Here is a 288,358-nt window from a genome sequence, read left to right on the forward strand (position 1 = left end):
TTCTGTCACTGTTTTTGATATCTGCACCCTTTGTCTTGTTTGTAAGTTTATTTGATTAGGGGAGGGGAAGAGGAAACACAGAAAGGGTGGGACAAAGGGAGAACCAATTCAGCAGTGAAACCCAACAGACACTGTTGGAAATGAACTATACAACTTTGAGGGGGAAGAGACGTCAGGAGGGGAAACACTGGGAGAGACTGAAGGAGGGCATGACACTGTTCAAGGGAAATGTACTCATTACCTGACTCTAAACTATAACTACTACGTACTTCACCTTTATAATAAAAATTTTAAAATATTTGAAGAAGAAGAAAAAAAAAAACAGCAACAACAAAAAAACCAGCTGGATCATACCTCTAGTTCTAGTTACTTGGCTTCTTAGGCGGTAGAGAATGGCTCTGGCTTGAGGCCAGCCCAGGCAAAAGAAGTTGGTAAACCCAAATTTCAAACAATGTGCCAGGAGTGAGGCTCGTATCTCGTTCTCCAGTTATACAGGAAGTATAAATAAGAGGATCACAGTCCAACAAAGCCTGAAAAGGCAAGACTAAAATAACAAAAGCAGAAAAGACTGCGTGTATGGCTTAAGTGGTGGAATACCTTCCTAGCAAGGCCAAGGCTCTGAGTTTAAACCTCAGTACAACAGAAAAAAAAAGACAAAAAATTCCATCCAATAAAATCCATTCAAACTAAGTGAGGAGTGGAGGAGCGGGGTAGAAAGGAAGGAGAGAGGGAGAGAGACATGATGGCCAACTAAGTTCTAAGTTCAGTATGATATTTCACTGGATAATACATGTAATAGGCTACTTTTAAACACAAAATTATATATAAAGACCACATTCAAAAAGGAAATCAACCCTTTTCTCACCTGCTTTATTTATGAAAAGGGGCAAACAATTGAGCCTCCTTCATCAACTCCTTCATCAGCAAAAGGTAATTGTGAACAGTCCCCACTTAATCATAACATTTTCAGGACTAAATAGATACATGCTATAGTGTCCGTTTAGAGCTTCCAGAAAGTAGATGCCAGGAAATCAATAGGGACCAATGGAGTTAGACCCTCCACACAGCAGAATGAATGGGCAGAGGATAGAGTGGAAATGCGTCAGCATCTAGAACAGCTATGTCTAGGTTTGCTACCCAGCTGGGGCCCTATTGAGAAATTCCTGGACATGATGTGTTTTACTTTATCATTGGTAAATCATTGTGTTCATTCTGAATGTGCCCTGTTGGAGGAAGTAGGTCCCTGGGCTGCGCCTTCGAAGTCTATCCATTGTTCTTTCTCCCTTCCTGTCTCTGCTCGCTGGCTGCTGTAGTGAGCAGCTCTGTTCTGCCATAGCCTTCCACCAGGATGTTCCTGCTTTTCCACAGACTTAGCCATCCCTGGACTGAAACCTCTGAAACTAAACCAACACAGATCCTTGATTGGCTGGAGTATTTTGTCACAGAGATGACAAAACTAACGAAACAAGCTGGGAGTATATTTTGTTTTTTCATGTGGAGCATGGGTAATGCCCTCAGGAGAGTCCTGCATTGCTACAAAAGGACCAGCCTTTGCTAGTACCTTGGGTTCAAGAACTGGTTTTTTGGGGGCTGAAGTTCACTTACTTCTGAGCTAGAAAATTTACAGAAGACATAGTACCTCCCTCCAATAAGGACTATAAAGCAGAAAAGTTGCAATTAATGAGGCATTATTAAAGATCTTTCTTGGATATTGGTGTTCATGGGAGGAAGTCAGTTTGTATTCTTCCAAATAACTATAAATAAAAGTTGCTGAAAATACAAATGGCTTTGTGTTTTGAGAGGAGCAAAGTTTTTTTGTAATATTCCCAGGCCTTGGCCCAAGCCACGGTATGAACACCGTAGTCTTTAGGCTAAGCCTGTTGGTTTTTGTCCCCATAGTGTTTCCTTATTTCCCACCACCACCCACCTCTGCTGTGATCCTGGCTGAGCAGTGTCCTCCTGTGTAGCTTCTTATCTCTTTCAAGGGTCTTATTTATGACCAATGAGAAACATGAACAGAATAAAAAGCCAACAAAAGTTCCTCCAGCTTTTCTGACTATTCAGATGTCATTCTGCACAAGGTTTAATCATTTTAATGAGGTATTAGATGTGCTGCCCCTAGTGCAGTCAAATGTATTGTAATTTAAGGACCATGGATGACATTGATTTCTAGTCACATCTTCTAATAGTTCTGTTACTCAACATTTTACATCAACAGATTAAATTATTTCCCATGAAAAAATTTTTTAAAGGAGAGTTTTCAAACTCTCCTTTAAAGAAGGAGAATAAAGAATAAAGAAGTTCATGAAATATAGAAGGTTTTCAGGTCATATCCATCATCCCTGGACCCATTTCTCTGCAGTGATTTGTAATAGAAGCCTTTCCGGGTATTTTAAATGTGTCCTTCCATATACTTCAGATGTGTGTGCTCATTATTTCTCCACTGAGCTGACCCAAACACTCCTAGAAGAAATATCCTGAACACCCTTTGCCATCATGAGTGGAAGTCATGAATGGTCTTGGTGCAAGAACTCAAAACCTGGGGCAAGAATTAAGTACTGATGGTTTATTTAGGAGACCCAACTAATCTTAGGCCACTGAGAGTGATGATAAAGGAAGAGAAAAAGGCAAGGCAAGGTGATACAAGATCACAGGAAAGAGGAAGAGTAGAAGGTGTCGGGGGGGGGGGGGGAGAAGGAGGCGGAAGAGCAGGGAGGTGGGAGAGGAGGAGGAGGAGGGGAGGAAAAGGGATGAGGAAAGGAGGGAGAAAGGGGGGGAAGAATGGGGAGGCAGAAGAGGAAAAGGAAGTGGGGGAAGGGGAAGAAAAGGAGGGGAAGCAGAAGAGGGAAAGGAGGGGGTAGGGGAGGAAGATTACCTAACTGCTCAGTTTCTATTAACTATTTGGCCACCCACAAAGATTTAAATCCCCTGCAGTTATGCTTTGCTTAGGTTGTTACCTTTAACAGCTGGGCCCTATGGCTTTTATCTGCTTGGAATTGATGACAGAACCCAGAAATTTAAGTACATATCTTTCGCTGCTGGACAGCAGACTGGCTGCAGGAAGGAAGGCAGCATTTACAAGCCGTCAGCTGGTTTGATCTAAGTACCAGAAATACTTGCTTGGATCAAGTAGAACCAGCTATGGAGGGCCCAAGCTTGAACAGTAGCTGGGAATTTAGGAGATGAGATGATACTAAAGGAATGTAAGGACTGTATATGTATATGCATATATACATCCACTGCCTACCTAGATTGTATGTGTACAATGTGTCCAGTGCAGGGATACAACCTGCATATGGTAAAGAAGGTTTTCAAAGGAAAAGTAATGATAATAAAATAATACGCACTTTAGTATGGAAATGGCCATGGTACTCCTTATCCTAAAAGCTAAAAATAAATCCAGCATTTGACTTTTATCTAGGTTCATCATGAATGGAATGAGGCATCAGTAAGTCAGATTGATTGTAACATAAGTCCAGTATTGTACACAGACTTGGGAACTTGTCAGCCATGTTGAACAATTTCCTGAGCAATCCTTTGTACACAAATCTTTCTTCCATATGTGTGATAGTTCCCATCTAGAAAATACAGAAGACATAGAATCAAAATATTTTCCCATGGAAATGAAGCCTAAGTCTGGATTCAGATCGTGTTTACAAGAATTTTACTTACATGACTTTAGAAGATATGAAAAAAAAAGTGTATAAGGACTGCTCTCGCTTGATAGACAATTGCCATCAGTATGTTATCTTACAACCCTGGCTTTTACTCATTGAAAACTCAACAGCAGCCTCCCTCCCTCCAGTCCTTGTGATACCAAACAACTCATGGACAGAAGTCCAAAGTGGCCCTATTAGGAAGGGACAACACTTTGAGTCTTCTCAAAAACCATTTTAGAAGAAAACACAAAGGTGCTGGGCATCAGTGGCTCACGCCTGTAACCCTAGCTACTCAGGAGGCTGAGATTTGAGGATAATGGTTAGAAGCCAGCAGAGGCAAAAAAGTGTGTGAGACTTATCTTCAATTAAATCACCAAAAAGCCAGAAGTGTAGCTGTAGCTCAAGTGGTAGAGCACTAGCCTTCGGCTGACAAAGCTCAGGGATAGCTTTCAGGCCCTGAGTTCAAGCCCCCAAAGCAGTACATAAAAACAAACAAAACAAAAACAAGTATCTTATAGAACTGAGGCTAAGAGGTTTCCTCTATACTAGAACTTACATTCACAAACTATTCACCCATGTTTGTGTACTGGGTTCTATATAGGTCATTTGACTTTTTAAGATTGTCACAAATGCTACAAAGATAAGCCTTGTTGGGCTGGCAAGGTGGCTCAGTGGTAGAGCGCTTGCCTTGCATGCATGAGGCCCTGGGTTTGATTCCTCAGCACCACATAAGCAAAAAGAAAAAAGCTGGAAGTAGCGCTGTGACTCAAGTGGTAGAGCTCTAGCCTTGAGCTGAAGAGCTGAGAGACAGCGCCCAGGCCCAGAGTTCAGGCCCCATGACCGGACCCCCCCCCCCAAAAAAAAGGTAATCCTTGTTAATTGTTTTGCACTTGTGTAACCATATTTCTGGAATCAATTCCCACAAATCAAAAAGTACATGTATGTCAATATTTGTATGGATGTCAAAAACTGCTCTCCAAATTATTCCCAAATATATACCTACTGGTGGCCTTATAAATGTTATTTTACCTCCCAGCATATTAGGTATTATGAAAGGTTTTCATCTTGGTTAACCGTTTTTCTTTTTAAACAAATGCAAATAAGGAATGTTAAATGTCCCATGTAAAGCCATTTTCTGTGCACTTTCCCTCTCTTTGTGGCTCTCAGCCTTGACTTGCCTTTGTAGATAGGACATTCGAGTGGAAGAGAAATTGGACTTGCAGTGTTTTCTCAGGTAGACCCAGGGTCACGCTGAAGGTTAGACAGATGGGCGGTAAGAATGCAAGACCTTTCCAACAACTCCAGCCATCCAGCAATGGAGCGGGTCTGCCTGCTGAGATAAGGAATTCACTTCTGATAGCTGGAAATTTTTAATTTCAGGCTGTATGAACAACTTCAAAGATGTTCAGGAAGAAATGCCAGAGTTTTGTGGCATAGTATTCAAGGTCAATGTTTCCTAAAACGTGGCAGCTGGACCATAGTGGACACTTGGGAAGACTTTGGGTGGTACAAACTTTAAACACTTAAAAAATGTCAATGCATGGTTGTATATTCTTTTTTTCTACATACTGCACTGCTATAGCAAATCAGATGCCTTAATATATGCGACTATAGTTCTGCTTAACATATAAGCAGACTTTGGGCATAAATGTGCTCAATGACGTCGAAGCACATTTCAAAATGCAATACTGCTGAAGTAGCAGTAAAAATACTTCTAGATCCCAGCCTGTTATAATTATCACAAGCAATGAAAAAATAAAAATTGTGGTATGCTACAGAATTTGAGTATTTGGACTTTGGTAAACAGGTAAAATTAAAAAAATAAGAGCTGCAAGTCCTAGGTGAAAAAAAAAAAAACCCATCCTAAAACTATATTTGGGAATGTAGGAGAAAACCTATCCTGAAACTAATTTGTAAACAATATGAATATTTTATATGGAGTCAGTCAGGGTTTGCTGGAATACCATCAAAATTGTATAATGATTTCAGAGAAAAAAGAGAGAATACACACACACACACACACACACACACACACACACACACACACACAATTACTAGTGGCAGCCCTTTTACCCATGAGCATCTCCATGGCCAATCTTGGTGGAAGAGAACAGCAGGATTTGTTTTTGTACTTCCATGATCCTGTCTGCCTATTATGAAATCCATATGCAATTCACCATATTTGGAGCTAACATAAGCTCTGCACAGGAAATTAGGTGTGAATATTTATGTAATACGTGTGTGTGTGTGTAAGTTGTACAAGGATGTTAAAGGTGTTTTAAGTACATTAAACCAAAACACCTCAAGGTACATCCAAAAACGTCTCTTACTCCCTCAATATGGAATATTTAATATTTGCAAAATAGGCTAGAAAGACCCTACATATGAATTATAAGAGTCTTTGAACACTTAAGGGCCTTTCTTCCTGACTTGAACCAAGCAGGATCAACAAGCTTTTGGATGAAGATGTGTTTTCAGGATATTAATTCTATCAACTAATAGAATTAATTAAATACCTCTGCCTGGGTATTTTATAATAAGCTTACAGTTTTATTTCTATTTAGTTTAAATCAGGAAAAAGTGGTATATTCCTATTGGCCTTTAAAAAATACCTGTAAGATGGCTTGCAGAGATTTGTCACATCAGAAAAGTTACCTTTTTATACTGATGAATGACTGTCCAAAAAATATAGATTAAAAATTGTACATTTGTGTTGGTTTTTATTTAGGGATAAGCATGTGATTTTAATAATAAACAGAACTGAGTATGGAACAATGTTGGATAAAACAATTTCTCCAAATGGCCAGGCAGAGTACAGACATATGAGTTTGCGTTATACATACTAACACACATCAAGACAAGATGAAAGTATATGAAGTTACTGTAACTTCTTAAAAACTTCAAACTGAGACATCTTGGGCTGGAGATGTACTTTCTCAAGAGGTAGCATGCTGCCTATCAATATAAGGGCTATGCCTTATATTCAGTCCCTAGTATCACACACACACACACACACACACACACACACACACACACACACACACACACACACACACACACACACACACATTCAACATGAAAAAAATTGAACATTTGAAATTAATTCATCATAGCCATTCTGATATGGTACACTTTAATTGGGAAGAAAAAAATGATTCATAAACACAATTTTCTTAGTAAAAGTTTCTATTTCTTGCTAATAACACATTTTAGTTTACTTCAGAAAATGCATCAGTTTTATTCAAATATATTTTCCCTAAAATATAAATATTTTAAATTAAAATTTTATAAATGTAGAGGATATAATTTCTGTTGACCCTTGCACACATATGAATCAGTCCAAAACGTAAGTGGTGAAGAAATAATATTTGTAATTATGGTCATTTTAATCTGTCTATAAATATATAATAGGATCTTTGAACTTAATTATGAGTATTTAACTCATACTTCATGTAGTACCGAGCACCTTGGATTACATATTGTTGAATTAAACTATTGGCATTAATATACGCATCTTAATATGTTATTTACAATACACAAGTATAATTCTCTTGTATAACAACATTCCAGTGATTTTTTTGAAAATATATAGTGAAAGAGTGCAATATAATTTACATCAATACTTTCCTACATTATTTAAGCTATGACTTCACTCTTCAGCATTTGAAAATCGGAAACAGATAGAAAGTTAACAGACTAAAGCTGTGTTTTCTAAAGCACTGTCGCAGAAAACATAGCTTCACAAGATGCTCTTTTAGAAAGGAGTTCCATAGGTAAATATGAGGAATGGCACACTTCACCCCTTCTTGGACAATCACGATGCACATAGAGCTTTTAAGGAAGCCAGCAATGGTGGCCTTTGTGTAGCCTTTCCAGAACTCTGTATTTAGCAAAATTTTTCTTATCAAAAGTCCTATTCCACTCCCAAGCCAAAACACCTCTCAATCAACGCACCTTGAAGCTACTAGCATATGATGCATATTTTGGGGAAAGTAAAAGTGCAACTCAATAGATATAAATGGAGCAAACTCACACTTCTTTCAAGAGTTTCACTTGTTAAAGCTCTTTGCATAGGTATTTACTAACACAGGACTCATGAAACACGCAGATCTAATGCAGACCACAGGTCTAGGTAAACCTCAGGGAAGAAATAAACACAAGTTCTAATTCTGATTGAGCTTTGAGGAAAATGACTCCAAAATCATGGGTGAATTAATCTTTAAACATAAAAGCCGAAGTGTTAAGTCAGTAGTGTGCTCTATACTGTGTCAACATATTCTTGTAGAAAAATATCAGATGGTTGTCTTATTTTTCTGGAATTCCAATAGAGCTGCAGATGGTAGCAGTAGATCTGATTACAGTACAGGGTTCATATGTAAATCCCAGCATCATCTAGAATTAAATGAGCCTTCTCCGTTACGTGTTCAAAAATGCATGCCCACATACATGTGTTGTGGTAAAACAGGATTAAACAATACGAGACTCTTACCACACATAGCAACATGTAACACTTCAGTTTTCTAGACTTAGCCCTGAAATGACTGATTGGATGTTTAACTGTAAAGAAGTGAGTTAAATCCATTGAAGGGAATATATTTTTATGAGGGATGAATGGAGTAAGATTCCCAGGCTCATTAAAAATATTAGGGGCAAGAAAAAGAAAAGAATGGAAGAAAATGCATGTGTAGGAAATGGGTAGGAAAACAGGTCATCAGCTGCTCCGAACTTTCACTATCACGAAATGGAAACAACTAGTTCACCTCAACCATGGAAATTTACATGCCCCAGAAGCATAATTTGTTTGTTTGTTTAGCCCATAAAGGTTTTAGTCTTGGGTTTGAGAGACCATATCTTGGTTGCGTATGCTATCCTACAATGAATTATCGGTTTTGTAGACCATTCTTCCACAAAGCTTCACAATGTAAGCACTCTGTCTCAGCTCTGATTCCACCAACTTACAGCTCGGATCTGGATCTGACACTTTGTGTAATTTCTGCACCGTGTAGGTGGATGGCAGCACTTTGGAATCATTCTACACCACCAACAGATACTTGGTTAAGAAAATAAATGCAACAGCTGCTTCATACTCCAATAAGAAGTAGGCTTTCATTGGAAGTATTTATCTTCCCCTCCCAGTGAAAGTCATCTCAACTAGAATGAAGAAATCATGATAAAACGGGGAGATAACCGTTCCTGGGGCTAGGTGGTGGAGTTGGGGGGAGTAGATGAAAATATCCATATCTCATCTATTCGGCCTTGGCTTACTTGGGTGAACCAGTTGCTTAGAGACTGTTATGATTAAGATCTGCACATGCTATTCTTAATGGCCATGTCCTTGCTTGTCATTATTTAGAAGCCAGGCTATGTGTATTCCACTGGCCTTCACTGCTTTAACCTTGCTCTGTGCTAAGATTTATTTCTGATATCCCTCATGGTAATTTCTTAGGGTTCCCCTGGTGTTGCTGCACCAGACAGAGGAGCCTGAGACAAAACTCGCACTCCTGAACCCTAAGCTGACTGTGGAGGGCTACATCCACTGCCCTGCTCACTATCGGTGGTGTCTGATGTCGCCCCCTGGTGGCCTCATGCTTCTCCTTTCCCCAGGCAAGTCGCCCCTCTCTGTTCAGGCCACCAAGCCCAGTCTTGTAATCTTAGCCGACAGGAAGGAATGAATGATGAAAACAATTGGCTTGGGGCAGGAATGAAGATCCAGTTGCTGAAATTTAAAAAAAAGAAGAGAGCGTGAGAGGTTTTTTAAATTAATGCTTGATACCAAACAGTGATTTACACATCAAACGAATCTATATGCACTTCCAGCCTTTCAGTGTTAACTGGAGCAATTATGTTTTAAAATCATGGCCCCCCAATGAGATAAAGGAATCACTCTTTGAACTGGTTCCTTACATCTCACATAAGTTTTTTTTTATTTCCTGAAATAGCTTCCATGAAATTTATCTATAGCAACTCCATAAATATGGATGCTCCCCTTCTTGACTGTCTAAACAATTTATTCTGGATTCCACAATAGTGATATTTATGTTGGGTTTATTATAGCATGAAGCAGTACTAAATCTCCCATCTGAAGATGGTGAGTCTGGGTTCTGACACCTTGTAGATGTGGAATCTTGGCCAAGTCACTTAGCAGTTTTCAGTTCTAGTAAGGGACAGGTCTAAGGTGCAGGTGAGTATTAACTAAGTTATACCACATAAAAATCCCTTGTCAACGATGACCCCAGAGCCCCCATCCAACAGCTGTGTCACCCTCGTCCTCTATTCTTATCCTTGTCAGCATGCATGTCCTATGTCTATGGAGGTGACCCCTAAAGCTCTGTCTTCGTGGTAGGGCTCCTGCAGAACCTAGCATATGTAGGCAGGGTCAAAGTGTGAAGGTCTTTTAGAAGCTGAGTTTTACCAGGTGATCTAATTTATGAAAACCGGGGGAGCTATTGTCTTCTCTTCTGCTGCCCCCAGTTTTATGATGATAATGATGACAGTATTGGGAAAGAAGAATCACAACCCAAGCACACACAAACATCTACCAAAGCAGAGGCTGTATTGATTAGTGTTCAGATACTATCCTACCTAGGATCTTGTTAGATTTTTCTCCCACAAAATGTCTATGAAGCAGCACCTTGTTCCTATCTTCATCTTTACGTGATAAAGCTAAGACTGAGACAAGTTGTAAAGCTTTCTGGAATCACAGCTCTTGCGGTCAACAGCAGGTGTGAACGCACACACACAAGTCTCTCTGGTAGACCATGACATTCAATGTCACTAATACAGGAGCAACGTTTCCAAAGGAACATTCTCGCCTGCCCATTTCTCTCTCTTGTATTTTATGAATGGGGAGACTCAGACCCGGAGAAATAAAACAACTTGGCCAAGACAACGGGTGAGTTGTTTTCAATTTCAGAAAGAAAATTCTGGGAAAAAAAACCCTGATTCTCAGCCTCTTATGTTTGCTACAACTCATCCCTGCTCTCCTCTCACCCGCTGAAGGGCTCACGGCCTCCCTGCCACTCTTGTGTACTGGGACCTGAGCTCATCAACCTAATGTACCTGCAGTTTAAGAGAAAGCTTTCTTTAAAACTTCCCAGTCATGTTGTAATTACAGTCAGAAAGGCTGAAATTTAGACATAAGTGATTTTCCTCATGGGTAAAAACAGCCTTGAATTTTTAAGCTATGGCTAACATAGGGGATTGATTGGTGTTCTTTTCCATGTTGCTAGTGTCTTGTTTACCTTTAGGAAAAAGTATGGAGTTGGATGATTGGTAGAGTAGCAAAGTATTCTTAGGAAAATGGACTTTGTCTCAAATCACTATTTCCAAACAGATCCTTCAGTCTATACTTAAAATATTGAATCCCACACACACACACACACACACACACACACACACACACACACACACACACACACACACACACACACATTCCAGTGGTGTTTTGTGGGCTTGTTGTAAAAATTAGAAAGGTGGTTGGTTGGGAAAAGTTCTCCAAAAGTGAATGAATACTAACTGTTAGGTAATGGTCTGGCATCGTGGGCAGCCTTGTCTATAGTGCCACCATGTAGAACAGTGGTGCAAAATTTGGAACTAAATGTCCCTTATACTCTGTGCCTTTTCCTCCAGTTAGCCCCTGGTAGGAAATTCCTAACGGTTTCCAGAAAGTCATCAAGAAATCCACACAAGAAGAACTACTGAAGAGATGTGAGTAGGGGAACCAGAAGGCCCATAGAAATAACTAGATTTTATAAATGGAGGTTTATTTCTGTTTTAGAAGTTCCCCAGCTCTCTTATCAATGGGAAATCAATGAATGCTTGTTGTTGACTAAACTGATCACCAGGGAAAATCTGAACCAAGAGAAGTTACTGCAGAATTAAGGGCTTAAATGAGAAACTATGTCTTTTTGAGAAATGCCAAGAACTATACTTGCTGGAGAGAGGAAATGTGTTTGGTTCTCATCTTCTATGGAACTGAAGTCAGATACTTTTTCATTAGGCTGCAGTGACCATTAGAGAATTGTTTAAACATCTGGGCCATTCATATAAGGAATAGAAATGCTATCTTAACTGATCAAGCTAATTTTGTTAGATGTTATTTGATATTAGCCCTAAACTTCTGTACTCGGCTCTGGTCTTTTTCTACTCAAGTAAAGTTGACTGTTTTTTTTTTCCCTTTTTACCCCACCTTTCTAATTTGCTTCTTATTAAGTGTATCCTGTTTCCTCTTGTCCTCTCTACTCTTTTTTTTTTTTTTTTTGGTTGGTTCTGGGGCTTGAACTCTAGGCCTGGGCATTGTCCTTTAGCTCTTCAGCTCAAGGCTAGCACTCTACCACTTGAGCCACAGGGACACTTCCGGTTTTTTGGTGGTTAATTGGAGATAAGAGTCTCATAGACTTTCCTGCCTGGGTTGGCTTTGAACCAGGATCCTCAGATCTCAACCTCCTGACTAGCCAGGATTACAGGCATGAGCCACCAGTGCCTGGCCTGTCCTCTCTGCTCTTCAGAGACCTCCTTAATGGGTAAAGATTGCTCGGCTTATTTCACTGCCTCACTAACATCCAGGATAATGTCCAGTGTATATTAGATGCTTGATACATTTAAAAAGCAACTGTAATTTTTTTAAGATGCTGAGACCTCATTTGATAAGAATTTAACGCTAACCTTACAAAAGATTCTTCCCTTTGATTCAACTATTTATGATTTCTTCTAATAATAAAGAGACCAAAGAAAAGACCTTTGAAATAATTGAAAACCATTTGATATAAATGAATTCAATCTTTGTATTTCAAGGATCAAACAAAACATAGGCCTATAGGTACTATGTTAACAGTCAAATACTTAATGAAATTAAAGCAGCATTAAGGTGTCCAAGTCATTTTAGCTATGTTGAAGAATGGATATATGAAATCACATTGTCAAAAGAAAGCACACTTACAATCTCTCCTTCTTTGCCTCCGAAGTCTAAGTAGAGCATCCTGATTCCATCATCGGAAGACATTTTGAGCTTCTCATAAGGGGATTGAATGATTGTCTTAGGAAAGGCACCCTCCTGTGGTTCAGTAGAAATAGAAAATCCATTCTCATAGTGTATGGTCAAACGGCACTCCTGGTTTCTGTAGGTGCAAGCTGGGGTATTAGAGAGAGGGAGAAAGAGAGAAGTATAAATGGTGGAAATCATTCATCAATCCATTTACCCAGGCACTTAATACTTCTAGTCTGAAGGAATAGGTGCAGGACTGGGCACAGATTTCTTACTAAAGTTAAAAGCAACTACACAGCCAGTGTTCACAAAATATTGTCCTTGGATTGATTTTTTTTTTAAATGCCATTCCTAGGGCTTGAACTCAGGGTCTGAGTGCTGTCCCTGAGCTTTCTTGCTCAAGGCTAGCACTCTATTACTTGAGCCACAGGTCCACTTTGGCTTTTCTTTGGTGGGGGGGAGGAGGGAGGATAATTTATTGGCAATAAGAATCTCACAGACTTTTCTGCCTGGGCTGGCTTTGAACTCAGATCTTCAGAACTAGGCTTCCTGAGTAGCTAGGATTACAGGCGTGAGCCACCGGTGCCAGGCTTTGGATTGATTTTGATATTGTAGTTTAACTAGCCTCATAGAACTGAGGGCTATAAAGGGAGAGAATTCCTTTTATCAATGTTTTCTGGACCTAATCCTTACAAATAGATTTTACTTTCTAATGATTAGATATACCTTGCCTCGGCTTAAGCCGGAAACAATAGAGATTAACTCTGAATAAAGCAAATCACCTCTGAATCGTCATTATCATCACCATCATCATCTTCATTACCATCACCATCATCATCGTACACTCTTACACACAGTGTTATAATGGCAGTAGGAAAAGAGTGAAATTCCCTTACTATGTGTAACACACTTACGAATATAACATACTTGAGAGGTCAAGAGGGAGTAGTTTAAAAATAATCTAACGTTTAATTTTAAAAGGAAGTTGCACAAAAGTCCTTTTAGAAATGTAAGATGAGATCTTTTAATTTCCCAGATGACCTTGAGCCCAGGAAATGCTGTTGCAGACACCTCTCCTACCTGGCACCTTTGGTGAAGCACGTTATTTCCTGCCCTGGCCTATGGGCCACCAGGAGCCTGGAGGGTGGAGCTATCCAGGGGGTCTCCTCCAAATCAAAGGAACCAAAGCCTTCAGAGCAGGCCAGATGCCAGCTTTCATCTGAGAGTCTTACTGGGTTTAGGAAAAGAGTCCAGGTCTTTTAAAAGTCTGCGAGCTAGACAGAGAGGGGAAGAGGAAAAGAGCCACCAACATCCTATTTCCTATTTAGGAAGAACTGTGAATATATCATTTTAAATCCTTCCTCAAAGAGTTCTGAGAAAGGTTAGAAAGTATCCAATTGGGCATTTATTTTTCCCTCAGGAAACACTACATTTCACAGACTCAGGAAGGTCAATTGGCTCAGGCTTTGATCTACATCTAACCGAGTTTTTTTTTTTTTAAAGGAAAAAAGCCAAACAGGACATTTTCTTCGCTAGTAAAACACAATTGATCGAAGCTTACTCCATGCCATCATTAGCTTTGCTCAGCTTTCTACAAACATGCTGAGCTGAACATTACCACAAGCTTTTGAAGCAGGACTGTTACTCCAATACTGTAAGTTTCAAAAGAAAACAAACAACAAACCTAAAGCCTGAAGAGGTCGATCCCATAAGTTTGGCTTTCAAAACTTAAGCTCTCTTGACCCTGTGGCCATACCCTGGCGCCTGACAGATGGAGGGATATGGGGTAGGGCCTTGATAAGATCTCTCAGCTTTTCTCCTCCATTCAGAGAGAGGAGATCTTCAGGGTTGGGAGGATGAAGTAGGACTTCTATGGCTTGCAGAATGCAGTAGCTTTCACTTGGCACTCTGATGAAAACATGGATGGTCTCCCCAGATGGTGTGGCATTTCTCAACTTGTACTTAGGGCAGATCTCTTCCACGGGTGTGCTCTTTAACAGGTCTGAGTCTTTCTGGGCAGAAACCATGAGCTCTACTTTCAGTCACTCCTCCCGTTCAAGGACAAGGAAAGACAGTGACATAGATTTAGTGATGGCTACCCATGTTAACTCACTTTTGCTTTTATTATTATTATTATTAAATAATAAACCTTACTTGATCACACCTCAAAGTCCCCTCCCTTTAAGAAAATACCCCTGGTTACAGGTAGGAGAACGATGATTGACTATCCAAGCTCCCAATTTTTCTTGAATGAAGATGATATAATAAAAACCCTTGATGCTATTTTAGTTGGGAAGAATGTAGGTGTATCTCCGATATCTCAAGTGCCTCAAAAGGTAATGGAAACTGCCTTGGGACCAGTATAGAGGAGGTGTCCTTTCTGTAAGTGGTATTGGTAGCTTGTATCCTGCAGTACTCACCGGTGGTAACTTCAGTGATGAGCTCCGCTGAGTTGTGACACCCTTGTACTATGCTCCTAGTCCAATGGGAGAGGTCTCTGCTGATCTCTGCCCTGAAGAGATGCGTTTCAATTCCTTGCTTGGTACCAGTTCGTGTTGCAAATGACAGATCCATACCAGCCTGAGGTGATCCCTTCCCTGGACCTGAGTGGACCAGCCTGGAGATATATATATATATATATATATATATATATATATATATATATATATTATATATATATATATATATAGAGAGAGAGAGAGAGAGAGAATAACAGACAGACAGACAGACAGACAGACAGACAGACAGACACACAGAGACAGAGACAGAGAGACAGAGAGAGAGAGACAGAGGGAGACAGAGAGAGAGACAGAGACAGAGACAGAGAGACAGAGAGACAGAGAGAGACAAAGAAAGACAGAGAGACAGAGAGACAGAGAGAGACAGAAAGAGACAGAGAGACAGAGAGACAGACAGCGACAGAGACAGAGACAGGGACAGAGATAGAGACAGACAGACAGACAGACAGAGGGAGACAGACATAGAGACAGACACAGAGAGATAGACATAGAGACATGCACAGAGAGTAGACCCAGAGAGCAAAAGAGAGAGAAGGGAAGCAGGTAGAGAGAGAGAATCATCAAGATGGGTTTTATTTTATGTGTGGTCTGTCTAGTAAAAGCTTCAAATGGTGATCTCATTTCTTTAATCACAAACCGGGGTCTACTGTGCTTAATATTAGTTTCCTTTCTGCCATCTTCTCTCCAATGGCAGAATGAGACTAAGAAGCATCCAATGATGGTGCATTTGATTAAGTATGCAGGAGGGGTTGAACAATGATGAGATATTAACTTGTGTAAATACAACGCTACTCAGCTAATGAAGAAGATAAAGAAACAGAGAGAGAAAAGCATTTACATTTTGCCTGAGCTTGTCTCCACTTGTCCATTCTTGAGCATGAAACTATGCCAGCTTGAGCATGAGGGACAACTGGATCTATTCCATGGACCCAGTGGGAGACTTAAGTTTCCCCTGTCTCTTGTGGTTCAGGGGATGTGACTATATTGAGTGTACTTTTGGGCATACATTTGTGGTATGTAATTTAGACCTGAAATGAATGCAAACAAACAACTTGGGGCACAAGTAAAACAATAGCGATCCATTCACTCTGTTTAAAAGCCAAAGCACAACTGGTAGTGCTAGTCTTCTTGAGAGACGATAGAAAACGGCACCTTTTGTCGAGATTTTCACATTGACTTTAGAAATCACCCTCCCTCCCCCAGTATGAATTATGACTTGCGTGGTCCATAATTTTCTGAAAGGTCAGACTGAAAGCCTGAAGGACCAAAGTGCTGAACACACCCCCTTCTGAGCAGGTGTTGGCTCTTACTTCTCGCATGTCACCTTGAAGTACTCATGTTCTCTCCTGCTTGATATCTCAACCTACTTCTAGGAGAGACTTTCATATCTATCATTTTCAGGGCTGCCTAAGTATAATTTGTAAATGCGACTTCTCTCCAGGGTACTTGCATTTTCATCCTTATCTTTTAATACAGAAAAGCAGCACTTCACCGTGTGCTATAGAAATGCCAGGTGTCTATCGACGTGGTGGATGGGAGAGCTATTTCCTTGGCAAAGAGCTTGTTACCTCTAGATTGAAAATTACCCAGAAGAAATTCAAAAGCTTGTTTTTCTCCTGTAAGCCTAAATAATGTAGAACAAAACTATCGATGGAATGAAGCACATTATAGACTGCTGAGTTTCTAGTAACAAGCTTGTTGTGTAATTCTGAGGAGCTTTCTCTCACATCCCAAATTGGGATTCGGTGGAGAGAGATAATTTGCCTTGCCAATTCAAATAGAAAAGACTATTTGAGTAGCCTGTTAGCGTTAAGGTTTATTAAAGAGATGAGAAGGGAGATGGCTGTAACTTTGAGTATCCACAGATAGGAACTTGGCGTGTACACAGGCTGAGAGCAATCAGCTCAGAAGGGAGAAGGGTACTTTAGAATGGAAAGGAAGAAAGAGTGACTTAGAAGCTGCTAGCAGACATAGAGTGAACACAGTATATGTCTCTAAAGCCTATTCTAGGTGGAAGGAATTGAGAACTGGGTAAATTTTATCAGGAAGAAGTATCTGCACATACCTTCCTGCAGGAAACTAAGAAAGGAATTGCGATCGCTTGTTATTCATGAGTGTTTTTCGCTCAAAGGTGTTTTAATCTTTGTTTTTAAATTTCTTTTTGGTTGGACTAGGGTTTGAGATCAGGAACTCACACTTACTTGGCTGATACTCTAACACTTGAATATCCCTAGTAGTGAGGATTATACGCATCAGGTACCAGCATCCAGATAAATTTTATTTGTTTAAGAAACCATATTCACCTTTCCCTTTGAAAATCTTCACGTCTCTATTATAAGCTGGGCATAGTATTGGGCTGCATGTTAAAATGAATAGTGACAATGGAAAACTCCATTTGAACTCCATTCATTCTACCTGCCATGTGTTAAATTTTTAAAAAGTATTACCTCAGAAGGTGGTGCTGTGAAGGTTAAATAAAATGATCCATGTGCTTTAAGTAGCACAGAAACCAGCATGAGGCTTAAACTCAATTAATATTTCTATTCCTTACACCTTCTTTCAGCCTTCTTGTTTTACAAAGATAATTCCTAACCCATAGGTTAGGCTTTTATATGTAATAAAATATAGGAAGCACTGAATTATTATAGTCCACACTCAACAAAAATTAGTTTTCTTATAATTGTTTTTCATGTTTGTCTCTTAAATTTCCATCCTGATTAACTCAACTCTGTCACAAACCTGGGACAGCATATATTGCATAGGCAGGAACAAAGTTAGACAAAATGTACACAGATACCATAGACATTGAGTGTGTAGGTTGGTGCACACACAACATGTAGGAAGTTTCCACCGATATTTATTTTTCTCAAGACAACTATGAAACTATTACTGGAAATGTAAGTTGTTAGAAAATTCAATTTCATATTTTGGAGGAGGGGAAATTGAGTCACTTACAGAATATAATCATGTATGAGAGAAAGTCCTGAATCTGGTTGAGCCATATGATGGAGAAGATGCCCATTTTGGTGCAGAGAGAAATAATAACAGAAGACCTTGGATAATGGGGTTATTGACTGATGGAATGCATGAACGATTAGTGATTGATTAACCCCAATTGGATGACTGGGGTTCTTTGTTCATCTCATCACTAAATTCCCATTAATTGAAATGACAAAAGAAGAGGAAAAATTGATTTGACAACTTATCAATTATGAATTAATTAATGTTTATATTATTTGGTTTGTCCTCTAAGGAATAACAGACATGCTGAATTCTGGGTTCTTTTGAGTATACCAATATTGTTACTGAACTATACATAATGTCTGAGACAAAAGTGAATTGTTGTTTCTGCTACCTATGTGTATATTGATAACAACAAGATACTTAATCCAGATTGAAATTAAGTGACTTGTAGACATGTAGATTTATAATTTAAAAAAATTTTTGTATTGCCTCATATCTGTCATCCTAGCTACCCAGGAGACGAAAATCTGAGGATAACAGTTTGAAGCCAGCAGAAAAGTCTATATGAGATTCTTATATCCAATTAACCACCAAAAAGCCAGAAGTAAAGCGTGGCTCAAGCGGTAGAGCAGCAACTTTGAGAAGAAAAAAGTTGAGGGACAATACTTAGTTAAAGCCCCAGTATGGTGCAAAATATTATTTCATAACTTACTATGTGAAGAATGAATACGAATCTAGAGTAGACTTCTGAATAGGTAACTTAGCTATGTAAAATAAGAGCTTGGGAACAAAACCATTAAAATGTTGAGCAATTTCATAGATGATTTAATTTCTTTCACTTTTCAATTAAGCTTTTGTTGAAGAAACATGTATTACAAAACTTAAATGTTACCTTTAAACTGAAAGAGGGAGAGAGAGAGAGAGAGAGAGAGAGAGGAGAGAGAGAGAGAGAGAGAGAGAGAGAGAGAGAGAGAGAGAGAGAGAGAGAGAGAGAGAGAGAGAGAGAGAGAGAGAGAGAACACTGACTGAAATAGCATTAAACCCAAACTTTTCCATTTTTAAAATCAGGTCTTCTGGGCTGGGAATGTGGCATAGTGGTAGATTGTTGCCTAGCACGCATGAAGCCCTGGGTTCAATTCCTCAGTACAGAAAGCCGGAAGTGGCACTGTGGCTCAAGTGGTGAGTGCTAGCCTTAAGCAAAAAAACAAACAAACAAACAAAAAAAAACTCAGGGACAGTGCCCAGGCCCTGAGTTCAAGCCCTGGGACTGGCAAAAACAAAACAAAACAAAACAGGACTTCCACTGCACTGAAATCATGCATATTGTGACCCAACACATCCTGAGTGTTTTACCTGTTGTTTGTTTTAATCTGAACGGTCGGTGATTCATATTGGAGTAGCAAGCTGTTCTTCTATACTTTCCTGTATTTATTCGTGTCTGGGTTGTTCTAAACTGTCCATGTCCAGGGAAGGACACAGCAGCGGTAGTCTGTGGCAATGGAGCAGCCCAGCTTCAAGTTAACTGATCCATAGAAAACGAAACCCACACCAGTGCCCTCATTAATCCTTTGTACTAACCTTCTGTTCTCCAGTACGGAAGACATGAGAGACACTGTGACCTGTGGGACACAGTGGTAGGATCCCGTTGGATATGGGAGTGTTCTGAAGAGCCACAGAAGAGCTCCCTGCCCTGTTTGAGCCCCTCTCCCTCCCTTCCAGGTGAACACTCCCAAGTGACAGACTCACTTATTCCACCAGTCAATAAAGAAATGCGCCACCCACCAGCTGATATTTCTCACCAACATTTTGGAACTTAATAAAGGCTATGGATGGAACAATATCCCTCTCCAATGCCATTATTACCCAATAACAATATGTTTGGAAATAAGGCCTACCAGAAAGTAGAAATCGTTTCTCTCTCTCTGACTACTCACAGCTAACATGGATCTTGAGCTAACAGTGAGACTTACTTGAATTTGAGTAACATACAAGGAAGTCCAGAAGAAAGTGACATTTCTAGATGAGCCCTGGGCTGCTTCAAAGGAATTAAGCCCTTACCTAGAAGGACTTACATACTGTACAAGGATACTCAGTGGGCTTCAGGGAAACCAGGGAGATTAAGAGAGGTCAGAAGATTAGAAAAGTAGACTTTATATTCAAATTTTCAAAACACTGAATAAAGTAGATTTCCTTACCTATTTCATAGCCAAGAATCTGCAATGAATTTCTTTCTAAATGTTCATTTTTGGTTTTGGAAAAGAAGAAATAGTAATTCATGGAAGGCTGTATGGTTTACTCATTTTAAACAACTTCAGTCAGAAACAAGACTACTAGAAAATCTTGATCATTCAGAAAGAACATATTGAACATTTCCTTCAATATCCATATTGGACTTTTAAAAAAGGAAGTATTGGTGCAAAGTTTACTTTGCTAAATGACTACAGACTTCATGGTTTAATTTATTTAAGAATCAGGGCAGATTGATGTCCCCATGCCTGTCCTGCTAAACATTTTAGTGACTTTTAAGAAGTTATCGAGGACATAGACATTTAATAGACATAGACATAGAATATTTAAGGAGTCAGGATGCAAGGTAGTTAAGCACTGCAGCTAACAAACAACAATAAAATAATAATAAGGGAGATATGGTAGAAAAGCACCACTGGAAATTTAGTCAATGGCTAACTCACCCCCAAGGTGCCAACAACTCTAATGTAAATACAGGTACATTACTACAATTAAGCAGGTGGTCATCCTGTGTTCACTGCACCGATCAGATCGCACCTGAAATACAACATCTGATCCCTGGTGCCACACTTTTAGCAAGGGCTTCTTAATTATTTTGTATCATGATCACTTTTGGGCCCCTCTGACTAATGTTTTCCAATGCATTAAGCCTTTACAAAGGTAAATGCTGATATTGGGAATACAGTTCTGCACAAAAGCAATGTGAGATGACAATGGCCAAAACAGCAAAGTACTCAAAATTACTTCAGGAGGAGCATCCTTTGGAGATACCTGTGGAAGTGCTGAAGCAGAGGCTGGATGAGGTAGGAACACCTCTAGCACAGTTGAAAGTGCCCCAGCCGTGGCCAGCAGGTGAAGAACACTCAGATGGCAGCTGCTGGATGAGAAAATTGGGGGGAAAATAATCTTGTTGACCAGAATCTGAGCTCACAGGGAGTTGAGAAACTAACCATATCACCATCTCAGGTTTAAGATCCTCCTTTGGGTCCCCAAGTGTCATTATTAATCTCTTTATCCACTGTTTCATAATGACTCCTGCTTTAGATCTCTCTCTCCTTCAAGGTACACCTTGATCATCTCTATGATGAATTCCCTCTTCTCTAGCACTCTACCTGACACCTGGTAGGTGTTCCATAAATGTTGGTGGTAGAACTGTACAGGTGCATGCTTTTTCCAAATTCTTTTACATTTTCAAGCTTAATTTTTACTAAGGAAATTATACATAGACCACAATGGTGTTATGTTGCATTGCTTCAAAATTTTGGAGCAATGGAAGGGCTTCCTAATGAGCTCTGCATTTGTAGATCACATTTGGGAACAAGGCAGCCAAGTGTATGTCAGTGGACATTAAGGTCTTGCAAATCATCATGGTGGACATTTTAAAAAGGTAGAGCTAAAATCTCTGTCTGGGATATTTCCCCCCCTCCCCCATTCTATCAGAAACAGCCTTTTTACATTCCTCCCGAGATTCTTCCCAAAGATATGTACTGAGTTGTGGTCTCAGGGGGATTCTGAAATAGCTATTATTTATCTTTCGATTATTTTTACATTTTAAGCTATTTGTGTATCCATTAAAATATGACCATCTGTCTCTTATGTGTCACAGGAACTAAACCACAGCAACTAAGAAAATACTGTCTCCCAAAGGAAGACAACTTCTTTACTGAGCCATGGAAAAAATATTGGCACCCTGGGACACACTTTCAAGCCACTATTTATACCCAGTTTCCAAGTGTTATCTGAAACTGCTGAAGAAACCCAACGACATGCTTTGTTCCTTGGTTACTAAATGCAAAATGCAGTTGTACATTCTCATGGTTGCACGCAAAGCCAAAAGCACTAGCAACATTTGACATTTCTTAATGGCTAGGAGTGTGAATAAGTGAAAAACATGAATGGGGTCATATCATGGTTGAGAGTGGGCCAAGAGTGTGGCGCCATTGGTATAAAGAGGTAGAGAAGACAGTGTGACACCTGGATTCAAATCCCAGCTCCACTTCTCACTAACTTGGTGACTTTGGCATGTTTCTAAAACACCCCATAGCTCAGTTTCCTTAACTCCAAACAGAGGATAATAATAATCTGCCTACCTCATGACACTGTGAGAATTAAATAAAGTAATACTAGAACATTGCACAGAATAGTGGTCAACACAGGATAGATTACAATATAACCATTTGCACACAGTGGCACTCAGCAAATGGTTGTTACATGAATGGGTAAATGAGGAGCTAGAATACAAAGCTTGTGATTAGTGATTGATTACTCCTCTTCTCCCTCAGCCCCTCAACCACACAAAGCATAGAAGCTGATAGCAATCTAAAGACTTGGTGTTTATAGCCAATGAATACTAATTTCCAGATTAGTCCAAAAAAAGGTAATTTGTTTTCTTCCCAGAACTCAGAGACTCATGCAAGCAAGCATTCTAACTCTGGATCCATGTCTCCAGCCATTTTAAAAAAAGGTGACCTTAAAAGGTAACCAGGTCTGGTGCTGGTAGTTCTTGCCTGTAATCCTAGCTACTTAGAAGGCCAATATCATGGCTCAAAGCCAGTCCAGGCAGGAGAGTCCATGAGACTCTAACCTACCAGAAAACCAGAAGTGGCACTGTGGCTCAAGTGGTAGAGCACTAGCCTTGAGTGAAAGAGCTCAGGGACAGTGCCCAGGCCCTGCGTTCAAGCCCCATGACTGAGAAAAAAACAAAAACAAAAACTGGTAACTAGGATGAACCAAGTACCAGTGGTTTACGCCTACAATTTTAGCTGCTCAGAAGGCTGAGATTTGAGGATTGAGGCAAAAAAGTCCATAAGACTCTTATCCCAAATTAACTAGCAAAATCCTAGACGTGAAGGTGTGGCTCAAGTGATAGAATGCAGCCTGGGGCAGACAAAGTCAAGCCAGAGCACAAAGGAGTTCAAGCCTCAGTGCCAGTACAAAAAAGAAAAGTAGCTAGGGTGAAAATATTTCACGGGAACAGCCCAACCACCATTTGCTGCTTCTTCCTGTAAGTATACAGGTTTTTAGTACTAACTCACTGCTTAAGCTTTTTGTGGGGGAGGGGGACAGATGTTGACTTTTTCTGAAAAAAGTGGAAGTCATTACAATTTCACTTTCAATGGGTGGATTCAGAGATGCATAGAAATGGGTTCCTATGTAGATAAAAAGGAAGGATAAAATGTCTTGAAGTTACTTCAAATGCCCCCAGTGGTGAAGTCCACAAAGCTCATACTGTTTGCAAGGCTATTTCAAGTTCCAGACTTAGATGAACTTGTAATAGAGACATTTATTCTTACAGTAAGCCAAGACAATTGTTTCTCTCGCTACCCAACAACTGACATACTGAACTGGATGTTTCTGGGGGTCTCAGATATGGATTCTAGCTAACCTGATTGCTTTTTGGAAAAACAAACAAACAAACAAAAAATCTTGCCTCACAAGGGATTCTTATGTACTAATTTAATTCTAGATAGGTGTTAAGAGAATATTGCATAAAATGTTGCATACAAAACATTATTATTAATATCCTTAATTAAAGCAACAACAGTTGCAGTACACAGATCCAGCCAAATTAGGAAAATCACATATTAGGTAACTGGGTTGCTAAGCAATATTACATCCTCATTTTACTTAATTGCTGTAATTAGCATCTCCCAGCAGATGCTACAGTAGAAACACAGAAAGAAAGGAAAAGGAAAGGGGAGGAGGGAGGTGAGGGAGAGAAAGGAAAGGAAATAGAAAAAGAAAAGAGAGGAGAGAGGAAAAGCACTAGTTGCGTGCTTTAAATGGTCTGATGATCTCAAATGCTTTTATCTACTTGCTACTCAATAGAGCCCAGCAGTAAGTAGACACTCTAGGAAAGAATGGAAGGACAAAGAATCAATAAAAGTACCAAACTGTCAGATGGAAGGACCTGTTTAGGGACTGCTCTTCCCAATAGCTGATCAATTGTTTCATGTCTAGCTTTTAAATGTCTTTCCCTGAATAGAGAGGTGAGAATCAAGTAAAGCCCCATCCTTCAGAAAGTTGTCATTCTTGAAGGATATTGACTATAACAAAGACCAAGTTCATACAAAAAAGTAAGCAGCCTGAAGACATAGACCTGTGTGTGTGTGTGTGTGTGTGTGTGTGTGTGTGTGTGTGTGTGTGTGTGTGTGTGTGTGTGTGTGTGTGTGTGTGTGTGTGTGTGCGCGCGCATGCGCGCACGTGTGCTCGTAATGGGGTTTCACCTCAAGGCCTGGGCACTGTCCTTTAGCTTTATTACTCAAGACTAGTTCTCTATCACTTGAGACACAGCTCCACTTCTAGATTTTTGGTGATTAATTGCAAGTAAGAGCTTAAAACTTTCCTGCCCAAGCTGGTTTTGAACTGTGATCCTCAGATCACAACTTCTTGAGTATATAGAATTACAGACGCAAGCCACCAGAGCCCAGCTTTAGAGCTCATTCTTGACAAGTGGATGGTGAATACAAGTGACTGTCCTTTACTCCTTTACCCATAATCTTATGACCACCCACAGCCAGCTGCCAGCAGTCGGGCAATAAGAGGAAGAGAGTGGTTGTTCTCCTAGTGAAAGCTGTAACCACGTATTCTCCTGTCTCAGTGACTGGAAACAGTATTCAGAGCTCCACTGAAAAATGAATCCATGGTTTAATGTAGTATACTAGCTGCCCAGCATACCACAAAGTTCAGAATTTGAGCCCAGATGAATATACCCGCAGAGTCCAAAGTTCCTCTATCACATAGACACAGGGGTCACACTCCAGGTCATCGGGTATAGAGGGATAAGATAAGGGACAGGAAAAGTAAAGTGTTGACTGTGGGTCAGTCATAGGATTCTTTATCTGCTCTTCTTTCCTCTTCTCCAGAGCTAAATGAGATGAGAAATCTAATAGATATTTTCATCTCATGATAATTCAAAGTCTTGGGAAATTTTATCTTTCAAGTTAACTATTTTTTATGCTATATAGCACTGCTATAATTATACAATTATTTTGCATGGGAGTTGGGACTGAGATTTGAACTCAAGGCCTTGTGATCATTTGGCATTTTCACTCAAGGTTGTTGCTCTACCACTTGTGCTATACCTCCATCTTCTTTCAGGGGTTTTTGCTGGTTAATTGGAGATAAGGTCCTCAATGACTTTTCTGGGTAGACTGGCTTTGATCCACTGTCTTTAGATCTCAGCCTCCCCAGTAGCTAGCGTGAGCCACAGGTGCCTGGCTAAGAGCTGTGAATCTAAAATACATTCTTTGGAACTTCTGATTATCTTCCACATATCCTCTTGTCCCATGTATGCTTTAATTTGGTGGCATGGAGTGTACAGAACACACAGTACAGAGACCTTTGTCAACATCTCCATGGAAGGTAGTAATTACTAAAGCAAAGTCTGTTTTACTGTTATGAATGATGTAAGTGCTTGACACAGGCACCTGAGAGGATGAAACATGAGTGAGTACACTGAACAACTAATTCTTCCACTAAGCTGGTTTTCTGTCTCTCCTACCTTTTGCTTCCTAAAAGAATTCTCTGCCACTGGAACACAATTTCTGTCCACAACAATGTTGGGGTTAATGGCAGACTCTCAATGTCTCTATTGTATGGTCTTCCCCCTATGGTATATCCCCTGTTGTCACTGTACGTGATTTTGGTACCCTGCCTCTTGTATATACATTTATTTAATTTGGGAGCCTGGGGAAGGGGAATAACAAAACACTGAAACAAAGACACAGGATGCCCCATTGCAACAATGATACAAGACATTATGTTGGAAATGCACTTCACATTTTTGGGGAGGGGGAATGATAGGGGTGGGGGAGGGAAAGAATAGTGGGAGAACAACAAAGTAGGGGTAACCATGCTCGACAAGAAATGTACTCATTGCCTTACTCATGTAACTGTAACCCCACTGTACAGCATTTCTACAATAAAATAAAAGTTAAGAATTCTATCTTAAAATGGAACTAAGCATGCTTGCCTGAAGGAAGAAGCCACTCACAGGCCACCTATCTGCTGTACAAGTGACATTAGTGTTAGTTTTGTTCTGCTAATGAAGGTATCTGTCTCCCTGACTACATTCCTCACTCCTTCCACACTGCCCAACAACTTCCCTTCAGTTATTTTACCTCAGAGACCTTGAAACACCAGACCTCTTGGAGGAAATGAAGTGTTTCCTCTAGAGTCAACTATGTCACATTATCAGTCATTCATATTGTGACTTCAATTATTTCCTCTGATCTGAAAATGGATAACATCTACCAATCACTTAATTTAGTATGACTCATTCTTATGCTTAACATTCTTCTATTGTTTCAACCAATGCTATCAATGATAAGAAACTATATGAAGTAGAACCTACCACAAATTGTCTCATCATTCAAGTGAAGAGACTTGGATTATGAGAGAATGAAATTTTGCCCAAGATCATGTTGTACATAGAGCTCTCAAATTCAATGCCTGGTTTACCAGAATTTCTAAGTCCATGGATCTCCCCATTTGGATGATTTCTTATGTACAATCAGAGAGTTTACAGAAGTAGAAGAGGATAGATGTGATACCCAATCGGCACACTAGGTACAAATGGCACAATGTATAAATGGGTTGGCTGAGAGGGGAGACTGCAACTGCTATTAGCATTATAAACAGGTTAGTTCCTTAGGCACTAAAGATTATCTAGAGGCTGGGAAGGTGGCTCAGTGGTAGAGCGCTTGCCTGGCATGCATGAAGCCCTGGGTTCGATTCCTCAGCACCCCATAAGCAAAAAGAAAAAAGCTGGAAGTAGTGCTGTGGCTCAAGTGGTAGAGCGCTAGCCTTGAGCTGAAGAGCGGAGGGACAGCACCCAGGCCCAGAGTTCAGGCCCCACAACCCGACCCCCCCCCCAAAAAAAAAGATTATCTAACCTATTCAGTAGCAAATCGATGTCCTTGGCTCCCAGGTGGCAGGAAAATAAAGAAGTGCATATTCATTAGTTTTCTTTTTAGTTACATGCACCCTTTGACCCCCCATTTTTTGGAGGCCAGCAAACCAGGAGAAGCTTCATTCTCTTTGCAAGTTCTGAATTCTGGAAGTTTTGGCCAAATACCAGGGCCAGAGACAGATAGGACTGGGCATTTAGAATTTATGAGTTCAACCCTCTCTAGAATTCCACAAATATTATGACCTTAATCCTCACTCTCTGTAGGCCCATTGAAAGTCCCAGTTATGACAGTAATGACAAAGAAAATCCCAATACCCTTTCTCCAAATGGGCAAGTGAACCTTTTGTTGTTGTTGTTGCTTAAAAGATGTTCAGTAATACCAAATAAACTTTGGCTAAGCAAAAAATGTTTTCCCAAGGACTCATAAAAAGCTGAGGGTTGAGACTATCTAAAATACCAGCACATTTGCAAACTTCTTGAGTGTGCTGTTAGGAATTGTAGCACCAATGAACAGAGGCACCCTTGAAGTGTATCAGGAGGAGAGATGACTGGTCGCAAACTTATCCGCATGGCGTTCAGTGCCAAGAACATGTTGTAAGCATTTCTGGTACCACTGCTATGAAACCCAATCAAATTTTCATCTTCCAGAAAAACGGAAATTAGATGTTCCTGGGCCTTGAATAAAAACCCAAACAAACAATTCAACCACAAACTGCCAATGGAAGTAATTCAAGTTAGAAGAAACCTCTTTCCTACTGGCATTAGTCCCAGCCAATCTCTCTTGTGTGAAGGAAGAGATTGACTTCGACATTCCAAACTAAGCTTCTCAGCAATGCTAAGGGAAGGAAAAAGTCTGGCTGTAGCCCTGTCCTGTGATGTGTCAGGCGTTATGCTAAAGAAAGCTGTATATATATCATTACTATGAGCAAAGCAAAATTGGGCTGAATGGGTTGTATCCCTATCCCAAATTCACATGTTGAAGACTTCACCCCAGTGTGACTATATTTGGAGACAGGGCTTCTAAGGATTTAGTGAAGGTAAACATGGTCCTTAGAATGGGCCTCTAATTTCATAGGCTTAATGCCCTCATATGTAGAGGCACCAGAGAACTTGTACTCTTTCCAGGAATGCACAAAAAGAAGCCAAGTGAAGACACTGAAAGATGGAGGTGGTATACAAACCAAGAGGGTCCCCATCAGCAACTGACCATATTGGCACCTTAACCAATTGTAGAGGACTTTCAGACTTTACAATTAAACTTCTGTTGTCTAAGTCTGTAGTACAGATTCAGCATCCCTAATACAAACATCTAAAATCTGAAATGCTTCAAAATTCCAAATTCTTTGAGAACCTATATGACCACAAGTGAAAAAGAAACCTACATCATAAAGTTGTGTTGCTTGTACATCTTGCTCACTTTTCCCCTCTGCAAATATATATATATATATATATATATATATGTATGTGTGTATATATATATATATATATATATATATACAAATAGATGTACACATAAAAAGTCCCCAATCTGAAAATTTTCTAGTCTTAAGCATTTTGGATAACAGATATTCAGCCTCTGCTTTGTTTTGACTGACTGATACTGTGTTCATATTTTAATTTTCATTATTACCCTACCATAAGTGTTATGAGTCAATTTTATTTTCAGAAGAGGAAAAGGAGATCAGGCAGTATGGACATATCATGGTCAGAAAGGCTAGAAACCAGGCTTTGACTGAACAAAACATGAATGTGAATTCAGGTCAAACAAATCTGATTTTGTGAATTACTTTTCCCCTTCCTCTCAGTAGATATGATGGTTTTCCATTATCCTGATTTTGCTAAGTGCTGGTTATCAAAAGATTTCTTAAAAGGCATGTTAATGACCATGTTTAGATTTTAGTTGATCCCAAATTTAACACAGATGTTTTAAAAATACAGCAAATGTACTTACAAATTTCCAAATAGAGAAAAGGTTAAAAAGTAAGGTTAATAGCAACTAAATTTATTTGGCCCTTATCATGTGTCAATCACTACCCTAAGGACTAAACATAGTGTGATACTAATATCACAATCCAATCAGGAATGATCTGTATATTACGTATGTGTGATCTGAGACAAAAAAATAGGCAAAATAAAAAAATGAGGCAAATAAAATTTGCCCCAGGTTCCAAAGCTGGTAAGAAGCAGAGGTGGAATTTAGAGCCAGGTGGTAAGTTTCTAGCACTTCTATCCTGGAAGGGGCATTGATGCCATGAAATCCTATACAGCCATTAGCATGAAACCACGGAAGAGCGCAAAATACCAAAAGATCATGTTAAATGAAAAGGAAGGGCAGGAAGATGCCACATTCTAGAAGCTGCTGCTGATACTGAGGACCTAGAACCAAGTCATGTCCTCAGTATTTTGAGTTGAACCATCAGGGGCCATCCCAGCTTGAGGTATAACAGCACTAAGAGCCTCAAGAAAAAAAGCAGAATGTCACCACAGGACTCCCCACATAGCCAAGGATCCTGGGAACAGGGAGACCACAGGGCACAGGCTTCCAATCCAGTGGTTTCCGAACTACAGTGTGCTTCTGAAATATCTACAGGGCTTATTAAGTCATAGTGTGACTGGGCCTCGTTCCAAGAGTTCCTGGTTCTATTGGCTTGCTGTTAGGCTAGACATATATGCAATTAACAAATACCCATATTGAAAGGTTAAGACCACACTTTGATAACCACTCATTGAAGCCATGGGTAGGCACTCTCTCTGCTGACACCAAACTCCCTCTGTCTCACTTCGTGGTGGCACCTGGGGTAGCTGTGTTTTTTGATTGTTAAATGACAGGAGTGGGCAAAATTGCATGACTGAGTTCTAATAAGAAGAGAGATTTATGATACACTTGCAAAATCCTTAGAGCTATTTAAACTCTAAGAAGAAAGGTCAGGTTCTTGAGGTTGCAAAGAATAGCAAAAGAGAAAACAGAAGGTGTAATCAGAATTTCCTAGCTGTCATTAGTAGTATACAACTCGGTCTAAATGACTTAACTTCTTAGTTCCTCAGTTTACTTATTTGTGAAACAGGAATAGAACCTCACATTAATCATGTAACTGTGAGTACATTAGCCTGATGCTTGTTGAAAACACTTCTGTCTCCTGAGTCTAGTCTACTTATCCAAAACAAGGCCAGGGCCTGAGAGCATGAATCTTAATAAACATTTGGTTGTTTCTGAAATTGGGAACATTTTTATAACCCTCTAATAGAATCGACTTAACTTTGATCTAGGCCCCATAGGAGCTAGCCACTGGTTTACTGCCGTCTTAGTCTTATTTTGCAAATGGTATTATCATGGCTTTCTTGATAATGTCACCCAGGATGGTTAATTAGTAGATAACCTATAATAAAACTTGAAACACATAGTTCCATATTTGCTAATAAAAATTAAGACATAGACAAGTTTAGTACATATTATGATTTTTTAAATAACTTTTTAAACAGACAAAGCTTCACTTTTTTAGCAGTACACAACAATTAAAAAAACCCTGAGTGATTGGAAAGATTAACATCGTGAAAATGGCAATACTTCCCAAGGCTATCTACAAATTCAACGCAATACCTATCAAAATTCCACCCTCATTCTTCAAGGAAATAGAAGAGGCAATCCAAAAATTCATATGGAACAATAAAAGACCCCGAATAGCAAAAACGCTCCTCAATGGAAAGAACACTGCTGGAGGAATATCAATACCAAATTTCAAACTCTACTATAAAGCCATAGTAATCAAAACAGCTTGGTATTGGCATAAGAACAGACCTCAGGACCAATGGAATAGAATTGAAAACCCAGAAATGAACCTACAGACCTATAGCCATCTAATCTTCGATAAGGGAGCTAAAACAATAGAATGGAAGAAAGACAACCTCTTCAGTAAATGGTGCTGGCAAAACTGGTTAACTACATGTAGAAAACTAAAGCTAGATCCTTATATATCACCCTGCACCAGAATCAACTCCAAATGGATCAAAGACTTCAGAGTCAAAGCAGACACTATGAAAACATTACAGGATGGAATAGGAGAAACCCTAGGTCTCCTTGGCTCAGGCCGAAATTTTCTGAATAGAGACCCGGAAACACAACAAATCAAAGAAAGGTTGGACAAATGGGATTGCATAAAGTTGCAGAGCTTCTGCAGGGCAAATGACATAGCTAGCAAGATCAATAGAAAGCCCATGGATTGGGAGAAGATCTTTACTAGCCATACAACGGACAAGGGTCTCATATCTAAAATATACTTGGAACTCAAAAAATTAAACCACCCAACAACAAATCCTCAAAGAAACAACTGCCCAATAAATAAGTGGGCGAAAGACTTAAAGAGAAACTTCTCTGAAGAAGAAAGAAGGATGGCCAATAGACACATGAAGAAATGTTCAACATCCCTAGCCATAAAAGAAATGCAAATCAAAACAACATTGAGATATCACCTCACCCCAGTTAGAACGGCAAAAATCAAGAACTCTAACAACAACAGATGCTGGAGGGGATGTGGACAGAAAGGAACCTTACTTCATTGTTGGTGGGAATGTAAACTTGTTCAACCACTTTCGAAAGCAGTATGGAGGTTTCTCAAAAGACTTCACATAGAACTCCCCTGACCCAGCAATCCCACTTTTGGGCATTTACCCAAATGTTTACAAACAAGACCACAATAAAGCTACCAGCACAACTATGTTTATTGCAGCGTTGTTTACCATAGTTAAGATATGGAACCAACCCAGATGCCCCTCAGTAGATGAATGGATCAAGAAAATGTGGTATATATACACAATGGAATTCTATGCCTCCATCAGAAAGAATGACATTGCACCATTTGTTAGGAAATGGAAAAACTTGGAAAAAATTATATTAAGTGAAGTAAGCCAGGCCCAAAGAAACATAGGTCCCATGGTTTCCCTTATTTGTAATATCTAGTATATGTATGAGTCAAGCAGAAAAGGTCAGATAATGTGATGTCAGGAAAATGAACCCTTAGATGTGTATTTTAATGTTTTTTTCTTTCATGCATGTGTTTCTAACGCATTTATAAGATTATCTCTTTGTTGCTTTGTATGTCCCTCCCCCACAGTATAACCCCTGCTTTCACTATATTTGATGTCAGTATAACTTGTGGAGGAGATGGGGAAAAACCAGTTGTTTAAGGATACAGGTGGACCTGTTGCAACAATGAGAAGTACAAGTTGTCATGTCCAAAACAAGCTTTACAATGTAGGTGCGGGGGGGGGGGGGGAAGGAGAAGGATTGGGATTGGGGGGGAGGGGGGAGTCTGGGAAGGGATGTGAAGTGTAAACAAAGGAGGAGGCTGCAATGCTTGGTAAGAAATGTACGCATTATCCTGCCCATGTAATTATAACTCCTCTGTACAGTATGTTCACAAAAAAAAATAAAATTAAATTAAAAAAAAACCCCTGAGTGGACAGCTTATATGTCCAAAGACTCCTATAAAAGAATATGAGTGTATGGAACACAGAGGAAGTAAATGTACTTGGATAAGCAATAGGGGAAATGGTTGAGGAAAGTGCTGGGGTAACTTCTGCTTTACTTCAGTTTCCCTTCTACCACTTCCAGAATTAATCCTTTGATGGAAAGCAAGAGCCTCAGCCAGCCTTCTACCCCAGAGAGCCAGCTTTTCAAGGAAAGACCAAAGAGCTTCAATGTCAATTTGGGGAGGGGACCTACTTTCCACAACTCATTTGGAAGCCCAGCTTGAAGTTGCTAATAGGAGCCATCTCATTGTAGCAATGTTACATAGGAAGGAAGGAATCTTTTTTTTTTCCTGGGAGGTACATCTTGAAAGAGCTGACCATGACCAATGAACCATAACACCCAACCTGAAAGGTCTATTAAAAACCTATTTCACCAAAGTACATTTTCTGTGGGCTTTGTAGACAACTAAGTGAACTTAACAGATGATGGCCCAGAAGGAGGGAGGGAGAGAGATTAGCCTGGGGTTAAGCATTATTCTAGTGAGAGAAAGAGTAGGGTACGATCTCCTACCTCTAATGTTTCCAGGCTGCTGCTCAGGGAACAGGGAGCAAGTTACCTGCTAGCTGGAAGGGATGAAGTAAGAATGAATAGGTGACATCAGAACACTTTGTACATCCTCTGCTTCACAGCCTGCCAGCAAGGGTTCACAGTAATAACTATGGGCATAATTTTATCATTGGTTGTGGGGCTGTATACATATACGACAAGTTCCATTTTGCAGTTCAGTGGCTAAGCTGGGTATTTTAAGAAGAAGGCAATGAGTTGAGGAAAAAGGTATTACAACTGGCTATGCTTTAGCTTTTGTGCCACATTGGTCTCTTTATGCTGAGTTTCCATTGTGATGGACCACAGTTATGCCTTAAAGGGGTTTCCCTTTTCCATATCCACGTCAGATACAGGTATATAGTGCTGCACTATTTGTGTGCTTTGTTTGCAGTTCTAACCTGGCATATCTGTTGCCTCTGAGCCTGTAACAGATATTTTCAGTGCCTCATTCAAAGTTCTGAAGTAGGGGCCCATGTGTTGTTTCTGGACACCCACCCTTCTCTCTTTCTGGAGACTTAGCTTTTAATGGCTGTGACTTGTTACTTTATTTTATGTATGTATTTATTTTTTGTGCCAGTACTGGGGTGTGAACTCAAGGCTTCACATTCTCATTTTTTTTTCACTCAAGGATGGTGTTCTACCACTTGAGCCAAAACTCTACTTCTGGTTTGTGCTGGTTAATTGGAGAGAAGAGTGGTCCAGGCTGGCTTTGAACCTTGATCTCAAGATATCAACCTCGTAAGTATTTTGGATTATCAGCATGAACTATCAATACCTGGCACTTAGTATTTTCTTTAGCTCTGTCCTTGAGCCACTGGAGCTGCTAAGCCTATTTGTGCAGACAGCCTGACAAACTTCATGTTGACATTCATCTGGTGCCCTTAACATGTGGAAGACTGCTGTGCCCTGTAAAAACTCACTAACCTGCCTGAGTGGGGACAAATTCCAAAGTAGTCATTTATAAACCTACTCAGCTAAATGATTGAATTTTGTCTTGGTAACCCAAATATATGTTGAAAATCCCTAAGGCCAGAAGTACATTGAGTTTCCCTAACTTCTCAAACATCACAACTTAGCACACTGGACATCACAAGTAAGTCAAATTCTCCTGGCTGAATAAGAGCTACAGCTCATTGTCCAGAAGTCATTATGCCTATAGGAACGGTCCCAACTGGACATGTGTATATCACTCTTTATTATTATAATGTGGATATTGGGGAACTAGCTGTTTTACCAGTTCCATTCAGGATCTGAGCTGTCCAAAATGGCAGCCACTAGGCATATACAGCTAACAAACATTTGAAATGTAGTGAGTGGGGTGGAAAAACTGAATTGTTAATCTTACATATACTTTGTTCAGTTAAGTATGGCTCTGAGGTTAGAGAGCACAGGTCTAGGAGGAACAATCACTTAGTCCCTTGTTTTCATCCTTGCCCAGCCTTTCCCTCCAGCCTTTCAAGTTTGTGCTGGGAGCAAGAACTCCTGTCCATCTGAGTCCTCATGTCCTCTTTCATCTCTGCAGAACCAGACTGAAGCAGAACCTGTGCCCTAGGTCTTTCTCAGGGTTCAAAGTCACACTGCTGAGATTTATGATACTATAGAATAACTGAGAAAAATGTAACTCCTAAGTGGCTCAAGTGGCTCATGCTTGTAATCTTAGCTACTCAACAGGCTGAAATTAGAGGATCACAGTTTGAAATTTTCCCAGGCACATAAATGGAGAGATTCATTTCTCCAATTAACTAGTACGAAGCCAGGAGTGAAAGCATAGCTCAGTGGTAGAGTGTCAGCCATGACTAGCAAAAGTTGAAAAAGCTGAGTGAGAGCATAAGGTTCTGAGTTCAAGCCTCAGTAGTGGTAATAAATAAATAAATAAGGCACTCCTTCAGAACAACTGTTTCCTCCTGTATTTGAGTTCTTTGGGCAGTCACAGAAATCTGGCTTTATTCTTACCTGTTTTCTTTCTGACCATAAAATAATGATCATTCTCTGGACTCAGCCCGTGAGATTTTTGTTATTTTACTCCAAAGATAAATCATGTTCATGACTCTTACCAACTCCCAAATCTCCTAATGTTCCTGCCTAGTTTAGCTTGTAAGGAGATAAAAGAGCATCATAGCAGAAAGCCTTCTCTCCATTCCTCATGCCACAGCAAAGCCCAGCTATGCAAGTCACCTCAGACTCAGAGCGACCAGCTATGCGACGTGGGTCCATTTCTTAACTCTTCTAAACTTCAGGTTATGATTCTTTAAGGTCCCATACTAACACAGGCCTTGCAGAATAGATAAAAGAATTGTAGGAGGTAACTGTGTCAAGTGTGAAGTGTTTGGCTAACAACCAATCTACCTGTCTTCAGTCTTTATGGCCGGACCTAGTGTTCTAACTGGGTGATACAGCATCATATGAAGCAGGAGCTCTGTGTAGCTGTTTATCCTCTTCCTGCAAAGTTCATACTCCTCTCGAGGGGTAGAAGATGACAGCTAGGACCAGTGCCAACACTGTCAACAGGCTCACTGAGATGAATGAGGGAGGTAAGATGACTCAGGAATACATATACAGAGATAGGGAGCCAATCACAAGATTACCTTAGCACATGCTCACCCCTCAATCAATCGGAGTTGGGCACACTGTAAGGGAGAAGAGTAAAGGAACCTTATATAGAGCAGCCTTTAGGAAAGAGACCAAGGACACCCAGCTCCAGAACCCTTCCTATATTTTATTGTTTCTTCTACACTCTTTGCTTTCAAATAAACCTGTCTGACTTCTTTAAACACTTTAGATGGCATTACTTAGATAGCATTACTCTTTCTATGTCACATCCCTGTTACTCTAGTGTATTCCAACTGAGGCTTCAAACATTACTTCCACTGCAAGAAGACTCCTTAGCCCCTCTCAAGATGGAAGTTGCTATTTTTTTGTTGTCTCTGCTCCCATTGGTTCCTGGGATATCCTGCACAACAATACAATTTCTTCCAGAACAGTTTAACATTGTAATGCTCAAGTTTGGAATTTTAATGCCTCTTTATCTCTTATCCAAGTTATACCTCCTGGTGCATCATATATGAGTTAGAAATGTTGAACAAAGAATTCATAAATGGGAAAGCAGTCTTTTTTGGTCTGCCTGTTCAGAAACTGGGAGGAGAAAGCTTTGGATGAACAGAGTTCATTTGATTTTCATGTTGACTAAGTGCTACTTAGAAACATGACTTTATTTCAATTTTTGTTCCTGAAAATTATTCCAGGAGGCATGAGTCCAATTGCCTTAGTTCTTAAAATATAGTGATTGTGGGCTCATCTTTCTTTGGTTTTATTTGTAGGAAATTTTTGGAATCTGGATATTAGTGATTATGGAGGAGAACTGTGCATGAAACTTGCAGAAAGTCATACATGGGCTGAATTTGAATGAGCCCCAAAGCATAGCCTGATTCATGTGAATGTTTTCAGATGTTTAGATTCTGGCCATTGAGGGCTGGTTATAGTAATCATTGGGCTTAGTAAGTATTTTGAAGCTTGCTTAAAAGGCTCAAAAATTAAACTATTTTTAAAAAGCAATCTAGATCTGACTCCTATACATTGTAAACCTATTTCATTCATCTTTAAGGCCAATAATTTTCCTCTTCAAGCCAACTTTGCTCAACTCCATCATCAATCATGACTTGTAGGGCAAAAGGATATTAAGGAATTTCAGCTCTATTCACTGTTGCCATTTTAATTTCTGTTATCTCTTGTTCTTTTAGGTCTCATTCTTTTCACTGCAACTGCACCATTATTTTATGTCCTTGTAGGATGAGAACACTGTGTAGTTTGGGTATACTTCTTATTCAAGCAAATGTCCCAAACCTAAGTATACTCTGCTGTAAACACAGGGTAAATAAACACATAGTTTATTCCATGTTGTTCAGTGATTTCTTCAACAGATATCTAATGGCAATGTTGTTAGACACTATGCAAGAAGGACACAAATATTATGCTATCCTGTCTAGCATCTAAGTAAAGTCACAGTGACATACATGGAGTGAAGACAGTTACTGTCTTAGAGCACACAAAGAAAGAGCTGCTAAGAGAATCCAGGTCTTTAGCTGTCAGCAATTTGAAAGTAAGACTCAGTTTGATTCCATTTTTGTTTGATTCATTTTGTTTTCAGGCTTTCAATGAAGGGAACAAGAATCCAAGTCTTTATGACCATGTTACCTAACTTGGCTACTCTGAATAGCACAGCAGTGATTCTGAAAGTATAGATATGTCTTTGGGAGTCTAATTGGACACCTTTGGATACAAGCCTAGAAGTGAGATTGCTAGCTCAGATAATAGTACTATTTTTCATTTTTTGGACAAATTTTTACACTGTTTTCCACAATAGTTGCACCATCTTACTTTCTCTACAGTAATGTACAAGAGTTCTCTTTTCCTACACAATTTTTGCCAATGATTGTTACCTTTAATTTTTTTTTTTTGGTGCTGGTCCTGAGGCTTGAATTCAGTTCCTCAGCACGGTCACTGAGCTTTTGTGCTCAATGCTGTTGAAGTTGAGCTCTGTCTCAACTTCTGGCTTTCTGGTGATTAACTGGAGATAAGAGTCTCCTGGGCTTAACTGTTGGGTGTTGTGGCTGGTTTTGGACCATGATCCTTAGATCTCAGTCTCCTTAGAAGATTACAGGTGAGATTACAGGTGAGACCCTCCGTGGCCCAGCTTTTGATAAAAGATAAAAGAGAGTAACCAGATGATGGTGTTTATAGGGTTTTGTTCCTGTAGTAGCATTACTTATCTACTTCGTTGTTCTGATATTCTGAAACTATGACAGTTGTTAACATCACAGCATCTCAACAGAACTAGCCACTAACCTAATACTTAGTGGTCTCAAGAATACCTGACCCCAGATAAACAAATGGTAACAGAATATCAAAATGTTGGCTGGCTAATCAATCAAGAACCAGAACCTATTAGGGAGAACCTACTAGGAAGAATGCAGTCCCCCCCCCCAAAAAAATAATACTAAAAGGTTTTCTAAATGGGTAAAACAAACCATAGAATTACAAGATAAGTGGCAAGTCAAGGAAGCTTACTTCTCACAGAAGTAAGGCAATAGAGGAGATAATGTAGGATCTAGAAGATGCCTTAAAAACACTGCTGGTAAATATGATTAATGAGAAAATAGAAAGCCCACCCAAGGCAGTTTGTGAGCATAGTGAGACTCATCAAAGACTCACAGAAGAATTCATGGAGTCTACAAACAGAAAGCTAAATTAATTCCAAGAGAAGGAAAGGGAGTTGAATGAAAACTATGTGCCCAGCTAAAAGATTTGATAGAAGAAACAGATCAACAGATCAAGAAAGTAAAGAAGTCCACACAAGACCTAAAAGAAAAGTATCAATAAAAAGAAATAATTTTAAAAAGACCAATTAAAAGGCAGAGAAATATAAAACAAAGTAGAGGGTCTTGACAGAAGAATAGATGACTTAGAAGACAGATTACATATAATAAAGAGGAGATAATTATCTAGAACAATTTCAAGAAACAAGACATGAGCTTACAAAACTTCAGGACTTAAAAAGAAGACCTAATTTAAGACTGATAGTTCTTAAAGTACTACTGAAGGGCAACTAAAGGGAAAGGAACCACTTAACAAAATTCTAGCAGAGAACTTCCTAAATATCCAAAAAGATAGACCAATTGAGATACAAGAGACCTTTAGAATACCAAACAGACTAAACCAGAAAAGAATATCTCATCACCACACTGTAATCCACACAGGATCAATAGAGACTAAGGAAAGGATCCTTAAAGCTGTCACAGAGAAAAGATTGATTACTTATAAAGGAAAACCAGTCAGAACAACTATAGATTTCTTAGCCAAGACTATGAAAGCAAGTGGAGCCTGAATTGGTGTATGCCACACCTTAAAGGAAAACAACTACCAACCAAGAATAATGTACCCAGAAAAGCTCTCCTCCACAACCAAAGGACAAATAAAAACTTTCCATAACACAGAAAAATTGAAACAGTTGTTCTCTACCAAACCAGCACTACAGAAAATACTTAAAGACAAACAAGATATTGTCAGAGAAAATACCCCTCACCAAAGAACCTGGTAAATATAGTAAGAAAAGATGAAACTCAACCTCTAAGCAGGTGGATAACATGGCAGGAGTTATCAAACACTTCTCAGTCATAATTCTCAGTATAAATGGACTTAATGCTCCAATTAAATAACATACATTTACTAGTTGGATCCAAAAGCAAGATGTATTCATCTCCTATCTAGAAGAAATACCTCTCGCCAACAAAAACAAACACATTCTCAAAGTGAAAGGCTGGAATAAAATCTTTCAAAAGCAAATGGCTCTCATAAACAAGCCAGGTAGCAATATTAATATTAGATAAAATAGACTTCAAATTAAAAGTAGTGACATTACATAAATAATCAAGAGATCTCTATTACAGGAGGATATAACAATTCTAAATATGTATGCACCAAATGCTGGAGAACCCAACATAATAAAACAAATACCACTTAACCTAAAAGCAGACCTATATCCAAACATATTGATTGTTAGTGCCTCCTTTTTAAAGTGTTGGTAGTGGGGTTTGAACACAGAACCTTGTGGGTGTAGGCAAATATGCTAGTCCCTAGCCCTTTCTTGCTTTAGTTATTTTTCAGATAGAGCTTCACACTTTTCCCCTGGGGTTAGCTTCCCATGTACCTGGCATTATAGGCTGTGCTACAACATTAGGTATATTTGTTGTATTGATCTATCTAACTTTTTATCTAGATTGGCCTTAAGTCACAGTCCTCTAACTCTCTGACTCCGGGAGTTGGGATTACGAGTGTGAGCCACTGCATCGTGTCCATTTTTAAGTCAATCTGCTATTATTGATTTGCAAGGCATCCATATGTTTTGGATATTAAACTTTATCAGATAGATGCAGATAGGTGTTTTGAAAATCTTATCTTATCTCCCCCTCCCCACCCCAGCCTTGGCTGTATTTTCATTTTGTCAATAGTTTCTTTCATGCAGAAGCTTTGATGCTATTTCAGTTATCTATTTTTACTTTTTTTTAATTGTAAAAATGTTCAGAGGGGTTATAGTTACATGAGTAGGGTAATGAGCACATTTCATAGCAAGCATTGTTACCTCTTCCTTTATTTTGAAAATCTATTTTTACTTTTATTGTGTGCTTTTTGTATATTTTTCAAGAGACTATTGCCAAGGACAAAGTCAAATGCTTTGTCCCTGTGTTTTCTTCTAACAGTTTTATGGTTTCAAGTTTTGTGTTTACACATGCCTTTAATCTATTTTGAGTTGACTTTTGTGTGTGGTTTAAGAGAAAAGTCTAATTTCATTCTTTTGCATACAGATATCTAATTTACCCAGCAACACTATTGAAGGAACTATCCTTTCCCCATCTGTCTTCTGTTCTTGGCATCCTTGCTGTGTGTGTGTGTGTGTGTGTGTGTGTGTGTGTGTGTGTGTGGTGTGTGTGTGTGTGTGTGTGGTGTGTGTGTGTGTGTGTGTGTGTGTGAGAGAGAGAGAGAGAGAGAGAGAGAGAGAGAGAGAGAGAGAGAGAGAGAGAGAGAGAGAGAGAGGAAGGGAAGGAAGGTGAGGGGGTGAGAAGGAGAGGGAGAGAGAGATGTTTTCCTACTTGGCCTGGCTTTGAAGCAATATTCTCAGATCTCACCCTACTGAACAACTAGAATAACAGGAATAAGCCAGTAAATGACTGGCTCTGTTTATTTTGTGATTGAGAGATTTGAAATCAGGACCTGGGCACTGTCTCTGATCTCTTGTCCTCAAGGCTAGTGTTCTACCACTTTGAGCCACATGTCCATGTTCAGTTTTTGAGTAGTTAATTGAAGATAAGAGTCTCATGGGGATGTTTCTGCCTGGGCTAGCTTCGAACCACAGTCCTCAGATCTCAGCCTCCTAAGTAGCTAGGATTACAGGGATGAGCCACCAGCTCCTGGCTGGCTCTGTTCTTAAGGAGCTTTTAGTTCCAGCTCTAATAGTAGGTCATAATACATAATATGTGGAAATGATTACAACGGATTCAAATAGTTTCCATGTGCAAACAAGGCATTCCCAAACACAAGGATATGGCTACCTGGTGGCAAGAAGAGGGTATGAGTGAACTGGACTGAACCAGGTTTCCTTTCTCCTCGGCATGCTGTCATAGATTAAGAGGTCTTTCTCAGTCAGAACAACCAGGGCTGGTTTCCACTGTTTCTCACTCTCGCCTGGCACCTGAAAACAGAAAGCAGAGAACAGTCAAATACCAGTCAGAGAACAGAGAGGTTTGAGAAGAGCAGTTGGCATCCCTCCGCCAGAGGACCCCCATTATGAATATCTTTTGGACCAGGTTGCACTATCAAAATGGAAAGGGAAAAAGTCCAATTCTGATCAGTGCAGTCAGTACAGCCAAGAAGCAGTCCAGCTGCTGCACATCTGTCTCTGTTCTCACCTGCCAGTCAGCACTGAATTTCACCGTGGGAGGCAAATGCTTGGGGGAATCAAAACTTTCAACTCATTCTCTAGTAGAGTACATTTTTAAAATTATGAACATTTCTGAATAAATAACCAAAGGCACTAAAAACATCTACGGTGGAGACAAATGTCTCCATAGGTGTGAGACAATCACAGCCTCTTCATTCTTCTGCTTTTTAGTTGTCCCTGTGATACAGTCACCATCTCAGCATCTCTTGTTAGTATAAAAACAAAATTCTTCAGCTCAAAGCCCCAAATGAACAAGCAGTGATGGGAAAAGCTGAGCAGTTGGATGAGCAGACCTGATACACATTGACATGCCTTCCCATCTTGAGAACTGTGAAAATAAGCTTTTATCTTATGCTTCATCTTCATCTTATTTCTCTAGTGTTGATCTTCCCGAGCTCCACAAATACTATTTCATCTAAGAAGGTCCCTGGCTTCCAGTTTGAACCCTGGGCATCCAGATTAATACTGAAGATTGGCTTGGAAAACCCAATGCTCTAGCCTGGCTTCTCAGAAAATGGACAGAACATGGACCGTGTTCTAGTTCCATCAGTGTTATCTAGGGGACTGCTAGAAATGCAGCTTCTCAGGCCCATCCAGACCTGGTCCATTGGAATGTGCATTTTATCAGGGTCTTTGGCTGATGCATGTGCTCATTAAAGATGAAGCATTGCTCTAGATGAAGTGAAGATAGTCTTTTCTGATGTGGGTACTTCATTCAATGAAAACAATCCTTCAATAACTAGCCACAACTCAATATCCATTCCGAATTAAACTAAATAGCAAGCTAAACACATAATGTAGGCAATTAAATCCTGTTTCCATTCTCATTCTCACATTGTAAGGGCAACAGTGGAATTTGTATTGAGGTAGAAGCATGTGTATAATACGGCTTTTGTATAAAAAGCCATTACTATTATTTCCTGGTATGCCAATAAGTGGCTATGAGCTGGGTGCTGGGTAGCTCACACCTCTTATCCTAGCTGCTGAGGAGGCTAAGAATGAGAAGATCATAGTCTCAGGCCAGCTCAAATAGAAACAGTTGTAAGATACTACCTCAAAAATAACCAGCAAAAACCCCCTCAAGGTTAGCAATGTGGTTCAAGGGGTAAGTGCTTAGTGAGAAGGAGGCCCTGAATTCAACCCCCAATACCTTCAAAATAATAATAATAATAATGATAAAATGAATGATCAAAGTAGAGATTGCAGCCTAGTGCAGCCAAGGGCGGATTTTGTAAGCTCTACTTGAGTCTGAGAACCAGTCCTGCTGTTTCAGGTCTGGGTGAATTTGTTTTTCTCTGAGTTCGCATTTCCTCACTGGCAGCAGAGGTTGTGCTAGCTCTCTCTGGAACTCGAGTGCCTGAGCAGAAACCTCTGCTCCACACTTTCCTTTCCAGAATGTCTTGGGCAATAAGCTAAAATCCTTTGTATCTCAGTTTCTGTATCTGTAAAATGGGAAATGATAAGACTCATAGCAGCGGTGCTGCTGTGAAGATGAACTCGGTGAAAATCTGATAGAGGCTAGCCTAGTTTGGTGCAAAATCCATGAGCACCTGCCCCCAGGCTCTATGGCAGGAGCTAAGTGCGACGGCATGTGTGAAGGTCGTAGTAGCTCGTAGATGGGATTCTTCAGTGAAATGAGATGGGACCGTGAGGCAGAACTGCAAGATATCCTTTGGAAATGCGTCAACATGAGCAAGTACTGAGGAAAATTCTAAGGTAAGTCAAGAAAAACATCTTTGAAGCTGACAATTTCAGCATCTTCTCCACGTTTCCTTTCCCAAGTTCTCCCAGGAAGAATCCATTGCCTCATGATGATGTTTATTTTATAATGGCTCATTTTAAACAATTCTAAACATGTGTGACCACTTCCATACTGCCCAACTTATAGATTCATAGGCACATTATATCTGCCACAGCACATTGGTTTCTCTGGATCTGGCTTACTTCACTTAATACAACTTTTTCCAAGTCTATTTCCTCACAAATGTTAAGATGTTCTTTCTAATAGATCAGCAAAATTCTATTGTATTTACATATGTGTGTGTATGTGTGTGTATATATATATATATATATATATATATATATATATATATATATATATATATATATATACCCACATCTAAGAGGGGACGGGAGGGCCAAGGAGAGAGGGGTAGATGAATGAAGTGGGAAAGGAGGGGAGAATGTAGTGAAGACTTCATTGTATACACTACAAAATTAGGAGAAGTAAGGGAAGTAGTTGTTTGAAGGAGGGGGAGTGAATATGTTCAAGGGGTGACACTGATCAAGGTGCACTGTATTCATAAACTGTTTTGTTCTGTATCACCTCCTTTTCACAACTATTTAAAGGTAATAAAAAATAAAATAGCAAATATAAAAAGAACAATATAATTATAAAAAAAAATCTTGAGGGCTGGGAAGGTGGCTCAGTGGTAGAGCACTTGCCTTGCATGCATGAGGCCCTGGGTTTGATTCCTCAGCACCACATAAGCAAAAAGAAAAAAGCTGAAAGTGGCGCAGTGGCTTAAGTGGTAGAGCGCTAACCTTGAACTGAAGAGCTGAGAGACAGTGCCCAGGCCCAGAGTTCAGGCCCCACGACTGGACCCCCCCAAAAAATTCTTGACACAGAATCCCTTTCTAAAGAAAGCATCCCCTGGCCTTCTATCCACCTTGCCGGCTGTGAAGTTGCTTATACTAGAATGTGCACGACTACTTGGATTACTTTTCCCTTAATGAGTTTTATGCATATCTTTTAAATCTAGCTTAAGCTTATTGTTTTTGTTAGAAAACTTTTTTTTTCTGAAAAGAACAAGAACATTTCAGGAGATCAACATGGATTATTCAAGAAGGCAATGTGCCAGACCTTACAAGGTGAATAAGCTATGGTCTCAAGGCATAAAATGTTTTTGGGGGGGTTTGAAATAATTTTTTTCCAGCTTCTACATTAAACTCAGTAAATTACTTTTCCAGCTCATTAAATAGGACTGGAGAAGCTTCAAATGATCCTCCCAAAGTGACTATCTTACTTACCTAGTCAGATCTGATCCATTAACTTTGACCGGAATCAGTCATTTAAATGTGAACATGACAAAGCTCTCTTCTGCAGAAATAGCAGTAAGTCTCCACAGTAAACACCAAGACTGAAAGACAGGCCTCTGGGGAGAGAGGGGCTGAGGGAGGAATCAAAACCTTAACCTTCCCTTCCTATCAAGTGGTATATGTGGCTGAATGATTTTCTACAGCCCTAAACATTCTGTGGTTTATTAAAGAGCCCGGTGTGCGTTTGTTGTACTCTGTTTGAGAATACTCCAGGGGGCATTTTGCACCAACCCTGTGTGGAAGCTGTCATTTAATGCTATGTAAATGACTGAAGAGAGCAGGTTGCTCCTGAGAACAACTGGCTTTGTAAAAAAAAATCAGGCTGAAGAACAGGGTTTCTAAAACCATGTCTTGTGCTATATAAGCCCCACACTTAAGCCCTGGAAGTACAATTTTGTTGAGCTCAAGAATGCATGCTCTTGTTTTAGTGAGGGCGTCCATTATAAATCCAGTTGCCCTGGTGCCCAAAGATAATCCAATGTGAATGCAACAGCTCTGCAGCTGTGCCAGCATTTCATGAAAAGGAGATGTAAGATACTTCCACTTCCATCCCCGCATCCTGCTCTGGAAGTTGCAGTTGTCATTCTGAAGAATGGATTGTGTTTCTAAGGAAAGAGGCAAAGGAAAGGAAAGACATCAAACTCTGAACAAAACCTCAGCAGCACAGCTGAGTCCTAGCTGAGTCCTGTGCACATGCTTGCTTCTGCTGCACCTGAGAGGGAAGACGTACAAAACAGCCCAAAGAATGTAGGGAGTGGTAAGAAATGTGGGAAAGAGAGACCTGGGGTCTTCCATTTGAGGCAAGTCTCTGTTATCTAATTAAATGGCTTCCAAACTCCTTAAATTCGATGATTCCTCATCTGTTCCGATGAAATCACAAGTCAAAAACATTTGATAAAACCACTGGGAGTCAGTATGAGCTGTGTGTCCTGTTGGGGAATCTTGGCTCCTTAGTGACTTTTCAGTCCATCCCACCACAGCCCATAGCTCTGAGAGGTTTGCTAGCCATCCACACATAACATCTTACAACTGTTTATTTCCCCTCCTCTAAAATGCATAAATTGGGCAAATTACATACAAAGGGGAAACAAAAAGCCTTCAGTGTCATTTTTGGGGCAGTTATTTCCTAAGAAAAGAATGATACTGTTGACTCTGTGTCAGAGTTGTAAGGATTAAATGAATTGGTATACTTAGAAGGCTTAGAAAACTGTCTTGCATTTGGTAAGTTAGAGCAATCAAACTTTAGTAAACACTATATATATATATTTTTTTAATAAGAAAGGATAGTGAAAACCCAATTAAAGATGTGGAAAATTTGAGCAAGAATGATTTTCTTTTCCAGGGTCTAAATTATTTCAGCTGCTAAATGAGAAGGTAGGACTCAATGATTATTCTCCAACTTTAAAATCCAATTGTTCTGGGCTTTAAATTTAAGGTTTGGACTCTCAGCTACTAGACTCAGAATGCTTCAGCCACTAATATTATTGGTAGCTATATTCTTTTTTGGAGGTCTCACTTTCTCCCTCATCCCAATGAATTCTTCCCAAAATACATTATTTCTACCTTCTACTTGAGCAGAGGTGGTCCAATGAGTTCATAGATATCCTGACAACTTTTTAACTTGTCTGGCTCACTTCTGCCTGAGATACTGAGAATGAAAGGTTAACATACCAGTATCATAGTAATAATTAGCATTTATCAACTCCCAAATGATCTACAAACACTACAGGATGAATAACCAACTCTTAGGGACGTAGAACAGATCAGCTCCCCTTAAGCAAATGTAGAGAAAGATTTTAAAAGCAGCCACAAGAATACAGCAGATGTGGTAAGCAAGGCTACTCACATCTCTCTCATCTAGCTTAGGCCAAATAAAACCCAAGACCCTGCAATCAGGAATCAGAAAACATCTACAGCGGAATGTAAAGGAGAATATAAAGGAAGAGAAGGTAAAATAAAAAAAAGAAGAAGAAAAACTAGAATAAGGTCCATAAAAGTGATGTGTGGAAGTCTTAGCTTTCTGGAGCAAATTCTTTTGCTTTCACCCAATTCTCAAGTTATTTGGTGTCTTGATCACCCACTGAATTCAAACATGGCAAAAAGATAGCTGATGGAGTGGTTCACTTGTGTTTGATGGAAATTGTATGCTGCTGGATAACCATAATTCCAGCACTCAGGAGACGGAGACTGGAAGCACCAGCCTAGCAAGCAAGCCAAGGAAGTTCAATAGCTCTGAGTTAAAACAAACAAATGAAAAGCAAAGCCCTCTGACATCCAAATCTCACTGAAGAGCAACAACAACAAACAAATTTTTATTTTCTCCCTAGTCCTGGAGCTTGAACTCAGGGCCTGGATATTGTCCCTGAGCTTCTTTTCTCTGAAAGCTAGCATTCTACCACTGGAGTCGTAGCTCTACTTCCAGCTTTTTGGCCTTTAATTGAAGATAAGAGTCTTAAGGATTTTCTTCCTGCAGGCTGGCTTCAAACCACAATCCACAGACCTCAGCATCCTGAGTAGCAAGGATAACAGGCGTGAGCCACCAGCACCTGGCAATAACTTTTAACAAACAAGAACACAATGAATTTTTATTTTTAGTTTTTGCTGGCTAATTGGAGAGAAGGTTCTCAGGGACTTACTTTGCTTAATATAATTTTTTCCAAGTTCTTCCATTTTCTTACAAATGGTTTTCAGCCCGGGCAGGAAACATTTTGTGCCTCCCATGTAGGAAATGTCAGTTAAAGACTCCTACTTATTTGACTTTTAACATGTTGTAATTAAAATGTGTTAAAGCAACACAGCTCCTCCTAAGGTAAGTGAGAAGAAAGATAACAATGAGAAGGGTCTGGTGTCTTACTGTTTAAACAACGTCACTATTAGGTCTGCTGGGGAGAAATGGCCCCTTCCCTTGGCTCTCCCCCCTGCACCCCAGAAGTCCTCCCCAGAACCTGTAACCCAGGCGACTGGCATGTCTGGGCACAGTGGGGGGCTCCCCTCAAAATTCCTATGTGGTTCCTGAGAATTTTATCCTCACAACTTCCCAGTAAGAGGGTAGAAACGGGAAACAAATCATAATAAAATGGCCAGAACCTATGACATTTGCCATTAGTTTTCCAGTTTTCTTCATTTGTTCTGAAGGCTTACAGACACGAAGTGGATATTTTTTGCAAATGATCTTCTTGGCTGCGTATGCAGAAGGTCAGAGGCTAATCTACTGAAGAGAGGCCTTTGATGACTCCATTGACAGTAATGTCTCGTTCTCCAGGAGTCCATAATGAAACCAATGTAGGGCAGCACGCACATCCATGACATAAGTGCAACCTTGGTTTTAAATCTCTGTTCATGGCTGGGCATTACACACAGGGAGAGTCTGGTTTTGCAGTTGTTTGGTCTCATTTGCTTACTCCTAATGAGACAGCCCTCTGAAATGCCACCACTCTCCAAACACATTCTAGTAAGTGATGCTCACATCTCTTCTTTGCTTTCAACGAAGGAGTTAGAACCAGGCATATACCTGTAAGTTCAGCAACTTGGAAGGCAGAGGTAGAAAAGATTGTGAGCTGGAAGCCAGCCTAAGCAAAGTTACTAAGATGCTAGCTAATTGATTAATTAATCCATTAAAACAAAAATGGCTAGTGACGTGGCTCAAGAAGTACAATACTTGTATAATAGGTATCCAGGCTCTGAGTTCAAGTCCCAGTACTGGAAAAAAAAAGAGAAGGGATGGATTCTTTCTCTCTATTTTACTGTGAAGTCAGGTTAAACATAATCAAGTTGAACAAATCAATTGGAAGACACACATGCCTGACACAGTGCCTCCTAAATGGAGGTTAAGTGTAGGATGATTACTTATTTTATGTTCGTCCTTGCACTTTGAAAAGCAGAATGACACCCTTACTGAATATGTCCTACATGGAAGAAGGATGCTTCTATGTTCTTTCTGGCCTGCCATCTTCCTTAGTCTAACTTCTCTCCATGGAAAGAGATGTTATTAATCTTATTACTTAGATTTAAGAACTGTCTTTCTGTATTTTTTTTGTCCTTTGATACTATTAGGCTTTGAACTCAGGGCTTTGTACTTGCTCTGCAAGCTAGCACTCTACCTACCACTTAAGCTAGGCCTCTAACCCAACATTTTCCTGGTTATTTTGGAGAAGGAGTCTTAGGGACTTTTTTGTCTGTCTGGCTTTGAACCACAATCTTCCAGATCTTGGCCTTTTGAGTAGCTAGAACTACAAGCATGAGCCAACAGTGTTCAGATCACCAGATTTCTTTGAGTGGCAGGCTTTGTCTTGTTCCTTTGTGGTAAGGTCCATGGTCACTACTGGTCACTTCAAATCACTAGGCTGATCCTAGTGCTAGCCTCGCAATTAACTCGTCTTGTAGACCCCAACAAGAGTTGAGTGCACAAAAGGCTGGGCACATAGCTTAGGCCACATTACATATAACCTTGCATCAAACAAGGTTTGGCATTAGTGTTCATCAATCAGGACTTGTTCGGGTATTAATAAGTACATCTCTTTTGTCATTCCCTCTGGAACACCTCAGAGAGAGAGGGTAAATCATTACATTATCCAGATTCTACTGTGAAACCCAACCTTGGCATTCAGAGCGAAATCCTGGCCATAAATTAGGATGGCACACTGGATTCTGCCACGTGTCTACCTTGCCACTCACACTGAAATCATTTTGTGTGCTCTTTTTTCCTGCCTACATGTTTTCAGATTGCTCTCTCCCATCTTTCCTCCTTCCAGAGAAGCCCTGGCACATGACTAACTCACTTCATCTTCCATACCCAGGTCCTTCATTGGACCCACCTGCCCTGCCAGGTCCTTCGTCTCCTTTCTGATATCTCATTGCCGATGGCCTTCTTAGAGCCCACCTCACCAATAGGTACTTGTTATCCTCTCCCAGTACCTTGGACCAACTGAGGACATCCTGGGTGTCCCATGGGACATGCCACTTCCTGTGAGCAGCTCAAGCACCAGCTGTGTGAAATGAACAACTATGGAGCGTACATTCCTCCTAGTGCTTAATGATGTCTTTTTCTTTTAAATTTATACACATTCCCTTTTAATCTTGTTTGCTTATTTGCTCAGCCCATCCTTTTCGGCGTTCAAAAATAAATTTCATGTCCATGCCTTACTTGAATTATACAGTATTATATGAGAGTAAGAACAGAATTATTTGGAATGTGTTAAACCTTTGTGTCTCCTAAAAACTGTAGAAAATTAGAAGGGCAAGCTAGGAGAAAAAGGTTTAGGGAGAGCTTGCCGTATTCAATTGAGTTATTGAGCTCCCAAGATGAAATATTCCTCATGGCAGGCAAAGAATTCCAGTTAGCAAGGGAGAATAAGGCTGATGGAGTAAATATTCAAAAAAAGTCTGCTCCTGATGGGCCCTGGAATGGGTGGAATTGTGTTCTCTAGAACAAAAGTCCTCACTCAGATACTTCAGAATGTGACTTTATTTGAAAACAGGGCCATTGCAGATGTGGTTCTGTAAGTTAGGATGCATTCATGCTGGAATCGGTTGGGCTCCTAATCCAATGTGCATGGTGTACTCACAAAAGGGGAAATGAGCTGGGCACCGGTGGCTTATGCCTGGACTCCTAACTACTCAGGAGGCTGAGCTCTGAGGGTTGCGGTTCAAAGCGAGCCCAGGCAGGAAAATCTGTGAGACTCGTATCTCAAATTAACCACCAGAAAATTGGAAGTGGCTCAAATGGTAGATCTTGAGCTGAAGAGCACAGGGACAGCGCCCAAGCCCCATGACTGACAAAAAAAAATCAAGGGGAGGGGAAGAACACAGAAACAAACACACACAGGAAAGAAGCCAGGTGGACATTAAGTCCGAGACCAGGGTGATATCCTCTGCCAGCCAAGGAAAGTTGTCTATCTCTTGGGGATCAGAAGCTAGTGGAGAGACAGGGAGCCTCTCCTAGCTCTCAGAACCAACTCAGTCAGCATTTTGACCTTGGAATTCTTGCTTCCCTAACTGGAAGACAATAGCCTTGTGTGAGTAAGCTACCTGGGTTGGTAAACCACCTGGATTAGGGTACTATGTTACCAAAGGTCTGGCAAGCGAACACTAGAACACCCCTTACCATTTGAGGAATGTATTATTATCCTCATTTTACAGAAGAAGAAACTGTGGTTCTGAATGGTTATGTAGCAGCCAAGGCAATATGGATGGAATTACAACTCCAGGGATATATCTTTTGCTTTCCTTGTACTACTGAGGTTTGAACTTAAAACCCTATGCTTGTGAATCAGGTGCTCTACTTCTGAACTAGGCCTCTAGTCCCTTTTGGTGTTGGTTATTTTTCAGATGGGGGTCTGTCTTCCTGTCCCAGTATTCTGGATTTTGATCCTCCTCCTATTCATAGACTCCACTGTAGCTGGCATGACAGAAACACACGGCCACTCCCAATGCTTTCCACTGAGATGGAGCAATTTTGTACATTTTTATGCCTTTCACCCATGTGAACATGATGGACATCCAATCTATTGAGGGCCCATATATTTTGGTTCAGGGAATTGAATCTTTGAGTCCCTCACATGCAAAGCATATGATCACTGGTAAGTGATCAGCCCTCAGCCCACCTTTCCCATCTCTTTTCATATTGTTTTTGTTTGCAAAGAGGATCTCAGTATGTATCCAAGGCTGGTTCTGAACTCCTGATGTTCCTGCCTCAGCCTCCCCAGTGCAGGGATAACTGGCATGTGTCTTCTGGCCTGGCCTCTCTCATTTCTTGAGTAAGGACGCCCTTCTTCCCTCCGAGGTGGGCTCTAGGATTTGCACCAGCAGCTCCCTGGATCACAGGCCTTCTGAAGTCAGCGGAGTCTCACCAGCTTCCTGGTTGTCCAGCTTACAGACAGCAGCTTAGGACTTCATGGACTCAATTGTACCAGCCCATGTCCACAATTGATTTCCAGTTTGGTATCAGCATGAAGCCTTTGGCTCTGTTTCTCTGATGAACCCTGACTAACACAAGCACAATGCTAGTCAATATTTAATAGGCAGGGTTCCAGTGAATTCCTAGTGTTCCTCAAAGTCCCCAGCACATGTGAAGGGTTAGTGTGGCCGGAGCTAAGAGGGCAGTGGCTGGCTGTTGCAGGAGACTGCAAATCAGTATTGCAGGGTCTTTCCTCATAGTGATGGAGCTAGTGTCTATCTTATAGGAGAACTCTCTTTGTCTTTGGATGGAAAATGGATACTAAACAGACAAAAAGGGATTTCTAACACTTGTAGGCAAGTAGAGATGTTCAAGGAGATGTACACTGCTGATCTTTAAAAACTGACATTTTACAGGAGGAAAATTTTGCATGGTAGCTTCCAGAGTGCAGGACCTCTTAACATACAGTTCTCATCAACGACAAAGATCCTATAAAAATTCGCTGGCTTTTATGTGCTCTTCATGCCTGACCCCTTTACCAATTGCTCCCAGATTGTTCAAGGTCATTCCCAGTGAAAACACTGATGTGCAAACTACTAGTAGCTGATGAATCTTATGCTCTTGATACTAGATGGCCCCTTGCTACCAGGAAAATAGTATTCCCAGTTGGGGAAGTTGTTATGTAAGAGTTTAAATGAAAGCAAGATAACCAGAGGTCGAGATTTGTTACTTGGTCCTTTGCCATACAGTTTGGAAATTTCTGTAAAGTTAATTTTTGTTTTTGTTTATTTTCTCATAGAGTACCAATAAAGCCAACTAAAAAGGCAATGGTTCCATTTATACAGTAAATAGTACAATGGTGTCAGCATTAGTGAACAGCCCTGGGAACAGGCCAGGGCTCTAGGCAAAGCTGGCATATTTAACAAAAATTATTGTAAAGATGATATACAGAGAAGCTACAGTTACCTAAGTCAGGCATTGAGTACATTTCTTTTTGAACAGAATCACCCCCTCCTTCCTTTTCTCCCAAGTTTTTCCCTCCCAACCCTCCTATCCCCAAGTTGTATAGTTCATTTCAAAGCTAATGCATTGTTAAGGTCAAATAATCCTACATTTTTAACATTTTCTTCTTTGAAAGAACTCTTGGTTTTTCTCTCTTGAAAAATGAATATAATGAGGAAGCAGACAAGAAAGTCTATAACAAACCTAGCCTTTCATCCTCTGAAAACAAAACAGGATATTGAAGCATACACTTTATTTTTCCTTGAGGAGCCTGCTGCTTTTGGGCTTCGTGATAAAGACATGTCTTTCCAAAGATACCTTCTTAAAAAAATTATGAATGTTTGGTGCACAGCATCCTTTTAAAGGGCATGTTTCCTGGGTGCTAAGGAAGCAAAGGCTGTAAGTCAAAGATAACTTGTTTACCCAACAGAGACTGTAATTGAAATGGCCCTTTGGAGTTAATGAAAGTATAAAATAGATTTCCCCACCAGACGGAAAAGAGTCTAATTTAATTATCCATGAGCGTAACAGATTAGCAGCAGCCTTTCATCCATTTCTGATAGCCAGTATAGACAGTTCACACCTAGCAAAGGGGAGATGGGTTTGGAGCCTTAGCTAGATGCAGAATGTCCAATGAAAAACACACAGAATGCAGGCTTGTAAGGGCTTCACACTCTGCTGCTTGAAGACAGTGCACATAGTTACTGGAGGCCTTTGGTAGCTGACTAGGTATGACTTCAGCTATTTAGCATTTGACCAGAATCTGTGAGACACCATCTTACAGATGATATGTGGGTTACAGATGGTGTATCTATAGCCCACATATCATGCATGGATATTTAGTTGGCATTTTTATAAGAGGTCCTTCCATCTAACGCCTGAGTCTAGGGATTGCCAGCACTGAAAGGGCTTGTGCTTGCCTAGCCATGAGTCCTATCTAGGAAGAGCCAGGTCATTGGTAACCTATCATAACCAGAGAGTCAATCGTTCGCCTCTGTTTGTTCTCTGGTCCATTTATAACCTTTTACACCCTAAAAGTGTGATGATTGCTTCTCTGTGTCAGCTTAAAGATAATGTTGACCAATTCAATTAAATATTTATTGAAGCATTGACAATATTTTGTCAATGAGGCAATCGCTTTCATCTGTTGGTATTAAGTAAGGATTATCCTTATTAATCTGGGAAGTCCTTATCAAATCACTTGAAAGGCCAGAATGAGCAAACTACTTTTCTTGGGTAAGAAGAAATTCCATGTGAGCAATTTAGCTTCAGTTCCTGCCTGAGTTTCTAGCCTGTCCTTACCCGGTGAGATCCAGACTTGCCAGTTCCCACCAGCATGTACGCCAATTCCTTGAACTAAATCCGTCCCTCTGCTTCTCTCTCCAGGAACAGAAGTGAATGCCTGCTTTTCCTGACTTTATATCTAAAGTCATCTGAAAAATAGCCTGTACATGGATATATACATCAGTGTGCTCTATATATCACTTGAGCTATATATCACTCTGTGTATCAACCAAGGACACATAGCCTTGCCTGGTAATTCAGAAAGGATAAAATATAAGAAAGAGTTATGGAGGATTTCAAAAGCAGAAATGGATGTAAACAGTCGAGTCAGAGAATATCAAGGGATTGAGCTCCTTACTAGTGGACAGATGAAGAGATTAAGGTTGTAGGAGATGTTATCAGAACCCATGAGCTCTAGTTACCATCTAGTGGGAACTAGCACTATGCAGAAACCTGAAGAAAGAGTTTAAACCAAGCAAGAAGGGAAAATCAAGTAAGAGATGGAATGAATTGAGGCAGAGCTATTCCTATAGATGTCCAAGGAAGAAATTCCTTGGTTTCTCTTTGCTTCTGTCCTCCATTTTTCTGTCAGTATCCCACACTGGTCTACAGTACCTATTTCATAGGATTAAGTGAGGTCACACACACAAAGTGGGAAGAAGCTGGTGTGCTGATGCATACCTATAATGTCATCTACATTTGAGACAAAGGTAGAAAGATTGCAAGTTCAGGGTCAGCTGGAACGAACAAAAGGGCTGGGGTTGTAGCTCAAGTGGTAGAGTCTAGAGTCAATAGATTTGACCCCCAGTACCAAACTGGCAAGTATGGTAAACATTACACAGAACACCTGCAACATCCCCATGTTGAAGAGAATACAATTATGAATAACAGTTCCTAGATCCCTCACACTCTTTGCTAGTCTTGAAAGGCCCATCACATAAGAAAGGATGTTGCCTTCACAGCATGTCCAGAATTGAATCATTGTCAATCACAAGTGTCAAACTTTCTCTACAGTGCTGTTTCCTGTTTCCACGCAGGCATTAACTTTTTATATCAAGCACTTGTAGAAGTAAGAAATGCACAAGACACAGGCCATAACCAACCCAGGGAAACCAATCACACCAAAGTCTTCAAGAACAGGCCTCTTGTCTCTTTACCTTCTAACAACTTCCTTTACAGTATCTTCCTATGTGCTCTTCATTTACCAAACACAAATAGATTTCATGCACTTCATCTCTGTTTCTGTCCTACAAGACAAAGTGAGCTTTCTCATCACAACCACTTCTTCCTTCTAGCCATGTTGAGAACTGAGGTTCAAAGGCTGAAGTACTCTTTTAGATAGACTTATCAGAGATACATAGCAACCCCGGGTTCTCTTGTTTTCTGCTAGGACAGTGTCTAAGAATGACTCTGATTTTCTACTTCCTGATGGGAGGAGTATAAGGTTTGGGGCAGAAAATACAATATCTGTGACAATATAATGGGTTGTAGATGTACTGCAGCTGGTATCCACAAATGTGCTGTTTTCAGGACACTGCCAAGGTGTCATTTGCATCACTTCTAACATCTCTTTCTTCACCCTCATCCTAATCTCACCCTGATGAATTTTGAGGTCCTTCATAGCTCTTCTCTCCGGAGCATCCTATCCCATAAAAACGCAGTTTTTCTCTCCTCTTCCCAGTGTGCAAAGGATGATGTGATTTAGTATTAAAAAAGGCAATTTCCTTGATATTTAAACATTTTCATTTCAGTGGCTACAAAGATCCATTCTCATTAAATTAAATTGCAAAAGAGAGGGTTCAGTGGAAGATGGTAATATAACAAGGAAAAAGTAAACAGACTACTTCAGTTTAATTTTACTACTTTTGCAGAAAGGGATTGGAACAGCCAATCTCCTTCTAGTATTTCAATTACAATAGTCACTAATTATCTACAGTTGATCCCATTCTTGAGAAGAGGTAAACCATCTATGGACATAGAATTTTTCAAAGAGTATGAAAAAGGGCTGAAAGCTTTGATCGACAGCTGCTAGAACAACAACAAAAAATAAAATAGCAGTACAATTTCAAATGAATAAGCAGAAGAAAATTTAAAATCATTTTTACAGTTAGAACAGCCCATCCCAATTAAACAAGAACACGCATTCCTCAGCCTGGTGCCAGTGGCTCATGCCTTTAATCCTAGCTACTCAAGAGGCTCAGATCTGAATATTGTAATTCAAAGCCAGCCTGGGGAGACAAAACTGAGACTCTTTATCTGAAAGTGGAGGGTTGATTCAAGTAGTAGAGAGTCAGCCAAGCAAGAATACATGGTCTTGAATTAAGTTCTAGTACTGGTATGTGTGTACACACGCAAGAACAAAGTTCTAGTACTGGCATGTGTGTGGCATGCACACACGTATATTCCTTCATGCCACAAATACTTTTTTTGAGCACATAGTATACATCAGGTAGTGTGCTAAGCTGTGAGCATGGTGTGACAAACGAAATCAGATAAGCACTTCCCAGATGGAATTTCCAGACTAGCAAAGAGGACAGGCTTTGCATTGGCTATCAATAAATCGCCTAAGGTCACTGTTTTCATTTTTAAGGCTTACAGAGGAGCTCTATTGAGTCAAGTCCATTTTCTCGTACCCTGGAGACCTTGTTTCTCATATTTCTGAGATTCTGTTTGGCTACTGGAGCACGTGGTAACATGGTCATTGAGTATGATACACACACCTGGAATAACAGGTGTTAATAATAATAGACCTCTATAAATATTTCTGCAAACAGTACATTCCTTTGTATGTGATTTTTTTCCATGCACACCCTGTTCCCATGGTCTATTTGCTCAAATGTTTATACAGCTGTTAAAAAGAAAATGGGGGAAGTAAAAAAAATCAATATTTAGGACTCAAAATAAAAACAAAAGCAAAATCAGACACTCCTCCTTTGAGTTGATCTCCTACCTTCTCTTACTTAAACAAAACAAAACAAAACAAAACAACAAACAAATTAGGGAGTTTAGATTCACAGAGTAGAAAATGGAGAGAACTGTGGAGTCAGAAAAGTTTAATTGTGTCACCTGGGGATGTTCCAAGTATTTAACAAGTAGTAGCATAGACAGGGGCTGATGCAATTGCCATGAGGAGACATATTCATGGAAGAATCCCGCTGGAGGGTAGCCTCATACCATACCCCACATGTCTCTGCCTCCACCATGTCAGAGTGCCCATGGTCTCCTGTCACCCTCCCTTATTTCAGTGTCTTGCATCTAAGTGAATACTTTATATAAGTATGTGCTGTCATCCATGCCAGAAACTAGCTAACGGATAAAATAGAGGTGGACCCTGTCCTTATGGAATTGAAGTGGTAACAGAGGTTACAAAAAGTAAACAAATGATTAAGTGTGATAAATAATGAAAGAGTTGATAAGCTCAGGGAATCATACAATTTATTTAAATTGTATTTCAATAAACATATTCTTACAGGATTCTCAGGGCTTAAAGAATTGGTCTTACAAGAGGTATTTGTCTCTTAAGAAGTGAGAAACCATGAGGCCAAAGAAATGAACTGCTAATGATGGGGATTTTAGCCATAAAATAGTATAATGAGAATGTTATTTAGTAGACCTGGCACAACGGGTAGGGGTTTTCCTAATCCCATAAATCACCTTGTCTAGAAGTTGTTTGGGGATTCTATTTTTAGAGCTGGCCCAACTCATAAATAGAAATTCCTTGGCTAAAAGAGGACATATAAACTCTTCTGAGTTTCCTTCTTAGATGGTATCGGGCAGGAGAGAAGAAGGACTTTTGTTGCCCATTTTACTACTTAATTCAGTATTGCTTGTGCCCATAATATTTTTTACAGATTGAACAAGGGAGGGCTGTCTCTGATAAAGAGTTTGTGTTAAACTTCAGCTGGGCACCGGTGGCTCACGCCTGTGATCCTAGTTACTCAGAAGGCTGAGATCTGAGGATCTCAGTTCAAATCCAGCCTGGGCAGGAAAGTCTGTGAGACTCATCTCCAATAAACCACCAGAAAACCAGAAATAGTGCCGTGGCTCAAATGGTAGAGTGCTAGCCTTGAGCTGAAGAGCTGAGGGACAGTGCCCAGGCCCAGAGTTCAAGCCCCACAACTGACAAAAAGAAATGGTGTAAACCTCAATTGATCTTGTTATTTCTGATATTTTTCCTTGATTTATTGAGACAGGGTTTTGCTATGCAGCCCCAATTGATCCTTCTGCCTTAGTTTTCTAAGTGTCAGGATTATTGGTGCACAGCAGCAAATCCAGCTCTGAACTTCTTTTCAAAACTTGTAGTTACTATGTTCTTCTAATATTTCAAAAGGATATGTCTACCTTCTTTTTTTTTTTTTTTTTGGTTGGTCATGGACTTGATCTCTGGGCTTGGGTGCTATCCCTCAGCTCTTCAGCTCAAGGCGGGCACTGTACCATTTGAGCCATGGCACCATTTCTGGTTTTCTGGTGGTTTATTGGAGATAAGAGTCTCACAGACTTTCCTGCCCGGGCTGGCTTTAAACAGCGATCCTCAGATCTCAGCCTCCTGAATAACTAGGATTACAGGCGTGAGCCATCAGTGCCCGGCATGTCTACCTTCTTTATATGGGAGTTATTGTTTTGATAGTTATGGAGTTTAAGTTGGAGAAACCATGTGAGCATGGTGGTATGATTGCAGCATAATGTGAAAGTACTTCATTTTATAGAGTTATCTTAATAATGAAGAGGATAAATTTCATCTTCACACAACAATTTTAAAAGTGGAGACAAGAGTAGAATAGAAGGTTCAGAGCCTGACAGAGGTAGGTCTTGACCTTAGATTTATCTGTCTTTGCTCCTTTCTTCAGTCTGATGATTCTGGTACCTGAGCTACATAAAAGGGCTTTGTTTTTGTTGTTGTTTGTTTAAAGGGAACTCACCTCCCATTCAAGATGTTAAGTTTTTTCTTTTCTACATATATCTTCCATTTTCATATCCTAACTTGGCACTGCTGGGTTAAATGTAAGCTATCTGAAGTTTTCCCTTTCTCCCAAAGCTCTACAGATAGAATCCTTTTCTTTGTTGTTTTTTCTTTCTAGTTTCTAGACACATTCTTTTTTTTTTTTGGGTCCAGTAGTGGGGCCTGAACTCTGGGCCTGGGCTCTGTCCCTCAGCTCTTCAGCTCAAGGCTAGCGCTCTACCACTTGAGCTACAGCGCCACTTGGGCTTTTTTCTTTTTGCTTATGTGGTGCTGAGGAATCGAACCCAGGGCCTCAGGCATGCAAGGCAAGCGCTCTACCACTGAGTCACTTTCCCAGACCCCTAGAGATACATTCTTTACAGTCTTTCATCTTTAAAGTCAAAGGAATAGTGTCCTAACTCTGCTTTCCATCCAATACTGCTTTCTCTTCTGTGTGAAGTGTCCTTCTGCCTCCCTCTTACTAAAATACCTATGGGCTCAAGAGGTATCTCCATGTGGTGAATATTTGTGTAGCATGCAAATGGCCTTGGGTTCTATCCCAGAATCTCTCTTCCCCTGACAATAAAAATATTTGTGATTATCTTTAGAGCCTACTAAGAAAATTTAGGATTATCTCCTCATCATCATAAGCTCTGTTATTTAATTGGATATATAAAGACTCATTTTCAATATAAGATATGATTCATATATTTTACGACTTACTAAATGTCTCTGTAGACTACCACTGGCACTAAGTAAAAGGCAGACTAGATGCAGGGAAAGAGCGAGGCCTCTATTTCAGGTGGCTAAGAACAATGTTATGGGGGAACTTTAAATCAAAATTTAAAGAGTGAGAATAAACCTTGGTCCTCTATTCTTCATCCATAGCCATTTCAAAATACAAAATCGTACTAACAGCTATTCATACTAAAAGGTGCAAAATCCAATGTAAATAATTTATACTAATAGCTACACTACTGTGTGATATCTCTCTCTAAAAATACTGACACAGACGAAAACGAACTTTACAACTTTGGGGGGGGGGAGAGGATTGAGTGGGGGGGGCAGGGGGAGGCTGGGAAGGGATGTGAAAGGTAAACAAAGGAGGAGGCTGCAATGCTTGATAAGAAATGTACTCATTATCTTGCCCATGTAATTGTAACCCCTCTGTACAGTATGTTCACAAAAAATAAAAAATAAATAAATTAATTAAAAAAAATACTGACACAGACAAAAATGACACTGTATGCCCATGCAGATTTTATGTGTGTTTCTGAAGCTATTTGAAGCTTGATGCTTTTGCTATAAGCACAGATTTTGTATTTATTTATGTCCTGCTTCAAAACAAATGTTCAGAATTGAATACTGCCTTGACAGTCATAAAATCTTTGGTAAAGATTTCAAAAATCCACCAATGCACCAAACACATAGACTAGCCGTTTAGATGTTGAGAAAACACACTTCTATTTGTCAGGGATTATTGGTTATTAGCCAATTGAGACTTGAAATATGTAATTTAAAGAGTAAAGGTTTGCAGTTAATTGTTGTGTGTCAAAAATGTGTTTTAGTTATAAAAGATAGAAGACTCATTTGGCTTGCTGTTCCTTTTTAATGGCAGATACTTCTCTTTAAATATTAAATGCTGTTCTCTTTGCACAAGGAATAGCTGGTGAAGATCTCCAGGGTGTAGCTAATGCTCTTTTTTTTCTGGATGCTATGAACTGTTTGTTAAAAATCCATCAAGCTTCACTAGATGTATATGTATACTTAAGTAAAAACTACATTTTTCAAAGTGACAGAAAAAGAGCCATTTATCGTTAGCAGCATCGGAAAACATAGGAAAATGACCAGAAGCACATATAAAGATCTCCAATACCCATCTCTTCAAAATGTAGTTCAGCTTTTGCCATTCACCTATTCTTTTTCTGTTTATCTTTCTATGGTAGATTAAGATGGCCACAAATCTATCAAGAGGTAGAGCCCGCCTGGGCTGGTCTTGTGATACGTGTTAACCAAGATGCTGTGTAGTTCTGAAGTAGGCTTTGAAGGTATCGGGAAGCTTCTGTTTCTATGCACATGGGATTCTCCCAACTATGATCCAGCCACCATGATGAGAGAAAGAATCCCTCCAGCCATCTTGGATGCTGTAGCTCAGCTAAGCATCCAGGTGATGACTGCCCTGGCTGATAACAGGTGGAACAGAAGATCTTTCCAGTGAACCTTAACCTACAGATTCATTGAGTTAAAAACATGGCTGTGGTTTTTAAAACACCATCCACAATTTAAAAGCATTTGATGGAGGTATTTAAACAGCAGGAATTCCCTACGTACCAATATTGCTATCATTGTCATTTGATTTACCTATAATATGTCTTGGTCAATGAAGGGGACTTATTACAGATGCAAGGTAGTAAACTCAGATATCAGGCCATCTGAAAAATATTGCAAAATAAGCCATCTTATAGCTACTTGGACTACATACTTCAGCCTGATCCCATTTTTTAATCCAGATGACAGTTTATGTCATGTCCCTTGTGCTAAAACTCTGAAGATCCATAATCTCCAAGTACTTTACCAAACTAGACATTGTAAAGTGATGTGTATCATGGGCAGCTTCATGTACTTCTGTCTCCCTCTGTCTCCAATGGTCACTGGGTGCTAAGCTTTGGGATGGAGCGGGAGATCAGGACTGTTAGCTCTGCATGCAACTGTGTAAGGAACCACAGTACTCTTATGTTTTGAAACAGCCACATCAACACAGTCTCCTCACAATGAACTGCTTGGTCGACTGCTAATGAAACAGAGAGGCTTGCTTAGGCTTAATCACCCTGATCTGTCTGCTAGATGTGTCTGCCAGCTTCCATGTGATCTCTACTTGGTTCAGTCATCCCAGGCTTGGCATTACAAGCCCGCAGACAGTCACAAGCATATGGCTGTCTGTAATAATAAAGGTGAGTGCCAGACAGGGATCATGAAGCCTGGAACGTCTTTCTACTGGCTCTTTAAGTTGGCAAAGACAAAATAATAGAGATTTAATTGGCTTCTATTTAGTGCCTGTTCAACTAAAATAATTAAAGCAGGGTTTCTGTTTCTTTTCTTTTTTTTTGTTTTATCCAAGAATCATGTAATGAAAACATTTGAAGCCAAGAGGCAGCTCCTGTACAAGTACGAGAGTGTGTATGCATGTGTGTAAATGGAAATGAAATTTCACAAACTGGTACATTTACAAAGTGATGTTGAAGTTGATGTGTCAATCTGGCTAGCTTATGCTGCCTTACTGTTTAGTAAGGTGTTGCTGTAAGTGTGTATTTTTACACGTGATTAATATTTAAGTCAGGAGACTCTGAGAAAAGATTATAATGTGAATGGTCTCCATCCAATCACTTGAAGGTCTTCAGAGAAAAGATAGAGGTCCTTCAACGAAGAAGGAATTCCACTTCTACTATCTTTGGACTCAAAACCCCAGCTTCAACTTTTACCTGAATTTCCAGCCTCCATGGTTCGTGAACCAACTCCCCCCCCTTTCTCTCTCTCTCTCTCTCTCTCTCTCTCTCTCTCTCTCTCTCTCTCTCTCTCTCTCTCTCTCTCTCTCTCTCTCTTCCATTTTCCCTTCCTTCGTTCCTTCCTTCCTTCCCTCCCACCCTCCCTCCCTCCCTACTTTCCTCTCTCTCTCTCCCTTCCTTTCTCTTTCCTTCTTGTCCTTCTTCTCTCCATTCACCTATGTCCTACTGCTTCTGTTTCTGTGGGGACTAATATACTATGCAAAACAATTCTGTTATTTTCTTCTATTCTATATAATCTAATTAAAAGACTAATATTGTTCTGCCTGATAATTTAATTTCCAGGACCCACTAATAAGTTATGACTATTAAAAAAGCTTTATTATAATTATCTAATTTATACAGCATGTTTTCCCACATAAAGCATACACTTTGGCAACTCTTATTTATATTTTTATAGTTTATGGAGCTATCACCATAATCTAATTTTAGAATCTTCCCATCATCTCCTGAAAGAAAGCCTGTAGTCATTCTTGACTTTGCTCAATGTGTGATTTAGAACTACTATTATTGTTAAGGAAATGACCAAATGTAAAGTTTTGCCTTCTGCAGATTCAGAATCAGAAGTGTTTAGAGTTTCCAGAAGTCTGAGATTAAACAAGTCTACCCTGCAAGTCTGATATATATATAAAAGTTTCAGAGCCGTGATCTACAGAGAACAGTGTGAAGCTCTCTGTGTCCATGTGAAGCCTGGATGAGAAGAGACATCCACTAAACAGTCTACGGAAATGAAGTTTCATTCGCAAATCATCTCAAAATATTCAGGCCTAAAAATTCACTTCGGTGACCAGTTAGCTAGGAACAAAGCTCTTTCTAACAGAATTAGTTAAATGTTCCATTTTCATTCCCCTCATGATAGATTTTTGGCCAAAGATGAAAAAAGAGAAATGGCTAAAGTGGTGAGACAAGTTCAGGCTACGGCAGAGCTGTCCTGCTCCTGCAGGGTTCCATTGTACTCAGTGTCTGTGAGGGGTTGGTTGTTTTGGTCCACATTCTCTGTGACCAAAGTGGAAGAAAATGACCCCTAAAGAACCGAGTGAAGAGAGAAGTGTAAGGTGAGAAGGCAAAGAGGCCATGGAACCCACAGAGGAGGAGAGAAGCAGGCAGGTTCCTAAGGGTTGGAATTCCATCAGCAGCGGAAACGGTAACTCTCTTCTGTGTCCCCTCTGCTTCTCCATATGCACGATCATAGTCTCTGCACATGAGTGTCCTCTGCTTTAGTCTCCATTCCTGTGGTCTTCCCAAGAACTAGTTTTCTCTTCTTATGAGGTCACATCACACCACAAGCAGGAGAATGATAACTTCAGCATCTTAAATTCATACATCTAATGATTCCTCATATGGAAGCATCAATTGTAAAGGCTGGACTGTACTTCAGAAACCATTTCTGGTAAGAGAAAAATGTAATTGCAGATTCAAATCTGGAGGATTGTCTCTGGTTAGAAGGACTTAGGTTGAAGTCATAGTTGTACCAGTGACTAGGGGTACATACAGTATGCTTATCATTTATTGTCACTTCATGAACCAAAGGGGTTGAAATCTCACCAGGGGCAGCATCTTGAATTCCCATTTCTTTTTTTTTTAATTGTGAAAACACTGTACAGAGGAGTTACAATTACATGGGCAAGATAACGAGTACATTTCTTATTGAGCATTGTAGCCTCCTCCTTTGTTTCCCCTTCCCATCCCTTCCCATCTTCCCTCCGTACCCCCACTTAATCTCCCCCCCCACCAAAGTTGTGAAGTTCGTTTTAGACATAATGACTTGTACATCTCATTGTTGCAATGGGTCCACCTGTATCCCTATTTAAACAATTTGTTTTTCCCTTCCCCTCCACAAATTATACCAACCATCAAATACAGTGAAAGCAGGTGTTATACCGTGGGGGAGGGGCATACAACGCAACAAAGAAATAATTTGAATTCTCATTTCTATTGTGTGTTTTAGTCTCTTCTTTTGCCAACAAACATGGTGTTGCATTGGCCATAACATATTCCCACACTTCCTGTGTAAAGAGTACAGATGTACAAAATTGAATAGATGAAGAAAATTCCTTCCATCTCTATATTCAATTGATTCAGCAGAGCTGACCTAGAAGTTCCTTTCTTTGAAGCTTGAAGGAGCAAGAGGAGCAAGAGAGACAGGTGAAGTCCTTTCCTTTGTTCTGATTCAGGGAATCTATGTGTTCTCGGTGCCCCTCTCCCTTTCACAACTTGCTCTGAAGGGATTTTCACTTCCTCTAGGACCACAGAGACGACTACATGCCCAGAAGTAAGCTGGTTTCCCGTAACTCTTCTTCACATTGCTCCATTCTACTTTATTAGAAATACAATGCTCGACAAGAAATGAACTCATTACCTTACTCATGTAACTGTAGCCCCTTGTACAGCATCTTTACAATAAAATAAAAATAATAAAAAAATATGTGCACTTACAAGCCAATCCATGACAATTCTTGGCTAGAGTTGAAGTATCCATGCTAAATTATGCTTCTGTCCCTTTTTATATCTTGTGCCATATTGGCAATCTCTGCTTGCAAAATGCTCAGTAGATGTTTGTTGCTGACAGTGATGAAAATGATAAATATGTCCAAATCAAGAGAAGTTCTGAAAAGACTGATACAGACACACACACACACACACACACACACACACACACACACACACACACACACACACACACACAAAGCTGAGCTGAGGTAAAACCCCAGTATTGTACTAGTGTGGGACTGCTCTATAATCTCCATGTGCTTTAGGTGAGTAAACTTAGTCTATGGCTTGTGGTATAAGCCTTGTCAAGTTTTTAAGTGAATTACTAAAAAGACTCCCTCTGGGGAGACACATCTCTGAAAGTGTAACATATAAATTGTAAGCTTTGGGTAAAAGAAAAAGATTCCGTTTTTCTGCTGTGATCAGCCCTTGTCCAGGTGTAAAGACTGGCAAAAAAAATGGTCATTAAATTTCATACCTGCTGTTTGCAACTGGGTATATTTTATGAATTGCACAAATCCCACAACCTTACACAATGGCCCTAAGTGAGTGCTAGTAACTGTGTAAATACAAACAGATCCAAACAGGACTTTACAGTGCTTTATCCAAGCAACTTAAAACAACAGTGATTACTCCAAACATTTCCATCTGAGTCATTATACCACATTGTTGTTTTTCTTCCTTGCATTTTCTTTAAAGGGAAGACAAGATTGGGAGTTTTAGTCAGAAACAAACATTATAAACAGATAGGTATCATCATTTCATCGTGTATCCAAAGTGGATAAAACTTTCATGTGCAAGAACGATTGAAGGTCATTAGCCACTGTGGTATTTCATTAAGGTGGACATTTTCTGTCTCTCAAAATCAGATGATGCTGAGAATTGAGCATGATAATACCTGATGAAGTAGTTTAGATTTCTAAAAACCTGCATAAATATTCTTTTAATTTTTATTTATTGTTTTGGATTCTTTTCTGAACTTCAAATGGCTGTACAAAGGAGTTATTTTAACCTGCCCATTTATGTGTCCGTTGCTTCTTTTTTTTTATTGTGAAAATACTGTACAGAGGGGTTACAATTACATGGGCAAGATAATGAGTACATTTCTTATCAAGCATTGTAGCCTCCTCCTTTGTTTCCCCTTCCCATCCCTTCCCATCCTCCCCCTGCCCCCCCACCCAATCATCCCCACTCTCCCCCCTCTCCACTCTCCCCCCTGCACCAAAGTTGTAAAGTTCATTTTCGACATAACGACTTGTACGTCTCATTGTTGCAATGGGTCCACCTGTATCCTATTTAAACGATTTGTTTTTCCCCTTCCCCTCCACAAATTATACCGACATCAAATACAGTGAAAGCAGGGGCTATACTGTGGGGGAGGGACATACAGAGCAACAAAGAAATAATCTTATAAAGGTGTTAGAAACAATTGCATGAAAGAAAAAAACATTTGAATACATATCTTAGGGTGCTTCTTGATCAGAGTCGCCCACCATCCTCCCCCATCCCATCTCTCCCTTTGACTGGGACTCATTTCACATTCCAACTTCCTTTATCACATATGCACACTGAGTACTCTGACTATAGTTGTCCCTTTTCCATTTTTACTTAGCAACCCCCTAAGTTTGATTCATTTTGTGAGACTGGTAGTGTTCACAAGGTTTACCCCTTGGAGTTTCATCCCTGCATATGCTATGCTTACGTTGCCTTGCTTGTGCATGCATCCATATGTCTCTGTGTGTTTACCTGCAAGGCTGTATTTTGGGTCTCAGATATACACATGAGAGAAAACATGTGCCCTTTGTCTTTCTGGGCCTGCCTGACTTCCCTCAGGTACGATATTTTCCAGACCTATCCATTTCCCTGCAAATGATGGAATTTCATTTTTTTCTCATAGCTGCAAAAATTCCATTGTATATAAATATAAATATAAATATATATGCCATTAAAAAAGTCCACTCATTCATTGTAGGGCATCTGAAATATTTCCATGTTTTGGCTATTGTGATCTGTTTTGTAATGAACATGGCAGGGGGGTGCAGGTGCTTTGTCATATCCTGTCCCGCAATATTTTTTGGATAAATGCCCAGCTGTGGTATAGCTGGATCATAAGATAACTTTATGTCCCATTTTTGCTTTTGTTCTTTTTTTGTGTGTGTAGAATCTCCATATTGACTTCCATAGCGTCTTCACTAATTTAAATTTCCACCAACAGTGTATGAGGGCAATGCTTATTCTTTTAATCTTCAAGTTAGGCTGTGTAACGCTTAACAAGAAATCAGGAGAAACATTCCTGTTTAAGTTAGGGAAATATTAGAATGCTCTCTATACACACTATTATATAATGTTGTTAAGGAAGAAGTTCCATTATACTAGGATAAATAAAATAGTGGTATAAAAATTGGAAGCTAGATGTGAAAGTATGGAATAATGGGGTATAGAAGCTTGTATACCTGAAAAACTAAAGAAACGCAATTGAAAAATTGTCATGAACAACAAAAAGATTCCAAGCTGGCTAGGCACAAAATTAACATATAGAAATCATGCCCTTTATACAGTTAACCTTTAAACAACAGCAAATAAAAGTTAAAATGTAAAAGATTCCAAGTATAATAGATAAAAGGAAATAAAAAGCAAAAGCTATAAATCCGTATACATTTTTTAACATCTAATGGAGGTTCCCCCTCAAAATCTAAACAAATTCCCAGTTTTGGAGAGAGCACGCTCATGTTGCTCAGCCCTAAATTTACCTATAAATTTAATGCTACCCTAGCAAATCCACCATTTAACATTTTATTCCGACAACGGAGGGTTAACTAGCTAAAAAATGCCATGTGTTATAAATACCCCCAAAATATTGGATAAAATCCATTTTATGTTTTTAAAGTAATTCCTAAAAACCCTGAACTATAAAAAAAAGAGTGAATTGGAATGAAGTATTAAGTTAGTTCTATGTTGAGCTTGTGGTAGAAAGGCTGAAGGAGAATGACCTATAACTGAGGACAGGTTTTAGCATTACTTGGGAATAGTCAAGGGTTATGCAGTTCCATAGATGGCCATGTCTTTTGTGTAGAAAGTTCTAATTGATGTTCATATGTAATCAAGACACCTGACGGGATATACAATTAACGACAGCATAAGTGACCTTTTTTCCCCCAACACCCGATGATTTGGATGGAATAAAAGGTCTCCTCTGATAATTTATAACCACAAGCTTATGTCTCACAAGGGTCTAGAGTTAGCATTTATACTGCCAACCAGAACTAGGATCCTCCACGCTGGGTAATTACTATGAACACTGCCCTGGTTCATGGAAACTCTGGCAGCCACCTGACAGAGCCTTCAGGATAAACCGCTCTGCTCTGTAGGCACACATGGCCTTGGCTGAATTCCGACAATTAAACACCTGGTGGAGATGAGCTCACAGTCCAAAATTTCAAAAGAGCTGAGATAAAAATTCACCTTTAGGATATGTTGGTAGGTATCTATCACATTAGACTAAATTTATGCTATGGGATGAATCCCCTCCCCCTAATTTATCTGTTTTCACCTTGAAGTGGTTTTTATGAACAGTGCCTTTAAAGAGATATCTAAGTTAAAATAAAGTTTTAAGGTTGGGCCTTAATCAAGTGTGACATCTTATCATTTCTACTTATAACTTCTTATAAGTATCCTTATAAGAAGAGAAACTTAGGACATAGATATTTTGGAAGGGGGAATATGTGCATGTGTGAGGAGGAGACAGGTATGTAGAGTCAAACTGTGAGAAAGCAAATTTATGTTGTTGTAATCCCCCTATTCTGAGCTATTTTGTTATGATTGGCAACTGCTTAGCACCACTTACTGATACTTCAGTAAAGTATACTGAAAGGAGACCTGAAAGAAGATACTGAACAAAAAACAGGAACTCTACTGGAAGTCTGTCCAAAAGCAATTCCTTCCTTCCTTCCCTCTTTCTCTTCTCTTTCTCCTCTCTCTCTTACTTTTCTTTTCCCGCCCTCTATCCTATGGCCTGAAATTAAGGCTTTGTTTTTGTTTTGTTTTCTTCAAGGCTCCACCACTTGAGAGCCACAGCTCCACATCTGGCTTTTTTGTAATTTATTGGAATAAGAGTCTCATGGAACTACCTTTCCTGGATGGCTTTGTACCAAGATCCTAAGATCTCAGCCTCCTGAGTAGATAGTAGTGTAGGGATGAGCCACTGGTGCCTAACCAGAATATTTCTTTTTAAAAAAGTAGAGATGACATCTTGGATTAAATTTTTCTTATTTTATATAAAAAAGTTTTGAAGTATTTCAAGAGGAAGGAGGAGGAGGAGCAGGAGGAGGAGCAGGAGCAGGAGCAGGAGCAGGAGGAGGAGGAAAGTTTGGATTTCGTGCAAATCATGGTTACTCTGGATAACTGCTAAAATCTAACCGCAGCTCTGGACAGTGTGCATGGGAGGGAAGTGATCAGATTTTATTGACTTCCCCCCTTTACACAGCAGTCTTCACCATAACAATACCAGTGGCTGTTACGGTGAATGGGAGGCAATTATATCCCATGTACTGATAAGCATGTCGCATATGTTGCATCCTTTAATCTTCATGAAAAAAAATTTGCCAAGTATAAACATTTCACAGATAAGAAAATGGGACCTTAGAGTATCATAACAGCTTCCACACAACACCCAGTTAACAAGTGATAAAACCAGGGGACTAAATGTAGTCCAGGTCTTTCTTCACTGTCTCCATCAGTGGTAATTTTTAAATTTCCATGTGCTTCAGAAGCTCATGGAGCTGACTGCAAATCAGGGTTCCAGATTCTGGTGGTCATTGGGATTCAGGAAGGTTGGGGCAGGGCCTGCTGTCTGATAAGCACACTAACTAGCATATTGGGTGCCAAATCAACGATGATAAATGGGTAAATGCAAAGTAAGCATACGACATTCTTTGTTGCTCTCTCTAAAAGGATTTAGATGAAGAATTACAATAATGAGCATGACAGGCATCACTATGTCAAATACAAATATTTTCATTTTTCTATTAGGGTTCCTTAGAACCTTCACAGTAGTTTGCATAAAGCAAACTATAGCATGGTTTCCTGAAGTTATTTGATTCCAATGTTATTTGTCTTCATTCTTTTTCTCACGCAGATCCCACTTTAAATGGTAGTGACTGAGTTTGGAAAGTGCTGTCTTGGAAAATTAATAGCAATAGCTTACATTTTTTATGGGGAACTAAAGTTCATAGAGTGCACTCACATGCATTGCATTATTATGATCACTTATTTATAGAGGAAGGGTGTGGGTGTTGAGAGAAAAGTGTCAGTGGTTTGTCCTGGAAGCAACAGCTTAAGAGAGCAGAGAGTGTAGATGAGAATGGAGTCTTTTACGTTTCCTGTCCACTGTTTAGCATGTGGTTACCCTTCGTCCCATAGGAGAAATAGTGCAACACAGTGAAAAGTCACTCATAGTTTCTGAGTCTGGCTTTTCTCCACTGTAGTATGAGGTGGGTGGAACATATTTAAAAGATACTTAGTCCAAAGTCAAATCACTATGTTATCCTTCATAGCATGACTGAGTTTACAAATACTTTTCTCAACTCCTTTAGCAGGTCAACTTGAATTAGGAGCCAAGAAGGGTGCACTGTCAAATTAGACACTTTTCTTTCTCTGCCATATAGATCTCCCAGAATGTGCTGATAGAAATTTTGTGCTCCAAGTTGTCATGTCCAAAACGAGCTTTACAACGTCGGTGTGGGGGGTGGGGGTTGGGGGGGAGGGGGGGAAGGAATAAGATTGGGATGGGGGGGAGGGGGGAGGCTGGGAAGGGATGTGAAGGGTAAACAAAGGAGGAGGCTGCAATGCTTGGTAAGAAATGTACGCATTATCCTGCCCATGTAATTGTAACCCCTCTGTACAGTATGTTCACAAATAAAATAAAATTAAATTAAAAAAAATTTTGTGCTCAAGTACCTTTTGAAGAATTGCTGCAAAGACCAGAGTAGCATGCCCTTTTGTGCCTTGGCTCTGCAGCATGCTCTTGAAGAAAAAAAAAAAACAGACAGCACAGCACGGCCTCAAAATGTCACCAATGTCCTTGTGGTCAGTGCCACATGGCTATGTCTGGAGGCTTTAAATCTACTGTTATTCAATAGCAGGGCTGGATGTCAGCTTCCTTTTGGTAATAAAAGCTATTACCTGACTCTAAACATTTCAACTTTTCCTCCCTATTTCACAGTTCATGAAGCACATCTCTGATGTGGAGAGATATTTTATTTAGAGAAAGTTATAAGACAGTGTGACTCCCCCCTCTTAATTGCTTATGACTTTTAAGAAGCTATGAAATAGCCATTCTGGATCCTAGCTCTTCTAAGTGCTCATGTCTATTAAGATGCCTGTGCACTGGGAATTCTGTGGCCCTGCCCCCATTTCCAACTCACTGCAAATGGCATCAGCAGTACCAGAGCAAGGGTTAGTACATCCACCATGCAGGTCATTAGCCACACATTAGTATAACAGCCAAGAGTGGACATGATGGATCGGATAATATGCGTGAGCTTGAAGCAGAGTCTTAGCAGAGGGCTCGCAGAATGCAAAGGTCAGCAGTGTGGCCACAGTTCTTCAGCACACACTGGGCACATCGTGTCCTAAGTAGTCATGGGGGAAGATGAAGAATATGAGGTCTCATTAAAGACTTGGGGGAAAGAAGATCCCAAGCACAGGACCTCTGGTTCTGACAGGTTATCCATTTGTCCTTTGGCACACATGAAGAATTTATGAGGTTTAGTGCCAAAATAAGAGAGAGTTGAATATCCCAAATGGCATTATCCTGTTTCCAGGAACAAAATATCATTCATTAAGGATCTAAGTAAGTAGCCTCAGGGACAGGTTGAAAGTTTTAAAAACAAGTCTGTTTGGGTCCAAATGTTATTTTTGTCTTCTGAAGTCAACTTCTTTAAAGCTAATGGTGATAACATGATTGAGTATGTACCTCCCTCTTCCCCCTCCCTTCCCCTTCCCTCCCTTCCTTTCCTTTCCTCTCCTCCCCTGTCCTTCTTTCCACTCCCTTCCCCTACTCTCCTCTCCCTTTCTCTGTCTATCCTCTTTCTTCTCCTTTTCCTTTCCCTTCCCCTTTATGTCCCCTCTTTTTCTCCCCCCTCTCCTCTTCTGTTCCCTCCTTTTTCTGCTTCCTTATCTGGACATAATAACAAATAGGTCACACAGGCTTACAAGCTATCTGATCTCCTTTAAGTGGGGTCTCAAGTCATCTTCTCTTAAGTCATCACTTGGCCAAAAAATAAAATAAAATAATGTTAGCATTCCTGCTATCACCATTTTTTTTCAAATAGCAAACTCCAGGAGGAGGGGAAATCTAGAAAAGAAGAAAGATTTCCACATTTGAAGGTCTGTCATGATTCAAGGTGATTATTTAATAGTACATGAAATGAAGCCTATCAAATCACCTCTTCCTTTAAGATTGAAATGAGGAGATATATATATCTAGCAGTTTGTGATTTTAGAGATGATTACCTAGGCCAACTCCAGAGTTTATCATTAGCTTGACTTTTGAGTCTTGGTTTGAAGAAGAAAAATGAACATGTAAACAGAAAAAGCACATGCTTAAAATAACAGAATTTGCACTGCTCAGTTTCACAAAATCACTTAGCAAAGGTCACATGAATTGCTTTACCACTGATGATTAAGTTTTTGTCAACACAATTCAGAGGAGGGGTTTTTGTTTGGATGTTTGTTTTTTTGTGCCAGTGCTTGCGCATGGATTCTGGGCTTGGGTACGGTCCCTGAGTTTTTTGTTTTGTTTTGTTTTTGCTCAAGGCTGGTGTTCTACCAGTTGAGCCACAGCTTTATTTCTAGCTACTCATGAAGAGGGTTACAGTTCAAAGCTAGTCTGGGCAGGAGAGTCTGTGAGATTTTTACCTCCAATTAACCACCAAAAGCCAGAAGTGGAGATATGGCTGAAGTGGCAGAGCACTAGCTTTGAGCAACATAGCTAAGGGCTGGTGTATAGGCCCCAACTTCAAGCCCTAGTATGGTCACAAAGGATTACTGGCCTGAGCCACCAGTCCTTGGTCAAATAGGAGTTTATATTCTCAGCAGTTTTGGGCAGTACCTCAATAATCTCTTCATACCATGACAGCCATGAGACACATAAAACATCTGTGATAATGTGTGCATTCCTCTTGAAGGGACTGTGAGTCCTGCAGAAGTGGGCAGTACAGACAGAAGCTCACTTCCCGAGTGATCAGTGCTCTGGCAGTTAGCAGTACAGAGTCAGCGAGATCCTAAAAGAGACTCACACGAAATGAGCCTACAGAGCACCAAGAAAACATCTAATTCAGCTGGGCACCAGTGGCTCACACTTGTAATTTCAGTTACTCAGGAGGCTGGGATCTGAGGATTGTGGTTCAAAACCAGCCTGGGCAGGAACATTGCTGAGACTGTAATCTCCAATGAATCAGGAAAAAGCCAGAAGTGGAAATATGGCTTACGTGGTAGAGCATTAAACTTGAGCAAAGTAATTAAGAAACAGGGGTTAGAGGCAAGGTTCAGGAGTGCCAGCCAAATGAGCAATGCATCAGATAGTTTGACTCTCAGTATCAGAAAAAAAAGTCCTCAGGGAGAGGGTCCAGGACCTGAGTTCAAGGCCTAGTGCAGTTACACATGAGCACACACACACACACACACACACACACACACACACACACACACACACACAAGTGCACGCCACACCCCCCACTGAAATACTTAATTCTGTTTTTATAACATATACAATTTTTTTTGTTTTTATGACATGTAGGTTTTTTTGTGTGTTTTTTTTAAACAATTAGACAGCCAGCAGAGTATTTCTGTAAAGTGAGATAATGGAATGCTCATTTCCAAATCTATTTTGGTGCTATCCATAAAGCCTTAGATCGTATGTCATAAGAAGTAATATGCTGCAGCTTTCTAACACAGAAGAACAGACTTAGTCTCCACATTCAGACACACTGGGCAGCGTCTGAGGCTAGCACTGTTCAGGAGAAGTAGTGGTCAAATAGTGCATCTTGATCTTTTCTACCAGCAGAGCCTCAGAAATACTGTGCAATGTTTTCTGCAGAGGAATTTAGTGGCATTCAGCGTTGGCATGCATTTAGGATGAAGTACTTTGCAGTCAGTCAGTCTTGGTTGGCACAGCATTTTGCTCAAACTCATTCCTATTCAAAAATGTCAAGTTTCACCTCCAGGTCCTTAACTCTGTAAATTTAGAGCTATTTTCTTAAAGGAGGAGGATACTGGGGGCAGGGGCAGGGGGGGAAGGGGGAGAGAGAGAGGGAGGGATGGAGAGAAAGAGAGAATACTTTTGGAATAAAGGATGTCCATGTGACTCTAATATAGATTTTCCTACTCTGCTGAAGGATTGTCTTTGAAGATAAAAATGCAATACAACAGCATACAAATGAAGGTGCAATTGCCTAAGGGGACTGCTAAGAAAGGCAGAATCAACTGTGTGTGCGTGTGTGGGTATGTACATGTGTGTATATATACATATATGTATATACGTACATATATATATATATATATTTGTTGCTCCAGCCACACAGATTAATGTCTATTCTTAAATGAGGCCATGCATTTAGTCCTTAAGCTTTTGCATATGCTGTTCCTGCACTCAAGAATGTTTTTTCCCCACCTGAGCTCTAAGATTCAGCTTAAAACCTATCTTACCCTTCCAGTCAAGTTAGGTGATTCTTCATTTGAGCCCTCCTGGATTTAATACAGACATCCATTATAGCATGCACCATTCTATATTTGAAGTTCCTAGCTTCTGTGTTTGTCCTTATTTGTGCATACATTCCTTGAGAAAGACTCATGACTTTATAACTTGCCATGACCATATTAAACAGTTACCCAAATAATCAATTCCCTCCTTCCTCACTTTCACTTCATACCATTTTGCTGACTTGTTTTCTTATAAGTGATCCACTTACCTGCTAGTGTGAAAGTTCTAATATTACAGCACACAAGCGTCTATATCCATCATTAGACTCCCAGTAGACTCCCTGGTACTTGGTCCCAGCCCAGTACCAATTACTGTATTCACTATCATAATTGCTTGGTTTCAATCCCAGTACTGAAGTTACTGTGTTCACCATTCCAAACACTGTTACTTGGTTCCAGTCCTAGTACAGAAGTTACTGTATTCACTATCCACATTGGAGTACTTAAAATTGCTTGGCATATTACATGTACTACCAATTTCCATTGAACAAATAAATTACAGTTGCAGAATAATGTTTAGCAAAAGGATAGGTAAATAAATAACCATATATTTTTTGTTTTTAAAGATCTTGGTTACTATTTACAATCCAAAAGTTGTTTAGCCCCTAAAAGATGATAGATTAAAAGAAAAGATTATTAGAGCTCCATTTGGATCACATGCTGTTGAGCTCCAGATAAAAGTACCTTTCAACATAGTTATTATTAATAGGGCCTTGAAGCTCCAGTGCAGGACACAATGTAAAAACTGCAGGCGGTAGAAAAAATATCCTACAAAAGTTGCTTTCTCCATTTCTTAAGTCTGCTTTCCAAGGCAACCTGGAAGCTTCCAGAACACTATGTTTCAAAAGTAGCAGAATAACTAGTAATTGTTTTTAAAGTTTTTATTTTTTAACAACAACAACAAAAACCATCTTCCAATAGAAAAATAAAACACAACAAAATACATACCCATGAATAATTTCTACAAAAGCCACCCAAAGCCCCATGTTCCTTGGATTCTTGTTCTTTCTGCTTTTGAACCCTTCCAGTGGAGAAAAAAAAGCTAGGAATGATGAAGACATTGTTTCATGCCTTCCTTTAGAATTCATTATTAGCTTTGGCATGGTGCCACATGCCTGCAATCCTAGCACTCAAGGGCTGACACGGGAGGATTATGAGTTCAAGACCAGCATGGGCTACACAGTAAAACCATAAGACCATATCTAAAAAAAAAGCCAGGTACAAGTGGACTGTAATCCTCGCTACTCAGATGGCTGAGATCTAAGGATCACAGTTCGAAGCCAGCACGACCAGAATCCATGAGATTCTTTACCTTTAATAAACCCAAAACCTAGAAGTGGAACTGTGATTCAAATTGTAGCCTTGAGCAAAAGAAGTTCAGGGACAGCACCCAGACACTGAGTTCAAGTCCCAAGACGGACATGTACATGTGTAGACACACACACACACACACACACACACACACACACACACACACACACACACACACACACACATCATGTGGATACATTCAGTTACAATTGCCTTATTTAATCAACCTTTCATTTGTTGTTGTTTTGTGTGTTTTGGTTTGCTTTATTTTCATGTAAGTGCTTGAACTCTCCTCTGCTTTACTGTGCACTTTGGAAGCCACACTGGAACCACAGCTCTAGTCGGGAATTTTGCTGGTTATTTTGAAAGTGGAGTCTGGTGGTCATTTCTGCCTAAGGTGGATTTGAACCATGGTCTCCAGATCTCAAGTCTCCTGAGTAGCTCGATTACAGACCCAGTACCCATGACTTACTCAAGTTTATATAAACCTCAGAAAGGACACTTTTATAATTTAGAGTTGATTAAATGGAGCCACTTCTCTAAGATTATTAACAAGTCTTGGTTTACAATTATATCTATGCCCATAGGAATTAAGCATCCTATTTGCAGGAAATTGGTACTTATTCACATAACTTTGACCTCTGATCTCTTTTCTATGCATGAAATGATCTGCAATTTGTTTAAGGTCTTTTGTGAACCTCATAGGACCAATTAAGCCTTTTCACACCTTTCCCCTTTTTGAAGATGAGCTCAAGTTTGAAAGGCTGTCCTTTGACCTTTTCCTGAAAGCCTGGGTCACATGATTCATTTTTCCTTCCTCATTTGGCAGCTCTATTGTTGCAGGATCTACTTGACATTTTGATTCCTTATTAAGTTCAGTTTTTACTCTACCATTTACAGGAGATCTTCTGCCTTTGTTGATTTAATACTGTTTTTACTATATGTGACTGTGAACAGAAATGACCTGTAGTGATTTAGAATTCTGCTAAGTGATGCTTCTGAGACACACTGGCTCTCGGGGCAGTGTGGTTAAGGACCGTGTATGGATACCACCCTAGGTCCCCAGTGCCCCTGTAGAAAGTAATTAAAGATACTCCACATGCACATGTACGATTGCTTACTTTTCACAAAACAGTCCAAAGGTGCTAACTGCAGCTAGCTGTGAGCCTAGCTACATGGGAGGTAGATAGGGGGATTGTAGTTTGAGGCTAGCCCTAACAAAAAGAAGTTCTCAAGATTTCATCCCAACCAACAACTGGGTACAGTGGCATATGCCTGTCATCCTCACTGACACAAGATAACACAACTAGCAGAATTGCAGCTGAGGCTTCTCTGGGCATAGAGTGAGAGTTCCTTCAAGAATAGCAAATAGAAAAAGTAGCCGGAAGTGTGGCTGAAATACTAGAATACCTGCCTATGCAAGCAAAAGGCCTCTGAGTTCAACCCCTAGAACCAAAAGGAGAAAAAAAGTTCTGAAACTATAAATATAAATGGTAGTATAAATGATGGAAGGCCTAGGCAAGTCATTTGTGCCAGAAAATAGAAGTTAGATTGGAATATTGAACTGGTAGCCACATGCTAAGTCTATATATTAATGAGCAAACTAGTATAAATCCTTTCTGTTTTACTTAATATAGATATTTAGTAGTATTTACATATGTGGGAGATTTTTTAGACAAATCCCACTACAAGAATATTCCTTCTGGGAGAGAGTAAGAAAAGGAGTTATACACATTGCCCCAAAAGAAATGTACTGGCTTATGTAACTGTAACTGCTCTGTATATCACCTTTATAATAACAATGAAAAAATAATATTTCTTATAAGTGTTACTTTTCACTTCATCTGCTGTGATACATATATTAACTGCTATGTGGTAGCCCTGTGTCACACATTGCATGTACATCATGCTTGTGCTACTTTGAGGAGTATTGTTTCCTTATCTTGAAACAGACACAAAAGCTGAAGATGGGCGACTTGAAGAGAAACCTGTTTGAAGTTACCTAACCAGTCACAAGGTGAGGATTATGACCTAGGTAGGTTTCCATTAGAAGCTCATACTCCCTATTATTGTATGCTATATTTAAAACTCCTACTGCATATCCAGTCTCATATGCATGCATTCTTGCTGAATTTATGTAGTTCCAATGTTAATTTCTATGTGTCCCAAATTTATCTAAGCCCAAATGCTTGGTGCTTGAAATCAGCTGCTAAGCCATGGGTAGGTTAAATGTACAGCAAGTACACATGCCCACTCACTCCCCTCACCAGGAATATTCTGCCTCACCAGGAATATCTTTGTGCATTGTACATCAGCATTATTGACCTCAGACTATTTTAGTGTGTGTTGGGACATCTGAGCCGATAAAAGTGAATGGTGACCTGAAGACTTTGTGAAATATAGTGATAACTTCACAAATTATCATTACTGACACAATGCCTCCCCTCATACCTCTCCCCCACATCACTTCTGACAAAAATGCCATTGGGTGAATCAGTATTTCCCCATTGTTCACACCTATTAGTATAGGTACTACAGGTTAATAAAGCTACTGATGGATAACTAGCAAAGGAAAAGTGTATGTGGTAAAGACTCCAGACACACATCTTGGTTTGTTTGCAGTAGACCAAATATCACAAGAAATTGGGATTGAGGGCGGGGAGGTGGGACCAGAGAGTTACATAAAACCATACATGAACCACACAGCCACACGCGTAGTGAGCTAAATAGAATAGTCTGGCAAACAAGCACATTAGCGCATGTTGCCAAGCGCTATTTTTCAAAGATTCATAGAATGCAAGTGTCAAAATTTCTTAGGGGTAGAGAGAGAATTTGGTAAATGAGTCATTTTTAACCAGAGACCAACATCTTCTTCCTCTCCCTGATGCTCCTCAAAGTTCTTCTTTCATTCTCTATTTCTTGTTGGCTCTTCTACTTTTTGACTCTTGCTTTTTAAAAGGTATCCTAATCTGAGTCTCTACCTTTAATCTCATAAAGTCTCAGGCCCCTCCCCCACTACCCAGATGTTCTTTCTCTCCAATGATAATACGGCAATGGTAAGATCATCACGTGTCCACATAATTCTGAAGAGCTCTGATAATGCTTTGTTTATTTATTTTTTGATTTTTTTAAACCCGTACAGAGGGTATTACATGAGCAAGGTAATGATTACATTTCTTATCAAGCATCGTTGCCTCCTCATTTGTTTCCCCTTACCATCCTTTCCCATCTCCCCCCCCCCCCGTGCATGCCAGAGTTGTAAAGTTCGTTTTTCGACATAACGTCTTCTATATCTCATTGTTGCAATGGCTCAACCTATATCCTTATTTAAACAATTTGTTTTTTCCCTTCCCCTCCACAAATTATAATAACATCAAATACAGTGAAAACAGGGGTTATACCATGGGGGAGGGACATACAAAGCAACAAAGAAATCATCTTATAAATGTGTTAGAAACAATAGCAAGAAAGAAAATCATTTGAATCCTTATCTTGGGGTTCATTTCACCTAACATCAACTTATCTGACCTTTTCTGCTTGTCTCAGACATATACTAGTTATTGCAAATAAGGGAAACCATGGGACCTACGTTTCTTTGGGCCTGGCTTACTTCACTTAATATAATTTTTTCCAAGTCTTTCCATTTCCTAACACATGGGGCAATGTCATTCTTTCTGATGGAGGCATAGAATTCCACTGTGTATATATTCCACTGCATATATGTATATATATATATATATGTATATACATATATATGAATGGATCAAGAATATATGTATATATATATATATATATATATATATATATATATATATACATATATTCTTGATCCATTCATCTACTGAGGGGCATCTGGGTTGGTTCCATATCTTAGCTATGGTAAATACTGCTGCAATAAACATAGTTGTGCTGGTAGCTTTAGTGTGGTATTGTTTGTGATCATTTGGGTAAATGCCCAAAAGTGGGATTGCTGGGTCATAGGGGAGTTCTATGTACAGTCTTTTGAGGAACCTCCATACTACTTTCCAAAATGGTTGAACAAGTTTACACTTCCACCAACAATGCAGTAAGGTTCCCTTCTGGCCACATCCCCTCCAGCATCTGTTGTTATTAGAGTTCTTGATTATAGCCATTCTGACTGGGATGAGGTGGTATCTCAATGTTGTTTTGATTTGCATTTCTTTTATGGCTAGAGAGGTTGAGCATTTCTTCATGTGTCTATTGGCCATCCTTCTTTCCTCTTCAGAGAAGTTTCTCTGTAAGTCTTTAGCCCACTTATTTATTGGACAGTTGTTTCTTTGAGGATTTGTTGTTGGGGGATTTAAATTTTTGAGTTCCAGGTATATTTAAGTTAAGAGACCTTTGTCCATTGTATGGCTAGTGAAGATCTTCGCCCAATCGGTGGGCTTTCTACTGATCTTGCTAGCTATGTCCTTTGCCATTCAGAAGCACTGCTAATTCATGCAATCCCATTTGTCCAAACTTTCTTTGATTTGTTGTGTTTCTGGGTTTATGCTAAGGAGACCTAGGGTATCTCCTATTCTGTCCTGTAATGTTTTCAGGGTGTCTGCTTTGACTCTGAAGTCTTTGATCCATTTGGAGTTGATTCTGTTGCAGGGTGATATATAAGGATCTAGCTTTAGTTTTCTACAAGTGATTAACCAATTTTGCCAGTACCATTTACTGAAGAGGCTGTCTTTCTTCCATTCTATTTTTTTTAGCTCCCTTATCGAAGATTAGATGGCTATAGGTCTGTGGGTTCATTTCTGGGTTTTCAATTCTATTCCATTGGTCCTGAGGTCTGTTTTTGTGCCAGTACCAAGCTGTTTTGATTACTATGGCTTAGTAGTAGAGCTTGAAATTTGGTATTGATATTCCTCCAGCACTGTTCTTTCTGTTAAGGATCATTTTTGCTATTCAGGGTCTTTTATTGTTCCCTATGAATTTTTGGATTGCCTCTTCTATTTCCTTGAAGAATGAGGTTGGAATATTGATAGGTATTGCATTGAATTTGTAGATAGCCTTGGGAAGTATTGCCATTTTCACGATGTTGATCCTTGATCCTTCCAATCCAGGAGCATGGGAGATTTTTTTCACTTTCTAAGTTCTGCTTTGATTTCCTTTTCTAGGTTTTTAAAGTTTTCATCATAGAGGTCCTTCACTTCTTTGGTTAGGTTAATTCCTAGGTATTTTATTTTTGTGAGGCTATTACGAATGGAGTTGCTTTCCTGATTTCAGCCACGCTCTGATAATGCTTTATATGCACAGTGAAATAAAGAACAGCTATTCAAAATCATCATACCAGCATTTCACTCAAAGTGGAGAAACTCGACAGTGCAAGTAAAGGAAGCTCCTAACAGTTTTTATATAAAGTTCCATGATTTGAGTATTTTCCTATGAAAGGATGACTGTTTAGAACAAAGAAATGAAGGTGTGTGTGTCGGAGGGAAGAAGTCCTATTCCTCTTCCTGCTAATCCCCAGCAAAGCCACTTTTCAAGATACAATGTAACTTGTATTTTATTTCTAGAGTAAAGTGTGCAACAGCATGTGCTAGTAACAGGAACCATGCTCGGGTTAGAACCCCTGGCTCACTGCCCACATTCCTCTGACAAGTACAGGTCGACAATTCCCCCAGACACTCTCTAGGCACTGGAACTACAAACCGATACAGGGAAGAGCTGCTTTTTTTCTGCAAGGTTGTTATCTGTGAGGTGAAAACAGATCAAGGAATATTTTAGGGACTCTCTCTGAGTCATGTGAGTGAGGCAATTCTGTCAATCCAGCCTGACCCCCAGTGAGCAGTCTAGCAGGCTTTACTTCCATGATGGGTACCTCCAAAAGTGTTCAAGCAAGCCAATCATACCCTCTACAGGGGCCAAGGCCCCACAAAGCCTGTTGCCAGGGGTACTACTATTTCATAAGCTCCTATTGCAGGGTCCCCATGGCCCTGCTTGGTAGGTCCTCCTCCCTCTGTGACTAAGATACTGCTGTAAACGTCGCCTGTCCAGAGTGGAGTACTGGGTTCCTGGAAGCCTCCCTGTGTTTCCCCAGCAGGGTGAATCAGAGGTGATCAGAAAAATCAAAGAATGGAAACCAGTCAGAAACAGGGAGTAGCTCAGTAGTAGAGGGTGTGGTTAGTACATGCAAGACTCTGGGTTTCACTTTACTTAGTTACACAAAGTAAAAATAAGAAACATAATTCTTAAGAATGTTATGGCATCACTTACAAAGTGATAGAAGGACCTGGATAAAAAAAAAAGAAACATGTTAAGTAAAGTAAGTCAAGCCCGGAGAGACAAAGGATGCGTATCTTCTCTCATATGTGGGAACTAAAATTAATCTAGAAATATCAAGGTATGCACTTTGCAGTGTATCTTGGATACACAAGGCTGTTATCCCAAGTATGGTAGATACAGGGACAACTCAAACAGTGTAATTCCTTAGAAAGGCTAACTCACAGTCCAACAAAATGAATATCAGGAATCTAGTACTCAGAGGTGATGGAATGGAATCAAGAGGAGGGAGGCAAATGAAGGAAGAAAGGAAGAGGAAAGAATGCAGCATAAAATGCATATTCTACAAAATTAAAAAAAAATTGAAGGATGAGCTGGGAAGGTGGCTTAGTAGTAGAGTACTTGTCTTGCATGGGTTCGATCCCTCAGCATCACATAAGCAGAAAAAGCTGGAAGTGGCAATGTGGCTCAAGTGGAAGAATGCTAACCTTGAGTCAATGAGCTGAGGAACAGTACCCAGACCCAGAGTTCAAACCCCATGACAGACAAAAAAAATTGAAGGATGTGGGGATTGGGAAGGATGGAAAAGAATGACAAAATAGGTGAGCCATTGATCAAGATTTATTGTATTTATATATTACTTTATTGAATGGCAACTCCTTGGTATACTGCTTAAAGATAAAAATAAAATTAAAAAAGTAGCTCTTTCTTCACTGTACGGAGACAGCTTTCTGGAAACATCTATTTTATGAAGGAAGGATGATTTATGATATCCAACAAGGTAAAATGAAGTTAAAGAGGATCTCATAGCTAGACATCCAGGCACAAGGAGCTTCCTATCTTGAGTTCTACCATCTTCTCCGAAGAGATTGAAGCAGGCCCAAATGTTGTGTGACTCAAGGAGTGGAGCATGCTTGAACTCATTTCTTATACCAGCAACTCTGAAGTTTCCACTGGGGCAGAAAGACTAACATCACCAAATCACACTGTGAACTCCTGTAGAAAAGTGGCCATATTTTTATATTTCCAAGTGGCTGCCTGCCACCCACTCACCCATCCATCACCATGTTAAATTTCTGATGTTTTACTTGAGAGAATGGGAGGTGGGGACAAGTCAAATTAAATCCATATGGGCACATTTAGTTTAAACATGTATAGTCAATGTCTACTAGCAAGATACCCAAGTGGCTGCTAGGTTTTCCTGTCTTGTTCCCTCTTAGAAGTGATTCATTCAGGAACTCAAAGGCTGCTTTTCAAATGAATACAACAGAGCTATTAGCCCTTAATTGCATTCCCAGTCTTGTTTCCTAGCATATCCAACAGTCTTGATTTAGGGCTGATGCAAGCTTTGGATAGCCAGAACAGGCATTCTTTTTCTATCTCCCTCAGGTCAGGAACTAGTCTCTCCCTGGAAGAAGTGGTGGGAAATTCCGACTTAGGTGATTTTTTTTTAAGGCAGATGGTAAGGCTGATATATTTAGCAGCTCCAGAAATATCATTCCATTAATTACACTGTCAAGATCTTGATTACCAGCAGCCTGTTTTACTCAGGCGGAGAGTATTTTACATTTACACTTGAGATTCTTTTAATATAGCTAAGCAATGTAGCTGGGAAATGAAATTACTTGGTTGATTGTAGTATTTGGGATTTGGGGGTGGAAGATAAGAAAACAAACATAGATGTATACATGTGTGATTACAGAGTGGGATGAATGGGAGTAATGGAATGGTAAGAAAGATTAGATAGATGACAATTAAAATGGACAGTAGATTGTAAATAGATAGATAAACACACATACACAGAGACTGGAAAGAAGACAAGAAAGAAAGGGGGAGGTAGAAGAAGAGAGAGTGAACGCTTGAGAGGCAGTCTAGTCTTGGCACAGTAATGTTGGTCTCAATAATCAGTTGGAAAAATCTTTCTATAACCTTTAAAATTTTAATAAAAAACATTACAAACTACCTTCCTGTCAGTTATAGACCTATAGGGCAACTGGAAATATAGTAAAATTAATGTTTGTTTGGCAAAAACTGTCACTTAAGCATTAGAAAGATTAACAATTAAAGTGTTAGATTTTCTGTACAAAATTGTGTCAACTTGTACTTTGAACAGAGTTTGTTGCCTTCTTTGTCTTTAGATAACTTATGAAACAAGGCAAGTATCTTTCCCATCCTTCGGCCAACTGTCATCCTCTAAGTTTGGATCAGGCAGCAACATTGTATCTTTTGCACTTCCAATGATGTGCCATATCTCCATGAGTTTCTCCAATAGGAAGTTTCTACTACGGTCATTTCTGGGGGAACTTTTATCCACTGATCACAACTTATCTTCATCTGTACTTTTAAATTTACCTTTGCCAAGTTCTGGCTGCACACCACCATGGGGTCCACATCGACAATCTCATGTTATTTCTTCTGTAATTGCCTTGATGTTTGATTTAAATTTCATTTCCATAATTATTTTATGTCTTTTTCTCCTCTCCTTTTATTCTTTTCTCTTCCTCCTCCCTATTCTTTATTATCATCATCATCATTAAACTTTTTAATCTTTATGGATAGCTTCCTCTTTTGATAATCCGTTCTTGTAAAATGTCTTATAGATTTATAACTGGGGGACAAGGAAGGGGCATAAGAAATTTGTGGGCTAATAGCTGTGTGGTGACCAATCACTCACAGACTTTTTTTTTTGTCAGTCGTGGGGCTTGAGCTCTGGGCCTGGGCACTGTCCCTCAGCTCTTCAGCTCAAGGCGAGAGTTCTACCACTTGAGCTACAGCACCACTTCCGGTTTTCTGGTGGTTTATTGGAGATAGGAGTCTTATGGTCTCTCCTGCCTGGGCTGGCTTTGAACCACGATCCTCAGATCTCAGCCTCCTGAGTAGCTAGGATTACAGGTCTGAGCCACCAGCGCCTGGCTCACTCACAGACTGTTATCTATATAGTGATTTGCAAACAGTGCAGTTTGTTTTATATGAAGTGATTCACTTTGGACATACATTGTGTGCATACACAGATTGTTCTATAACTTGTTCCATGAAAAGTGATTTCAGACTAAGATGGTTGTTTGCATTTCTACAATGCAAAAATTAGGAAGAAAAGGAGACAGATGTGGAAAACTAAAGACGGGGCCTGACTAGAGAGGTATAACTGATTGACATTGTCAAGAATGGGAAAGAAGGCAGAAAAGAGAGAAGCTCTTCTGGAATCTCTTTACAGAGTCAGAGAGAAATGAAATCAGCTGAACACATGGAGTGGGTAAGGAAATGGAGAAGAGGAGGGTAGGCACTGGTGGCTAATGTCTGCAGCCCTAGCTATTCAGGATGATGAGCTCTGAGGATGACAGTTTAAAGCCAGCCTGGGCAGAAAAATCTGTGATTAACCAGCAAAATGCCAGCAGTAGAGTTGTGGCTCAAGAGGTAGAATGCCAGCCTTTAGGGTAGGGGAAAAACAAAGGAGGAGGCAACAATGCTTGATAAGAAATGTACTCATTACTTTGCTCATGTAATTGTAACCCCTCTGTATGGTATTTTCACAATAAAAGACTTTTTTAAAAAATAAAAAAAATAGGAGCTGGGAAGGTGGCTCAGTGGTAGAGCGCTTGCCTTGCATGCATGAGGCCCTGGGTTCTATTCCTCAGTACCACATAAACAAAAAGAAAAAAGCCAGAAGTGGCACTGTGGCTTAAGTGGTAGAGCGCTAGCCTTGAGTTGAAGAGCTGAGGGAGAGTCCCCAGGCTCAGAGCCCCACGACTGGACCAAAACAACAACAACAACAACAACAAAAGACAGGTGAAATGTGAAGCGATGACTTCAAGCCCCAGTACTGTCACATAATAGCTAAACAGAGGATCTGAACTATCTTGCTATGTCTCTTAATTTTGAAATGCTGCTTCTGATCTATGACAATGAGTTGAGAGTGAACACTAGGGAAGCCTTACTCAAATGGACAGGTGTTTTCTGTGCCCCGTTATAAATAAATTGAGCTTAGTGGAATGTCTGGGCTCTGGTGCTGATGGAAACTCACATTCTAGCTGTGCCAGGTACTAGAGGGAACACTGCAGACTCTTTACCTCATAGTATTGTGATTATTATGCACATTGTCTGAGAAAGACTAAGCACATTATAAATATTAATTACTAATGCCCTTAGTGCTAATAGCCACAGGGAAGAGCAGCCATTTAAGTGTTTCCATTTGAAAGAAACTGAAATGAGAGCAAGTAAACCTGAGAGGTGAACTCGTTATTCAGAGCTCCCAACTGGGTTTTTTGTTTTGCTGTGTGGTGTTTTTGCATTTTTAATCTGACAAGACATTGTTTACAAATGGAAACACTAAGTTAAAAACAAAGACAATCAATCACAAACTTGCACAATTCTGCCATGGTCATCTTTTTTTTTTTTTAAATTGTATTTCTATGCAGCTTAGACAATCAGAACTTTGTTTCTCAAATGCCTGAAATCAAACCATTGAAAACACCTCAATGCATAGATAATTAACTGAAAAAGACTTTTAAAAAATGATTCAAACAGATCTTTGGGGACTAGACTGTTCTACAATTCAAGGTAGGACAGATACTTGTAAGAATTAAAAGATCTGAAGACCACTGAGTTCTGATGGCTCACAACTGTAATTCTAGCTACGTAGAAAGCTAAGATCTTAGGATCATGGTTCAAAGCAAGTCAAGGCAGGAAAGTCCATGAGACTCTTATTTCCAGTTATCTCCTCCCCCGAAACCCAAACAAACAAATAAGAAAAAAAAACACAACTGAAGTGGAGCTGTGGCCCAAGTGGTAAAGTAATAGCCTTAAGCAAATAAGCTCAGTTGACAGTGCCCAGACTCTGAGTTCAAGTCTCAGGATGGTACGGAAAAAAAAATCTCAGAATAACAGGACTAGTAAATAGCTTTCCATTGATTTGCCTGCTCTAGTCAGGGGTTAAAGAACTCACAGAGGAGACCAAGGAAAAAAGGAAAAAAAGGCAACTCCAGGCTTGCAGTGACCTTGGGATTGCATAGCCTAGAGAAAAGCTACTAGAGTTGAAGGATGGAACAAAGTAAATGCACTGAGTAAATTGTAATCTTTCAACCACTAAGTAAAAGAAATAAAGATATCAGGAATACTTATTTCCATATCTTAATTTTGAATGACTTCAGATGAGACACTTTCCGTTTTCTGAGGCCCGGATTCTCTAGGAAGAAGAGGTTGGTTTAGATCATCTCTAAGCTCCCTGCTCTCTGAGTCTCTATATGAAGAAGCCTGAGTACTGCCCGTCAGATCACATTAAAAGATTGTGTCTGTCTTTCAAGGCCTTTCATAACTGTGTGCCAGCCAAGGTACTGTATGTGCTCCTCCAAGAAGAACTCTCAATGTGGACCCGTTTATGGCCTGCCCTCTGCTTAGCCATGAACAATAGGACCTGCTCTTTGTTCCTTTCTGCAAAAAACAGTAGGTAGGGTGTCTTCACTCACTGGAAGTGTGTTCATTTCTAAGGAGCCATTCTCAAAGAATAAAATGATGCTAATATTTTTTTTTAATTGTGCACTGTCAAGAAAGTATTAGGATTTGTACCAAATAAGATTTTCAAAGGAAAGTTGATATTCCTATCAACAACATTTAAAAACTGGAAATTAAATGTAAGCTTGTATAAGCTTGTCACTGAGCTGCTGGTATTTATTACAAAATCAAAGCTTAACAGTATAGAGAAAGACAAAGGACATCAATTTAAGGTAAATTACAGCTGAGTATATATAGGATCACATTTTATATCTTTACAAATACCAAGCACATTTGCTGATATTTGTGATAATACAAGGAAGGCCTAGTATGAAAGATTTGGCATTCATTGTAATATTTGGCTAAAACTGATTTATATTCTGCACACTAGGATTGGAGCTATCAAAAAAATGCCCAGCTTGGATTTGTTCCCATGGAGCTCCTTTGATAAGTTTTTTTTTGGTACGTTTAAGAATAAAAGCAATATTACATTACAAAGTTACATTACAGCTCTTATAATCACATGGAATAATATACTTAAAAAGAAATCTGGCAGTTGTATCATAAGGATAATATCAAAGCAGAAAGAGCTTTTTCTATGTCTTTATGATGTTTTCACAAGAATGCTTACTAATGACACTACTGTTATTTACTTATTCTAGAAGTTAGAATAAGCAAAAAGCATAATAGAGTATAAATGAAAACATGGAATTTTGGGAAATACTGTTAATATCACTAAAAATGATATAATAGCAGTTCTCAACTATTCAAATGTCAATGTTAATTAATTTTTTCTTTTGGTGCTAGTCCTAGGGCCTGTCTCAGGGTCTGGCTGCTGTCTCTGAACTTGTTTTGTTCAAGATAGTGCTGCATCCACTGGAGCCACAGAACCAGGTTTTTTCTGTGTCATTTATTGGAGATAAGAATCTCTAGCTGGGTGCCGGTGGCTCATGCCTGTAATCCTAGCTACTCAGGAGTCTGAGATCTAAGGATCACGGTTCAAAGCCAGCCTGGTCAGGAAAGTCCGTGAGAGCCTTATCTCCATTAAACCTAGAAAACTGGAAGTGGTGCTGTGGCTCAAGCAGTAGGGTGCTCACCTTGAGGAGAAGAGCTGAGGGTATCGCCCAGGCCCAGAGTTCAAGCCCCACGTCCAAGAAAAAAAAAGAAAAAGAAAAAGAAAAAGAAACAGCCTGGGCTGTTTTTGAACTGAGATCCTCAGATCTCGATCTTCTAAATAGCTAGGATTATAGGCATGAACCACCAGTGCCAGCTGGCAATGGTTTTAAATGTAATTTTTAAGGGGATGAGAGCAAGAGCTGAGATCACGTTGGTATGTGGAAGGTTTAAGGCTGTGTGCGCAGCCAGGCCTCTGTGCCCCCAGATCCAATCTCTACTCTTTCATTACCTGCTCTGTGCCCTGGAATGCCCCCTCACCTTAACAAAGTCATCCAACAGTGGGCTCCTTTGCCTTTGGCTTCCAGTTAGCCTCAGTCATTGGGTAATACCAACAGGAGATCAGTAGCCATTTTCTCCAAAAAACACAGTTGGGAGGGGGTAGCCCCTTCTACCACCGTGACATTTGCTAATTTTAGGCAACTTCTCTTTACCCCCACTTCTTGGGTCAAGTGGTGCGAGTGGCCTCCCAGGGGAATTCAACATGGGTTACTTTTCTCATTTGTTTCCCTCACCATGGCGATGCCTTATAACTATCCCTACATCAAAAACATTGCTAGTCATCACTTAGGAATTTTCTAGCCATCTCCTGCCAGGACCCTGAAGATGAGGAAACCTCTATGTAAGTCCATTCAGGACCTTACCCAGTGAGGACTTCTGTCATCACAATCAACTTCTACCCTTGTGCTTCTATAAATGAATGCCTATTGAATTCACCCCTCTACAATTCATTCTCCCTTCTCAACACAAAATCTGAGTGGGGCTAATTGCAGCATCCAGTGAGATCTACCGATGACCCAGGTCACTGCTGGTCAATACTTGTGCTGAAAGTAGTAGGGCAAAGAGGCCTTTACTCATTAAGACACCCAGGTATAAAGGGAAAAAACACCTTGGAGCTGACAGGTAACAGAGAGCTTTCTTTAGAATAAACTGGGAAAGGAGGCATAGGAATAAACAGATGGAGAGGTCACTGAGTAGCTTTTGAATTCCTTGATCCCACCATGCATGGAGCTTGTTTTTACACATTGTAGTTACAGAAGCTCCTTTTTACTAAAGGAAAGTGGAGTCACTTCCCGTTCCTTAAAAAAAAAATCACAAGATCTCTAAGTAATCAATGTTCTCCTAATTAAGATGGCTCAGTGGTAGAGCGCTTGCCTTGCATGCATGAGGCCCTGGGTTCGATTCCCCAGCACCACATAAGAAAAAAAGCCAGAAGTGGTGCTATAGCTCAAGTGGTAGAGTGCTAGCCTTGAGCTGAAGAGCTGAGGGACAGTGCCCAGGCCCAGAGTTCAGGCCCCACGACCGGATCCCTAAAAAAAAAAAGGAATTTGGAAAGACTAAAGAGTAGAGAATGTTCGGGATCCTTATTGATTTAAAATAATAGATCACTCATTCAGAAAGCTTACCCGTGGTGGTTTGTGTAAATTATGATGGTGATCCTTCCAACACGGACACTGTCTTTAGTTCTCTGAAATCAATGGGAAATGGGACAACACCAAAGCAAACAATTCACTTTGCCTTGAACTTGGTGGCCAAGTCCCACACATGAACTGGTACAGACAAAGAACAATGGTGGAAAACAGCCGAATGTGATCAAGTATTATTTTCAAATGCCATTGGATGGGGCCTTCTCAGATGACATGGCTCCTTGGCAGGAAAGCTGTTATTGCAGCCATCATCATTCTTATTTACTGACTTTTTGAGGACATGAGTCACTGAGAGGCCAAACTGTCCCCAAAGCCCAATGATCCTTAACAACTGAGGTCAAATTCAAGGGACTGCAGGCAGGTACAAGGCCAATGGTAAAAGCTCAATCTGTTGAAATGAAGAGAATGGGTAAGTCCCAAGAGATAGTCACAAAGTACTCATGACTTTTATCCACACAGCACTACCATATACCTTGGAAAAAGAAATTAGAATGAAGGTGTTAATATGACACAATCTTTTCCACAGGAACTTGTCCTCCCTGAGACAGAGACTAGGTCTTTAGTTGTTTTAAACAACTCTTCCCGCTCCTACCTATATGTCTCACATAAAGCAGGTTCTCCATAGTGATTATATGAGGCCCTACTGGGCGAGAACAGAAATAAAACAGAGCATAATAGAGGAACAAGTCGGTGAGTGGTAGTCGTTCTCCCAGAAATCTGGGCAGTTACCGTCATGGTTACCATTTGTAAGGGTACGATTGGCCACTCCTGAAAGATCTGTGTCATTAGTAAGCTGGCTTGTGAAAAGCCCATGACAGCTTCCTTGCTTCCCAAGGCGACAGCTCCCCTGTGCGCTTTAGGTTACCATCCATCCCCTCCTACGTGGCCAGGAAAATCAACCTTTTCATCAATTCTCTCACTTCGTACTCAACTCTCTCACTTCTTACTACTATAAAAGCCAATTGACTACATGTTGGGAGGATCATGGCCGATTAAGAGAATTTCTCTATGTAACTCAGAAAGTATGCAGTAGTGCAGTAAGTGGAAATGAACAAGAACTGCAACTAGAGTGTGAAGGAGAGACCCAACCACCATGGAATGAGAGAACTTCCATTGTTCCAAGTCCAGGAAGAACCTGGGGGACAAGGATGGAAGGAGAAGGTTTCCTTACCTTTTCTGCAAGCCAGCCGAAGTGCCTGATCTCTCGGCTGCCAGCAATGCCCGTTTTCCCCAGTTGCTCTCTGACTTCTGCCATCACTCGAGTCTGCAAGTCACTAACGTTGGAATGGATGGCACTGAACCAGGCCTGGGCAGTGGCTGAGTCCTTGCTTCTTAGGATCACTGTATGCTTAGCATCTGGAGAATGGATTTCAAGCTGCCTGGAAACAAAGAGAAAAGGGTTAGAAGCTTCCCCAGAAAGCCCTGACGTTAAGCCCTGCCTCACAATGGTGAATTGATTCTTTACTTTTTTAAGCTGGCATTTTCTCAGGCTTTCCCTGAATGGTCCTATCACTCACTTATTTATACATTCGTTCATTCATCCAGAAATACTGGTCTATGTTCTGGGAACGTGGTTATATAACCACCAAATAATCTGAACTAAGTGTATCTTATTTGCTTGTTATTCGGTTGACTGGCTTGTTAGCATTATCATATCAAGACTTCTGTACTGTAAATTGAGCTGATTCAATCCACAGAGGATTTTAAGGTACACTTGTATCACTGATGCTGCTGGCAGGAAGTAGACTGCCAAGCCTTGCCACGTGCTAACTCCTGCTGGGCAGCAACTGAGAATATTTTAGGATGAGAAATGATGGGATCTGGTATTCTTTAGAAGTCTGGTCAGTGGCATTTTCAAGTACTCGTTAAACACTGGACTCCTAGTGAGAAGGAGTGAAAGGCAGAGGAAACAATGTGGAAAGATCTACATAGTCTTATATTTAAAATCCAATACCAAATTCATATTGTCTCATCTGAGACACAAAACAAGAAATCCGCTTACTTTGAGCTAACTATAGATTGATAGGAGTTTTACAAATGATACAGAAGGCTCTGGTCCACCTTGCCGTCATTTTACCCTGAGTGTACAGTTGACATACAATAGAACAATAGCAAAACTATATGATGGCATGTACTTGGGTAGTCGAAGTAAGAGGATTTTGAGTTCAAGTCCATGCTAGACTACATAACCAGATCCTACTCAAAAACAAACACCCATGAGATTGCCATTGCCATTGGTATGATGTAAAGGTTCAGTTCTATGCCATTTGATAAGGATATAAATTTGTGTAAAAACCACACCTATCCATTACCACTCCAGAACATTCCATTACCAGAAAATTTCCCTCCACTTACCTTATAATCCATGTCCCAATTCCTCAGCAGCATTGCAAATCTCCACCTCTTAACCCATTACTGTAATTTTTAGACATACCTTCTTAACATGAGAGAAAAAGTCTTATTTATTTGCTCATGTATACAAATACATAAATGCCATTTATTCATTCCTATTTATATTAGGAACATATATGGATTGAGAAATTAAAAACTAAATGAAATTATACATTTGCTAGTTTTCTTTCATCCCTCAATAATTATACTACCATCCGTAAGAATCTACTATATGCCAGGCAAAGTTTAAAACCCTTTTATAATCTTCAGTATATAATCTTCACCTATAATTACTTATAATGTTCTTAAGAGCCCTATGACTGATATTATGAATTATATTTAACAAAAGGAAAAATGTGAAGAGAGAAATAATGTCTCCAAGACCACACAGCTGAAGATTTTAGATTCAAAACCTCAAACTATAATGGAAATATTTTACACATAGAAATGATATACATAATGAAACCCATTTACAAAATTGTAAGAAAGTCAAGCCAGGAAGAAAAGGGTGGAAGAGGGTGATAAGAAAGAAGTTTGGCACTGGCAGTTCATGCCTGCAATTGTAACTACTCAGGGGACTGAGATGTGGAGACTGTAGTTCAAAGCCAGCTGGAGCAGGAAAGTCCATGAGACTCTCATCTCCAATTAACCATTAAAAAGCCAGAAGTGGAGCTCTAACTTATAGGTTAGAACACCAGCCGTAAGTGAAAAAGCTAAGGGACAACACCCAGGCTGTGAATTCAAGCCCTTAGTACCAACCAGCACATATACACATACACAAAACAAAGGGGTGAGGGGGGGGAGAGAGAGAGAGAGAGAGAGAGAGAGAGAGAGAGAGAGAGAGAGAGAGAGAGAGAGAGAGAGAGAGAGAGAGAGAGACAGACAGACAGACAGACAGACAGAGAGACAGAGAGACAGAGAGACAGAGAGACAGAGAGACAGAGAGAGAAATAAAAAAGGAAGGAAGAACTAAGGAAGAAAGGAAAATAGAGAATGGATGTGATCAAATAACCTCCTATCTTCTGAGCAGCCGGAAGGTGAGAATTTGTAGTGGAGAACAAGCCAAGAGAGCCCCATTTCCCTCTTGAGTTACAGAAGAACAGTTTTGTAGATCCTCAGCAAGTCAAGCCTTCCAGGGCAACCTCATTCATATTAGAAATCAACCTTTGATAGCAAATCTTTCAAATCATAAACAGTAGAAAAGGAATGACTTGGAGAGTTGGGATGTCTCTGGAGGAATTTCAGTAATGATGAGCATTCTTTGTACAAACTTTGCAAAACAGATTTCCTTCATAAAACTCTGAAGTTTTTATGTGATAAATTAAGTGCTCGGTAGGTGACATTTGTCTTCACACAGGAGAAAAAAATACCATGCCTCTGGTTTACTTTTCAAAGAAATGGCCAGTATGTGTAAAGTGGGGTTTCCTTCCCTCCCAAAGTTCCTACTCTTAGTAAGAACACAAACAGTGATGATTGAGTATTTTTAACGACAGTTCAATTTTCTTTTCAAATTATTCAATCAATATTCTAGAAATTTAAATTATGCAGTCTTCATCTATGTAATTTTTATGAAGACCTGAGCTTGTTTTTTGTTTTTTAAATAAAAATGACAACCACCTTTTGGGTATTTTTTTTCTCTCTCTCATCCTTTCTCTTCTCTCCTTTCTCTCTTCCTTCTCTCTCCCTCCCTACCTTCCCTCTCTCTAGTATACACACACACACACACACACACACACACACACACACACACACACACACACACACACACACACAAATACACACAGTGCCACCAATGAAGAAAGTAAGGGGTGGGGAAGAAGGGAAGAAATGGGAAGAAAGGATAATTTGCTTGATAGGTTTATAGGCAGATTTGAAAATAATAAAGGTGCAGGCCAGTGATGTGTGACCATAATTCTTCCAGATTTCACAGCCTGTAGTACTAACTTTAAATCAGCTTCTTAACAGTATAATACAGAGATAGGAAAGATTGCTTTGTTGTTCTTTTTTTTTTCTGCCACCATAGTGGATGACTTTGGTGCAGGCAAAGTAGTGCAGTGTGCAGTTTGAACTCAGGGTATCTGTCATGTGTACAAGGCTGGCATTCTTCCACTTGAGCCACACCTTCAGCCTCTATTTTTGCTGGTTAATTTTGAGATAGCATCTGACTAACTTTTCTGTCTAGTCTGTCTCTGAGCCATGATTCTCCTGATCTGTGTCCCCCATGTAGGTAAGAGATTCTGTTTCTTTTCATTGGCTGCTATGAAAAGTGTAAGAGCAATCCTGGATGCCTTCTAAGGTAACCACTTCTTAGCAGGGGTTATCCATGTGTGGTCACAGACAAGCAGCATTCCACTACTTGGGAACTTCGTAGAAATGCACATCATGACGTTCCTCCCCAGCCCTATTTTCTTAGGAATCCTGGGGGTGGGGCCTAGCAGTCACCTGACATAAAAACCTGATGTAAATTTAATTTAAGAGCTGCTCCATGGGTTCATAAGAAACCACACTGACTGACATTGTCTGTTTGCCACCTTTTTCATTGGTAGAGATGGACATACTGCATGTTAAATTGAAGTCCAACCAGGAGTATTCTTTAGAAACCCTTGAATTGGTTTCTTTTCAAAATTCATTTAATTAAATACAGATGCTTGGAACCCATCCCAGATCTATTAAGTAAAACTCACCAGTGGTTGAAGCCTGGGTGTATGCTATAAATATTTTTCACATTATATAGAGTACACAGCACCCTCTCCAAGCCCAGCTCACACCTAAAAAGCTGTGTCGTCTTCCTGTGCTTACGATCATCTGAGCAATAGAACAGACAGCTCTTGGAGAACATGTTTGTTATCAACAAATTAACCTCAAGCCAAGTATCTTAGAATGCCAAAACATTTGTTATCTCATGGCTTCTGTGGATTAGGAATAGGGAATGCTTTAGTTTAGCTGGGTCAGATAGAATTATAAATCTGAAGAATGCATTGTTGGTGGGAGTCTAAACTTGTTCAACCACTTTGGAAAGTAGTATGGAGGTTCCTCAAAAGACTCCACATATACAATGCTTGATAAGAAATGTACTCATTATTTTGCCCATGTAATTGTAACCCCTCTGTACAGTATTTTCACAACAAAAAAAGACTCCACATAGAGCTCCCCTATGACCCAGCAATCCCACTTTTGGGCATTTACCCAAATGATCACAAACAAGACCATACTAAAGCTACCAGCACAACTATGTTTATTGCAGCATTATTTACCATAGCTAAGATATGGAACCAACCCAGATGCCCCTCAGTAGATGAATGGATCAAGAAAATGTGGTATATATACACAATGGAATTCTATGCCTCCATCAGAAAGAATGACATTGCCCATTTTTTAGGAAATGGAAAGACTTGGAAAAAATTATATTAAGTGGAGTAAGCCAGGTCCCATAGTTTACCTTATTTGCAATAACTAGTATATGTCTGAGACAAGCAGAAAAGGTCAGATAAGTTGATGTTAGGTGTAATAAACCCCAAGATAAGGACTCAACAAATGTTTTTTGCTTTCTTGTGATTGTTTCTAACACATTTATAAGATGATTTCTTTGTTGCTTTGTATGTCCCTCCCCCACGGTATAACCCCTGTTTTCACTGTATTTGATGTTTGTATAATTTGTGGAGAGGAAGGGAAAAAACAAATTGTTTAAGTAGGGATACAGGTGGACCCATTGCAACAATGAGGTGTACAAGACGTTATGTTGAAAAACAAACTTTACAACTTTAGTGGGGGGTGGGTGAGGGAGGGAGATGGGAAGGGATGGGAAGGGGAAACAAAGGAGGAGGCAACAATGCTTGATAAGAAATGTACTCATTACCTTGCTCATGTAATTGTAACCCCTCTGTACAGTATTTTCACAATTAAAAAAAGCATTATGAATGTGAATGATGGTTATCTTGGCATTAAAGAGAGGAAGCATCTGAAGCAAACAGTGATGAGAGAGATCTGGATCGGGCCGTACCCCATGTTACATATCCTTGCACTCTATGTCTCCCTTTTCCATTTAAGTTAGTTTGAGTATTATCCAGTACAGCTAAAATCATATTCAGACTACAAATGGGTCACTTACATTTTGAGAGCCTCAAATTGCTTCATCTCATTAAAAAAATGAACAAAGGAATGGTGATGGTTGTGATGAAAGTGCGGATGATGATGATGATGAAGGAGATGGTAATAACAACCCTCACAGAGTCACTAGAGAATTGAATGAGTCACCGTTGTGAAATCACTTTTTGTTCTGTAAATCTTGATGGTTTAGTCATTGTTATGTACGCTTTCAGATTTTGAGACTGGGGTTTAGTGACTGGGATAAAGAATGATGTTAGTGAAGATAATGCCTTTGTATTTTCTGTACATAGTAACACATAAACACATTAATTCTCCCTTAACTTTACTTTCAGTACGAGATAAGATATGCCCTTTTTTGTTTCTTTTGTTCTTCCTCCTATGGTATGTCCCTTATTGTCACAGTATTTGATTTTGGTACCTTGCATCTTGTATATACATTTATCTAATTTCGGGAGGGGAAGGGCAATAACAAAATGCTGAAACAAGGACACAGGATGACCCATTGCAACAATGAGACTCATAAGACACTATGGTGGAAATGAACTTTACAAATTCTGGGGGGGGGGGAAGAGTGGGGATGATGGGAGAGGGAAGGGATAGTAGGAGAAAAACAAAGGAAGGGCAACAATACTCGACAAGAAATATAGTCATTACCTTACTGATACAACTGTAATGCCTCTGTACAGCATCTTTACAATAAAATAAAGTAAAAAATAAAATTCAATAAAATAAAATAAAATAAAAATTCTGTAGGATTCAAAATGAAGTTAGAAATGTGCAATGATTTTTAGAACTTTCTTCTCTCTTTCATTCTCTCTCAGTTGCTGTCTCTCTGTGTCTTTATAACTCTCTGTGTCTCCTCTATCTCTCTCTCCTATCTTTGACAGTCTTCTGTTACAAAATATATAATATATTGGGTATTATAAAAGCAAGTGCAACTATATAACCTCTGAAACTAACTGAAGTATAACAGACTCTGTGGAGAACTCAAATACTATAACCTATTAGAAAGACTAGATCAAAGACCAACAAAATCAACACCAGGAAATAGGTACATCCAAGAAGGGGTGGGGCAGAGGAGAAAGGGGAAGCTGAATGAAGAGGGGAAGAGAGAATGGGGAAAACAGCCAAGAATCTATCATATGTAAGAAAAGTAAGGAAAGAAATGGGTCGAAGCGGGGGGAGGTTGAAGGGGTGACACTGATGAAGATGTATTGTATTCATAATCTGCTTTGTTAGATGGCACCATCTTTGTACAACTACTTACAGATTTTTAAAAAAAGGAATGAGTAGCTTCTTCCCCAAATTTAGGTCCAGGTACACCCTCATGTGATTTACTTGGAAATGGGAACTTTTTAGTCATAATTAAAGTAAGGCTTGAGATGTGATTCTTTTGAGAACTATTAGCAATATTTCCCAGCATTCTTTTCCATCTCTTGATTAGAAACACAAGGCCTCCTAAGACAAAATTAATCTCTTATCTCATGAATCCTCCTAATGGCTTAGTATGGGTCCTAAGCCTAATGACAATGTCATTATAAAACATATAACAGAAAAAGAAACACATACAGAAAAGGAGGATGAGAAAACGGAGGCAGAGATTAAAAGGATAGAGTCACAAAATAAGGTTTTCCAGCATCTATCTACCTGAAGCTCTAAGGCAGGCAGGATGTGGCATCGTGCTTAACAACCATGCCAATACTTAGATATCAGGCCGTGATTGCACCAATGCTTCAAATCTATGGATGCTTATAGGAATGCAAAACATCAGCCACCTAGAACTGTCATATCACATGACCATCTCTACATACGCTGGAGTTCAAAAGTCTTCTTTTTGGCAAAAATCCTTCCTCTTTCCAACATTTCAGTTCTAAATTCTAGAAAGAAAACAAAGAGCCACAAAGAAAGTCCCGGACGCATGCGTGCCCACTGCAGGCCTCTACTCAGTCTGTGAGCAGGCCCTTGACTTTCTCCTGAGGGTAAAACGTAGGTAACAACCTTGCAAGGTGATGAGCCCTACATTTCTGGAACTAGGGAAGAGGAGGGAGGAGGGAGCAGAGGAGCAATAAAGTCAGGATGGCTGATTGGAGCTATTTTCAGCAGACCAGTCTTTTATAACTCCTGTTTTGTTCCCCAGTTGAACTGACCACTGCTTGATGAATTGTGTTTATCTGTAGTTCAGCGATAAAGTTCTCTTTTAATTCCCCACTGAATAGAAATATTTAGGGCAATGCCACAGCTGTGTTTATTCTCACACTCCACCACAGTTATGTAAATACTGCCTATGGAACTATTTCTGATAAAGGCCCCATACCAACCCCAAGGAATTGTACGCTCACTCTAGATGTCTGCCAAGATGAGCAATTTCGATCCAGCTTGGCACAGCATATGAATGATATCACAGCCTCTCAGAGATCATTTGGCAAACCTCACAATAAAAGAGTAATTTTCTTCCCTTCTTGCTTTCTCCAAGGTTTCCACTGAGCCAAATAATATTTCCCAGAGTTCTCTCCTCCTCATGTTTAGAAACTCAGGCTGACATATAAAAATTGAGGCCTCCTAAGACAAAATTAATAAATAAAACAAAAGTGTAACCTGGCAACAGAGGTCTCAGGTGACCTTTCCCCTTCAATGTGAAGCTGGAAGAGAATTCAGATGAACCTCGGTGGGGGCTGTGGCCTCCTGACCTGAAGACACGGCAAGAATCAGGGGATGCAAACCACACAGTCACTGTGGTGGCTACCCGTTCCATGAATCTATAATTCCTAAGGCTCATTAAAAAAACAAAACAAAGCTTCCCAACACAAAAACATATGGCACACTGAGCAATGGCTATTATCAATGAAGAGTGGGAATTTGGCCTATTTTTTTTTCCACCTTTCTGCTCTTCTACATTTCCCAATTTGTTTTGTAATGCAACCAGAAAAGGAATATAAACAAACCTCTTTAGAAAAATGAGCATTTATGCCAGGTGCTGGTGGCTCAGGCCTGTAATCTTAGCTACTCAAGAGTCTGAGATATGCTTGAAGTTCAAAGCCAGCCCAGGGAAGGAAAGTCCATGAGACTCTTATCTCCAATTAACTATCAGAAAACTGGACATGGAGCTGTGGCTCAAAGGGGTAGAGTGCTAGCCTTGAACAAAAGAGCTCAGGAACAATGCCTAAGCCTAGAGTTCAAACCCACAACTAAAAAAAAAAAAAAGAAGAAAAACAAGTGTTTGCAAAACTGAGCAATAATTTCAAGAATGAATCAATTCACTAAGAAAAACAATCTCAGGTGAAATAGGTAATACTAGGACAAAAAGATTCTGTTTAAAATTCTAAATGAGTTGACTAAAAGACTTGGAAATGAAAAGAAAATCATTCCTCAGGACATTCAGAAGGAATATATTTGGCTCTGCTATGATTTCAATACGGTACTGCCCGCAAAGATCCACGAATGAAGTCTTGGGTGGTATTGCAGAGGTGGTGTTAGGAAGTTCTTGTTAAAAGGTCCTTAGTCATTGGGTGCACCCTTTGAAGAGAATTGTGGGACCTGAAGCTCTCCTTCTGTTTCCTGTCTGGTTATATGAGCAATTGCTCTCACAGCGCCCCCCAGTGGTCTGCTCCCTTCACCAGATGCCCAGAACAGAGAGAACCGTCTCATCTTGGACTGAATTTGGGAGACAGGTACACCTTTTCACTTTATTAGCTACTTGACCCTGGAGATCTGTGTTGCAGTAGTGAAGCCAATACATGCCCCATTTAGTACACCGTTTATAAAATGTGGTGTGCAGTTTAAAATAGAATGGAACATTTGTCATGCTGTTTGCTGCTCAATATCTTCTGAACTCCCTCCTTGTGTACTTGGGAAAAAAAATTTTTTTTTCCAAATTGTAAGATGAATTTCCCCAAGGCACCCATCAGAATTCAAGCTTCTATTCCTTTGTTGCTGCTTAGGAACAAAGCCATTCACACAACATAGCACCACTGAGGGAGGGAATGTGAAAACATATTTGAGCCTGGCACCCATCTCTTGACAGGTATGGAGATGATCCAGCTCTCAGGGGGAGAGCTTTGCCAGTGTCACATGTCCATGGTGTAAGCTAAGACACTGACGTGAGTTCTGAGCTTGTTCAATGTAGTGGGAATTGTGGAGTATCCCATGCGTGTGGTTTACTATTGTGCTTCGTAGTGTAGTTCTCTGAAATCTCTGGGAAATACACTGAGAACGCTAATGTTCTTAACCTGAGTTGGTTGTGCTGCACGAAACTACAATTCTCAGTGGGGAGGGCAAGTTTTGGAAGCTTGTGACAATGGTGAAAGCTAATGAGACCATCTGAAGAATGTGTCGTGTGTGGACAGTTAATGGAACAGAAGCCAGATTTTGTACTGTTGTTCAGAAAAAAATCCCATTTCTAAAACAGCTAGTGCATGACACAACGTTCTGCTAAGCTGTGACACTATCTCTTGCATGGGCTGCATTTCAGGCTTCTTCCATACCATATAAATTTATAAATTATGTGAAGAATTTTCTTTCCTCAGCATGTTGACCTTTTCTTGGAGAATGATATCCTTATCCGAGTTCTAGAAGAGGAGTCAGCTAATGTCAGCAGTAGAGAAAATGTTTCGTTTTTCCCACTACACATTTCATCGGTACCTTACAACATATTCTATGGCTTGATTTTGCTCCACTAATTAAAGAAACACAACATCTACACAGATAAGAAGCAGGTATCGAGAATCTTGAAACTTTACACTGATAAACGATCGGTACCAGAGCCTAATCCAGACCACATAATTTGGAGTCTGAAGGCCTGTCCTAACTTTTCTGAATTCAATTATGTTGGGATAAGACAGTCAAATTTCCCAAATAATAACAGAGGATGTCCAGTTCAATCTGAATTTCAGATAAACATAATTTCTTAGTGCTGGAGATGGGTCCAATGAAATAACCAGTGGCAGAGAGTCTGTAAAAAATACATGAATGAAAAGAATGTATGGAATTCTATGCTTCCATCAGAAAGAATGACACTGTCTCATTTGTAAGGAAATGGAAAGCCTTGGAAAAAATCATATTACATGAAATAAGCCAGACCCCAAGAAATGTAGGTCCCATGGGTTCCCTTATTTGCGATAACTAGTATACATCTAGGATAATCTTAGCAGATGAGCAGAATAGCTCAACAGCTATGTACATACGTCCATATAAGAGGACACTAAGAGAAATGAACTCCAAGACATGGAAACAAGAGATTTTTCTTTGTTGTTGTTTTTAATGCACTATGTGATTTTTTTGTTTCTTTTGTATGTTCTTCCCACTATGGTTTATCCCCTGTTGTCACTGTATTTGATTTTGGTGCCCTGGTATTATGTATATGTTTATTTGAATTAGAAAAGGGAAGGCAAACAACAGAATGGTGAGACAAAAGACAAGGTGGGAACCAATGCAACCGATATTCACAAGACAATACGTTGGGACTGACCTGTACAACTTGGTGGTAGGAGTGGGAGGAAGGGAAGGTAGGAGAAAAATGAGGGAAGGGGTATCAAGTTTGACAAGAAAATGTCAGTTATGTAACTGTAACCCCTCTGTACATCACCTTGACAATAAACAAATTAAAATGATGCTAACTGAAATGAACGCCAAGATATGGGGAACATTTTTTTAAAAAAGAAATATAAAATGCATAGGAGTTCATGATGCATGAAACTGTGAGCAAGGAAGCAGGCATAGTCACGATGTTCCCGTGGCTTCTAAGTTAGGCAAGCAGAGAGTGGCAGGGCCACGAACTACAATACAAAGCTGAAAAGGGCAGATTTGGAGACAAACATTGTGTTTAGCTAAATATGGCCATAGTCATTGACATGTCCTGTTCTCACCTTAAACCCGTCATCTCTACAGACACCGGCGAAGCCTCCTGAGTCTGTTTAGTACACTGTGGTTTTATTAATGATATCACACACTCTCAAAAAAAATCCAGTTGGATGACCCAATTGTCCTTGAAATCTCTTGTTCTCTTGCCTGGTACCTAGTCTTCAAATTTATCAGCATTGCCTTGGTCTCCAGATGTTATCAATATTATCCCACTATTTTCTAAATAGTGCTCAAGGCTTTAAGTAAATTACCAATTGTTTTCAGAGTATCAGCCACAAGTGCTTATATAGGGTAGAATACAAATTTTATTTTCTAGGTCAACTTTGATTAAATGGTAGCAGCCTGAAACACTGTCTTGAAGAGGCTGAGGTATGATTTCTCATTGTTGGCGCAACTAGAAAAAAGTATTGTCATCATTTATCTGTGTTTGTCTTGGGCATGGAAATGACACATATTTAGCACTTGTGACACATATTTAGCATTTCTAGAATGCATTTTGGAATAGAGCTCTTCAGTAATGGGCCACTTCTGTCTCCTAATTACCCTACCCTTAAATAGTATGAGCTGCTACTCATATTTGATCCTACCACGGTGTGTGCTCTCACAGAAGCCCCAAACAAATGGGACTGTCTTACCTTGAACTTAATTTTTTTGTGAACTAAATCTCTCTCTCTGTCTCTCTCTCTCTCTCTCTCTCTCTCTCTCTCTCTCTCTCTCTCTCTCTCTCTCTCTCTCTCTCTCTCTCTCTCATTTTCTCTTTCTCTCTTTCTGTAGTTGTGGGACTTGAACTCAAGGCCTGGGTGCTGTCCCTGTGCTCTTCTGCTCAAGACCAGTGCTCTATCATTTGAACCACAGAGCCACTTTCAGTTTTCTGGTGGCTAATTGGAGATAAGAGTCTCAAGGCCTTTCTTGCCTGGGTTGGCTTCCAACCGTGATCTTCAGAGTAGCTAGGATTACAGGCCTGAGCCACCAGCACCCAGCTAACCTTTACTCTTTATAAGTTAATCACCACAGGCATTCTGTGTTGTAGCAGTGAAGCTGACTAATACGGCTCCATTTAGTGGGATGCTTATAAAATGTGGTGTGCCGTTTAAAATAGAATGGAATATTTTTTCAAATGTTGTTTACTGCTCAATATCTTTTAAACACCCTGCTTCTGTGCTTGGAAAGTCTTCTAAATTATAACTTGAACTTTCCCAAGGTGCATGAGAGATTTCAAGTTTATGCCTTTCTTTGTTGCTCATGAACAGAGTCACTCACACAAAACAGCAACACTGAAGGAGGTAAAGTGAGGGTGTAGATGTTCATGGAATCCATTTCTTGGAAGGTATGGAGGTGGAGGTACACAGTGCCCCATGGCAGAGCTTGTCCAGGATTATGTCATCTGTGCAAGTTGAGGCAAAATAGAGGTTTGGGTTTCAGTCAGCTGATTATTTGCTTATATATATATATTTTTTTCTTGTAGTTTATCTCCCTTACTAGATTGTAAATACAGGAGGGCATTACATGTATCAGAATTATCTTGCAATTATCCTATTTGCTGATACATGTTGTGTGTGTGTGTGTGTGTGTGTGTGTGTGTGTGTGTGTGTGTGTGTGTGTGTGTGTGTTCATAAGTATTTGCTGGGTAGGTGGATAGAAGGCTGTTTTTGCCATTACATCCCTTGTCCCATCAATACTGGTAGTGTCACTTTTAATCAAAGTTGACACAATTCTTTCTCTTTCCTGGAAGTAAACACTTCATTCCTAAGGTAACTTACTTAGGGAAAAATATTTTTCTGTTTCCTGAGGAGGTTAACTTCCACAGAATACATCTAGTATTAGTCAATTCCCAAATGGAACATTATGGTTTCCTAATATCATGGTTACCACCTAAGCTTTTCTTGGTCTACAGTGACCAATATTTGATCTTATGAGCATTTATAAGATTAGAAGTAGAAGCAGACAGCCTTGAAAATGTGCAAGTCAGGACCAAAAGGTGACACAGAAATAAAGCAACTAGGATTATGAATCTAAAAGTGCTGGTGTCTAAGAGATAGCAATATCAGTAGATATCATCGAACTCATTTATGGAAGAGTGTCAGTAAAATGATAAGATTCATCTGTTTGACCCAATTATAAAATTTTGAGAAAATACCATTTTATCAATTGGATTATTAATTTTTCTAAGTGACTAGTACCCATCATACATGGCATAAGGCGTGTAAAGAAATGGAGAATTCAATACAAACATTGTCGAAATAATCACTAACATGACAATCCATCTGTCTGGGATGAGCAGATTCTTCCTTAAATTCCCAAATAACATGAGAATTTCCTGATAGTAGATTATAATTTGTGTTTGTCTTAGGAGAAGGGAATTTTTTTTCATACAAATCTCAAGAAATTACGATAAGCACGTGATGTTGGCAGCTCCTGCTACATGTCCTAACAATAAAAATAAAACATTCCTTTTTAAAGTTGCCTTCCTCGGGCCTCTTGTCACAGTGCTGGCAAGCAGCATGAAGGTCATAAGGGGATATATAAGATGGATGGTCCACTGGAGAACTGCAGGGAATCTACAATATGAAAAGACCCCAGGGAATTTGGATTCCAGAAGTGAAAAAGACCACGTAGGGACTAGGCAGAGAAAAAACCCCTGAAACTAGAGTTGATCTAGTTACAAGCTGGGGGGAAAAAGAACAATCAAATTAGTATTAATAATTTGGAAGGGGGGGGTGGAGGATGGAAAGGAATAGTGAGGGGAAACAAAGGAGGAGGCTACAATGCTTGATAAGAAATGTACTCATTATCTTGCCCATGTAATTGTAACCCCTCTGTACAGTATTTTTACAATAAAAATAAAAATTAAAAAAATTAAAAAATTATTTAGAAGGAATCAGAGGTTGTTTAATCCAACCACTTCTTCCATATGTGAGAAGTCTACATTTTACAGACAAGGAATAGATCAAGGTGGAAATATGGACTCTAGAGTCAAGATTTCCTAACAATCAAATTTATACAACAACGAAGGTCAGAGAATGGAAGGATAGAAAACTTACAATGTTCTAAAGGCAAATGCCACCTTTAAGATTTTCCATAGGGGTGGTCCTGAATTTGGGGCTAGTAGCATTTTTTTTTAAGCAATAACTGCAGTTCTTTGTAGAACTGTCAAGGTCTTCATGAAATGACAGCTTCATAATTATTTTTTTTCTGTGGAAGCCTTTGCTCAAAGACATTCTGACCTCTTTTGTAGATAGCAATAATCATTTTCATTACCAGAAAGATTTAAACAAGCACAAACAAATAAATCAGCTACCCATAAAATTGCTCTTTTTTAAAAAAAAATCTATATCTGAGTTATCTAGACAAGTTTTAAATTGTCATATATTTCTGTGCTGGTTGCAAGGGAAGGTGAAAATCAGAATAATGCAAATGTTCATCCCAAGTTTTGAAAGGTCACACTACACAGAATTCAATCTTCTTCAATTCTTCTAGTAAATGCCAAGGTGCCAGAAAAGAACGTCAGTCTCTCTGTGAGGCAGCAAAGCCAGGGGCTTAGATTTGTTCTATTTTGATTTCATTGGCTATTTTTCCTCCCTTTAAAATATGTGTGAAATCGTAGGACAGAAAGATTGTTACAGATGAAGGAAATGAACTCAGACTTCTACAAATTCTTGACATGAAATGCATGAGGAGGAGGGGCCAGTACTACTGCTCTGTCTTGGCTGCCAGTGAGCCCTGAGCTCCTGGGCTGGTCACGTGCCTGCCATATGCCTCTGCCTCAAACACGTCTTCCCTTCAGATGTGTGAGTCAAGTGATTGAACTTTGTATCCCACACTGTACCTCAGGCACTCTGAATAAGAGCTGCTTATCAATTAGCATGGACTGCATTAATGCAAGACTTAAACAGGCCCTTTCTAAAAACACAATGGAAAGAAGTAAGATATTGGGTTAAGGCCAGTACTGATAGCCCTAATCACATTTGAATCATTCGTTTAAAAATAGTTATTGAAGATCTTCCTCTTGTTAGGCAGCCTGCTAGCTGCTAGGGATACTGAGTCAGGCAGCATGGTACGAGATACAAGGAGTTTATTGTCCACAGTTGCAGGGTCTGGGAGTAGAAACTAAGAACACTGTGAACACATGTGGCATAGTGGTTGTACCACTCATGGAGTGAGTGTGCCTGGTCTGTGCCTGGTTTGAACAATGAAATTGACTTCTATCCATGTCAGTTTTGCATCTACAGATGGAAGTGGGCAAGAATGCAATTGTGATGTCCCTGTAGCTCAGTTTAGAAGGAGCAAGTGAGCTGTGCACTGGTGGCTCACACCTGTAATCCTATCTAGTCAGGAGACTAGATCTGAGGGAGGAAAGTCTGTGAGACTCTTCTCTCCAATTAACTAACAAAAAGCCAAAAGAAGAGCTGAGGCTTAAGAGCTAGCAGAACAAAAAAGCTAAGGGACAGTGAACTAGCCCTGAGTTTAAGACCCAGTATTGGCTCAAAAAAAGGGAAAAGAAGGGAGAATAGAAGTTGACTAAAACCACAAAGCAGAACTGGAGAGCACAAAAGGAGCATCCCGAAGTGTATAGTAGCTTGGCCAGGTATATAAGTATTAAATTCCACTGTACCTGTCAGGCCCAGTGTGGGGTTCCTGGAAGTGTGGGGAAAAGGTAAGCAGGGAAATGGAGTGGAAACATATGGGAAAGCCTGAAAATGACCATTGACTGGGCTATGCTAGCTGAGTGATGTAACATGCATGTATTGTAGGTTATGTCTGGGAAGACAGGATGGAGAGGAGAGACCTAGAGGCAGAGAACTGAAGAATCTCTCTGTACTTACAGGGCAGCGAACAGCAGGGCAAACACAAAGGAGAGAATGCTTTCTATCAAAAAGACCAGAAGCCAGGCGCTGATGGCTCATGCCTGTAATCCTAGCTACTCAGGATGCTGAGATCTGAGGATCGCGGTTCAAAGCCAGCCCGGGCAGGAGAGACCTTGAGACTCCTATCTCCAATAAACCACCAGAAAACCGGAAGTGACACTGTAGCTCAAGTGGTACAGCGCTCGCCTTGAGCTGAAGAGCTGAGGGACAGCACCCAGGCCCAGAGTTCAAGCCCCACGACCGACCAAAAAAAAAAAAAAAAAGACCAGAAATAAGAGAACTCATATTAGATATGATTGTTTGCTTTCTGATTCCATCTTGGTATCTTTGGCAACTGTGTCTTCTAAATGTTGAATCAAAAATCCGCCCATCCATGAATGGACACTGGATTTGCTAGGCATGGGAGCAGGACACAGAGAAAAGGCTGAATGTAGTCCAAGCTATTTATAGATCAGTGAGGGGGATGATAGCAAAACAAACTCCAATGCATGGCAGAAATGTGTGCCATTAAAAAATCCTAGGGAATCCAAGAAAGGAAAGGGAGGAATGTGGAATGAAAGGCTCAGGAAATCCTTCAGGAAGACAGAGATATTTGAGATGAGGCTCGAGGAATAGGAGGGTTGAGACAGTTGGAAAATGGATTGTGGGCAAGCTGTTGTGGGCACACTATGGCCAGGACCAGAAAAGCAGGAAAGATGAGAGTACTGGAGAACAGCAAAGAGTCCAGTTATCTGGAAAGTTTTTGCTTTCACTGTATTTAATTTTCAACAACTTTTTTTTGAGGACTGACATACAATATCTTGTACACGGTTCAGGTGTACAAGTTTAGAGATGCATATGTTCCCCCAATGATCCTTTCTTCTCCTTGGACTCTTAGAAATATAGAGTATGAATTCTTTCAAGTGATATAATTATTTTGAGATTCATCCATGTTTTTGCAAGTGTCAGTATGATCATCCATGGTATGAATACACGATGGTTTAGCCACTATTTGATGGACATATGGAATATTTCTAGTTTTGGTGCATAGTTCATGCCTATAATCCATACTATTCAAGAGGCTTGGATCTGAGGATCACAGTTTGAAGTGAGCTTGGATAGGAAAGTCTTTCATCTCTAATTAATCAGCAAAAGGCCAGAAATAGAGCTGTGGATCAATTGGTAGTGCACTATCCTTACACAAAAAAGACTAAGGGACAGCACCCAGGTGATGAGTTCAAGCTCCAGTATTAGCAAACACATGCAAAAGAATACTCTCACAAACATTTTGTTTAGATGAAAGCTTTCGACTTCCCTAGGTTAACAGCTTGGTGTTGATTGTTGGTTCATTCAATAAGTGTGTTTAACATTTTAAGGAATTGCCAAACTTATCAAAGTGGCAGTAGCATATTTCATTCTCAAACAGAAGTATGTGAAGGTTTGAATTCTTGTCCATCTTTGCTAACACAGTCTTCTTCCTTTTAGATCAACATGTGTGTAATGGCACCTTATTGTGGTTCTAGGTTGCATGTCTGTAGTGACTAAGATATAGAACACATTTTCATGCATGTATTTGCTTTGTGCTTATTTTCTATGATGATGTACCTGCATAAATTTTCACCTTTAAAAATTGCATTGTTCATTATTGAATTTGGATATACATATATATTCAAGTTATATATATGTGCTATAATACATAGTATAATATATGCTTGGGAAGACAGGATAGAAAGGAAAGAAACTAGAGGCAGAGAAGTTCTAGGATATCTTTGTAATTATGAGGTAATGAATCATAGGGCAAACACAAAGGAGAGAATACTTTTTAATCTATTATATAATCTATTATATTACATAATATGTTACAGGTAAATGTGTATATATAGATTCCATACACATATATACACATGTATTATAAATGTATATACACACATATATTATGTATAAATGTATATACATATATTATCTATACTATATGATATACAATATATTATATAGTATATATAATATTACATATTATATAATATATAATATATATGTCTTATATCTACAAATATACATAGCATTATATATAGTGTTTATAATATTATATATATAAAGACACATATAACATTATATATAGTGACTTTTTATATATATATAGTGACTATTATATATAGTGACTTTCACTCCTAGGATTTGGGGGGAGCAGAGATAGTCTTTCAGTATGACAGTCTCAATTGAGGTCAGTTCAAAAACGTTTATTGAGGAGCCACTATATACTTGGCAATGTCTATAAGGATGAATCAACTCCTAAGGGTCTCTGCTTTCCTAATAACAGTTTGCAGGTAGAAATAGTTAAAAGAACCAATTACAGGGTTTGCATATCTGCCATGCTTTTAAGACTCCCAACCATCTTCTGGTACCTGCCAACACCATCACTAATTTTCCATCAAGGACAGCTGGTGGAAACAAAAACTCAAACGCCAACGCTTTACTAACCATAAGCAGCCTTAGTAAAAAGATTTGGGGCAGAAGTTGAAACTCTAAGGGGAAGCAGTTTATGTAGATGGGCTGTTGGGTTCTGTTTCTTGCAATGACTCTACTCTCATAACCATAATAGAAACATCAGACAAGAGAAAATGAAGCTTACCTTGACTCAACCCTCTGACCTTATGGATCAAACAGGCTGGAGTAACATTTCAAGACTGAGCACATCCTGGGATTGATTTACACAGAACGTTCTTCATAGTGGTTCCACTTTGAAATGAACATTTGGAAAACTTTTTTGAAGCAGTTTGTTGATTTAAAAAAAAATGGATTGTGGGCTTGGATCTGGGCCAGGGTGGGTGCTGTTTAAAGGAGAAATCCGTTTTCCCATCTGCACCAAAAGAATTGATCCTGATCACTTATTAAAGCTTTATTTCCACAGCACTGAGTGGATTTAATTAATTTTCCTACCACACACCCCCTTCTTAGTAAATCTCTCATTCACATGGATTCACTAGGAAATTGGATTTTCTCTCTAAAAAAAACAACCCAAAGAGGACATTCAACTAAAGGCTGGGAGATTAGTTTGGTGAAAGTCTCTGATCTAGTCAAAATGAAAATGCCTGTCAAACTCTGGAAAGGCTGATTTTCATTCTTCACACATGGAGATTCGGCATTTCTTGAAAATCCTGGGTGATGGGGTACTGGGCATTTCCCTGTTGCATACTTTGAGTAAGAAGGAGCTAGAAAACGTAAGACATTGTTCACCATCTCATTTTGCTGTGAAATCATTGCTGGACCCTGTGGCCACTTCTAATTGGTCCTCAGTATTCTAGTATAAAATATTCTCTCAGCATCAAAAATGTATGTTCTAGAAAGTGGAGTAGAGCTTCCCTGTTGCTCATGGATTTGTACATTTTATTTATGGCTATGTGTCAAGCACCTATTTTCTGTCCTGCACTCACTAGATAATTAAGGATGGAGTAAACCAAGGCCCTGTATCAAGAAATCAATTCAGAGAGAATCAAGCAATAATAACGTGATGTCATGTGTGCTATAAAGCTGTTTAGAGACAAATCTGAAAGAAATGTTTTATTACTGGAGAGAGGGTATGGTGATTCAATATCGCTACGGTGTAAGAATTAGAATCTGTAGTCACTTTTCAACAAGTGTTTCAACGGTAATTAGAATGGGCAAGTTCAGAGAGGTTAAGTTGTAGAAATAGAAAGCAAGTCACACATCATGATTGAGACAAAGTACATTACGTCATCCTCTTTTCTCATCATTTCTCCTGGCATCTCCTATTAGAAAGATGGTGGAGGTCCTGAATTGGTTTTCCAAGCTGGTTTCTTTCTCTTTTATTTCTGTCACTTAAAAAAACTTTATTTTCTGAAGTGCTTTTAATTTTATAGTTATCTCAATATTCTTGTCTTACGAATGCTACATTGTCTGCTGATTCCTGGAGACCATCAATTAGTTATGTTATATATTTTTTTTTATTTGTGCTCTTAGACTTTATACTTACCTTTTGACTGTTTGTTTGTTTTGCCAGTCCTGGGGCTTGAAATCAGGGCCTGGGCGTTGTCCCTAAGGTGCTTTTGCTGAAGGCTAGTGCTCTATCACTTGAGCCACAGTGTCACTTCTATTTTGGTAATTCATTAGAGATAAGAGTCTCACTGATTTTCCTGCTTGGGCTGGTTCTGAACCAGGGTTCTCAGATCTCAGCCTCCTGAATAGCTAGGATTACAGGCATGAGCCACTGGTACCTGGCTTTTCTGTTTATTTGGTAATTATATCTTTCCTGCTAGAAATTCACTTCAAAAATTTTGACTCTTTATTGAGATCCAGAATAAGAAGCCCAGTATAATCTGTATATCAGAATGTAGCTTGTCTATTGATGAGAATTTGTGTAGAGTTACTGCTTGGAAATATTCTCTTATTAAGAATCCCTTCCAAACATCCATGTTCAGAAGTTTTCTATTCATTTACTTTGGAAAGAGTGAATCATCAGGTGTGGATGGGGTTGAAGAGTGGGTGAATGCTTGGCTGTGAACATTCTAAACGTCCAGACTTAGCATCATTGAATTTGAATATAGCCTTAGTTTAGGTCCTGTCTGTCTGCAGTCTCTGGGCCTCTTTAGGTTGTGTAGAGCCAAGGGCCTCAAACTGACTCCACTCTGCAACAGTCACCTGGCCTCATTGCTGTCTGTCCTCCCAGGAAGAATTCAATAATTGTCTCCACTCTTCTCTTGTGAGTTTAGACTTACTTTGCTGTTTTTTTTTTTAAATGATATCTTAGAAGGGAAAGGTGATTAACATGAATGGCCAGAACACACTGTGTTTTGCTCAATACGAATCCTTGCATAATTGGCATCTTTGTGTACAACAGAGTGCACAAAAGGTTCGTTTTTAATGAGCTTTTAAAAAACCCCACCATTTTATAGGCTTGTTATTTTGAAGAAAATCTATTTCCTTCATAAATAAACTTTAGCATCCATACTAATTATCATACATTTTTAATCAGTGGGGCATGAATTAGTAGGGTTTCTGTAGCAACAGTGAGCTAGTTAACAATTCCCTAGTTTACTTTGAGAAAAAGTTGAGAAGTCTCACTAAGCAAGTTGCCATGATTTCATCAGTATGCAGCTCCTTGAGTTTATTTTAGGCCTTTCTTGTCTCCCTTCACACCATTCCAGGAAAATTTCAGTTTCTCCTCTAAGAGCACTTGGAGAGTTTGAACTGGACCGTCTTAGTGCTGAAGCATTTTTTACTAATGTTAATTCTCGAAATACAGGTCTTGATCCTTTGCTCTTGATACATTCTTTGAACTCCATTTGGCTTGCAAATAGCTGCCTTAGGGTTTTCCAGCTGAGAGAATGGTGCCTCTGAAAATAACCTCAATGCTATCAAGCAGACATCTGCTGTTCAAATAGGTATCACCTCTATTAATGAACCTACAGCGTGAAGGGGTTCCCAGAGACACCCAGACTTCTTTTGACACAGGTGCAGGCTAAGGGCTTGGGTGCAGAGCATAATAGGTATACTTAGAATATACAAGGCTTATGTCTGTTGACAGATACTCTCTTTGCTCTTAACTAATACCAGAATAAGATATTGCTGATTCATTAAATATGATTGAGATAATGTTGTTTCATTTGAGATTTTGTTATATGAGACAAGGTCTCACTAGATAGCCCAGTCTATCTGCAAATTTTCAATACTCCTGTCCCAGTTTCCCCAATTCTGGGATGAATGGCACATGCCAATTTGTATGTGCCATTAGTAGGACTTGAACTCAGGGTCTGGTCCCTGCCCCTGCTTTTACATCTTGGGCCACAGCTATACTAGCAGGCTTTTGGTTATTATTTGGAGATAAGCGTTTCACAGACTTTCCTGCCTGGTCTGGTTTTGAATGTGATCCTCATATTTCAGCTTCCTGAGTAACCAGGATGCTTCATCTTAAATGTCAAATTTTAGACAGTTTTGATCATCTAACCTCTGTGCTTGATGTCTTGTTTTTCTTTTGTATTTACAAGTCTTAGAATTGTGCATAGGAATCACTCCTTAAATTCACAAGGTTTTTTGTGATGATATCAATTCCAGTTCTGGCAAGACACAAGTATTGTCCTTGAAGGACGAAGGAGAAGACATTTAAAGCAGGGACTTTTTACAGAGGAGGAGGCTAGATTAAACAAACCAACAAGAAACAAGGAAGAACCAGGGGGTAGCAACAGTAGAATGCTATTACCACTCTTGGGTTAGATGAAAAGGGAATATGTTAGCATGACCTTGAAAATGATAGCTCCGGAGAAGGTCTGGGGGGACCATTGGGGAGCAGACCAATAACCCTACTTTCTTTTCTCCTGCCCTGGAATCTCTGGTGATGCTTTATCTTTGAGTACAGAGCAAGGAAAAGAAAGGCTGAAAACGAACATCTGGAGGCAAAAATAAACACCACAAAAGCATATTACATTCTGCAACTTTGAAAACAGATTCGATGTATAAAACACAAGTGGTACACAAGTGGTAACTAGTTGGAAGAAAATGTGGATAACCCAAGCCCTTCATTTCCTGATCTTGTCTGATAAAAAAAAATCTAGGACAGCTCCAAATCAATATATAGGCTCCTGTTTAATAAAAGGGAGGGGTCCCACCTTGAGTTTGGTAAGGATTTCTTTTGGCCCCAATGATGTAAGATGTGAGAGAAGAAAATAGAGTTCATTTGAGTCAAGCTGGAAGGTGCAAGGGGCCAGTATAGCAGAGTAGTTAGGGTAGCTGAGCTCTGGAGGGGCTAGGGTTAGATAGTTGAGCCTTCTTGGGAAAGTGGAAGAAGACTGGAGGAATTTCTTCTTCCATTGTGAGAAAGCTGTAGGCTGGGGAAGACACAGGAACCTATGATGCTGTCACCATACCAAGCCATCTCTGACAATGAAATGTACATAGGAAGGCACTGCATAGACAGAGGCAGATGATGGAGAAGAAGCAGGATTCTGGGAGCAGTTATCATTCATCAGTGGGAACCAAAACTCTAGGCTGCCAAACCATTTAACATTAATTTGCTTTCATCTAAAATGCCAAATCGTTCACCCTTTGGGTGCTCATTTTCATCTGCAATGTGGTAGGCTATTTTTTCCCACCTCAAATAAAACCCTCTCCATCATCTCTGTTATGAAACACACAGTAAACGCAAGTCGTGCAATTTGTTTTCATTGCCAGAATTAGTAAACACTCAAGACAATTGGACGGTGTTTCTTCTTGTTACCTGGAAACTCAACACCAGATCCAAAAGTTAAAATTCATTAGTTTTTTTTTCTCAAATACTCTGGCAATATTTTCGATTGCATGTATTATGCAGTCCCAAAAAGGTGATTGGCTTTCAGTCAAGGCTAGCCTGTGTTTGATAACTAGCTTTTCAATTTAGTACCTGGATGACTTTGGCTAATTAATGTCCTTGTTTTTTTAATATACAAAATAAGAGTGATAGTATCTCTATGTATGTACTGTCTACAGAATGAATAAATTGACATTTGTCTAGAACCTGGGATCTAATAAGCATTTAGCAGAAACCACCTTTTTCTGTTCCCCTTTTTTTAAAAAAATATTCAGACCTTTACAAAGAGTATTAAAAGATTGTCCAGTATCTTGAAGATATATTAAGAAGTTTTAAGATAGTTTTATTAAGGGGAGAGCTGCATAAAATATTGAACTGAAGAATATAAAAAATAGCCAGTTCAGTGGATGAAAATCATACCATAGTTTTGTAAGTTTCCATCTGAATCTACAGTAGCTAGTAGCTTCAAGAACCAGGTCAGTCTGCAAATAGCATCTTTAGATGAATTTCTCCAGGAAACAGAGACAGGCATTGAATCACTAAAAGAGTATAGAACCTTACCAAGGCCATATACAATTTTGTAGAAATACTCCAATGAGTTTTAATGGTATGGTTTTTTAGCCTGCTGTCAGATATGAAAAGTAGAGACAGTGACACACAAAGCAAAAGTATGAGCCAGAGTAGAAATTCCAACTGTAATATCCCTACTGAGAGCAGAGTAATCCCAGGATCCTGTTGGGTTCTATTTGCCTCATTTTTCCAGGCTTCCCAAATCTACTTTCACTATACCAGGTACAAATCATGCTGTTCTTGAGCAATCAACAACATGGAACATGTTTGCAATCACTGTTGTCTAGTTCTGAAGGTATTTCTCTTGCTTTCTGTCCACCTGTTCTTTCTGAGTTCTTCATAGGGTGACAAGTACCTTATTTTGAGTCAGGTGTTTGGTGCTTCTGCTGTCAATGGAAATGAAAACAAGCAACCAGTATTGAGCTCAATGCACTAATGAAAAAAAAAAAGCCTCACTGTTTGTAGAGTTTGAGAACTATTTCTCTCTTCAAGTCTAAAAACTGTAGAAGAAAGAACATAAGGTTTTAGAAACATAAGGTCATAGGTTTGACTCTTAGCTGTGTAATCTTGAATACTTTTACTTCTTTAACTAGTTCATCAATGAAGAAGATGGGCATAATAAGCATACTTTTCAGAATTGTCACACAGTAAGTGCCCCTCAAACTGCATTAGTGAGTGATATGGGTTTTACCAGGTAATATATAAAACCACTGAATGAAAAGGTTCACCTTTCAGAAATGTCAATTTTCTTCTGAGTTCTGGGAGATCCAAATTTATTATAGATTTTATTTATATGAATTCTAAAGCTAAAAATGAAACCTAAGTTCATGCTTATATAATTATGCTTAAAATGTATACTTACATAATTATTTTACATTAAACATAAACTTGCAGAGATGCAAGTTTATGTAATTCCACAATTAAGAGTTCTTAGACAGAAATTACTTAGAAGCAATTACACAGAGAACAGTAATAGTAAATATTATCAGTCTAATTGTAGTGAAAGACATAGACACCTGTCTATGAAATGTAAGCAGAAAGGGGTTCTATAGGGAAGTAGTTGCCTGGGAAAAGGGAGAGAGAGGAGAATGAAGAAAAGGAGGAAGAGAAAGAGAAAAAGGGAGGAAGAAGAGAAAGAAGAGGAGAAATAGAAGCACAAGAGGAGGAAAAAAAGGAGAGGGAAGAGGAGGAGAAGGAGGAAGAGAGGGAAAGGTGGTGAAGGAGTAGAGACAGGCCTAGAAAAATCATTTTAGATAGGCCCAGGGTTTTCACTAATAACATACAGGGCTCCAAACAGTGATATAATCAAGAAAGCCTACAAATACTTAAAGATAATAATTTTTTTAAATAAAGAAATCTTGTAACAATTAATTTGAAAGAGCATAAATTTGCTTGGAATAACTATTCACAATCAGTCACACAAGTTAGACTAAAAATTCACAGATGCAAGAAACCAAGATTACATGATTTTTTCAAAATGCTTATTTAGCAATAACTTAAATATTATAGAATAGTTGATTGTTTGAGAACCTCAAAATGTATTGTTTCTCCTGATGATGTGTGTTAGAACTTGACTCTTGAGCTTAATGGGAACTCTGCACCTTCATCAGGATTTGGAGAATTGAGGCAAAGACAACAGTCGTGCAGAGAAGTTTTGTTGAGTTCTGGAATCGAATATGGTTAACAGAGAGAATAAAGCTCATCAAATAGTCTGTTTCTCTTCATGCCCCGGCCTCCTTTTACTTATGCTGAGCCTTGTGAGTATTTCTGGTTAATGGAACATGAGTAGAACTGCTGTGCTGCTCCTTTTGGGGGTCAGGCGATGATGAGTATGTATGTACCCAGAAGTACGGTGTCAGAATGGTAGAACTTCTTTCAGCATGACTTTTCAAGTGACCTCGTGGAACAGGGTGCTACCCCAGTGAGAGGACATTTCTGGATGCACAGCATGCTAGTTTTCATACTTGGATTATGCTGGGTGACTGAGATTTCAGGATAATTTGAAATCATAGCACATACCTATCCTAATCATTATGCAAATGCAAGTTCAGTCCAAGCTGATTAATATTAACTGAGAAATGCCAGTAATTCTCACGAAGTTAGGAAATCTTTAAAGAACTTTTTTTCTTTTAATCATGCTACCATAGTTTTTTTTTTTTTTAACACAGAGCTTTAAAAGTGCCATTTTCCCCTTCTTATTTAGAGTCATATCAGTGTAAGAGCGTGGCCCAAAGCTACCAGATGAAGACCACTGGACCTTTTCATACTTAAAATATGTGAAAGAATCATTTGTGGTTATAATTATAGTGGTTGCTCTTAGAGATTGTTACTGTTTACAACTGAGCTTCTTGGCCTCTAAGTTTAGAGAATTCCATTATTGAAAAGAATCCATGCTTTAGTTCAGCTCAGAGAAACCAGATATAATATAACATGACCAAATTATGTCATAGCCAAAGTACTAGAATCTTCCTGAATAATTGTGGTACTTCTCTCCTGTCTTCTTTACTTTATAATTACTTATCTTTGAAGGCAATGAATTTGAAGATCACCGATGACTAATAATATTTTTTAAAAGACTCAAAGGTGCTTCACTCTTATTCAATCTTTCCCCTTAGCTTTCTCTCAGATTTTCATCTGAATTCGCTTCTATTACAGTAACTGTCGAACTCTTTAATCCAAAATCTTGCCATTGCATTGGTGATATGGAAATCAAATGGGATAAAAGGTGGTAAAGTACTTCCTAAGCTATGAAGCTGTAAAATATAAGAAAAAGTGCATCTCATTTTACAATGTCCTTGTATTGCCACCCCCATCCTTAGGGTTCTAAGAACCCCAAATTCAACACCTGTATGATTCAAGCTCCCCTAAGTTGAGTCTTCATGGGTCACCCCCCTAAGGCTGTTACCAGGTGGCAGGTTTACATGTGTGACTTCATTTGATTGACATCTGTTTCTCTCACTAAATCAGTGAATGTAACAGTTAGGTTTGCTTTTGCTCATCTTTCAATCCCTTGGGACCCAGCCGAGTGACTGGCTCAGAGGAAGCAATCACCCTTCCTTGGATAAGCAGACTAAAGGACTGGATGAACGAAAGGAGGATACATGAGACAGAGATGAACTTCTTAACCTTCCATTTAGCATTGTTGTGGTCTGAAAGTTACCATGAACAGGGCCAAACAGATGTTGAAAATTTCCTCAGCAGTGATATTTGCAGTACCCTGGAAGTTCCCCAAGACAGTCCTGGTCTCCAGATGGAAAAATTTTTCTTTGCAATGATTGTCTCAGTCAGCATTTTGTTTGCAAATAACATGAGGCCCCAGGTGTGAAAAAAAGTCTTCTCCAACCATGACCATTGTGCAGCATATTCTATTTTGTTTTCCTCGGAAACGAGGACTGTAACTGTTGACCATTTCCTGAGGGGTGGATAGCTTTGAAACTGTCAAGGTTAGCTTCCTTACTTCCCTGTGGTAGTGTGGAATTGCTTATCCTGAAGAGACTTAAACTTTAGACTAGAGGAGCTGGTGGGGAGGAGATCTGGGGAGGGGCAGTGTTCCTGCCATTCCAAGAAATCTTAAAGCCAACCATTTGTAGTGAAGCTAACAGGCCCTGGTTACTGGCACTTCTGGGAATCTTGACAGAGCTGTGCTGCTGTGTCCCTGTATAAGCCCTGAATAGCCTACATGATAGCTTAGGAATACAAAACCATGAAGTCTAGTCTGCCAAGGGGTCTTAGTGTTCCATCACTGTGACAAAATACCTAAGATAATTAAATGAAAAGAAGATTAATTCTGGCACTTGGTTTCTGGTGTTTCAGTTGCTTGCTGCTTGGCCCTAACCTTCTGGGACTGTGGCAAGGTAGAATATCACTCTGGAAGTAGATAGCAGAGGAAAATGACTCACCTCATCCTGGCCAGTAAGCAAAAAGAGAAATGAAGAGGCCAGATCCCAATTTCTCCCCATCAAGGGCATACACCCAATGACCTAATTTCTTCCCATGGGCCTCCACCTTCTAAAAGTTCCCTCTAAGTTCCCAGTAGGCACCTCAGTTGGGGAACCAAGCTTTCAAACACACAAGCCTTTGGCAGCTACTTAAGATCCAAATTCTAACAAAAGGCATTTCAGTCAAGGTCCAATTATGGGAAGAGAGTGGTGTGGGCATTTTAAACAGAGAAAAATCAAATGCAAGGAAGCTGGGCCACTGGTAGAGAAGAAGCTGAAAAGTGAACTAGGAATTATGAGTTTACCCAGAGGTAAGCAATAGCAGGAAGCCCCTAGCTTTCTTAGTCTCGAGGGCCAGTGTAAGGAGGGAGTTACTACCAGCATCTGGGTTATCAGATCACGCCACAAATGCTAGTATCATACCACAGCTGGAGCCATGGAGAATGTGTGGATGTTGCTCGAGATGTCTCATTAGAAGGACAAATAGGAAGCAAAGGTATGTCCTCCAGCACCGCCCCCCTCCACACCATCCCTACCACCCCACTCTCCACTCCCCACCCCCACCTCACCCTACACCTCCTGTAGGCAGCTGCCATGAGGAATTACCTTTCTTGAGAGACTGAGCTAGGGCAGGAAAGGAATGAGCTTGAAGACAAACAGCCAGGAAGGCACCTGGCTCTTCTCTGTATCTACATGGCTGAACCTACATCGCGCCAAATAACATATAAGCAGGATTTCAATTAAAAGAAAAATTATCTTAAAAATAATTTGTCCATTTGTTTCCAACAAATACTACATGTATATGGTTTGATATTCAACAGGACAACTAGTGATTAGTAAATCTATTTATTTTGTGTCCAAAATACCTAATCTTGCCTCCACCAAGAAGCATCCATTGTTGTTACTCCTATTTATGTGTCGATTTAAGATAATTATTTTCCTGCAATCTACAGATGTATTTTGTAGATACATTGGTTTCTTTGGGCTGCCATAAGTTATCACAAACGAGGAGCAATTTGTTCTCTCAGCGTTCCAGAAGCCAGAAATTAAATACAAAAGCAACCAGTTAGCTGGGTCATGCTTCTTCCTAATATCCTTCCCTGCTTTTGCCAGGTTCTCTTGGCTTGGGCATCCCTTGGCTAGTAGTTATATATCACTCTGGTCTGTGCCTCTGCCTTCACTGGCCTTCTCTTTATGTGTGCATGCACTTAAGTGTTTTCTCCTCTCATTATAAGGATACCAATCATTGGATTTAAATCCCACTTAATCTACCATGATCTCTATCACAGTTAAAACTCATTTCACTGATACCTTGGAAAAAATTCCTTTTTCCATTAGGTCACATTCTGTACTAGGTGGGTGTGAATTTGGGGGGGGAACCAGTGCATACCATGATGGGAGATAATGGTGCTTCTCGAATTTCCCCATGAATAAGAATCTTATGAAGAACTGAGGATATCTATCTATCTGTCTTTCTATCAATCTTTCTCCACGTCTGTCTATCTTTCAATCTATCTATCTATCTATCTATCTATCTATCTATCTATCTATCTATCTATCTATCTATCCATCTATTCATCCCTGGCCCCATTCCAAATCTACAGACTTATAACCTCAAGAAAAGGAGGTCTGGAGTTTGCAACAAGTTTACCAAGAAAAGCCCAGTGGTTAAGTACAATGGAAATGAAAATCCTATAGTATAGAACTTGGTCTGGTTGACCTGACATCAAATATGGCTCTGCCTTTAACTAAATAAAGCCCCTAGTTGTCCATCTCTCATCTGCTGAAGAACAATGCTAGGCACATTGCAGAGTTGCTGGAAATAGAAAGAACATGGTGTCTATGACCTCTAGATGCTGCAGGCTTGCTGGGAGGCAGATCTACAACTTAGACGCAGAGCTTCAGAGTCTATGTCCATGGTGTGCTTTCCACTGAAACCTGACTTCTTTTATTTTTCATTCTTACGTCTAAGAGGAAATGACAACAGATATCTTTAAAGAAAATAGGTTCACCTGGGGAATTGTTAATTTTCTTATGCTCACACAGCTATAATAAGATGCTCACTTACTAGAAATATTTTTTTAAGAAAACAGAACAATGTGCTATTTGACACTTTAGCGATGTCCTTTTGGAACTATGCACTCACTTATCTACCTTTCTATCACTCCCACAGATCTGTTTCCCAAGCCCCCAGAATTCACTAGTTGGAAAACTAGAAGAAAGGTCTTGCAAAAAGCAGAAATCTCAGCAAATAGGCTGGGAAGGTAGCTCAGTGGTAGAGTGCTTGCCTTGCATGCCTGAGGCCCTGGGTTTGATTCCTCAGCACCACATAAACAAACAGAAAAAAGCCGAAAGTGGTGCTGTGGCTCAAGTGGTAGAGCACTAGCCTTGAGCTGAAGAGCTGAGGGACAGCGCCCAGGCCCAGAGTTCAGGCCCCACGACCGGACCCAAAAAACAAAAACAAAAACAGAAATCTCAGCAATTTTAAAATCCTCTGTGGAAAAAAATGTCTTAGGAAAGAGTCTTTACTCAATAGTTTGGAAACACGAGCTATAAATTTCTCTCTGCTGGGCACTGAATAGAGGAAAAGAGAAAAAAAAACCACATAAACTCTTTCCCTTGCTTTCAGTAAAGAGGAGTCACTGAAATGTATCAATATTTACACACCATTATTATCTCTTTGTGGGAATTAGAGGATGTCAGCGTTAAGCTGTGGAATCATCACGACAATCCTACATGGTCAGAATTCTTCGCTAAATTTTACATCTAATCTATCAGTCTGCTTGAGCCATCATAAAACACCTTTGACTGCTAAAGAAAAGTTAGTCACTTTTATGTCTTTACCTATCAGAAGCCATCCCCCCCATCTTTGAAGGAGGGCTTCTAGCTTCCTAGTGTAAAATACTTCTGCAGGTTTACTCAATTCTTAGTCTAAGTCCTCATCATCTTCTAAGTGTTCAGAATCTAGAGACTTCTGTGATGTCATCCTCATTAAAGATCTTGGGACAAATGTCTTGCACAGTTTGCCCTTCCTTAGAGGAAAATTCATTTGCTAAGTCATTCATAGGGGAAAAAAACCCTCCACTTCACACACTGCTTCAGAGAAGTGTGATCTGGTAATCCTGAAGGATACGTGGGCATGTTCCTATAGGTACCTTCAATGATGTCACTGTAGCCACCCCCTCCACCTCTGACCTCTCACCACCTAACTTTGCTATGGTGAATAGAAGCCTTTTGACCCAATGGGTCAAGGTTGACTGTGTTTCATTCCATTGTTAGTAGGGTATAAATAAACAGTGTGGCATGGAGGATGAATCAACTAGAACATTGCACCTAAGAAGAAATAGATCTGAAAATGCTGAAAGACAGAGGAGATGGCCAGGAGGAAGCCAGTGGCTGTGACGGCAAAGAGCTGAATATGAAAAACAAGGGGCAGGCAATGCAAGAGGTAGGATGTAAAAAAAATGTTCTGATCGCTGACAGCCAGTAGCAGTGAAATTGTCTTGTGGATTTGGCGCCTGCTGAGTGACCTTTTCCGTAGAAAGAGTAGCAATCTTGCCCTGTTGTTCTGTGGCTGTTTCTATTTGAGAAACCGAACATTAGAAGTTTTCATGCAAACTATAAGCAGCTGTGTATCACTGACTGAGGGAATTAGCACCTAGATCAATGGCATTTGTCATCAGTTCTCAGGTTGGGCACTGTCGACTCCTGCCTTCTAGTATAGGTGAGTTGTGCTGCCTTCCAGGTATGGAGGGTGTAAGCAACAGCGGTAATGATTCAGAATCCAGGCTTGGTGTCAGCCAGGTCTGGGTTGGAATCCCAGATCCACTGTTCACTTCCACCCCCAATTCTTAGCAAAGTTCACTGCCTACAAAGTGAAGGCTAGAATATGTACTATCTAAGATTGCTATTTGAATTAAATAACATTCTTGCTTAAATTCATGAATGTAGTAGAATTAGGATTCCATCATGGTTGTAACTGATGTCACAGCAACACTCTTTCCCTGTTCTACCAACATTTACATTGTTTTCATTTTTTTGGTTTGTTTGTGCCAGTCCTGAAGCTTGGACTCAAGGCCTTGCATTCTTTTTTTGGGGGGGGGGTCCGGTCGTGGGGCCTGAATTCTGGGCCTGGGCGCTGTCCCTCAGCTCTTCAGCTCAAGGCTAGCGCTCTACCACTTGAGCCACAGCGCCACTTTTTTATTTTCTGAGGCGATATGAGTCTTGGGTTTGTCTTGGAGATAAGGGTCTTGCCTACCTTGGTAGCTTCAAACTGTGATCCTCATAACTCAGCTTTCTGAGTAGCTGGGATTATAGGCATAAGCCACCAATGCTTGGTATCATTTATTTTTAGTATATAGTTTTTATTGTAAAGATACTGTACAGAGGGGTTACAGTTCCATGAGTAAGGTAATATGTACATTTCCTATTGAGTATTGTTATCTCCTCCTTTGTTTTTCCCCTACCATCCCTTCCCACCCCACCTCCCCAACTCCTCCCTCCCTCTCCCCTATAAGTTGTAAAGGTCGTTTTCAACATAGTGTCCTGTACATCTCGTTGTTACAATGGGTCAACCTGTATCCTTATTTCAGCATTTTGTTATTTCCTTTCCCCTCCCCAAATTAGAGAAATGTTTAAACAAGATGCAGGGCACTGGAATCAAATATAGTGAAATAAGGTGTGATACCATGGAGGAAGAACATACAAATTGGTATTATTTTTTAAAGATATGTTACAAGTTCAATCTTCCTTTAATAACCCAAGAGTTATTTTATGGAAAGTTTTTATACATTGATGAAGAAAGGCATTCTGTGGTTTCGCATTGCTACTTTCTTTGTAATTTATAAATTTGTTAATGTATTTCAGTGCTCCACCATATATATTGGGGTGGGTGTGTATACAGACCACTGTAATTTCTTCTTGTGGATCACTCCACTTTCTTTGTTTCTTCTTAATACTTTTAATGAGAATTCTGTTTTATCAGATAACAGTATGGCGAATCCTGCTTTCTGGTAGGATGCATTTGCTTGAAAAAATGTTTCAATCTTTTCACTCAGAATCTATGTTTTTCTTTGACTATGAGATGTGTTTCTTGGAGATAACAAATGGTTAGATCTTTTTTTGTGTTTTTGTTTTTTAAATCCAGTCTGTTTTTCTATGTCTTTTGACTGGGAAATGAACCTGTTGATGTTTAATATTACTATGGAGAAATATGCTCATGTTTCCTACCATTTTATTGTTTTCCTGTAGTTTGCTTCCTGCTTCATTAAAGTAATCCTTTAGTGCTTTTTTATTCATTTCCATTTTTTTTCCTTTTCCTTTGCTTGTCTTCTTCAGATAGTATACTTCCCTTTAGTATCTTTTGTAGTGCTGGTGGTTTGTGTCTATAAATTCTATTAGCTTTTGGTTATTATGGAAGATTTTAGTTTCCCCATCAATTGTGAAAATTAGCTTTGCTGGGTGTACAATTTAGGTTGGTAATTGTTGCCAACCAGACAATGAATTATACCACTCCAGGCTCTCCTGGCATTCAAAGTTTGTGTGACAAAATCTATAGTTATTCTAGTTTTCTTTCCACCGTGATAAAGTTCTCTATTTGATTTTACTACCTTTAAATTTAATTCCTTGATTTTAAATCCAGAGTTCTTACAATGTGTCTAGGAGTGTTTTCTCTCCGATCCTGTCTGCAAGGTGCTCTGTATGCCTGTCAGGTGGGTGAGATCCACTTTCTTGAGCATAGGGAGGCTTTCTGTTATTATTTTGTTAAATAATTCAAGGTTCTCAATGACTTCAGTTTTGAATTCTTCTCCCTTGCCTGTCTCAATTATGTGTAGATTTGATCATTTGGCTGAATGTGTAAGTTCCTGAGTGTCCCTTTGGTATGTTCTGAGTGATTTTTAATTTTCTTTCCAGTTGGATTCCTCTATCATCAAAGGATAGCATTTGTATTCCTTCTGTCTTTTGTAATTTATTGGGTTTTCTCTGTGACCTAACCCATGATTAATTTTGTGTTTGTTTTCTGTGGATTTGAAACTAAAGTGTATTCTTTACTATTAGGCTACAAGATTACCATATTAACGACTTTGTCTAGGGATCCTACTGCTTTGCCTTTCTCCCCCATGTTCCCTGAGTTAAATTGAGAGTGGTAAGTGTCACATTACGTTTCGGTGTATTTCTTCTTGAATTATCAGCAGTTTCTGCTGTAAAGGTTGAAGCTGGGTTATTTGGGATGCCTTCATAACTACTGAATGCTTTTTTAAACTCTGGCTTTCAGTATAAACCAGTCCTTTTTCAATTTATTGAAGATTTTTAGCCTGAATTCTACCTTGTCTTAGATCAAGATCAAAAGCAATACTTTTTGTTAGATTTTCTTTGCCTTATATGTTTTTTTTGCCCGTCCCTATATAGTTCATCTTTCAAAATTACATTGTGTTGGCTGTGTCTCTAGTGTTTGTGGTTTGAAGATTTTTACCTTTTGAGTGGCATGCTATCTATTCTGCCTAGCACATAACTAGAATTCCATAAAAATGTGTTTTCTTTTTTTTCTTTTCCTTCACCAGGGGCAATCTCCAGAGTCTCAATCTCCTTGTTACCTGTCGTCTAGGACAAGTCTAGACCTGAAGTCTCCTTCTGAGCCATCTGGCTTAGTTGGATCCTCAGTTTCGATTATGCCCTGCTTGTTCTCATACCTTTTCCCAGGTGACAGACCCGCAGATCTGCATCGGTGGGGGGAAGGTTTAAACCCCATTCTCTACCGGCCTGACCCTCAGAATAAACTTTCCAACATTCCAATATTTCCAAAAATAGTCTTCAAAATATAGTTGAAAGGCAGAAAATAGGATTTTTATGTGAATTTTCCCAAGTACTCCATAAAGAAACTAATTTGAGTTCTGTCAAATACTACTTAGACCATTACAAAAAAAATCTATGGGGTGGATGTACCTGATGCCTGCTCTTTTGCAGTTTCTGAACTAAATGTATTAGAATAAGGATGAGCACAGGATAAGCACTCGACATACTGTGAATTCATCACGTCTAATACCTTGACATCAAAGTCTTGGGGGGAGGGGTAAAGACTGTCTTCATTTGGTAGATAAGAGTCTGGGGAAGAGGCAACCAAGAGTAACCAGAGTAATCAAAACACCAAATACAGACTGAGGAAATTAGCAGGAATAGGATCATGGAAGGTTTCTGCATCCTCATTCTGCCTGCACTGATTCCTGTCTTTCTACTTGCCCACCATCAAATGAACAGCCAATCCTTGTGAAGATCTAACTCACACAGGAGGGAGGGAGGGATTGGGGAGCTAGGCAGTGAGATCCTACAGCTGACTGGAGCAGAAAGGAAACCCTAGTGACTTTCTTTGAATGAATGTATGGGGATCAGAACAGCAAAAAGACAGTGAGTTAGGAGCCAAGAGTCAGCTTTCTCTCTGTCCCCTGTCTCTTTGGCTTTTCCCCATCAGTTACTCTGAACATAGCCAAGTATTTCTTACTCAAGTGGGTTGCAGCTGTCCAACACATGTTCTAAATAAGAGCCAATAGGGCTGTTTCTATTTTTAACATTTTAATATGGATGCAAAGGTCACTAAGATTCCTTGTGTGCTGGTTCAGTTCTTCACTCTCTTGACTTCCTAGCTCTTATTTTTCTCCAAATTACATACATACATATATATGTATATATAATTGGTATCTACATATATGTGTATATGTATGCAGACTGTATATGTGTATATACATAATCACATGCACATGTGTGTGTGTGTGTGTGTGTGTGTGTGTTAAGATGAAGTAAAATGAGATATTTGGGTAAAAAAAAGACCCTAATCATTTATTTCCTTTGGGCTAGACTTTAACTGCCATGGATTGGACAATCTACCCATCCTATGATATGCAGTGACCTTGGGAAACTGCACTCCAGGCTTGGACTAAAGCCATTCCATTTATCTTTTAAGCATAGAGAAAGATTTGGAATAGCAAACTGCTTTAGAATTTCTCTCTAATCCATCATGTTCACATCTGAGAGCCTTGAGGCTGAGATAGGCAGACTTGCTTTTTACTGATTCCCATGAACAATAAATACCGCTGTAGTATGTCTCCATAAGAGGTTCCACATGGATGTTGTATCTGATCCTCACAACCTCATAACTGTTTCAAGTATCCCCATTAAACAGATGGTAAGACTGAGGTATGGTATTTGAGACACTTGCCCGATGTCATTGATCACCAAGACAGACACTGAGGAACTGACTGTAATTCTTCCATTCTTGCGACCTGTTGTCAGTATGCATATTCTTCAATCATAAACTTTCCCTTCCCTCTTTATGCTATGCTTTTGGAACCATGTAAGTGTGCAGAATGCAAGCACAACTGGGCAATAACCACCGTTAGCCTCAGAGGTCAGGAGCCACTGAGTGATATCGAGTTCTCTTGCTCCTTACCTGTTCTCAGGGTCAGCCAAGGTCATGCTCCGAGTGACATAGCACATTTTCAGGGGGATGTTTTTCCGGTCTCTATGGAAGGAGAATGGCTGGGATGACAGAGGGTCTGATGAGCCACCACCTAGCCGAGGGGATTCCGGAGGAGGTGTTTCCCACCCAATCTCTGACACTGGGGATCCTTTCTTCACATAGGGCGTGGCTTCTCTCATGTACTTCACTGCAAACAAGAAGCACAATGAGAGGATTTAAAAGCTGACTTTATGGAAAGTTTGAATGTATGTTTGACGTAAACTTCTATTGGACAAACTCTTTTTTTTCTTGAACTCAGGCAGGGCCTGGGCACCATCCCTGAGCCTCCCTGTACTCAAAACTAGCACTCTACCACTTGAGCCACAGTGCCAACTTCTGGATTTTTCTGTTTACCTAGTACTAAGGCTTCAGATATGGTAGGCAAGCACTCTACCACTAAGCCCCATTCCCAACCCTTGGACAAACTCTTTCTATTTCGCCTATTTCTGACCAAGATTGAGAATTTCTGTCCCCATCAGCATCATTATCCTAATTCTTAAATTATAGGTGCGGTTGGGTCTTAGAATTTTTTGGTACAATGTTCCGCAATTGAGAATTGCTCCTACCATTTTTTTTCCAATGGGGACAATGTCTATCTTTTCTTCCTCGAAATTAAAAAGAAATAGGGGCTGGGAAGGTAGCTCAGTGGTAGAGCGCTTGCCTTGCATACTTGAGGCCCTGGGTTTGATTCCTCAGCACCACACAAGCAGAAAAACAAAAGCTGGAGGTGGTGCTGTGGCTCAAGTGGTAGAGTGCTAGCCTTGAGCTGAAGAGCTGAGGGACAGTGCCCAGGCCCAGAGTTCAAGCCCCACGACTGGACCCCCCCCAAATATGTGTGTGTGTGTGTGTGTGTGTGTGTGTGTGTGTGTGTGTGTATATATATTTAAAGTAGTTATAGAAAGCACTTGTCATCCAATAGAGTAACATATGAATTCAATACATCTTGATCAATATCACCCCTTTCATCATTCTTCCCTAGTCCTCACAATCCCTCCCCTTCCCTCAATTTTCTTAATTTTATAGCACATGCACTGTATTTTATGACCGCATTCCCCATCTCCTCTTGTCATTCATCTAACTCTCTCAATGTCTAGCTTTCTGATAATAAGTCACATTCTGAGAATAAAAGGTTGAAAACAAAGAGGGAAAGAGTTAAAAGGCACAAATTTGGGCTATCAGTCTTATTATTTAATGTAGATGACAGGAATATGGGAGGCACATTCATGTCTGTAGTAGTGAAAAATTATAGTAGCAAAAATGTTTTTGAGGATTAACAACTAGAAAAATAGTGGGTTAAATAGTGAATAAGGCATATTTATAATCATTAAAAAGTGAGATAGATGTAGATGTGTCAGTGTAGAAAGACCAGTAGGATCTGTTATTAGTAGAAATATAAAGTAGAAATCAGTATGTGACATGCCCAGGCATGTTTATCTACAATTACCTCTATGCAAACACACAAGAAAACAGACCTAAGTTGATCTATGTAGTAGAAATAAAAGTCCAGATAATAAAGAAATAGGCTTTGTTACTTATTTGCTAGTCTAATATAGACTTTCCATATTTAGCCACATGTATCTTACTTTCATAAAATTAAAAAAAATTAACTTAAAAGAGCCAAGTATAACAGATTTTTAAAATGTTTGCCTTGGTATTAAGAAGTTATTTGTCCATGTTGAATCTGAGCATTTAGTACTTTGCGTTGGAATTAAAGAGGAGATTGATTCTTGCAACATGCAATATGAATTTAAAAGTCTTTGTCCACATCACACCCTGTTCCCCGCCCCACTAGTTTGTATGTGAGGAGCAAAGTCCTTCAGAAATCCATTACTATAAACGGCAATGGGCTGGAATGAGAGCAAACTAGGGGGGTATTTCTTCCAGGTCTTCAAGGAGTCAGTTCACAGCCTCTCCCCTGTGTACAACCTGGAATCGGGTAAAGGGAGACTATAGAGATGAACAATATTTAGTTTCCATATGCGGGACTTACAACACCAAGGATGATTGTAGTAGATGCTGCTGGTGTCTCTTCTGGATCCCCTTTCTTTTATATGCCAGCTGCTCTGTGATGACTGAGAATGGCCCATCTCTACTCCCCTACTCTGTGGAGCTGATCTTGGCCCAACAGAGGCTACCAAGCTTTGGAGGCTGCAGAATTGCTACCTGCCCCTGCAGCAGAATTGCTGCTTCTAAGATATACACATATGACGGAACATAAGACTAGACCACAAACTCTGGCAAAAAAAAGTAGAATGAGCTAAGTTTTATGGTAGGAATAGAGTACCTTGAAAGAACTCATGAAAAATATAGGTCCAGGAGCATAAGTACACAGATTAGTTCACAGTACATAATGAACAAGTCAGGTATGATCAGAGGCATATGGTATCTATGTATATTATATTGGGCAACCCAATTACATAATATCAAAATCAGCCATATTGCTACAAGGCACGGAGAAGTTATTTAGCACTGACAGATACTTTCAAAGAGAATGTTAGGTTCTAAGAGAATATAAGCACAATTAGGAAGATTGTATAGCTTTATTGTTGCCCCAAACCTGATAGCAAAGGTTACAGTTATATAAGGAGGAAGATGATTCACCATCTGTGAATCTTAAGGAAGGTTGTTATTTCTAGTTATGTAAAGAGTAGTATAGACAGACTTGAGAACAATGAAGTGAATTCAGTGGGACAGAATTAAGCTGTACAAAGACGAAATCAATAGGCCCCTTTTGAAGGGATTGATTTTTTTTAAAAAAAACTTCAAAACTGTGTCAGTAGAAGCTAGAATACTGCTTAGCTTTGTATATTGTATTTACTGATGCATAGGAAATTTAAGCATCATCTGAGATTCATTTTTAGATTTCCTCTAAATTGCATTATTTATAACTCTGTGGCTGGAGTATGAGAGGCGTGTTTCAGGAGTGAGAATCAGGGACAATTCATGGTGTAAGGATCATATGAATTTGACTTTAAAGGGTAGATAGGACTTTACAAAGCAGGAATAAGAATGACAGGCTGGGAAGGTGGCTCAGTGGTATAGTGCTTGCCTTGTATGCACGAGGCCCTGGGCTCAATTCCTCAGTACCATATATAAGCAGAAAAAGCCAGAAGTGGTGCTGTGGCTCAAATGGTAGAGCGCTAGCCTCGAGCTGAAGATCTGAGGGACAGTGCCCAGACCCAGAGTTCAGACCCCCACGACCAACAACAACAAAAAACTAACAACCTTTTTTTATATATAGTTGTATTATGATTACTAATTTTGTTTGCAATTCCAAAGGAAAGAAAAAATAAATGTCAACCTAGCAAGGAGATAAAGATATACTTCAAACATGTGCTAACTTAATTTTGAACCAAGGTCTTTAAATATGTCTTCACATATTTAAACTTCATAATTTTCCCTGAAGGCCTTGCATTATATTGCATAAGAAAATTAAGGTCTAGAGAAGAAACTCCAACATAACTATCATTTCTTGTCTATATTCCCACAAATAAAAATAAGAGTATGTTGTTACCCTTTTCAGAAAGGCCTTGTAAGGGCTTTTGTACTTTGGCCCAACACTATGGACTTTATATAGGTTGTTCGTTGGAATTAGTATTATCGTATGCATGGTGCTAGCAAGTTTATCTTTTTTTTAATTGTGAAAATACCATACTGAGGGGTTACAATTACATGAGCAAGGTGCACGTTTATCTTACATGTACTCTCATGGATAGTTTGATCTGCCAGCAAAAGCTAGAGAGAATTTTCTATACATTATTTTTTAAGAGTGACCTAACATCTTGGCAAAACAAATAAACAAAAATCAGAGGATCTAGCAATAAAAACACGAGCAGAATTAAAACATCGATAACATTTGATTCTATGGAAGAGATTAGTGAATTACAGGTTAGAAATGTATTACAACAATTCAAGATGATGGCAATTATGGAGTAGAGATAGAAAGATATGAATGATGCCAAGAGAAGGGTTTATATATGTTTATCTATAGACCTAGAAGAGTAGAGAGAATGGGAAACGCCTCAGCATTCTCCTCAAGCAAACATACCAAGGAACTTTGGTTTTGCTGAACAATACCTCTGAATTTCATCATCAAGACAAATAGAAATGTGTATTTTCTTATTTGTACTTTGAATAGGTTATAGAGTATATAGAACTTATGTTTCTTCTGAGATCTTTAACTACCACTATGGTTTTCAGTAGTGTTGTGGGGAAATCTCAGCAAAATCCCTAAATGAGTCTTGAGATTTCTTGCAGAGAAACAAGTTTTCCATTTCAAAGAAACAAAAGAGGCAAGGAGATGATCACTACAGTGCTTAAGAAAGACAGCTGGGGTCCTGGGACTTCTTTTCTATGTCTGTCTGGAGTAAGGATAAGTAACAACACAGCCCTGCTTATGGCCCCTTTGTTCACGACTCTGCTTCCTTCTGATTGGTGGAGAAAATGGAGAAACTTGTGTATAACAAAGAGAGAGAAAGAAAATCACCATCAGATTTCTCTAAGGGCATGTGATTTCTGGTCCTGAGGAAGTAATGAGATTATGACTGTCTCATCCTGCTGGAAGAAACTCCATGTAATTTCTGCAAGGCTTGGCTATCAGGTATAAGTGTAAGTCTTTGATCCAGCACTCTCAGTCCTCTCTGACTCCTGATTAAAGCCAGAGGCTGAGTACCTTCAGTCAGAGAGCGAGACTGAGGCAGCCATGAATTGGAGTTGTAAAGCAGTGGCTTTTTTCTATTTTTTTTCTTTTTTTTTATTGTGGCTCATGGGGCCTGAATCCAGGGCCTGGGTGCTGTCCCTGAGTTTTTTCACTCAAGGCTAGTAGTGCTCTACCACTGTGAGCCACAGCACCACTTCTGATTTTCTGGTGGTTAATTGGAAGTTAGAGTCTTACAGACTCTTATCTCTGGGCTGGTTTTGAACCATGATCTTTAGATCTCAGCTTCCTGAGTAGCTAGGATCACAGGCATGAACCACAGGCGCCCTGCCTAGCCTTTCTTTTTCAAAAAATGATTTTTAATAATATTTATTCATTTATATGAAATAGTTGTACAAAGGTGTTTCAGTTCTGGCATTCAGGCTGTAAGTACAATGCATCTTGATCAATGTCTTTTCTATCCCTACCTTTCTTTCAGGCTACCATTTTTCAGAAATTGACACATTATTTCTGCTTACATTCCATTCATTGACCAGAACTTCATGGCCTATGTCCTTAGTCCCTTTTTTGGTGAGGAACTGGGGATTGAACTCAAGGTCTCTAGCTCTGTCACCTGAGTCATATACTACAGTTCTTTTGCTTTTAGTTTGTTTTTCAGATAAAGTATTGTGCTCTATTGCTAGGCAGGAATGGCCTTAGATTTAAATTCTCTTCCCTCTGTCTCCCAAGTAGCAGGATTATATACATGTACCATAATACCTCTCTAACTTTTGCCTAAACTGATCTTGAACTGTGATTCCCAAGTAGTTGGGATTATAAGCATGCATCACCATATTTGGTTCATATCCCTAATTCCTTCAGAGTTTCACTAGATTTTGTAATACATGACTACAAATGCATGTGTTTGAGCAACCAGTAAAGAAAAATTATGTTCTATTTATTTTGCTTAGTGTTTCTTGTGCCTTAACTTATTCGAACCTCAACAGCCAATAGTACAAGTATTATGATAACCCATACCTTACCAAAAACACAGTAATGGGGAACTGATATGTTCCAAGTGTAGTTCTAGAAGTACAAAGCAAAGACTTGAAGGAAACACAGATTGCTTCTAGAGTCCTTACTTGTAGCTGAAGTTTGGTCCAGTCATGGGGCCTGAACTCTGGGCCTGGGCGCTGTCCCTCAGCTCCTGAGCTCAAGGCTAGTGCTCTACCACTTGAGCCACAGCGCCACTTCCGGCTTTTTTCTTTTTTCTTATGTGGTGCTGAGGAATCGAACCCAGGGCCTCAGGCATGCAAGGCAAGCACTCTACCACTGAGCCACCTTCCCAGCTCCTATATGATTTCTTATACTTCTTTTTTCTTAAATTAATCATGTGTGTGTGTGTGTTTGTGTGTGTGTGTGTTTGTATGTTTAGTCTTTTTCTGTATTGAGAGAAAACATCCAATTAAGAGGCAATTGCTTGAAACAGAAGAGCATGATTTTGTAAGCTGAACTATTAAACTATGGCATTTCAATAAACACCCTTTAAGACACCATAATATGCATTCATAACAGAGGGTTTAACCTGGCAGAGCTGAACAGCCAGTGTCTGCATAATTACACCTCCATGTGCTTACTGACAGTAATTTCAGAGAAAGAGTTGTTGAAACCAATCGAGAGGCTGCCAGGCCCAGTTCAGGGCACCTAGTAATCAGAACTAATTAATAAACCCTGGCCCTTTCTGAACATCACAAATTAAAAACTGGAATTGAGCAATTAAAATTCCGATCCACAGTTGCAACAAAAGAAATAGGAAGGAGGGCTTGTAAGAAGCGGTCATCTCATCCCCAACACTCAAGTCGCTTTCAGTGCATTCATAGTGTTTGTCTCTGAAGGACAGGCTGTTAGCTGTGAGACCTTCAAAAGAACGTTGAGTAAAGCTCAAGTTTGCTGAGGCTTCTAGTTGCCACAATTAAATCTTTGTTGGGGCAGCCAGATGACACTTGAAAGGAAAAGCACACACAGGCTACTAATGAGGAAGTGCTCCAGGCAAACCCAATCAACTTTCCTACCAGGCTAGTTTCTAAAGAGCTAGAAAAATCCATCTGATAGGTTCATTTTCTTAAAAATAACAACAACAGGAAAGAGATTCAGGTTACAAGAAGGAGAGGAGGAATATTCTATTACTCTCAAGGTCATGAGCACAAGATGTGAACTTCATAACATGAAGAAGCTGGTGGGTAGAAACATAGGTGGTTACCCATTGCTGCATCATATAAATGGAGGGTGGGTTGTTTATAGTAGGGTTTGCTGACAAAAAAAAAAAAAAAAAGAGCATCAGACCTTTCCTCAATGGTGGTTTTCTTAGGTTGCCTTAGAAAGGAAAGATGTGCAGGCAAGGGAGTCATTTTTATTTCCAACAAAGACCAAGAAATTGATGAGAGAAGTAATATGACTTTCCAAGAAACCACAGCTAATCTCTCAGAAGGCTGATGGTGTGCTAGAAAGTGAATTGGCCCTGGGAATCGGGGACCTGGATTACAATTCCAACTCTGCCACAACTACCTCTTCAGCTCTGGGCAAGTTGCTGCACCTCCCCATCCCATTTCTATCACCTGTCAAGGGAAAGAAATTGGTCCCTACCTTTCAAATATGTTGTGACTCCTTAGGAAGCCGCTTTTATCAATAACACTTTTTAAAAAAAGTAAAGTACATAGCTTACTTCATCTTGCTATTTTGTCATCACCAATAACCCTGTTACAATGTGTGCCAATTTCTAGACAAAGGGCTAGGACAGTTATCACTTCTGACCTGAAGAAATCCTACAGCCACATGGCACATAGGAAAAATAAGCCTCTGTGGAGATTGCGTACTCAAGTTTCTTTTTCTTTGGTTTGGCAGCCTTGTGCAGGAGATTTACTGTTTTCATTCACGGACCAACATTTATTTCACTCCATTTTGTCAGGTGAATTTTTTAAAGGCGTTTGGATGACAGCAAAGAGGCTTCCCAAAGATCACGAGGTCAAGAAAGAATGAGGTTGAATTTTAGTGCAGGAAGTCAGGAGACAAATAAAGAGAGTATGACTTTGTTGAGTCATATGTGGCTTCCACATACACGGATATCTCATAATTATCCTATATGAGCAGTCACATATCCAATGCATAGCCTACAAAATTAAGAAGAGTGAGGGAAGGGGGGTTTGGGAGGGAGGGGTAAAACATTTAAAGGGATGAAATTTGATCAAAAGCATGCATTTATAAACTGCTTTGTTGAGGAGCAATTCCTTTCAATTTGAAGTCTCTCTCTCTCTCTCTCTCTCTCTCTCTCTTCCCCCCCCCCCCGCAAACACACACACATATTTAATTACCCTACTTGAGATAATTCATCCATCCAATGGGACCCACCTTGATTCTTCAACAAAGCAAGTCTATTGCTTCAGAGTAAGCCCATAGATGTAGGGAAACCATCCCTTTCTGTGGCTGGTCCTGCCACCACCCAGACTGTACTGATGAGTTCACTTATCAATTCACCAAACACATCCTGAGGTCTTGCTGTGGGTAGGCTCTGAGCCTTGGACTTACCACAGTGGACAACACAGCCTGGCTCCCTACAGCAGGAGTCTACAGCCCAGTGCACGTTGGGGATGGATAGAGTCCAGGGAGGAAGACATAGACGAGTGGACTTGAAAATGAATGTGCCATTCCTCTGAAAGTGACACACCTTGCAAACTTAGAGCCGTCCCAGTCCACGCACAGCTATCTGTCATCTGGCCACCACCTCCTACCTGACTTGGTCCCCGCAATTTACACACAAACCATAGAGAAGTGCTGTGTAATCCTCTTGACCTGTCAAAGTTTGCTTCTGTCTCTGTCCTTAATGCCTGCAGTTTCCTCTTTCTGGAAAACCTCATATATTCTTTAAGTCTCAGTTTAGAAACAACCACTTTTTGTGTGTGTACTGGTGCTGAGGCTTGGACTCAGAACTTAGGGCCTGGCAAAGAAACATAGGTCCCATGGTTTTCCTTATTTGCAATAATTAGTATATATCGGAGACAAGCAGAAAAGGTCAGATAAGATGATGTTAAGTGAAATGAACCCCAAGATAAGGTGTTTTTTTTTTCTTGCTAGTGTTTCTAACGTATTTATAAGGGACCATGTGATTTTTTTGTTGCTTTGTATGTCCCTCCCCCATGGTATAAACCCTATTTCACTGTATTTGATGTTGGTATAATATGGGGAGCGAAAGAGAAAAAACAAATTGTTTAACTAGGGATACAGGTGGACCATTGCAACAGTGAGAAGTACACGACGCTATGTCAAAAATGAACTTTACAATTTAGGCAGGGGGGGGGCAGAGGGAGGGAGGGAGTGTGGTGGAGATGGGGGGAAGGGATGGTAGGGGAAAAACAAAGGAGGAGGCAACAATGCTTGATAAGAAATGTACTCATGACCTTGCTCATGTGATTGTAGCCCCTCTGTACAGTATTTTCACAATAAAAAACATTAAAAAAAAAAAGAAAAGAACTCAGGGCCTGGGCACTGTCTCTTAACTTTTCTGCTTAAGTCGGCTGCTCTACCCCTCACTTGAGCCACAGTTCCACTTCTGGCTTTTTGGTGGTTAATTGGAGATAAGAGTTTCATGGATTTTTTTTGCCTGGGTTGGATTCAGGCAAGTGTTTCAAATCTTAGCCTTTTGAGTAAGCTAGGAGTACAGGAATACATTTCACATCACTATAACCACTTTTTTTTTGAAGTATAACTAACTCCTGTAGACTTAACTACTTTTAAACCAAATCACGCTCTGTAGCAAACCCTATGGATATCCTCAGCATCAGCACCAGGACTCCAATGATATAACTTATTTGTTGCCAGGCACTATGATGATCAACTTACAAATATTTTTAAAGCTTGCAATTCTATGTGGTTACTTATTTGCACACACATCTCTCTAGTGGAACCAGAAGGTTCACAATTGGGTGACTGAAACAGAAACAAAAACTCTAGACTCTGAATTCAGATGACACACATCCCAGCTCTGCCATCTGTCAACTGTGTGAGCTTGGGGGAAATTTCCTTATTGTTTCAAAACCTCCATTTCTCCATCTGTAAAATGAGTGTACACAGTAGTGCCTACTTCCCAGCATTGTTACAAGGATTAAATGAGTTAACACACATGCGAAGGGCTCCAATAATTTGTTTGGGACACAGTAAGTAATCATTAGCATTAGAAAAAATAAAAACTCAGGCTTGCTTATTCACGTCGATATGGCAGCAATTAGCACAGAAGTCATAACGCATAGAATTACGGAGGAAATGAATGACAAATACAATCTCCAAGATAGAATTTTTCACGTAAGTTGTTCTTCAGGAGGAAGAGACAGAACTGGTCTTTTCTTCCAAATGAAGTAGCAGGGGTCAGAGAGTGTCAATTACTCTTCCAAGGTCACAAGATCAAAGAATAACAAAGACCAGGATCTGATTTTATCCTATAGAATGGCGGGCTGGTGAGGTTTTTCTGAAAAGAACCACACAGAAATTTGTCTAGACTAGATGAGCCTTTCAGTTTTGGCCATAACCTCTCTCTACCCTGCCACTACAGAACAAAAGAGACCATATAGGACATGGAGATACAGGAGTGTGGCTGCATTCCAAGAAACACTTCATCGACAAACACAGGCACCATGCCAGATTGCTGTACTTTGCTATCTCTGGCTGATGCACAAAAACAATAGTGAGTGAGCAATGTATTGATTACTTTCCGTGTATTGGGCCGTGCTCTAAACATGGTTAGGACACTAGTTTAAGAAGGGAAATCTCATAAGGTAAGAATGTTATTCTGCCTATGTCACAATCACAGAAAGTGTGGCAAAGAGAATGAACACAGCCAACATGAACTCCTGGTGGTGCTGGGGTTTGAACTGATATGATCTAACACTACGGCTCCATTCCTCCTCATTCCATGTGTACTTGTCACCAAATAATTTTAGGACCCATGCTTTAAAAAAGATTTAGTCTCCTGGGGCTGGGAAGGTGGCTCAATGGTAGAGCACTTGCCTTGCATGCATGAGGCCCTGGGTTCGATTCCTCAGCACCACATAAGCAGAAAAAAAAAGCCCGAAGTGGCACTGTGGCTCAAGTGGTAGAGTGTTAGCCCTGAGCTGAAGAGCTGAGGGACAGCGCCCAGGCCCAGACTTCAGGCCCCACGACCGGACCCCCCCCAAAAAAAACCCAAAAAGCAAAAAAGATTTAGTCTCCAATGTCTTTTCATCTTCTTAAATATGTATATATTCTATATGTAATATATTATACTTATATATTATACTTATATATGTAATATATTACTAATTATATATTTTATAATATATAACTATGTATATAATTATATTATACATTACTTATTATATTATAGATACTATATAATTATATGATGTATAAGTATATATTATTTCATATATAAATAATCTTTGCCTTTTACATAAAGAAACAAATAAGCCAGGCTAAATGGAGGCTGTTGCTACTGAAATTGTGGTTAAAAGACTTCTGTTCTACCTCACTGCTGTGAGCTGCTAACTTCCCTAATGCCAGTGATGCTCAAGTAGAAACCAGACACCGTATCTCCCAGTCCTGATGCAGAAAAGAATTCTACTCTGTAGAAGAGTAAATTATTTCTCAAATCCTTTAAGCTGTCCGGGGCCATGCTGTAATTCCTTCTGGAATGTGGTTAATTAAGATTTCTAATCTGAAGACTCTGATAGTGTGAGGCCAGGTCAGTGCACAGTTGTAATGCTGTCTACATTCATGCTGAATATTTCTTCATTATCATATGCTTACTAGGCTACATATTAGCTGGGTGACATCTGCGTTCATTTTAAGCTATTTGAGTCATGGAATCCTCATCCTTGTCTTAAACTTTGTCTTCCTTAGAAAGGCAATACAATGAAGTCTAACATATGAGCTCCAGAATCGGAAGATCTGTGTTGGAATGCCAAATCCGGATTGGAATGCCGTTTACAAGCTGGATTTCTTGGATCAAGATATGGAAAATTAGGAATCCTCGGAACATTCCTCAATACAATAAAGGCTGTATATAACAAACCTACAGCCAGCATCATACTCAATGGTGAAAAACTAAAGCCATTTCCTCTAAACTCAGGAATGACACAAGGATGTCCACTCTCTCCACTTCTCTTCACTCTAGTATTAGAATGCCTAGCTACAGCAATAAGACAAGATGCAAACATAAAGGGGATCCAAATAGGGAAAGAAGAAGTAAAACTCTCCCTTTTTGCAGATGACATGATCTTGTATTTAAAGAATCCCACAGACTCCACTCCCAAATTACTCAAGCTGATTTAAAACTTTGGCAAAGTAGCAGGGTATAAAATTAACCCTCAAAAATCAATGGCTTTTCTGTATGCCAACAATGAGAAAAGTGTGGCTGAGATTAGGAAAGCAACTCCATTCATAATAGCCCCACAAAAAATAAAATACTTAGGAATTAACTTAACCAAAGAAGTGAAGGACCTCTATGATAAAAACTTTAAAAACCTGAAAAAGGAAATCAAAACAGAACTTAGAAAGAGGCAAAAACTCCCATGCTCTTGGATTGGAAAGATCAACATTGTGAAAATGGCAATAATTCCCAAGGCTATCTACAAATTCAATGTGATACCTATCAATATTCCAACCTCATTTCTTCAAGGAAATAGAAAAGGCAATCCAAAAATTCATATGGAACAATAAAAGACCCTGAATAGCAAAAACGATCCTTAACAGAAAGAACAGTGCTGGAGGAATATCAATACCAAATTTGAAACTCTACTACAAAGCCATAGTAATCAAAACAGCTTGGTACTGGCACAAGAACAGACTTCAGGACCAATGGAATAGAATTGAAAACCCAGAAATGAACCCACAGACCTATAGCCATCTAATCTTCCATAAGGGAGCTAACAAAATAGAATAGAAGAAAGACAGCCTCTTCAGTAAATGGTGCTGGCAAAATTGGTTAACTACTTGTAGAAAACTAAAGCTAGATCCTTATATATCACCTTGCACCAGAATAACTCCAAATGGATCAAAGACCTCGGAGTCAAAGCAGACACTCTGAAAACATTACAGAACGGAATAGGAGAAACCCTAGGTCTGTTTGGCACAGGCCAAAATTATCTTAATAGACACTCAGAAACACAACAAATCAAAGAAAGTTTGGACAAATAGGATTGCATGAAATTGCAGAGCTTCTGCATGGCAAATGACATAGCTAGCAAGATCAGTAAAAAGCCCGCAGACTGGGAGAAGATCTTCACTAGCCATACAATGGACAAGGGTCTCATATCTAAAACATACCTGGAACACAAAAAATTAAATCCCCCAACAACAAATCTTCGAAGAAACAACTGCCCAATAAATAAGTGGGCTAAAGACTTAAAGAGAAACTTCTTTGAAGAGGAAATAAGAATGGCCAATAGACACATGAAGAAATGCTCAACCTCCCTAGCCATAAAAGAAATGCAAATCAAAACAACATTGAGATACCACCTCATCCCAGTTAGAATGGCTATAATCAAGAACTCTAAAAATGACAGATGCTGTAGGGGATGTGGACAGAAGGGAACCTTACTACATTGTTGGTGGGAGTGTAAACTTGTTCAACCACTTTAGAAAGTAGTATGGAGTTTCCTCAAAAGACTCCACATAGAGCTCCCCTATGACCCAGCAATCCCACTTTTGGGCATTTACCCAAATGATCACAAACAGACCATACTAAAGCTACAAGCACAACTATGTTTATTGCAGCATTATTTACCATAGCTAAGATATGGAACCAACCCAGATGCCCCTCAGTAGATGAATGGGTCAAGAAAATGTGGTATATATACACAATGGAGTTCTATGCCTTTATCAGAAAGAATGACATTGCCCCATTTGTTAGGAAATGGAAAGACTTGGAAAAAATTATATTAAGTGAAGTAAGCCAGGCCCAAAGAAACATAGGTCCCATGGTTTCCCTTATTTGCAATAACTAATATATGTCTGAGTCAAACAGAAAAGGTCAGATAATTTGATGTTAGGGGAATGTACCCCAAGATAAATATTCAAATGTTTTTCTTTTTACTTTCATGCAATTGTTTCTAACATATTTATAAGATGATTTCTATGTTGCTTTGTATGTCCCTCCCCCACGGTATAACCCCTGTTTTCACTATATTTGATGTCAGTATAATTTGTGGAGGGGAAGGGAAAAACAAATCGTTTAACTAGGGATACAGGTGGACCCATTGCAACAATGAGATGTACAAGTCGTTATGTAGAAAAACAAACTTTATAACTTTGGTGCGTGCGTGTGTGTGTGTGTGTGTGTGTGTGTGTGTGTGTAGGATTGGGTGGGCAATAACTTTGGTGTGTGTGTGTGTGTGTGTGTGTGTGTGTGTGTGTGTGTGTGTGTGTGTGTGTAGGATTGGGTGGGTGAAGGTGGGGGGAGTATGGGAAGGGATGGAAAGGGGAAACAAAGAGGAGGCAACAATGCTTGATCAGAAATGTACTTGTTATCTTGCTCATGTACTTGTAACTCCTCTATATGGTATTCTCACAAAAAAAAAAAGAAATCAAAGAATTCAATGTATATTTTACAAAAAAAAAGATATGGGTCTCTGTATCTCAGTTTCCTCATTTGATCGTAGCAGTGGATATACTATCTTGCAGTGTCTTCATAGGATTAAATACATTTTAAAATGTATACCAAACCCCCAGAACATACTTAACAATGAAATGTAAATAGTATGATGCTAGTGTCATGATTGTTATGAGATTCTAGTGAGAAGCACACCAATTACAAAGATATTACAATTGCATTACAAAGACGCCAATCTTTCTTCTCATGTGCTTGAAAACAATGCTCACTCATTCATTTGCCACACATAAATTAAGCTCCCGCCTTGTGCATTGTGTAGAATAGGCATGGCAGGGGAGTAACTCAGTTGGACATGCAAGTTCTTGCTTTGGAGTACTTTACAATCATCCAGAGAGAAAGCCATATGAATCTAAAATCTGAGAATGACTGCAGAATTTTATTCAATCAAATAAAGTTTATTTCAGACATCAGTAAACACTGAGAACAGGCATTTTGACAACAGCTACAGACTTGATTCAGAATAATTTGCCAGTGGGCTGTCTACCATGACAAAAATTCATATATTTTCCTTGGGAAAATATAGGAACTATTTAAACAGCCATATCCTAGTAATTGAAGAAAGAAAGTGGGTACCAGAGTGACAGGTAGTGAGGATGCAACTTCTCGTATGTTTTTCACTCTTTGCTGTATAGATGATCACTTGTGAGTGGGACCGGAAGTGCTGCTCTCAACTGCCCTTTAAGGGTTTCTTTAGAAGATTAAACTGCTAGTCCAGGGCTGGGAAGGTGGCTCAGTGGTATGTGCTTGCCTCACATTCATGAGGCCCTGGGTTTGATTCCTCAGCACCACATAAGCAGAAAAAAGCAGGAAGTGGCGCTGTGGTTGAAGTGGTAGGGCACTAGCTTTGAGCTGAAGAGCTGAAGGACAGGGCCCAGGCCCAGAGTTCAGCCCTCACAACTGATAGAAAAAGATTCAAACAACAACAACAATAACAAAAACAAAACACACACACAAACCTGCTATTCCAGGGGTAGTTGATAATAACATTCTGCAATTCACACACAGGGCTCAATAAACTTTTAGTTATTCTTCAATGGCAGAAGCCCAGAAACAAAGCTTTTCCAGAGAAAACCTCATAAGCAATCAAAGTATCATAACTTAAAAGAAACTTGAGCAAGGTCTAAGATTATTTTTTCTTCACCATAGCCTGGGATGTGAGCTCAAAGTAATTGTGGAAGTGTCTGACTGTAAGGTGGATGGGTGAGGGCTTAGTTCAACAAATGAAGCGATGAACACCAGCTACTTTTTAAAATACATTACACTACTCCATGTACAAAGTTCAATTGTATATTTTTATTATCCCCATCTGAAGCATGCAAGTTCAAAAGCTTTTTAGAATTTATGTACCTATTGCTTGAGAATATCATGATCTAGCAAATAAATTCTACCCAGTAAGTTCTACCTCTCCCCAAATCATGCATTACACACAATCGCAGCTTGCTCTGTAAGCTCATGAATGCACGACTCACCAGAACTGACCTCCCATTGGGAATCTGCTCTCAGTTTTCTGTTAAAGGTTAAATTTGGCTGGGTCTTTCCTAATATTCTCTCAAGAGAGCAATCTTCAAAAATTAGATGAGGATGACCTAGAAGAGGCCCAAGCAACTTCCTTGGATTAGATGGAGAAACAGTGAAGAATAAGGTCACAGGAGCTTTATACTTCCAGAAACTTCACTACTTGATCCTGAACAGACAAGACTGAAGGGACCATTTCCCACTTAATTAGGGTAAGAAAGGGACAGTGGTGAGCATCAGTGAATGGTTATGACCTCTTTAGAACTCGTGTGAAAACTGGCAATTCAAAAGGTAAGCAAATTCAGGGGCTGGGAATGTGGCTTAGTGGTAGAGTGCTTGCCTAGCATGCATGGAGCCCTGGGTTCGATTCCTTAGTACCACATAAACAGAAAAAGCTCAAGTGCGCAAGAAAAAGCCTTGAGCACAGAGTGGCTTAGGGACAGAGCCCAGGACCCGAGTTCAAGCCCCAGGACCAGAAAACAAAAAGAAAGATAAGCAAATTTAAATAGCTTACCTTAAATAGTAAACACCAGACAAAAAATTCAATCCCTCATCTTCTAAATCTAGTTTCAGAGTCCCCATCACCCTGACAAATACATGCAAAATTATTGTGACTAATAGTAATAAGTAACTGCTCAGATTGGGAAAAATCTATAGATAGTGGAGGGGATTTAATTAAAAAAACTTATCTTTTACTAATTAGATTAGAATCACTAACATATTCCATAGTTGTCAGAAAGGAAAAATATAAAGGTTATATTAGCAAAAGACTAAAAAGTAAATAGATATCTGTTACATTTAGTGGGATAAAATTGGAAAACAACTTTGTACATGAAAGGAAAAATAACATCAGACATGATAGAGTATAAAAGAAAAAGTGATCTCTAAAAAGATGGAACATTTCTGACACAACATTCTGAAGGCACAATCTTTTAGGAAAAAAATAAAATTAGCAAAACTGCTGTAAGTAGAAATAGATAATACAGTTAACCATAAAATTTTCTTAATTTTTTAATTTGAACTTTCTTGTAAAGGTAACATACTGAGGGGTTACAGTTATATAAGTCAGATAAAGAGTAGATTTCTTTTTGAACAATGTTAGCCCCTCCTCATTTCTCCAGCTTTTCCCTCTCCCAGCTCCCTTCCCCTCTAAGTTGTAAAGTTCATTTCCAACCTAATGTCAAGTGAGTAACACTGTTGAATTGGTCCACCCTTTCTTTATCTTGTCATTTATGTGATTCCCCTTCCTCTCCCCAAATCAGATTCTTACTTTTTTTTTTGAGGTAAGGTCTTTCCATGTAGCTCCCGTGGCCTTGAACTCACAATCTGGATCCTCCTATCTCAGTTTTCTTTTTTTTTTTGGTTGGTCGTGGGGCCTGAAAGCTGGGCCTGGGCGCTGTCCCTCAGTTCTTCAGCTGAAGGCTAGTGCACTACCACTTGAGCGTCAGCCCCACTTCCAGCCTTTTCTGCTTATGTGGTGCTGAGGAATCGAACCCAGGGCCTCATGCATGTAAGGCAAGCACTCCACCACTGAGCCACCTTCCCAGCCCCCTATCTCAGTTTTCTAAGTAGCCTCCTGTGTGCCCATCACCCTCAACAATTCTACAATTATTAAAGAGACTGGAATGCTGGTAAAAATTCTCCTTATGAAGAAAATATCAAAATTGGATTTATTAGAAAAATTTACCTTAGTTTCAAAGAATAATTTACTCAATCATAAATTGTTTTAGAGAACAAAGAAGGAAGCTTTCAATTTTATGTGTAAAATTAGTATTTGTATTTTAAAAAAGTGGACAAGGAATGTTTCAGAAAGGATGATTACTAATTCATTTCATTAGTAATTATAAATGCAGAAGCACTAAACAAAATATCAACACTTCAAATCTATAATATAGCAGACTTGGAATATGTCAATAATGCAAGATGAGTTAAATATTAGGAAAATGTATAATTATGATTCAGCATAAAAAGAAAATGAGAAAAAATTCATTTTATAAGCTCCATTTGGCAGTTACGTTGAAATAAAAAAATAATTCCATAACCCAAAATAGAAGGTGTTTTTTGTAAATTTGATAAAGATCCATTAAGGAAAATAAAAATCTGACAACAAATATTGAAAAGGGGCAATCCTACAAGCATCTCCTGAACAACAAGGCTGAAGTGAAGACACCTTCCACTCCTGTTCTCAGACACAGGTCAGGCTAAGAGACAAGAAGACGCACTTCAAGGTCCAAAGGATGACAGAAAGGTTTAAAGGAAATTAAGCCATTGAATATATAGGTGAACAAGACAAAAAGAGAAAGGAAAAGATGGGGGGAAAGTAACGAATAGGATAAAGCACCTATAAACTCATTATGCCTGAAGTTTCATCATGACTGGTGTCCTAATTTTGGATGTATTCATTAACAAATCACTTAACCCTCTAATGTGCTTAAGCTTCCTTACCTATAAAAGCAGACTTTTTTTTTTTTAGCTACTTTGGTTAATTCCATAGACAATGATGCTATTCAAAGAAAACAGAAAATATAGGGGAAAGTACAAGATTGGCTATGAGAATACACTGCCTCAACTTGAGAGTCAGAAGGTTTGAGATATGGACAGCACAGAATTATGAAAGGAGCTTTGTGAAGTGATCAGTTTCAGTGGAAAGAGCTGAAACAGAATAATCACAATGGTAAACACTAAGTACTCACTAAATCTGGGTTTTAGATAGAGGATGTCTTTTAATTCTAGGTCTCCTGTTATACATAGTTTTCAGATGACAGAGTCAGAACCTTGCATAAGACCCCCATCACTCCAAAGTCATGGTGCTTTACTGAAGCCTCAATGTGACTTCAAAGCCCTTCGTCTTCCCCACTTGCTGCATGAATCTGCCTTTTAGAAGCAGCTCTGACTTAGCATCTCTGCTCTAAAGAGCTATGGAATGTTAAGCAAGTCGCAAAAGCTGTCTAAGCCTGAGACTGCTTCTATTTGAAAAGAAGAAAATAACATGAATACCATGGGCTTGTATATATTAAATCACAGAGAGTGTCTGGCATATTGGAAAAGGGAAAGGCCATAAATTGTAATTCAATTTCTCTACCTAAGGCATACCCCCTAGAAACACAGAACACAGACAGAGAGCTGGCTGGTGTGTAACACCCTAGAGCCAGTTAAAGCATGCAATTTTAGTGATGTTTTCTTATTTTCCAAATTATCTATTCCCACAACACACCCCCAATCTTCTCCAAAGACAACCCAGAGTCAACCAGATGGGCGAATCAAAGCTGGAAAGGGAAATGGGTGTTGAACTGAGCATATGACTTAAACCTTTCCTCCTCTCCTAAAACCTCTGCATTCTCTGATCTAATCTTGGAACAGCAACAAAGAATGAGGTGGTCATGTGGGTGTTGAGAAAGGGAAAGCTCAGACTGAACAACAGGAAGCTTATTGGGCTACTCAAGAACCAGAAGTCTAGATAAAACATTGCAGACACTGAAGCAGACCAAGATGGCTTATGCGCCTGGTAATATATTTTACTACTTTAAATTTTAAATAAATGTATTCCAAATAATATTTTACTGTAAATATTACATTAGATAACAGCATAAATTTAGGAATGCCCTGAAAAGGTAGCTTTCCTTTGATGCTGATATGCATCAATATCATCAGAACGTGTTTTAGGATATGTCTGCCTGCGCTTGGAAGAATCCAAAATCAAAGTCTCGGCTTTTGCAAGGCTCATGCCAGTGCCTACAGTAGAACAGTGGAACCAAGATTTAATGGTACTGAACAAAACCAGGGTTTTAACAACCCCAGGCAAGCAGCCTGAATTGTCCTGGTTTTCAGATTCCGATGGTTGCTTATATATAAGTGCTAACATGGAGATTTGGTTCATTGATTCTATGAATAAAACATAGTTGAGAGAGGACTTGAAATTTCTAAGTGCATATAACACTTTTAAATATTATATAACTTCAAAATCATTTCTTTTTCCTTTTTTTGGCCATTCCTGGGGCTTGAATTCAGAACCTGTACACTGTCCTTGGGCTTCTTTTGCTCAAGGCTAGCACTCTACCACTTTAGCCACAGCACCACTTGCAGCTTTTTCTGTTTATGTGGTACTGAGGCATCAAACCTAGGGCTTCATGCATGAGAGGCAAGCACTCTACCACTGAGCTACCTTCCCAGCCCCAAAATCAGTTCTAAGGATCTTCTACATGCTAAATATTATTGTCTTCAAGCAAAACATACCCAATACCACGAAGACTCACACTGCCCTCAAATTGGGAATTAAAGGTTGCTAAATGGACAGTCTGCTTGTGAATTAGAGACTGGACACTCCTATCATCCACTGTCTTGGACCTCGACATTCTTTCTATGCAACCTGTCATGTGACCTGTCACACAACCTGTCATGTGCACTGTCATGTGTCTGGTAGTTGTGACTGTAGTTATCTCATGTTAACTCTTTTAGACAAAAGCTTAAAGGCTTTCTGCCTGGAAAATGTAAGTGCTTTCTTTTAGCAGGTAAGGGGCCAGACTTTTCATTCTTTCTTATGTATTGTTCACCAGAAAATGCTTCTGTAAATAAATATATTGCCTAGTTAGATAAACTTACAAGTCATGTAGGATTTGTGACCTGAGCTGGCTCAAAAGGCTTCTGATAATCAGGTATTTATATTGTAATATGCCATCTATAATAATAGAGTTAAAACAAAAAACCCCTCACTTTTATCATCAAAACTATTTATCCTGTCACATATAAAAAGAGATTATTCCCTTCTTTCTTTGTCTTCCTTAAATCATCGAATAATTCTTGCACAGTGTTCAAGCAGAATCTCTGCTTTGAGAAAACCCACCCACATTATACAATATAATATTTTAATTACTTCCAAGAAATGGTTCCTTCCAGATCTGCAATCATTTCCAAACAGTGAGACATACTTCAGTTAATCATACTTGGAGTTCATGGAATTGTAACTTTCTAAGTGAATTACACTTGGAATAATTTTCTACTAGAACTTAGAATACATGACATTATTCATAGTGAATAAGGTACATGCAATTCTGAAATTGTCAACAATTCCTGATGTCAGGCAGGTCAGGGAGAGAGAAGTACTAGGGCTACTGAATCATCTATATACATTTCTTAAATTAGAAGATATTAATTACATAGTGATATAGAAAAGTACAACAGTAAAACAAAAAAAAAAAGATTTCACACTGTAAGACATCGTAGTAACACAATATATGTGTTAAAACCACAGGACTTATTCTACCTTTAATAAAAAAAACTGTGAAGAATGGTAACAGTAAACATCCAAAAAAAAGCTCACAGGTGTGTTGACTGGTGATGAATGGTCTCATTATGCCTAACTATAATTTATTTTGCATTGAAGGAGCTGGTCACCTGCCAGACAGGGTAAGCATACAAGTTGTAGAGTGGGATGCTTACCCAGGGCTTTATGATGCATCATCATTAACTATTAACTTTACAATTACTGTGGACCCTCATCTCCTCCTATTCCTCTTCCCAGCATTCACTTAGGCAGTTTTAGAAACCCATTTCTATACTAGGAATTAAAGCAACTGTGAATGCATATCCCACATTATAGGATATATATATATATATATATATATATATATATATATATATATATATCCCAGTATAGTAATAGAAATTATATTTGTATGTAGAAATCCTGTATTCATGTGTTAGTAATCTGATTGCTTATTCTTCTCTTTTAACAGAAAGTAGATGGACAACTCAGTGTTTCAAAAGATTAAATGTTTCCTTGCCTGTATATGCTCCCAGAGGATAGTTTACATTTGGTGAAATTACTGGAATGCTCACATTGCAGGGTATCTTCTAGTCAGGTTAGAGGAATACATGTTAGGACATGGAAGATTTCTATCAGCAGAACCAATCAGTCCCAAAGACATTTCTCTCATCCTTCTTTCCTGTCACCCCAACAGCCAAGACAGGCTTTCTGCTTTTTCTAGAATTTGGATCTGGAAAATTCCTTAACATATTCTTCTCTTGTATACATCTGGTTTCTTCTACTCAGTGTGTATTTTCAGGATTTACTATAATATGTTATATAATAATAGTTAATTCTCAACAACAGCAACTTTATGAACACTTAAAGAGATAATGTAATTATTACCTTTATAAAGGGTTCTATAAAATTGCTATTATCATTAGTCAAAAAGAAGCAACCCAGAAACGGTACCATGCTAGAGCTGAGAGGGGGGAATATACAAATCTTTCACAGGATGGAGTAAATTTGGAGAAAGGAGTTTATTATTAGTGTCTCTCATATCACATTCTCATACCAGAATCAATAAGGTTTGGCATTGTTGATATTGTTATTAAACTGAGTCGAATTTAGCCAGTAGACAAAATACTACTTGTGATGGCATCTGCATGGATGAGATACTACGGTGAAAACCCTTTGACCAATTAACACGCGCCTCAACAAAAATGAATATTAGGAAGCTGAAACATGTCAGGCATGTAGATACAAGAGGAAGGGGTCTATGGATAAAGAGAACAAAGGAGGGCACATATAGGCAATATATTTTATGTGAATATGTGAAAATGGAACAAGGAAACTCTTGTTTGGGAAAGAGGAGAGGGAAGGAGAGATAATGATGACTAACCAAGATACATTGCATCCATAAATGGACATATTAAAAGGAAACTTCAATGTTCAACTAACTACTTGATACTAATGCAATTAATAACTGAAAATAAAAATAAACAAGTTGAGTACACATCAAAGAAACAACCATAGATGTAAATGGCATTTATTATTATATCTAATAATTAAGATTGAGCAAATGGTGAGAATTCTTATTTAAATCAAATATAGAGATACATATCAAAGACACAACTGGAATTAAGTATTGTGCTAAAAACTGCTTTTTGCCACAATTGGGATATGAGAGAACAGAAACTTGTCACCTATGTCTGAGAAATGTACAGTAACCCTTTCAAAATTCTGACCTCTCCATGCCATGCTATATGATGATAGACCTTTATTATAAATGTCACAAGGCACTATGGAAGAGCCCCGACAAGGTGTTTTGATGTGATCTTTTCATATTTATCTCCGTTATTACTCAATGAAATCACATGCAAATACTCAAAACAAAAATCAAGGTTCTTAAACCTGTTTAGGAAGCAGTCGATACCCCCCCTCCCTGGGCAAATATCCTAATATTTAGTCTTAGCGAGTGACATAAATTCCATGTACTCAAGAATAAAGTACAAAAGCTTCTGAGGGTTAAACTCATAGGTGAGCTTCTGAAATGATTTTTTTTGTCCACATGGCAAGGATGATTCTCCTTTAAAAATACCATGAGCTATAAAGCTTATTATCATACCAAGGTGGGAATTTTCAAGTCTTATTAATGGCAAGGTATAGCAGGAAATCTCATGAAAGTTACTGTGAGACTGTGGGCCTACATTTCCTTCCTGCTTCCTGCCAAAGCAACAGCTGTTCTTACATTCAGACCATATCAGACCTCTGATATTTATTGCAGTTGCTGAATGCTGAAAGGATCTGAAATGTTAAACCTCTTGATCTGTCAGCACTCCTGGATTTCTGTGAAAAGATGAGCCACATTATAGCACAAATTGGAGAAATTCCATGTATCTAAAAGACATAAATCCCCATGACAATTGAATTCTTTTTCAATACACAACCATAGAAGTTATAAAATATATGCCCAAACTTTAACTTCCTTTTTAGTTCTTTTCACTTTTCCTCTGTGCCCATAGCTCTATTTCCTTCATACCTATTGCTGTATTTCAAGGTCATTCAATCTCAGGTTTAACCCGTTCGCTTCTCCAAAATAAAATTAGCCTAAATGCCCAAAAGGTAACACAGGTGCATATTCAGTTACATGGAACTTAGAAAATACTTGTGGGAGAAGCAAAGAATTTGGTTCATTATCATGTTAATGAAGGATACTTTTTTTTTTAAAAAAAAGGTTAAGTGATATTTGCTTTTTATTTTTCATCAAATGTTCAAGTTTCTGGGTTTTCATCAAAAAACGAACAGAAACAAAGTTATCCTCACATGAAATGTGTATGAACACACAGAAATGTGGCTAAAAAGGAGACATACAGACAGGTTTCACAATTTGATGGTGTCTCTTTTATAGGAGTTAAAAAGAAAAGATAGAGTCAGGCACTGATTGCTTGCACCTGTAATCCTATTTACTCAAGAGGCTGAGATCTGAGGATCACAGTTTAAAGACTCAAAGACTTACCTCCAATTAATCATCAAAAAAGCCAGAAGTGGTTGTGTGGCTCAAGTGACAGAGTGCCAGCCTTGAGTGAAAAAGCTAAGCGACAGCACCCAAGTTCTGGTTCAAGGCCCAGAACCACCTAAAAAAAGATGGTGGTTATAAAATACATTACTCAAATTAGCTGGATAAAGCTCAATTAAATATCTATGGAAGATTTTATGTAGTGTCAGATCCTGGGGCAGAGTTCCTTGGAACACAGTAGAGAAGCTAACCACAAGAGGCTGAAATCACAGGTAAAAGAGGTGGCATTGTTCTCCTTTCTCCCTTCTTTGACTTATATATCTATTAAGTACTCCTTTTATGCATGGTATTGCCCTGTTTTACAGCAGCGGAGGAAATGTCTTGAGAAAGGAGCCATGAATCTGGGCTAGCAAGAAAGTCAAACCTACAACTCACCAAGCACCTGTAGAGTGAGGAGGAAGGAATGAAGAGCTAGTGATCCCCTGTACCCTGGGAAATTCCTTCTGATTTAGTCCAAGTGCAAATGCTCAGGGTCTGTTGCACTTAGGTTATCTTTCTCAGTGATTTTTCTCTAAGAAATGGTTTACATCATCATCTTTCCCATTACTCTCTGAGCTCCTTCTTGAGCAAAGAAAACCAGGCTTTTCATCTGGGGCTGAGTTCACAGTAGATACTAATAAATACTTGATGAATGTACAAATGTACAAGCACATCTGTCATAGACTGATTGCCTAGGGATAAAGAATATATAAGGTGCCGATTCTATTATTGTCTTGATTATTGACAATTTTCACTTTAAATATACCTCAAAGTGTTTTCACACGTTGGTAACTTTGACATTATATCTCTATTTAAATGAGCCACGTAATAAAATGTTATTTTCTCAGCACATTCACCTAGGAACTAAACTCATTCCTTAGCCAAGATTCCAAACAAAAGCTCTGCTTTGTGAAGGTCAGTACTCAAAGTTTATCATTGGTTCTGGCAGCAATTGTGCAGATGGGCATCCTCCAATTCTTGGAGAGAATTGTACTGGTTAAGTTACACATCTCAGGGTCCAGATAGATAATAATCAGGATTTTGGTACGTAATAAGGACTTGACATGTTCAGAAATGTGCAGAGTTACCAGCATTGAGTTCCCTCTTGTTGGAGGTTGCCTGTGGAGGCTAGAAACTACTGAGCAGTACCTTACAGAGGAACTCAGCATGCCTTTGACTTTCTCTAGCACCTGAAATTCAAAGATGTTACAATTTACTATGAGAAATAGAAGATTTTTTAAAGTACTATTAAATGGTCTACGGACTGCTAAACAATTCATACAAGGATAAAGAGAAGAGGGCCAGAGACTGGCTATTTCTGAACAGTAACTTCCTTGCAGGTTTTCCAAGGTTTTAATATTACAGCGATGTCAGTCAGCATTCTATCATTATAACAAAATACCACAGATAGCTAACTAAAAAGAAAAACAGGTTTATTTTCACACACACACAGCTATAGAGTGACAGACCACAAATTAATTTGCACCATAGCGTGATACCTATAACGAGGCAGTACATCATGGTGAGACCGTGGGGCTGAGCCACACTGCCCTCCTCAGGGCCAGAAAGCAAAGAGGAAGTGACCAAGGTCCCCCAGTCCTGTTCAGGAGAATGCCTGCAAAATCTACAGACCTCCTCCAGTGCCACCATGAGGACCGAGGCCTTAACACACAGACCTTTGAGAGACGTCATCCACACCATTGTTCCAGCCAACGAAGCCAGTCTGCTCAGTGGAAATCTTTAGATTCCTTAGTGTTCATAATGTAGGCCCTTTAATATAGCATTGGACTTCTTTCTGGCTCATCACTCTTCAGGTATGCTTATAGATCTGTTTTCCCTAAGTAGAGTAGTTCAGGCTTCCTTTGCAAGGTAATCAGAGGCCTGTAGGAGGCTCCCCAGAAAAACCTTAGGCAGACTGATTAGCATGCTATCATTCTGATCCTCAGGCCACGAAGGACCTCAGTGATAATGGAAATGCAGTTTAATGTTCCAGTTCTGCTAGACGATATGAAATATCACCTGCTATCTCGGAGCTTGGGATGCAGCCCATTGAACCCCAGTCAAATGGGATGTTCTATATTAGGATGGTTCTACTGCACACGTTGAGAGCTCAAACATGGAGCACTGGTAAAGAAGTGGCCCGACAGCAGGGAACTGAAGGGAACTCCTCCTTATATGTTGCTTTTCTTGGGTCCAATTCAGACACAACATATCCTTTGCTTTCCATTTTACTGAGAGTCTTGGCTAGCAAATAATGCTAAGTCTCCAGAGCATGGAGTTGGCCTTCCTTCATCATAAGAAAGTGTCTGGCCTTGTAGCAGAAGCCAGCAGGAGAATGCAAAGCTGATTGGGGTTGCTAGATAAGCCCTACCCCCAGCATAGATGATAAATGGCTAAGAATGTGGTGCACTATGGATGGCCGCTAAGTTCTGATGGAATTTCCATCTTGGTGATCCAGACATAGACACAGGGTCAGATTCTATTTTATCTATTCTATTCCCACACATTTAAAAGGAGGATTTGCAGAGATTTTCTTGACAAACAAACAAAAATAACCTGGAAAACAAGCTTTCTTTTGTGAAGTGGCTTAAAGAGCATTTCAGCAGTGTCAAGGACAGGTTGGAAGTAGAAGGAGAGAGGAGCTGGATGCATTTTGTCCATAAGCCCTGATCAGGGACTGCCCTTGAACCAGGCAGGAGGGGCCTTACCCCCACTGCGTCCCTCCTCATGGTATAAATCATCTAGGTCAAGGGAATATGTTCAATTAGAGTGCGTGTCTCTCTTCAGGACCCTATAGTTGCCTGTGCAATAGGCCCCAAGCCTATGTCCAAATGACGTGCATTTCTTTACTTCTTGCTTACTGTATTAATGGTTATTGAGCCACAGGATGCTAATTTCTTGGCTCCAAGGGGCAAAGGAACAAGTTTATGAGGACAGAATATGGTGGTTTGTGAGGGCTCAAGTGGAAACCTACATGGAAACAAGGGGTGTTCTTCAGTACCTGTGGAGCCAGAGATAGGGAGTGAAGAGAGGACAAGACACCCTTCTAGGACTACTTCTCCTCATGGTTGCTCATCAGTGTTCCCTTCATCTGGCTCCAAAGAATGGAAGAGAACCTCAAGGCACCTGACTATTCCTAATATGACTTTGCAAAGGAAGTTGATCCGTATGTTTTGTTCACATATTTGTTCTTCTTTCTTCTTCTTCTTTGTTTTTTTTTTTGGTCCGGTCGTGGGGCCTGAACTCTGGGCCTGGGCACTGTCCCTCAGCTCTTCAGCTCAAGGCTAGCACTCTACCACTTGAGCCACAGTGCCCCTTCCGGCTTTTTTCTTTTTGCTTATATGGTACTGAGGAATCGAACCCAGGGCCTCATGCATGCAAGGCAAGCACTCTACCGCTGAGCCACCTTCCCAGCCCTTGTTCACATATTTGTAAGTGTGATTGATAAAGTTAACGTCATTAGGCCTAAAGTACATGGATTTCCCAAACTGATATCCTCGGAATAGACCTAGATCTGATTACATTCCTTCCTAGTAACTGCTTCTGAAGGAGAAAAGGGGAGTAGTGCACACTTCTCCACTCACATTGGACAGTGGGAAATGAGGGTCTCGTGGGCAAGGACAGAAACATTCTGCAGTTACCAGAATGATGAAAAAAATAAAAGGAATTAATCCATCAGGAAGAAACCAAATAGAGCGCTCTTCTCACTCCACCAATGAACCCCAAATGTTACACACACAAGGCCAAAAGAATGCTAGTTCAATACCATAGAGGAAGGAAGGGAGAATATTCTCCTCTACCTTGACCAATTGACTCTACTATAACTTTAATGCTGGGACCAGGAAAATACAATGAAGGTCAGATGAGAATCTTTGTTAAACCTCAACTCTCTCACCATCACAGAAGGAAACAGAAGGGTCAAAGAAGGGTTCATCCAGCCATAGAAAGATTGAACAGAGAAGCAGCTCAATAGCTTGGTAGCAAAGGTTTCCATGGCCAGGTTCTAGTCTATTCGTCCCAGCCCTCCTTTCCTACATGTTGCACAAGTGCTCTGCTCCAGCAGCTTGGATACATGGAAAACTGGCTCGTTGAATTTCCTCTAATGTTTCCCTGGGATTCCTGCCTTATGTTACCATACCATTCTCCTCCAACCTGTGACACACTCAATTGAAGATGGTGTTCTCATTGTTGAGTTCACAATCTTACTTTGACTTCACCCAAAGCAGAGTCAAAGATAGGTAGTTGCATCTGGGTGGCTTATTTAAGGTGATACCAGGAAGCAAAAGCCAGGATGGAGGAATGAGAGAAACAAAAGGAAGAGAAACCCACATGGAGTTTTAGCATCTGTCGTATTCTCACTCACTAAGATTCCACCTTTGCTCCCGTCATTCTTCACACTGTGGGATGTACCCCTGACCCTTTTCTCTCTCTCCTGCAAAAATCTAACTATACAGGTTATGGGTAAGGCTCAGAAAACCAAAAGCTCTTGCCTTTTTATTTGTAAAAACAACTTCAAACTGTCTACATGTCTTCCTATTTTAATGGAAAGGTCATACTTACTTCTAGAATTAGAACATGGTTTCCAAATTCTTAGATGTCTGGGTTACCATAAAGCCTTCAGGCAATAGGTGAGGATATAAATAAGATGAACAAAGGCAGAAGGGGAAGAAGCAAAACAACAAAGACCACTCCCTAAATTATATCACCCCGTGGTCTGACATGTCAGCACAGCCCCCACTAAGTTACGACTACGGGCAAATTCCCACACGCAACTTCCCAGCACAAAACGTAACAGACTTTTCCTGGGATTCAATCTCTGGAGCTCTCCTCTCTTATCTCCAGCCCCTACTTGGCCTCAGAATCCTTCATGGTCCTCATAGTTTTCCTACATGGGCCAGAAGAGATACTTGAGTACCCTCAGCATAACACATAGTCACGGACAAGTTCTTTAACATTCTCACCTTGTGACCCATTTTTTTTGGTCAGTCATGGGGCTTGAATTCAGGGCCTAGGCACTGTCCCCTGAGCTCTTTTGTTCAAGGCTAGTGCTCTACCACTAATGTGGTAGTGCTAATTGGAGATAAGAGTTTCACAGACTTCCCTGCAAGGGATGGCTTTGAACCACAGTCCTCAGATCTCAGCTTCCTGAGTAGTTAGGATTACATCTGTAATCCTACACATTTTAATGGGAAGATTTTACTTATTACTAAAAATGAGAACATAGCTTCTAACTTCTTATAATGAGATCTTTGCCTTATTCCTTAGATCTTCTATCCTCTCCTGCTTTTATCTGCTACAAATGAATCCAACTCTACAATCAACTATTGGATAGCCAATTACTGGCTCAGGCGGGCAGGTCAAATTACTGGCTTTTCCTTTCTGCTTGATCCACTCCAATCAACTCCATTCTTTTTTTTTTTTTTTTTTTTTTTGTGAAAATACCATATAGAGGGGTTACAATTACATGGGCAAGATAATGAGTACATTTCTTATCAAGCATTGTAGCCTCCTCTTTTGTTTCCCCTTCCCATCCCTTCCCATCTCCCACCCCCTCCCCACCTCCTCCCCCCTAACCCCCTCCCCCCTGCCAAAGTTCTAAAGTTTGTTTTTTGACATAACGACTTGTACATCTCATTGTTGCAATGGATCCACCTGTATCCTTATTTAAACCATTTGTTTTTTTCCCTTCCCCTCCCTAAATTATACCAACATCAAATACAGTGAAAGCAGGGGTTATACCATGGGGGAGGGACATACAAAGCAACAAAGAAATCATCTTATAATATATTAGAAACAATCGCATGAAAGAAAAACATTTGAATCCTTATCTTGGGGTTCATTTCACCTAACATCAAATTATCTGATCGTTTCTGCTTGTCTCAGACATATACTAGTTATTGCAAATAAGGGAAACCATGGGACCTATGTTTTTTTGGGCCTGGCTTACTTCACTTAATAGAATTTTTTCCGTCTTTCCATTTCCTAACAAATGGGGCAATGCCATTCTTTCTAATAGAGGCATAGAATTCCATTGTGTATATATATACCACATTTTCTTGATCCATTCATCTACTGAGGGGCATCTGGGTTGGTTCCATATCTTAGCTATGGTAAATAAGGCTGCAATAAACATAGTTGTGCTTGTAGCTTTAGTATGGTCTTGTTTGTGACCATTTGGGTAAATGCCTAAAAGTGGGATTGCTGGGTCATAGGGGAGTTCTATGTGGAGTCTTTTGAGGAACCTCCATACTACTTTCCAAAGTGGTTGAACAAGTTTACACTCCCACCAACAATTTTATTTTTTAATATCTTTTATTGTGAAATTACTGTACCGAGGGATTATAGTTACATGAGTAAGGTAAGGAGTACATTTCTTTTCAAGTATTGTTGCCTTCTCCTTTGTTTTTCTCCTACCATCCCTTCCCTCCCACCTCCACAACCACCCACTTCTCCCCCCCTGCCTAAACTCCATTCTAGCCTCACTTATAAGAGGACATTGCAAATCCACGTATGTGCTATGGAAGAACATTGCCTAATATCTTTCATAAACTGAAATTCTGGAATTACTTCATGCTAGAGGTTTTCTATGCATAGACTTAAAGAAGCCTTTGGGCTCGCTGGAAAATGCCATTGCCTAAGTGTGATCACCACTCAGGGTGGGTAGAAGAAAGTAGCATATTTATTTGGTGAGAATGGAGGGTGCCCAATTATCTTGCCTCAATTTTTCAGTCATCAAGGATTTTCCAAAAGCCTTCAACAGACTATGTTGAGCTCAGGCAAGGGCTTTAACAGGCTTAAGTCAGACATGAGGAAGAATTTCTGACCTTAATTAGGGAAATTAATACTGAGGTGGTTTTCCTGAAACAGCCTTTGACAGTCTCCCTGTTTTGCAACCCTTAGAAATGTGTTAAGACTGTTTAGGAAAGCTAAGTCGCTAGTTTCTAGTGAATGCCAGAAAACCCTAGAGCATCATGGCATCTTAGATATTTTGTAAAATGTGCTTGAAGGATTATACAAGTACTAAAGACTCTAGTTTTTAATGAAAATTTACTTTTGAACATTAAAAAAAAGGCAGTCAGAAGCGGTGCCCTTGGATTTAAATGTGTCTCCTGTGTTGATGCATTGGAACGCCAAGGTTTTAGCTGTTCGCAGCAAGGTTGTTCATTCATTTTCATATAGCTCTTGAAATTAAGCTTTTTCCATGGCACACTGTTAGCTAATTGTTGTGATGTCTGTTGAATAATAAGGACTACTTACAAATAACTACCTGTGTGAACCAGGCTCTTACTATTTCTAGACTCTCCAAACAAGATGCTGAGACTCATGTAAAGCCTCAACTCTCATCCTTGATGTCCAATTAAAACTTGTGGTCTAACTGAAATAACCTTATTACTTTAATTGGCTGGCTTTTAAATAAGTGTGGCAAAGCTCTACTTATGAAATAAATTCATACAAAAACAGACCTAATGTTATTCTTGGTTAAGCTATTCACAGATGTTTAATATACATTTCTTTACTTCAAAAAGTGTTAAAAATATCTGTATTTTTTAAAGTAAAAAATGACTTTGAGACCACTAGTTTAGATAAAGGTGGATGGTGATGTCTAAACTCTCTTATATAACAACTCCCGTAGTAACAACATTTATTCTAACTGTATCATAAAAGTCATATTTCTGCATGGAACATATTCATGGTGTTATGTCATTATTAAATCAATAAAATAGGTTCATATGAAACACATACTATGAAGAATTAGTTCTAAAACCTATGTCTGTGGATGTCTAAGTCCCTTATGTAAAATAATATAGAATATGCAGAGAAGCTGTTTACATGTTCCTACATTATTTAAGTCATCTCTACATTACTTATAATACCTAACACAACATAAGTACTATGTGAACATGTGTTATTGTGTTATTTAGTGAATAATGACAGGAAAAATATTGCATATGCTCAGTACAGAAATAATTTTAAAATATTTTGAATCAATAATTAGTTGAATCCATGGGTTGTGAACCAAGGAGGTGGAAGATATGAAATGGCTACCCGCTAACATATAAGAATATCCATGAATATGTGTAGGTAAACATGTGTACATGTATGTATCATATATATTACACACTATATACACACATATATGTGATGAAATAATACAGTACACATTTACACATATATACACACAGATCCATGGTGGTTCAAGCTTATAATCCAAGCTATAGGGAAAAGTATAGGTAGGAGAATCATGGTCCAAAACAGGACCTAGGGAAAAACATATAACATAATCTGAATAAAACAAAAGAGCTGTGGTTGTGGTTTGACTGGTCAAATGCTTGCCTACCAAGCATGGGGCCCTGCTTTTAAAACCCAATACTAAAAAGAAAAAGTATATGTCAATGTTACAAACTTGTGATAAAGAATGCAAAGAAAATAAGCATGATATTTCTTCAGTGTACAAGGATGGATATGACTGGAATTATTTCCAAACACACAGTATTAATAAAATGTGTAACATGAGCCTGCTTAATCCACTGTGTCTGTGCCTTTGTTCACTCTTAATTGGTTGCTTGGCCAAGAGACACAGGTACATAAACAGTGACCTGGCCATCCAGCTTGCCTGTTCTGGGCACTGGCAACTAGGTCCAAGTTCCAATTCTGTCCCTCAGAGCAGTGGTTCCCTGGTTAGAATCGACCTCCCTTTTCAACCTCAAATTTTCTCAGCTACAAAACAAAGATTGCGATATCTACTCAAGATGATCATGAATAAAATAAGTTGCAGCCTGCTGTAGTTTACATCTTGAATGTCTCATTATAAGCCTGCTCCTCAGTGTGGTGCTTCTCAGAGGTAGCAGATCTTTGGACAGAGCGGGAGGTATTTAGGTTATTGCGGGCATTATGAGGTCCTTGAAGGAGATTCCTTTTCCTTCAAGGAGATCATAGAACCCTAATCCCCTATTTGTTTTCTTTATTTGAATCCTGACCATAGAGAAGGTGGTTTAGCTCTATATGCATGTGCTCCAACTGTGATGTGCTGCCTCCTTACAGGCCCCAAACAATGGAGCCAACCACACATGGACTGGATCTTCTAGTCCATGACCCATGAGCTCAGTGGGTCTATGAGCACAAGAAACCTTTTCTCTATAAGTTGATGAACTAAGGTGTTTTATTACAGTAACAGGAATGTGACTATGACAGAGGACTAGTGACATGCCTAGGACATACTAAATATCTATATCTATATGTATATCTATCTATCTATCTGTACTTGGAAATGGCCCTTGCCACAGTTTACTCAAGTCCAGTAAGAAAAATGGCAGACATATGAACAGATAACTTTGTATTATAACTCACCAGTCACTGCTACAGAAACAAAGGCAAACTGAACGAATAAATATGCTTACTCGAGTTAGAGCTAAGGAGTCTGGAATGCGTGCCTATTTACCACCAAGGAGAGGGATTACCTGAAGCTCTGCCAAGGTATTTTAGATACTGTAAGATAAAAAGGAAACCCATACAATACAGTGGAGAGCAAAAGGCTTTGAATATTCATCAACATTTTGGCTGTGACTTCAGCCTGGGCACCCTGAAAAAAAACAAAAAACCCTGTTTCAGGGGACCCCATGCATGCCAGAGATGTGGCCAGTTAGAGCTCTTCTTTACTGACAAGGATCATGGTATGAGATGAGTGATAGCCAGAGCCCAGGCCTGCCTGTTTAACTTGACCCCACTGCTACAGGACAGAGTCCCAGCCTCCTACATCACCTGATAGGCAAGGGTATGCATTTCCTGAAACTCTCAGAAGAACGCTCTATTCACACCATGCATAATGCGCTAAGCTTCTCAACTCACACCACATTCCAGCATTCAAACTCTAGAAACTCTTTTAGGTGAGTTCCTTTTAAGGGAAGGAGGGGTGAGGAAGAGGTCTGTGTGATGTAATGGAAGGAAAGGTGGCAGATTCTAAAGAGAAGCCTGTTAGTTACCAGTCTATAATTGATTATGAGCTGTGGAAAGCATCTCTGGTGGTGGTGTTGCTGTTTGGATGAAATGGAAAGCACGCTAGGAAGATAAGGTCCTTAGAGAAGAATGAGGTTATATGGAGAGGAGGAACAGTGGGGTGGCAGAAGTGCACAGTGGATTAGGAATATAGCAAGGAGGTGTAGGTGGGGATGAGGAAAGCGGGGAGTCAACAAGGGACCTCTGATGGCTGGGGATGGATGGGGATGCACATACACGTAGAATGAGAGTAGCCTGCCGAGTAGATACAGAAGCAGAAGAGGTTGTGAATAAAGTATCTTTTTAGCTGCTAATGGGCCTCCATCCATAATACGTCTATTCCTTGTGATTTGAACCACATCTGACTCTAATTTTTGGTAGATAATTTCTTCTATTTTTGAGCTCCCCATCTTTAGGTGTCTCTGCAACTCTCACTCAGCCAAAGGTGGAGGAGACTGACTGTGAAGAGGAAGAGACGGGGGAGGGGTGAGGCACAGAGTGATCAGCAGAAACTCCAGCTTTAAAACCTGTTGTGGAAGCTGGGCACTGGTGGTTCACACCTGTAATCCTAACTACTCAGGAGGCTGAGGCTGAAAAAAGTCCCTGAGATTCTTATCTCCTGTTTGCCAGCAAAAGAGCTGGAAGTAGAGCTGTGGCTCACATGGTAGAGAGTTGGCATTGAACAAAAAGGCCAAGGCAGACTGCAGGGCTCTAAATTTAAGCCCTGTTACTGGCACAAAAGAAAACACCCTAGTGGGGGTTGGTGTGGGAGTGGGGATAATTACTCAAGATGCATTATTATCAGTTCTTCCAAGGGTCTCAATGAGATTCAGTCCACATTGCTCAAAGTAGCAACCAACTCCACCTCACCCTCCTCATGCATGCGCCAGGCTCCTCATCTTCCTCTGTCCTCAGTCAGTGTGATGAACTCACTTCCTAGATAAACTACCCTCACGGAGGCTCTTGTCTCAAACAGACTTTGCTAGTCATAGAAAATTCCAGCAGAGCATAGGAAGAAACAAGGTGCTGACATAAAAAAGAAAGAGATGGAAAACAATGATCTATGTAGATTCTGCACCTATGAGATGACATGGGATAATTGTCTTTCCAAGTCTGGTTTATTTTAACATCATGATCATCACACGCATTCATTTCCCTGCAAATGGCATATTTCATTCTTTTCTTTTGTCTCTCTCTTCTCTTCTCTTCTCTTCTCTTCTCTTCTCTTCTCTTCTCTTCTCTTCTCTTTCTTTCTTTCTTTCTTTCTTTCTTTCTTTCTTTCTTTCTTTCTTTCTTTCTTTCTTTCTTTCTTTCTTTCTTTCTTTCTTTCTTTCTTTCTTTCTTTCTTTCTTTTTTTGGTTGTGAGGCTTGCACTCAGGGCCTGGGCTTTGCCCCTGGACTTTTCTGCTCAAGGCTAGCACTCTACACTTTGAGCCACAGCTCTGCTCCCAGTTTTCTGGTGGTTTATTAGACATAAGAATCTCACAGACTTACCTTCCTGGCTAACTTTGAACCTCGATCATCAGATCTCAGACGCCTGAGTAGCTAGGATTACAGTGTGAGCCACAGGTGCCTGGTACATATTCTTTATGGATTCAGTGTGTATGTGTGTGTACGTGTCCCCCATTCTTATTCTCCATTCATTTGTTGGTATAAGCTATTCTACAACTTGACTACCATGAATACCATAGTTGTTGGTCATTCTGAAATGTGGCTCTAAGAAAAGTCCTAAATATTTTAAATCTGTGAAATAAATAAACAACATTGATAATAAACTGGACTAAAAGCATAAAGAAGTGATCTCTGTTGACTAGTTATAAACTAATCTGTTCAATCTTATAGGGGAACTTCTAAGCTGTAAGCCTTAGAGTTCAGTGCTCACAATATTGAGACTGCCTTCCTCACTGCCTATGCTGATAAGGGCTTCTATTTGCATTATGTATTTAATAGGAATTAATGTTTTCTCTGCTTACTGGGCAATAGAAGTAAAATTGTTTTGCATGTCTTTATTTAAAGATTTGGTATTTATTCAGTGTGGAAAGTCTATTTTTAACACTTACATTTTAGAGAAATTATGAACTACCGTTCAAAATCCAAATGTTAGCTTAGCAGTCAGATTATCTTCTCATCTTGAATTTCCTAGATATCCTTTGATTGTTGAGCATAGGGTTTAAATTTTTTTTGTACAAGTGTTTTATCTGTCACTCTTGTAAAAAGACAAGAACTATCTATGCTAGAAATAATTTTTCTTGATTGAACCACTATCTGTGGATTAAAGTTATCCTTCCATAACCACATCAAGTAAGTAGTCCTTACAATTATTCCAATAGGAAGAGAAATGTGTGAATGAATTTCAGATAACATGGAAGGTTAACATGACATTTTGAAAGAGACTGCTGTTTAATCATTACAAGGGAAATCACTCTCCAGCACAAAGAAAACAATGTTCCCAGATTTTTTTGTGAACAAATACATGAGTATGCAAAGGGAAAATCAGTGGTATTATCTGGATTATTCCTGCCAGTGTTGCAGAAGGGAAGAAAGCCATTACAGATTACGTGTAGCAGGTTGTCATCGACCCTGATCTTCTAGTGGAGTTTCGGAGAGGCAGATCCTGGAAATGTGGAATAGAGCTTGTAATTAAGCAGCCATAAAAATCTGAAACCAGCATGCTGACAAGCAAGCATCCTGGCATTACTAGCACTAATGGTCTAATAGTCAATCTGCATTGCTCCTCTTCAGCTTAAATAACATTTGCCAGACTTCTCAGTCAACAATTTTCTGCCTTTATTTTGCATTACACCGCAGGCATTACAGGGAGCCTGCTGTGAGCCAGAGATTGAAGGACATGAATGGTGGCCAGGATAGTGGGCAAAGAGACAGGAGTAGATGTCAGAAAATGTACCCCAGTAAGAACTTTCACCTATCACCAATACAGTGAGGAATAGCTTTGTTTGTAATTATAATAAGCTAAAATTAAAAACTTGAAAATCCAACACAAAACTTGGGAGATGTGTGCTAGAACTGGGCTGATGCGGTAATAAGTTCTCTCCGTGGTGTCTGTCCAAGGGCCATCTCTAGAAAGTAAAATCATGTGATCTCTAAGAGGCAGGCAAGGAATGCTAGAAGCCAGTATATTAATGATAGCCAGGCAGACTGGGTCTTTTTACTGGAGCTGTGGCTGGAAGCAAGTTATTTTACTTTTCTACTAAGTTTCCGGTCTTAAAGATAATGGTAATAATAACAACTATCTTGTAAGATTATTGTGAAGGTTACATGTGATCACATGCACAAAGTGCTCTGCACAGTGTCTGACAACAGTAATACTTAGGAAATGTAGGCCAGTGCTTTTCATAGTCAGAATATTGTAATAAGACTCAGGTTGAAGTAGATCCAAAAGACTGTAGAGAAGATTTACGACAGCATTCCTGCATAACATTTGCCAAGTGCTCAGCACTGGGGTGAGGAGTTTCCCATGGGAATTCTCAGTCTGCTGATTTCTAGAGCTGGTAAATGGCTGACAAATTCTGTGTGTGTTGGATTCCAAATCCTAGGATCTTTCGGCTATACCATGTAGCTTCCTTCTGTAGTTCAGGGAATCAGCAGAGATCAGAGCCTTTGTTTGCAGGACAAATACTTCTGACCTTTACTTTTGGATTGTGTTATTGTACAGATATACTTTTTTTTCCTGCCATTGTTTCCTTTTACCAATTATCATTGTGAATTAACACCTTTTAACTCACAAGTGTTGGACGAGGAAGTGGCGCTGTGGCTCAAGTGCTAGCCTTGAGCTGAAGAGCTGAGGGACAGGGCCCAGGCTTATAGTTCAAGCCCCACAACCACACACACACACACACACACAAAGAATTTCTTATTTTTTATACCATACATGTTACAGAATCATTTAAAATATGTTAGCCATTGTAAGAAGAGAAAAATTGCATACATATGTGTTAATAGATATCTAAAATAACTCGAATATTCTGAAGATACTGGCAATTATAGTTGGCTCTGAGTGAATGGTTGGGGAATGAGGGAAAGGACTGTGATGGTAAATATTTGAATTTGTGCTCCAGACACACAATTCTCTCTCTCCCTTTCCTCTCTCTCCCTCCTTTCCTCCTGCCCTCCTCCATACTAGGGTCTGAACTCAGGAGTTCATGCTTACTAGGTAGGTGATCTTCCACCTAAGAAAGCCCCCAGTCCCTTTTTACATTGCTTATCTTCCAGGTAGGGTTTCGTGTCATGCCCAGTCTGGCCGAGGCTCCTAGTTGAGCCTCCCCATCACTGGGGATGACAAGTGTATACTACAGTGCCCAGCCACTGGTTGACATGGAGTCTCCCAAATTCTTTTTGCCCAGGCTGTCTTCAAACAGCAATGTCTCAATCTCCCATCCCTTAACTAGCTAGGATTACAAGCTTGAGCTGCTTTATCTAGCATCAGGGATATATCAATTTACAAAAAGCAGTTTTTGATGACTTCCCTATGCATGTATAATTGTAATCAATATCAATTAAGCCTATGCATGCCTGTCAAAGATTCCTCCAAATGCAGTCAGAATGCTTTCAGAGCAGACTGGAAGAGCAGCATAGTCCATGTCCCTTCTCACCACCAGCCTCACCAAACAGAGATGCGACCGAAAAACATGTCTGAAGTTAAAGTTTCATCTATTAGATCCAGTCTCTCCACTAACATGTGTGTGTGTGTGTGTGTGTGTGTGTGTGTGTATGTGTGTGCGTGCATGCGTGCACGTGTGTGTGCCAGTAATGGGGCTTCAACTCTGGTCCTAGGTGGTGTCTCTAAGCTTTTTCTCTCTAGGCTGGAGCTCTACCACTTGAGCCCTACTCTCCCACTTCTGACTTTTTCTAAGTAGTTTATTGGACATAAGCCTTGGGCTGGCTTTGAACTGTGATCCTTAGATCTCAGATTGCTGAGTAGCTAGGATCACAGGTGTGAGCCATTGGTGCCCACTTAAGCGGGTTTATTAACTACCCTGGCACTTTGATTTCATCTTACGTGAATCAGGAATAATACACCTATTGTTCATGCTGGTTTAAAGACTATTAATAGTAAATAGATTGATAGAGCTTAGTACAGTCTCTGCCATAAGTGGCATAACAAATAATAACAAAAAAGCAAACAAAGGAAAAGTACAGGTATTTTCAGCTAAGTGAGTATATTGCAGTTTTATAACTCCAAGTTAAATTATACCCTGCTTATTTTAGCTTGTTCAAGAGGAAATGCTAAACGATTGCTTAGCTCTCCCCCCCTCCTCTTTTTCCTTTGGAAGTTAAAGGAAGTATGCAACCACAGTCATGTGTCCCATAAAAAGAAGCAATGAAGTCCTTATTCTCAGCCCCAGAGAGAATGAAAGATGGGGGACATTAGAGAAAGGGCCCACAGGAATGATACTTTCTTTCCAGGTTGGATTATGAAAGCCTGTGCAGACAGGGCTTAGGAGAGACAAGTTCTAAGATGGGTAAGCCTGATTACTCAACATTTAATTTGCTGTTCCAAGTCACAGAACGTTAGTGCAGGAAAGGCCGTCATGGTCAAGTTGATGGACGGCTCACTGCAGAGAGCAGGTACAGGAAATGGGCCCAGAGAAAACAGCCTGAGACAAGCAAGACCCAGGAGCAGAAGTCAAACCTGTGGATAGTGGGGGGCTGAGCTCTTTCCTCTCTGTGTTCTCCAGCACCTCAGCTCCACTAGATACCACGGTCTTCCTTCTGGGTTATGATTATGACATGTTGAGTTTTTAATTTCCTCCAAAATGAGCTTCAACTGAGAAACACTAACGGTTTTCCGAGGTTGTATAATTTCTGCGAAGGGGATCACTATGATGATTTGATTTCATGGGAAAGGGGGGACCTATATAAACAGTGTGTCTTGTTTCAAAACTACAGCTTCCTCTGACAGCCCTAGGAAGCAATTTCGCTCTTTTCAAGATGCTTATCTCTCCGTGAGGGCATGAAAATTAAAAGTTAGAAAGCTTGCAACCTTTGTAGAGTATTTTACTGGTGATATTTTTTTAATAAGACACCGTAGCTGTGTTCTTTTCTTCAAAATGTTCGTATGACTAGTGGGGAAATCAACTCCTTTTTACAATTTCTACCTTGGTTATCAGATGCTTTCCTATAGCTTGGAGGTTAACGCTTCTCGTTCCTGCAACCTTGAACTACAGAGAGGAAGACAGTATTACAGTTTATGATTTGTAAAAAAGACTTATATGAAGGCATCCAAAATGAAGTTAGCTGACATAAACAACTCATTCTTGAAAGTCAATTTGTCTGGTTACTCCTTGAATTTAGGCTAAAAGCAGAAGCCTGCCCCTAGGGCGGAGGGCTGAGAGGTCCTTACGATGTAAGATTGTCTTCTGTTCTTCAGCTCGTGATACCACTGTCCTCTTTTCATTCAGAGCCGATCATTTTTGGTTTGAACAGAAGAATAGTCTGAGCAGAGATAACACACAAAACATGTCTTGGAGATACCTGAAGACCACCCCATAGAAAGAGCACCTCAAACAAGATGACAGGCATCAACCAATTCTCTGCCTGTACCTTAAAAATGTTTTTACATTGAGTGAAAAGATATCTGTTGCAAGGAGCAATGCAGCATTACAGAGCTTGTTCATTACAACTGCAGTGAAGGGACAGTAGCCAGAATGCCAGTCCATGTGACAAACATCACAGGGAAATGACTGAGGGGACCCACTTTGTATAATAGGCCCTGACTGTGAATGAGATGACATGTATGCAAAGTATGAAGTGGATAAATGTTTCTCTCTGAGAAGCATTCACAAAATGACTACATACATACAATAATGTACTTCTGAATCACTATGTGCCCTGTTCCTTGCTTCTTCCTAAAGTGTGCCACAAACACCCAAGGAATCACTTTGTGAAGTTAAGAATGTTTATCCATGTTAAAGACACAACTGATTGCTCAATGAGGGCTCTGAAAGGTACGCTTGGCTTGTGGGGTGCTGCTATATGGATTGCTGTCTATTCGTAAAACACGGGGTTTGACTTTGGAAAGTAGTATGGAGGTTCCTCAAAAGACTCCACATAGAGCTCCCCTATGGCCCAACAATCCCACTTTTGGGCATTTACCCAAATGATCACAAACAAGACCATTGTAAAGCCACCAGCATGACTATGTTTATTGCAGCATTATTTACCATAGCTAAGATATGGAACCAACCCAGATGCCCCTCAGTAGATGAATGGATCAAGAAAATGTGGTACATATACACAATGGAATTCTATGCCTCCATCAGAAAGAATGACATTGCCCCATTTGTTAGGAAGTGGAAAGATTTGGAAAAAGTTATATTAAGTGAAGTAAGCCAGGCCCAAAGAAACATAGGTCCCATGGTTTCCCTTATTTGCAATAACTAATATATGTCTGGGACAAGCAGAAATGGTCAGATAAGTTGATGTTAGATGAAATGAACCCCAAGATAAAATTCAAATGTTTTTGTTTCATGCGACTGTTTCTAACACATTTATAAGATGATTTCTTTGTTGCTTTTTATGTCCCTCCACCACAGTATAATCTGTTTTCACTGTATTTGATGTTGGTATACTTTGTGGAAGGTAAGGGCAAGAACAAATTGTTTAAATAGGGATACAGGTGGACCCATTGCAACAATGAGACTTATAAGACATTATGTGAAAAATGAACTTTACAACTTTGGCGGGGGGGGGGGGGGGAGGGGGGAGAAAAAGGGGGGAGGAGAAGGGTGTGGGGGCGGGGGAGATGGGAAGGGATGGTAAGGGGAAACAAAGGAGGAGACAACAATGCTTGATAAGAAATGTACTCATTACCTTACCCATGTAACTGTAACCCCTCTGTATGGTATTTTCACAATAAAAAAAAAAATAAAAAAGAACACACCACTTAGGAAGTAGCTCTAGAAAATAAAAACAAAAACAAACAAACAAACAAACTACGGTGTTTGGTGTGAGCATGGTTCAGTGTGGAATTGCGGGGACCAGGCTCAGTGATCCTTAATCTTCAAGCAATAGGTTTCCCACCACCCCTAAATTCCCATTTAGCCAACATAGTAATATTTCTCTTTCTTCAACTGCTTTACATAAAGATGTGGGCTGGCATTTCCAAACTATTTGGTTCTTTCTGGAAAAAAGAATAGAGCATAGATCTTGCTTGCCAGGTAATTACAAAAAAATTAGTTCAAACCTAACAATTAAATACAACTATGCAGGCAGATGCCAGCGGCTCATTCTTATAATCCTAGTTATGGAAATCTGAAAACTGTGGTTCAAAGCCAGCCCTGGGCAAACAAACCTATGAGTCTTTTTTTTCCAATTAGAAAACAAAAAGCTAAAATGTAAAAGTAATGGCTGAAGTGGTAGAGTGCCAACAGTGCAAAAATTCTGAGGGTGTAAGGTTCTGAATTCAAGCCCAAGAAACAATTCCAAACAACTTTGTAACCTTTCAGAATTATCACTGGTAAGATTCCAAAGGGCTTCAAGGGGTTGGTAATATAATGTTATGGCATGCAGCATGTAGCAATAGTAAAACGAACACTACTTAACTTCTGGAACCAAAGATATCACTATGGAGTAGTAGGCATTGCCTTCAGGAGGATTAGGCTGGTGTAGTTGCTAGTTTATCATCTGATTTCTCCATTGCACTGTAAGTATTGGCAGGAGGGTACAGTATCTGTCTTGTTTAAGACTATATCTCTAAGACTGTCAAGTTTTCTTAGTGCTAATACCAAATACCAATCTCGAGACTTCCTATGAGGAATTAACTCAGATTAACAAATGTACAGCACTTAGCACAAAGCTGAGAATGTAATAGATACTCAATAAATATCTTGTTGGATGAAAATAATAAAGGATTGTAAAAGAGGAGAGAAGCTGTGAACCTGCAAAGGCTGATGTGGCAGGACTAAAACAGAGAAGCCTTGGGTGCTAGAAGCTGGAGCAAAATTAAATGCACCTGATTCTCATCAGCCCTGTTGGTTATCTGGTCATAGCTAAGCCATAAGCCCGTGCAATTTTTACATGGACTCCCAATCACACTTGGGAAAGGTACTTATCGCTCTCTCCTGTGCCCTAACTCATCAATATTTAATTTTCTGCTCTCTCTCCTCTTCTCTTTCTCTTTCTTTCTCTCTCTCACATACATATACACACAATTTTTCTCCCTCTCTTTTTTGGCAGTTTGTAACACCATGTGGTTTGACTTTTTTTTTTTGGTCGGTTGTGGGGTTTGAACTCCGGGCTTGGGTGCTGTCCCTGCATTCTTCAGCTCAAGGTGAGTGCTCTACCGCTTGAGCCACAGTGCCACTTCCGGTTTTCTAGTGGTTTATTGGAGATAAGAGTCTCATGGACTTTCTTGACCGGGCTGGATTTGAACCGCAATCCTCAGATCTCAGCCTCCTGTGTAGCTAGGATTACAGGCGTGAGCCACCGGTGCCAAGCTTGTGGTTTGACTTTTAACATGTTAGCATGGTGTACTGATAGTTTGAGTGATGGACACAACAATGATTTTTCCTGTGACCTTGCATATCATATATTATGACCTTGAATATCCTATATTCTCTGAATTGCTTTATTTATACAAGGTTAGTATTTGAAATGAATGAAAATTACCTGTTACAGAGCTGTGCAAAGTTCTTCACAAAGATTGCAGCACTGAATCCTCTTTCTCTTGTGAAATAGGTATTATTGCCTTCATTCCCTCTAAATACTGTGGACGCCTACTTCACAGAGCTAGTGCTCTACGTTAAGTATACAGCATCTGAAAAAAACCCACTTGTCAGCTATGAAGCCCCAAAGAACTGACTAATAGTCAGCTGTACATTAGTTTGTAGTTTAAACAAATCTCAGGACTCATGTAATGCATGTTCCTTCTGAGAAAGGAAGGAAAAGCAATCTATGTTCAAACCTGACCTTATATCCTACACAAACTAGCCAGTTTTGACGGGAGAAATGAAAACCAATACAAACTCAGACAGACCTAACTGTAAGGCATGTCCAGAGACTTGGGGGAAATTAAAGTTCAGAAGGGGAGCAGAGCAATGGTTGTCTTGTATGCTGAGGGCGGATGCATGGCCAACATACCAAAGGTGGCCTTTGTGAAGAGGGAGCTTCAGTCTGTTTGTTTTCCACCTTGCCTTGTAAGGCAGTTGAATTGCTTTCTTGTTTTGCCTTGATTCAGAGCTTTTCTCAGCCTTTCTCATTTCTCATGATGTAAAATCCCACTTGTCATTCTTACTAGGTTTCCCAAGATACCACACGTGTGGCTCACACACTGACTTGATGTGCTAATAAGCTACAGGCCAGTGCATTGAACATGGTCCACTGCTGTGTTCTTCATGTTTGTGTATCACCAAAATTGACAGGCTGATAGCCCCACTTGGTAGGGGATAGCCCCACATGAGTGGGCTTACGGTCTTCCCAGATGCCCCAGATAGACCATTTACCTCATCCACTGTGAGGAGACAGCATAAAACAACTGCTTAGGAGCCAGTGAATTTGTCCTGGGACCTGGCCTTGAACTTTGCAGCCTCCACTCCTGATGTACACAAGCCAGCTCGCTTATGCTATCTTGCTATACCAGCCTGAATGGACATAAATATCAACTTCTAATGAATACTAATAACAAGCAATAATAGCTATTAGGACTTCCAGTGTTCTTTGATGAAGCAGCACTTGTACAGAGTCTACCCTAGGAGATCTAATATATTGTGAAACAGATGGCATGAGAATGATTATTATCTTCATTATTTAGATAAGGAAAGCAAGTCATTTTTCAATGCAGATATGGAAAGAAGTCTTTCAGGTTTGGTGACTGACTTCCATCCTCCTGTCTCTTTGTTAGGCTGTTCCTTCTAAATGTCATAGACATGCTCTTCCCTGTATCTCACAATCAATCAAGCTACCCCAGTCCTTCAAAGTAATCTCAGGGCCTTTCCAAATCAAGCTTTAAAACCAGCACCGTAAAGTTGAGAAGATAATATGTAAAAGTCTTACGCAAATTGCAGCGTTCAACACAAAGATAAACTTTTTTTTTTAAAGCAAAGAAGGGCTGATTTATTTTCACTGAACCCACAATAGCCTCAAGAATTTCAAAATCTATTCTTTGTTCTGTTCCAATAAAAAGCCACTAAGATGCTTTTAGCATCAAAATAAAACTGTAAAGCAATAACTTTCTAAGAACGGGTCTTTTGTTTGGCAGTGAGGTGTATGTGACAAAGGCCACACCATAAGCAATGGGGGCTAATGCTTTGCCAAGGAGATATCACAACTCCCTCCATGAAGCAGTGTTCAGACCAGTGCTTATTGAAAAGCTCTTGCAATGGGAAGAGAAAAAAAGAACTAACCTAGAGAGAGCCTCATGCCTTATTTTTTAAAATAATCTTATTTTCACCTATTTTGTATTGCTCACAGTAGCGGGTATGCATCCATTGAGTTATGAAGCTGAAAGGAAGTTACTTGATTTTAGCGGGTGGAAATAAGCTAGCTTAAGAAGAACAGCGAACTGTTCTGGGACAATGGCTTTCAGCACATCCAGTTGTAACACAGGGATCTTTTTGTCTAAAAGTGGGAATTTCCCAGGAAGCCTAAGGTTTCCTGTAGAAGCATTTAGGAACACAAGGTAAATAGTGACATGTTGGCAATCTTCATAAACTAAAATCATTGAATTAGAATAGTCTGTTATTTCACATTGGATGGGAAATATTTGAACATAGTAGAACAAGGAAAATAAAGAAAGGAGAACAGGTCACAAAAGTTCAGGGTCCCCAGTGTTTGGATTGCAGAATTAAACACATCTAAGGAGCTATAATAACAGAAAGACTAATGCTGGGTTCTACACCCTCTTGACATTTACCTCAACTACTCTGTATTAAATATTTACAAAGCACTTGGCCTTGCAGAGTGCTTTCTAAAACTTAAAAAAAATTGTCCTATGCATGGTTCTCATCCCTATTTCATTGGTTAAGGAAGTGTAGAGTCATATATGTCACGAGACATACAAATTGCAAAATAAATAGGCATATTGGAACTGATAAGAGTAACAGTAAGAGCTATTAGATATCACAGGAAGAGGAGGAAGAGGAAGAAGAGGAGAATGAGGAAGAGGAGGAGGAGGAAAGAGTGGAGGAGTAGGAGGAGAAAGGAGAGAAGAAAGGGGAGGAGAAGGGGAAGTAGAAAGGAGACAAGAAAGAGGAGAAGAATATATCTAGAGTAACCCATGTGGTATTAGAAGGAAACCAATGTCCCCCAACGAAGTTCCACAGGAACGCAGTTGTCTGCTTCCTTCCTACGGTCTCCACACAGGCAGCACACTCTACACTTTCTAATTTCAGTGGTGTAAGGAAAGCTATGTATGGTTGAAGGCAAGATGCTGTCCACAGCACCTCTGCCCTGCTTATGTCTTGTGCCTCTGAGCCATGAAGCTGCCATGGCTGAGAACTCAGTACACGTTGTATTTTAGATAAAGTATCCCCCTTCCCTCCCTCAATTCCAGAGCTTCTCTAGTGCCATTTCTTATCTATTTTCTTGGTGAAAAATCATCATGATGATGATCATGAATAGTTATAGAGCATTTCCCACGTGCCATCTCCATTTGTAATACTTGAGATCAGTTTATTTACTTAATCTTCACAGCAGCAGTATGAAATGGATTCCAACCATTACAAATGTAGAAACCATGCCCAGAGAGCTGGGCCTTAGTCACACCACAGCTAGAGCTAGTCAGTGGTGGAGCAAGGATTTGATCCACTGCTGATGATACCAATCATCATACCACCTCCATTGCTCCCAACTTCTTTCCTTTTTCATGAGGCATTATCCTTGAATAATCATAGTCCAGCTGCATGTCCAAGCCTATGAAGTCTTGCTGGAAACTAGCTATTTATTTCCCTCTATTCAAAATCTCTAAGTATCTTTGACTCATGTTGTATGCTCAGCTACCTATGTAAAAACTGGTTAGATGCATGGTATTATACTCCCTCCTAATTTAAAAACAAAATTGAATCTGAGGGCTATGGAGTATAGCTCAGTGGTAGACTAGAGCCCATAGAGATCACTAGGAACTCAGCATAAGCCAAATCCCTTTTTTATGTTTTCAAAATTGACTGTGATGACTCAACCCATTACTATCATCATCATCATCATCATCACCACCACCATCATCCTTATTTACATGCATACTCCACAAATAAGTAAAAGCATGCAAATTTTGGCATTTTGAGTTTGATTTATCTTGATCAACACAATGACCTCCATTTTTAGCTTTCTTACAAATAATATAATTTCACAGCTGAGAAATATTCCATCTCTCTCTCTCTCTCTCACACACACACACATACACACACACACACACACACACACACACACACACACACACACACACACACACTCAAATCCATCATTGGGCATCTTGATTCATTCCATATTTGGCTATTGTGAACAGAGTTACAATAAATATAGGCATGCAGTTATCTGCCATGCCTATAGATTTACAGTCCTTTAAATATACCCAAAACAAATATGGTAGGGTCATAAGGTAGATTTCTTTTACAGTTGTTTTTCTAAGAGCATCTATACTGATTCCATGGTGCTTGTAGTAGTTTACATTCCCACCAACAGCATATGAGGGTTCCCTTTTGTTCCCAATCCTGGCAATCATTTGCTGTCATTTTATTTTCTGTCTAGAAGGGGATATATACATATATATGGATTTCATTATACACGTATACACACATATACATACACACTCAGATAGACAGAGGGAGAGAGAGAGAGAGGTGAAAACAACCATGGTTGGAAAATAGGAAAGAGAAAAGAAGATAATGGGACTATGGTGCATTGTGTTCATGAGTGAAATAAATATCACAATGACCCCCTCAATTGCAGTTATCTGCTAATTTAAAAATATTAAAAAAATAGCTGGGGGCTGGGAAGGTGGCTCAGTGGTACAGCACTTGCCTTGCATGCATGAGGCCCTGGGTTCGATTCCTCAGCACCACATAAGCAAAAAGAAAAAAGCCGGAAGTGACGCTGTGGCTCAAGTGGTAGAGTGCTAGCCTTGAGCTGAAGAGCTGAAGGACAGCACCCAGGCCCAGAGTTCAGGCCCCACGACCAGACCAAAAAAAAAAAAAATAGCTGGGCACCGATGTCTCACACCTGTAATTCTAGCTATTAAGGAGGCTGAGTTCTGAAGATCGCAGTTCAAAGCCAGTCTAGGCAGCAAAGTCCATGAGACTCTTACCTCCAAATAACCACCAGAAAACCATGATGTGGCACTGTGGCTCATGTGATAGAGTGCTAGTCTTGAGCTAAAGAACACAGGGACAACGCCCTAGCCCAGAGTTCAAGTCTCATGCCCGACAAAAAAAAACAAAACAAAACAAAATTAGAAAATAATAAAAATGATTGGGAAAAGTCCAGATTTCCAAGTGTGTGAAAGATATTGAAAGCTACATGAAGAGAAGGGGGGATGAACTACAGGAAGCTCCCCTGGGGCCCTGCAGGAGTCACTAAGAGGGCTGCACTGTCCTTAGAGCAAAAGCAAGCAACGTATGTGGGGAAAGGCAATGGCTGCAGAGACAGAATGCTGAACCCTTCTTTGATGCCAAAGGAGGGAAGCAACAGAGCCGTGTCCTAAACACACTGCTTAAACTGGCACACATGAAGCACAACAGATAATCTAGTTCATTATTTTTTGTTAACTCTCATCAATATATACATGTTTAAACCACATGCACATACATGCATACACACACATGCACACACATACAAACTCTGAAACTAAAGTGGCGTGAAATGAATACAACACTTTGATTTGAAGTGTCATCAATAGTTATTTATCAACGAATTTAAAGGCCCATCATTTTGTGCACCATCAAGTTACAGAAATCATTTTGTCCAACAAGGATAAAGGCTCCACATATCAATGTGTTGGAGTTTGACATTTGGTTCCAAAATACAAAGTAAAAATCCTGAAGGGACAATATTATTGCTGAGAAATTTCTCAAAGCATTTTAGTATGGCTTTGGGTGCACAAACTACTAAATTTTTATGCATCTCTAAGTCCTGAGAACAGATGAACTCCCAAAGGAAAGGGGAAAACAATTCTACAAGCAAACATTTGGCTTCCTTTAAGTAAAACTATCAATGCCCCATTTGTACTTGCAGGAATGGTGAAATCTGTAATATTTCTATTTGTCTGCTGGCTTTCTGACCATTTCATGAACACAATCCTAATAACAATTGATAGTTATTTCTCTATTATGAGTAACAAAAATGTTAAGAAGTTGGGAACTTCTGATATTCTTGGGGTTCTAAGTTGGAGGCTGTATTGCAGAAATAGAAATTCTTTATAAGTTTCCATGCACAATCATTTCATAAGGACAGCTCAGATTTGTAGGCACCAAGTATGTGGGAGCAATCTCAACGATGTTTAGTTGTTAAAAGACACAGAGCTTATAGACCAGCTGACTGGGTCATTATCGTTTGGGCTTTGGTAATTGCATGGAACACAGAAGCGATTACAAAAACAACACCAACACATTTTCCATGACTTCTTGATTGGCATACTTGATACCTGCCCAGCACCATCCTTGTTAGCTGATAACTGCATTGCAGACAGGAGAAATCGACCACATTAATGGGAAGTCGAGTGAGGGGTCAGGAAAAGGCCTGTGTTTAAAGGATTGTGTCTCAGCAAAGGAAGTTGAGAATCTAATAGAGGTAGATTTGTCCAAATAGTAATTTTCTATCTCCTGGTAAGGCAGACCCCTCTAAATCTATGAATAAAACATCAAACAAATGGCAAATAGTCTATGGACCCAGGTGATTGAGAGGAGTGAGGCTTTTGTGTCATCTTTACTCTGTCAGTAGCCAGAAATGACCCTAATCTAATCCATAATATGTTTGTTTCAGACTGAAGCATACAGTATACTACCATTATAACCTAGTGCACAGTAAATACACTGAAGGTCATGTCTTTAAAAAAAATGGGAGTGAATCCTGCTTTCATTAGGAAGAGAATATGATTAAATCAAGCCTTAAAGATGGTGCACGTCTATCTCAAAGATTAAAAATCAACTTGTACCTCTCAAGGTCCCAGAACAGTTAGAGAAGATTGCCACTAGCAGTGTAATTCTCTGTGATGGAAAGAATGCAACAAGAATCCTTGAGCTACATGAGAACGCAATTGTAAGCTCTGCCTTGTCTCTCCTACTCTATCAGCCCTGGCAGTCAGCTCATCTGCAGAAAGAAGATCATTCTCACGCCTACAGAATGCTGATAGAAGCTTCTCAGTTACTCTTCATGTGTTTGATATGGCATACATTCAACTCCGATTTTGCCAACAAATGTGATGGGTTACTTTAAACTCTGAGGAACTTCGTGAGCATAATTTTCTCTTCCATCTTAATATTTTGTTACTGCCATTTGGTGTTGGTAGTTTCTCCTGGAAAGTAGAAACTTATATTGGTATCCATGGAGATTAATTATGCAAGTATATCAGACTCCCAAAACCAAACCAAACCAAACAGCAAGTGAAAATCGTATTTTTTTTTGTCGGTTATAGGGCTTGAACTCTAGGCCTTGGTGCTGTCCCTCAGCTCTTCAGCTCAAGGCTAGCACTCTACCACTTGAGCTACAGCACCACTTCCGGTTTTCTGGTAGTTTATTCGAGATAAGAGTTTCACAGACTTTCCTGCCCCAGCTGACTTTGAACCGTGATCCTCAGATTTCAGCCTCCTGAGTAGCTAGGATTACAGGTGTGAGTCACTGGAGCCCGGCGAAAATCACATTTCTAATGCACGCTCCTTCTTTGTCCAAAGCACCTAGTATTATTGTTTTTTGAAAATGTGTAGAATAACAACACAGCACCATTTGCGTGAAGTAATTTTGTAGATTGTTCTTAAACACGGATATTCCCAACTCACCAGCGTTCTGATGATATCCTTTCTCTTACTTCCCAAGTGTAATGGATGGCTAGTCTCCATGACAACTCTATATTCCCAGACTGACTCTTCCCTACTTGATGGTTTGGAAGACTGAACTTTGGTCCAGGCATTGGAATCGCAGGCAGAACAAAGGTGGAAAAATAATAAAAGAAGTGGGACTGCTATTTTAACAGTAACAAAGGTAGGGGAAAAAAGAAGAGAAATTGTTACTTCAACAGTTAATCAAGTTTTAGTTTGGGCTACACAAGGTAGGGGGCCACTCTTCCATGACTCCAGCTTTCATCTGCCCCTAGTGACACAGAAGGCTGGCTTACAACTTTGGTCTCCATGGACCATTGCCTGTGGCTCTCAACAGTCACGGGGCCTCCCAATCAGTTCTCTTATCCCAACCCACATCTCTGTTCCAGCACCCCATCTACTACAAGCCAGGACCCTACCTGATACACTGCCCGATATCTAGCATTCCTCTAGAATTTCTGAAAATTTTGGGAAAGAAATGAGATTTCGCTCAAAAAAAATATCAAGCATACACACACACACACACACATATGTATACCAACAAAATAATCTAGAACAGCATGCTCATTTTTAAAACACAATTGTCTTTGGATGGAGTGGTAAAAATGATTATTTTCCCTCTTCCTTCCTCTATTCTTATTCTGTATAAAATGCATTTTGTACATTACTACTTTATATTTGCAGAGCTCTTGAGAAGTCGAGTTTTAACTCAAGCCATTTAACTGAAGAATAAGTGTAGGCTTCTCTATAGAACACAAACTTTTCATTCTCTTCCCCTGGGCAATCACATCGTTCCCAGATAAATGACTATCCAAACAAGTTCTGTTGTAGCAATAGCTGACATCCTGTCCATTCTATTGATGGGGGAGACTTCTGTATCCTCCCTATTAGATCAGGAAGTTGTTCATTGCCTCCTTTGTAACCTGCTCTAAAAATATATCTATCCACATAAATAGAGATGATGGAATAAAAACAAAACAAAACAAAACAACAAAAAGGTCCAGGTCCTTCCGTGTCTGAGAATTGTGGTCTGGAAATTTAATACAAAGGATCTGTTTTTCTGAAGCATCTGGCACATTAAAGAATTGTAAAAAAAAGATTCTAGGGAAGTGATCTGCTGCCTGGAGAGGTCAGATTCATGAACCTTTGGACCTGCCTTTTGAACCTTTGGACCACTTTGGAACTGCCCTCAGACAGGGAAATGTGTTAGCTCTTCAATTTACCAGCGGCCTAACATCAGAGAATAACAAAGCAAAAATGAAAAATGGGAATTTCTTTCAAGAGCAGTTTGCTCAGCAAAAAACTAGAATGGCATTAATGACTGACCCTTCTTTCACTGTATAATGTAGTATTCTGGTTAAGCATGTAGTATTTTGTTCAGCATGGACTAGTGGAAATAGCTCTGGCTTAAAACTGCAGGCCTAATCATTTATATCCCCAGTTGTGTAGCTTCAAAACTGCACAACTTCAGTTAGTGGTTTGCAGTTTTCTGAGACAAAATGTCTATTTCTGTAAGTAAATGAAATAATACTACCAAACTTAATGTGATTTTGTTTTGTTATTGTTAGTAATAATTTATGTAAGAAGTACTATGGTGCCTGGCACTCAATATGAAAATAATGAAGGACAGCTACTAGTGATATAAACATATTAAGATAAAGTAAATATATTAACACAAATCACAAGCAATGTAAATGATTATAATTTCTATAATTGGTTATAATAATAGACTTTTGTGGACTTTTTTTAAAGCACTGAATCAGAGAAATGTCTCCTCCCAAATTAGAGGACAGTCTTCAAAGTATTAATCAGGAGGTCTGGGCTGTATCCTGCTTCCAGTTACTCCTTGCTTTTTAAAGTAACTGCTTGGAAAAACCATCAACAGTCCACCAATTGCAGGAGGTAATAAAGAAAAAGGAAAAAAACATTTTCTCTTCTGTACCTTGCAGAATGTAGTTATAACAGAGGTTATATCTTGAATTATTATGTCCATTGTACACTTAGTCTTGACCAAATTTCTTTCTGAGAAGTCAACTCATTTTCAAGAAGTCTACTTAAATATATTGATCTTTCTATGTCTACGAATTAAATCAATACATGCTACATAAGCCATTACAGGTCTTTCAGTGTATCCATCTACTGCCTTTTATTCTGTTTTTCTGGTAGTAGTTTGTGGCTGTTTATATGCTGGGAAAAGGCCCTCTTTTGTGGTTGCCTGTTGTGTTTTTGGTTATTATGAATGTTTTGTGAGTAAAATGTTGGTAAAGGTTTGAAGAGAAACTGAAACAGTCTTGGGGGAAATGAAGTTCTTATATTTCTACTTCCTCTGAGAGTTGAGGTGTGGCATAGAAACTGTAATATTTGGGTTGGTCTCATTATCAGATGGAAAGATCTGTACCAGTTTTGGAACTCCTGTCTGTTACATGTTCATTTGAGAGCTGACCTAACTCTTCATGCATTTGGATTTTGTTTCTTATTTGGGTAACAAAACTATTCCAGACGTTGAATCAAAGCCATTACATGGTTCTTTCTAAGTATTTTAGTTTTTATTTAATAAACTTCTAGAAAGCTTGGGGCAGGAAGATAATTTCCACTTTCAATGTTTCAGTCATATAGTAAAATCATTGAAGTACCTTTTGTGGGTTTTTTTTTTTTTGTTGGACGTGGGGCTTGAACTCTGGGCCTGGGCACTGTCCCTGAGCTCTTCAGCTCAAGGCTAGCATTCTACCACTTGAGCCACAGCACCACTTCCAAGAAGTCTTTTTTTTTAAAGCTAGCCTTCTCTACCAAAACTATTTATTCCATCATTAAGTTCATAATCTTTCCTTTCTTCCTTCCTTCCTTCCTTCCTTCCTTCCTTCCTTCCTTCCTTCCTTCCTTCCTTCCTTCCTTCCTTCTTTCCTTCCTTCCTACCTTCCTTCCTTCCTGCGTGCCTGCCTGCCTTCCTTCCTTCCTTGCCTCCCTTTCATCCCTTACTTTTTAAAAAAAATCTTTTTCAGCTTTCTCATTTATTCATTTAACAATGTATACTCCATCAAGGCAAAGACTAGTTCCTAAAGCAATCCTTGAATTGCCAATCCATATTATTTGAATAGAATGAATAATTACACATCAGAAGTAATATGACAGGGATTACTAGACAATATTAGTAATATATAAAGCACTGGGGGGGGGGGTGAAAGGTAAATTGGCTTTACGTGTGTTAGTCCATACTAACACAGGGACGTGCTGTGTGATACCTAATTAGGGATGGATGATGCAGTGGGAAAGACAGATACAAATGGTACTGGGTTGAAGTTTCTGCTGAAGGATAATGAAAGCCATTGAACAGAAAATTATTATACAAGGAATTTAGTATACATTCTACACATGAAAAGCATGAGAATGTTATGAGAATGAAAACATACCTGGAGATACTTAACTTAGTTTAATTAGAAATAGGCAGTGGGGCCAAGACAAGTAAGGCCAGGTATCCTGAGTTAGAGGGTCAGAGTTTGCCATAGGAAATGAAGGGAAGGGGAGGGAGAGAGCAGGCCAGAAACCCTGAGATGAGAAAGCACAACATGTATAAGAACTATGAGGCCTGGCGCCGGTGGCTCACTCTTATAATCCCAGCTACACAGGAGACTGAGATCTGAGGATCATGGTGTAAAGCCAGCCCAGCAAGGAAAGTCCATGAGACTCTTATCCCCAATTAACCACCAGAAAACAGGAAGTGGAGCTATAGCTCGTAGTAGAGCACTAGCTTTGAGCTGAAGAGCTGAGGGCCCAGGCCCAGAGTTCAAGCCCCACAACTGACAAAACAAAAAACCAAGAACTCTGAGAAGGCATGGACAGAATTCAGATGAGGTTAGAGAAGACAAAGAGAAAATGAGAAGATGAAGAAAGACAAAAGTAGAAATCAAGGAATATGTATGAGTTGGTAGTACTTGGTATAAACAGGAAAGTCAAAGATGGGGCCAGGATTCTGTTGCTAGTAATTAAGTGGCATTATCTTCTACTCATCATTAGAATTTTAATTTATTAGATTAGTGTCTTTGGGGAGAGTGCTGTAAAGAGAGAGTGGATGTATTATATAAATCCCTTACCTTCTAAGCAAGATCTCTTATGATCTGGCCTGTCTCTGTGTCTCCCATTTCTTCCCTAATATTGTACTGCATGCCAAGAATTCACAGTCTCCGCACAGTTAATGCATTTGCCTACCTTTTCTTTACTAATTTCTTTGCACAGAACAACCATCCACCACTTTCTTACCTAATTAACATGTCAACATGTAACAGTACTTGAATCACTTCCTTTCTGACACCTCTCAGAACACAGAACTGCCATCCTTCTTTTATTACCCATTGCACTCTTCTACAGCATGTTCCAACTGAAATGCCAAGGTGGAATGTGAAGAAGTCAATTTGTGGAGAAGTGGACATGTCTGTGTTGTGTATGTGGTACAAGCTGTGCCTAACTGGAGACTGAGTTACTCAGCTTCAGTCAATGGTCCCAGTGGGAACTACCAGAGTTGAGTTCTTCAAAAGAATTTCAAAAATCTAATGGGTATGTGTGTGTGCATGAGTGTATACATGTTCACGTTTGTGTGTGTGTGTGTGTGTGTGTGTGTGTGTGTGTGTGTGTGTGTGTGTGTGTGTATTATAAGTAAACTTACATTTTTTGGTTGTTGTTGGTGACAGTACTGGGGTTTGAACTCTGGGCCTACTCAGGAAACTGAGATCTGAGAATCACAGCTCAAGACCAGCCCAGGCAGGAAACACTGTGAGACTCATATTGTTAATTAATCACCAAAAAGCAGGAATTGGCTATGTGACACAAGTGTTAGCCTTGAGCAAAAAGGCTTAGGGAAAGTGCCTAGGTCCTGAGTTAAGCTCCAGGACCAGCACAAAAAGAATTACTTTGATCTTGGCAACTTATTAAATGACTAACAACAATTTACTGGGTTCATTTCTCCAATATCAAATTCCTTCCTTAGTGATTTATTTGTTTAGCCACATCCTCCTACATTCACCTCACTTGGATCACACACAAAATTCTTATCATTCATTCATTAAGATCCAATATATCTTTTCATACTTGCAGTCTCTAAAATTGCTGTCCTTAGAGGCAGGTCACCGTGTTCTGACTTGTAATAATCTTGTCAACAGAGTTTGTAAAATGCTCTCTGACTCAGAAGAAAGATGCCATAGCAAAGAGAATTGGTTATAAAATAATTGAATACACCAGGGTGCATCTAGCCTTCTATTAGGAGGGGACTGACTAAAAGGTCATGAATGCTCATTTGTTCTGAAAAGGGTGCTGAGAGACGAGGAAGGGATATTTCCATCTGCCAGGAGGCGTCAGGTGGAAATGGGCGACAGGCTTCCATGTTCCATATAGAATCAGACTTATGCCTCAGCAAAGGGAATTCTGATTTAAGTGCAAAGAAAGCATCGTGGTGAATCAAAAAAAAAAAAAATCCCCTCCTGAAGTCCTCTTCTGCCTTCAACTAACTACTCAAATTGCTTAAATATTATAGCATAGCTTTCTAAGCAGAAGAACAATCATTACCTATGACTAAATAATTCCATTGAATAACTACCTTATTATTGCCCACTATCAGCTTTAAAGAATAAGGTGGACAGAACAGAGTCCCAGAATGGAGAAGTTCTGAGGAGGGTGAGATAAGGAAGTTAGATGAGGTGTGATTCTCACATAAGCAAAGTCCTCACACAGAGTGAGGACAGTATGCTATGTCAGCAGAGGAAGTGCATGCTGGGGTGGGGCGGGGGCAGGGCGTGGTGAGTGTGAAAAAACAGTCTCTGAATACCAGAGAATTCTGGTAGGTGAGGAATGTGTTGTGGGCATCAAGAGGGCAGTTAGAAAAACTATGTAAGGACATTAACATCAAGGAAGGGATTTCCAATGTGACAACCAGGTAGAGAAGATCAGAGAGGAAAGTCTCTGAAGTCTCCTGTGTGTGTGTTTCTACTTCTTTGCATTCCAGCACATCCTGATATCCTTAGAAACAAAGTCTCTAGAGACATAGCCTGTGTTCAAGAACTCTGTCTCTGTGATCAGGTCTGTACCTGCCATGGCGACAATATTGTTACTGGCATTGGAAGAAAAGATCTGGTATTACAGCTGCTTCCTTTTCTCTAACTTCTCTTTATAGTTACACATTCAGTTCATGGCTAAAGCATTCTCTTCCAATGAATTTAAACATTAAAAAAAAAAATATCCAGGGAGGAGACACATCAGTTACTTGCCACCTAGTCAACATGTAAAGCTTCCAATATTTTTTTCATAAAATAGCAATAATGAAAGCCTAAGGATGAAAAGACAAAAATCATATAAAGACTGACTGCATGGGTGGCACTAGATGGGTACCAATAAATACGACACGTATGCTCAGTAGCCTTCCCAAGCCATCCTCATTCATTTTCCTCATTGAAGTTTAAAGCCCTTTATCACAAATGAAGCTACTCGGCACCCAGCTCAGCCTGTCATTTAAAATGTTGTAGGTATTTTGAGGAACCTCCACACTGCTTTCCAGAGTGGTTGAACAAGTTTACACTCCCACCAACAGTGCAGTAGGACTCCCTTTTGGCCACACCCCCTCCAGCATCTGTTGTTATTAGAGTTCTTGATTACAGCCATTCTAACTGGAGTGAGGTGGAATCTCAGTGTTGTTTTGATTTGCATTTCTTTTTTTAATATTTTATTGTAAAAATACTGTATAGAGGGGTTACAGTTACATGAGCAAGGTAATGAGTACATTTCCTATCAAGCATTGCTGCCTCCTTCTTTATTTTGCCTCTACCATCCCTTCCCTCCCACCTCCACAACTACACTCCCCTCCCCCTCCCAGCCTAAATTGTAAAGTTCATTTTCAACATAGTGTCTGTACATCTCATTGTTACAATGGGTCAACCTGTATCCCCATTAAAGCATTTTGTTTTTTCCCTTCCCCTCCCCAAATTAGAGAAGTGTATATACAAGATGCAGGGCACTGATCAAATACAGTGAGAACAGGGGTTATTCCATGGAGAAGGAACATACAAAGAAACAAAAAAATCACATGTTACATTATAAATATGTTAGAAATAATAACAAGCAAGAAAAAAACCACTTGTGTCCCTATCTTGGTGTTCATTTCACTTAACATCATCTTATCTTGTCTTATGCACATAGCTTTATGGCTAGAGAAGTAAAGCATTTTGTCATGTGTCTATTGGCCATTCTTATTTCTTCTTCAGAGAAGTCTCTCTTTAAGTATTTAGCCCACTTATTAATCGGGCAGTTGTTTCTTTTAGGATTTATTGTTGGGGGATTTAATTTTTTGAATTCTAAGTAGATTTTAGATATGATGCCCTTAACTAATGCATAGCTAATAAAGACCTTCTCCCATTCTGTGGGCTATTTGTCTTGCTAACTATGTCCTTTTCCATGTAGAAACTCTTCAGTTTGATACAATCCCATTTATCTAGTCTTTCTTTGATTTGTTCTGATTCTGGATCAAGGCCACACTGTAGCGACCAGCACAACCATGTCCATTGTAGCATTGTTTACCACTGTCAGGATATAAAATCAACCCAGATGTCCCTCAGTGGATGAATGGATCAAGAATATATGGTATCTATACACAAAAGAATTCTATGCTTCTATGCTTCCATAAGAAAGAATGACACTGTACCATTTGTAAGGATATAGAAAGACCTCGAAAAAATTATATTAAGTAATTATATTAACCCCCAAAACAGACTTTGCTTGGTTTCCTTCATTTGTTTTAACTATTCAGTACCTATAAATCTACAAATAAGCAAAAAAATAGATAAAAATACACTTGGACATAATAAATTGTACAGGAGTCTAGAAATGCACACAGTGAGATCAAAGGAGGATATTCTTAGAAGAGGATCACAAGGCTCAGTAGCTATTGATGTATGATCATAGAAAATAATATTTATCCAAATGAACTCCAAGGAATGGAAACAAGAGATTTTATATTATTTTGCTTCTTGTTTTTTTCCTCTCCTTTGTCACTGTTTTTGATTTCTGAACCTTTTGTCTTATATGTACATTTATCTGTTTGGGGGAGGGTATGGGGGAGTACAGAAATGGTGGAACAAATGGTAAATAAATGCAGCGGTGATACTCACTAGACACTGTTGAAGATGAACTGTACAACCTATGGGAGGAAAAACTGGGAGAAAATGAGGGAAGAGGTGACACTGTTCCAAAAGAAATACACTCAGTACTTGACTTGTGTAGCTGTAACCCCTCTGTACATCATCCTTACAATAACAAAAAAAGTTGTAGGCAGCCTTCGCATTGTTACCTGATCTCAGTTGTCTCCTTCTTCTTGTTCTTCTTTTCCATAATCCTCTCCCAAACACTAATTTGTCTCATTAAAAATGGCATACACAGTGAAAAAAGAACATCAAACTGAAAGAGATAATTAGTAGAAGCCAAGCCCAATGGGGAAGGGAGAATAATAATAATTGTTCCCAATTCATAAAGTGATTGTGAAGATCACCAACATTATGCATGTATAGTGCATATGCAAAGTACACATGAAGATAAAGTGAATGCTTATGGAGAACAATGGAAGCAAGCTAGTTTGAGAGTCTGTTCTTAAATATATTACCTGTGGCTGGAGCAAAGACAAGTAACCTCCTAACCACAGGATACAGAAAGATACACAAGTGTGAGGAGGCCAGTACTACTTTCCTGTCCTAATATTAGGCAAGAAATTGACATCATCTAATTCTTTAGGAACTGTAAATGAGGGGAAACATACGATGAGCAGTATCATGAGTTTGCATGAACATTTTTATTTATTTGTCAATTTTTTTGGGGGGGGTCCAGTTGTGGGGCCTGGATGCTATCCCTCAGCTCTTCAGCTCAAGGCTACACTCTACTGCTTGAGCCACAGCGCCACTTCCGGCTTTTTTCCTTTTTTTGCTTATGTGGTGCTGAGGAATCGAACCCAGGGCCTCATGCATGCAATGCAAGTGGTCTACCACTGAGCCACCTTCCCAGTGGTAAAGCAAAGAATTTAATAGAGAAAAAGAAAGTTCCCCTTAAAGAAAATGGTGGGTCTGAGCTAGGTGGCTCAAGAGCAAACACGTAATTAGGAATGTAAGCTTCTTAGAATTTGGAATTCATGGTAATGATTGCAGGCTGATCTTAGGGAAATGGGGCACCAGGACCTGGCAGAGTTTTGGGAGGAATCTGCATATAGACAGGGCTGTGTAACTGCACATATACCATCCTATGGTTTTAAGTACACATGTGAGAGCCAAAGCATATGCAGTCCAAAGAAAGAACTAACACAGTTCCACTGTGGTTTTGATAGAACTATTCCAGAGTTTTTCTTTTTTTATTTTTTCCCCTCTCTTTCTCTCCTCTCCCCCCCCCCCCCCGTCTCTCTGCTCTCTCTGTTGGTTGTGGGGCCTGAACTCTGGGCCTGGGCACTGTCCCTCAGCTCTTCAGCTCAAGACTAGCACTCTACCACTTGAGCCACAGCACCATTTCCGGCTTTTTCTGCTTATGTGGTGCTGAGGACCTCATGCATGCAAGGCAAGCACTCTACCACTAAGCCACCTTCCCAGCCCTTCCAGAGTTTTTCTGCCACCAGGGATGAGACCTAAGCACAACTGACCACTAATTACCCCCCACGAAGAGGAGCTATGGGAGGTATTAAGGAGAAAATGGAACTCATGGGTTTCTCCTGGGGTATGATTAGCAGTGAGGGATGACTTTTGCATTCCTTCCCTATAGCTAACATGCTTCAACTTCCCCTTAAAAGACAAGGTCCCCAAACTTCTTTTTGTGGGGCACCAAGGGGCAGAGCTCTTTTTTTCTGTGGCTGAGTCCTTGCTGACATGGCTATGTAGTCCAGGATCTCATCTTGCTCTATTACTGGCAGGAAAGTGGTCAGTTGCCAGATGTCTGAGTTGTTGTTCTGCAGGAATATTTTTTAAAGATACATTTTTTTCACTTGCGTGTGGGAGAAACTGGTCTAATAAAAGATGTGAAAACACAAACCGCATTTAGATCTGAAGAAGTGAGGTTGTTTCCTGTTTCACCCAGTCTTGCCTTGAACATACTCAACCCAGTAATGTCATATGGACAACAAATGGTGAGTGTGTGTGTGTGTATGTGTGTGTGTGTGTGTGTGTGTGTGTGTGTGTTGGGTGAGAAAGAGAAAGGGGGGGGGGAATCAATCCAGAGAGTAATTTTTAAAGTGGTAGGACACTATTTTTGCCATAAGGCACCTAGGTTTGACTTCATAATAAGGCAATAGTAACCAAATAGCACATGGTGAGTGTGCACAGTGGTTTTAACAGAACAGCTTGCAGAGTTTAAAGGAGGAGCATGCGTCATAGGCTGTCACGGTTGAGAAAAGTCAACCCTGTTCTAAACCCTCAGCTCTGGAAGGTATGATTTAGAAGTCAGAACTGAGGTCTAGTTGAATGATTATACAAAGTGTGCTTGAGTTTAATAGGAAACAAGGTGTTTTCACTGAAGAGATTGTCAAAAAGGTAAACTTGCTTCTTACAATACAATGAACTTCCCATATTAAAGGTTTTCTGCCATTAGATAATAATTGTAAAAGTAATAGTAAAGCTGGGTGCGAGTGGCTTATGCCTGTAATCTTAGCAAGTCAGGAGGCTGAGGTCTGAAGACTGCACTTCAAAGCTAACCTGGGTAGGAAAGTCCAAGAGACTCTTATGTCTAATTAACCACTAGAAAACTGGAAGTGGTATTGTGGCTCAAATGGTACAGTGCTAGCCTTGAGCAAAAGAAGCTCAGGAACAGTGCCCAGGTCCAGAGTTCCAGCCCTAGGGCCAGCAATAAAAACACAAATAAATAAATAAATAAATAAATAAATAAATAAATAAATGTAGTAGCAGAGGTAATGGTGATACCAGACATTATGCCAGATATTGTTTATTTATTCTTCGTGATATCCCAATGTAACAACAGGTAACACATGTTGATCATTTACTGTCTCAGATTCTATTGTAACATCTTTTTTAATGTTTTATATTGTAAAAATAGTGTACAGAGGAGTTACAGTTACATGATTAAGGTAATGAGAACATTTCCTATTGAGCAGTGTTACCTCCTTCCCCCAACATCCCTTCCCTCCCCACCTCTCCAACTTCCCCTTTTCCCTGCCCCAAGTTGTAAAGTTTATTTTCAACATAGGGTCTTGTATATCTCATTGTTACAATGGGTCAACCTATATCCTTATTTCAGCATTTTGTTATTTCCTTTCCCTTCCCCAAATTAGAAAAATGTATATACAAGATGCAGGACACTGACATTAAATACAATGAAAACAGGGGTTATACCGTGGGGAAAGAACATACAAAAGAAACAAAAAAATCACATAGTACATTTTAAATTTGTTAAAAACAATAGCAAGAAAGAAAAAAACCACTTGTGTTCCTATCTTGGGATTCATTTCACTTAGCATCCTCTTATATGGTCATATCTTTACATATATGACTTTACTTAATTTTCACAACCTATAAATAGTTCTTTTTGTTGCTTTTATTGCTCCTGTCCTGGGACTTGAATTCAGGGCCTAGACACTGTCCCTGACTTTTTATTTTTTGTGAAAGCTAAGGCTCTACTACTTGAGCCACAGCTCTACTTCCTGGTTTTGGGTCATTGTCTTTTCTGCCCTTGGCTTTGATCCTCAAGTCTCAACCTCCTGTGTGGCAAGGATTACAGACATAGGCAACTGGGTACCCAGCAAAGTAGTCTATTTTTACTCTCATGGTAGAGATGAGGAACATTCAGTCTCTGAATTAATGAGTAACTCAGCCATAGTACACAGATAGTAAGTGGTTAGTCCACACTCTTAGGAATACTATTGTGTTACATCTGATTGTTACCTTTCACAATTTTGTCATAGAGATATCTATGCTAGGGGCTTTCTGGACAAGATGATCTTCCATGAACTACAAGGAATATGTTTAACATAGTCAGGTTCTATCCTTCCTACTCATAATGGAATTTTCATTTCCTTTCTTGGCCCTAACTTTCTATACAACACATTAGTATTAAAGGATTTATTTGTATTTATGGTCTGTATTTTATACTAGCATGTAAATTCCATGAGGCTAAAATCTTGGTCTTTTTTTTTAACCACTATATACCCAAAGTCTAAAACAGCAGCTTTGTTCAATGGATTGGGTAGATAGATGTCTATGATGGTAAGTAAAGGTATGTAGAATTTAGTTTTGGTTCAAGACACTCAGAAGGGTGATGATAGGAGAAAGTTCAGAGGTCCTATTCACACAGAGGCAACACTGAATGGCTCTCAATTAGATGGAGGTGAACATAAGAAATATGGAAAAATAGGCTGGAGCCATTATGTGGTGAACTCAAATGCAAAAACACTTACGTAGACTAATAGTAAGAAAGCTATGTGTATCTGTCTGCAGGTGATTGAATGGGTTGAGCCGGCATCCACAGTAGGATCATCTCTACCTACCTTTAGGGCCTTTAATCGTTGCGCTGAATGGAATTCACATGCTTCTCAGTTCTCTGGCATGGGATAATGGGGCTTTTATTTCCTTCTAGACAACTGGCTTAAATGCTGAAATGAAAAACAAGTGAAAAGGAACCCCTACATTCCCTATGGCCTAACGACTGAGATTAAAATCTAAAGCTTGAAGGAGGTCAGGGCAGGCACTGGGAATGAAGCCTCAAGGCCTAGTTTTTACCTAACATGGTCAAGCTACTTTTTCAAGTTATCTTTCTTATTATAAGAGGAATCGAATCTATTTTTTCCCATAGGCACAGAGTGGAGAATAAGATCTTTTTTGAGAAGCTTCTGGTGACTATATTTTCCATTAAGAAGAGGCATCAACTGGAAAGAATGATAGTTACCGAGAAAATCAGAGATGGAAAGACACAAAAAGAATGGGAGGAAATAGAGAAAGAGATGAACAGATTGATTTCTAATATTAAAACCTTCTTTCCACTCATCTTTGAAGTCTGCATTCCCATGTGTAGGCAAGAGAGTCAATAAATATTGTATTTTGCTTAAGTGAGTTTGAGTTGGATTCTGTCACTTGAACTCCAAGATCAATGGCTAATACAGTGATGTTAATAAACCCCCATGTCCACAGACTGAGGTAAACCATGTTTCCTACCCCTGGAAAATATTCAGGAAGGGATGGAAGATGCTAGTAACACACATGTTCTGTTAAAGTGATCTTGACATGAAACTGGAGGTCCTCATCTAATCTAAATTCCACGAGAGCAGCAGGAGAGTCAAGAACATGTTCATTACTGTTGCTTCAGTTACCTCTGCATGGGTCATTAACTTCATTATTTCCTTAACTCTATTAACTTGCAATGTAATCTGTTGATGGCCAACTCACAAGACCTCCTGGGTAGATTTTATAATCACTTCGATTAAGAATACAAAGAAACAGCAAAAGAACATATACCTTCACATCCAAGGTGAACCATACATAGTACACAAACAAGGTTACAGATCAGGCCATTACGAGGAAGACTCAAAACAACTTCTCTGTCATAAACAAAGCTATCCTAAATACCATAGCCTCCAAAGAAGGTCCAAGAGTATCACCTCACATTTCTAAGGAAGCTGTGGCTCAAGGAAGTCTTCATGAATGAATAAGACAATCTAGATTGGGTGGATCCTTGTTGTCTGTATCTGCCTATTACATAATCTCAGCATACATTCTCTTCTCAGCCTCAACTCACTTTATAAATTTATAAATGTTTAGAAAATTTTCCATGGTTGTTACTTCCCAGGTTTGAATTCATGCAGCTCTTTGAATCCCTTTTATGATTTAAAAAAAAAGCCCACTCATTCCTCAAATTAGAACACTTCTTGGTTAACTAAGAATTGAAAAATCACAAATCTGGGCATAATAGTAGATGCCTGTATTCCCAGCACTTGAGAGTTGAAGAAAGAAGATTATGAGTTCTAGGTTTACCCACATATTTAGATACCATCTAGGAAGGAAGGAAGGAAAGAAGGAAGGAAGAGGGAAGGAAAGAGGGAGGGAAGGAAAGGGAGGAAGAAAAAGGATGGAGGGAAGGAATAATTAAAAAATCACAAAGAAGGTGCTGGGAAGGTGGCTCAGTGGTAGAGTACTTGCCTTGCAGGCATGAGGCCCTGGGTTTGATTCCTCAGCACCACATAAGCAGAAAAAGCTGGAAGTGGTGCTGTGCTTTAAGTGGTAGAGCGCTAGCCTTGAGGTGAAGAGCTGAGGGACAGTGCCCAGGCCCAGAGTTCAGGCCCCACGACCAACAACAACAACAAAAATCACAATGAATACAGTATGCATATTTGGAATTGGCACTGCAATACTGAGGTAGGCCTCAACAGTCTCTGGTGCCCATCACGGTTGGAAAAATTAGTTGGGACAGCACACCACCAACATCTTTCAGTCTTTGGCCCTCCTAAGAAGATTCAACCCTTTGTTTTTATCATCAAGTTCTTGTTCTACAGATAGGCTGAACAGCAAGAAGTCTGGTCCAATACTAACTCTAAAGTCTTTCATTCTGCATTCCTCTACTGTGAAGATTAAACAACAACAATGAAACAAAACAGTAACAAAAACAATGCGATTCCAGCACTGGGAAAGAGAAAGTAACCAATTAGTCACACTCAAACTTTTCCGTTCTTCTTCACGAGGCTTACCCTCAAAAGAAACTATTTGGCAGTGCCCAACCTACCAGCATTTTATTAGAACTTAACTGAGCGGCACAGAAATACCCAATTAAGTCCCCTCTATCGTTCCTGTCTCATCTAGAGGGTTTAAAACATTCTGCAAACACTTGGGAAGATTTATATTTCAAATTTATTACTATTTGAAATTTTCTTGCATAAAAATATCATAACGGAGTCAAAAGATTAATGGGAAATACATATGCAAATGATAGGAAGGTAATTTCCTTAAACCATAAAGAACATCCACAAAAGTTAGTCAACCCAACAGAAAAATGAGCAAAGAATATAAACAGGAAAGAAACTTAAAAGGCTCCTGAATCGAATGACAGAGAGATTCTGAAGACTGTGAGCTCAGCATAGGATCGCTGCTGAGTACGTCTCCATCTTCATCTCCTATGGATGTGGTACCTCCTGCCAGCCCCACTGAGATACCACATCCATAGAATTCCAGGACAACCATATCACAGCTAAAAAGAACTACATGGTTTTTTACTTATGAAGAAGTCTTAAGAACACAGTGAAGAAGCTAACATTGAGAAATGTTAGAAATCTACCAACTTTGGTAAACAATAAACAACCTAACTCAGGTAGATAAATTAAAAAATGAAGTACCAGATTAGAATTAGCTCATAGACCAGAGATAAGTAACTTTACTAATCTCTAATGTCTAGTTTTAGCTCCTGTCCTTCCTTATCAGTCTTTATCATAGCCAATGGGAAGCTCTGGTTCATTGTCAGATAGACTTAACCCTTGCCCAAAGGAAAGAAAGCTTGATGGTCAGTAGATACTTTTAACCACAGTTCTTAATTTTTTAATCACTGTAGAACATAAAATTGAAAAGAAAACAAAAAACTTTGGGCACTTCAGTATATAGATATAGATATAGATATAGATATAGATATAGATATAGATATAGATATAGATATAGATAGATAGATAGATAGATAGATAGATAGATAGATAGATAGATAGATATAGTTGGTCATGGGGCCTGAACTCTGAGCCTGAACGCTGTCCCTCAGCTCTTCAGCTCAAGGCTAGCGCTCTACCACTTGAACCACAGAGCCACTTCCAGTTTTTTCTGCTTATGTGGTGCTGAGGAATCGAACCCAGGGCCTCATGCATGCAAGGCAAGCGCTCTACCACTGAGCCACCTTCCCAGCCTCATATCAGTATTTTTAACTGGTGAAATATCTTCCAGTCACACACGCTCTCTCTCCCTCTATGTATACGTATATGTATATATATATATATATATATATATATATATATATGCACACACATATGTATATATATGCATAAGAGAGATGTCAGCTAGAATTGTTTTTTTTCTTACATATCTTCTCCCACTGTTGTACAGTTCTTTAGAAAAAATTATTTTAGCTAGGCATTGGTGGTTCACGCCTGTAATCTTATCTATTAACAAGGCGGAGATCTGAGGATTATGGTACAAAGTCAGCTCAGCCAGAAAAGACTCATCTCCAATTAACCACCAAATGAAATGGAGCTGTGGCTCAAATGGGTAAAAGACTAGAAATGAAGAAAACAGCAAAGGGATAGTGCCCAGACCCTGACTTCAAGCGCTAGGATGGACACAAAAAATTATATTTTTATTATCTTTAAATAGGTGGACAAGGAGGATAGCATTCAATAGATCACTTTAGGAATACAACGCATCTTGATGGAGTCACCGTTTTCATCATTCTCCCATCCCTCCCAACCCAATTTCTCCCCTCCATGTTCTTAATTTCATAGAACATGCACTGAATATTGTAACTGCATCTCCCAGTTCCTCTCCTCATTCATCTACAGTCTTTATGACGATAATTTTTAATAGGTGTAGGATGCTTAATGGAAGCATCCAGATACTTTCAATAGAAGTTTTCTTCCAAGAACCACAATAGAGGACAGGTGGAGATGGCAAAACAGATGACAGAAAACAAGTGTAAGAAGCAATTTGCAGCCCTAGCACCCTACAGCAAGGGAGGAAAAGCTGAATCCTCCAGGACAAGGTAAGCCTGCTGGCTCCCATGACAGATGAGCAGTCCTATGGATAGGACAAAGTCACACCTTGTGCAAGCCTCACAGTCCAGTATGGGATCTGACAGCACTATGACTTTCACGTGTGGTGGGCCAGCATTAGAGAAGACAAACTTTTCAATCTAGTATCAATTTATAAATATCTAAACAAACGCTTTGGGGGTGGTATGCAAGTGCACACAAATGCACTAACTGAAATATGGTAGATTCAGAGGAGAGCTCAACCCATGTAATTCTTTAGAAAGGCAAAATCGCCAGGTGTTGGTGGCTCACGCTTGTAATCCTAGCTACTCAGGAGGCTGAGATTTGAGCATCACAGTTCAAAGCCAGCCCAGGCAGGGAAGTCGGTGAGATTCTTATTTCCAATTAACCACTCAAAAATGGGAAGTAGAGTTGTAGAATGCTAGCCTTGAGCAAAGAAGCTCAGGGACGGCACCCAGACTTTGAGCTCAAGACCCACAACCAACAAAAAGAAAGAAAGAAAGAAAGAAAAACTAAATCAATAAAAAAGAAAGGCAAAATCAAGGACCAAGAATATAAACCCCAGGAAATAGGTACTTAATAAGGGGCTGAGGTACATGTAGACAAATGAAGAGAGGCAGTGGGGAAGAATACAGTCATTAGATGGTAGGGTTGGGAGGGATGGGGAGAAGGATGAAGGGTATGACACTGATCAACATGCATTCTGTTCATAAACTGCTGTTTTCAGTGGCAACTCCTTAGTATAGATTATTTTTTAAAATAGAGATAGAGATTATTTAAAATGAGCACTGATAGTACCAGCCACCCTGGGGCATGAGACACTAGCAGTTTCATAAATGTCTCTCCTGTCACTGCAGCTCTGTTCATTGACAAAGCCCTGCTGTTCCCAGAGTACTGCAGGTCCAGCAGATTGCACTCAACTAGGGTAGCGGTTCTGCAGAGCAGGCAAAATGTGTATAACATGAGGCCAGCCAGGCAACCCATTTGCCTTTATCCTCTCATGAGGATGAAAAGAGGGACTACGGCCCGGAAAGATTGTGCATTAGGCCCTGATCCCTGCATTGTCATCTCTGATTACCTGCATGAAGGAAAGGGGTTGTTTGGGTTTGAGAACTAGGAAGAGTGTCTTGATTTTCTAATCCAGCTACTCCTCATTTCATAGGCTTTTTGTCCTCTTATATACTTTGCCACATGTTCTATTTATTCTCTGGTTCCAAGAACCCAAGTACACTGTTTTGGGCCTTCTTGATCTGTCAGTGATTTTAGTAACTAAAGTTGTGGTTTTCAGAAATAGGTATCTTGTTTCATCTTCTTTGTTTACGTCCCAGAATCCAGTATAGAGTTTAGTATTCAATGGGAACTCAGGCTGAATGGGAAACAAACACCGAAATGCCAGATAAAATTGCAAAGCAATTATATGTTGATAGAATATAAAATTGTTCACATTTATTCTTTAGTCCTTAAAAAGCTATACAGTACATTTAAACATCCCTAGCATGACTACCAACAATCTTATCTAATAAGTAGTATTAATATCATCACTGAGAAAACTAAGGTTCAAAGGTCCATATGCAGGCACACAATTGAGACAGAACTAGTGTCTCTGCCTTTGAAGCTCAGTCTCTAACCACCACATGGAACTACTATAGCAACTTCTTTCTCTAGCACACATTATGCGATTCTACGTAATTTCATTTGAACATTTAGAAATTAAGAGTCTGACATCTCTTTTTTTTGTTGTGTATGTGAAGCGATTTTTAATTGTTTTATTGTAAAGATGATGTACATTTCTTGATGAATACATTTCTTGTTGAACAGGGTTATCTCCCTTCCTCATTTTCTCCTGCTTTGCCTTCCCCTCCAGACTCCCCTCCCTGCTAAGTTGTAAAGTTCATTTCCAACATCTTGTGAGTATCACTGCTGTATTGGTTGACCCTCTGTCCTTTGTCTCACCATTTCTGTGATTTTTCTCCCCATCCCCAAACCAGATAAACTTATATACAATACAAAGAGTACAGAAATCAAGAACAGTGATAACAGAGGGTAAATCAAGGCAGGGGGAAGAAAAAAGAAATAACTGCATAGAGCCATACAGTATGCACGCACGTGCGCACATACACACACACACACACACACACACACACACACACACACACACACACACACACACACACACACACACCTCTAGGCTTATTTCTCAAGCCCAAGAACTTCTTGGTTCTTACAAATGATAACCAATTTTTAAAAGTTCTTTAAAAAGCAGAAAAAGTACTACAGAAATAAAGAATACTCAGAGAAAATGATGGGCTCACAAAGCCATGAAGCAAACTACAATAAGGGGTTCGACTCTATGTAGTGCTCTAGTTCTTTGAATGTTCTTTTTCCTGGAGGAATTGCAGCTGGCTTTCTTGTAACTTCTAGCTATGTTGGTCTTTGTCTTACCTTTTTCAGGAGTAGCACTTACTCATTCTTTTTGGCAAAAGTCTTGTTGATATCTGGAAGTATTAATAGTGGGTTTTTTGGGGGTAAGTCATTTTTTAAAAGATACCTTAAAAAACAAAGTAAATAAATAAGTTACAGGTAAATCACGATGTAAGCAAGTAGTAGAACCATAAGGTATTAGAAAGAACGTGACCTATTTCAACAATGTGAGGGTGAAGTGGGCTTTTTGACATGACATAAAATGAATGTTGTTTTGAAAAGACTAATAACTCTGACTGGGTAGAAATTTAATGAATGCTTCTGTGTGGAAAAAAAAATAGCCTAACAGTTAACTGAAGAGAAAAGTGAGCGAAGAATATAAACAGGGGAAGTTATTGAAAAGCCCTTAAATCTACACTATGATTCTCAACCTTTCTCAAAATAAATTGAAATGCAAATCAAAGTTACCACTTACGATTGTTCTCACCAATTATGTGAGCAGAGATGAAAAGGTTTTATAACACAATCTAGTGAGCCAGGATATGAGGGGAAAAATAGATGTTCAAATTAGTAACACCATACTTCCAGCAAGGATGTATCTGACAATGTTCCCATAATCACAATAATACACACCCTCTGACTCAGAAAAAAATCTTATTGTATACACATATGTAAAATGACATTTTCCCCAGTATATTTACTACTGTCTTGTTTATAACACCAAACTCATCAAGAGAACAAAATAATGGTACAAACATGCAGTGATATATAGCTAAGAAATAATATTTAGTGAAATAATAAATATGTAGTGGAGTGTCTGGAAAGACCTCATTTATTTTTAAAGAAGTAGAATATACAACTCTACGTGTATAAATATGCAGAAATCCAGAAGTCTATACAAAACTCTAATAGTGGCTAGTAACAGTGGCTACACCTAAAGGGACTGAATGACAGAGGAACAAGGTAGAGGGGAAATTACTTTGCATTTGCCCTTCTTTTGTGCCTGTTGAATTTTTACGTATATGTTTCATCCAGTCAAATAAATTAATACAGACCCATTAATAATCTTTTTATTTACTTTGACCTCAATCTCTCAGAGAATATATATAAGGTACAACAACATAGGAAAATTTCACAAGTAAATTCAGAACCTTACCCAGGCCTGTCCAATAGGATCAAACTACTTGGAGACAAACCAAAGGATAATGAAGCATAGAGATCATAGGTAATATTAAATCCAACTGGCCTGAACCACAATTCTATTTGTGACTATTGCCTAGCTAGGATGTCAGCTATTGACCACTGTGTCCAATTTTTGAGTCTTGCTATCTTTTTGCTTGTACTGGCCTTAAGCCATGCATGATCCTCTCTATCTCTGCCACCCAAGTATCTGGATTTGTAGGAGAAATCCACTGTAACTGCCCATGATATTTTCAAAACAATTAAATCATTAAAACAGGGCTGAGGGCCAAGCTATATCAACCACACAGTGGATATACAAGAGAATAAGATATAAAGTCTATCTTCAAGATATCTCAGAAAGGTGAAAGGTCTAGTTAATAAAATGTGATAACTGGCTAAGATTATTTTTACTCAATAATGAATGCAAATCCCTGCATATTTTCAAATCTACTTTGAAATACCTGAGTTCCTAGAAGAATTTAAAGTTTAAGTTTGCCTTACCTCTTGAAACTCATTGTTGCTCCCTTGCTGTATGTTTTTATTTTCCTGTGTAGGTTATGTTTTATATTCCACACCCATTTAGAAGACATCTTGTTTTTACTTAAGTAAGCAATTATCAGCCATCTTATTTTTAGCAATAGGAATGGTTATCATAAAGCTTTTTCATAAACACAGGAATTTTATTTATCTAATCAAAGCAAATGAACAAACCAAAAAGTATTGGACTGTTTTGTAGATGACAGGAATTTTAATGGCTAGCTTTCCCTCCCTTGATGCTCCTCATTTCATTATGCAACTTTTATTAATTTGTTTGGGCTCCCAAGCCTAGTCACTACTCTGTCTGCACTGTTTATGTTTCTTTTTGAAATTTAAGAGCCTATTTTGCCTTTTGTATTCTAGTTTGTTTCCATAGTTACACTATTAGCTTCAGCTTTTATGCTGGTCTTGCTATTTTTATTCACCTGACCTTAAAGTAATACAAAGGTGCATGTTGGGTGCATTACTTGACTTGCTTATATACATGTCAGACATTCAAAATAGTAACAATACCTGCCTCACTCTAAAAAGAAGAGGGGAGGAGGAGTCACAATGTGAGAGATGACTGAAGCTTAAAGAATGTAGTCACAGTGGATTTGGAGGTGGAGTTGAATGGAATAAACAGCCCCGGGTCCCCAGAAGTAGAAACTACTCTGCTCTAGGGGGAGGTGAACAAGGGTTTGGGAAAAAGGAAAGAAACAGACTCAGTCAATAATTAGAATCTTAGAATCCAGAAAATGAAATATGGAATTCAAGGAAATTCTTGGAGGGTTGGGAAGAGGATGTAGTCTTAGTCTCTTTTATTTTTGTCCATTTTAAGAGTGGAGAAAAAAAATATTTTCTTTAGGATTCTTTTCTGGTGTTGGACCAAAATAAAGAGAAGAATAGATTTAGAGAAATACAGAAATATTGTTGCTTTCTTACATTACAAATGATCACATGTTTACATTTTTTGGCCAAAAACATAAACAAATGAAGTTAAGGTTGTGTAGATGAAAGCAGAAATTGCTTATACTTCTTTCTATTAATCAATTAGTTTGGACACAGGAGCCGATATTGGTTTCTATATTCTTTAAACTCTAGGCTCTGGCTCAAAAGTAATGGAAAACCATACTTACACTAAAACAAAATCAGGCCTATTTTCACTGAAACTTAACCCTGAATATAGACCTTTAGTTAAATCAGCTTTCTGAGAACCTTTATAATAGACTTCATCCCTACTAACTGAAATATTCTGTCTTAGTTCTGTTGGGTTAATAATGTTTCAACACGTATTTTACCTTTGTCCTATATCTGTTCTGTCTAGAATGCTTGGAAAAGTCTCTCAGTTACAGGTTAGAAATGTGTGTGTGCACTCCCACACGTGTAGACATTACAACAAAGAAGGTAGATAAATATCTCCTGGTATCTAATTCCACTGGGGTCAACAAAGATGCAATAAGAATAGAGATTAGCATGAACTGTATGCATCCATCACAGAAAGGAAGGTCTATGGAAGATCTTAAATAGTCCTTGTGGTTTATGGCAAGAATGCAAGTTCTCAGAAATGAAAAGATTAACCACACTCATTGAAAGATAGAGAGTCCATAAGGCTAGAAGAATGGAAAGAAGAGAGAGGAATAGGTCAGGGAAAACAAACAGTACTACCAGAGGCAGCCAGCCCAGGCAATGCCATCCATTCAAAGTGCTCACATCAGGTGTGTTTCTACTGGTGGTACCAAGACCACTCTCAAGCTACGAGAAGGAAACAATCTCTGCTACTTACATTTCTACAATACCATCAAGACACCTGTTTAAAATGACTTGAAAAGAATAAAACAACAGGTGAGAGTTGACTAGGCTTGAGGTAGTACAGAGAAATGTCCTGAGATGAGCCTAGAGTGTTTGTCCTGGTCATAAGAGTAGGGCAATATCCTAGAAGCCAAGACTGTACTGTTAACGATAGTCTAACCCCAAACTCCAGAGGGACTGCTCCAGGCTTTCTCTACTCGAAGAAACCGCTTTGGAATGCCTGCACAGCATTCTATGGTAGTAGCAGAGGAAGGATACATGCCTGAGGAAAGCACTGTCATTACTTTAGTCTTCTTCTAGATCAAAAGGAAAGAGCCATGTAAGAAAATGATTAGGATAGAGTAGGACAGATGCGGGCAGATGGTGACTACAGCCAACATCCATTCTGTAATCGCTGTGTACCAAGCACATGACTTTATCACTATCTTCTCTAATATTCTCAAGCTCCCTGTGAAATGGAAAGGAAAGTAGCAAATGTCATTGCTTGAGGCCACCCCAACTAGTAAGGCGGGGCAGGGACTCAAAGTCCCATGTTCTAGATTCAGAGCCATGTTCTTTTGGCCATGGAGTAATTCGCTGTGGATGATTTGTGCATAGGAAAGGAAATCATATCAGAAATGCAGTGTTACTTCATTAAATCACTTTAACAAGTTTGTAAGTTGCATTGTATAGATGAAGCAACTGAGACCTAGAGTGAAACGGTTTCTTCAAGTATGTTTAGTTTACACTGAAGCCTATATTCCCTCAAGTAAATCATATCCAAGAGAAAAGATGGAGCAAGCAATTACTTGGGAGGTCTCAGAAGACAAACAGAAAATGTGCAGAGAATTGAGCTGAATCTAAAAGAAAGTAAAATATGACTGCATGTAGAAGAAAAAGAAGAGTACTGCAGATGTGTGAGTCGGTGGAACAGAGATGCAGATGCCTGCATGCACAGGATTCAGGAAGGCATGGGCAGATGTGGTGAAGAGGCCTTTGTGGGTTTTAACAAAGTCTTCCATGAAAAGCTGCAGTTAGGATGTGAAGGAGCAATGTAGATGTTCCACCTTTAGGAGTGTGGATGTGATCTTTGATTCTGGCGGATGCTTTAGTCATTTTAAGAGGAAGAATGACCCAATCTAATGTGCATGAAAGATGAATCTCCCTGCCAACAGTGTGTCATATGGATTGGTTTAGGTGGCAGAATTGACACAACACTGGGAATGAGAGGAAGGACTGTGGGGTGACTCCTTGGTTCTAGCTTAGGAGCCTGGTGGTGGATTATAAAAAACTCAAGAGACAGAACTGTTTTCTGAAGAAAATAGTAAGTTTGGCCTTAGTATTTGTTGAGTTTCACAAACCTTTGGTACATTGAGAGAGAATATCCATAAAGTAACACAGAGATAATTAAGGACCTCCCAGAAAAATATGGAGTTAAATTTTCATCACATTGCTCTTTTCTCGAATTCAACAAAATAAGAAAAACAAGACAAAAATAGTCCATTTGGCCTACTTGATCATTGCGAAGGAAGTCAATTGTTTTGTGTGAGTTTTTTTCTTTTTTAAAATAAAAAGAGTCTCCTTATTCCTCAAGGGGCTGTGATTGACTGAGAATAAAACTGGGTGCAGGCCCTTAATCGAAGAGACCCTGATTCTGAACCAGGCGAACTACATCCTGGCAATCACAACACTGGGGAAAACAGAAGGCTTTTTGTTCACTGTTGCTTGAGGCCTTACTCTGGCCCCAGGTCCTTGAAGTCAAGATCAAAGCTCACAGTGCAAATATTATTCTGATTAAAACCAAACCTGCTTTTGTTGGTAGGGACAATGAAGAAATATGAAAAAAAAGACACTGGCAGTAAATATAAATCAAAATATACTGAAGATGGAAAGGGGGAGAGAGAAAGAGAGAGAGAGATAGACAGAGACACAGAGAGACAGAGACAGACAGAGACAGAGACAGACAGAAACAGAGAGAGATGAAGAGACGGAGAAAGGGGGTATACATTGAGGCCTGGTTGGATAGAAAGAACAAAAGAATCTAAGAAGGAAGAAGGAAGGAAGAGTAAACAAGGAAGGTGGGAGGGAGGAAGTAGGGAGGAACAGAAGGAAGAAAGGAAGAGAAAACAAGGAAGGAAGGAAGGAAGGAAGAAAGGAAGGAAGGAAGGAAGGAAGGAAGGAAGGAAGGAAGGAAGGAAGGGGAAATTAACAACTATGTCACAAGGATACAAGGCACTACAAATTAAGGTAAAACACAGTATGTATTATTCTTTTGTTAAGGGCCCGGTGTCATAGAAGTAGACTCAGGACACATGGAAATAGAAATCCCTCTTCTAGCCTCATCATGCCATTGGCTGCCTGTGGGCATTCAGGATGTCCTCTAAGGTCTACTCCCTTAAGTGACATATAGTAAGCCCTGCACATCCTTTGCAATCCCTTGTAGACGATTACATTTCCATTTCATGGTTGCTTCTAGGACATGGTCTCTTACCCTGGCATATCACCTCCTATCTTTCCTGGGGAGAAGGCTGCTTCATCTCTTTTAGGGTAATGAGACACAGGTAGGGTGTTAGAGCCATTTCTCTAAAGTACCCAAGTAGGTAAGGGGCCCAAGCCACTTCCTCTGTTAAATGGCCCGAGAGAGTGTGAAATTAAGACATGTCAGTGTAGAATTACCAAATCCCATATACCTTTAAATTTTGATATTTCATAAATTACCCTTATTTACAATGGGAATATAATTCATTTAGGAACAATGCCAAGCGTCTTGGCTAGGGACCTCTTATGAAGATGACACTGAGTGCTCAATGGGCCACCTGCTCCTCCCTTATAGGCCTGGTTTTTTCAGTACCTCCAGGAGTTCAGCGCCTCAATGACATATGGGAGGTAAGGAAACAGCACGTATTAACTGGATAAATACACACACGAATGAAAAAACAGTCCTCATGTCCTTGGGCTCTATATACTTGGTTTGGAAAAACCATAAGGGTGCAATACATTCTCTGTGAAATGTGCAGATTAAAGTCAGCCCCTCTGGCTGGAGACATCCCCAGAATCAATACACCCCCTGGATACATCCCCTAATCAATAGATCTAAGGGACAGAAATATAACTCTTAACTAGACAGAAGAAGAACATCCCCATGTGAACCACAAGCAGCCAGAACCATTTTCAACTAGAGTTCATTTCTACCATTCAGAGTTAGAATGAAGAAAGACTGAACTTCCCAGAGATCAGAGACAGTGTCTTGTGACAGAGCACCTACCATCATTTTACCTGCTGCTCTTCTTTAATTCATAACTGTTTTTGAGGGGTTTAGGGAGAAATAGTCGGTTAATAAAACTCTTTGCCTACAGACAAATAGGAAACTCACGAGGGTGACAAATTCAGAACAAGCAATGATTTCCCATTCAACTGAGCAAGCCTCTAATGCCATCTGCTAGATTTACCCAGTGAGGATTCTGATTGACAGCTATAGGAAAGGGAGCCTCCTTGGAGTTATAGCAAAAAAGAAAAGGAAATAGATTTTTAAAAAAATCAACCGCTAAATATTGGCCTCAGACATCTCAAAATGGTAAGGTCTCTTCTCTGAATTTGCCACTGATGTAACCCAAATTCAGAATCCTTAAAAGGAGAGAAACACCCTTGCTATCTACCATCCTTCCTTAAAAGGATTAAGAGAGGATAAATGAGTTAATAAGCACTAAGTGCTTTGCAAGCCACAGGTGACTGGCAAACACTATTAGGACTACATTCTTTCTTTCTACCAAAGTGGTTTAAGCATAGAACAGAAGGTTAAATCCCAGGAGAACTCTCTATTTCTAATACAGGAAACTAGCTGTCTATCCTCAGAATTCCTGTTAAAATGTCCTACATTGTGTAATCACTGATGGATGACAGGGACAGATTTAGACAACATGAAGATAATGGTACCACCCCCCTCTCCACGGCCACAAACCACAACTGAAACTAACGGACATAATAAATGAGTTTTAATTATCAGTGGCATTTGCAGCAGCAGCAGCAGCAGCAGTAGCAGTACACATTTTTTGGCTAGAATGATGTTTCTCTGAAAGTTCTCTCAAGTTTAAAATTTACTCAGCTGTGTGACAACCTACAGCTAGGTAAATATCCCTTTATTAATTTGACCATAGCCAGGCACTCTAGCACAGAAACATGACCCAGTCAAATTGAAATAATCGTATTTGTTTGAAAGAACGTTGGTGGGTTCTAAGACTGCAGTTAGGGCAAATACAGATTTACTAAATTTCCTTTAGGTTTAGTTATGGCATCTTGCTGTTTCCAGAAATATTTCTTCCTGACTCTGTATTCTTACAGTACAAGTGACTTGAAGCAGTTACACAGCTAATAATTTATTATGTGACCTCTCCTACTATTTTGCAGTCTAGATACCTAAATGACCAGCATCACCAAAACTGAGTAAAATTAGAATGAATGCCATATGCTAGATTTACTTATTTGTTTGCTTGCTTATTTTGAGACAGGACTCTGCTGTGTAGCCTAGGTCCTGAAATCTTTCTCCCCCTGTCTCTTAAGTGCTGGGATTACAGGCATACGCCACCATGCCTGATTACTTCACACGCTTTTAAGAAGACAATGATCCCACTGAATCAGGGTTCTGATCCTTTATTTTTAATTTTTTAATTTTTTAATTTTTAATTGTAAAAAAAGCATACAGAGAGGTTACAATTACAGGGGCAAGGTAATGAGTACATTTCTTATCAAACATTGTTGCCTCCTCCTTTGTTTCCCCTTCCCATCCCTTCCCATCCTGGCTGCAACCCCCCCAATCCCCCCACCCTCTCACCCCCTCCCACCAACCCTCCCCCATTCCCGCACCAAAGTTGTAAAGTTCGTTTTTTGACTTAACATCTTGTACATCTCATTGTTGCAATGGGTCCACCTGTATCCCTATTTAAACAAATTGTTTTTCCCTTCCCCTCCCCAAATTATACCAACATCAAATACAGTGAAAACAGGGGTTATATCGTGGGGGTGGGACATACAAAGCAACAAAGAAATATCTTATAAATATGTTAGAAACAATAGCAAGAAAGAAAAACCATTTGGGGTTCATTTCGCCTAACATCAACATATCTGACCATTTCTGACCCTTAATTTCATCAGGTCCTAGTATTTGCACAAACTTTTCATTTTCAGAACAAAAGAATTCATCAACAGAGCCATGAAAAGTAGCTCTCAGGATGGGAGAAAGGAGGAGGGGAACTGCTCTTACAGAACTTAAGGAAAACTATAACAAATCTTAGGATGAAATCAGAGGCAGAGGATTGATTTCTGCCAAGTGTACTGATTTGCCTGTGTGTCCCAGGCTTCATGTTAGGAGGTAAATCTTTATTACAATCAAGGGTCCCAGACTCTATGAATACTCAAGACACACATAAATAACCATGCCATCTATCAACTGATTACAACTTCTATTGGCATACAATAATTCTGCCCCAAAATAAAATTTTAAATGAAGGATTTTAAAAAGTGATGATGGAGAGTCAACCCTGAAGACATTGCTATGGTGTATAGACAGAATGAGAAACCTAAGACAGTGGGTGTGGAGAGAGGCAGAAGGACTGGAACGCTGTGGGTCTGGGTGAAAAGAACTCAGAGCTGGTAAAAAGCAGAGCCAGCTGGCTTGGGAAGTGGAGAGAACATGCGTGTGTTACCTAGTGGAGAGGCATTACAAGGAAGAGATTTGACAAGAGAGCTAAATGACAATTTTAATTGGGAGCATAGCAAGTTTGAGAATGTCTGGGTCAACCATGAAGGAAAATCAAGAGGGCCCACCCGAAGTTCAAGGGAGAAGTTCAAGCTAGATAAGGATTATGCAGAATTGTCTAGGGACTAATAGAATCTAAAACTGTGTAAGTAGAAATGAAGTAGATTACTGAATAACATGATGAAAGATGTTTGAGTAAGCAAGATCTGTTACAGAGCAGGAGAACCAGCAAAGAGGACAATCAATGAACCCAACCAGCAAAGATAGCTTCCAAAAAGAGGACTACTGAGCAGGAAAATGTGCTGAACCAGTACCCTCTAGATCACCAAATGTGCCTGGGCCACTTGTAGACACATCCTTTAATAGCTCTTGTTAAGCAAGATCTTTAATATTTATCTGTGGCCATTGCATGTAGAACAGTGAAATTCTATGACCATTGGAGGTTTTCTGCTTCCACTTTGTGGACATTTCCTTCAAAATGCACAACAGGTATGTATGTGTCAGACTGAACCTGAAGTGGTCCACATGTAAACTTTTGTGTTTTAAATATACGTTATTGCCATTATGGCTGGTAAAACGTTTTCTCCAAATGAGAAGTCAAAGTCATTTACATAAAAGCACTTCCAGAACAATCAGAATAGTCCAGTACTTTGTTTCTAAAGAACAGTAATGGTTTTATCACTTGTTTTCTTTCATGTTTTATTCTTTGCAAGGTAAAAATCTGCAAAACCAAATCAGTGCCCACAAACGATCATCAGGGACATCTTCACTGAAATTTGGCTAGTGGTGAAAATCAAACAGGAAAGCATTTTCCTTGGTGAGCATTTAAGAAGTAGAATATTTAAGTGATAAGCTACCATTGATGTTTGCTCTTTTACAAAAGAAAATAAATATTTATAAATACATTAAGACTAGCTTTTGTTTCACTTCAAAATAAATACAATCAGACAAAAAAAAAACAGAAAGGTTAAGGACATAACAACTCAGGTCCAATTTGAGAATGAGCAATTAAATCAAATTTCTTCCTGACCCATTATGCCCCATAGAAACCCTCTGACCTGTGATTTCCCTTTGACTGGAGCCAAAGCTCCTTGCTCAAATTAGATTCAGACTGTGAATGAGGCCCTTGACTGTAGATTATCAGGAATGTTTGCTGAATCAGTGATCCTCCACTTTAAAAGTAGTAAGTGGTAGAGAGCGAAGAGATAATATCCAGGGTTGATCATCAAGGAAATGTAGCAAAAGCCCATTATTAAAGTTAGGGTGGTGACCACTGAAAGAGCTAACTATGGAAACTATGAAAAGTGGTTTTCTCTAAAGTAAGCTCCCATGGAAGAAGGTAGAAATGACCCAAATTGGAGTCTGCTTTGTATTATTAAAAGAGAGCCTATGTTTTACAACTACTTTTTTTCAACAGGGCATTTTATCAGATGATACATATAGCAACACACACACACAAACACTACCAAAAAGCTGTTTTTGTACACTTGTCTTCTGTCATAAAGATTTTTGAATTTAGCATTTTTGATTCTATGTTGGAAATTAACTGTACGACGTTGGGGGGAAGGAAGTTGGGAGAGGAAAACTTGGGAGAGGATGGGGGAAAGCGTGACACTGTTCAAAAGGAGATGCACTCATTACCTGATTCCTGGAACTGTAACCCCTCTGTACATCACCTTTACAATAAAAACATTTTAAAGAATTTTTTCTTTCTAAATTCACAAACAGATGACTATCTCAGATTCTCCAAACAAATAGATTGACAATCCAACAAGTTAAATGAATTACCCTAGGCCATGGAACACAGAATCGAAGGAAGAGAGCTGCTCTCCATGAGGTCTGTGTTTTGCCCATATACCCTCATTGGCCGTGTAAGTTTTGTAAAAGAGAGAATGGCTCTATTCTTGTTCACGAATTTTTTTGTCAGTTCTATAGCCCTTCCTCAAAAATTATTTCACAGCTCCGCCTCACTAGACATTCTAAATATCTAAGGAGAAAGGGAAGAAGAAGGGATATTTCATGAGTTGGGGCTGAACTTAGAATTTCCAAAGCAGGACTGAGGGTGGGTGTCCTAGCATCTTGCATGGCTGTGCCACGGACGCCATTCTGTAGCCAGATCCAACAGTTTGCTAGGATTGGCATATCAAAGTATCACTAACTAGTTGACTCAAACAGAAATTTGTTTATCTTCTAGTTCTGGAGACCAGAAGACATGGTCAGATTGGCCTCCCCTCCAGCAGCTGTGACGGCAGGATGTACTCACGGCCCCGCCATGACTTACTTGGAAGAGAACATCTTCTCTCTCTGTGCCTTCACATAGCCTCCTCCTATGCAGGTCTTCATGTCCAAATTCCCCTTCTCATAGGGCCCAGTGATGCTTCACGAGGGGCTCAGCCCACTCTAGAATAACATAACCTTAACTAATGACAGCTGCAAGAATCCTGCTCCTAAATACAGTCATCTTTTGGGACATTACACACTGTACACAGTCCCCTCACTATACACTGTATTTCAATAGATGATCAGAGGAGGAGGACACAATTCAACTTACCATTCCAGGGAGTAACCAAATCCTTGAAACTCATTCCCCAAATATTAATTGTCTATTAGAAATTTTTTGTTTAAGGGGATACATCCCAACAGAAATTTTAAAAAACGATTGGAAAATATGATTTATTAGTTAGAAATTCATTTGATAATTACATAGCTTAAAATCCTCTGTTCAATGAATTGCACTCATTTTCTCTAAATGAGTACATATTCCTAGATAATTTAGTATCAAGAAAGTAACAAAAATTAAATTATAAATCTATATGTATGTGCCATATATCTATAATACATATCTATAATGCTATGGGATATATATATATAAAATATATAACAAATACAAAATCTACACAACAAATATGGATATATGTTATAAAACTAGTTATATTAAAATAGTTTAAAACAGTTTAACCAAATAAAAAGTTTATAAATTAGTTTTTAAAAACAAATTAATTAAAAAATAGTTATATAACCAAGTCCCCATCTACTAATGTAAAAGCATTCATCTAATAAATACACTAAAATCTCTAGCTCTCATGTGGATTGTCACATTTTCAGGGGTCTTAGCAATTATAACTGTGCCAAGTGGGAAATCACACATAAAAATTTTAAACCTAATTTACTCTTTCATTCAACTATGATATTTACCTTTTCCTTTTCACTTAGAAAGATAAACAAATGTAACAGGTTTTTCTTTTTATTTCTAGGCAATAATTCCTGTCTAGGTCTTTCCATCAAGGGACGCTTTCTACACAGGAAGAGTCCTCTTATCAAACCTATCTAATGGATCGTTTGATATTAGGTTAAATTCAAAAGGTTTTGCAAATACGTTTTCCTGACTGAGCTCTGACAGCAAACTGATAGAGAATAGTAACTATTTCTACTGTTTCTCATGTAGACAAATTATACAAGTTAAATAAAACTGGTAGTTTTCTAGGCATAGTTTCCATTCTTCATGTATCTTGTTTCTCTCTGTTTTGTTATACCATCTAAGCACTGAATCCAGGGCCTTGAGTATGCTAACTCTTGAATCATGAGCCCAGGCCTTTTGCTTTTTGTCTGTTTTTGATGCAAGGTCTCAAACCAACTTTGTTCATGCTGGCCTTCAGCCACGATCTTTCTTTCCCTTGAGTAGCTTGGATCACAGGCAAACACCCCAGGCCCAGCTTTCTCTTTGTTTCAATAACTCATTTAACTCACTCACTTTTCAGTAAATCAATCAACAAGCATGGGCAAGTTCCAGCCTTAAAATGACCTGATTTCCTTAAATTCATAATGTTGCTCCTTGGAAATAGAGATACATTCTTTTAAATAAAATCAATGCTACATATGGAGACTTACTAGGTGCATATTTAATCATATGAACTAATGAGAAAAAATAAGGTCCGTATCTATTACCAAGCCATAAAAGAATTGTTTTTATGAAAAATTCTTTCCCCTTATCTTTCATCACACTTTTCAGATATGTGTTCCTCCTGCTTGCCCTAACAAAGGCCTGACTTTACTCTGAAGGTAGCATTTCATGACCATTTGGAATTGCTTCCTATTCTGGCCACTGTTTCTGCAATCTCTTACCAATTTCAAGGGCAAAGAAGAAGAAAAGTTCTTGACTGCCCCATCCAGAGACTTTATTCCTTGCCCTCTTCTCTCAGTGAACTTGTGTTCTGCAAGTCCTTCCAATGATTGCCAGGTCATGTCCGCAAACTCCTTCTCAGAAGGTGCTGGGGATGATGGCTGCGTGAACAACTGGCCACAGGCTGTCATTTCCTAAACACAATTGTCTGGACAAAGGAAAGCTGCATGATCTCAGTCCCAGCACCAAGCAGCTCTCCTCTCCCCCTCCAGAATTTGGAACCGGAATGAAAATGGTGCTAAGATAGCACTGAAAGAAGAAATACGTGCATTTGTACTAGTTCACTCAAGAGCTCATTCTTCTCCAAAGAAAAACTAACTACACATGGTTGGCTCAGTACCGAGCCAAGTACTACACTGTACACAGGGTTTTCAGAAGGGAAGTAGAGTAAGTTAGTAAGTTAGCTGAAATGAAGTATACTTCCACGAGGAAAAAAGGAAAAAATAGATGGAAGCTAAAATTGTAGCCAGTTCTGATGGCAGACCAAAGATTTGACCTTTATCTTATAGTTAAAATGAAAAGGTAGCTGTGTGTGTGTGTGTGTGTGTGTGTGTGTGTGTGTGTGTGTGTGTGTGTGTGTGTGTGTGTGTGTGTGTGTGTGTGTGTGTGTGTGTGTGTGTGTGGTTTTGTTCCTGGGGCTGGAACTCAAGGTCTGAGCACTATCCCTGAATTTTTGTGCTCAAAGCTAATGCTTTACCACTTGAACCATAGCTGCAGTTCCAGTTTTTTTGGTGTTTAGTTGAGGTAAGAGTCTCACAGACTCTCCTTTTCTGGGTTAGTTTCAAACCATGATCTTCAGATTTCAGCCTCCTGAATAGCTAAGGATTACAGATGTGAGCCACCAGTATTTGGCGTGGTAGTTGTCCTAATAGAACATTTCTTGAATGACTTACATTAAGAAGAGCTCTGCTTTTGCATCACTGGCCTTTCAAGACTCACACTATGAATGTAACCACTCTGCACAGCAATATGATTCCAAGTGTTAGAAGTGGTCCTTTTCTTACACCATAGACTTCTTAACTCTAATATGACGGTAAACTAAGGGAAGAGAAAAGAATGTTGACATATGTGCACATCGATTTCATTGGGTAGACTGTAAGCGCTTCCAGGATTGGTGCTTCCATAATGTTAATGTGATTCCAGAACCATTTGTAGCATAGGACATGCTTGGTCAATATAGACAGACCAGAAGATAAATGGAAGAAATGGGTACAGAAGAAACATGCACTGTGAGCTTAGAGAGGCAACTGGAGTGGAATGTGTTAAAAAGAAAAGGGAAAAAATAACAAAAAAACACTCAGTATATCTGAAGGAATGCCTTGCTAGATGTAGAGAGTACTTCTGGGAAATGTGTCTTCTATGGCATAGGAAGGGTGGGAGGAAAAGAGGTGGAAAGAGAGCCAAGTACTTTCAAAGAACAATATTATGTCCTAAGGAAAGAACGATTTCATGATATGCAACACACCTGTGCTTGCCCAACGGCGCGGCGATTAAGAAATACTGTTATCACCTTCAAAAGCAAGTTTGCTGAAACATTAAATATGGTAACCTCCTGCTGGATTTTTCCATAGCAATCACAGTAACCACTTCTAATCATGCAGCTCAAATGATAAGGCCAGTGGAGGGCTAAGAAAGAGGACACAGGCTACTCACAAAGGAATGACGTTCTCGAAGGTAATCCATCAGGATACAGTCTATTAAGTGTTCCGTTCAAGGAAGCCACTCCAGTTCAAAACCTGTTTCCTTTCCGGTGCCCTTGACTTCTGAGAAACCCTACATTGTTTCCACTAGTCAAGTGCAGGGTTTCCTAAGGTTATACATATATATATATATCACAAGATTTGAGAAGGTATTACCAACCAAAGTATGAATCTCATTTTAATACTGCTAATCTCCTCAAAAAATAATCATTTTTATTTTTTTCTGTGTTGTTAGAACCACATGAAAAATATGTACATTATGACCAGCTCACAATGGTAACTGGATTTTTTTATTTGTTTTTGTATTTGTTGAAGTGTTGGGGAATCTAACCCAGGGCCTTGCACATGCTAGGCAAACTGTGCTACTGAATCACATCCTCTATCCAGGTTTGAACTTACTTTTACTGTAAGTCAAGCATGATGAATTTTTCTTTAATGTTGTGAAAGGAAAAAAACCCCACAATTGGTACCATTATGACAGTAATAGGTAAAGCCCAAGCAACGAATGCCTTCTATACATGAGGCTCCCTCTTCATGCATAAAACTGCAAGAGCAAGCCAGGAGCCAGTGACTACTTCAGCATTAAGAAGCTAAATTTTGTGAGCAGTCAGCAGAAAACTGGAGACTTTGTAAAGCGCTTTACAAACCACACACCATCCTGAAGCATGACATGAGTCAATAACAGGATGCAATGCAGAAAGATTTCCAAGTAATGACCATTCTGCCTTTTAAGGGTCCTCAACAGGATGTCTGACCAGACAGCCTGTCAAAGAAAAAAAAGCAGACTTTTCTCAGACCTTCACATTGAAGCTAGAGTATAGAACCCTTGGAGGGTAAGCCCTTTCTTTCATAGAAACAAAAGGATGTGGGTTACTTAAAGATCATTCCTCTACTCACCCAACAAGCATTTACTGAGGACATGCTGATTTCCAGGTAGTCAGCTCTGGGAATATATCTGTGAACGGGGGGTGGAGAGGAGATAGGCAAGAAGCTAACGAACAACACACAGAATATGCAGTATGCAAAAATGTGTACTATGAGATTCTAGAAAGTAAGATAAAGAAATTTGAAGGGCTGTTAATGATATTATTGTTCATTTTACACCTCTATCGTCAAAATGCCAATTTGTGAATCTTCAGCTGCTAACTTTTCTGAGCTGCATAGAAGGTATTCTTTTTTTGTTATCAGTAATTCAGTGAAGGATGGATTCTAGGTTACTGTCATCTTGTTTATTCAAAAAGTCTGGCTCATTTCTTAGCTGTTGTTTCCATCTCTGGTCTTTCTAAGAGCAGATTCCTTAATTTACCTTTTGTTTTACAAAACCATTTTCAAGCTATCGACTTTCTGATAATTCAATCTCTAGCGATTCATGGTTTGTCACATTGACTAGTTGCCAAGCTACTATTTTGAAAGCCATCTAGATAATCACTAGAATTCACAAATAAAAAATGCAATTAAAATGCAAATAAAAAATGCTATGGGTTAGCTCTATGGAAAAGCACTTGCTTGGAAAGTACAAGGCCCTGAGTTCAGTCTGCAGCTCTATGAAAAGAAAATAAAAGCGGCTTCAGCAGCCTGAGAACTGGCATTCAATAGTCTAAATAGTAGCATCATTCTGCATATGGTGGTCTCTTGCTGGGAACAGCTAGTTCACACCTAGAATCCTAGCTACTCAGGAGACTAAGATCTAAGGATCACGGTTCAAAGCCAGTCTTCACAGGAAAATCTGTGAGACTCTTATCTCCAATTAAACACCAAGTAAGCTGGAAGTGGAGCCATAGTACAAGTAATAGAGCAATAGCCTTGAGCCAAAGAAGTGCAGAGACAATGCTCAGACCCTGAGTTCAAGACCCGGGATTGGAGGGTATGCAGGCGTATACACACACACACACACACACACACACACACACACACACACACACAATTAAATCCAACTTTTAGATAAATACTTTTAGCCTTAGCATGCTTCATGCAATATTGGGTAGATACTTAAACTTCAAATAACTCTATTTTGGGGGGGGCAGTCGTGGGGCTTGAGAGCTGGGCCTGGGTGCTGTCCTTGTGCTCTCTAGCTCAAGGTGAGCACTCTACCGCTTGAGCCACAGCACCATTCCAGTTTTTTAGTGGTTTTATTGGAGATAAGAGTCTCACGGACTTTCCTGCCTAGGCTGGCTTTGAACCGCGATTCTCAAATCTCAGCCTCCTGAGTAGCTAGGATTACAGGAGTGAACCATCGGCGCCTGGCTCAAATAACTCTATTTTATCCAGTAAAACTCTACCATTAAAGATTTGGGAAATGAGTTTTAGCTGAGTGGATTTGAGGTGTTGACTCATCCAGGAACTTGGATAAATTGCTTTCCGGAAGCAGTACACTGAGCAAGACTAGCGTGCACAAGCATGTAAGTAACCATGCTATTAGGCCAGCAGTAGAGACCTGATCCCCATCTATTTCCCGAACATAAATCAACCTAAACAACCTGGGCTGGTGCCCTGCTCTGCCTGCACTTACCATGCAACTAAAGGTCGCCGGGAATTTATTTGAACACTTGGCGAAGAGAAGTGGTATCATTAAACATTGAACAAAGAGACAAACTGCATGAGAACCTAATTACTTTTCACTCCATGTGCTCCATGTCAAATTCTTACGGAATTAAATCTAACCTTTCATAGTGGGGATTACTTTCCTTGAGCTGCTATAACAACTCCTACACATGCTATAGCAAAACAAGTTCTACAGATTCTACAACAAATGGGAGTGGTATATGCAAGAGGAATTCATTGTCTCACAGTTCTTCAGGCTTGAAGTCCTAGATCTAAGTGTCATTTGAGTTGACTCCTTCTCAAAGTTGGAAAGTTCTTAAGAAGAACACCCTCCATGACTGTGCTGGTTTCTGGTGTTTGCTAGTGATTGATTGCTGGCATTCCTGGGCTTGTGGATGCATCATCTAATCTCTGCCTTACTATTCACATGGTCTTCTGAACCTTTGTCCATGTCTCCTCTTTTTACAAGGTCAAGGGTTATCCTGGACTAGGGGCCTACCTACATCAGTATGACCTCCTGTTCACTAACTAGATCTACTTCCAAATAACGTCAAATTCTGAAGTACTGGGGGTTAAGGGTTCACCCTGTGAATATTGGAGGCCATATTCAACCTGTAATAGATAGGAGTAAAATATGTACAAGTAGAAAGAGTAGAGAAGAGTGCCGACAATCTGTAAAACAAGTCTAGACATGGAAAGGGAGAAAAGTACATCTGAAGCTGGAGGGGACTTCCACCCACACAGCTTTGAGGGAAAGCATGCTGTTTGAGGAAAGTCAGTCAATCTGCATCCACTTTGGGGCCTGGCTCTGCAAGAAAGCATCCTTTACTCTCCTGACTTTCAGGCACTGCCTGTATGTACAGGACATACACCACTCACCAAATCCAATATCGTGTCATATTTCTCTCTCTCTCTCTCCTTTCTTTCACACACACACACACACACACACACACACACACACACACACACACACACACACAAACTGTATTGCTATACTAAAAATTTTCCATTTTTTCAATGTATATTTTGGGTGCATGTCGCACATGGTATGTATACAAACACATCAAGAGGTACACAGAAAGGAAGGAAGGAAGGAAGGAAGGAAGGAAGGAAGGAAGGAAGGAAGGAAGGAAGGAAGGAAGGAAGGAAGGAAGAAGGAAAGGAAGGAAGAAAGAAGGAAAGGAAGAAAGGAAGAAGGAAGGAAGAAGGAAGGAAAGAAAGAAGGAAGGAAGGAAGGACGAAGAGAGAGAGAAAAAGAGAAAGAAAGAATGAAAGAAAGAAAGAAAGAAAGAAAGAAAGAAAGAAAGAAAGAGGAAGGAAGGAAGGAGGAAAGGAGGGAGAGAGGGAGAGAAGGAGGGAAAAAGAGAGGAAGGAAGAAAGAAGAGAAAGGGAAGGAGGGAGAAAGGAAGGGAAAGGTGAAACTTTACATACTGTTTCTTGAGACTTTTTTTTAAAAAGTGTTTTCCTTCCTATAGTTCTTCTAGGCCATATGGTCATTTTCAGAGGAGATTCTACTTAATGCAGTGATTGCAACAGCTATATGAAGTTCCATCCATTTCCCTTGACAAACATGAATGGATAAACATACCACATAAGGAGCAGTCACCTGTCATTTCATCTCTTAAGCAAAGATAAATCTTTGGAGAGTCAACTTCCCAGCAAAATGAGAAGTACTGATTCTGTGAAACCATTCTAACTGGAAATGAAGTGTATCGACAAATACATTTTTAATTGTTACAAATACTTGAAAGCCAGGGAATCTACATCAAACATTATATTTTTCTGGTTTAGAAACACCAGCATGTGTTATTTCAGACCTTTTTCAACCAGGGGTGATACCATGAAGGCCTTTGGTTTCACAACACTCTTGGTAGTTGTTGACCCAAAGCTATGTATATAACTTTATAGTTAGTATATTTCCCAAACTAACATTTGTTTCTTACTTTTGCCCAAATCCTACCATCATTAATGATGAAAAGACAATTACCAATGGGTCTATTCCATTGACCACTGAAGTTTTAGACCTTTTTTCTAAAGAACAGACAGTCCAATGGAAGAAGACTAATAGATTGTTGTAACAGCCAACACACCTAGAACTCTACATGTTAGATGCTGTGCTAGGTTCAGTATCAATACTTTTAATTTGCTGTTCCCAAGGCATCAATATAAAAGTAGAGACCTGGACAGTAGGTCAGCTGTGCCATGTTACAAAGCTGGTTTGTTCACTCCATTCCAAATCTAGCTTTTGATGAGCATTCTGTCACTGAGTAGTTCCCTTGGAATGGTACTAGCAAAGCAGAGGTGCATATAAAGTAATGTCTTGGTGTGCTTCAAATACAAATAAAATGAAGTTAACCCACAGAAGCCAGAGACTTTAAGAATATGAGAAAGATGATCTTGCCCATATGACAACAGATAGCTTAAAATAGCTACCATCATCCATCAGGTCTCTTGTACATGGACTCCTTTATTGCTTGACAGCTAATAAGCAGATAGTTTGGGCTAGTAGTTTTCAGTATTCAGACTGCACTGGGGAACTTTTAAACTTTCCAATGCCAGGATAAACCCCAGACTAATTAAAATCTAAATCTCTTAGGGACGGATCCAGTCATGAGGTTTAGTGTTTTTCAATTTGGGTTCCCTTGCTCTTCAGAAAACATTTGGAAATGCCTGGAGACTTTTGTGTTATTATAACTATGGAAAGGATGACACTGTCAGTTAGAAGCCAGGATGCTACTAAGTGTCCAGTGGTACAAAGCAACAGCCAACCAACCAATGGTGAGGTGGTCCAAAATGCCACTAGTGCTGCAGAGAAGTGAGGAACACAGTATTCTCAGCTCTGTTAACCCACCTTCTTTATAACCGATTCATAGGAGCTGCAACCAACTGGACTTGAAAGATTCTCTGCTGGCCACATGTCCAAAGAAATTCAAAAGCTTAATGGAAAAGCCAGTGGCATGTGCCTGCAATCCTAACTACTCAGGGGGCTGAGATCCAAGGATTGTGGTTCGAAGCTAGCCTAGTCTGTGAGACTTTTCTTGAATTAACCAGCAAAGAAGCCAGGAGTGGAGCTGTGGCTCAATTCTAGAGTGCTAGACTTGGGCACAAAAACTCAGAGTCGGTGCCCAGGCCCAAAGTTCAAGTCCCAGAACTGGCACTAAAAACAAAAAGTGTTGGAACTGGTGGCCTTACAGACAATATTGTAGCCACCTGTACCTACACCCATCTAAACATATGTACAAGAATAATACAAACACACTAACTATACCTTTCCCTAAAAGGAGCTTGTTACAAAACTTTGGGAATAAAAATGTGTTTAGAGCAGTGTGCAATAAATTCATCCTTTCCCATACTTTCCTGTGAACTCTTAGATTAGGAACCGTGATTTTGATGAAGGCTAAAGCAAATACATCGCCTCTTCTGTATTCAGTTCTACATGCACCAGGCTGCAGGTTGGGAATGCCTGCAGTTCTCTGCCTGAAGGCATCTCTGTGTTGTGAGAACACATGACCCTCAGAGATGCTAGCCTAAAGGAGAAAGAGAGAGAGAGAGAGAGAGAGAGAGAGAGAGAGAGAGAGAGAGAGAGAGAGAGAGAGAGAGAGAGAGAGAGAGAGAGAGAGAGAGAGAGAGAGAGAGAGAGAGAGAGAGCACGCTAATGGCTCTAAAGTATCCCTCAGGGGAAAGATAGAGAGTTGGCAAAGAAGCTTTCCCTCACCTCCTCAGCATGCCTTCAGCACAGATGGGCTGAGCTCCAGAGCATTGAGACACTCTCCGTGAGCCATCTGTGATTCATTCCTTTCATGGTCTCAGGTCCCCAAGTGCAGTGTTACTGTTTCCTGGGACTATATCTCAAATAAACTTCTGCACTTATATCCTCATCTTGGATTCTCACACTGGGGACACACAAAGATGGAAGCAATCTCAGAACAGAAATCATCCAACAGGCAACATGCACTCAAAACGAAGACAAGAGAAAAGTACTTAGAGACAAATAAATGAGTGCAGAGAATAGTCTTCCAAAAACTATCACCAACATGCTCAGAGAGACAAGCAGCAATATTGCATCAACAAAACAACAAGTGGATAGTATATTAAAAGGGAGCAATCATGAGCAAGAAAATAGTTTTGGAACTGAGAGATATAGATGACCGATGAGATGAAAAATAAAAATCAATACCAGAAATACAGTAATTCTCCAGGAACATAAAAAGAACAACACTAAAAAAAACAGCTGGAAAAAAATAACCAATAAGAATAGGATAACAACCAAAGTTAATTTAACTGTGAGTCAATACAAAGGGCCCAACATCCAATGAAAAATATTTCCACACACACGGGACAAATGAAAGAGAGAAACTGTAACAGAAATAACAGAGAAAGTTCTCCAGAACTGAGTGTAGGAATCTTCAGAGCAATGATCCCAGCTTTCTTGGTAAACAGTACCCCTAGTGCCTGAGTTACTTTTTTACAATACCCTAAAACCCACCCACTCTACAAAAGAAAGTGAGGAGCTAGTTGCAAACTTTTTCTAAAAGCAGCATCTGTTGAGCACAAGGTTTAAGCACCAATCTTGAAATTATATCGAACCTTACCAACCACATTTCCTGTTCACTATTAATTTTCACATGATTTTTAAAAATCATATGGTTTTTAAAAAAATCACGATGTTTTGAAAAATCATAGCTACCACTGAAAACCCAATTTTGTCAAGCTATCATATCACAGAATGGATATAGCAAACGAATGCTGGAAACTCAAGTTAGTGGTCTGATTTCTGTCTGACAGAAATGGCTCTGCTTTCCTCAGATGTTTAAAATATCCCTTGCTGCACCTGCAAGTTCACTGAGACGGCCTGTGTACTCTTGAGCATTTCTCCGTGTGTGGCTTTAGCTACAACCCAGCAAATACTTAGCAAGTTGATTAGCACAGGCCAGCATCAGAGTAAATCACTAATACAACTTAGAATATCAAGGGTGAAAAGTGAGTTAATAAATCTTTCCAGAAATCAAACAAGTGGTCATCCGTTAAAAGCAACTGATTGATTGCTAGCAACTTTGGAAACTGCTGGAGGAAAACAATGGCTATTTCAGAATACCATACCCTAATTATCAATCCAGTCAGAGAGTCGATTAAAGGAATTTTCTGACATGTACCTCCCAAATATCTTTCTCAGGAAACTACTGTGGAATATATGTGGACAAGTAAAGGAGTAGAGTGAAATTGACAGTATACCTAGAACAAGAGAAAGCCAGGGGAAAGCCTGGGGAAAATGCTTATACACAGGGTGAGAGAAATAATATTGTATGATTGTAATTTGGTAAACATAGGCTGACAATGCCAACAAAGCCTAAGACTGATACATAGCGTAGGTTTGTTTTTCTTTTGCAGTACTAATTGAACTCACAGCCTCACACTCACTAGGTAAGAGCTTGCTATCTCCTGAGCCATGCCACCAGTTCTTTTGCCCTTAGTTTATTTTTCAGATGGGCTCTCACACTAACTTTTCCTGGGCTGAATTCCAACAGAGATCTTCCTACCTCCACCTCCCAGGCAGCTGGAATTATAGGCACGAACCACTATGCTCAACTTGTTTTCAAATAGAAACTCTCTGACGTTTGTTCATGCTGATAATATATGACATATTATACCCTCCTCAAATTACTATTCTTATATATTTCTAGTCTAAGTCTTTCATTCAGAGAAATGTTGGAAAGCTCCTAATATTCTGGCAAGAGAGGGTGTGGAAAAGGGAAGAAAATGGATGACATTTAAGTTGATATTCTTTTTTTTTTTTGCTTGGGTTATTCTTTTAAATTTCTTATTGTTATTGTTAAGGTGATATACAGAAGGGTGACCATTGCCTAAGGCAGGTAATGAGTATATATCTTTTGGGGGCAAAGTCATTCCTTCCTTCCATCTCTCCCGGTTTTCTCCTCCCATCTCTGCCCACAAGTTATATAGCCCGTTTTTAACATAGTGTCTACAGAGGTACCACTGCTGAATTACTTCAATTTAGAAAAATTCTGAAAATAGAGAACAGAGGGAAATACAAAAAAAGTACTGCAACAGAAAAGAAAAATCATTAACCTTGATTTTCACTGTAGATGAAAGAATGTTTCAGATGAAAGTAGTTGAAATGCATGGCTCCAAATAGCCAAATAATTACAGATATTTTATATCTCATTTTAATTATGGAACTCTGGGATATGAAGTCACCTCTTTCATGAGAAGCATTCTTTTCAGTCTCAGATATCTCAGATATCTTCTTTCCTCATATGTTCTATGATAGCATTTCTATTATTTTATGAAATCTTTTTGTAATTTATACAAATAAACTTATTACTCTATGTCTGTCATCCCTCTAAATTGTTCTATTTTTTTGGCAGTGGAATTTTAACTCAGCTTGATTGCTTAGCTGGAGCTCTACTACTTGAGCCATGTTGCCAGCCCAGAATTTTACTGGCTAATTGGAGATAGAGTCTCACAGACTTGTTCTATCCTGGGCTGGCTTCATATCACAATCCTCATCCTTTGGTGTAGCCATGATTGCAGGCATGAGCCACAAGTGCACAGATGAGCTATTTAATTTCTAAAGGACATGAATTCCATTTTATCCCAGTATTGGTTTTGGTTCACCTTAGAAATCTATACAGAGCTAGGTGCTGGTGACTCATGCCTGTAATTCTAGCTGCTTAGGAGGGGGAGGATGGTGGTTCAAAGGCTACCCAGGCAGGAAAGTCTGTGAAACTCTTATATCCAATTAATCACAGAAAAAGCAGGAAGTAGAGCTGTGACTCAAAGTAGTAGAGTGCTAGCCTTGAGCAAAAGAGCACAAAGACAGGGACCATACCCCCTGAATTCAAGCCCCAAAATCACACACACACACACACACACACACACACACACACACACACACACACACACATCTTTACAGAAACTGTCTTCATTTTAGTGTTACCTATTTACACAATGTTCAATCAATTTGAGCAACAACTTCCCCCTCCCCCTCCTCCTCCCCCTCCTCCTCCCCTTCCTCCTCCTCCTCCTCCTCCTCCTCCTCCTCCTCCTCCTCCTCCTCCTCCTCCTCCTCCTCCTCTTCTTCTTCTTCTTCTTCTTCTTCTTCTTCTTCTTCCCCCTCCTCCTCCCCCCTCCTCCCCCCCCCTCCTCCTCCTCCTCCTCCTCCTCCTCCTCCTCCTCCTCCTCCTCCTCCTCCTCCTCCTCCTCCTCCTCCTCCTCCTCCTCCTCCTCCTCCTCCTCCTCCTCCTCCTCCTCCTCTTCTTCTTCTTCTTCTTCTTCTTCTTCTTCTTCTTCTTCTTCTTCTTCTTCTTCCTTTTTGCATCTTTTTGTCTCTATTTCTGAGGATGTGTCTTACAATTCTGGTGTGTGCCAGTCACAGGTGGCTTGTGGGAGCTGACCACTCTCCTTCCCATCCATCCCAGGCTCTCTCAACATGACACCATTTTAATTATCTGCCTGCACATGTGTTGAAACACATTTGCATTTACAATCACACTGTAAATTCCAACTTAAATATTGATAGAACTGATTAGCCATTTAGAGGCTGGAGGGACATACATACCATTTCTTCCTTCATCCACACTCGAGCCTCACAAGTGATGTGTTCTACTCCTCACTGGTAAGTTTATTTTTTAAAAGTTTTTTTGGTACAGAAGCAAACGTCTTTTTGTGTCCTGATTCTAAGCAGCTTTTCTGTTTGATTCCTCCAGGTAGACCAATTTTACTTCCTTCCAAATAATAACATGACATGTCTTCAATAGGATGGGCCTCTTAAATTCCATTAAACAAAACACCAAGTAATAGAATAAAATCTAAAGCATAATGCTGGCTTAGTAGTAGTAGTGTAAACATATTTAAATACATTTATAGAAAAACAGTTATGTGAAATTACATTTTTAGTAAAACATTTTGATTTCTGAAAAGATCTTCCAATTTCTCTAATTTTCTTTGAAGAAGTTTGGGTTTTGCTGTGCAAGTTCTATCTTCGCTTATCTTTTCCTTTCGAAACAACTTTTTGCACGTTCCTACATAATCAGCATTTTAATACAGGTTTCACATTTGCCCACCCCAAACCACAGCAGCCTGAACTGCAGTCTAGTTCATGAAAAACATCAGATGTTATTAAAAGTCATGTAAAAATTACATGGTATGAGATAGTAGCCCAGACCCCTTCCAAGCCAGTGAAATGTCCTTGGGAATCTGTTACACTATCTTAACATGGCCAACCCCAAATTGTCTCTCGGGCCTATAAGAGATTTTTATCCAGCATGAAATTAAACCCTTTAACTTATATGATTGAACCTCCTACTTGAAAATAGTACTTGGATAAGAATGTGATATAATGTGACACATTATATAGTTACCAATGATTTAGTTTGTACCAAGTCCCACACAAAGTGCTGTTTTTCAGACATTATTATTTTATTCCTCATGACAAATCCCAGAAGAGGAAACTTAGTTTACTGATTGAGGGATGGAGACCTGTAGTTAAGTAATGCATGCAGAATTACCCACGTAGAGAGACTGGAAGTAATATTTATACCCAGACATTGAAAATCCAAGGCCCATCCACTAAACCACTGGATTGTAGAGAAACATTGATGACAGGAAGAAACCATGTCAGTTTGAATATCAGTGCCAAAGAACCTGGATTGGTCAAACTCAGCAATGATTTAAAACAAATCTTTGCACACTTCTCAATGTGCTAAGCACATTGATAATGTGCTAACCGCAGAATAAGCAAGCCTTGTAAAGCAATACTGAGCTTCAGCCTGTGACTTCACTGGAATTTCCATGCTACCACTCTGAATCATAAACTTTTCCATCTTTACTAACCCACTTTGAGACTGCATCTCATTTGCATGGGTCTGCTAGGACTTTGATTTCATGGTGGGTGATGTATATTTCCTCTTAAGTCGCACTCTGCAGGCCAGAGCTAAAGGCAAGCATTATTATAGATCAAGGCCAGTGAAGTGGGTAATGAGGTTTGGGATATAAAACACTTGGTATCAGTGCAGGAGAAACTTCTGGCTTTTCTTTAACGTTAACTGCTTTGAAATGCATCATTTGAAATAGAATGCTTAGTAGGCCAGTAGCTGCTGGAGAATAATTTTCTTCACCAAGCAGACCAGACCACTGGTGGCTTCAGAGAGATGTCTTTCACAAATAGGGAGCTGTGTGCAGTGAGTTATTTTTAATATCTACTCCATGGGGCGACCGCTAAAATGCACTGCTGAACATGAAGAGCATTAACCACCACCACAGAACTCAGGATTGGAAGGCCTATTCCCCCTCAGCTTCTTGGAATGAATATGGTCTGACTCCTCATGCTGGTACAGAAGCTGAAAAAAGAAACAATTAAAATCTCCAGGCAGACAGTCTTCATCTCCTTCAGGTAGAATGCATTCTTACATATTCAGACTTGTAGGCCTCTGCACCACAGGCGGGGGGGCGGGGGTGAGAGGGAGGGAAGGAGTTATAAATATAACATAAAAGGGATAATTACATTTTTTCCCCTATAACTTTTAAAATCATGTCTGGCTCTGCTCTTCAACTGTCGTTCAAAATTGGTCTGTGTTAAGTAAGTGCTTTGCAGGCCTATAAAGTCACATCTTAATTCTACTTCTACAGAGCACAGAACTATTCCCATTCCCTGATGCCAAGCATCTCCAGCTCTGAGAGCTTGAGTGGACACTGGAGTGATAAAAAGGAAACGAATCACAAGCTTCTTCCCCTCCTGCCCTTTTCCTTCCTTCTTTTCTTCTTCCCTTTCTCCATTCATCCTTCTGCCATTTCACTATTTAAGGTTCTGTTTTAATGGGCTTCAGGTAGTTGTGCAAAGGAGTTTCCATTCAATATAGCAATCATTGTGCATAACATACATCTTGATCCATGCCACTCTTTCCATCATTTCCTTTCTGACCTATTTGAATAGCCTGTGCATGCCTGGTACTTTTCCATAGGTTAGTATTCACACTTTTCATTTTCTAACTGCTAATCGTATTCATTTATTATCACTCATTTCAAACATGCTAGTCAGCTCCAATGCCCTACCTCTCCATTGCTTTAAGATCCCTGAAGTCAAGGTTTACACCCATTGTCTCTTCAATTTTCTTTTGTCCACTCGAGTTTTCCTTTGGTCCACTGTACAATGTCTAGAGTTTGCATAGTACACAGCAGGCTGTGGAGAAGTTAGCTCTCCTCTGATTACAAACTCCATTGTACACAAAGTAACTTCAGCGAAGTCACCCACTGGCTGGCACTTCAATTCCCTGCCATAAACTAAAGGGGATAATAACACCAGTTCAACGCCCCCCCCCTCCCGCAAAGCGGGTTGGCTTGCTGACAAAATCATGTCAGCGCTTTAGAAACCTGGGCCTTGCTTGGGAAATAATGCAGGGTGAACAGCTGTGCACCAGGGCTAGTGAAGGATGGAAGGATCTGGGTCACCGCGTTCACAACGCCTTGCCAGTCTCACGTTAGGAACAAGACTCTACAGTTCTGCTCCAGGGCAACAAGAGGCACGGCACTGACCTTCAGTATGGAGGCTAAGGTTGTAACAAGCCACACAAGACTTGGTCCCTGGAAGGTTCTCTTTCTTTATTTTTTTCTTTTACTTTTCGACATCAGTAAGGTCTGGAGGTCACATCCTGCCCTCTTAGCGACCCTGAGCTGATGTCCAAGTTCTTTATTGTGGGGCTCCCCTGAGGCCTTTGCTGTTCATATCCCTGTCTAGGAACAGCCTCGTCCCGGCCTTCTCGAAGGCGCACACATCTCATGAGGAGATCACCTCCTTCCTCTGCCTGTAGGTAGTCCACTCCATGCTCATCTGGAGAGCTTCTTCTTGAGGGACCAGTCCTAGTGGTGTAGCGTCCACCAATGCCACCCAACAAACCTCTCCTTAGGTGAGTAAGCATGTAAGTGAGTAAGAAACTCTCCCCCAACACAAGAAAGTAATTGTTTGCCGAGGTACAGTACATTCTCAAAAGCCCCTCACTTGGGGACTTCACTGCTACAACTTCAGCAAACTAAATGTGGTGGGTGGGATACTGTCTCAGCCCCAAAATGCCCACATCCTAGTGTCCATGTCCTATAAATAAGTTACCTTACATGCAAAGGGGAACTAAAGCTGAAGATGGAATTAAGGTGGCTAATCAGTTGACCTTAAAATAAGGACATTATCCTGGATTACCTGCAGATGATCAGAAAAATCACAAGAGTCCCTGAAATGGAAGAAGATGCCAGAGAGAGAGAGAGAGAGAGAGAGAGAGAGAGAGACAGAGACAGAGACAGAGACAGAGACAGAGACAGAGACAGAGACAGAGAGACAGAGACAGACAGAGACAGAGAAACAGAGAGAGAGAGGGAGAGAGAGAGAGACACAGAGAGATAGAGAGACCAAGAGACAGCGAGGGAGAGAGAGAGAGGAGTGAATTGAGATGAAGATTTAATTTTCCACCAGGAACTAACTGGTATGGGGAGTCTCTATAAGATACTACAAAAGCAGAGACAGATTCTTCCCCAGGACCTACCTCTAGAAGGAAGGTAGCATATTTGCCTTTAGCTCGGTGAGATCTAGATCAGGCTTCTGACTTAAAAACTGTAATATAGGAGCTGAGAAAGTGGCTCAGTGGTAGAGTGCTTGCTTGCATGAGACCCTGGGTTTGATTCCACAAGCAGAAAAAGCCAGAAGTGGTGCTGTGGCTCAAGTGGTAAAGTGCTAGCCTTGAGCTGAAGAGATGAGATACAATGCCCAGGCCCAGAGTTCAGGCCCCATTAACCAACCAACAAACAAACAAACTGTAAGATAATACACTTATTATTAAATTATTATTTGTGGTAACTAGTTACAGTAGCATTAGGAAACGAATACACTGGCCAAGAAAATAGAAGACCATGGGACTAACTGCAGGTGTGACTCATGTGATGAGCTTGGGGTCCTGAGTTCAATCACCTGTACTTTCAAAAGAAGAATGTAGTAAGACCTAACTAGGGGAAATCCTTACATCTTTTGGAACCTCACTTTCTAGATCAGTAAACAAGAGGTACAGCATCCCCAATCTCCTCATCTCTTGAGGCTGTTCATGAAGATGGAAAGCTATAAGGTCTGTGATCGAATCTAGAACTCAGCACTTAGTCTCTGTGCATCTTTTGCAAGATAGCGAGCCATAAACCTAAGATATTAGTAGTATTGGGTTTCCATGAGGACCCCAGTTAATCTATGTGAAATGTGTAGAACAGTGCATGCCATAACATATTATGAAAGTGTTAGACCTTGCTGCCTACGTAGCGTTTCAGCAAGGCTAGGAACTGTGCAGTGGCCAAGTGGAATTAGCAACATTAGAGGGCCCCAGTTCTCAAAATGGAAGGCCAAAAATACCCTTTCCAGTGGCAGTTCAAAGATTTGTGGAGGCATTTGGGGATCAAGTAGGGGACAGGAGGTGTCCTTCTATTGCCATTCAGTGTTGGGAGCCAGGGACTCGAGGTATCCTGTAGCAGTCCTTCATAGTGGGGGGCTTTTCTCTATCTCAGATGATACCATCCAATTTCCCCATTTCAGCTGTTCATTGGTGGCAATTTTCAAATAAAGATTCTGGCACACAGGGCCAACCTTATGACCCATAGCCTAGATTGACCTACTGAGAACAGTTTTGTTTAATCCTCTTGATACTAATATTGGGGGACTCTACTGATTTTTAAATTTAAATCAGAGACTATCTTATTTATGAAGTTCACTTCATAATAACAAAGGGGATATTAATTGTTTTTGGAGTTTAGAGATGTCTTAGTCTAGCTCTAGCTTTGACATGGAAAAACAAACACAAAGAAACAAAACCCTAGGGTCCAAAGAAATACTGTATGTCATAAAACTCTTAGAAGATAAGAGATCAAGTTTTAAGATTCATTCTAGGCTTTGTAAGAATCTGTAAATCGTAAAGAAAAAGAAAGATTTCTAAACTTTGAATGCTCCTTTTGTGCTTCAGCCCTGTCTTCCTTCTCCACCATTCTGACATTCACCACCAGCGAAAACGACTGTAAAAAATAAAGATCCAGCTGACCTTGGCACCCCAACATTCCCGGGCACAGAACCAACAAAGGAGCCCAATAGACCAGTCTCATGTTAAGAACTGACCTTTACTTTCCCCTTTGAGTGTCCACTTTTTCTACTGCAATTCCTTAAGAGAACTTTTTGACAAAGGATACTTCCATGTATCTCCACCTCCCCACTTCAACATGAATCTTCCAGAACATTCTAAACTCCTTGATCTCCACAAAATTATGGAGGAATTAATTTTACTATTAGTACAGCTACAAAAAAAAGATTTGATGCATCATGTCAATTTTTTTTTAACCAAGAAACACAAAATAATAAAATGAAATAATAAATTCTCTCCCTCTCCCTGTGCTGTCCCCTGCTCAACTCTGGAACATTCTGTCACATTATATTCTGTTAGTACAATGTTCCCTGGAACTATAAAGCCCAATATCTGCAGGGCAGAATGTGAGTCTCTGCTCCTTCTCCCTATCTTAAAACAAAAAAAAAATGAGGTCATAGTGTGAATTTTCTGATCTTAATTTTAGTAATTATCTGGTTAAGACTTAACTGGTACAGTGTGTTACTATTTAAATTTAAAATTCAGTTTAGTCTCTTTGCTAGCCACATGTTCAACTTTGGGACATAACCTAGCAGCTTCCTTTTCGATAGTCAGATGTTTGGTACATTAAGTTCTGAAGATTCCAGTCCTCCTTCCTGTGCGGTTCTTCTACCACCTTACTTTTTAAAATAAACCACACAATTACTGTTTCCTGTTCAGGATTGTGTCAGACATCTCGGCATATTTAAAATATAGGGAACCCAGGCCCTATGCACACAAAATTAATTAAGAAATATAACCCACAGTAAAGGAAAGGGAAACAATCTACCTTGTAGAAAGGGCAATTTCATCTTTGTTTAATTTAAATTGTAGGAATACTAGCAGCTAGTATTTGACACATCTCTTTTATTCCCAGAGTGTGCCTCAGTAGAACAGTAAAGCGAGAGGGTTGACACTATCTTCCATCTTGGAGAATGACATCGTGGCTCAGGAAGGCAATTCTGAGACAGAATGGGGACTAGAATGTAGTTACTGAAATTGTTGATGTCCAGAGTTTCACCTTATAGGATGTTGTGCCTGGAGTAGAAGTAGTAGAGTCACCACTAGAGGGCACATGTCTAGAAAGCCTAGGAAGAGGATATTCAACAAATATCCACCCCCCCCCCCATATTAAACAAGTGAGTAAAAATTGTATGTCCCATAAAAATACATCTTTAAAACAACTCTTTAGTCTTCTAGTTCAATCAGATCACATTTCTGAAGTCTCTCTTTTGCACAAATTCTGGGATCAACAATGCATTTCAGGACCTGGGGAAATATGTGTACTTTTCTTTAGAGTCTTCGAGGTGGTTCCCATATGCCCCTTCAGCTGGGAATCAGGGCACTAGGCCAAGCTCAAAAAAAGACAGCTGTGATGTTTGACTGTGTGCATGACCAGTGCCACCACACGAAGGACCATATAAGGCCCCCAAAACACTGGAGCTCAGAACAAGAGGCTGTTCTGAGCAGGGCCTGCACTTGCATCTGGGGGAATAGACTGTGGTTAAAGTGATTCACCTCTTCAGTTCTCCTTTCCTCTCCAGGACATCACACCATGCTCTGTGAATGCCTGGTTAAAGGTGTTTATAAAACTCACTTTTCACTTGCATTCAAGAAAGTGTCCTAATTTAGAGCTTTGTGTCTTTGTTTTTTTCCTAGAACTATTTTTTAACCCCAAGGAATCATCTTTTCTTCCTCATTTTTGAGGTGAAAGAATTTCTTTTACCCCTTTGTCAAATTATTACTCATTAAATCAAAACTAAGAAAAGGAAGAAAAGCGGTGTCTTAATAAGCCAGCTACTGGTGGCTCATGCCTGTAATCCTAGCTAGTCAGGAGACTGAGATCTGAGGATCTCAGTTTGAAGCCAGCCTGAGCACTAAGAAAGTCCATGAGTTTCTTATCTCCAGTTAACCACTAAACAGCAAGACGTGGAGCCTTGGCTCAAGTGGTAGAGTGCCAGCCTTGAACAAAGAGGCTAATGGATAGCATTCAGGCCCAGTACCAGACAATATCTAAATTTTTTAAGTGACTTGTTTTTGTCCTCCTCCCCTGAGAATTTCAGTAAGCATTACAAGCCCAGCAGGTGTCCTGCTGTTGATAGTCCAAACTATACTTGCTCCACATTCAACCTGACCCTACCATGCAAACCAACACACTGATCAAGAAAACTTTTTTTTTTCCAGTTTACTTCTGTTAATCATCAAACTAAAGCAAATAGCCTTCTATTTTCTGAACCCAGTTGGGGCAATTAGATATGAAGACATTGCAAATCCTCTAGACAAATAACAAAACAAAACAAAACAAAAAAGCTCCTTTGTATTCCCAGCTCGGCCAGGAGGCAGTCTTCAAGTCCCAGGAGGTTGCATCAGCTGTCACAGGCGGGTTTCCCAACTCCACTTCCTCAGTGTCACACCACCCTGCACCACAATTCAGTGAGCAGGAAATTGGCTCAAGTTCTTACTTCAGGCCTTACATCAGTCACCATATTAGAAGGTCTCAGTTGAAACACTGTTTTAAGAGCTTTGGGTGTATTCATGCATTCATGCAGGTCATTGGGTAGTTAAGCACTAGCAGGTCCCCAGCTGAATAGCCGTCCCCTCCCCCAAAGCTCAATCTGTAGTCATGGTGAAATTATTTTCTGACATTGGAGGCAACCAAGGTGTATGCAGACGGTTAAAGAGAACGATAGATAGGGAGTGAGAAACCCAATCTTAGGGGAGAAGAAAAAGTATTATTTTATTTTATTATTATTCTTTTTGTTGGTTCTGGGGCTTGAACTCAAGGCCTGGGTGCTGTCCCTGAGCCTTTTCCCTGAAGGCTGGCGCTCTACCACAGCACCACTTCGGGTTTTCTGGAAGTTAATTGGATATGTGAGTCTCAGGGATTTTCCTGCCTGGGGTGGCTTCGAACTGGGATCCTCAGATCTCAACTTCCTGAGTAGCTAGGATTATAGGCATGAGCCACCAGCGCCTGGCAGAAAATATTATTAATTACCCTGCTTGACGTGTTCCAGAACAGGTTCTAAAGGATGTTTCCTATCTATTTATGTGTGTGCGTGTGTGTGTGTGTGTGTGTGTGTGTGTGTGTGTGTGTGTGTGTGTGTGTGTGTGTGTGTGTGTGTGTATTTTAAATACAGGAGGCTGGGGAAGGTCGGGTTGGCAAGTGGTAGTTTGTAAGGTTCCTTTCTCCCTTGCTGGGAAACTGTTGACAGATGCAAAGTTGATTCCATTCCACGGTGTGTGTAAGAGGTTGGGGAGGGCGGGGTGTAGAGGTAGAGGCTCTGGAGAACACCAGCAGAAAACCACTTCCCCAGCTCTCTCCCCAGGGGAAGCTGGAATCCAGACTGACCGGCCAAACTCTCCGGAGAGCCAGCCTAAAGTACTGCCTGCAACCCATCTCCCAGGGGCGCAACTCTACTCTCTCTCTCTCCAAACTGCGCGGGGAAGCGGGGAGGGGGTGGTTGGAGTGCAGCATTCAAACGCTGCCACCTCTCTCTTTTCTCTCTCTGGCTCGACCACGGTTGAGAAAAAACACACAAAACAAAACCAAACCCGTGCGCCCGGGTTTGCCCAGGCTTCTGAAGCGGGGGAGACATTTCACCCCAGCCGAACGCGAGCCGCCTGGCTGCGATCAGGCCCCCGCGTTAACAACGTGCAGGGCGGATGCGTGGACGCCACGCATCTCCTCTGCCACTCCCCGACCCGCGCCGGATCGGGTCTCTGGTCTTTTTTCCTCTACCCCCATGAGCCAAAGCTGGTAATAAATAAATAGATAAACAACTAAAAGGTTCTCAAGTGGGCACAAAGTTGCCTCCAGGTTGAGTTAAAAGTTGTCCAACTCCACCCTCGGGCTGCCTTCTGGGGCCCTGGACCCCCAGCAGGTGGCTGGGGGTGAGGGAGGGTGGCGGGAGGGCGGGCCTGGGAGGAGCAGGGGTCGGACCCCCCTCTCTCTCCCCTTGCGTCCCGATCCCCTCACCTACCTTCCAGAAGCACCTCCTTGCCCGCGCGCTTCAGCGCCTGCACCGCCTCGTCGTGGGTGGCGTCGCGCAGGTCGGCTCCGTTCACGGACAGGATGGCATCGCCCACGTACAGGGCTTGGGTCTGGTCGGCCGCCAGCCCCTTGAAGATCTTGCTGATGAGGATGGGCATCTTGTTCTCTTTGCCCCCCTTGATGCTGATCCCCAGCCCGCCCAGCTCCTGCTTGAGCACCTTCACGCCGCGCTTCTGGTTGGAGATGGATTCGGGCACCTGCTCGGGCAGATCGGTGAAGGCGGTGCGCACCGTCCCGGAGGGCGAATCCGGGGCTGGGAGATTCCCCGCGGCGGGGGTCGGGTGCCCGGCTCCGCTGGCGCCTCTGCAGAAGAACGATCCATTGGTGGCGGCGGTGCCGATCCCGTTGTACGCCGCAGCGCCCTCTTCGCAGCTCAGCACCAGGGCGTCCTCGCTCAAGTTCACCAGAACTTTATGCCAACGATCCCGCACCAGAACTTCCAGCAGCCCGCTCCGCTGCGCCCGGCCGCCGCCGCCGCCGCCGCCCGCCGGCCCCGCCGCCGCCGCCGCCGCTACCGCCATCTTCCTGGCATTCTTAAAATACCATGTGATTGCAAAAGCGGGGGGAAAAGTGGAGTAAGGGTGGCGGGGGAGGGCGTGGACGCAGCGGTGGGGTGGCGCGCAGAGGTGCGGGACCCGAGCGGGAGAGAACGCGGGGGTCCGGGGACTCCACGCGCCCCGCTGGCCGCCGCGCGCTGGCCGGGCGCGCCGAGTTGGCAGCCGCAGCGCGAGCCCTTTCCCTCCCCTTCCCCTGATCCGGGGCGGGGTGGAGCTACCTAAAAGGAGAGAAGAAGGGGAGCGCTCCCGACCCGGGAGGGGAGGGGACAGGGGGTGCAGGGGGGCGGGCGGGAACCAAAACCCAGCCAGCTGCCAGTTGCATAAACCCCAGACCGACCCGGAGCCGCGGACCAGTCCAGCGCCCCGAGAGAAGCCGGGTAGGTAGGCGGAGGCTCCCCGGCCGGGAAGGGCGGGACAGCCGGCCGGTGCCACCGCTCACCTGGTTAATCTCACACCACCGGGACCCCAAGGTTTAGTGCCTCCGACCCCCGGGGGGCGCAGCTGGACGTCGGGGGTGGGGGACGTGGGCTCCTTTGGACTGGGCGCTCCTTCCTCTCCACTCTCCGGTGGGTCCCTTCTCTTTCTCAGTTCTCTGGGTGGATGCTCACACCTCACCTGTGCCAGGTGGTGGTGTGTGTGCGTGTGTGTGTGCGCGCGCGTGTGCAGCCGTGCCTGTGTCCTGTCTCAGTGCCCTCGCGGGAGGGGGGGTCTTCTGGAGTCCCTTTCCTGTGCACACCCCACCCCCAGCCCCTTCCTAACCCTCACTTGGTGCAGATTCAGCTCTTCCACTGGCCCAAGATTCTTGGCTGTTCTGGCTTCTCCTGTCGGGGAGGACCCTGGGGATGATGAAGAAGGAGACCGGAGGCCTGGTCAAGAAGGCAGCTGTCCTAAGAAGCCAGAAAGAAGTGTCAGCAAAAATCCCCAAGCGCTCCAAACCTCCTCTCTTTTAAGCACAAGACATCTGCTGGGTGGGAGCCCATGGCTTATGTTGTGATCCTAGCTATTCCGGAGGCTGACATCTGAGGATCATGGTTCGAAACCAGCCTGGGGAGAAAAATCCCTTAGACTCACCTCTCCAATTAACCATCAGAAAACCGGAGGTGGCGCTGTGGCTCAAAGTGGTAGAGTGCTACTGGAGCTGAAAAAGCTTAGGAACAGTGCTGCTGAGGCCCTCAGTCCAAGCCCCACAACAGACCCCCCCTCACGCCCCCCCCCCAAAAAAAACAAGTCAAAGCTATCTTTTCTGTGCAGCTACAGAGAGGTTTCCTTGCTGGCCCAGGGGCTTTCAACAGGGTGCTATCTGCCTTGGAGCCTAGGGACAGAAGTTCTTCCAGCTCTAACCCAATCTGTCCCCCACTGCTGCACCCAACACTTCCTGACATCTTTCTCTTTCTCCCCCTGCCCCAACTCCCCAGTTCAGAATTCAGCATGGTTTGCTGAGTGTTTTGACAAGTCACTTTTTGAATGTCAAGCTACATTTTCCCAAGATAACAATATTACAATATTTTTTTGGCATCTTCCCAGGCCATCCTAAACCCAACACACACATCTTGTTTTTGGCTCCCCAACTAGAATTGTCTTGCCCTTGAACTTCTCCCGTTCTCTTCTCATCCCAAGCAGAGCTCATCAGGCACTCAAAAGATGTCGGGAACTTCTTTTACCTTCCCCTCTCACCAATAATCCCAAAGTGAACAGAAGTGGGATATAGCTGCTAAATCCTGAGAGAGAACCTCCACCCAGCAGTGTGTCAGGAGGAAGGGCATCTTAGGGGTTTCCTGATGGATATCAACCATCCACCTTACCTTTCCCTACACATACACTTAAATGGAGGATGCTTAAAAACTCACATGAGCCCCTGGAAGGGGCATCACTGAAGGACACAGAAACATCTGGAGGTTTTCTTGGGGAGCCTCTGCGGGTCCAGGAATGCTTCCTAGTTGTTGCTTATGCACTCTGCTCCCTTCTCCTCAGTAGGTTTTAACCTGTCAGTTTTCTAAAGCTCTTGGGTGAAATCAGAGCCTGTGAGTCTGCATTATGACCCTCACACGAAGGTTGAGATGGATGCCAGATTGCAAATGATTGAGATATCAAAAACGAATCTACTCCTGGACAAGAAGTTCTCCATCAACCGCATACCTGCCTCTTGCCTTCTTGGCACACCCAGAGGCAATTCATCTATTGATTAGCCAGAAGAAATTGCAAGCTCTGGGATGGGACTTTCTCTCCATCTCTGTGAGAAGCACCCCCCCCACACACTTTTTTTCCTGTGGAAGTAAACTTATGTGGGAGGAAATATATTGTGTGTTGAAAGCTGCACTGGACTAAGAGGAGATATATTGAAGATCATTAGGCGTGAGGCACACATGCTAACCAGAAATAGCTTTGTTCATGGGGTTATAATTCTAGCCCCAGTTCTAAACACTGAATACATATTAAACACATCCACCTGGCAGTTCTTGGGGGACACTCACATTTATTACCACTCCCATTTCACAGGTGAGGAAGGGGAGGCTCACCCGGGTTGTCTAATGAATAAACAAGAAGGATTTAAACCATTGTCCTACAGTCTCCTGAATATACCCTCAGCCTATCAGGCCCTGTGCCCCTCTGTGTACCAGCGTCGGTTTGTCCACTGAGAAAGAAGCAGTGAGGGAGAGACCCTTCCTTTATACCATTCTATAAGACTAGAACCAGCAGTCTGCTTTTGAACTTCCCTTTTCCCCTAGATTAGGGAAAATACCCTGTCTCTTCTCATGGACACTTTTTTTTTTTGCTTTCTTTGGACATGTTAATATGTTGAAATGGGTGGCTATTTGTGGTCATGCTAACTGAGATGTCTTATCCCTGAGACAAGTCTACATATCTTGACTTAGAAAATAACCAAGAATCAATTCATAAAAAGAAAGTGGTTACTCTGCATCATTTTTTAAAGGGTTCCTGTCCATGAGAGAGTCTGACCCTGTTGCTTTGGATCTATGTCAAGGAAGTACATCATGGTAGAAGCATGTGTTAGGGCAATACTGTTTAACTCATGACAAGAGATCAAAAGATAGAAAGAAAAAAGGACTGGATCTATTAAGGGCATGGTCCAATGACCTAGAGACCTCTACTTCGGAAAGGTTTTATAACCTTCCTATATCACCAAGATTTTAATATTTGGGTCTTTTGGAGGAGCGTATGCTGGATTGAAATTATGCCAACCCCTTTTGGCCTCTCCCTTTAAAGAATAGTATTTAAAGCTCAAGGCTGCATTTGGACTTCAAGGCCAAATCTCAAGGCTTTATTAGATGCTGCACAATTTGTGGTATGGCATCTACTAATTCCCTTCAGTATTCCAGAAATGATACCTAATGCTACTCTTTCACCAGATTCCATTCATTTAGTCCTTTTCCCTATTTGGTTTCCATGTTTTGTTCCAAAATTTGACTTTCATTTCCCACCCAGCTAAAATTAGGATCTTTCTGTTCCTCTCTCCTATAGAATATGTGGTTTCCTATAGATATTTAGTCACACAATGGTCTCCTCCAAAGAGCCAAGGAGAGCTACGAAAGGAGCTTCATATGGGCACAGGAATGGTGCTCATCTGTTTATTCCACAAGGTTTTGTTTTATACCTCGTGTGTCTCCGGCACTATTGTACATGCTGGATAGGTGATCAGGCAGACTGGCAAAGACCTGCCCTAGGGAGTTTGCCTTGGAATCCATGACCAGATAGACATGAAGACAAACTCTAAACACAATTTGCACATGCAAATAAATGATAGGGAGCAAGTTAAACAAAGCCACAGTATCGAATGACTGAGCAAAGGGGCTGCTGGAGGAGGAGGCAGGGAAAGCATTTTATGAGCAGGTGATACATGCACACAGACATGAATAAGGAAGAAGGTAGAGGGCCAGACCAGAAGGCAGGGCTAGTGCAAAAGACCTGAGACAGAGTTGAGCCTATCTAGTTCAAGGAGCCAAAAAGAGGTCAATATGTGGCTGGAAGGACAAGAAGGGGAGGAGAGGAATCAGAGGGAAGTGAGATAGGAAGACCAGATGGAAAAGTGGACCCTTGGGGGGTAACAACAGGAAGCATCTTCCAAGTCTTCTCTGAGCCTTGTCAACCAAACAGGAAGCATCTTCCATGTTTTCTCTGAGCCTTGTCAACCATGTGTTTTGGATTTTAAGAAACAGTCCTGGTTTCAAATCATACTGCCTATGGAGTAAATGTCTATTTGTTAGAACTCATGTTTCAATATTTGAGCCTAGAAAATATGATCACTCTCTATTTGACACCATTTCCTAAGAAATAAGTTTGGACATCTTTAGAAGGATTTTTCCAATGTACAGAAGATACAGTAGATCTTACTATTTACTTCTACATGAAAATTGTGCTTACAGTTTGTCTCCACTTCCATCTAGCCACCTGCTACAATGCAGACTTCCCAGGGCAGGTCTTGGCCAGTTTGTTTATATACCCCGTGCCGTGGAGGCCCAGGCACTGTTGTAAACAGTGGGTTATGCAAGTGAAGACTAAGTGAAAAAGAAATGGAAAGCTCTTTAATATCTGGGGGTGTATTAGAAAGCAGGATGACAAAGGAATGAGAGAGGGTCTCAAAGCTCAAACATGCTAAGGTGCGGCCTGCCTGTATATTTATTGACTAAACACTTAGTACCTACTCCTCTAAAGAATTTGGTAAGTGCTGGAGGTCAGCACAGGCAGGAGTACACAGCTGACTGAGAGAAGACATATCTGAGCAGCACACAAAGAGAACTGTGAAGAGAACAAGCTAGTGCCAAGCGTGAATAAGTCTAAAAGCAGCCAGATCCCAAGGCATAATGCTGGGCTATTGATTCTTTTGTGTTTTCATTTAAGAGTAAACAGAGACCACAAGAAGACAGGGTGGGGACTGGCACATGAATAGAAAGCAGGTCTGAGAAGTTTTAAAAGTTTTCCTGCCAGTTGGGTAACAGGTTCATCACCATTTTAAAAGTATTGGGGAGACACCCTTTATTGCATCTACCTGCATGTACCTGGACAGGTTCTTGGTTAACTTGATACTACACCACCCAGACCCTCAGTCAACCTGTCAATTGGGGGAAAGTTATTTGCTCACCATGTGAAAATTTCCAGGCTAGCTTATGGAAATTATGGAGAAGTTAATTGTTTATTTCCTGTCTTATCAAGTCCTCCTTTTACCTTCCTTCTCAAATAACCTTTATACTTTATGCTGGCTGGAACACATGTTTCAATATGTAGGCTTTATACTTTATTCTAACATCTATAATAAAATATTTAAGTTACCTTTCCTAAGCAGTTATACATTTACCCTCTCTTCCCCCCCCCCCTACTGCCACACCACCCTTTTTTTTTTTTTACAGTACTGGGTTTGAATTCAGGGTATTGCTAAGCAAATGTTCTACCATTTGAACCACCCTCCTAACCCTTTTACTCTTTAATTTTTCAAACAGGATCTTGTGATCCTCCTATTTATGCTTTCTTTGTTGCTGAGATGATGGGCTTGCTTCACCAAACCCAGATTTTTAATAGTTGAGGTTGAATCTTGCTAATGTTTTGTCCTGATTGGCCTCAAACTGCAGTCTTCCTGATCTGAGCCTTCTGAGCAGCTAGGATTACAGATAGGAACTGCTGCGTCTTGCTTTCTCCATTTTACAAATTGTGAAATGATGTGTTAGATCCCATTTTAAATATGTTACACATAATGGATCTGTGAAGTCCCAGTCGAGGTGATATTCCAGCACACACTGGTAGATACACTACAGATGGAAAAGTAAAGAGGAATATGAAATTAATGTTTCATTTGTACACCTCTTTAAAATAGTATGACATGAAATTGAAAGGAGCTATTTTAGGCCTTGTTGAACTATTTCAACTACTGTTAAAGACCTTCTTCAACTGCCATTTAATGACTCTTGGTTATGAAATTACTACGTGAGCCTTTTCCCTTGTGGGAGGGGTGGTCTATAAGTGAGAGAACTTCTGTCTAGTTCCTTTCTCCACCACTTCCACTTCCTTTATGGAGATATTTCTGTGTACCCCTCCCTTGATCTAGACAAAACAGCAAATTTCCTTCCTTCCTCCATCTCACAGCCTGATAGCCCAGTTCTGTTTATAACTCACTCAAACCAAGTCTTCCTGCTCCTGCAGTTTCCTCTCTGACATTCTCCCTGTTAACTCTGTATGAACTTTGGGTCCATCACTAGGGCAATGGGGAAATTCTCTTCCATCCTAGGTGAATCTGCCCTTTCTTCCTTCTACAGTAAGCCCCCCTCAACCTACAAGTGTGCTTTCTGTGGTTTCAGTTACCCGCAGCCAACCACAATCTAAAAATGTTTGTGGAAAAGTTCAGAAACAAGCCATTTCTTAATTCTGAGTAGTGGGCTGAGATTTGTTCACCGCCCTACACTGTGCTACATGGGACATGAACCATCTCTTGGTCTAGTAACCATCCTGTATGTGTGATCAAGAGACAGAGACCGCACTCATAACTGTCATTAAAAAGTATTTGTCTAATTGTTCTATTTTATTATTAGGTTCTAATTTATAAATTAAACTTCATAATAAATGTGGGTATAAAAGAATATTATAGGCTTGTATCATTTTCAGTTTTGGACATCCATTGTGGGACTGGAAACACATTTCTTGTAGATAAATGGGAGTGCTAAATCTCCTAAAATATAATAGTCCTACAAATGTTTTCATCTTCTATTTCTGTGAAAGTAACTTGAAAGTTATACAAAACTTTTAGTCTAGTAATATTTCCAGATCATGAATGATCACAGTCCTTTATTTTTCAGCACTTAACAAACTAGTATTTTGTTCAACTTACTTTATATCTCTTCTATACTTCTAAAATCATCAGCTGTTTGGATCACCTAAGCTCCTGGATCATGTTTTTTTCTAGCAATGTATTCTTCATTGTTTTCAACTACACCTATATGTCTTTAAAGAACATTTGATGTTTTCTGCCTTGGAACTGGATTTTAGACTGGAAAAGTCATTTAAATTCTAGTCCTTAGTTTAAAATGCTAAGAATTGTTAAGATGTTTCATCGGACACCTAATTTTTATTCTAATACACTAGGAAGGGAAGATATAATAATTAGTGGTCTAATCAGTAAAGCATATGAGATGATCTCAGGCTTTACAGTCTAAAATTTAAATACTTAGGTTTAGAAGTGTTCCATGTACTTTTGGCAGACATACTTAGCTCCATGGAAGAGGTAGGTTCTGATGTTGGTGCTAAAAAACGACACATGCTGCAGAGCTTGTGATTCCTAGCAAAAAGCCCATGTTGGCCTAGGACAAGAAGAAAAGGATTTGAACATCATTTTCATTGACGCTGACATACAACTTGACATGGGTTTTAGAAAAAAAAAGATGGATCTGGTGAAAAGGTAATGGTTATTAGTCAGAATGTTTGATCCAAATCATGATAACCAAACGTGCAAAATCACAAGTGGAAAATAATTCAGTTTACACAGGCAAACTTCTAAAAGAATAAAAGGGAAAGCAGGCCTCATGTATACCTCCAATTTGGTACTAGTACACTTCGTTCCTCAACCTGTTTAAGGCCAAAGAAAGGCTCCTGACAGTTAACGATGTTCATAGTGCCCAGGCTGGTTTTCAGAAAGGAAGAGATTCTTTTCTACTCATCTCAACTGGAAAATAAAAATCCCCTGAAGAGAAAATTTGGGTGACTTAATATGGGACACGTGTCTGTCTACTCTAATGTCTGCAAATAGATACCATGTTTGAAAGTCCCACCAAAGCACCACGCTCATCAGGGGAAAAAATGGAGAAAAAAGGCTGTCATAAACCAAATGATGACCCTTTTCTACAGACAGATTCAGGCTTTATTATAGAATTTGTAGTGAAAGTGCTGGAAAAAACCAAGGGAGTAGGTGATGGACAGAACCTCCTAGAGCCGGTGAGAACCAATGCGGCTCTAATGTGCTGCCATCTCTTCTTCTATGTGAGACCACAAGAGTCACTCCTTATGGAGGCCATAAGAACCGACTCTGTCTTCATGAGTACCAAAGGTGCCAGTCTTAATTTTAGACTTTCAGTCTTTACAACCGTAGAAAACACACTTTTTTCTTTATAACTTATCTATTCTTACATATCTTGTTATAACACCACAAATGGATGATGACAGAGTCACCATTTGTTTGGACTAGAGTCTTACATGATCAAGTAGAAACTCTACAGAGAAAACACTAGTAACTCTTGAGTAATAATGAAAAGAAAATGAAAAGTCAAGAAACTCTTGAAAATATTCTACACAAAATTGAAAGGATCTGACAATCTAATTGGATACATCAAACAAAGGAAAGAGTTGGCTAAGAGGAGAGAAATTTATAATTACATCCTGACTTTTGAGTTGTTCCTGTAGGGAATCACTAAATTGTACAAAAGTAGCTCCAAGTAAGTATAAACCGCACATGCCTACAGGCAGAAGACATATTTAAAGACCAAGGGCAGCTGTTATATCACTTATAAAGCAAAAACAAAGACACAAACCAAAACCCAAGGCTTCAGAAAAGCTTTGTTTACAACATGTTGCTAAGATTAAATTTCCAGAGGCAATCAGATACCTGGAAGTTCTAGTCTGCCTGGTAAAGGGAGAAAGAAAACCAGAGCAAAGGGAAGTCATTGCCTAGAGACAATGTGAGACAGATATCTCCTTTCCCATCTCTAGTGGTGGGTGTACGCATTTTTCACTACAGGGGATGGGGTCTAGGGTAGAAACAGAGGAGAAAGAAGCCTTCTAGGAATATTCTAGAATGCATCTAGAATGGGATGGCAAGTTTTGGGAGCATCTAGAATGGCTGGTACAGAGAACAGCGAGGAGAACTATTTTCAGAAGCATTTTAACGAACAAAGCAAATTCTTGTGGTCTAACTAGCATCTCTATCTTTTGTGTAGTTACATTATTAATTTCTTCAGAGATGGAGCTAAGTTTAAAGTTTTTTATTAGCTATTATAGTGGTAAAAAACTACAAGGTACACCTGACAGTTGTGACCAAACAATAGAGAAAATAAGAGACACAGGGAGAACATGTTATCAGTACAGATTTGAAAGGACAGATGCTACTGTAAGGAAGATATTTCTTCAATTTTATTATCTTTAAGTAGTTGTATAGAAGAGTTGCGGTTTAACAAAGCAGTTTATGAATACAATGCATATTGATCGGTGTCACCTCTTTCAACATTCTCTACCTCCTCTATCAACATTCTATCCCCCTCTACCCATCCTGTCCCTTACTTTTCTTAATTTTGTAGAAATTAAAAATACATTGAATTCTTGACTCCATTCCCCGTCCCCTTCTTCTCTTCATTTATTTATCCCTCTCCCCTTCATCCTACCCCACCCTTTTCAGTACCTGTTTCCTAGTGCTTATTTTGTTAGGATTTGAATTTGCCTTTCTAAGGAATTACAGTAATTGAGGTCTTCCTTGAATCCATCATATTTTAGTTAATACATTTGTCAACACTTGCATACCACCCAACATGTTCACTTATAGGTTTATAGGCTAATTTCAACTTCCACATATAAGGGAAAACATCCAACCTTTGTTTCTTATGGGCCCTTCTTACTTCACTTTAATAAATGGGCTGATGAGCTGAAGAGGAACTTCTCAGATGAAGAAGAAACGTTGGCCAATAGACATATGAAAAAAATGCTCAGCATCTCTGGCCATAAAGGAAATGCAAATCAAAATAATGCTGAGATTCTACCTCATCCCAGTTATAATGCTGAGATTCTACCTCATCCCAGTTATATTGGTCATTATCAAGAAAACAGACAATAACAGATGCTGGTAAAGATGTGGCCCAAAGGAAATTCTAACACACTCTAATTCACATTGGCAAGAATGTAAATATGTTCAACCACTCTAGAAAGCAGTATAGAGGTTATTCAAAGAACTAAATATATAACTACCCAGCAATTTCACTCCAGGGCATTTACCCAAAAGATCACAGACCAATTACAGTAAAGCTACAAGCACAATCATGTTCATTGCAGTATTATTCAGTATATAGAATCAGCCAGAGGCCCCATCAATGGACATATGCATCAAGAAAATATACACAATGGAAAAAAGATACACACACACACACACACACACACACACACACACACATAATGGAATTTTACTAATCCAATAGTAGTCCAAGCTATATTTAAAGTTATTTAAGCGTACCATTATTCAAATAAGCAGTAGGTTTAAAATGATAAACCTTCAAGTTTTCATTTTTATTTTTTTGTAAAGATGATGTATAGAGGGGTTATGGTTGCATAAGTCAGCTAATGAGTATATTTCTTTTTGAACAGTATCACTCCTTCCCTCATTTTCTCCCAGATTTTTCCCTCCCAACCTCCCTCCTCACCAAACTGTAAAGTTCATTTCCAACAGTGTCTAGGGAGTAACACTGCTGAATTAGTTTACCCTTTGTCCCACCATTTCTGTGATTCTCTTTCCCCTCCCCAAATCAGATAAATTTATATAGAAGACAAAGGACACAGTAATCAGTGGATTCTGAAAGATTTTCAAGGTCAAAGATTTTGTGAATTTTGGAGAGGGGGAGATGGGGAAAATTGTGATAGAAAAATTATGATGATGGTGGTGGTAATTATGTAGCTTCTAATAGAAATAAGGATTAAGAATACTGTATATACATAGATAATATATGTGATTGTAAAAAAATGTTTATTCTTTATTTCCAAGTGAAACTATATCTGATTCTAATGTTTACCTATCTGGTATATGCCTTAGTATTGCTTCCCATAACTGCTTGTACAGAAATTGAGACATTATCTTTAGCCATAGAAACTTTACCTCTGGTGCAGGTTTATAGTTTAGGGAGCAAGCATGTCTGGTTCTGAGCAACCTTGGGAAAAACCACCAGACCCTCAGTTATCTCTTATTTATCCTATGGAGGGAAATATTATGTACCATTTCAAGGCTAACCATGCTCTGAGATTGGGCAGTTTCCAGGAGAAATGGCTTGCCATTTTTGCCTTTCTTAGTTAATTACAAGAAGTCTAATTACAAGAAGTTAGATGCTAGTTAGCCCATAGCCAACCTTTTTCCAGTCTTTCATTTTTTTTTAGTTGTGTTACTGTCTGAAGATGTTTTCATTTCAAACAATAATATAATGAGCATGGGCCATGGATCCCAAAACAATCTGGAAAGGTGGGTCAGATGTCAGAAACATGGTTTATTGTCAGGGAAATAAAATTTAGCAAAGCTGTGGGACCTTGCCATGGTTTCTATAGTATGGTTTCAGGGTTGAACTGGAATAACTGCTTTGTGCAATCCTGTTGTCAATTCTGTAGGGACCATGAACTTTTAAACTCAACTCACATGTCCTTCTTACCTTGAGCTCAGTATTACGCAAACATTCCAATAATTTCAATCTGTAAACAGTCCGTGCAAAACATTTTTTGTGATATTAAAAACAATCTCACCCTAGTAGAACTCAGTTGCTGATTTTAAAGGATGGACAATTTGGATTTTAAAATAAAAGATTATGTAGCACTACTAGAAAACAGAGGGACAACCAAGAAGTCTCAGAGCACATGTTCAACCTAGAACTAAATACTTATCTGACTTAATCTTTATAACAGCTCTCCAAGGCAATGTGATTATTCACCTGATAGTGGAGAAAATTATTGAATAACTTGCCCAAGGTCATAGCTGACTAATGACAGAGCTGGAATTCTACCCTACTGCTGTCATGTGTCAAAGTCCTGGAGAACTCCATTCTGACTCATAGTTACGTACAGGGGCCTATTGTGGTCCAGGCTGAGCACTTACGTGCTCAGAAAATGGAGAAGTTGGGCTTGGGGAAGCAAGTAGAGGTAGGGCCAGAGAAGTGAGTTGTTGAATTGGACCTTGAAAGAACTGGTGGGGGTGTGGGTTGAGGTAGGTTGGCTGGTGGTGAAGAAGGGAGAGACAGGTAGGGTTAAGTATTAGTGATGGCAGATGGATTAGTTAGTTGTGAAATAAAGTTACTCTCAGAAGTCAGGTGTTTTTACCTTGCTGGAAAGCCGTAGGATAGCACAGTTTGTTCTTGGAACTTGATTTATAACTGTACCTCTTTGTTCTGAAGAGGAATTTATTACTTTTTCTAAGAGCCCTTGCTTCCTGAGTTCAAGTACTCCTTGGAATAAATGAAAAGTAAGATTTCAGAACTTCTGGAGGAGGGGAAGGAGGGGGGCTCTTGGCTGGCTTTTGTATTCCAAGAGGAGGCAAGATGTTATGGCAGTTAAACAAACATTTCACAACCCAATGCTTTGCATTGAAACCAAAACAAAACAAACAGTTCAAATGCTGTACCAATCACAGTCATGGCCAATGGAGTTTACTTGACTTGAAAAATTTGTATTTGGGAAATTCCACCAACAAATTGGTTTTCTAGTTTCTTTTGAGAAACCAGATGTTCATCAATATGGAGTCTGCAATTTCCTCACAGTAATAACACCGACTGCGTTATTGTTCGGTGTCTGTTTTGTTCCAGGTACTGTTTTCACTATATTAACTTCCTTAGTTCTCAGGAAGAATTTCTTGAGGTGGGCATGATGGAGAGCCCCGTGTTTCAGATTGTAAATTCAAGCACAGGAGGGTCAGGAAAATAGCACAGAAGTAGTAGTATTGGAATTTGAATCCACACAGACTTAAAGCTCACAGTTTACTGAGAATTATGTTGCTTCTTGTAAGAGTTTGCTTAACCTGCTGTTTCATAGGTAGCCATTTAAAATCATTTTTTAGTAGGTCACAAATTTGTTGTTATTCTTTCCACAGAGAGACCAAGGTCTTTGTTCCCTCCTGTTCCAAATAGGGAGTTGAATGAAAAATAAATTGTTGTTCTACTATGAATGTGTGTTAAAGATGCTCCAAGGAAGGCAGAAAAAGAACCAAATTACACAATTTATTTCTTCATCTCCCATGCATACATCCCATCAGTTATTCAATAAATGTCGAGCATTTGTTCAGGAAAAAGCAATAGATTAGACCCTGGGTATTGTATCGAAGCATAAGATCCCATCTTTCTCCTCTGAAAGTGCTCCCAAAGAGGCACTCCATGAATATCCTGCCTTTGAAAACTATTGCAAAGGAGAAGGAGTGACAAACTCCTGCTACTATCACCAGATGTATCTCTATTACTACTAATACTATAGAATGCCAACAACAATAATTGTACCTCCCCTTATCAGTTGCAATCCTGTTTATTAAATACTGTTTGGTCTGATCTCCACAATAACTCTAAGAAGTAGAAGGGACAAAAATTTTCTCAATTTCATATGTGAAGAGATCAAAAGATTTAACCCAAAAGACTGACACTACTAGATGATGGAACTGGAAGTGAAGCGTGGCTTTCTCACTTCCACTTTCTGTATCCAAGATTTGCCGTTGGGGATAGGAGGTGATAACCAGGGCCTCTGAGGAATTTATCAGCCAGGGTTAGTCTTACCAACTGTGGATCGTCCAAGTGGAAGAACTTACAACTTGGAGGACCTGGCCCTTCTCAGCTACTCTCACACACAACAAAAAAGATAGACAAATTACAGGGTTTGTTGGGCTGTTGTCATAGTCCTCACTAATGATTAACCACTTCTCCCAAGGCCATGTTGTGTCATGCAAGACAAGGTCTCTGTGGTGAGATCTCATGCCAACTCAGATAGCTTTATGTGCAATCCCTCTTCCCCAGAGAGGAGCCATGGCCAAAAAGAACAGGAATACAAGTTTTCCTTCTGTCACCTAAACACCCTCAATACGTATTTTTAAATCTGTCTCCTCCACCGGGGTACAGTATACTCAAGCCAAGATGTCAGCTGAAGGCTGTTGTCAGAAACCATAAGGAAAGTAAATTACAGCATGGAAGATAGCTCAGGGCATGGACACACAGATTCAAACCGGATAGACCTCTAAAGAAAGGATATAAAAGGGATGATACATTTCCAAAATGATTCTCAGTTTCACTCATACTATGAAATTAAAACCATAAAGCAATCCTGGGCACCTGGTGTCTTTTAAGTAAGCCAGTTCCTTGTACGTGCCTTTAAGCTAGCACAGGGGTCAAAATGACCTTTGAGCTTTACTGTCAGCTCCCAAGGACTCCCATCTCACATTTCCCTATCTTTGTTTACAGAACCAGCCTGTCTTAGGTTGGGTGGATCCCCTTGTCTGCCTTACCCATCACCGGGAACTTCTTCAGAGCGAAGCTGCAGGGTGTCTTAGGTTGTTCAGACTGACACCCCCTCTTACCCGTCTCTGGCTGTGATTCCTCTTGGGGGAAATTCATTCACTTGGAGATTGCTTTGCTATGTCTGCAGTTTGTTTTAAATTTTTCTTGTTTTTCTGGACTATAGTAGAATGGCCTGAGTGTGGGGGCCACGTGGATGCACCGTGCCGCACGTGTGGAACTCCCAAAGCCCAGGCTGCTCCCATGTTCTGAAGAGGACGACCTTATGAGCTACTGACTTTTATATATGCCCAGGAATTAATTGAACTGCTTCGGACATTTCTAACTGTGGTGGGGCTGATGTTTATTACTGTGCTAGGTGGGGATGTGAGGTAACTGGGATGGGTTCTTAGATCATGCACAAGGGCCCTCCCCATCCTTGTCTGGCGAATCTTGTCCCCCAGACTTGCCACTAACCCCCTGCGTGGCCAATGCTATCTTACCAATGTAATCCTGTTAAAATAACCTTTACAGAGGAGGGGAAAAGGATAACTAACTGGGAGGTAGATCTGCCATTAAAACAAAAAAGGAGGAATCTGCAGAGCACATGGGCAGCAAAGATGGTGCTGAGAGGGAGTTGAGTGGGCAGAGCCCAACTTGCCTTACGTTCAGTGCATAACCAGCCCGTGGAAGCTTAGGTGCATGATAGGGTGTAACCTTGACAGTGATTGGTTCCTCTTCCGCCCCTGCCATGCCACCCGCTCCTTTTTGGCTTTAAAAAGGGCTGCTCTCTGTTAATAAACGAGTTTTCTTCCTGCTTGAAAAAAAGAAATAAAACCATAAAGCATTATTTTTCATCTTTCTGGGAGTTGGATAATACCTAAATCCTAAAGACAGTGCTGAGAGATAGAGCTTTCGTTCCTATCAGAGAGTCTATGCATGAAAACAAACTGGAGTGTTTTCCAACGGCCTGTATGGAACATGAACACTGACCTTGCTCTTCTATTTTAGTGATTTTTTTCCCGGATAGTTGAACTCATACAAGTGTACAAAGATATTCGGTAAAGAAGTTCATTGCAACATTTATTTGCAATTTTAAAAAACCTGGAAGCAGTGTAGAGGTCTATGACCAGGGAATATCAGGCAAACATTTTTAAAGATATACAAGCAATATTTAGCAAAATAGGGTACTCAAATAGTAGGTAAAGTATGAACTTTGTATTGTATAACACAGCTGAGAGATACAGGTATATATATGTGTGAGTCTCTATCTCATGTTGATGTGTAGGTATAATATGAACTTTTTGTATAATGCAACAGATAGAGATATTTAAAAATGTGACTCTGCCTCAATTTGTATGTTTCTGTACTTAATTAAATGAAGTTGCCAGAGCAGTAAAAGTGGGAAGGGGAGTTTGAGATTTTGCTTTATTTTATATTTTTACATATGTATATATCTACAAATACCTTCAATATTTTTGCTTTGAGCAAGTAGTGGGGCTTGAACTCAGAGCCTCATGTTCTCGCTTAGCTTTTTCTGCACAAGGGCGGCATTCTGCCCCTTGAGCGGTACCTTCACTTCCAGCTTCTTGCAAAGGAATTAATTGGGAGAACGAGTCCCGGTTTCCAAACAGGATCCTCAGATCTGAGTAGCTAGGATTTCAGGAGTAAGCCATTGACTCTGGGCTTTGGGTATTTTTAATTGTGAAAATTCACTGATGTGTAATTAAAAGATTATCTAATAACAAGGAGGTTAAATAAATTGAAATAACCCAGGATCAGGAAGGGACTAAAGCATCAAAGTTTCTTGTAAATCATAACATTAACAATAATGTCATATAATTGGCTAGTTTTTCTTATGCTAGACATTGTTTTAAGTGTGTTATGTACATTAGCTCAATGAATGCTTAAAATAATCCTGTGATGTACTCACTATTCGTATTACCAGGTTCATGATGAGGAACTGAGACAGAGAGACGTTAACTTCTTCCCAGGCACAGAGCGCGTGTTTGTGCAGTTATGAGGGAGGGAAGTTTGTGATTTGACCTCTTTCCTGTCTTGTTTTCTGTAGGTAGGATAGAAAGCTGCAAGGTCAGAGCTGAGTTGAAAAGTCATCTGTAACCATCAAGACAAGCTGGGAAATTTTGGTCACAATCTTGTAGGTGTCCCTGCCTTCACATTTGCCAGACACTGGATTCCTGATGGTTATAAGCTGAACTGTCTAAAAATAAAAGTTAAGAGATGCAATATTTCCCCTCAAATGAGTCTGGCTACTTTGATTATTTTGTCAATTAAGAGTTGAAAGAGCTGTACAACAAGAACTCAATAAAATAATTGTTTAAATAAGATCTACGCTTAATTTTTCTGTCCTTACAAAAGAAATCCAGAAGTAGCTCAGTGCTAATTTGCTAACTATATGAAATCAGGAACCAACATTCCTTCCAGTCTCTGCCCACCATCTCTTGTACAGGAACTTCATGTCTAAGGCTGAGATGGCTGTGGGAGCCTCTTTATTTCATAGCATCCTAGTTCAAAGAAACAAGAGGGGCAAGACCTAACCTGCTATCTAAGTGAGCTTCTTAAGAGCTATTCTGTGGCAGTTCCCTTTACAGACCATTCAATCAGAACTTGGTCATCTACTCACAGATATGGAAGCTCACCAAGAAAGACCTGGGGACATTATCTGTAGGATAGTCATTTGTATGGATGACAACTTAGGGTATTTTTTACTAAGAGGAGAGAATGGATTTTAGAGTGGGCAGCTGACTGTTCTTTTTTTTTTCCAGAATCAATTTTTTAAATTGTGAAAATACCATACAGAGGGGTTATAATTACATGAGCAAGGTAATGAGTGCATTTCTTATCCAGCATTGTTGCCTCCTCCTTTGTTTCCCCTTCTCATCCCTACCCATCTCCCACCCTCCCTACCCCCCCCTTACCCTCCTTCCAGGAAAAAACAAATTGTTTAAATAGGGATACAGCTGACTGTTCTTTTGATATATTCTTGGCTATTAAGGACAGAGTTCTCATTTTATAGACTTTGAATACTGAAGGTGATTTTATTCATTATTTCAATCTAAATAGATGACACTGTTTTGAGGACGGTGAGTGCCTAAGGGTACAGGATAGGTAAGCAGATGGAAAGCGGACTCCGAGAAAGGACAGGGAATACCCAGAAAGTAACAATCACCCTTCCCATTTTTTTTTTTTACACAGGTCAGACATGAACATTGACAACTTTTATTAGTGCCTTTGCTACAAGAACACTTCTCCATGACAATTTCTGTAACAGCCTCTAACTTTCATCTCTAAAAAAGTAAAAGGAATGTTCTAGCACTCACCAAATACTTCCAGGTAGCAAACAACTTGGAGAGTCATTTTCCAAGTGATCAGTTTGCTTATTGTCAGTTTCCCCATCTGGAATTGGAGAGGGAGGAATTTGTTAACTCAGAGATGTACCACAGAAGAGCAAGAGGAAAAACAAAATGAAAATAAACTGAAGTTCAAGGTTGAAATAACAAGAAATAAAGTTCTGTGAAGTATTTCCAGGCTTCAGCATGACAGACCATTCATCCTCGGTTCTCACTGGCACTGTCCCCCCCCCCGGCCCCCCATGACATTCTTACTGTGGCAATATGGAAAAGCGAGGCACCTTTTCTCTTTGAGAGAACATCCAAGAAAGTCTAGCAATGTGCACTTTTAGTAAAAACAACATAAAGCCAACAAAGATCCCAGGACAGAGCAAATTGCACACAAATATCAATCAGCAAGACATTTGAGTATAACATGATGGAAAGCAGGAAAGCAGGCTGAATCTGGCCCCACCACCTGTGTTTATCACCTGTTTGTCTACAGCTTGCTTTTGGAGATCTAGAAAGGCTCTATTTTTAAATCATTGTAAAAAAAATCAGAAGAAAAGAATGCTTGACAACCCATTCAGATTTCAGCGTTGTATAGAAAATATTACCAGGAAACAGTCATGCCTACAGATAGATGTATGCTCTGTGTCTGTTTTCTTTTTTTGTATGCATCTTTTATTGTAAAGATACTGTAGAGGGGTTACAGTTACATGAGTAAGGTAATGAAGTACATTTCCTATGGAGCATTGTTATCCCCTCCTTTGTTTTTCCCCTACCATCCCTTCCATTCCCACCTTTCCAACTCCTCTCTCCCCCCAAAAGTTGTAAAGTTCATTTTCAACATAATGTCTTGGACATCTCATTGTTGCAATGGGTCAGCCTATATCCTTATTTCAGCATTTTGTTATTTCCCTTCCCCTCCCCAAATTAGAAAAATGTATGTATGAGATGCAGGGTACTGGCATCAAATACAGTGAAAAGAGGGGTTATATCATGGGGGAAGAACATACAAAAGAAACAAAAAAATCACATAGTACATTATAAATGCATTAAAAACAACAGCAACAAAGATAAAACCACTTGTGTCCCAATCTTGGGGTTCATTTCACTTAGCATCATCTTATATGGTTATATGTACATGGCTTTTGATCTTTTCTGCTTGTCCTAGACATATCCTTGTTATTGCAAATAAGGGAAACCATGGGACCTATGTTTCTTTGGGCCTGGCTTACTTCATTTGATACCTCAGCAGAGGTCAGAGAGTGGCAACCCAGACCAAGTAGTTTGCAAAGCCCAACATATTGTTGCTTGAGTTTTGCTTGAACCTCTCAAGTTGGATTAAGTGTCTTTCTGTGGTGATCATGGTATTTAGCTCAGTCATTATATACTGTGTACAATTACTTTGTAACTGCATGTGTGTGTGCTTGGGTCTTTTCTGCACACCATGACGTTATTGAGTCAAGGGATGGTGACATTGATATTTGGGTATCCAAAGACCATCTATGAGCCTGCCATGGCAGGCTAAATTGGAAGATGTTGCTTACCTTCTGGCTCAACTCCAAAAGAGCTGTACCTACCAACTCAGTCTCTGGGATTGTTGGCCAAGGCAGTCCTTCTCTCACTAGGTAGAGCTTGCCTAATAGTTCTGAAGGAATGAGCTTGCCAATCCTTCACTGAAACCCCTCAGTTAGATAAGTCACTGTTTTCATGGGGAGGAGTAAATGATGGGGTGGGCAGGATTATAGAGGTGATGATGGGGAAAAATAATGGAAGACACCAGTCTCCCTTTGTCAGTGGGAACTCTTGACCTAAAACCAAATGGGGGGGGTCTCCTAGGGTGGATCTCTTCCTTAGTTCTCTCTTTTTGCACTGTTCTTTTAAATTGGTTGTATTTGTCATAGGAAAGTCAATGTTGCTTTCTGACAGTCACTGACGCATGGCTTATGGGAAACTAAGGAAGGATTTCATGTGCTTTAATATTTCCCTAACATTCGTCAGCTTAAAAGACACAACTTTGTCTATCATAAATGACTGTGTATAGTGACACAGATAAACATATACACACAGATATATATTTTTAAAATTTTTTTATTGTGAAAATACTGTACAGAGGGGTTACAATTACATGGGCAAGATAGTGAGTACATTTCTTATTAAGCATTGTAGCCTTCTCCTTTGTTTGCATATATATATATATATATATATATATATATATATATATATATATAAACAGCAACACCATGTACACATACTAACACACCACAGATGGTCCCCAACTAAAAGATGGTTTGACTTATCATTTATTAACTTTACAATATTTCAAAGCAATATATCCTTCATAGAAATCATACTTTGAAGTTTTAAATTTTGATATTTTTCTAGGCTAACACAACATAGACTGATACTCTCTTATGATGCTGGCTGTATATATATACATACATATATATACATACATATATTTGTATATATATATATATATACAAATATATATATATATATATTTGTTGTTGTTCTTGTTGTTGTTCTTGGTGATTGTGGGGCTTGAACTCAGAGCCTGGGTGCTGGGTGCTGTCCCTAAGCTCTTTTGGTCAGGGCTAGTGCTCTACCACTTTGAGCACCATTTCTGGTTTTTGAGTGGTTTTCTGCTCAAGCTGGCTTTGAACTGCAATCTTCAGATCTCAGCCTCTTCAGTAGCTAGGATTATAGCATGAGCCATTGGAGCTTGGCTTATAAAATATTTTTAATTGCCAGTATTTTCTATTTTAAAATGAGTATATTTAACTCTATTGAAAGTCAGAAGCATCTGTGTGTATTTACATCTATCTATCTATCTATCTATCTATCTATCTATCTATCTATCTATCTGTCCATCTATCTATCTATCCATCTTCCTTATGTTTTACTTTTAGTTTTTAATCTATCATTTTGCACTTTCATGATACATTAAAAAGTAAAATAGCCATTTGCTGGTAGTTCATACATGTAATCCTAGCTACTCAGGAGGCTGAGATCTGAGGTTCAAAGCCAGAGTGGGCAGGAAAGTCTGTGACACTCTTATCTCTAGTTAACCACCAGAATGCCAGAAATGGACTTGTGGCTCAAGCAGTAGAGTGCGATCCTTGACTAAAAATGTTGAGACAGTACTCAGATCCTGAGTTCAAGGCCCGGTATACATGTGCGTGTGCACACACGCACACAATTAGAGGGTACAGAAGTTCCTCATCTGGTGAGTTTGGAAGGAGGAACCTCCCTTCTAAAGCTGGAAAGGTATGAGGATGCAGTGCAGGAGATGAATTTATTTGTAGGGTGTTGTACTCAGATTGTGTCACATGGGACCCCCACATATTATTCATAGGTGCTAATTCAAAAATAAAATTTGAAAAATTGAAGGAGGAAAGCCCCAGTCCCTCTTATATCTACCCCCCTGGCACTTGCCTCCCTGTAGAGGAAGCTTTGAAAAGCAATAAAGACCTTTTTCTCTGGCTAGGAGGCTGGTGAAAATCCTCCACCCTCTGTGACCGTAGGTTTGCTTGCCAAAGCCTTCAGTTTTCTTTTTTTGGGGAAGTTCATCATTGCTGCATATCTACACACCTTCAATATACTAAATGTAATAACTATAGCTACTTTTGTATCTCGCCTGGCCTGACTTCCTTGTGTATGTCTGAGTTGGGATGTAAGAGAGGACATTTATTCGCTGGGCTGCTCAATCCACCACAGGAGACAAAGGGGTTTTCAAAGAACAGTTATCAGAAGGAGAAGCACTCTGAAAAGCACATGTTAGAGTTGCTAAGTGGGGTGGCTGGAGTAGCAGTGGTTAACAGGGCTTTGTCTTGACACAGAGGTCAAGCAAGATGAAGACTGAAAAGGTGCTTGTTGCACTTAGCAACTAAAAGGGTACAGGTAACCTTGGCAACAGCCACGTCAAGGTTTTGTGGGTAGGATGGGGATACTTCAATGCAGCCAGTGGGAGAAGGAATAGAGGAGCATGTACTGATACCTCATATCAGAATCTTGGAAGGAAAAAAAATGAATGATTAGGTTTTTAATGGAAATTGTGTTTATAGTTTGGCTTATTTACATTAATAAATAGGTATTAAGTTGTCTTACATTTGGAGGAAAGAGGGTGAAAGAGAGAGACCTTCAGATATGTGAGACTGGTGGAGGAAAGTTCCTAGGGAAGCCAGAAACATCCTACCACAAATGGTAATATCAGAAAAATATGATTCCCTCCTCATTTGACTAAAGCCATAGATAGCTCCATTCTTTGGGCTTTGCGGTTGACTCTGTGATATGTGGACATAATTATGATATCAGTGCTCTTGGTGTTCATTTTTACCACAGCCAATGTGTTCTACTGAGGTCTTTCTGAGGTTTATTCTCCCAGCTATCTCCAAAAATGGGACTTGTAATGTGAGCTGCTACATCCTAGAATAAACCATAACTAAACCACCAAGGACATGATGGAACAGGGAAATAATACCCCTGAAATTGTAAGATGGTAAGATATTGAGGGGATTTTTTGCTTTGTTCTCTTTTATTGTAAAGGGGTATACAGGCTACAGTTACACAACTAAGGTAATGAGTACATTTCTTTTCAACCAATGTTATCTCTCCTCATTCATTTTCTCCCACTTTCCCTTCCCCACGGCTTCCCTCTTCCCAACTTGTAAAGTTCATTTCCATCAAGGCATCTAGTGATTATTGCTATTGCATTGGCCCACCCTTTGTCCCATCAATTCTGTGATTCCTCTTCCTTCCCCAATTCAGATAAACATATACAAGACAAAGGGGACAGAAATCAGGACATTAACCATGGGGAATAAGCCAGAAGAGAAAAGAAAGACAAGAGAAATAACTGCAAACAGTACACTAAAAAAAAGGAGGAAAAAAAAGAAAAGCAAAACACCACCAAAAACCCTCTTGTTTTCATATCATGGGGATCATTTTGATTAAAATCATTTTATGTGGTCATAATGCTCCCCTATGACCCAGCAATCCCACTCCTGGGCATTTCCCAAACAATCACAAACAAGGCCACACTAAAGCTACCAGTACAACTATGTTCATTGCAGCATTATTTTCCATAGCTAAGATAACCAACCCAGATGCCCCTCAGTAGATCAGGAACATGTGATATAAACACATAATGGAATTCTCTGCTTCCATCAGAATGAATGACATCACCCCATTTGTAGGGAAATGGACAGACTTGGAAAAAATCATATTAAGTGAAGGAAGCCAGTCCCAAAGAAACATAGGCTCCATGGTTGCCCTCATTTGTGATAATTAGTATATGTGTAGCATAGTCCTAGCAGAGGTTCACAATAGCCCAATAGCTGAGTTTTGTAATTATAGCCAAGATAACTAGTAAAAATCCCAACCACATTTAGAGGAATCTGCTTTTGGAATGATTCACACTGCTCAAGAGCTCTGAGCTCAAGGTAATAATGAAATGGTGTAACTGCTTATGTTTATGTGGGAACAATTTGGAATTATGTAGAAAAGCTTAGAAACAAAACTGGGTTATGGATATTGGACTCAAAGCCATATAGGGAAGACAGATGCAAAATCTTTGGATGCATCTAACATCAAGTCTTACAAAGTCAGATATTGACAGCTGTCCAAAGGGCAGAAGAAAATTGAAAACAAGACGTGCAGTCAAAGGTCAGAAGGCCAAGAGTAAATGCCATCAAAAGGGAAGAAGTGTGAAAACAACTTGCAGAGGTATTTGGAAAACTGTTTTCCAGTAAAGTCCCTGCTTTTTTCCTGTGTTTTACATGGATTATAATAACAATTATTTATTTTGCAGTATAAAACAGCAACTGGTAATGTTTCAGAAAAATCCATTAACAAAATCAACCAGTTACAGACAATAATTTTTTTTTCGTAGATATATTTATTGTAAAAAAAGGAAGGGTTACAGTTACATGAGTAAGGTAATGAGTACATTTCCTATTAAGCATTGCTACCTCCTCCTTTGTTTTTCCCCTACCATCCCTTTCTTCCCCATCTCTCCAACTCCTCCCCCACCCGCTGAAATTGTAGAGTTCGTTTTCAGAATAGTGTCTTGTACATCTCATTGTTACAAGGGGTCAACCTATATCCTTATTTAATCATTTTGTTATATCTCTTCCCCTCCCCAAATTAATAAAATGTATATACAAGATGTAGAACACTGGAATCGAATACAGTGAAAATACCGTGGGGGACGAACATACAAAAGAAACAAAAGAATCACACAGTGCATTATAAGTACATTAAAAACAATAGCAAGAAAGGAAAAAAACCACTTATGTCCCTGTCTTGGGGTTCATTGCACTTAACATCATATGTACATAACTTTTGACCTTTTCTGCTTCTTCTAGACATGTACTAGTTATTACAAATAAGGGAAACCATAGGACCTATGTTTCTTTGGGCCTGGCTTACTTCACTTATTATAATTTTTTCCAAGTCTTTCCATTTCCTAACAAATCATTTTTTTTTTTTTTTTTTTTTTTGGTTGTGGGACTTGAACTATGGGCTTGGGTACTGTCCCTGCGCTCTTCAGCTCAAGGTGAGCACTCTACCTCTTTAGCCACAGGGCCACTTCCGGTTTACTAGTAGTTTATTGGAGATAAGAGTCTCACGGACTTTCCTGCCCGGGCTGGCTTTGAACCGCGATCCTCAGATCTCAGCCTCCTGAGTAGCTAGGATTACAGGCGTGAGTCACCGGTGCCCGGGCTTTGTCATTCTTTCTGATGCAGCCATAGCATCATTCCATTGTGTGTGTGTGTATGTGTGTGTGTGTGTGTGTGTGTGTGTGTGTATCACATTTTCTTGATCCATTCATCTACTGAGTGGCATCTGGGTTGGTTCCATATCTTAGCTATGGTAAATAATGCTGCAATAAACATAGTTGTGCTGGTAGCTTTAGTATGGTCTTGTTTGTGATCATTTGGGTAAATGCCCAAAAGTGGGATTGCTGGGTCATAGGGGAGCTCTATGTGGAGTCTTTTGAGGAACCTCCATACTGCTTTCCAAACAAGTTTACACTCCCACAACAATGTAGTAAGGTTCCCTTCTCCACATCCCCTACAGCATCTGTTTTTTTTAGAGTTCTTGATTATAGCCATTCTAACTGGAGTGAGGTGGTATCTCAATGTTGTTTTGATTTGCATTTCTTTTATGGCTAGGGAGGTTGAGCATTTCTTCATGTGTCTATTGGCCATTCTTATTTCCTCTTTAGAGAAGTCTCTCTTTAAGTCTTGAGCCCACTTATTAATTGGGCTGTTGTTTCTTTGAGGATTTGTTTTTGGGGGATTAAATTTTTTGAGTTCTAAGTATATTTTAGATATGAGACCCTTGTCCATTTTATGGCTAGTGAAGATCTTCTCCCAGTCTGTGGGCTTTCTATTGATCTTGCTAGTTATGTCCTTTGCCATGCAGAAGCTTTGCAATTTCATGCAATCCCATTTGTCCAACCTTTCTTTGATTTGTTGTGTTTCTGGGTCTCTACTAAGAAAATTTTGGCCTGTGCTAAGGAGCCCTAGAGTTTCTCCTATTCCTTCCTGTAATGTTTTCATGGTGTCTGATTTTATTTTGAGGTCTTTGATCCATTTGGAGTTGATTCTGGTGCAGTGTGATATATATGGACCAAGCTTTAGTTTTCTACAGGTGTTTAACCAATTTTGCCAGCACCATTTACTGAAAAGGCTGTCTTTCTCCCATTCTATTTTTTTTAGCTCCCTTGTCAAAGATCAGGTGGCTATAGGTCTGTGGGTTCATTTCTGGGTCTTCAGTCCTATTCCATTGGTCCTCAGGTCTGTTCTTGTGCCAGTACCAAGCTGTTTTGATTACTATGGCTTTGTAGTAGAGTTTGAAATTTAGAATTGATATTCCTCCAGTGCTGTTCTTTCTGCTAAGGATTGTTTTTGCTATTTGGTGTCTTTTATTGTTCCGTATGAATTTTTGGATTGCTTCTATTTCATTGAAGAATGAGGTTGGGATATTGATAGGGATAGTATAGAATTTGTATATAGTCTTTGGCAGTATTGCCAACAGAAAATAATTTTTATTTGGTTCCACTCTGCACAAATAAACTGAGAGGAGGTTGCTGTTGTTGTTGTTGTTGTTGTTGTTATTGTTATTATTATGCTCTACTGGTGGAATGTCAAGTGAAGTTCCAAGAAGGTGAGTGTTCAGAGAGAAATTGGGTGATAGCAACCCTCCTTTTCTGTGCTACTCAGTCAACATATCTCTTTGGTTTCTTTTTGCCCCTTTTTGATGATCCTGATGGATGTCCTGTGAACTATGTCATAGGCACCATCTTGAGCACATGGTTAAAAAGAGCACTAGACACTCTTGCTAGATGCCAGTGGCTTTCACCTGAAATCCTAGCTACTCCGGTGGCTGAGGAATGAGGATTGTAGTTCAAAGCCAGCCTGAGCAGAAAGTGCTCTGAGATTCTTATCTCCAATTAACCACACAAAAGTTGTAAGTGGGAGCTGTAGCATAAGTGGTAGAGTGCTAGCCTTCTTAAAAAAATAATCAGGGATAGTGTTCAGGCCCTAAGGATTCTTAATTCAAGCCCCAGGACTGGCAGAGAGAGAGAGGGGAGGGGGGAGTGGGAGGGAGACAGTCAAGCAGACAGACAAACATTCACACATACACAGACACACAGAGACAAAGAGATACAGAGATAGAAACAGAGATAGACAAGTAGACAGATAGAAACAGAGAGACAGAGAGAGCTCTGATCAATGAAAATTGGTAAAAATATAATGCCTGTCAGAAATGCTAACTGTATAAAAAGGACTATATGAAATTAATACTAATGCATTTTATGTATCTATACATTTTGTAATTAAAATCAACGTATCAAAATATTTTTATTTGTATCAGTGTCAAATTTCAAACTCGCCAGATGCTGCTCTCTCATGTTTTCTTCAATACATTTGTCAGAGAGAAGCATTTGTGAGAGAGAAGCCAAAGAATTCCCACAAAATAAGTATAGGGGAGCTCTTAGCACTTACTGCTTTGCTGTAGACCAGGAGAAGTGCTGAGATGCTGCATGGTCATCTTTTCATTCATTCAGGCATTTTGTTGTTATATACGCTGCAGAATGAATACTATTTCTGCTTTGTACATATCTCTGGCTTTTTTTGGGTGCTATCAATTCTTTATTCTTTGGGTACTCATTTGGGTACTGTCAATTCTCAATTCTTGGGTACTCAATTCTTTATTTTCTATTGTTTGGGTTTAGGACTATTTACTCTATTTACTTATTATATCATAGGGCCAATCACTTTCCAAAAGAATTCCCCCCTTTTAAAATATAAATCATCAGAAAACTAGGAATTCAAAGAGACCATCAAGAGTAACCTTGAGATACTCAATTTCCAATTATTCCATTGAAATTTCCTGACAGTGACATACCCCAATTCCTTTCCTGAGTATGGACAGAACTTGTGATTTCCTTTCAATCAAAAGTATAGAATATATATGATTAGGCTGTGATGTAGGATTCCATTTTAGCAGACTGAACAGAAGGACCCCAACCTCTACCCCTTGAAAACCCTAAGTGCTAAGGGGAGAATGAAGGGGTAGGGAGTTCCCAGGTAGTCTCTAGGAAGTAATGGCAGCATCTAACCAAATGTCCAGCAAAAAGCTAGGACCTTCATTCATAGCCCCACGAGAAAATGTTATCAACAACCCGAAGGAGGTTGGAAGCGAAATCTTTCTCAGAATAGCTTTCAAATGAGACCTTAACCAATTGATGTATTGATTGTGTCCTTGTAAGACTCTGAACAGAGGACCCTGCTTCACTGGGACTAGACGCACAGGGGAAAACTTGTGAATATACAGGTTAGGGAGTTTGAGTGTTGGGGTTTGCATTTGCTAGATTCTACCACTTGAGCCACATCCTTAGCCCCCTTTCCTTTCCTTTTATATAGAATATATAAAAAGAGTCTTATAACTATAAAAACATAAATATAAAAAAGGGTCTTGCTTTTTACCTGGGCCAGAGATGCTGCTATTTATGCTCCCTGTTAAGCTGGATTGTCAGGTGTGCATTACTGCACTCAGTTTTATTTTTTTTATTAGTGAAGATGAGGTTTCCTGAATTCTACCCAGACTGGCCTTGAACTGCAATCCTACTGATCTCAGCTTCCCAAATAGCTAGAATGCACAGGTGTGAGACATCACACTCAGTTCTCCGTGTGTTGTTTAAAGTCATTTATTTTGTAGAACATTTTTGGTGTACATACATGCCTTTCTTACTGTAATCTGATTGTTGGCTACATTGTCTTAAATCACTGAAACATGAAAGCATGCATCCTCCATGCCTCCCGTTCCCCTGTGTGCACGAATCATGTATGCTCCAGGCAGATGGAGCTAAACGATCACCGGATTTCTTGCCAGTGCTGGAATGCCCTTGTTTTCCTTGTCTGTCTCCATCTTCAGCTGAGCTGAGAACACTCCCCTCACACGTTTTTCACGTACAGTCCATTACTCACTCCTGCTGCTGCGAAGACTCTCAGAGACATGTTCTGTCACTACCTATTGCACTGTTGTGTAACTCAGACCCACACGTCTACTTCTTCTTTCCCTTGAGAGGAGTGGAGCAAAGGGCATGTTACCATCACCTTTGACGTGTCCACCATTAGTAAAATACACACACAGCCAAGATTGAAATGACAGATGTACCTATACCCCTTTCAAATTTATCTAATGTACTCTACAGATGGCAATTTGTTGCTGTCACTTACACTCCTTATTTAAACAGAGGATACGTTGATGACTAATAGTTTTGATTGGTTGAAAATCATAAGTCAGTCTGGTTAACTAAAAAAAAATTTAAATAGATTTTTCTGGGCTGGGAAGGTGGCTCAGTGGTAGAGCGCTTGCCTTGCATGCCTGAGGCCCTGGGTTCGATTCCTCAGCACCACATAAGCAAAAAGAAAAAAGCCGGAAGGGGCACTGTGGCTCAAGTGGTAGAGCACTAGCCTTGAGCTGAAGAGCTGAGGGACAGCACCCAGGTCCAGAGTTTAGGCCCCACGACTGGATCCCCCACCCCCCAAAAAAGATTTTTCTTTAGAAGTCAGACTCTCAATTTTACATATTGTCACCGACTTTGAAATTTTCTGTTGGATTTGTTCTGTAAATGATTATCCCATGATTGAGTCTGGTAGCTGACAACAAGGTTGGTCCTTTTCAAGATTCTCATAGCCTTTCTCACCCTGTGATGTCCCTGTAACAAATGAATACTTCAGCCCATTCAAAGGTATCTGGGTCCACAGATGCTTGCCAGAGCAAATAGCTCTAGAACAGGATATTTTATCATAGAACAAAGGCTTCAAAACTAAATTTTTACAAGAGACATTTTGATTTTAATTTATTTCTAGAATCTTCTTTTAGACAACCCTTTTCATATAAGTGCCATAGAAAAGTGTATTTTTAGATTTGAGGTTTATAAGAGCGGTACTATACTTGGCCCTCTAAGCTAGATTTTTATAGATGTCTCACTCTTCTCTGAGGAGAGGCCTCCTAATTATGTTTTCCAAATAGTTTTTGATTCTATAGGGAAGATTATTATTTTTAATTGATTTTTAATCATTGAGAAATAAGTTAAATCACTCCAAATGCCATGTCAAGCATCTAATATCCATTGTAGTTTAGATGGGTAGAAATATAATTGAGAAAAATAAGCCAAGTAATATTTAAGTAACATTATGCAGACTATAGTCATTTCATTTTGTGTATCGAGAAATATCTTCTAATAGCATTGAAGTTGCTAAGTATTTTTCATATTCTTTGTGGCTGGCTTTTGATACTCTTTTGGTGTGCATGTTTTTAACAATCAGTTCTTATTTGAAATGCCAAAACACCTAATTTAGTGATCTTTTCCCCTATATAGAAACAAAATGGAAATAGCATAAAACATAGGACCTGTCACATGAGAGGTGTTGAGAATATACTACTTCAAAAGGTCTGCTCCGTGGAGACATGTGACAGTGTTTGTCTTCTATGGAAACAATGGGCTGGGAACAATGGGGATGGTGTGGGTTAATTTATGGCTCCCATACAAGCAGTATTCTATTTCCCTGAGGTGTAGAACATTGCCCAAATGTTCTCTGTCAGTGCAGTGAACTTTTCTTGCTACTGTAACAGTAAGTGTACATATTTCTTTCCTATGAAGTTTTCTATTTGTGAGTTAATAAATTGGATGCCTAGGTATGTGGTTTTGAGTCGCTAATGCAAAGGTGAAATTGTTCTTTCATGGCAGGTGGGCCAATTAGAATCTGTAAAAGGAGCTGTCATTATGACAATAACAATAACAACAGAAAACATTGGGTCTGCTGATGAATAATGATTCCCTCTCAAAAAAGCACTTTGAAAATACTAATTAATATGTCTCAGAAGGCTCAAGTAAAAAATATGCTCTTTGCTATAAGACTTTTAGTTAACAGAAGCACTTTGGAAAACAGAATGATCAATGGGAGAAGTGTATTTCTGCTTTATAAGTTGTATGCCAATTGCAATATATGTTTTAGCAGTGGCTTTTGTCAGAAGGAAGACAACCTATATTTTTACCAAAAAAAGGTATTTTTAAAACAATAGTTATGTTTTTATATTACTGGAAACATGATGGAATAATTTGAAACTCTTCTAAGAAACCAACTCCTAATGTGAGTTAAAAAATACCAACCCTTAGATTATCCATAAATAAGGGAAGAGCAGGAATGACAGGAAAGTGGTAAAATAGTGAGTGGATTTTGTGGAACAGTGGAGGGACTTGAATTGATGGTTACAAGTCTTAGAAAACTACGGTTTTGGATGTACTATTGTCTCAGAAGAAAATGAGTTCACATAAAACAAAAGCTTGCCAGTGTGAACTTGTATAGATTCTGACCCTAAAGAGCTATTATACAGGCAAAGAGTGAAACAGAAAAAAAATGACCCATTATCAGTGTGAGATCACACTCAGAGAAGGAATGAAGTTCCTACCGATAAATTTAAACATTTGTATGTCTCATAAGAGATTGTACTTCTTACACCACATGGACTGAGATCTCCGTGGTAACAAATTAACAGACAAGTGATTCTGGCAGAAAAGAATGAAGACTAAAACTTTTCTTCTGAAGGTTGTGCTCTCAACTATGATACTTCAAGAGGCTTTAGATAAATCCTTTCTGAACAAAAATGTGCAGTGAAAAAATTACAAACCAGAAAAAAATCACCCGGAGAATCAGCAGACAGAACAAATACCAAAAACTTATAGTTAATGTATAGAAACCACAGAACACTTGCATTAAGATGAGTAAAACACTACTTAACACGGCCATGTTTCTCCTTCCTTCCCTCCCTCCCTCCCTCCCTCCCTCCCTCTCCTTATACCTTCCTCTCTCCCTATTTCCTTCATGTCTTTCTCCCTCTTAAATTTTCAATCTAATATCTATGGGAAATTTGACTTCCAGATGACAGCTTAGAAAGCAGCCACTCCCGCTGTGGCTCCAGTGGTAGAGTGCTAGCCTTGAGCTAAAGAGCTGAGGGACAGAGCCCAGGACCAGAGTTAATGCCCATGACCAGCAAAAAAAAAAAAAAGAAAGAAAGAAAGCAGCCACTCCCTCTCTCCTTCCTTCCCTCCCTCCCTTCTTCTTTCTTCCTCTCCCTTTTCCTCTCCTTCTTCTCTCTCCCTCTTCCCACTCAAATTGGCAGACATCTACCCCAAGACCTTATGCATGCTATGCATGTCTTCTATCGCCGACCTACCTATCTTGCCCAATTTTGGATTTATTTTGAGGAGCATTTCTCAACCAAATTCCTTGCTGTATCTTGCCCTTAGAACTAGTAATCCTCAGCACAGAGAATAGAAGCCCTCTCCCGGTTTGAGAATCTCAGCAATAATCCTGAGAGTGAATACTTACTGGCCTATTAACAACATCATGTATACATTCCTCCCTTGGTCCCTATGACCAAGGATGGAGTTTTCTGGACCTGTATCCTCCAAGATTAAGGTGATAGGGGCTGGCTTTTGCATTCTACTTGGAACAAGAGTTTAGGGAAGATGTGATTCTCAAAAAGGAAGAAATGCCAAGAACGTTCAACAATGGCAAAACCAACAAGAAAACCCAGCTGATTCCAACAAACAGATGAGAAACCCGTCAGCAGTTATTAGATGATTTTTTTTTTTTACCATTTTATTGTCAGTCAGGGAAACCAGGGACCAGCAGCATCTATAACATAGCATGCAAATAACAAACACCTCCTCTTTTGTTTCCCTCTCTCCCAGCAGCTGACATATTCATCTAATTGAGATTTTTTTCTTCCCAGGTAGTCTCAGTTTGTTCTTCCCTCACTCTCCACATTTCCAAGGATGATGATTGTTTTGTCACCATTAGTTGGACTAATACTTGCTCGACTCTTAGCACACCCATTGTCTGGGGTCCCACTGGAAGACATGTTCTGGTCCTGGTTGGGTCCAGGAAGAAAGTGGCTTTTCCTTTAGTCTGGTTTCTCCTGTTTGCATCCAGTCTTCAGAAATAAGGAGGATACAACAAGAAGGAAGAGAATGGCAAATAATGGTGGGATTCCACTGTTATTCATCTGGCTCATGAACTGTTTTAATTGAAGACCATATACAATTAGGTCAAATTCCAGAGATACCAGTGGTACACATCTGTAAATCCGTCCCTTATGAGTTTGAGGCAGGAAAGTGAGGAATTTGAGGCTCGATTGAATTTCATAGAGAGGTGTTATCTCAAACACCAAAAAAGAAAAAAAAATCCTAAAAAGGTTAAGGGATAACATTAAATCCCGAGTTTATGTCAATGAAATATTTAAGAGTTTAGGATACTAGGCAAATGTTAAAAAAAATTCCACTATAGTTCATTTGGAATTCCTGTTTCTTTTTCAACATGGTTTTGAGAAAATGATTCCAAAGAACATTTTATGAAATTGGATGCGGAAACATATTCTAATAGTCTATTTCCTCTTTCTGTAGAAACAAATGCCTGGTTTTTTTTTCTTTCTAGGACGTTTGATTCTAGAAAGAAACATTCTATGAGCACAAATATCTGGTAAGTTGGACATAGCTTTATGTATCTTGCCTGACAATTCTCACTCACATACAAGAAATAATTTACATGTTATAAATACAGATACCTTGTGATTTCACTTAGTCAACTATTGACCATAGGATATTCAGTATTCCCCGAACTTCTTTTTATTCCTTGGGGAAATAAGGACTGTACATTTCTTGACATCTGCCAAAGATACCCTGTCTTTTCCCGTATTCTGTGAAGAACATGGTTTTCACATTCCACATGTGGAACCACATGTGGGAAATGTGGGTAACTGCCTTACAAATCCATTTTTGAAGTTTTCTTATGTGGCTTCTTCTTCTTTTCCTTCTGATCCTTCTCCTCTACCTCTGGCCTTTGTCTTACCATACTGGCCCCTGCTACAGAAATCATAAAAATGCTGGCTGCTTTTAGACACAAGTCTCATTCAAACTGAACAGTGAAGCAATGAAATAAATGGCTTCATTTTGAATGGGGGATGGAAGGTCAGAAGATGGCCTGAGGCTAGGCTATTAAAATCATAGTTAGATTCTGTATTTTTCCTGTGAACGAAGGGTAACAGCTGGTTTGTGAGAATGATGGGCTTGTTGGACCACAGCCTCTAAGTCCTTGAAGCCTCCCATGAGTTGCTCTCATGTCTGTGACCTGCCCCAAACGATGTTACCATGCTGCATTATTCTCCAGGATGCTTGAGAACAAAAGAGCACTTATGTGATTGCAACAGGTGCAGCGAGGATGTAATTATGGGCACCACGAAACAATGCAAGTATTATCTTTACTTCCCAGCAAAAAAATATTGCTGAGAGCTAAAATGTCAGTTAGCATGAGGATTTGCAGCATAGCACGAAGCTATGTTTTTCAAGTTTGGAATAGGTTAGATTTCGGTTTGTATAAGGGAACCAAGACTATGGCTACATATTGGTCAGTCAATGATCAAGTCTAATGTCAGTCTGGCTTCATTCATATTCAAGAATTAATGAGTAGTAGAAAAAAGAGATAGTAGGGACAGACAAGGGAAGAAGAAAAAGTAGGTGGTGAGTACTAGGTCTGCTTAGCTCTCCAACATGGCACTGAGTTTATTGGTCTTTTTATCATATAAGTCATTTAACCATTAGAAGTCTTGGTGTGTGTGTGTGTGTGTGTGTGTGTGTGTGTGTGTGTGTGTGTGTGTGTGTGTGTGTGTGTGTGTGTGTGTGTGTGTGTGTGTGTGTGTGTGTGTGTGTGTGTGTGTGTGTGTGTGTGTGTGTGTGTAGCTATACTGGAGTTTAAACTTAGGGCTTCCTGTTTGGTAGACAGGTGTTCTCCCACTTGAGCCATATTCCCAGGCCTTTTTTGCTTTAGTCAGTTTTTTTTTTACATGATACCTCTTGCTTTTGCATAGACCAGCCTCAGACTTGCCTTCTAAGAACCTGGCATTACAAGTATACACTATAGTATCTTGCCTGATTTTGAAGTAAGGTCTCCCTAAAAAATGTTTTTGGAGTTTTAGGGGTTATACTTGACTCAAACAGTAGTTTTTCTATTTCAACCTCCTAAGTAGCTGGGATTGCAGGTATGCACCATCACACCTGGCTGAAGTTTTTGGTTTTTTTTTTAATAGTAACACGCAAGTGATGGTACCTTTTTTATTTTAAAGGGCTGTTTTAAGGCTAAACCAAAGAAGACCAGGTTTTCTATGAGTCAAAAAGAAGTACAGATAATTTTATACATCACACAATTTTCCAAGTCTAAGCGTGGACTCTCTGGCAATGTAAAGACAACACACATGCCATGTGAGAGTTTATATTAGGGAAACAAATTCCATTATTGTCCTATGACCTTGGCCTTTCTCTTCCTCCTTCAATAGCGTTTATTTTTCTCTTTTCATTTGGTATGCTCTTAACTTGATGATCTTGTTTCAGGCTTGTAAAGAAAGTCGGTTGATAGAAAAATCACATCTGAGTAGTTGATTTGTCTCCTCTCACATACTTCTTTGACCTGAGCCATAATGGAACCAACATTTCAAAGTTGCCTCTGGGAAGGATCAGATTATTATCCAGGAACAGGAGTGTGGCTGCAGATATGTCAAGCAAATACTGGACACAGCATCTTTCTGACATAAGTCAAAGCTGCCTGCAAGGTTAACTTTGGTCTGTGTTGGCTTTGAGGGTTTCTGGTGACACCTTAAATAGAATGAAAACAAACCCCAAAAGTTTTGGCTTCTAATATTTTCTTCAAGGTATTTAATGTTCCGAAGAAGTTATTGAATTAGAAGTGTTTGTTGTCAGGTGCTTGGGCCTTTCTTTCCTTTTATCATTATATGTTGTGTCTTACTTGCAATATATTTTTTAAATTAGACTGCAAAAGGTTAGTGCCTGGAATGCTTATATAAGTATTAGGTCCATTTTTTCTTTAGTCTGAGTTTATCATAAAATTTCTTGTTTCTAGACCAAAAAAAAAATCAAAACCAAAGAAAATAAAATTAAAAAACAATTACTTTTGACAGTGAGACCATGGTGGGGGGCTTTTGTTTAAGCTATCACATTTGTATACTGATTGACCCAGAGATAAAAGTTTAACTCTTGCTTTGGATGGGTCTGGACTTTATGTCATGAGATAAAAGCATTTGGTCTTCAGAGACTATTGTTGAGGACAGAGCACACACATCATGGTTGACATAGGAAAAAAACAAATTTGATTAGATTGCTCAATCTCCCACCATTTCTGCCTATACTCAATTGAATCCAGTTCAGTTTTGTGGCAGCCATATAGACATTGCCTTCATGTCTGAGCCTTTAAGTAAGAAAAGGTGACTTGAAAGAAATGAAAACATTAAAATACATATTTAAGGGTTCATTTTCCTAACATCACATTATCTGACCTTTTCCGCTTGAACCCTTAAATATGTATTTTAATGTTTTCGTTTCTTTCATGCATGTGTTTCTAACGCATTTATAAGATTATTTCTTTGTTGCTTTGTATGTCCCTCCCCCACAGTGTAACCCCCGCTTTCACTATATTTGATGTCAGTATAACATGTGGAAGAGATGGGGACAAACAAGTTGTTTAAGAATTCAGGTGGACCTGTTGCAACAATGAGAAGTACAAAATGTCATGTCAAAACCAGCTTTACAATGTCGGTGTGGGGGGGGGAGGGAGGGGGGTATGATTGGGTGGGGGGGAGGGGGGAGGCTGGGAAGGGAGGTGAAGGGTAAACAAAGGAGGAGGCTGCAATGCGTGGTAAGAAATGTATGCATTATCCTGCCCATGTAATTGTAACCCCTCTGTACAGTATGTTCTCAAATAAAATAAAATTAAATTAAAAAAAAAAAAAGAAAAGGTGACTTGAATCCCAGACCCTTAGGAAACAAAGACTGAGAGATACCAAAAAAATGAGTTTTTTCAATGTTATATTGCAAATCATGACAGAATAGGAAGGCTGTTCTTAGCTGAACATTATTCCTTATTCTTTAATATAGGGCTTGGTTTTTAGTAGCTCTTAATGTTCCCATGGAATAAATGGATAAAAGGATTTAGAAACAAAAATTCTTTAAAATCCAAACCATTATAAATTCCTTGTTATTTTCCTATGTATACAAACTAGGATTATGATGTTCGATGATAGCTGAATTATAAGTATGCATATAAAATACTTAGCTTACTCTGCATGTGAGCTGAAGCACAGTTCTGTTTTCCAGAATGGTAGAAGGATTCTGAGGCTGAATCTATGCAGTGTTTGGGGTGCCTTGAGATCTGACATCTACACAAGCCACAAGATATGCTACACCTGGATCCATTCATCTATCTAAAAGAATACATTCCTTCAACAGCCTGAGGTGGTCCAGTAAATAAAGCCAGGGAAACATGGCATTAACTCAGTAAGTAGGAGGCAACGAGAAATCTTGAATTTTTTTATTTAGGCACTTAAGAAAATAGCTGGAGAAAGATAATCATTTGGCATCTATTCATGGCACAGAAAATGTACTGGAGAATTACAGATCTCTGTAACAGAAACATTTCTGATAGCATTGCCTGCTGTGTTGAAAACAATGCTGGATGGAGATGAAGAGCCCGAATTCTAGTTCCAGCTCTGCCATTAATGGAGCTGTGCTTCAGAACTAAGTATTTTAGCCTTTCTTCTACCAATGAGTTGGTTAACTAAATAACATCAAAAGTCCCTGGCATTTTGAAATTATGAGGCTATATTTTCAGGGGAAATGTTTTTGGTCCACAGCAATGAAAATAAGAAGCTCTCATCCATTTTATAAAAAGGAGCTGGTGCCAATCAGCATTGAAAGAGAAATTAATTCCATTAGCATTTGAAAAATCTCAATGGCAATATTTGCTGAACAATGATTCTCATTGATGGTGTGAGTGGGCCATTGTGTCTTCTGCAAGCTAAACAGACACCACTTTATTCTTAGCAGCTGTGATCCCTAATTGGAAGGAAGACCGGTCCAAAAATGATGAACGGGAAATCATATCACAGTCTTGAAAAATCACTGTGAAGCTTTGAAGCTTCTGCTGCCCCCATTGCTGGTCCTCCCTTGGGTGTCTTCCTGAGGAATCTGCCCTTTTTAAAGACCTACAATGGCTTAACTTGTTCTTGGGGATAGGAGTATGAAAAGATTTCCCTTGCTGTTTTTACTACAAAAATGGGCAAACAGTATTTTCTAGATAGACCCAATTCTTCCTCAAAGTGGCGTCCACCATCCTTGAGCATTATGGAAACAGGTTCTATTCTCCGAATAAGGTAAACCAGAAAAGAATATGCTGATACTTTGATCAGATGATGGTATTCTAAGAGGTGATGGCTTTCTATATTTACTGAATAATATGACATCCTTTGTTTCATGCTTCTTTTGATTTGGAAGATCCTTAAACAGATGTCCCCAGATCTTGACTTTACTCCTTGATAGCCCTGCTCAAATTTCTCTCCAGGAAGCCTTTCTTGTCCAAATATGTCTGACCTCTACTGTAGTCCCTCTTTGACGCTCCTGATTTATTGTCTTACTGTTTATTTATTTTTTTCAGATTATTTGGTTCTTTCCAGCACCCTAGGAAGGGTAAGATCTTCTGTCTTTTACGTACTCTTAGATTTCAGGTTCTTAGCATAGAATGTGATACCGGTACTGTAACCCAGGCATGTTTGTTTGAAGACTGAATATTGAGTGACCTATAAGCAAGCATCCTAAAATACATTTTATGAATGGATGGATCAGTTATTAAGATCTGAGTCCTGAGAATTTCTGCTGGCCTTCTGATTCTTTTCATAATGGCAGAGCACAGAAGTTAATTGACCTGCCGTGGGATAGAGCCTTTGTGGATGCCACATTCTTCTAAAGTGTTTCCTCCATGTTGTGGTGATTTTGTCCACCCCAGTGGAAGAAGGCTGCTCCACACCAGGGGCCGTGCTAGTGCCGGCTGTAGTGTCCCTCTGGCAGATTGTTCTGTCTTTCTTTGATTTCTTCTATGTGGTTTTTCTTTTTGCATATCTCTCCTAAGCACTTCTTATTTCATATTCTAACAGTTCAGTGTGTTTGACTTGGTGAGGGCAAAATAATCTAGTGGCTCTTAACCTCATAACCACTGAACAGAGTTTTTAGAATTACAGAAATGCAGGTCTCATTCTAGACTCTTAAATCAGAGTTTCTGGAGCAGGGCTACATCCTAATAATTTCACTTATTCTGATGCCGTTTGACTAACCTACTGTGCCTCACCAACTCTCCAACTTAGCAGACTGGAAACTCAGACTCAGAGGTGGTGTATTATTTTCTTAGGGCTGTGATACCAAACTGCCACAAACTTTAAAGAAATGTGTCTGTCCATGGTTTGGCAGGGGAAAAATATAAACCTGGAAAATGATATGATCAGCATAAGTCACTCAGATCTTCTCCACATTAGACAAGGTAAGGATTCAGTAGTGTAGAAGAGGCCTTTTTCTGGGTAGACAAAGGAGACATGGTATAGACAAGGCCAGGTTATGACCCCATGCTTGAGCAGGGGACATGAGCGTGAGCAGGGGACATCAGCATGCGTCCAGACCATTCATTCCTGATAGTCCCATACCCCTGTGCTGGTCATCCAGCCGAGTCATGCTCAGATTTACCTAGTTGTTTTTTGACCCATCTTGTGTGGCCAACCCACTTTCATGTTCAGGATGCTGAGGAACAGGGAGAGGGCTCAGACACTTAGATGATCGAAGACAGGGGGAGGAACAGAACCAGCTCAAGAATTCTCTGGGACAGAGATGGAATAAACCCACCACTACAGGAAGAACGAGCGTTTACTTAGTTAGCATTGTATGATTTATAAGATGCTGTCTATGCAGGGTTTGTTTGTTTAATTTTTGTTTGTTTTGTTTTCTGTTGGTTATCAAGGCCTGGTCTCTGTCCCTAAGCTCTTTCAGAGCTCAAGGCTAGTGCACTCCCACTTTAAGCCACAACACCACTTTCTGTTTTCTGTGTGTTAATGAGAGATAAGAGTCTCATGGACTTTCCTGCCCAGGATGACTTTGAACTGAGATTCTCAGATCTTAACCTCTTGAGTAGCAAGGATTACAGGCCTGAGCCTCCGCCGTCCAAGATTTATATGCATTTTGATGTCTCATATTACTGAAATTATATTACTAAATCTAAGATATTATTTAAAGGTTGTATGTGGCCATAGGGGAGCATCTACCAAGGTCTTCCTGACTCGATTCTCAGCTTGTCTATCACCTCCCCAGTGTGTTCCTGTGAAAGCACAGAGATTCTATCACACAAGTGACAAGTACTTTGCGGAATACTGTCCCCAAACATCTTATTTGTCATCAGAAAGGCTGAGAAACTAGTATCAACAATTTCAAAGAGCTTATTATATTATTCAGAGCAACCACCAAAACAAAGAATCAAGTTGGAATTTTATGGATAGAAAAAGTAGACAAGATTAAGTGGCCTTTAAACACAGAGTACAGATGGAAATTAGAGCAAGAACAATAAAGTATATTTAGAAAATAAATCATATATGAAGACAAAAACTATACAATGTAGTTTTGGAGTAAAATCACTGTCCTAGAAACCAAGATACTCAGAAACTAAGTTGGGAAAGAATTGAATGATTCTTGCCTTCTATCTAGAAGATGGAAATGAAAGGTAATCTACCGGGAATATAAAAGAGGAGTTTGAAGAATAGTAAAAAAAGAAAACAAAGTATGATGTAAACGTGATATAGAAGTTTGTTTTAAAAATAGATGAATCTGGAAAGCGCTATGTGTTGAATTGTGTTTCCATACCAAGCTCAAAATAGATTATAACCTCAAAAAGGGATTATTAGGTAGTAGGTAATCTGCAGATAACAGTTAGTTAACAGAAGGCCTGCTGGTGGTGAGTGAGCTCTTAATCCAACATGTTTGGTATCCTTATACAAAGGGGAAATCTAGACACAGACATACTCATGGGGGAAGGCCACCTAGGGTTGGAGTCTTGCTACCGAAACCAAGGAACTTCAAGAAGCTGGAAGGCAGAACTGGAGCAGGTTCCATACCAGTATCTTCAGGGCCCTCTTCCAATGGACACACCAGCTTAGATGTAACGTGTGAAGAACCATATTCCTTCCTTATGTCAGCTACCAGATTGGTAATGAAACTAGAATTATAGGGGGTTCTTTGGTTTCTTATACATTTTTTTCTTACAAGAAACATTCAATGCACCTTAATGACGTCTCAACATTATTAAAGACCACTCACGACAGGCCTTTAACTGTAGCAAAAATATAAGAAATATGAGGGAAAGTATGCAAAATGGATTGTTGGATGAGAGGCAGAAACATTTTGTGATCTATATGAGGTCTATATTTGGAGTTTGCCACTGGGAGAATGTCGTGAGCTGGTGTTACAGCGATAACATTGGGGTTGATTCTGGGATTCGAATGTATGCTGTTTTCTGGATCCAATCAGAAGAGGGAGAGCTTGAAGAAACATATATCATGTCTGATACCGTAACTCTTCGATTCATATTGCAGGCATGGACCAAATGTTGATTAAGCAAAGGAATAAAATTCAAGCCAGATGTAATGTTCACTCAAAGAGGGAAATAAAACACCAAATCTTAAATACACACAGGTTTGAATATTTTAAAGAAATGATAAAAAAAAGTACAAAGCACTGGTAACTTATGTAATCAGGTATTTCTATGATGATGAGCGTGACCAAATAAAAATGGCTCGACATGCTATGCAAAATAACGGTTACTTTCTGAATCTAACTACTGTTTTGAGAGCTCTTTGAGAGCTCTAGTTGCAGCTGCTTTAGAAAAAGAATATTTTTCTCAGGATTAAAAAAAATTCAAGAAAAGTTTGGTTCTGAGGTCAATAAAACCCAAATGATATGACCATTTGACCAATCTAATCAGTGATTTGTGGAAAAAGAAAGACAAGAATATATTAGCATAGGAGAAATGTGAAATGATGCATGAATTGTATCTTGACTTTAGAATTCAGTCTATCATGGGCAGCTTGCCAACTGAACACTATGACAAGTTAAACTCAACTTTCTTTAGCATTATGCTGACTTTCAGCCCTTTAAAAATAGTATTCGAAATAATGTTTTTTTCTGATTTTGTGCTATGAAGGTGTATTTTTCAAGGAAGAAAATAGAACATTAACAGTTTGATAACTTGATTTATACCACGCAAATCTACTGATGTATGGTATATGAGCTTCAACTGTCACCTGGCACTTGATTTAGAAATTGTGGGTGGACTCAACCTGGCTATCTTTTCCCACAAGCAAGTTGTAATCTTTTATCTCATATCATCTGGGAGCTCACTGAGTTAAGTGCTTTGGATTTTAGTTCATCTTCATGGTTCCACCCATAACATAGTCTTAGACATTGAGAATTAGGGATATTCAGATTAGGGAAATCTGTGTTGAAGTATGTTTGCAATGCATTATATTTCAGTAGATATGGATAATTTGATGTCTCCTCTATAAACAGAGCAAGGAGAACAAGAATCTAGTAGGGCTGTGCTTTGTAGGGTTTCATTTATGTTCCAGGAAATATGTGTTTTGCAACAGAATTATTCTTTAGATTAGCAATGGTTGATTGAAGAAATGATGGGAGTCACTATATCCTTGAATATTGTGGCCCGGATGTAGTCTTGTTCAAAGGCAGAGGATTAAGAGTTATGGTTATCAGTAGACCTTGAATCTCTGGATGGTAAAGATTCTGTGACTCGCTGCTTGATTATTGCACAATCACACATTACTGCCTCAAAGTCAGAGAATGAGTTTTACCATAATTGGGAAACAAGTAAAGAAATGGTGAGCAGGAGCTATGAAGGCCTGGGCTCTTACTGCATCACATGTTTTGCTAAATGTCTACAAGGAAGCCTCCCACACCTGGACCACTGGGGCAATGGCACACAGTGGACTGTATGCTGAAGTTGGATTCCTTTATATAACAGGGGCAGGACACATTGTGAAACGTCACCCAAAAGTCTCATCTGAATTATGCTCAGATGGATGGAGCTGTGACATGTTGACAATAATGGTTAGCTTCCTGGGTCATATGACCTGAGTGAAAATCAAGGTTCATCCTGGGCTAACAGTCAATCCTTCTGAGGGCCAGCGTGTACCAGTCATTAGCAAAGAGGAACAGACTGAAAGGACTCTTGGCTCAGGTTTCCTATGAGTAGCTGCTGCTTTTAAATAGGTCCTGGAACCTTTGGTTAGAGTGTGGGAGATTATCTGGCTGTTTTTGCAAGTCTGATCACCAGCAATAAAATGACAGTGAAAGGGAGGAAGAAATGGCAGAGGCCAGTGGTGAAAGGGAGGGAAGAGGCAGCTACGGTAGGAAGTGGTAGAAAGGGAGACACATTGTAATTTTTTTTAAGCAAACCTCTTTAAATAAGCATACATTTTAGAAAATACTTCTGAGGGGAACACTTGCCAGGACGAGTGATGACAATTCAGGACTGGAGCTCATAAGAATGTGACTGGCTTAAAGGGAGAGACAGATCCCTAGTGAACTGTCAGGGTTTGAAAGATTGTGGGGTATGCAGGAGGTGCTCACTACAGATTGCTGAACTAGAGCCATCTGTGCATTTCAGGCAGGACACTTGGCCTAAGTGGAAAGAGTTTAAAGATTAAAAGCAGACACTTACCAATTTCAGAACAACTTCTCTGATGGTGGGATCTCCATGTTTTCAGCCTAAGGTTTTAAAAAAATATTTGCTTAATAATAACTTACATATGACATAACTTACATATGAATGTCACATGTAAGTTCTGGATACACACATATATAATATGAGGCTGTCTCATTGTATTTAGTTTGGGTATAAAGGCTTCATTTGCTGGTGACCATGTTAATTCAGTATAGACCCTGATAACTTGGACTCTGTGTTTTCTCCTTTGAATATCAACAACTTTTGCATCTCTTTGGTCTCTTTCTTTCTCTAGATGGGGGAAAATGGTTGTAATAAAGCAGTCTATAAAATTACTTCTGGTTTTTAAAATTAGTGTATATTGTAAACAAGGTGAAGGAGACTATACATTCTTCCAGTGTTGTTTTGAGCCCTGAGTCACAGACCTACTCAAGGACTACTTAACAATTGAGAATATTCCTGTTTAAACTATTTTATAGACTAGTTTCCCAATTCTGTGATTCCATACTAATCTGGGGACTTTTTAGTCTGAAAGTGATGGAAATAATCTCTGTCTAATGGTACATTTAGTGGAAAATGACAGATGACTAGTCTTACGTCTGACATATATATGTGTATATACAAACCTATATGTATAGAGAGTCACATTACTAACTTTAATAAAACTCATACTTCGATCATAATCAGAGATCTATACTTCTGCTAACAGTACCTAGAACATATCAGAACCTCAACATGGCTGTTTGAAAACATGAGTGTGTGAAAGAAAGCATGAATCCCAGGATGAAGTTTTAGTGAGCTTTGGATCCTGTCAGTTTTTATCTCATTCATTTTCTAACTCCTTCCTTGGTGACTTCAGGGGAAATTACCCCATTGTACAGCTCCTTTGAGCTTTTGTTTTCACTGACAATTCTATCGCAGCCTGGGGATATTTGGAAGAGTAAGGGAGGTGGAGATCAAGCTGCCTCATTAGGTTTAGCTTGGAAGCTCCCATTTGCTCATGGGTACAATAGCCCATATTAGTTCATTCTAGGAATTGATGGCAGGGGTTCTGTATTTTTGGCTCTTAATATTTACCACCTGGCTCAATTCTTGATCTTTTCTTCACTACACAATTTCCTTTTGCTCCACTGCTGCACTTTTTCCAACCTTTTCCTTTTGCTCTCCCTTTGCTTTCTGTTTCCATGTTGGAAGGAATCCTTTCGATATCCCTTGCCAATCTCCCACTTCATTTGAGAATCCAAATTCCTAACTCAACATCTCATAATTGCATAACGTATAGCGACATTTTCAATCCATTTATGTTTTAAATGGTACATCTGTACCAATATTGTTAGGGATTGCTTTTGGCTCCAGCTAGTATGAATTTGAACAAAAGTAAAAAGAGCTCTTTATCAATGAGAAGCTATGAGTAGTTCAGACTTAATTGCGTCACCAAAGAATGCTACCAGTAGCCCTAGTGTCTTCTGTATTCATGGAGACTTCCTTGAAATGTGATTTCCCTTTTCAAAAAATGTTATTCTATGGCTGCAAGTGATTACTCATTTTCCAGCATCAATTTAATAATATAGGTAGAATGAAAAGAAAAGGTGAAGGGCAAAGCTAAAAAAAAAATTGAGTCTCTTTTTAAAGAGCTTTCCCAGAATTCCCTCGTTTTGTTGCTCAATCACAACTAGATGGCCTACATACTTTAGTGGTAGAAGATTCTGGGTGGCACCTAGCTCTCCTTAGGTGATCCAGTATTCTCTTACTAAATATAGTAGTGTCCACCAAAGTTTTCTTATTTTTATTTTAATTAATGTATTTAAAAATATAATACATAATATACTTTAATATATTTGACTTTCATCTCAATGTACAACTACTCAACAAAGAAATACATATTTATATGCCTTTATGTGAAGTAAAATTGTTCTACTGCATCAAAACAAATACATCAGCAAACAAGTACACTGACAAAAAGAGTAACTAACTATCAAACATATTCGGCAAATTGGAACTGAATCTGGCTGCGTGATCTTCTACAAATTTGTCTCACTTGTCTTAATTCCTAAAATGGATGGAAGAATATCATTCTTTAAGCATGTGCTTTTTAGAAAAGAGAGTTGATGGCAAAGTTTATCTAATAAATTTTAAAAGGTCCATTATTAAAACAGCTAGAATGGAAGCAAAGTGAAAAAAACAAGAATGAGACTTTTTTAAAATAGTTTTAAGTTGATAAGTAATTTCAGAATTCTAAGACAATACCCATCCTACTAGAACTAAAATGTTCTTTATGTTACAAAGTTATGGCAATAGCGTATAATTAACTTTTATATGTTCTCACTGATAAGAAAAAAAGAAAAGAAAGTTAGTATCTCTGTGTGAATTCTTGGTGTAAAAATGTCCCTGCCCACTGGATTTCTAAAATCTCATCTTCCTCTAGTATTATAACTTTAATTTAAAAGACTCAATTAGTTTCCAACAAAATGTCAAAGACCACTTTCTTTAGTGATATGGCTGTCTATGAAAGATATTGTACATGTACATTTTTTGCTTTATCATAGAAAATTCTGATATTTCATAGCTCTCAGGAATAATGTTCTCTTAACCACTGAAAGCAAATTATGAAGATTCATGTAATATCATAATACAAGTATTGTGTTTGGACCATTTAGGATCTTATTCTGTATCTGTGGGGAAACTTATCTGCAAGTTCCTTCTTGTCTCTTGTCTTTCATGGGTCAAGGTTGACCCTAGGACTTTAAATTTTCATTAATTGATATGTCTGAAGAATGACTGAAAACATACAGCCATTCTAAGGCATGTATTTACATGCTGAGGCATATCACATCTACATTGTGAAATGTAACTTTTAACAGTGTATGAAAGGAGAAAAATATGTAACACATTTAAATGTATTTTTCAATCTTACAAGTGTGGACTTTAGCATAAGCCATGCACTTCACTTTCTAAAAGAGAAACCACACATGCCTCACATTCCCTTAGGAAGCTGAAATAAAAATAAAAGTGTCCATGGATTAGCCCTAATTCTCTTTATCTCAACAGATGACTAGGCTTTGTTAAAAACAGTTGGGGGAGGAAAGCTATTCAATGAGGAAGAACACACAGAGAAGAACTAAGAAACCAGTGCCAAACAAAATCTGACAGGTGATTTTTAATGTCGCAAGAAGTCGTATGTTATTTTCACTGAGTTTTGAATATGAATTATCTACAACAGTGGTGAATCATTAAAAAATGTTCATGGTCACTTCTCACTGACTGTGTTTTTGTGGTTTATTTAGGCTACATTACAGTACTAAGAATGTTTGGTAATTTGGTTGAAATCCAAGTATTCTTCTGTGTGTTTTTAGAGAAAGATAGCTTGAACTGGAAAGTAGCAGCTGAACAAATATTTGAAATTTGAAGTTGTGGTGGGTAGATGCAGAACCTCAGGTAGCTTTCAACAATATTGCCAGGGCAATATTGAATATTTAAAGCAATGGTGTGTGTGTGTGTGTGTGTGTGTGTGTGTGTGTGTGTGTGTGTGTGTGTGTGTGTGTGTGTGTGTGTGTGTGTGTGTGTGTGTGTGTGTGTGTGTGTGTGTGTGTTGGGAAGAAGCACATATGTTGAACTTGCTCTACAAGACTGGATTGTAGATATTTTCCTGTATTTCAAGGAACTGAATATATACATGGCATTTTCAAATATGTACATTTCCAGTTTGGTATTTTCCACCTCAATAAACATACCTGCGAAAATTCAGGCTAATTAGACCTCCAGCTGTATAGGCTATAACTTGTGCTCATTATGATTTACTATGTCCTGTGGTTATAATTTTCTATGGTAATAGTTTGATATATTTTACAATGCAGAAATAGCCAATGGAGAGGTCTCTGTCTTCACAACCATATTGATTGCTGAAATAAGAGTTATAAAAGCTTTTATTTCAAGCCAGGCATTGGTGGCTCATGACTTTAATCCTAGCTACTCCGGAGACTGAGATCTGAGGATTGTGGTTCAAAGCCAACCCAGGAAGGAAAGTTCCAATTAACCACCAGAAAACCAGAAGTGGTGCTGTGGCTCAAGTGGTGGAGCACTGGCCTTGAGCAGAAGAGCTCAGGGATAGAGCCCAGGCCCAGAATTCAAGCCCCATGACTGACAAAAAAAAAGGTCTTTTTTTTTTCAGAATATTTTCTCTTTCATGTTTGTGCTATCTACACGAGGATCATATTTACAAATAATCATTTTCTTAGATGCTCCTTACTTATTTAATAGCTGCAATGTTTTTATAGTCACACGTGACCATGTTTTTCTTTAATTAGGAAAAATTAATACATGCCATTAGGGAAAAATGTATTTGAAAAAAATCAATACTTTGAAAAAAATCTATAGTACTTAAAAGGTGGTCACTATTTACGGTTAATATCTGAGTGTGTTTCATCCCAGTCTCTTTTTTTGAAGAGAATCATTTATTCATTTATGACATAAATGTGAATATACACTTTTTTCTAGGATATTGAGTTAAGAGTTTAATGATTCACAGGAACAAGTGGCTAACAAAAAAGATAAATGAACGATGATTGAAGTTCTTTTTATCAAATCCTTTCGTAATGGATACCTTCTTTTAATTTCTACATTTTTGTATTTATAAGGAAATTTTATGGTCATTGTGATTTGTTCTACATTATCTCATGTTCCTGTTCTAACAAATACATTGAGAAGTAATTGCTCTATTCTTTAACTTTACTTGATAGAATCAAAGCTAAAAGTTTGAACTCAAATGTTAACATGCTTTTGATTATATAGTGTTCTACCCTTGGACTTTGGCTAGTTGTAAGTACTCTTGTAATCTCTGCCCTTGCTACACTTATATTAGTCATCTAGTTTGGCATCAGTGATAGTATAAACTCAAGAAGTCATGGGAGGTTGGTCCAAACCCTGAGAGTCTTGTGATAGGTGCACCTGAATTCCTGCAAGCAGATGGGGTGGGGGCTTAGACAGGAGTATGGACCTGCCATACTCCTACCATGAGCTCGCTAGACTCTTTGAACTCTCCAGCTTCCTGTGACCCTGCCCCCTAACTAAGATCCTATTTAGGCCCCACCACCTCAGCCACAATTTTATACCAGGCCTTCTGTCTCCTGACTCTCCTCAGGTCACCATGGTGTCCCTCTTCAATTCTCCATTAGAGTTGTTCTAGTTTGTTGAAATTGTTTTCCTGCTCTTTCTTTACTATTCTCATGGCTCGTTTTCCTAACAGTATTAAGTGCAGTTGAGACTGCACATTTTTGGGGAACATGTGTCTGCTTGCAGTAACCCGCTTTCTCATAAAGAATCCCAACCAGCCTCTCAAAATGTGGCTTCTCTGTATCTCACCATTGAATTCCTGTATAATGGCTGGCCCCTCCAGCCCAGAGGTTCTTAAGGAAATTAGTTGACCTCTTTTGATATTCTTATCTTATGAAACTTTCACAGAAAAGCAGATCTTGTGTTTGCAATTTTTATTCCATTATTTCTAGTAGCATAAAGTTTAAAAATTACACAAATCTTCAGAACCCTCACTTGATCAGTAAAAAGGAAATAATGGTGTCTTTTAGCCATAATGTGAACGTGAGCTATAAGTATGATCATAACTATAGAGTAGCTTACACCAGAAACTACATAGAAAATATTCATCACAGATATTTATGAGAAACAAGATAGTATGGAGAAGATACAGCTCCTACCAAAGAAACTGCTGATTAGCAGACCATTTGCTTATTCCCTTAACCTTGTAAATTAAGAGATAGAACCTTGCTTGGATAAAAAGATGGGCATAACTAAAAGACTTTACCTTTGTTTTCCAAAGACTTTTAGAGAACAATGATCCATTATAATTGTCCCTGAACCCCAATTAGCCAAACAGTAGCTGACTACTATGTGCCAGGAACACATTTAAATAGAAGAGATTCCCCCAAACTTTATGTTAAGACAAGAAATTATGAAACTGTAACAGGAAGGAGTAGGGGAAACATTAGGGCTCCTAGGCACAGATAAAAAAATTTTAAGTAAAGATCCAGAAGTACAACAAATCAAAGAAAAACTTGATAAATGAGATTGTATTAAACTTTAAAATTTCTGTGCAGCAAAGGACATAGTTAACAAGCCCACAGAATGAAGGATTTTTTACCAGCTATATGTCAGACAAGGGTCTAATATCCAGACTATACTCAGAGCTCAAAAATTTAAACCCTCAAACATTACACCCTTAAGAAACAATCCAATTAATAAATGTGCTAAAGAATGACTTAACAAGAGACTTTTCAGGAGAAGTAAAAATGGCCAATAAACACATTGAAGAAATGTTCAACATCTCTGGCCATAAAGGATGTGCAAATCAGAACAATACTGAGGCCAGGTGCTGGTAATCCTAGCTACTCAGGAGGTTGAGATCTGAGGACTGCAATTCAAAGCCAGCCCTGTCAGGAAAGTCCGTGAGACTCTTATCTCCAATTAACCACAGAAAACCAGAAGTGGTATTGTGGCTCAAATGGTAGAGTGCTAGCCTTGAGCTGAAGATCTGAGGGACAGTGCCAAGCCCAGAGTTCAAGCTCCACATCTGACAAAAACAAAAACAATAAAAAAACTGAGATTCTAATAAAAAAAAACTGAGATTCTACTTCACCTCCAGTTAGAATGGCCACTATCAAGAAAACAAATAACAACAAATGTTGGCAAGAAAGCAGTCTAAAGAGAGCTTTCAATATACTGTTCAACCACTTGTGAACTGGTTCAACCACTCTGGAAAACAGTCTGCAGATTCCTCAAAAAAATCTAAAGATAGAGCTACCCTATGACCCAGCAATTCTATTCCTGGGCTTTTATCCAATAGAACACAAACAAGGTTACTGTCAAGACACCAACACAGTCATGTTTATTGCAGCACTATATGTCATAGCTAAGATATGGAAACAGCTCAGATGCTCCTCAAGTAACCAATGGATCAAGACAATGTGGTATATATACATAATTTAATTTTCCACATCTATTAGAAAGGAAGATATTGCACCATTCATAAAGAAATGAAAAGACTTGGAAAAAATTATAGTAAATGAAGTCAGCCAGAGCCAGAGAAACAATACTTGCATGATTGCCCTCATTTGTGGTAGCTCAAATGTGCCTATAAATCTATAAGTAAAGATATTGATTGGTATACAAGTGGTTACAAATGAATTAACTGAAGCATAGTAGGCACTATGGAGAGCTCAAATGATATAATTTTCCAGAATAGCTACATCAAAGCCCAACAAAATAAGCAGCAGGAAAGAGATACCTGCAAGAGGGGAGTGGGGCCGAGGGGAGATGGTTAGATGAAGGAAGGAGAGTTGTGGTTGGAAATTCAGTCAATAATTCATTCGATATGCCACAAAATTAAGAAAAGCAAGGGAAGCGGTGGGTCGAGAGAGGATGAGAATGTTGAATCCAGAAGTATTGTATTCACAAACTGTTTTGTTAAATGTACAACTACATAAACAAAATAAAAGATTAAAATAATAAATGCTAGAGGCCCCCTTATGAAGATAGAAGAGTTCCAACAATGGTTTATCAAGCCAAGTTATGAAATCAGTTTTTATCTTCATTTGTTGAAGGTGCACTAGGTACATGTGTGAAACCATTAAATAAAGCCCATTCATATAATAAGTATATGATAACTAAAGAATAAAGGGAAAAGAAAGGTAGTTTTAAAGAAAAGATGGAAGTTGTAAAGGCTGGTGATAAAGGATGGAGCCAGCTACCTGGAAAGAATTAGGCAGGAGATTTCTGGAGGCTGGGAAGAGGGGGAGATTGAAAGGAGTCAAAGCAAGACATAGAGGACTCTAGTGCAAAAGGCAGAGGAGACAAGAAAATGGACTTTCACACATCTACCCCCAATACCGGTTGCGATTGTCCAGTTCTCAATGTACTCTTATGTAGTTACTATGTTAAACCATGCAACTGTGCCTCTCTGGGTCTGGGTCTGTCTTACTTCACTTAACATAATCCTCTCCAAGTCTTTCCATTTAGTGTAACTCTTTAGAAAGATGAAGTCAAAGCCTTGGGAACTAGGAAATGGATACTTGCAGTGGGGGGGGGGGGGAGGAGGGGAGGAGGGGAGGAGGGGAGGAGGGGAGAAGGGGAAGAGAGGGACAGAAGAATGAATGACAGAAATGAGTAGAATGCAGGCAAGAATGCACTGTACCCAGACCTGAGAAAAACAAGGGAAGGGGTGGGTAGAAGAGAGGAGGGAAATGTTGAAATGATGACACAGATGGAGATGTCCTGGGTACAACAATTACTTCATTAAATGGAGGAAACTTCAGTACTTAACCTAGAAGTAAGAAAAGTGAGGGAAAAGGTGGCGTGGGAGGGGTGGGAAGGTTAAAAGGGGGTGACACTGAGGCACCAGAGGCACGGTATTCATAAACGGCGCTGCTGAATGGCAACTCCTTTGTACAGCTCCCAAAAGAAAATAAAAATTAAAAAAGTGAAAGATCCTGTATTCCCGTTCCCTGTGAGTTCAGGCTGTGAAGTTTTAGTTTGCTCCCTGATGTAGGACACTTTGGTTTACAGCCACCAGTTCCCTCACGTAGCTTTGGTATGACAACGGTAACAGCTGGAAGGTGAGGTCTGCCCTCAGCCCCGTGAGGCCAGGCCTGTGCCTCTCTGAAGGAATTCGGTGGTGACCACCGTGCCCCACATAATGCCAATGCTCAAATGGCTAATGCATGAAATACCCACTTACAAACAGCTGCTCCTAACCGCTTTTAGGTCCTTGAATAACATTTTCTGACTAGATATCTCATAGACATGTCATATGTCAAAAATATTTTATGCTATGCAATCCCTGTGGACCACATGTATCTCACAGGAGTGTTTAAGGACTACTGATTTCAGTGGAGGGTGTGTTCTGTGTGTATATGTATACTCCATTATGTGTGCATAAAATATCTATATCCACCTCACCGACCCCACAGTGTAATGTCAATCACTGAGAACTTTGTCATTCCAAGCCAGTGGCTCTCAAACTTGGCTGCCTAAAGCAACCACAAGGGTCTGTAAAAATTATCAATGCCCTAGAGACCCCCCTCCCAGATCACTTAAATCAGAAAATCTGGAAGAAGGACTCTAGGTCATTTCAATGTGCACATGCATTTGAAAAAACACACACAAAAACCAGTCCTTTAGACTATAGGTTTCTTATTATGGGATATCCATTTATTTAAAAAACGAAATGGTCTATTTCATACAGGCTTACCTCTACTCTTGGCAATAACAGTGATTGTGAAGGGACAGGTAGAGAATGAGATGAAGTAGATACTGAACAAGAGCCAGCACTGGACGGTGATTCATCAACCAAGGGTACTTGATGTGTGTTCTGACATTCTGTTTGAAGGTACTTTCCAGCCTGCAGAGCAGGGAGGGAGAGGAAGTCCCTGAGCTTAGAAGGAGACAGGTGGGAATTCAGATAAAAGAAGATGTCTGGAAGGGGCCAATTGCCTCAAGAAATGGCTCCGAAATCTATGTAATGATTCCCTTTGACTATGACAGACACAGAAGGTAAGACTTCTGAGCCTGGGTCAAAAACAAGCAATGAGGAGCTCTTGATGCTTCAGGTTTTCTCACCCATAGTGAAGAATTCTTGTTGCACCTCTGAGGTGTTCAATGTAGACACAAATTATTATGCCCCATATAAGAAAACTGAGCTCACTCTAGAGTTAAGTGCATTCTAAACCTGTCCTAATAAAGATTGATAAATCATCTGAAAAGCTAACTAACCAACAAATAACATCAATGTTTTCCAGAAACAAAAGGTAAATTCTAAATGTATGTATGTCTCTAATCATGTGTGTACACACACACACACACACACACACACACACACACACACACACACACACACACACACACACATATACCTTTATGTCTTATACACTCACACAGATGCATACTTGTAGCCTACACAATTTCCAGGATCTAATAAAAATATTAGACATGTAAAGAAATAACAAAATTATACCATTCAACCTACTGCAAAGAGAACATGCCAAACCCAAAGATGGTAAAGATAATAGAATTTGAAGATGAGGATTGCAAAACATTTATCATAAAGTTATTATAAGTACATTTTAGATTTGAAAGGAAGCAAAAGCCTGTTGAAAAGTGTGAGATATTTTAAAAATGGAACAATACAGGAAGTGAACATTTCATTAGAGGAAATTAATAACAGATGAACACTAAGACAGAAAAAAATGTTTGAACTTATAAGCTTTTCACCAGCAATTATGGAAACTGGGATTAGGAAAGGAACATGTCAGATTGTTGACAACCCCAAATCTGTCTCTCTTCAGACCAACAAAAGGTACAGAGATTGTGCCAGAAAAAGTAGCTCAGGTGAGAATACCAGAGAAAGTCTAAGAGAGAGTCCTGTGGGAATAAAAAATGATGGTCAAAAAATACTAAAAATTGGGGGGGGGGTGTTACCAGAGTCTTAATTTGGCAAGATTGCATGAAGGCAGCAGAAGCTGCCGTGACTAGACAGAAGACCCAGATCCTGTGTATATGTCTTCCCTTCCTTCCCCTCTCCCTCCCTCCCCTGCAGTCCCCTCCCCTGCCTTTTCCTGCCTTCCCTTTCCCCTTTCTTCTTTTCTTTTCTTTTTCCTTTCCTTTCCTTTCCTTTCCTTTCCTTTCCTTTCCTTTCCTTTCCTTTCCCCTTTCTCTCTCTTAATGTCCTTAAGATCCACACATCAAAACACTGGCAGAACAGTTCAACATTACAGAAAACTTCTGGTATAGCTTAAGGAAAAGACAGAAAAGACCAATGCTTCAGAGAAATACACCGTCATTAAAAAAATGATTTTTGATGATGCTGTCTTTTCTTTAGGTATGGTATATTCAAATGTATATCTTTGGGAGGGATTGGGGGAAGGTAGAGAATTCAAGGGCTTAGAAAGGGTGAAAAGGTGCATCAGTGGAGCTCACTGGACATGGATGCAAGTGAACTCTACAACTCATGGGTGGAGATAGAAGGGAGAGACTGGGAGAGAGTGAGGAAATGGAAGACACTAGAAAGGAAGTCATTATCAGACTCATATAATTGTAATCCCCCTGTACATCACTCTGTACATCATTTTTATAATAACAAAGTAAATTAATGTAAGAATTAGAAATTTAAAAATAAAATGGGGTTCCTAGCACATTAAAAAGCCCCTAGATATAAATCATATAATCAAGATATAGACAAGAAAGAAGCATCAGTTTTTGTTACTGTAAGCTGCTACACAGTCGTTTTATGAGGCACCAGAAGTTAGCTCCACACAAGGATCAGCAGCTACAGGATAAGCAGTTGATGCTAACTTCCACAGAGGCCAGCCGAGAGACTCCATCTCCCCTTCAACAGGGAAAAGGGCAGCTGATTTTCATATAACATCCCCATTCCAGATGCTGGCCTACACTTAGTTGGTTTGAGTGAGACACACTGCCAATCAATGTTGTAATCCACGTGGATTTCTGGCGCACTGACCTGCACTGACAAAGTGGTTTTCTGATAAGAAGGGGATTTCAGAAATGGAAAAAGGCCGCAGGCATACTTAGGAGAGGTAGTAGCTAGCTGATCAGGTCCCTCAAGCCTAGAGGTGAATGGAAACAAATGAAAGGCAGGAGTAGTTTTTTTTTTTTTTAATCCTCTCAAATAGTAGCATTAGAGACATCCTATTCTTTACCTTAACATGGGGTATCATGTCCAGGACACACAATCAATGCAACCTTAAAGGACAAAGAGGGGGTCTCAGGAGACACAGGTTCTTTCTCCTATTAGAGGGATGACATGGCTGTATCTGAGATTTCATAGATGTAACTGGTCCCAGGAGAGTCTTTCATCTCTAGCGTTGTTTTG

The 288,358-nt window shown here is 39.7% G+C and overlaps 1 protein-coding gene across 2 annotated transcripts; it reads right to left on the reverse strand.

Annotated features, from left to right (window-relative positions):
* Positions 1 to 6,783: 6,783 nt before the first annotated feature.
* Positions 6,784 to 233,898, reverse strand: Sntb1 (syntrophin beta 1). 2 transcript variants are annotated; one of them, XM_069991333.1, is made up of 7 exons: positions 233,094 to 233,898; positions 127,953 to 128,169; positions 91,681 to 91,888; positions 41,461 to 41,600; positions 15,063 to 15,154; positions 12,598 to 12,788; positions 6,784 to 9,375 (listed from the first exon to the last, which is right to left on the reverse strand). In XM_069991333.1, the coding sequence occupies exons 1-7, from the start codon at positions 233,683 to 233,685 to the stop codon at positions 9,283 to 9,285; spliced, it is 1,533 nt and encodes a 510-aa protein (XP_069847434.1). In that variant the 5' UTR covers positions 233,686 to 233,898; the 3' UTR covers positions 6,784 to 9,282. The 2 variants fall into 2 exon arrangements, with proteins under 2 accessions (XP_069847434.1, XP_069847433.1); XM_069991332.1 differs by having other exon boundaries at positions 15,063 to 15,259; positions 233,094 to 233,895.
* Between the last annotated feature and the right edge of the window lie 54,460 nt (positions 233,899 to 288,358).

This window comes from Dipodomys merriami, unplaced genomic scaffold (genome assembly GCF_024711535.1).
Source record: "Dipodomys merriami isolate MVZ:Mamm:240054 unplaced genomic scaffold, mDipMer1.0.p SCAF_4, whole genome shotgun sequence".
Lineage (NCBI taxonomy): Eukaryota > Metazoa > Chordata > Mammalia > Rodentia > Heteromyidae > Dipodomys > Dipodomys merriami.

Bases quoted from the DNA above. Each gene is read 5' to 3' on its own strand.
- Sntb1 (XM_069991332.1), bottom strand. From the start codon at position 233,685: ATGGCGGTAGCGGCGGCGGCGGCGGCGGGGCCGGCGGGCGGCGGCGGC. The intron at 128,170-233,093 runs GTAGGTGAGGGG...TCTTGTTTGCAG, and splicing joins CAAGGAGGTGCTTCTGGAAG to TGAAGTACATGAGAGAAGCC. The intron at 15,260-41,460 runs GTAGCCATATCC...ATATATCTCCAG, and splicing joins TACCCTCTTCTTGCCACCAG to GCTGGTCCACTCAGGTCCAG.